Source organism: Nomascus leucogenys, chromosome 14 (genome assembly GCF_006542625.1).
Source record: "Nomascus leucogenys isolate Asia chromosome 14, Asia_NLE_v1, whole genome shotgun sequence".
NCBI classification, from domain to species: domain Eukaryota; kingdom Metazoa; phylum Chordata; class Mammalia; order Primates; family Hylobatidae; genus Nomascus; species Nomascus leucogenys.
In genome coordinates, this window is record NC_044394.1 from 91556190 (window position 1) to 91842345 (window position 286156).

At 53.5% G+C, this 286156-nt stretch overlaps 1 protein-coding gene and 1 pseudogene across 13 annotated transcripts; both read right to left on the reverse strand.

The window, feature by feature from the left end:
- Nucleotides 1-17645: 17645 nt before the first annotated feature.
- SEPTIN9 (septin 9) lies at nucleotides 17646-236376 on the reverse strand. Of its 12 annotated transcripts, XM_030827377.1 has the most exons (12): nucleotides 236249-236376; nucleotides 211264-211320; nucleotides 115633-116277; nucleotides 35143-35334; nucleotides 30453-30581; nucleotides 29768-29849; nucleotides 29224-29361; nucleotides 27231-27348; nucleotides 25322-25417; nucleotides 24961-25057; nucleotides 20883-20934; nucleotides 17646-19706 (listed from the first exon to the last, which is right to left on the reverse strand). In XM_030827377.1, exons 1-12 carry the CDS (start codon nucleotides 236265-236267, stop codon nucleotides 19571-19573), a joined length of 1761 nt encoding a protein of 586 aa, XP_030683237.1. In that variant the 5' UTR covers nucleotides 236268-236376; the 3' UTR covers nucleotides 17646-19570. The 12 variants fall into 12 exon arrangements, with proteins under 12 accessions (XP_030683237.1, XP_030683239.1, XP_030683243.1 ...); XM_030827379.1 differs by lacking the exons at nucleotides 211264-211320; nucleotides 236249-236376 and adding an exon at nucleotides 197791-198632; XM_030827383.1 differs by lacking the exons at nucleotides 211264-211320; nucleotides 236249-236376 and adding an exon at nucleotides 142216-142527.
- On the reverse strand, nucleotides 18615-19329 carry LOC115838267 (annotated as a pseudogene). The gene has a single exon (XR_004033265.1). The product of XR_004033265.1 is annotated as an uncharacterized LOC115838267 (transcript).
- Nucleotides 236377-286156: the final 49780 nt, after the last annotated feature.

The window sequence follows — 286156 nt, forward strand, 5'->3', positions numbered from 1 at the left end:
GAGTTTGTATTGTGTTTCACGCGTGTCCGTGTGAAGAGAGCACCAAACAGGCTTCGTGTGAGCGACATGGCTGTTTATTTCACCTGCGTGCAGGCGGGCTGAGTCCGAAAAGAGAGTCAGCAAAGGGTGGTGGATTATCATTAGTGCTTAGAGGTTTTGGGATAGGCGGTGGAGTTAGGAGCAATGTTTTGCCGGCAGGGGGTGTATCTCACAAAGTACATTCTCAAGGGTGGGGAGAATCACAAAGAACCTTCTTTTTTTTTTTTTTTTTTTTTTTTTGAGACGGAGTCTCAGTCACCCAGGCTGGAGTGCAGTGGCGCGATCTTGGCTCACTGCAAGCTCCGCCTCCCGGGTTCACGCCATTCTCCTGCCTCAGCCTCTCCGAGTAGCTGGGACTACAGGCACCCGCCACCACGCCCGGCTAATTTTTTGTATTTTTAGTAGAGACGGGGTTTCACGGTGGTCTCGATCTGCTGACCTTGTGATCCACCTGCCTCGGCCCCCCAAAGTGCTGGGATTACAAGCATGACCCACCGCGCCTGGCACAGAGAACCTTCTTAAGGGTGGGGGAGATTACAAAGTACATTGATCAGTTAGGGTGGGGCAGAAACAAATCACAATGGTGGAATGTCATCAGTTAAGGCTAGTTTTACTTTTTTGTGGATCTTCAGTTACTTCAGGCCATCTGGTTGTATACGTGCAAGTCACAAGGGATGCAATGGCTTGGCTTGGGCTCAGAGGCCTGACAATCATGAAAACCCGAGAATTGTGTTATGTCACTGTCTATTGCTTGTTACCTGAAATCCACAGTCGGCTGGGATCAAGGGTTGAATCCTTCATGATTTTCTCCATAACCTGTGTGGTTCTTAACCCAGACCAAACTAAGCTTTTTTCTAGAGTTCTACAATTTACAGTTAATAGACAAGAGTGGTTCTCAAAATGTAGTCTATGGACTAGCAGCACCAGCAGCACCTGAGACCTTTTTATACGTGCAAATTCCCAGGCCCCGCCCTGGACCTGGTGAATCAGAAACTCTGGATTAGGGTTCAGCAATCTGTGCTGCAGTAATCCCTCCAGGTGTTCAAGAACCTCTGGCATACAGCAGGTAGTAAAATGTGTTTCCTTCTGTAGGTCCAAAGCCAGGGTTACCATATGTTCTGCCTTGTTATGAAACAATGACATGCAATTAAAAGACATAAATCTCCTTTCTACTCCCACCCTCCATCCAATGTATTTTATTTTTATGAGTTCGATAAGAAAACAAGTGGCCATCAGAGATTTAGTCTAAAAAGTATGTTTATAAGTGTCCGTTCCCATGCAGCCTGATCTCCTACAAAACCATTTACATCCTCTTACATCTCAAGTTTTAAAAAAGTATCTTCACAATGTAAGACTCAGGCACACTAGCAGTTCTATAATGAAACACCAAGTAAATCAGAATGTCCAACCTTACTAGAGAAGAAAAGTGGAATCATTGGCTATATTTTCAATTGCGTTCAACAGGAAATTTAAGTTTTGAATTTTTTTTCACCTTCACACTTCCAAGTTAATAGAATTAAACCAGAATATGCCATTCTTTCAAAGCCTCTAGCCAGGCAAAGTTTTACTGTATTATTTCTTGCTTTCAATGGATATAAAGCAGATTCCTGGTAGGCACATTCTGTATACCTGCAAAGGTGCAGAACTAAACAGTTCCATCTGTTCAATATTAAACCAAAAGTGCTGTAGACCTCGGATGGTGAGTGTAATACTTCAGCACTAGCCCAAAGCCTCAAATATGAAAAGATACCAAGAACGCCACTAGCAAACAAAACTAAACTCTCGGCCAGGAGCAGTAGCTGACGCCTGTAATCCCAGCACTTTGGCAAGCCAAGGTGGGAGGATTACTTGAAGTCAAGAGTTCAAGACTAGCCTGGGCAGCATAGCGAATTCACATCTCCACAAAAATTTTCAAAAATTAGCTGGGTGTGGTGGCACACAGCTGTAGTCCTAGCTACTTGGCGGGCTGAGGTGGGAAAATTGCTTGAGGCCAGGAGTTCAAGGCTGCAGTAGCTATGATTATGGCACTGCACTCCAGTCTGGGTGACAGAGCGAGACTTAGATAATTACATTTTCTCCTGCTCCTGTTTACACTAAAATCACTAAGTTAAAAGGCTTTCAAATTTGGCAGGATAAAAATTAAGTGAAATGTGACTTTGGAGCTTGGCTAGTGAAGGAAAGAAAGAAAAAAGGGAGGGAGGGAGGGAACAAAGAAAGAGAAAGAAAGGAAAGGAAGAAAGGGAAAGAAAAAGAGAAAAAGAGGAAAGAAAGAAGAAAGAGAGGGAGGGAGGGAAAAGAGAAGAAAGTAAGAACAGAAAGCAAGAAAGAAAAGAAAGCAAGGAAGGAAGGAAGAAAAATAAAGAAACAAGGAAAAGAAAGAGAAAGAAAGGGAAAGGAAAGGCGAAAGAAAAGAAAAGAAGGAAGAAAAAATGAAATGACAAATTACTTACTGGGAGAAAGTTTTTTTAACCTCAATGACAGATAAAAGGTTTGTATCCTTACTCTGTAAAGAAATCTTTAAAATTACTGAGAAAAGAAACAAGTGATTTTCAACCGAAAATGGGCAATGGAGAAACTGGCACTTCTCACAAGAATAAAAATGGCCAATGGCATATAAAAAGATTCAAAAGCACAAGAAATCAAAGCAATGTCATGAAAACGAGATTTTTTGTATAAAGGCAGCAAAGATGACAAATGGAAAAGGGAACCTGGAGCTCTGTCCTTGTTGGTGGGAGTATAACCTGAGTCACTTTTCCTGGAGAATAATTTGAAAATTTCTATTAAAAACCCTAAAAATTATTTTCCTCCAGAAATTCTACTTCTATGAATTCAGTCCAAAAATGTTTCCTTGAGCCCATTAAAATGTATGTATAAGAATTCACCTCTGGGGCAGCAGTGATTAACTTAATATACATCCAGCTATTAAAAATGATGATGCCAGGATATATTTACTGCCACAGAAATATGCCCAAAATATAGTAAGTGACAAAAGACTATATATTACAATTCTACTTTTTTAAAGGTTTATATGCATAAAAACATATAAAAAGCAACAAACCAGAATGTTCTGAGTGGCAAATTAAAGATTTTTCTTAACATTTGTCATCCAAATTATTACAAAAAGAATGATTTCCTTTATAATCAGGAATAATTGTTATTTTCATTTATTTATGTTTAAATCTCTTTTCTTTTTCTGATTTTTTTCTCCTGTTTGTATCCCATGTAGGCTAGAATCCCTGCCTCTTGAGGTAAATCAGCCCATTTTTGGGAAGTGCACTACAGAAAGCTGCCCCAGCTTCCTTTTAAGAGATCTGGAGACATTTTTGTTTCAAATTGTTTTATTGTTCTCAGATTATTTTGTTTAATATATGAAATTGAGGAAAAGACAAAGGAAAGGCTGACTCCCTACCCTCCTGGGGCTACTCTTCCAATTTTTGCTGATATTGTTATGTATTAATATTCACTGGGTACTAAAAAGATGGGCAGCCCCTTAGATCATTTGTTCTTATCTCTTTCTCATAATCCTACTTCATTCCTTCATTCACTTATTTTTAAAAGGGTCATGTGTACAAATACATAGTTCAGAAAACTTTTTAAATATAACTACCTATAAAAGTATGTGGCCAAATCTCATCCACAGTCTTATTCTCCTTCCACATCCAAACACTTTTAATTGGTTTCTTATATATCATTTCAGAATTTATCTTTGCAAATACACATGTATATTCTTATTCTACTCTTCTCTCTCAACACAAAAAGTAGCATACCATGCATACTATACCATTCCTTGTTCCTTTTAAAACACACACACAATATATGTGAGTTCTTCTACATGAGTACAGAGGTCTTTCTCATTCTTCTTTACAACTGCACAGTATTCATCGTTTGGATGTACCACCGTTCCCTTAACCAGTTCCCTGGTGGACTCTGAAGTCGTCCCTGTCATCCTATCACAAACAACAATGCCAAGCGTAACCACCCACACACACCAAGTTCCTTTCCGAATCTGCCTTTGATGAAGCCTCTATTGGAATCACCACAAGGTCACAAGGCTGAATAGTTAGCCCCTTTTTTAGTTTTCATTATGTACAGCAGTATGTAGCAAAAGACTCCCTTGGGTAAAGCAAATGTGCTCTTTGGGGATTTACTTCATAACAATAAACGGATAAACAGAACACCAAAGAGAACCATTTCTATTTAACCATGCACATGTATGTATATAATCCATGCATATGCATAGGAAGTATACAATAAATCCATCTAAGCATTGTCTCAGTATGGTGGATCTATGGAGTGCTTTGTAGACAGCCCTCCTTGCCCATCAATTCTTTCTAGTTTCAAAACAGTGAATATGTACTATTTTTGCAATATAAAATTTCTAAAAAATGTTAAATTAAGCTGGATACATTCCTTCAGCCTGTCCTATATTTGTATGGTGCTCCAGAGTGCTCAAATATCACTTCATTTAAAAAATTTATCTATTTTTTTCAAATATAGAGACAGGCAGGGTCTTGCTTTGTTGACCAGGCTGGTCTTGAACTCCTACATCCTCCTGTCCCACGTCCGCCTCCCAAAGTGCCAGTATTACAAGTGGGAGCCATCACGCCCAGCCAGCTTCATTTGAGAAATCTTTCCCCAGCACTCCATATATTATGAATAATTCCTTTCTTCTTGTTTAGATAGCATCTTAGTCATGTCTCTATTACCTCATTTGTCACATGATAATCAGTTGCTTACCCATCTATCTCCGTTGATTGCTCATGAGCTCCTCGAGGAGTCTGATTTTCAGCACCTTGAAAAGTGTGCAATACATATATGCTTCATACGCGGAGAAGGAAATGATATCACTACAGTGTAATTATTCCCAGAATTCAATGCCCATATTTGTAAATTGTTCCAGATACTCTGCCAACAACCTGAGGATGTTTTTTCCCTAAAACTTCCATCCATTACTGAGTGTCTATGGTCATAGTTAACTCAATTGCGATGTGACCTCTGGCCAAGCCCATTCATAGTTTTTATTTTAGGTGATTTTTAATTTTAATTTTTGATTTTGATAGTTTCCTTTTTGTTTTTTTAATCTAGCAGTGTTTGGTAGACTTCAACATCTCCATATCCCTGTGTCTTTGCACCTACTGGTCTCTGCTTGGAATAATATCTCAAGGTTTTATTCACCTGGAAAAAATCTCTACTCACCCTTAAAGAATCAGCTTAAATAGGCCAGGCATGGTGGCTCATGCCTGTAATCCCAGCACTTTGGGAGACCAATGCGGGCGGATCACCTCAGGTCAGTAGTTTGAGACTAGCCTGGCCAACATGGTGAAACCTCGTCTTTACTAAAAATATAAAAAATAGCGGGGCATGGTGGTGGATGCCTGTAATCCCAGCTACTGGGGAGACTGAGGCAGAAGAATTGCTTGAACCTGGGAGGCAGAGTTTGCAGTGAGCTGAGATCATGCCATTGCACTCCATCTTGGGCGACAGAGTGAGACTTCACCTCAAAAAAAAAAAAAAGCTTAAATAATACCTTCTCTGAGAAGCCTTTATATCTTCCTATTCTTTCAGTAAGAGTTGAAAATTCCTCAACTCTTGAAACATTTGTGCCTCTATTACTATATATCAGGCACTGAACTGAGTGCCTAGGATAGAAAGATGAAACTGAAGACCCTGCCCCCATGGAGCTCATGGTCTAGTATGGAAAACAGCCATATGAACAAATAACCACACTATAGGTCTTCAGAGCTCAAACCCTATACTAAATACTGCTAAATTAATATTCTGTGAGGTTTTAAAAGGACTAGGGCCAGAGACAATATCGCTGTTTGCATGACTTTCCATCCAAGTTAATATTCGGCCCTAATCATCAAAGGTGATACGTGTGTACCTCTTCCTTGCAACCCACCAGGGCCTAACACATCATATCCCCACTTTTGAAATTAGGAAACAGCCTCAGAAGTCCAAGAGCTTGACCAAAGTAACTCAGCTGTTAGGTAGCAGAACCAGGTCGGTATGATTCTTCTTCAATATCCTGCCAGTTACATGGGCCAAGTGGCCTCAAAAATCAATGAAAGACAAGTAGAGGTTGACATGCATCAATGGAGAGAGGCTCAAAAGGAAGAGTTTATACACAAGAATAGAACAGAAATATTCTGGAAGTATGTCTGGGGATGTGAAGTAGGAGGGGGTACACCAGATTTCACCTTGGTCAAGTGAATCTATAATTCCAACCTGGGCCTTGCCCCTGAGCTCCAGACTTAGCTATCTGTCTTTCTCACTCTAATATAAAATCCACAGGGCAGGACTTAATCTCTAGCTTGTTCACCACAAATTAATGCAGAGTCTGCTTTATAGTAAGTACTTAATAAATAAATAAACTATCAAAGAAGCTAAAGAAACATTCCATACTCTTGGGGGAAGGGATTACCTTGAAACAGACCCTAGCAGTCACTTACAAATACAGTTGACCCTCATTATTTGTGGATCCCACATTTGCAAATTTGCTTACTTGCTAAAATGTCTCTGTAACCCCCAAGTTACTACTTGTGGAGCTTTCAAGGTGATTCATGGATATACACATAGTAGTGAAAACTCTGTCACTCCTTGCACACGTCCCAAGCTAAGGTCAAATAAGGTGACCCTCGGTCTTCTTGTTTCAGCTCTCATACAAAGATGACCCGAGGACAGAGACGGTAGAGGGCAGTGCAGTGTGGTGCAAGAAGCTGTGGCTCTGGGGCCAACTGGACGGGGTCTGAATCTTAACTCTGGCACCTGTTAGTGGAGTGGCCTCAGGCAAATCACTTAACACTTCTGTACTTCCCTTATTCTTTTGGAAAGAAAAAATTCAGTCTACCGGGGTGAGTTGTTTTTAGGAATTAAGATTATAACCTATGTGAGATATGTATATATGTACATATTTACCCTGGAAACAAGGCTCAGTATTTGATTAATTCGCTGTTCCAGGAAACTTTATAGAATATTACTACTGCAAATAATAAGAATTGACTGTAATTATTTATAAAGAAGGAACAGAGATGTAGACACAACAATTATTTGGATGAGCTAGAGCTTTTGAAGAAACAGAACTTCACCAGACACATAAGGTGTGGAAAAGGCTTGCAAGGAGAGAGAACGGTGCCTACAGAGAGAGGTCCAGATGGTGGAAGAAAACAGGTAGGTTCAGGAAACGGCACTTAGGAAGTCTAGAGCAGTAGAAGATGAGGCCAGAACACGGTGCCACAGCGCTTCTCTGCACCCTGTATACACCCTGCAGTGCAGAACCTCACTCTCTGCATTGAATTCTTGGTTTCTAGTTCTCTCTTCCACTGAACTGTAAGTCCCTCAAGGTCAAGGTCTCTAAGAAGAAATCATAGCTACAGTCCTCTCAATTTGCAAAGAAGTTTTTATTAAACACAGATACACCCAAAAAGACTGTAGAAAAATAACATCGGATTTCAACTGCAGTCATAGCAATTCACAACTGGTATAGATTTGCAACTTGTCCAGGATTTTTCTCTGATGACTGCTGTAACTCTGTCTTAAACCCTTTTTATTGTTTTAGACACCCAGACATTTGTTAGAATGTCTGGGAAAAACATTCTGAAACAGCAAGAAAGATCTTGGTCTTTTTAGTGTAAACGATTGGTTGATTGACTGACTTGGGGTCTCATTATGTAGCCCAGGCTGGTCTGAAACTCCTAGGTTCAAGCAATCCTCCTGCCTCGGCCTCCCAAGTGGCTGGAATTACAGGCACACGCCACTGCCCTGGGCTCTAGTGTGATGTATTAACAAGGCTTAAACATACCGTCCATTAGACAAGGCTGCCACCTCAGAATAAAAATTTCTTCTAATTCACTCTAATAGACTTATTTCTCTATATGCAAGATAGAATTTTACCATAGTAAAACACAAGGAAGCATATTGATATACATATATGTTACAAAAGGGATAAGGAAAGCGATATAATTTTCTCCACAAAAGCTTGCAAAACCCTGGCCAAAACCAGTAAACAGGATGCTAAACTCACAGCTTACATTTCTCCACTGAGACCTAGGAAAAACAATTCCAGTTTTTGTACAGTCAGAAAACTAAGCACTGTGAGAATTTACAAGATTTGGTAAACTTGTATATTCTCCCCACCCCCATACACAAGTAGCCAAAGGAGCCTATCAGTCTTACCCCAACACTTCAATCTCCTCCAACCTCCAAAACAAAACCCTCACTGTCCAATATCGGAATTTATATTTTCAAACATCTAAAATCTTAATCAAAACTAAGAGCAGTGCATTAGCTTTTCCCCCATAAAATTCTTGGTATAATTTTACTTAGGCACAACACAGTTTGTACTATTATCTAAAAACATATGGATAGAACCAACATTACTAGAAACCAAATGAATATACTATGAAGGTGAAAAGGGAATAGGGAGTGTTGTTTTTAAACAGAGTCAGTGCTGTTACTCTCCACTCATAGGTTGGGTTTGATCAAATCACATCGTGCTGTACAGCTAAGTATGTCCTATATTTTCTAACAAACTAGGGTAATAAATTATTTATTGAGGACCTGTTGGGTACACAGAGGCACTCTAGAAGATGTAAAAGACTTGATTCTTGCCCTCAAGAAACTTTCAAGGTTGTAGACAGCCTGATAGAAGGTAGTTAAAAGCAAATACTTCGAGCACTATCCATCACAAGTACCTTAGGTATTTACTTTACCCTTCTACAAGTCTGTGAATGTTGCCAGGCCCCCTTTACTATCTCCAATGGACTCTATGGCTCAACATTCTTTATACCACAGGCTTTCATGGACTTCACGTTATTATGGAATCAACATTTCTCTCTATCTGCCTCCTTCACCAATTAAAATTCCACTTTACATCCCACCATGACTTTGGCTTTGAAGCTGCCGTCTGATATTGACACTTCGTAGATGTAATATGACTATACTTATATGCCTCTATCTACTGTTGAGGATCCTACTCTTTTAGTATAAATAACGCCATTGACTTCCAATCAACTACTTTTGATGATATCTGAAATATCGGATATCCGATAATACTCCCAAAACAAATAATGAGTGATGTTCTCTCAAATATACGTATAATCAAATGTGAAATGGAGGAGGAGATGGGGAGGACCTTAGACTCAGAGACTGTATTCAGGCCTTTGTAGCGGCATTTATTTGACATAATTATGCATTTAAAAAATAAATTGTCATCAGATCAGTCTGAAATTTATAGAGGCTTTTGTTGGTGAGAAACATATTTTATATATAATCATTTACCCATGGGAATGCTTTTGATTAATATTATCTCTTAAAGACTTCAGTTCACAATATTTCCATGTTAATAGTGTACATCTTTTTGGAGCTGATCTGGAGAAGTTGAGGACCACATGCTAATTGCTATTTGATGTTATTCTGTTAGGACAGTTGATTGGCTTTGGGTTGTGGGGAGTTGGAATTTGAAGGCAGGTCTGAGTCTAGAGATCTTGCCACTGGCTTTTGGCAAGTCTGTCGATTGTGCCTTTGGAAGTGACTTTAAATGCCTTATGGAAGGCCGGGCGCAATGGCTCATGGCTGTAATCCCAGCACTTTAGGGGTCTGTGGTGGCCGGATCATTTGAGGTCATGAGTTCGAGACCAGCCTACATGGTAAAACTTTGTCTCTACTAAAAAAACAAAAAATTAGCCAGGCGTGGTGGCACATACCTGTAGTCCCAGCTACTCAGGCTGAGGCAGGAGAATCACCTGAACCTGGGAGGTAGAGGTTGCAGTGAGCCGAGATTGCGCCACGGCATTCCAGCCTGGGTGACAGAGCAAGACTCTATCTCAAAAAAATAAATAAAATTAAATAAATAAATAAATAAACAAATAAATAAATAAACGGAGTATATGTTATGACTGTTGTGTACATTTCCAACAGAATAATAGTAACATCACAGAACATGCTCGGGGCATTGTTTCTATAAGTTTGGGGTCATTAATAGTTACTAGGTTAAAAATGTAATAAACATATGTAATAGAAGTAACAAATTAATAAATTTGGGAAATGCTTGGTAAATTCAACAGGACTTCTCAGAACAATGAATTTTTATATGGCCAGTGAGGAGAGAAGCCATTTCTCTTACTGTCTCCTGTCTCTGAAGAGGAGGAGGAAGTAAAAGTTGAAAAACAACAGGAATGAAGTCAGTGGCAAGACCAGCTGGTGCCACTGATGACCCGGCCTGAGGTTAAAATATTAACACCCCCCCCATCTAACCACATGTGCTCTCAACCCATCACGACCCTTTCACGTGGAACCCCTTAGAGTCGTAAGCCCTTAAAAGGGCCAGAAACTCTGTCTTCGGGGAGCTGGGCTCTTAAGACGCGAGTCTGCTGATGCTCCTGGCTGAATAAAAAACCTCTTTCTTCTTTAATCCGGTGCCTGAGGAGTTTTGTTGGTGTTCATTTTACCCCATTTGCTTTATCATTTGCACATTCTCTCTCCATATATCAATACATGATTGTTTTCTGAATCATTAAGAGGAGAGATAATTGGCCCAGGCACGCAGGCTCACACCTGTGATCTGAGCACTTTGGGAGGCTGAGGCAGGAGGATTACTTGAGCCCAGGGGTTCAAGACCAGCCTGGGCAACATAGATCCTGCCTCTACAAAAAAACAAAAAAAGTTAGCCAGACATGGTGGCATGCCGCTAGCTACTTCGGAGGCTGAGGTGGGAGGTTGAGACTGCAGCGAGCTGTAATTGTGCACCTGCGCTCTAGCCTGGGTTACAGGGGGAGACCCTTGCTCAAAAAAAACAAAAGAATAGAGATGATCTTACATACATTCATATGTAACAAAACAGTTAACTTTAGTCAATTTAAAGTTGATAACACTAATTTGATTAAACTTTCATTCATATTCCCGTTTTGTCAAGTGGCCCAGTAATGTCCTTAAATCCTTAATAACATTTTTTTCTTTCTGCTCTAAGTAGGCCCTTGCTCCTTTCGGTTTTGCTCAGTATGAGCTTCCAAAGTCCCTTGGGTTGTCTTGAATGTTTTTCACCGTGATCAGCTTGCTCTAGCCATCACTTTTCCTGAGACTATGATCATCCTTAGCACTCTTTTTTTATGTTCTTATTTGTTCATGGTTACTGTGTCTGTCTTGCCTCTCTTTGTTGTCCTCCACTTCCACCCAGTGTTTTCAGAGAGAAGGAACTCTTAAGTAAAAGTCCTATATAGCCATGTTGATTTCTTTATCTGATGCCTGTTTTTTCTCTTAAGTATTTACCATTTTAGTGTCAGAACTGTATTTAAATTATAACCTCCAGTCTTTTTTTTTTTTGAGACAGGATTTTGCCCTGTTGCCCAGTCTGGAGTGCAGTGGCACGATCATGGCTCACTGCAACCTCAACCTCCTAGGCTCAAGTGATCCTCCTGCCTCAGCCTCCCGAGTAATTGGGACTATCAGTGCATGCCATAGTGCCTGGCTGATTTATTTTTTTTAGAGACAGGCCTTGCTATGTTGTCCAGGGTGGTCTTGAACTCCTGGCCTCAAGCAGTCATCCTGCCTCAGTCCCCCAAGGTGCTGGTATTACAGGCGTGAACTACTGCACTTGGCCATAACCTCCAGTCTTTAAGTCAGAGGACATAATTATATATGAAAGATGTTTGGGTGTGATAAGGCAATTGATTAGGAATTTGAAGTAGCAAGCCTCGGGTTTGTATCGAACAGTGCTTCTAAAACTTAATGTGTATACACATCTCCTGGGGATCTTTTAAAAATGCAGATTCTAATTCAGGTCTGGGATGGGACCCAAAATGCATTTTTAATGAGTTCCTGTAGTGGCAAGGCCCTAGATAAGATTTAAGACCTGAATACTCTAGGTCCTAAAGCAGGGACTTCTGTAGGGAAGATCAGTAGTCTGTAGTTGATGGTCCTACAGGATTCAGACAAAGGAAAAGTGCCGAGGAATGTGAAGACAAACAGATGTGAAGTCCTAAAGATTAAAAAAAAAAAAAGTAGCTCGTGAATGGTACTTGGAGTGGGAAAGAATCCAGTCTCTGTCACTCATTAGCTGTTACTTTTACAAACTGACTGTCTCAAGTCTTGGTTTCCTTTTGTTAAGATGCAGTAGTAAGAGCCGCTTCTTAGGATTTGGTGAAGACCGTTCACCTAAAGTGCTTCTAACACAGTGTTTGGCATGTTCTAGACGTTCAGTAAGTTCTTAGAAGCTTAAATGAACCTGGTCCAGGTTGCGGAACAGATGAATGACCATGAACTGTGAGCACTTAAGGAAGTAGAGTTCGTTAGTGACCAACGTGGGTTTTCATGCCATTTTCTACTTAGGTTTATTGCTAGATTAGAGGATCACTACAGAGATAATTCCTAGCTTTGTACAGGAACTTGACGAAGCCTCAGGATACCTTTGTAGGCACAGTAGAGAACTTTCAAGTTAGCGGAGGTAGATGGGTTTGCAGCTGGTGAAACCGGTGTACCAACACAATAGTGAATACAAATTGATGTGAATGAGAAAAGGGGTCTGTAGTGCTTACCATGTTGCTTTTTTGACTCTTTCCAAAATACCTTTTAAAAAAAACCTTGGGTGAGGACAGTTACCAGAGCCCATACTTGCCATCTTTGGTGTTTTCAGACACAAGCCTTTGGGGCAGCATCCCCTCTTGAGTATTTTTTCTGGCATTCTGCTTTATGCTGTTTCTCCCTTGACAACTCTCAGAGCTCTCTGCTGTGCCACTTGAAACTCCCTTTTTCCAGGGTTAACAAACTGGCTTTCTTCTTTTTACTGGTGAATGCTCCCCCCATCTTCTGCTTTAACTGAAGACTTTTCCTTTAAGATGCTGCTATGCCAAGTAGAGCCTACTGATTGTCCCAGGTCTCTGAAAATCTCATTGTTTAATTCCAGACCCAGTTACCACCATTGGTCTCTTTAGTGTCCATATAAATGACTTATCTAATATTTCAAACTTCTCACATTCTAAGTCAGCCACCTCTAGTTCCATACTCTGGACCTTGCCATTCTCAGAGCTCTTAATCTTCAATGTCCCACCTCTTCGTGTTTATCTTTTCTGCCACCCTCATTCCCCTTATAGCTATCAGCCTATTGAAATCACTGGTTTTCCATTTATTTGCTCCTAATCTATTGACTTTGTTCTGTCTTTAGCCTATAATGTATGACCCATTTTCATTTCCTTTGTTGCTGTTATCAATTCTGTTGTCCCATTTATTCCTTCATACCCCCTTAGGGGAACAAAATCATAGCTCTGTATGGCTCCAGTGTCCATCCAGGTATCTGAGCTCTGCTGGAGAAAATCCTTTAAGTCCAACTTAGTTTTCCTCTTTGCTGGACACTGGTTCCTACTGGTACTTTTCCATAGTTTCCCTGGTCAGCCTTCTTTGCTATCCACACAACAGCTCTGCAGATCCCCTTTTCCATGTCTCTCAGTTACCCTTAAGATAAAATCAAGCTGGGTGCAGTGGCTCATGCCTGGAATCCTAGGACTTTGTGAGGCTGAGGTAAGAGGATTGCTTGAGTTCATGAGTTTGAGACCAGCCTGGGCAACACAGTGAGACGCTACCTCTACTAAAAAATTTTTTAAATCAGCCAGATGTGGTAGATACCACATGCCTGTAGTCCCAGCTGTTCTAGAGGCTGAGGTGGGAAGATCACCTGAGCCCAGGAAGATCGAGGTTGAAGTGAGCCACTGCACGCCAGCCTGGGCAACAGAACTAGGCCCTGTCTAAAAAAAAAAGATGACAAGATAAAATAAAGACTATTTAACCTAGTCGTCAGGGTTCTTTGTGATTTGAATTGTTACCTCACTGTTCATCACCCTAACTTGTTTTTGTGAAATATGGAAAAGGATGAGGCCTTCCAGGGCATTGGTACCACTTTTAAGACCAATGCATGTGATCTGTTGATTTTTCACAGAGCCTCTTTGCCAGGCTTTGCAGCATTAGGGTGGAACCTTGAATAAAATCTTCACATATTCTGCCTTCTCAGGGCATGGACTCTACAGGCTTTGATTTTGGATTTCTTTCAGGCAGGAGTTTGTCAAGGAACTTTTTTTTTTTTTTTTAGACAGAGTCTTGCTCTGTCACCCAGGCTGGAGTGTAGTGGCGCAATCTCGGCCCACTGCAAGCTCTGCCTCCTGGGTTCAAGCAATTCTTGTGCCTCAGCTTCCCAAGTAGCTGGGATTACAGGCGTGCACTTCCACGCCTGGCTAATTTTTGTATTTTCAGTATAGATGGGGTTTCGCCATGTTAGGCAGGCTGGTTTCAAACTCCTGACCTCAGGTGATCTACCTGCCTCAACCTTCCAAAGTGCTGGGATTACAGGCGTGAAGCACCACACCCGACCAAAGGATTGTTTGAGAAGTTCGTCAAGGATTATTTCTGATGGTTATCAATCCAAGCATTTTGAGACACTTAGTTCTAGCATACAGTTAAATGTTAGAGCTTTGAAAACTGCTTCGAAAGGCAACTTCAAAGTTAGGAATGTTTCTTTGAAAAACAAAATGCTAAACTAACTCCTTGCTGGATGTGATGTGGCTCCACCCCACCCATATCCCACAACATACATACATATTAGACTGGCTAGATATAAAAGATCGACCAAACCAGGCGTTGGCCAGGTTGTAGAGGGACTGAAACTCTCATCACTGCTGGTGGGAATGTACAATGGTATAGTTCCATCTACTTGGAAAACAGTATTATGACAGTCTCTTTAAAAATTAAAGCTATTTCTACTACAAAATAATAACTAGATAAATAGATATATCTACAGTTTCCCCTGTGTTAAATGTTAAGGATACACCTACCATGTCTTATCCAAAAGGGGAGGTCATATACCTAAAGGAGAGTGGGCTGGTCTGGTCCCATATTAACAGATGTTTGGGATCTTGTGTATATGTTCCATCGATGGCATGTGTGTCTGGTACCCTGAAAGCACGCATTGATTTTGATTTCAGTCTTGAGAGGTTTATTCCTGCTTCTTGGGACTCCAGCTCCAGACAAGCATTCAAACTGACTTAGAGGCCTGGGAGGAAACCAGCTCTGGGTGACCCGTGTTTCATTTCATTGCTAGTCAGGGCTGAAGTGGGGCCAGTCACAGCCAGTTATTGAACACTTACACATGTTATTTTGGTTTTACCTCAGCCATTTTGAGGTGAATGTTCTCATTCTTCAGATGAAAAAAAAAAGACTTCAAATTAAGGCTTCTTTCCTAGATGTAGCACACCCGTCGCTCCACGGCAAAGCCCTCTTATTCCTTATCCTCATAGATAGAGGGTGTGCTTTGCTGAGGTTCCCCAAGGCCAAGTGTGGAAAATGTTGCTCTTTTTATGTTTCATATTTAAATATTTATTGTGTGCTGGGTGCTACTGTGCTGAGCTCTTTCCATCTGGTATCTAATTATTGAGCTGTCCTGACAATGTTATGAAATAGCTGACACTCCACCCTAGATGCCAGTGAGAAAATAGAGGGTCAGAGAAGCTAAGTGAGCTTCCCAGAGCTCACAGACGTATACAAGAGGTGTCAGACACAGGGTTGCATCCCAAGTTTGTCTTAAATCAAAGAATTCGCTTGACCATGTCATTCTGCTTCCATCCTAAACATTTCAAGTTCAGGGGTACGTTGAAGAGAATCTGTATATGCTAGAAGTTTGCATAAGTGAACCTCTCACGAGGTGGTATGCTTATGCTATACCAGATTTCTGGGGTGTGGCCTGAAATTCTTTATTATAGCATTAGAAAGGTGGGAATTCTTCTAATAAACAAATTGTCAGGCAGTAAAGATGAAGTATGGTTTGGGATTTCTAACTGTGCTGTAGGTGTATCCAGGCATTAATAGCAGCTGTGACCAGGGTCCCCAGTGACAGTTTCCCAAGTGCTGGCATTGACCTTTTAAGCCTGGGTGGCAGAACCCAGCAGTTTTGCTGCTACTGTAACAGCAGGAACTCTGGTCTTCAGTCAGCCTGTTACTTCCTCTAACAGGGCCCTTGTGGCCAGGTCTCAGAGCTGGATATGTATCTGTTCATTACATTGCGTTTTGCTGGCATGCTTTTAGTGGTCTTGCCTTTGGTATCTCTTGTTGGGTGGCTGTAGGAGAAGAAAGGCTGTTGGCTGCAAAGAAAACTAAAAGGTCATGAGGTTTCCTTTTTTGTCCTCCTAGTACTGAGCGTGCTCCATAACCCACTGGGAAATGTCCTAGGAAAACCCCCCCCCGTGAGCTTCCTGCCTCTGGATCCCCTTGGGTCTGACTTAGTGGGCAAGTTTCCAGCACCCTCAGTCAGAGGATCACGCCTGGACACCCGGCCCATCCTGGACTCTCGATCTAGCAGCCCCTCTGACTCAGACACCAGCGGCTTCAGCTCTGGACCAGATCATCTCTCAGGTTTGATTGTATGTAACTCATTTGGGAAAGAGGGGTTGTGGGTGGAGTTGCCTGTGTGTGTCCAAGGGGAAGGAGGGTACAGTATCTATGGGATGCCTGTCCCCTGGAATGCAGGCTCGGAGATGGGATGAGGGGAGGAGTGGAGATCATTGTGTACATTTGTAGAGTTCTCATCCTTAACAGGCTAGAGGATGCTTTGAAGACCCATTGAGCAATACATTTCAGGATCTGAGCTCAGGACTCTCATTTTACTAGTTACTCCGAGAGTACTGGAAAATACTTAATTTCAAAAGTAAGTGTGAGGGCCCTGGCAGTGTTCTGTTTCTTTATCTACACGGGCTGCTTTCTTTAGCCCTTAAACGGTGTCATTTATGTACTTTGATGTATGATATCTCAAAATTAATAACTTAAAAAAATTTTTAGTAGTAATTAGCAGAGATAGGATTTTAATCCAGATCTGACTGTAGCTCGTGTATTTTTTCCACTGACCCATGTCAGCTTTCAGTTCACGCCATGATGAATCTATGAAATATTGCCTCAGTTAATTTTTGCATTTCACGTTCCTTATCTACAGCCATGTATGATGCGTGTGGTCTTCATGCTAAGTGGAGTTGGCAAATGAATTAAAACAGGTAGGAGATATTATAGATAGAGTAGTACAGATAATATAGATAAGGGATAGTAGAAGTAAATACAGGTGGGTTTGGCAGTGAGAAATTACCCCAAAATAAGAATACAGTTTCAGATGCCTTATAAGCATTTTTGTTGCCAGATCTGCCGAGCTGAATGTGCAGTTCCAACCTGGCCTTACCTTTTCTTTCTTTTTTTTTTTTTTTGAGACGGCATCTTGCTCTGTCGCCCAGGCTGGAGTGCAGTGGCCTATTCTTGGCTCACTGCAACCTCTACCTCTGGGGTTCAAGCAATTCTTCTGCCTCAGCCTCCCAGGTAGCTGGGACTACAGCTGCACACCACCATGCCCAGCTAATTTTTGTATATTTAGTAGAAACGGGGTTTCGCAATATTGGCCAGGTTGCTCTCAAACTCCTCACCTTGTGATCCACCTGCCTCAGTCTCCCAAAGTGCTGGGATTATAGGCGTGAGCCACCACGCCCGGCCTACCTTTTCTTGCCCACGCTTCTTGCCCACCTGCAGCTAATCCCAACCTGTCCCGAGGCCCAAAGAACTGCACTTCAGGGGCAGAAAAAACATTCTCAGGAGCCTTCTGGGTTTCTGCATTTGAAACATTTATTTCAGGAAATACATTTTCAACACTTTGTCATTTATACAAAAAGAGACAAATTTCTCGGGAGGCACATAGCAAAAGGCCATTGAGGAACAGAGCCTGATGAAACGAACGATTTTTCGAAGTCTGGTTACAGAGAAGGAAAGTGAAGCATCTCAAGGCTGGGATGCTGCTGCCCACCCCCCACCCCACCCTGCCACCAAGTGACATTGAGGTTGGGCCGGCCACATGGCCTGGGCCCTGGCGCTGGCCACTCATTTCCTTCAAAATCTTGGTTTTGGCAAAAACATGGCAAGTTGGCAAAGTAAACTGTCTCGCCAATGGGGATGGTGAGGGGTCCTTCCTCTCTTGGGTGGGGAGGGAGTCAGACGCCCAGTGCCCCAACTTCCATGCACACACACACTCCCTCTCGCTGACCTTCTCCTGGCTGCAAGCAGCTAGCCCGGTGCCTGCAGATGCACCCGGTGATGTGTGCACCTGTGTGGATTCTCATCAGGCCCCTCTTTCTCCCCAGGAGCAAGACAGAGAACAAGAAGCAGGAAGGGACTTTGGTCATCTGTGCCCTGCAAAGACAGCCCCCACAGGTCCCCTCATGCGGACAGAGGGTGAGGGGCTGGGCCGTGCTGCCATGAAACCTCACTCTTCAGCTCACTGTGGACTGTGCACCCCTGACGCCCGGTCTCTCCTTTCTAGGGGTTCGTTACCATGGGCTCTGAGGGGAGGGGTCCAGGCAGGGATAGGACAACAGAGTCAGGTTCGCCTGGCCTCCCCCCTCCCCAGGTCGCAGAGTCAGTAAGGCCTGGGCCAGGAGGGGTGAGTGGTGGGGGTGGGTGGCTGGGCATTAATGTAACCACAGCCCAGTCTTGGGCCAAACCCAGACACTAGACAGACAGACGGACACGCATACACATGGACACACACACATTTCCCTGGTCACTTGGGTGGGGCAGGCGCCGGGCAGCTCAGGCCACTCTGACCAGCCCAAGCCACGACCCACACGTGCCCCCCCCCCAGCCTTCCTTCTGGCACCTTCCATGGCTCCCTCCCTCAGCTCCTCCACCAGACTCACTTGCTTGGACCTTTTCAAAACTGGGGGATGAGGGGGTGGGGGTCATCTCTCCTTTTTTATCCTCAATCAGATCCCAGCGCATCAGCAGCACCTGCAGCCCGGTGGGAGGGGGGTGGCATGAGAGGGGGATGGCAGGGAGATGAAGACGCCTCCCTCATTCCAGCCTGTCCCCGCAAATGGCCGAGCAGCCTGCGGATGGCTAAGATAAAGGCACTTTCTGCTCCAAGAGGGGCAGCTGCCAGGGGGCTTGGAGTGGCTGGGCAGTCGGTGGCAGGGGACCCTGTAATTTTCTACCCTTAGTAACAGGGCAGGGGTGGGGGCTGAGTGATGGCCACGCCATGTGGCGGGCAGGGGGTCCAGGTGTCCCTGGTGGGCTCCATTCTCCCCTGGGCTCTGACACACTCCAGGGGACAGGGCCGATGGGGATGGAGGGGAGCGTGCAGCCCACTGGGACCCTCTGCATGTGCGCGGCCTGGCCCCCACCCCAAGGCCTCCGGCACTGAGAACCCCACGCGGACGGATGATCTGCACACCGAAGCCGCTCTTCTGAGCCCTCGGGGAGCCAGGCCTGGGGACGGAGGGTCACGTCAATTCAGTGGGTGCTCTCACCCCTGCTTCTGGCTCCAGCACAGCCTCCCCCCAACCTGGGGGAGGCTGCGGGCTCATCACTGACTCACTCAGAGGGAGGCCCCTTCCCTTGTTTCCTGGCAGCATGTGGAAGGGATGGGGAACGATGACAAATGGAGAAAATCATATAAAATGGGGCAGTGGGAGGGCCTGGGAGGGACGGAAAAGACTTGGGGGCAGGATCCCAGGGGTGGGCAGGGCAGCGTCTACATCTCCGGGGCTTCTGGCTCCTTCTCCTCCACGCCGTTGGCCATGGCGCTGCTGCCCTCGTTGAGGCGCTTCACGCGGTAGGCCTCGAAGTGGATGCTGCTGGTGATGTCCTTGATGTTCTGCATGTGCGTCCTGGGGGCGGAGGGGCGGGGCAGTGAGGTGGGGGCAGGGGGCAGGGGCCCTGCTCAGTCTGCCTGGGACTCAGGCCCGCCGGCCCCCACCCCCACTCCCCATCCTGACTGCTTGGCTCCCCATGGGGTGCCCCAGGCCTGCCATGTTTGAGCAGATCTGGTACACATTTTGGGGGGAAGGGTCAGTGCCCCGGTAAGCCCAGACTCAGTCAGAACACACATATTCCAGTGCGTATGTCTCCCTCTGGGTCCACCCTATGGCTGGTCCAGGGCCCAGGGACAGTGCACAGACTCAGAGGGACAGGGCTGGAGCATTCTTGCTCCAGGCCGGTGTCCAGGGTGCTGGCAGGGTGGAGGCAGTGGGTGACCACCGGCCTCCAGGACTATGGCCTGTGGCAGGCAGGTGGCCTGGGGCAAAGGGCTGGGTTGCCCTTGTCCCCAGGAAAAAAAAAGTCCTGGGCTCAGATTTTCATTCCTCTGCAGCTCAGGAGGAATAATCTGGAGGGAGGTTGGAAAGCCCAGTCTCCCCATGATGCAGAACAGCTCCCAGAATCCCCCCACCCCTGCCCCCGCCAACCTGGAGGCCCCTCCTGTTGATAACATTCCCATCATCCATGCCACCTGGTTGCTGAGGAAGAACCTAAGAGCCCCTGGCACCCTGGAAGGAGCCCCCCCACCCCGTTCACCTGCCCAGGCCAGGGCCCACACTCCAGGGACCACCCACCCGGCACCCTCTCCAACGGGCTTCCCGTCCTTGCCTGGACTCAAGGGAAACAAGGAGAAGCCTCAGCCAGGTGAAAGGGGTAGGGGTCAGAGGCCACTGGGGTCGGAGCTGGAGACACCCCACGCTGCCGGCAGGGCCTGCACATGAGGCCTCACTGGGCCCTCAGTGGCCACCAGGCAGCTCTAACAGGCCAGGCCACGGTGGATCAAAGCTCAGCCTTCCCATCCAGCCAACTTCGCAGGGGTTAAAAAGGATCTTCACTGCTCGCTTCACTTCCCAGTGGGCTTGCTTTTTAGAAGATGGGCTTCCAGGATCTTCCCGAGGGCAGGGCAGGCCGGTGGCAGGTGCGCCCACTCTGCCCAGGGCTTCGGCCCCACACCCACTGCCCCCACCTGCTGTAGGGCCCTCTTAGGGGTGAAGCCGTCAGCCCCACCCAAGCACCCTGTCTCTCACCTGATGAGAAGGTCCCGCAGGTAGGCAAACTCACAGTGTGTGGTGTTTTCAACTAGGAGAGGAGACAGGAGGGGCTTGAATGTCCCGGTGGAGAAGCTCTGCCCAGACCCCACCTCTCTCCCCCTGCCCAGCAATGCTGGTGCCAAAAGCAGAGTCTGAGGGCAGCCCCATGGGCAGGAGGGCAGAGAAACCACCTGCTCTGCAGCTGAGTATAGGACACCTGGCACTGCTCTCAGTCTGGGGGATACTGGGGTGACCAGTACCAGCTCCTGCTCTCCAGAAAGTTCCTGGTTAATGGGAGATGGCACAGTGACCAGGCCAATAGAAGCATGGAAGGAAGCCACAGTGGAGAAGCCAGGGCAGTGGGCCCCCGCACCACTGGGGTGACCAGGGAGAGCAGGATGTCCCAGCAGAGGCCTGAAGATAGGCAGGGGGCTGGGCTGCTGGGAATGGGATGAGGCAGGCATCGGAGCTGGGATTTTAAAGAAAATCTGTGGCCCACAGGGTGTTACCCCCACAGCCCCATCCACCTCGCGTGTGCTCAGAGCACACACACACAGGGACACACACAGGGACTACATACTGTGGACGACCATTCACAAGCTCAAGAATCAGCAAAGCTAAACATTGATCAGGGACACGTGCACTTCACACAACACACACAAGCCCAAGCTCGGGACAGTGGCCACTTCTCAGGGAGACTGGGCAGGAGGCCACAGGCACCCACAAGTGCCCTCGGGCTCGAGTTGGTGGCCATCTCAGAGTGGTCATTTTATTGCTGTGCTTCATAACTCCTATATGAACGCATGGTGCCTGGCACGTATAACTGTTATATAACAGAAGGCCTTTTAACAAGGGGGGCAGTGAAAGGCATCACTGGAGGTGGGGAGCCGGGCAGGGAAGGCAAAGACACCCGGTGCCCTCCCATGTGATGAATTTCATCTTCACACACCTGCGAGTGTGTCTTGTGATTCTTTTATTCCCATTATCTTACGAAAATGGGGAGTAGAGGCTGGGCACCATGGCTCACGAGGTCAGGAGTTCGAGACCAGCCTGGCCCACATGATGAAACCTCGTCTCTGCTAAAAATACAAAAATCAGCCGGGCCTGGTAGCACGTGCCTGTAATCCCAGCTACTCAGGAGGCTGAGGCAGGAGAATCACTGGAACCCAGGAGGTGGAGGTTGTGGTGAGCCAAGATCACGCCACGGCACTCCAGCCTGGGCAAAAGAGCAAAACTTCGTCTCAAAAAAAAAAAAAAAAAAAGGCATAGAGAACGCAAGAACTGTGTCTGTCTGAGCTCCACAGTTCATAAGGCTGGAGTGGGATTCAGAACCCACACAGCTGGCTCCAGGCCGCCCTATCGCCGAGCCACATGGCTTTTCCCCAAGTTAAAAATGTCTGGTTTTTACTTGGTAGGCCAGTAGGCAGGGCCAGGGCCTCCACCTTGCCTCCGCCTTGCCCAGCCCTCAAGTGCTGTCAGTGCTACGCCGGTTGCCTTTACCTAGGCCCTCCTGCCATGGCCCTGTGTAGGGCGGTGTCCACACTAGAACCTCCTGCAGACTGACCAGCAGCACTCTCATCTAACACTGACAGGCAGCGAGAGCCGGCAGGAAGAATGGGGCTCTCAGGATGGAGAGTGTGATCGCTGCTCCCTGGCTCAGGCAAGTTACTCTCATTCCCTCAGTTTCCTCATCCATAAAATGGGGATAATGTCACCCGCCTCCCAGGGACATAAGGATTAAATGAGTTCATGGTGAGATCAATTACACCCCACATTTCTATTCATGATACTTGGAGTGGTTTCTAAGGATGGGAAGGGTACCTCAAGATGCTGTTCACCAAGTGGGACAGCACAGCCCTTACTAGCCCTGGTGTCAGGTCAGCTATGAACTCATGGGGCCCCTGATATAAAAACCTATCAGTGTTGAAGGCACGTTTCCAGGGTCCTCATGTAAGACTGCTGGAATGTGGGCCCCACCACCTCACAACTGTCCTGACAGGTTCCAGGCTCTTCCTCAGCTGGAGCCCGTGGTGCTCAACAACGCACAGGTCAGAGAGGTGCAGGGACCTCTCTTGTGCATTTCCTGACAGTTTCTGTCACCGGCCACCTGCAGTACTCAAGTTGGCCACCAGGGTGCAGCAGAGGCACGCCCATAGCAAAGCCGCCGGCCCATCCCAGGTCCTTCCACCCCTAACTCTCCTAAACCTGCCTTTCATAAAAAGGTTCCTAAACAGCAAGAATTCTTTGGGCAGAGAGGAAGAGAGGAACCGCAGGCAGAGGGGCCAAGGGGAGGCAAGGCAACCTGACACCACAGGCGGATACTGGAAAACACCCAAGCTGCACCCAGCTGGGCAGCTCCCGCAGGGTGGGCCCGGCGGGGGCAGTGGTAGGGGAGGAGGGCAGACAGGGGAAAGGGCCGCGTGCCTCTCCACACCCTCCTCCAGGCATGAACTCCCATCTCGAGGGAGTCTGGTGCAGGACTGGAGCTGTAGCTTCTAGAGCCGCCTCCCGTTCTGGGTCCCTTGGCAGGTTTTCTGCTCACAGCACCTCTTCAACTCTGCAAGGAGGGTGGGTGCGGGGAGCTTCGGACATGAAATGAGATAACCCATGTCAAGCCAGCGGCACAGGAGCGTTTGATGCCTCGTGGTAATTGTCATTATGACCATTTTCTTAGAGCAACAGCTTCCCAAAAAGCTCTCGTGGTCTTTGGGACAGTCTCTCAACTCACTAAAATCTTGGCACACTGCACCCACTTTGTGGATGATGAAAACTGAGGCCCTGGAAAATGAAGAGCCTTGTGCTTCCTGCTGTACTGGGCCTTTCAGCCAAGTGCTCTCCCACAGCAAAGTGGCTTTTCCTGCTCCATTTCCCTCTGCACCTTCCCCTCGTCCATTCTAATGAGAGAGGAAGGGGAAGGAAACGTTGGGGCCCATCCCTCCTGGGATGTCACTGCCAGGAGTGGGTTGAACTGTGGCCCCCCAGGGGCTCCCATCCATTCAAAGACATGGTCAAGGTCCAGGCATTGGACCCATGACTGTGACCTTACTTGGAAAGCGTCTTTCTTTAAAAGATTCATTAAGGATCTCCAGATGGGATCATCCACTTAGGGTAGGCCCTAGGTCCAAAGACAGGCATCCTTATGACAATAAGGAAAGAGGGCGGGCTTGGTGGCTCACGCCTGTAATCCCAGCACTTTGGGAGGCCAAGGTGGGCAGATCACCCGAAGTCAGGAGTTCAAGACCAGCCTGGCCAACATGGCGAAACCCTGTCTCTACTAAAAAGACAAAAAATTAAGTGGGTGGTACGTGCCTGTAATCCCAGATACTCAAGAGGCTGAGGCAGGAGAAGCACTTGAACCCAGGAGGCAGAGGTTGCAGTGAGCTGAGATGGCACCACTGCACTCCAGCCTGGGCGACAGAGTGGGACTCCGTCTCAAAAAAAAAAAAAAGGAGGAGGGACAGGACAGAGACACAGGGAAGAAGGCCCTGTGACAATGGGGCAGAGATTAGAGCATGTGATGCCTTTACAAGACAACCAGGATTGCCAGGCGCCACCAGAAGAAGAAGGCATGGAACAGGCTGGGCCTCAGAAGGAAACAGCCCCTGATTTCGGACCTCTGGCCTCTGGAACTGTGAAACTACATTTGTGTTGTTTTAAGCCCCCTCGTTTGTGCTAATTGGTTACAACAGCCACAAGAGACTAAGGTGTGAGGATCCATCTGGCTCACAGAGCTACAGCCCCACCCTTTTTCTAGGCCCAGAGAGGGTGGGCGTTTTGTCCAGAGCCACACAGGTGCCTATGAAAGAGCCTGCACCAGGACCCAGAACTTGGCGGCCCCCATCCCAGCTCCTGTCTCCCTGAATCTTTCCCTGCCCGGGGGGAGGTCTGGGGTGGAGGCACCTGCACAGGCCACTTGCCCTCTCACTTTCCCAAGAGGACACCCCTCCCTCCGGGTGGGGCAAGGCAGTGGATGAGGTTCCAGAAGTCCCTGGCTCAGGCGTGGCCCACAGGCTCTGGGTCAGCAGAAGAGACTGTCTTCCCATCTGTCTGGAGCCCCGGCGCCTGCAGCGAGTACCTTCGATGGTGCCCCACTTGGTCTTCCTCCCAAGGATCCTCTTGCCGTTGACCTGGTACTCGTGGTCACTGCCCACCACAGCAAACGGGATCATCTCCTGGGGAACGGGCAGACAGCATTGGTTACACATGTGCGGGAAGGTGATTCCCTCCCCTGGGCCCCTGGGAGGAGCTGCCCTGAGCCTGGGGTCCCCCAAAAAACGAGAGCCTCAACCTGACAGCACTGGGTACAGACACCTGGGCTCAGCACCCTCTGGCCCCAAGAATATAATCTCATGGCTTAAGGTCCCCCAAACCCCCACTCCACCCTTCAGCAGGAACTGGGGGTCCCCTGGGAACAACATCCTGGTGGATCCACTCACCCGGAACTTCTCGTTCACCAGCCGGTCCTCCGAGTCCTCGTCAAACTCCTTCTGGGGGTACACGTCGATGCCGTTGGACAGCAGGTCCGCGGTGATCTGGGATAAGGAGGGAGAGAGATGGGCACAGCCCTGTGGCAAGCTCTGCCCGCCCGCCGGTCTTTGCCACCACATGACCTCCACACTGTGAGCTGCCCCAGGCTTGGGTTCAAGGGCAGGCTCTCGGGGGCTGTGACCCCAATCACCTCCAACTCTTGTGCCTCCTGGGGGGAAGAGGGGCAGCTGCAGGTGCACCTGCTGTCCTGAGCGATGCTGCAGCTCCCCAGGGGCTTTCAGTCATCGTCCTGAGCACCTCCCACCTCTCTTCTCCTGCTCATCACACCCCCAAGAAAGTACTCAGGGTTACCGAGACCTCCCCTCCTGAAACTTCCTAAAAAACCCTCGTCACAGCCCCCAATTCCAGCAAGGGCCCCTCCTGCAGCCCAGTCAGCCCCCATCTGCAGTAACCTCTCAGCTCCCTGCCAGCAGCCCGACAGGGGTACGTGCAACAGAAACATCCCAGTGAATGGCCGCTCGCCTGCCCAGGCACAGACCACAGCCCACAGCCCACGTGGAGCCTCCAGCAGACATGCCCACTTTGTGTGGACTGTCTTCCCCTGCATGTGCTGGGAAGGTTCCTGCCGCCCGGCCCCAGGACGGAGTAGGTTACAGGCCCCACCCGCACCCACCGAGGCAGATGCGGTGCCGGAGCCCAGGCACCTCGGTTTCATTTTGAAACGCTCCCCATGTGGCTCTGATGCGCTGCCCTGTCAGGAGGAAGAGCCCAGGGCTGCCCTCTTGCTTGGATGCCCCTCCCCATCCCACAGCAGGGGCCTTGGACAGTGGCGGAGAAGGCGGCAGCAGAGACCATCCCTCTTGCAACATTTATTTTATTTTTGAGATGGAGTCTCACTCTGTTGCCCAGGCTGGAGTGCAGTGGCGCAATCTCGGCCCACTAAAGCCTCCGCCTCTCGGGTTCAAGTGATTCTCCTGCCTCGGCCTCCCCCAAGTAGCTGGGATTACAGGCGCCCGCCACCATGCCCGGCTAATATTTTTGTATTTTTAGTAGAGACGGGGTTTCACCATGTTGGCCAGGCTGGTCTCAAACTCCTCACCTCAAGTGATCTGCCCGCCTGGGCCTCCCAAAGTGCTGGGATTACAGGCGTGAGCCACCGTGCCTGGCCCAACTTCTCTTCCATCTAATAAAAACCAGGCAGGGCTGGGTGAGGTGGCTCATGCCTGTAATCCCAGCACTTTGGGAGGCTGAGGCAGGACGATCCCTTGAGCCCAAGAGTTAGAGTCCAGCCTGGGCAACATGGCAAAACCTAGTCTCTACTAAAAATACAAAAATTAGCCAGGCGTGGTGGTGTGCATCTGTAATTCCAGCTACTCAGGGACTGAGCCTGGGAGGTGGAGGCTGCAGTGAGCCATGATGGCGCCACTACATCATTGCAACCTTGGCAACCGAGCCAGACCCTTTCTCAAAAAAAAAAAAAAAAAAAAAAAAAAAAGGGCATAAAACAAGCTGGGCCATGTCTCACGGCCCCTCCTCAGCCTCACTCTCTGGAAGAGCGATTCACCATCCACCTGGTCCAGGTCTTCTCCAAAACCCCCCTCAGAGACTCTGCTGGAGAATTGGCCCTCCCTCCCACAAAGCTGCTTTTGAGATATGGGGGAGGTGGAGAGGCCATCTCAGGGACGGCCCCCAGCAGCCACCTGGGCCAGGGACCACCAGGCCAGCCACCCGCTGGGAAGAGTGACCAGCGTTCGGTCTCCCTGACTGTGTGACTCCTTTAGACTGGGTGGCCCCTGCCAGGCCTGCAGCGTCTCCAGGTTGCCCAGAAGGGCTGGGGCAAGTGGAGATGAACCCTACCCGCTGTTTGAAGTGGACCCTCTCCTCCAGGGTGAGTGTGTCAGCCTTGGCGATGACAGGGACGATGTTGACCACCTTGCTCAGGCGTTTCATAAACTCGATGTCCAGGGGCCTGAGGCTGGAGCAGAAGGATGTGCGTGAGGCTCATCTGGGGGAGCGGGGCGGTGGGGGGGCACCCACCTCCAAGCAGGTGCTGGCTCGGGGCTCACGGGGGTCTCTGCTGGCAAGGACGGGGCCCCGGGCCAAGTCGGCCACGCTGTGAGTGTGGGGCAGAGGCAGGACGAGGGTGTGTCCCAGACACAGGTGACATCACACTGCACAGGCCAGGCGGGCCAGGGCCAGCTCCAAGCACCCTCGTCCATGAGTTCTGGGGTCCCATCCACACCCCTACGTGTCCACACAGAGGGGCTGCTGTTGGCTCAGCAGCCGTCTTGCCGTGGGGCTTTGGCTGGGAGGGGAGAGGCAAGAGAAACAGAAGCTAGCACCAGCGTGCGGTGCCCCTGCACCAGGCGGGCTGCTCCCCTGCACCGGGCGGTCTGCTCCTCTTGCCTGCTTGGCCCCAGTGAGCCTGGGGTCTGATGCGGGGAAAGCTGTGGGTGGCAGGGGCTGGCAGGCCCTGGAACTGGGGCACCATCTTCCCCAGTTCTGGAGCAGAGCTTTTCCCACAGTGAGAATAAGTCGGTCACATACGTGGCTGGGGAGAATCCGGCTCCGGGCAGAAGTTTAAGCAGAGATGGCCAAGGCCCGCCCCTGCCCCATGGGACTGGGTGCCTTGGGCGGGACCAGGCAACATGCCCAGCTGGGGTCCCAGCCAAAGAGCCAGTGCTGGGGAGTGGCAGAAGTGCCAGAGACTGCCCGCCCGCCCTCAGCTTGCCCAGCTGGCGTCAGGAGAGGCTTCTGCCTCCTGCCACCAGCCTCAGCTGAGGCAAAGTGTGGAGCAGCTGGCACAGCTGCCACAGGACCCCAGATGAGCCATTCTGCCTGGGAAGGCAGATGTTCAGCTCAGGAGAGGCCCGTGGGCACCGAGCTGGCCCCCTGCCCCTGACTCCTGCTGGCCCACAGAGGATGATGCCAGAGGGTGATGCCAGAGGGTGGGCTCGAACACTCCAGCTTGGGTTTTCCCACAGACTCTGGTTGAGGCTCACTGCCCACCAGCCAGGCTCCTTCCTGCACCTGGTGCCCACAGAATATGGGTTTCCCCAAACCCCTGGGCTTCCTCTGCCCAGGGAAGTGCATCTGGCCCAGCAGGTGCGAAGGACCTTCTCCACCCACCCACCCCGACAAGCCACCCACGGCTGCCTCCACCAGCCGCTCCTGCTGGCCTCGGGTCCACCTCCTCCCAGCCCTGGCTCAGGGAGGGCCACAGGTGTCTGGCAGGGGGTGCACAGGGAGCCGAAGACAGAGGGTCTGTGAGGCCACGAAGAGTCCACCTGCCAGGGCACATGCAGCCTCCTGCCCTTGCTGACCTCTAGGGGCAATGTCAGGTGCGGACAGAGCCGGCGGGAGGAAAGGGCTCTCACCAAGGCCAACAGCAGCCCCATCCAGCCCGGGAAGGGGCCAGCACTGATCTCTGTGCTTCCCGTCTAAGAATGCACCAAACCCTCTGAGGGGTCCCATGAGGCAGGGCCCAGACGAGAAGGTCAGTCACCACTACGGGTGCTTGGCTGGGGGCTCCCACTCCACCTGCCAGAGCCTGGCCTGAGAAGGCAGGACACAGACCACCAGGCTCCAGAACAGCCCAGGGCCTGCCTGACCCTCAGCTCTCCAAGACGCAGCTGAAGGATGGGGGCTGGGCAGGACACTGCATAGCAGTCAGTGTGAGGCTTTGGAGGTGCAGACATGGCACACCCCCAACTTCACAGCCGGCGGCCATGGCCCCTGACTCAGCCCCTCTGTGCCCAGCAGCAGGGCAGACGTCACCGTCTGGCAGTCCCAGGGGACAGAGGGAACCCAGGGCACCCGGCATGAGGATGCTGACACCACAGGGACCTACGAGTGGCCGGTGGCGGGGATGAAGTAGAGGCAGCAGTGGACGCGGGTGTCCGGGATACGCTTCTTGCGGTTGATGTTGACCTCTTCCTGCAGGTATTTCTCATACTGGTCGTTGATGAACTTCATGATGGGCTGCCAGCTGCGTGGGGGATGGGGACGAGTCAGTGGGCACATGGGATGCCCTCCCCCAAGCAGGTTGCGCATTCCCAGGACTCAGAGCCCAACACCCCATCTTCCAATGAAATGCACATCCTGGGAGGTCTGGCTTGCTGAGCAGAGACGCCACAGCCTTACCCTCGGCCTCCCAAACCAGCCTCCCCGGCCTGGCCTCAGGCGGTGAGTTGGGGACAGCAAGATTCCCCAGGTAATTCTGCTTTGGTCCAGAATTTTCAGGCCCCTGAGACGTGTGGCTTTAGCAGCACGTCAGGCCCCAGGAGGTGGGCCCTGCACCCCTGCGGGCTGGGAAGCCTCTAGGGCTGACTCTGGGTGGGGTCCAGGGAACCCTGAAGCCCCCGCTAGTGCTCCTCCCCCTGGAGGGGCCTCACCAGTTCTCGTTGTTGATGTGGTCCCCGAACCCTGGTGTGTCAATCACTGTCAGCTTCATCCGGACGCCTTTCTCCTCAATATCTGCACAGAGCCACGCACGCAGAGTCAGAGGGGAGACGGAGGACCCTCACAGACACCCCACACCTGACTGACCCCGGGGCAACCCCAGGTAGGCAGCGATGACAACCAAAGAGACGCTGTGAAATTAATGGCCTTCCTCAGCCAACTCGGGCACAGGCCGATGACGGTTCCCCTGGGAGCCCCTTGCCTGTGACTTTCGGTGGAAAACTCAGTTGTCTGCGGGGAGCTCAGAGTGACAGGGCCCACAGGGGTCCGGGACACACTGACCCCTCACGACCGGAGCCCCAACATGCTCAACATGCCAGGGATGGTGGGCACAATGAGTCCCCTGTCTTGGGGACCTGGGAATTGCCTGACTCGGGCACCCTCACACCGCACCAGTGCTCCAGGACGGCAGGGGCATCCCACATCCCCAGCCCATCCCCAGCCACTGACTGTGCGTGATGGACTTGACCCCCCACTCTGTGCTCCAGGAAGGCAGGGGTGTCCTGCACCCCCAGCCCGCCCCTGGCCACTGATTGTGCGTGATGGACTTGACCCCCCACTCTGTGCTCCAGGAAGGCACGGGCGTCCCACATCCCCAGCCCACCCCCGGCCACTGACCGTGCGTGATGGACTTGATCTCGATGGTCTTGGGGATACGCTCCTCCGAGGTGGGCTGCACCGACTTCCGGCTGATTTTGGATTTGAAGAGGGTGTTGATTAAGGTGGATTTACCCAAGCCGCTCTGCCCTGGGGAGAGGATGGGAGGCCGGTCAGGGGTCTCTCCGGAGGCCAGCAGGGTCTGCACATGGGACCCCTCCCGCCCAGGCACGAGGCTCTCCAGCCTGAGATTCAGCAGTGCCTGGGCTACGTCCCGGCAATACCCCTGCCAAGCAGCACCCGAGGACTTCGCCCTCGAGCCGGGTGTCCAGTGACTGTGTAAACCCACACAGCCGGGCTCTGGTGCCAGCACAACCCAGGCCACAGTCCTCTCCTGAGAGGTGAGCCGGGCCTGGGAGAGTCGGCATCTCTTGTGCCCCTCATGCTTTCTGGACAGGAGGTCTCCTGGTGGCTCAGACTTTGGACAGGACAGAGGCGGGGCTGGTGGAGGAGCCTCGGGCTGCCCAGGGTGCAGCAGGTGGCCGGGATTCCTGCAGCTCACCAGGGTGGTTGGAACCAAAGCCCAGGTGTTTGAACTGCTCCTCCCTGATCGGCCAGGGCCTGGGCAAGTCACCTGACCTCACCGTGCCTCAGTTTCCTGATCTGCAAAATGGGATAAACAGTCCTTTCCCCCGTGGAGCTGGTGTGAGCATCAGGCAGGCTCACACATGTCCCATGGGCTCCGTGGGGCCATGTGCTAGGGGGTGCTGGCCTGCAGGGTGGTGCCACTCGAGGGACAGTGCCCGTGTGTGCGGACAGTCAGTCCACAGGTGACTGAGACAAACGAGGATGAGGAAGTAGCATTCACATGCAACACAACACACACAACTCACATACCCCTCTCATACACACAGCTCACAACACACACACAACTCACCTCAAACATACCTCTCACACATACCTCACACACAACTCTCACAACACACACGAACAACTCACATATAACACACACACACACACACAACACTCCCCTCCAGACTCAGAGCCCCATTGCTTTACCCTGCACAGAGCTGCCTTGGGCTACGCTAGCAGCAAACCAAAAAAAATACCCTAGGCCAGGTGCAGTGGCTCACGCCTGTAGTCCCAGCACTTTGGGAGGCCGAGGCAGGAGGACTGCTTGAGCCCAGGAGTTCAAGACCAGCCTGGGCAACACAGCGAGACCCTGTCTCTACATCAAAACGTAAACATTTGGCTAGGTGTAGTGGCGAGCGCCTATAGTCCCAGCTACACAGGAGGCTGAAGTGGGAGAATTGCTCGAGCCCAGGAGTGCAAGGCTGCAGTGAGCTAGGGCCATTGCCACTCCAGAGTGACAGTGACCCTGTCTTTAAAAAACAAAAATTGGCCGGGGGCAAGATGGCTCATGCCTGTAATCCCAGCACTTTGGGAGGCCGAGGAGCATGGCTTGAGGTCAGGAGTTCGAGACCAGCCTCGCCAACATGGTGAAACCATCTCTACCAAAAAACACAAAAATTAGCCAGGTGTGGTGGCGCATGCCTGAGGCACAAGAATCACTTGAACCCGGGAGGTGAAGGCTGCCATGAGCCAAGATCATGCCACTACACTCCAGCCTGGGCAACAGTGAGACCCTGTCTCAAAAAACCGAAACACAAAAAACACCCTAAATTACACTGATGTTCTGACTTTGATAACACCTTTCTAGGAAAAGTGTGGGCTCCCGGGAGGACAGAGGCTGGTGCTGGGAATCCCCGGCCTGCACTGTTTAGTAGCCCAAGGACGGACACTCCTCGCCCACCTCTCTCTGTCCACCAGGTCTGTGTCCCGGCCTAGCTCAGGTCAGGAGTTATGTCAGTGTTCCAGCCATGGCACCTTAGAGCTAAGAGATGCCAACTGGGATACTGTAAGGTGTATCCCTTTATTATTGTTACTTTCATTATTATCATCACCACCATCCCCATCAGCACCACTATCACAATACCATCACTGCTACTACCATCATCCCATCACTCCCGTCATCACCACTTCCGTCACCCTCACCACCACCACCGTCATCACCATCACCATCACCAGCAACACCACTAACATCCCCATCATCCCCATCAAACCACCATCACCCCATCACCACCATCATCACCCCATCACCACAATCACCCATCCCACCATCATCACCCCCACCACCAACATCATCACCCCCATCACACCACCATCACCCCATCCCACCACCATCATCACCCCCATCACCACCATCACCACATCATCACCCCCATCACACCACCACACATCACCCCCATCAACACCACCATCACCCCATCACCACCATCACCCCCCCCATCACCACCCCCACCCATCACCCCCCCATCACCACCATCATCACCCCCATCACACCACCATCACCCCATCACCACTACCATCCCACCACCATCATCATCACCCCATCACCACCATCATCACCCCCATCACCACCATCACCACTAACATCATCACCCCCATCAAACCACCACCATCATCACCCCATCCACCACCATCATCATCACCCCCATCAACACCACCATCACCCCATCACCACCATCATCACCCCCATCACACCACCATCACCCCCATCACCACCATCATCATCACCCCATCAACACCACCATCACCCACATCACCACCACCACCACAATCACCATCACCCACATCACCACACCATCCCACCACTATCACCACCACCACCACCATCATCCCCACCATCTCCACTATCACCATCACCACACCATCATCACAATCACCATCACCCATCACCCCATCACCACCATCATCATCACCGTCATTACCACCCCCATCATCCTCATCACCACAACCACCATCACCACTGCTGCAACTTCTCGAACAACCACAACCTGTTGGGGACCCTGCCCGGGGCCTGCTCGCTTGATCTCACTTTATGGGATGATCCCATTTGATGGACAAGGAAGCTAAGGCTCACAGAGGAGGAGCCCAGGGGAAGACACACAAGCCTCACCCTGCTAAGTTAGGACTGAGCCAGGATTCTCCCCGGGGTCTGTGGACCTCCAAACAGGCGCCCCTCCACCTTGACTGCACCTCTGCAGGTGGGCACGGCTGCCATGGGAGGGAGGAGGGAGGAGGGAGGAGGGAGAAGAGCAGAGCTGCCCCACGTCTTGTTCCTCACTTAGCATCCCCGGGAGCAAGTGACCTTGGGGGGAATCAGGACCACTGCTCTTCTCAGGGTTGAAAGGGCAAAGAGGCCCAGACAGGTGAAGTGGCCTCCTGGGCACCATTCCCAGAGGGCAAGGCTGTCACAGTGGCAGCCGAGGGAGGCAGCAAGGGCTGCTGGGCTGTCTCTCCCTCTCCTTGGGGCCAAAGCTCTGGAAGAAGGCTTGTGCCACGGCCAGGACCCAGAGGTTCCCAGGTCCTTCTCACCCTGTCCCCGGCTAGGGAGCAGGGCAGCCCCTCCCTAGCCCACAGAGGTGAGTCCCAGCCTGGCCACTGCCTTTGGGCCTCTCCCCTCTCTTTCTCTCCAGCCGTCTTCCCGGGAGGCAGCCCTGAATCCTCAGGGTACAAGCATGTCCCCCACAATGGGCAGAACAGGGTGGGGGCTGTAGGAGGGGCCCCCACACCTCCACCCTCCCTTGAAGCAGGCTGCCAGCTTCCAGGCAGCTGTGAGCACAGCGGGGCCACAAGCAGTCGGGTCCCATGAGGCCACAGGAAGCAGAGAGGACACCAAGACCCCAGGGGAGCCAGGGCCCAGATCAATGCAGAAGAGGAAAGAAAGGCGTCAGGCTGGCAGGTGTGGGTTTGCGTTCACAGAGCTGGGCAGGAAGGACGTGCACAGCTGGCAGAGGTCGGAGAAGCAGGCCCGGCCTGAAAGGTGCCCAGACACCTTGCAGAAACCCCGCAAGCTCACCTTTGTTTAGGGTGTGAGCTGGCGGGGGCACTTCCCCAGACCCCTCCCCGGACCCGGTGGAGTGGGCAGAACACGGTTCTGGAAGGTCAAAACGGCGGCTGCAGTTCTCTGCCCTGTGAGCTAAGGAACCTTCCCTGCGCCTTGTTTCTGCCTGGAAAATGGGACGCCCCCTTCACAGGGTCACTGTGAGGTTTGAATGGGACCTGGGGGGCTTTGGAAACAAGAGGCAGCCCACTGTGGACTCCAGCCCGGCCCCTCACCCTGCCCAGGTTGTACTGATCGACGACCTCCCGTGGTGACCTCCAGTTCTCCGGGGCCACCAGGGGGTGCTGAAGCCATGAGGCCCCAATTCCAGGGCAGACGCTGAAGCTGAGCTTCTGGGAAGCCTCTGGCCAGCCTGCAGTGGGGAGCCTGGAGGGCCAGGCTGGAGCAACAGTGAGGGGACAGCTGCCACAGAAACTCTCTGCACAAGCTGATGTCATTGCTCAGAGGCAGCGACCACTCATCAGGACCTGCTCCAGGCCGGCCTGGGCTCCCCAAAGTCATCCCAGGGGCCCTGGATGTGCAGGACGGGCCCCTCTGAGGAGCTGCTGGAGGCTGTGGGCTCCTCCCAGGCGCATGCATGCACACGCAATGTCACTGGCAATGCAATCCGTCCTTGAGGTCGGGGTTGCTGCCCCATTTTACAGAAGGGAAGACCAAGCCCGAAGGCTTGTGGACCCGCCCTGGGGGCTGAGGCTGGTTTCCGGCATGGGCAAGGGTTGAGTGGCAGGCAGGGTGAGGACTCACCGACCACCATGATGTTGAACTCGAAGCCCTGCTTCATGGCCTTCCGGCGCATCTGCTCCAGGATGGAGTCGATCCCCACGTAGCCAAAGTCCACCGGGGCCTTCTCATTCCGTGGCGCAGGCGCCTGCTTGAGCCCGGCATCTCTGGGGGTGTCGGCCATGTCGCCAACGCAGCTGGGAGCCGCCTCAGTGGCTGGGGAAGGAACAGCAGAGGAGTTAGAGTGAGACAGAGGCTCATACACAGGCACCTGCCAGGTGGATGTCACACCCATCCTTGGATGGGGAAACTGAGGCACTGAGGCTCAGAAAGGCTAAGCGACTTGCCCAGGTGACCCCTGAGAATTCCCCTGGGTGGATGCCCCGGCAGTGGTGTCCTCTAAAAAGCTGCCATCCTGCAGCCACGCTGCCTCCCCAGCAAAGCTCCCTCCCCAGACTCCCAAGGCCAGGCTTTTTCATCTGCTCTTCTAGGAGCTGTGCCAACCTGGGGGCCCCCTCCGCTCCAAGGCAGGGCTGACCCTGAACTCCTGTCTCTGTACCCTGGAGGGCTGCTCAGACAAGGGTGGAGGGCGCTCTCCTCTCCCTGCCTCCACACTGCCTCAGGCCACCCAGGTGGACCTGGCCCTCTCCTTCACCCCCACTCAGATTAGCTGCACTGCCTGCTGCCACTCAAAAGCCTTAGAGGCCAACCCAGGAGCCAAGACACAGGAGGGACGGTCTCGTAAGAAAGGGGGATAGAACCAGCGTCAGTCCCCATGGAGTTGTGTGTTCAATCCCATACAAAAAGCAGCAGTCCTGGGAGAAGGAAAAATGCTGGGTGCAGGGCGGGTGCCTGGATGCAGAGCTGCCCCTGGGTGCATGGAGGGGAGGGGGCACCCGCACTACATCTGCCTCCCCCTGGACTGACCCAGGCGGCCGTCTTGTCAGCACCCACGGGCTGCACACCCACAGGCCAGGACCAAGTTTTACTCTCGGGTATGTGGGGCACGTGGGGCTGGCTGAACTTCCCGAAATCACTCAAGCCTCTTCTGGCTGTAGGTCCCTTCGATGGCCGTGCTCCTGGCTGCTGTTAAGACACCACACATGGGTCAGAGGCCTGGGGCTGGGGGCGGACGCCCAGAAGACGCCTGCTGAGGACCCAGGTGCTTCCACGCAGTGGGGTTCCAGGGGTACCCAGGATGGGGCCGGTTCCCATCAGGGCTGGCTGGCACACGGGCCAGGTCCCAGCACACCCCAGACTCGCCACACTCACACCCACGCATGGGCGTGCAGACAACTCGCTGGTCACAGAGGCAGTGCCTCTGCTAGTCCCCACAGGCTGGAGCTGCCCTTGGTGGCCCTCGGCTCCCAAGCAGGCTGGGTGGCTGCTGTTCTGGGCCCCCCTCCCTGCTTGGGTCCATCCAGGCCCTGCTCTGCCCGCGGGGAGACTTTTGCCCCATGCTGCCTCCCTGGCAGGATCTGGCCTCAGACATCCTGAGCTAAGACAGGGACCACACAGCACGCTCCCAGGCAGGGCCCCTCCCGCCGGTCCTGGGGGAGGGGAGTGGCTTTTCCCTGGGACGGGTGGGCACCCAGCAGGGGCAGCCACAGGGGAGTGGAGCCGGCGCGGGAGCCAGGGCCACAGCACAGGGCCCTGCCAGGCTGCAGGGGGCACATCCCCCGTGACAGGCAGGTGAGCAGCCCTCCCAGCAGGAGGCAGCCCTCCTGGCCCATGCCCACTCCTCACTCTGCCCAGAGAGCGGGAGGCAGACTTCCAGGCCAGGAGGGGCCGGGGGAGACTTCAGTTCAAGTGCCCTGCCACTTGCTGGGCAAGAACCGAACTCAGGAAATGCCCACTGAGCCCCCCGGCTGCATCCCACGCCCCAGTCGGCTCAAGCCATCCCTCTCGGCCTGTTTCACTGGAGCGGTCAGAGCGTGTCGCAGGGAGGCTTCCCAGGCCTGAGGCATCAGTGGTGAGAGAGGAAAAGACTCTGGAAGCCAGAAACTGGGGGCTGGTTTATCCTCACAGGCACCTCCCCGTCTTCTCAGCTTCCACAGGGCACAGGAATTCTTACCTTATGGAATTGGGGGAACAAAGGAACAATATAATTCCTTGTTGGGAAATGCCAAGGGGGGTATACACGTCTCCATTGCTGACAGCAATACCTACAGGTGGACCTGGAGACCAGGGCTCCTCTCTCTGTGCCCCACGTGGCCCCCACCCAGGCCACGCAGCCTGGAAGCCTTCAGGGCTTTGCTCCTGCTCCTGCTCCCCCTTCGGAAATACTCTCCCCTGGGCTTCTAGAACCTTTAAATAAACAAAGACGCAGCACTGCATCTGGCCATGGACCGTGTGGCTTTGGGGCCGCTTCCTGGAGCCAGACATGGGGCCTTGCCTTGCGGGGCAGCAGTTCAGCCCCGACCCACGTGACCGAAAATTGCTTCCATCTGCCTGTGGGTCTGAGCGCCATTTTGCCCGGGACTGGGACCAGCCCCTACCCGCCCCCACCTCCCCCCAGCATCCCTCAACCCTCCCCAGCAGGACCTGGGGGGAGGCACTGCCCCCTGAACTCTCCTTTCTCACCCCCAACGCCCCTGGAGCCCAGAGCGAGGGAGGGGCTGGCCTCGGCTGCAGCTGGGCCCCTCCACAGGCACCAGCACTCACTGCAGAAACTCAAATCAAACCAAACATCCTGCCCACCAGGGGCCCTGCTTGAGAAATAATAATGCAACACAGCCGAGCCCCATCTTTGCCATTGACGTAGGGCAGTGGCTGGCCTTCTGCACAGGTGAGGGCCATTCCTGCAACCCCTCCCTCGAGAGATGGCCTTGCAGGCCCCGGCTGGCCCGCAGGCAGGCACGGAGAGAGCAATGCAGGAGCTCACCTCGCTCTCCTACGTGGCTAGGTGAGCTCTGGGGTCTGCCTTCAGGATCCCCAAGTGGGAAAAGCAGAGACCCCCATACCCAGAGACACTTTCATCCTGGCCCCAGGACATCAGGTGCTCAGGCAGCTGGAAACAATGGTAAAGATCACCCACTCCATTGTCTGTGACCACAACACTGTCCGAGGCCTGCGCCGCTAGGCCTGGTAGCCACTGGCCGCGTGACTTTTCCTTTTAACTGTCATAACATTTACCACGGTCACTATTTTGAAGTGTGTAGTCCAGTGGTGTCAAGTACATTCACGTTGTTGTACAACAAATCTCCAGAATGTTTTCATCTTGTAAAACAAACTGTCCTCATGAAACAACTCCCCAGCCCCATCCCCCAAGCCTCTGGCAACCTCCATTCTGCTGTTTCTCTGAATATGACTATTCTAGGGACCTGGTATCAGTGGAATCCTACAGGATTGTCCTTTTGTGACCAAATTATTTCACTTAGTGTAATACCCTAAAGGTTCACCCATGCTGTTGCCGCAGGTATCCTAACTTCCTCTTTCTGGCTGAGTCAAATTCCTTGTATGTTCCACTCCTTTTTTTTTTTTTTGAGACGGAGTTTTGCTCTCGTTGCCCAGGCTGGAGTGCAATGGCGCGATCTCGGCTCACCGAAACCTCTGCCTCTCCAGGTTCAAGCAATTCTCCTGCCTCAGCCTCTCGAGTAGCTGGGATTACAGGCACCCGCCACCACGCCCAGCTAATTTTGTATTTTTAGTAGAGACGGGGTTTCTCCATGTTGGTCAGGCTGGTCTCGAACTTGTGACCTCAGATGATCCACCTGCCTCGGCCTCCCAAAGTGCTAGGATTACAGGCATGAGCCACCACGCCCGGACTGTCCCACCTTTGATTTCTCCATTCATTTGACCACGGGCACTCGGGTTATTTCTACCAGCTGGCTACTGTGAACAGAGCCGCTATGAATGTGGGTGTACAAATATCTCTAGCTCTTTAAGATGCTGTGCATTCTTCTGAAACCATACCCAGAAGTGGAATTATGGGATGGTACAGTGGTTCTAGTTTTCATTTTTTGAGGAAGTGCCACTGTGTTCACAAGTGACTTCTGAGCACTTGACACTGAGCTAGTCCAACTGAGGAACAGACTTTTTATTTATTTTTATTTAAATTTAAATAACCACGTTTCATAAATGGCAACTACACGGGATGGTACAGAATTCCAGTCCAACCTACTCTTTACTAATGGGGAAACTGAGGTCCACAGAGTGATTTTTTTCCTGAAGTGCCACTGTAAGTGGCCAGGCCAGCACAAGACCTTCACTGAATTTGGCAACCCTGAAATTTCACATTCCTGCTTGTGATATGCGGTTAACACCTGTGTCCACCCCAAAGACCGTGGGCTCCAGCAAGACGGCAGCTGCCCCGTTGGGATCCCCATCGCACCTCCAGGCCTCGCTCTGCTACGAACACAGATGTGCAAGGATCTATCTGGGTCCCTGCTTTCCATTCTTTCAGGTATCCAGACTAATTATCAGCAGTACCCACGTCAACTCTCAGAAAGGTTCTGATTTGGACAGTAACTGACAGGTCACCCCACAGTCAAAGCAAAATGCAGAGCTTCCCTCCCGGCTCCGCAGCTGGGAGTCAGGGGCCTGGGGCTCTGGTTCTGGCTCCAAGTGACCTTTTGCAAGTCTCTCCACCCTGACAAACAGGCCATGCACCTCCTGACCTCCCTCCCAGCTCCTGCTCTGCGAGCTCCTGGGTGCCCGAGGCTGTGGCTTGCTCAGTGATATCCCCAACTCCTAGCGCAGCCCGTGAGTAGCGCAACACACCCGCTCCAGAAATAACTAACACATCCGCCAACAGATGCGTGGAGAAACCCAACGTGGTGAGTCCACACAGTGGACTATTACTCAGCCATAAAAAGGCACGAGCATGCGCCAACACAGATGAACTCCGAAAACATTCCAACTGCAAGAAACCAAGCACAAGAGGTCACATCTTTTATGGTTCTAGTTATATGTTCAGAATAAGTACATCTATAGGGACAAAGTGCAGACTGGTGATTTCCAGGGGCTGGGGGACGGGGAGTGACTGTGTACCGAGGATGGTGTTTCCTTTTGGGGTGAGGAAAACGTTCTGGAATTAGAGGTGATGCTTATAGAAGGTTGTGAAAAAATGCCACTCGACTGTGCTTTCTGAATCGGCGGATGGTGTAATATGGAAATTATATCCCCATGAGGACAAGAGAGGAAGGGAAAGAAGGGAGGGAGGGAGGGGGAAGGAACCAGGGAAGGAAGGAAAAAAGGGAGGGAAGGAGGGAAAGAAGGCAGTGATTTCTAGTGGAGCTGGATTGAAGAGTCCAATGGGTGCAGCAAACCACCATGGCCCATATATTCCTAAGTAACAAACCTGCACGTTCTGCACATGTATCCCAGAACGTGAAGTAAAATACAATAAAGAGTCCAGTGTTTTCCACAAGTGCCCAGGAGCCAGCTTTACAGCTCAGAGGACAGCTGAGGCCCAGACGCCAACACTTAGGCCTGAGGTTCTCAAGTTGGTGTCGCCAGACCGTGCCCCAGACAAGCCCCCCATCTTCTCGCAGCGAGGGTGCTTCTAGGGTGGCAGCCAGCCGGAGGTGTCAGGTGGCGGGAGACCTTGACAGTTTCTCTGCAGGTTCCCATTCTGAACCCAGGCCTTATGCCAGGGCCCCTCTGCCATTCACTGGCGCTGGTGGCAGTGGGTCACCGGTCCTGTGATGGGGACTGCCCCCAACTCTGCCCATCTTGGGGACCGGCTCCCTCCTCCCTGCAGGCGTCCACTGGGCCATCTTTTCTCCAGAGTTGCAGGTGGGTCTAAGGCAGGGATGAAAGGGCTGTAATCCATGCAGCCCTGAGCCAGCACCCTCTGGGAACATCTGCGCTTAGTGACAAATTCTTACCCCCACCCCAGGGCCCGTCAAGGATGCAGGAATAAGATTGCTGTCTGTGGCTGGGACAGGGGCTGTAGGATATCTGGCTGGCAGACAGTGCCCAGAGAGGAGGCAGCTATTGGATGTGACACACTTTAGGGACACTCACATTCATCACAGCCCCGGGGCTGACCCTGGCCCACCTGGCCTGGTGCCAAGGGAGAGGGCCTGACACAGCAGGCTTGCAAAGCCTGACTTGGAAACCAAGACCCAGGGGCCGCCCTTCTCTGCCCACCCCTCCCTGTGTGTCATGCTGCCTGGTCTACATCCCAGAAATGTCCACACAAGTCCCATCAGCCTTGCTGGCCAAATGCAGAGATGGTGCCGCTGGGGCAAGGGATCCTGAGCCACCGCCCAATGCCATTCCCAGCTCCAGGGGACAGCCACATGGTACCCATGTGACAGCCGGGCCTGCACCCCAGGACAAAGCGCTCACGGTGAAGTCAATGCCATTCCCCTGTCTTCCCCAAACCCAACCCACACCTGGCTCTCAGAGCACGGACTGAAATGGCCACATCCCCACACACCTTGTCCGTCACTGCCAATGGTGGCCAAGCACAATGCAAGGTCATCCTCCTCCTGCCCACGGAGGCCTGTGAAGCCACTGACCGGGCCACGGCAGGGGAGCCAGTGGCACTCACCACACCCTGTCAGCCTTCCAGGCCCGTGTCCAGGAGAAAGCTGCCGGCATCTGCAGCTGGTGCCCTTGCCCTGGCGAAGACTTCCTTGCCTCCGTCCACCCCGGCCCAGTGTGGGCCCAGCAGGCTCCTTACTTTGCCTCATAACAATGCACACAGGAGCAGCCTCCAGCTGCCCTCCCTCTGCAGGCTCCCCTGAATCCAGACCCTGGGGCCACCCCCTGCAGCAGCCCTACTGCCACCTGCAGGCCTTCCCAGAACCTTGAGCCCAGGGAGGCACTTCAGGTCCTATAAACTAACAGATGCTCCCTGTCCCCCACAAAGGGGCTTCTTAAAGGTGAGTGAGTCCCTGATGCAGGCAATGCTAGGAGGACAGTGTCCAGCCAGGGCTGCTCCCTCCTCCTCTCCTATCTCCCTGAGTGCCTGCAAAGTCCTTCAGATCCCTGCTGAATCCTGGGGAAGCCCTGCCTCGCAACCAGGGCTTGCCCTCCCCACTCCCACACAGAGCCTGCCCTCTGCGTCCAGGCAGTCTCCCCACGATGGTAACTGAATAATGATGTGTGCAGTTTCCTCTCACCGCAACCCCCCCAACGTAGGGTTTGTGAAGCCAGACACCTCATCCATCACGCTCACCCCGGCCCGGCTTTCTTCAGAGCAGCGTAGGGCTCACGGCAAGTCCCGGCAAAAAGTCTGGTGAATGAATGAACAAACGAAGAAACAAAGCTCATCGGAGCAGCTGAGGTTTACTGGGGGCTCTCTGTGCCAGGCGTTACTCTAATTTTTTTTTTAGAGAGTGGGTCTCACTAATGTTGGTCAGGCTGGTTTCGAACTCCTTGCCTCAAGCCATCCTCCCACCTTAGGAGGATTATAAGTGCTGGGATTATGGACATACGCCACTGCACCCAGCCCCAGGTGTTACTCTAAATGCTGCTCAGGAGCTATTATAACTGATAGATCATCACACAATCCTATAAGGTAGCCAGTGTTATTGTCCCATTTCACAGATAAGGAAACCGAGGCCAAGAGGACTTTTGTCAGTTATGAGGGTCGCAAAGCGAGTAAGCAGTAGAGGCAGGATTTGAAGCCAGGTAGGTGAGCGCCAGGCTGCTGACCCCCTCCCCAGGCCAGGTCTTTGGGCACCAGGGAAAGGCTGGAGAAGTGTGGGGTTCCTGCAGCCAGGACCCAGAAGGTGCCAGCTGCGGTGCAGACAGCTCGGCACTGAGGCCTTGGCCTCCAGCTCCTCCCTCAGTTGCTCTCCCCCAGGGAGTTGGAGGCAGAGCCCTGAACTGCCAGAAGAAGCTTCCACCCGCCAGCCAGGGAAAGTTGCCAGGGCTCTTCCCAGGGCTTAGAGCCACCCCAGGCCCATCAAAGCACATTAGCATCTTAGTTTCCATAACTTCCCTTGCCAGAAAGGAGATGGTACCAGCTACTGGGCTGGGCTGGGGGTCCTAGATTCCAGGGGCCCTTCTCAGGCCTGCCTATGGCTCTCCCAGGACACAGATGCTTACTTGAGAAGCCCTAGTGCACCAGGGGTCCCACAGCCAAAATGAAGAGGCAGAGCTGCCCTGGGGCCCCTGCCAAAGCTCCCGGGTGGATCTACCCGGCAGACACCAAAATGTCCATCCCTCATCTGAAAACTCCACCTCCAGGAGGCCGCCCCAGGTTGGGCTGACAAAATCCACAGAGGCCTCAATGATGATTTCTCACTTCAGGTATGAGAGAGTGGGTGGAGGGAGAAGCTATTGTTAACTATTAATAGTTCAGGAAATGCAGGTAAAGGAAAGAGAATGGTAAGGCCACAGGGCTGGAAACTAGACACATGTGCAGAGGTGGGCAGACCTCAGAGAAAGAACTGCTCTGGAATAAGACGGTAAAGAAACTATAGACAATAATGGTAGAGGATGATCCCGGGGTCCTAGTGGACCAGGATCACAATATTGATTCATTTGACAAGTATTTATTGAGTGTCTACTTCACAGTAACAAAAAGATCACACTACAGGCTTGAGAGCAGTCAGAATGAAAACAGCGGTATCTCATGGGGATTTGAAGTTCATTTATTTAAATGTTTATTAGCCAAGACTTCCGGACAGATCTGAAGCAGTCTTTTAACATGTAAGGAATTCACAATCTGATACAGTACTACAGGACATGTGTGTGCCACAAACCTCTGGTGAAAAGTAAAGACTCTCCCTAGAAAAGTATACATTGAAGACAGACAGACAGACACACACACATTTTGAAGGGTTCATCAATGAATCCCTAGGCCAGCAGATTCCAATTAAAAAAATAACTTGGCACTCTGGGAGGCCGAGGCAGGAGGATCGTTTGAGCCCAGGAGTTCAAGACCAGCCTGGGCAACGTAGTGAGACCCCAACCCTACAAAATGAAATAAAATAAAAAACAAACAAACTTGGTGTGATGAGAACTCACAGAATTTAAAAGGGTTATCTCAGCATTACCTTCAGCACTCTCTAAACTTTTGACCACACCACGAAGTTCTGGGTTCTACAGCTAGAGAAGAGGGAGGGCAGGTTAAAAAAAATTATTCAAGGTGGAAGATTAGTCTGAGAAACAAAGAGGTAAGAGGAGAGGACTGAGGCCAGCTGGTCTCCATCCCTGAGCTCCGGCAGGAAGAGCCCCCACGTGAGAACAAGTTGCTGTTCGCGGACAGTGGACTCCAGAGGGGGTGGACAGAGACCATGAGGAATGTCATCCCCGGGGGGCTCTGAAAACAGGATCTTTTCCCATCTCAACTCTGCTTTTCACTGCGTTGTGTTCCTATTAACCTACCCAAGCTACCACAAACACTCCATAAATGTCACTGGGGACTTCCTGTTCTCTTCTAAAGATGGAAACACTGAATATAAATGACCAAATTGTGCAAAAGCGTGGGGTGGGGGATCAAGGACTGAATTTTTAAAATGCACACAGCTCATCTAATTTGTGAACTAACTCCAAATCAAATTACACCTCACACTTTGTACGGGGCAGCAAGCGTCTCCTCAAAGCCTGGTTAGGACCTGGGATGCCGGAAATCTGAGACTCTGCCTTCCCCTCCTGAGAAACTCTGAAACCCTGCTTAGAAATTGAGCACAATGGCTCTGGCCTCCCAGAGAAAGACACGGATTTGCAAAGGCAAAGAGCTGCATTTTTCTCCGAGCTGGAGCTCTTTCCGGTTTCCACGATGGGGCTTCAACAAAACTGCAGCTTTACGCTTCCCCTCTCGGTGTTGTCTCCTTGGGGACTGACAAGGTGGAAGGGCCAACAAGAACCCTGTGTGCTCCTTTGCAGGACCTGGAAGGGACAGGTGGTGTGAATCTGTCTCCATCCAGCCGCCTCTTTCATTCATTCAGGGGCCCGAGGTGCCCCCAAGGCAGGGGGCGGGGGTCCCCACTTTTACTGCCGGCCAAGGTTCCTCCAGCTTTTCTCTCGCCAAACCCTTTCAAGCAAACCTCTCCTCTATTGTGGAGGAAGGAATCTCAAGCAGTTTTGCCTTTGTGCCAGCACGGTTTCAATTGCCCCCAGTCGGTAAAGTCAAATTTGGAAAAGGTCCAAGGGCTCCCCACACCACCCGCCCCTTTCAGGAAGAGGCCCTCCTCTGTTCTTTCATTTGCAACCCGCCACCTCCCTAGCCCCAGTTTTTTCGCCCAGGCTCCGCGGCCTATTGAGACATCAATCTTGGGCCAGAGCAAACTCCAACCTGCAAACCGTCGCCATTCACTTCCTAAAGAGCCACTCTCAGAGCTTAGGCTGCAGGGAGGGCAGGCCAAGGATGAATCCTCTGACTGCTGGTGCGGTGTGTGGGGAGGGGCTAGTTTACATTCTGTTTTCCGCTGCCCCCTTGCCCTGCCCCAGCCCCTGAAGTGGATCCACTGCAGAGGGAGGGTCAGGGAATGGCCCTGATGCCTCCCTCACCCCAAGGGAACCTTCCAGCAGGAGCGGCCCCTACCCCAAAGCAACCCCAAGATCCAGCCCGTGCCAGCCCTCCGGCCATGTCCACAGTGGCCACCCAACCACAGAGATTCCTTTAGTTCTTGGCAAATCTGCAAACTTAAAAAGAGAAACAAAAGTTCCCCCGTGGGTGGGTGGACACTGGCCATCTGTCACAGGCTGGAATTTCCTCTTATCAGGGATGTCCCCTGAGCTAGGGGTTGGGGAGGCCAGGGCCCAAAGCCTCCAGCCCCTCTCTCCAGCCCCTTCTGCTATCAGCAGGCCTGTCAGCAGATACACAGCAGAGCTCGGCAGTGAGGCAACAACAGGGGCCGGCGGGGGCGGGTGGCTGGGGCTCCACCTCCCCCAACTTATGAAATCATCTGAAATAACAAAACGTAGACAAGGGTCTCTGGAGTGCAGCACGGTGGCCCCCTGCCAGGAACTGGGTAGAAAAAAAGCTTTCCCCCAATTCCCTTCTGCTGTGCAGATCAGCTCGGGCCCTGGGGATGCTGCAGAGGCTGCCCCTGCCCAGGCCCTTCAGAGAGAGCAGGGGGCTAGAGGCAGGGCCTGCTTGGGGCTGGGGGACAGGCAGGGAGGGGCACATTCCTGGGCCATGAGTAGGAGCCTGACTAAATGACTCCTTCAGGAGGGAGAAAGACATCGCACACAACTGTCTGATTATAGCCAGAGGGGCCGGGAAGGTGGGGGAAAGGGGTGAAGGGGCCAACTGCTCCAGGTGCCCCCAATCCATGCAGCACCCGCCTGGGCTGACAAGAGTTGAGAGACTGGAGTTGTTTTCTCTTCCCATCTCCAGGCCCTGCCCCAGGAGTCCTCCTGCTCAGGAGCCTGGGAGTTGAGGAGGCCTGGAAGCAGTGGGCCCACAGGGCCACCGCCTTGGGAACCCACAGTGCCTTGGATGTGGCTCCCTTGGTCCTGGCTTTGCAGGCAGCCTACCTGGACTGCACCCACCTCCCAGAAGAGCTGCTCAGAATCCTGCATGTCCGAAAGAAAGACCAATCAAAGAAGTGAGGAAGCCAAAGAGAGGCCTTATGAAAGCTTATGACGCATTTTCCAAGTGCACACCCCAGCAACTTCACATGCTTTCTGAAGTAAGGATGGGGATGGATGGTTGGATAAATGGATGGGTGTATGGGTGTGTGAATGGGTGAGTGGGTGGGTGGATGGATGGACAGATGGATGAATGGATGGGTAGGTGGATGAACAGGCAGGTGAATGGATGGGTGGGCGGATGAATGAGCAAATGGATGAATGACTGGATGGATGGGTGGATGAGTAAATGGGTGGATGAGTGAACTGGTGGATGAGTGGATGGATGGATGAGTGGATGAGTAGACGAGCGTTTGGGTGGATAAGTGGATGGATGGATGAGTGGATGGATAGATGAGTGGACGGGTGGATGAGTAGATGGGTAGATGAGAGGATGGGTAGATGGATGGGTGAATGGATGGGTGGATGAGTGAATGGGTGGGTGAGTGGACAGGTGGATGAGTGGATGGACAGATGAGTGGATGGACAGATGAGTGGATGGGTGGAAGAGTAGATGGGTGGGTGGATGAGTGGATGGATTCATGGGTGGATGGACGAGTGAGTGGATGGATGATGAGTGGATGGGTGGATGAGTGGATGGTTGAGTGGATGGATAGATGGGTGAATGAGTGGGTGGGTGGATGAGTAGATGGATAGATGGGTGAATGAGTGGATGGGTGGATGAGTGGATGGATAGATGGGTGAATGAGTGGATGGGTGGATGATGGGTGGATGAGTGGATGGATGGACGAGTGGATGGATAGATGGGTGAATGTGTGGATGGGTGGATGAGTGAATGAGTGGATAGTTGGATGAATGGATGGGTGGATGAGTGGATAGATAGATTGGTAGATGGGTGGATGAGTGGATAGATAGATGGGTAGATGGGTGGATGGGTACATGAGTGGATGGGTGGATGAGTGGATGGGTGGGTAAGTGGATGGGCAGGTGGATGAGTGGATGGATAGATGGGTGAATGAGTGGATGGGTGGATGAGTGGATGGTGAGTGGATGAGGTGGATGAGTGGATGGGTGGATGAGTAGATGGGTGGATGATGGATGGATGGACGAGTGGATGGATAGATGGGTGAATGAGTGGATGGGTGGATGAGTGAATGAGTGGATAGTTGGATGAATGGATGGGTGGATGAGTGGATAGATAGATTGGTAGATGGGTGGATGAGTGGATAGATAGATGGGTAGATGGGTGGATGGGTACATGAGTGGATGGGTGGATGGGTGGATGAGTGGATGGGTGGGTAAGTGGATGGGCAGGTGGATGAGTGGATGGATGGATGGGTGAATGAGTGGATGGGTGGATGAGTAAATGAGTAGATAGGTGGATGAGTGGATGGGTGGATGAGTGGATAGATAGATGGGTTGATGGGTGGATGAATGGATGGGTGGGTGAGTGGATGAATGGATGGGTGGGTGAGTGGATGGGTGGATGCGTGGAAAGACAGGTGGGTGGAAAGATGGGTGGATAGGTAGATGTAGCCTATCCAAGGAGTCTCAGAAACACACACATACCCTTTCATCCCAGACTCTCCCCAGGAAAAAGCAGTGTGTGTGGACTGCTACCTGGTCACACCTCGAGATAGCCACTTTCATCCTCTCTGGAACCCTGCCTGGGGGGGTGCTGCACAGGGCATCCAAGCAACCCCTGAGCTCAGGATAGAGACACCAGGAAGCGGCAGGCGGGCTGTGACCCCGCAGGCCTGCTCCATGGCTCCTGCTGCCTGCACCATGGCATGAAGCTCAGATGCACCTCTGGACTTGGGGTTCTGACCAGACGGAGCCACCAATCCTCTGAAGAATGAAACACACAGGGGTCACCCTTGCCTCCCAGCTGCAGGGAATGACGAGCACCCAGCCCTTCCTTTCCCCAAATCTTCTCCAGGCTTCTGTGCGTGGCTCTGCTGACCTTCCTCTTGTCTCTGGCTATTCTCTCAGCCTCTGCTGGCTCCTCCTCTGCCCTCACCCACGGAGTCAGTCCTGGTGCCTTGAGGGCCCCTCTCCCTAGCTGACTTCACCCAGCCCCTGAGCATTCAATGCCAACAATGCCACCTTCTTTGTCCAGGTTCACACTCGACTGCCAGCCTGACTCACAAATGTGTCCCTGGGCCCCACTGTGCCAGGCCCTCTGCTGGGTCCTGGGTATCCGCAGCCACTGCCACTGTCAAGCCCCGACATCTGAAGGCATCTTGAACCCAATGACCGTGCCCAGGCTGAACTCTGAAGCTCCCATCCCACCTGCCTCCCACCCCATCCCCCATCTAAGTGAACGGCCTCTCCAGCCAACAGCCATTGCAGCTAGATCTCCAGGGGCCGGGCCTGGGCCCTCCATTTCCATTACTCCAAATCCACTCATCCATCCCAAACTCCCATCAATGTTAACCCAACACATCTCACAGCCACCTGCAATCTAAGCCACCACCATTAGCTGCCCCTGTCCCAATCCCTCCTCCTCAAAGCACCAGGGGGCCTGTGTAAAACTTATTCATCTGATCATTTCCCTCCATGAAGCTGTGACTGGTTTCCATTGCACCTGGGACAAACCAGATTCCTGTGGCTCCAGAATCCTGTCCTACCACCGACGTGCTGTGTGACCCTGAGCAAGTAACTTAACCAGTCTGCGCCTCAATGTTCTTACATGTGAAATGAGATAATATCTGTCTCATAAGAATGCTGGGGATCAGATGAGATATTTATGAAGCACATAGTGTTGTGCCTGGTCAGTAAATGCTTTTTTTTTTTTTTTTGAGACGGAGTCTCGCTCCATCGCCCAGGCTGGAGTGCAGTGGCGCGATCTCGGCTCACTGCAAGCTCCGCCTCCCGGGTTCACACCATTCTCCTGCCTCAGCCTCTCCGAGTAGCTGGGACTACAGGCGCCCGCCACCACGCCCGGCTAATTTTTTTGTATATTTAGTAGAGACGGGGTTTCACCGTGGTCTCGATCTCCTGACCTCGTGATCCGCCCGCCTCGGCCTCCCAAAGTGCTGGGATTACAAGCGTGAGCCACCGCGCCCGGCCTCTGATCAGTAAATGCTTGAAGTCTTTGTTAACAAAACACACGCCCTAACCTACTCTTCAGCTTCCATCCACACACAGCCTCCCTGGCTGCCTTTCAGCTCTTCCAATGAGGCGACCCACAGAGGTCCTCTCTGCCAGGACCATCCTTTCCCCATGCTGCTCCTACAACTCCTGCCTGTTTTCCCGGGATAGCTCATCTAACACTGGGTCCCTCAGTTCTTACACACGTGGCCCAGCACGTGGCCTTACACACGTGGCCCTCTGACTGCTGTCTGGGGTCTGTCGTATTCACTGCCCACAACACCTTACATGTCCAAAGCACCCAGTAAGACGCTGTGAATGAGTGAATGGATGGCCAGCCTGCTGCCCTTTCGTCCGGCTCCTCCTCTCCCCCAGACCAGCATGGGCGCAGCCACGGCTCCCGTCTACCCCAGTAACACTGCTCCCTCTGTGCCGGCCGCGCTGGCCAGAGTCCTTTCCCACGGCGTCCCCGTGGCTTTGGTGTGTGGCCCCCCTGTGAATGAGAGACTCATGATTTCCGGCTTCCACCGTCCTTCTGGAGCCACAAAGCATTAAGGCGGAAGGATGGATGGGCTTCCTGGGACAGCCAGGGTGGGAGGCCGGCTCAGGAAACTTTGTTCGGGAAATGGTCAGTGTGGGATGAGGCGCCTGGTGGGGAGGGGAGTGGGGCAGAGACTTGGGGCCTGGCTGTTCTGCAGCCAGGGACCCTAATCCCCACCCCCTTCCCCGCCCACTTCCCAACCCCAGTGCTGGGCTCAGGGCCCCTGGGGTCTCTCCCAGGAACACAGAAGACACAGTAAGGACCAGGGACACAAGACAGGCAGAGCCCGTGGGCAGGAGGCCTCCAGCCAGAACACCTGAGCCTATGCCTGGCTCCAACCAGACACTGAGACCTTGGCCAGGCCACTCCCCATGCTGAGGCAGGGGGGCCCCTTAGAGGCCACTGCTCACCAAGCACCGCGTGGAAGACATGCCACGGAGAGCTAGCATCTTCTGAGACACCAGCAGAAGGTCAGACGTCTCGCGGCCCAAGGATGACTTTCTCCCAGCATCTATCCATCTGCCGTCCTGCATGAAAAGCCTGACGTGACACGGCCGGCCCCAACGGAAGAGTGATTCGGGAACCGGCAGAGCGGATTTAGTAACTGGCAAACTGGATTTAGTAACTGAGACACTGCCAGGGGTTTGGTAGAAGTCCTCGAATGTACCAGACCCAGCCCTGACCCCCCCAGAGCTCAGCCGAGCACTAAAAGGTACAGAGGCCGAGCTGAGCATCAGAGGAACACTGACCCCAGGGCTGACCGGTGCTCCGCACTCTACAGTTTACAAACGGCTCACATTTACTCGATCGCATCTGGCCCTCTCCTGCGAGGCCTTCCTCAGATTCTCCGCTCCCTAAAGTAATCAGTTGTGCCTTTTGAAATCAGAGCAAAGTAATAAAACTGCAGTAATAGCGTGTTCTTATGAACGCTGTGATGTTAGCTGGTTAAATGAGGGACCCTCAGGGTCTCCCGCACTGCCCTGACCCTGTGTCCCTTCTGGTCCCGGCCCACCCTCCATACCTCCTGCTTCTCCTCTTTCTCCTCCTCCCGAGGACCTGGGGCCTGGGGTTGACCTACTGTGGGACTCCAACGGTGACCTCCAGGAAGAAATGCCCGCTTCTTCCTTCCACCCAGTAGTGACCCCTGTCTCGCTCACGCTCACGCAGCCAACCCAGGAAGCAGCCGGAACCTGGAAGCTCCTAGGGTGGGAGCCTGTCCCCTCCCAGGCCCTTCTAGCCTGAACTCCGGGAAGGAGCTACATTCATATGGTAATTTCTCCCAAGGCTGGGAGGGGGAAGGGGCCTGGCCGGGGCCTGACTGCTTTCCTGAGGCTGCGCCCACTGGGCCTTCCAAGCCCGCTGGGCTCCTGGGCTGCATCCCTGAGGGATGGTAACAGACTGCAGCGCAAACTGCCCACCGGCTGGCTGGGGAGTGGGTGCCCGGATGCAGGCCAGGGCCTTCGCTTTACAGGCTGTGTGGTGGTTTAAAGTGGGCACTTTAATGGGCACGCATTTGTGTTACAGTTTACACGTGTGTGTGTGTGTGTGTGTGTGTGTGTGTGTGACAGTCCAGAAACACGGTAACACATTGCTTCCCCAAGACCTTGGCCCTGGGAGACCTGCGGCCACCCTCACCTGGGGGCCCCAGCACTTCCGGCCTCCCCCAGGAAGGTCCTGTCTCCCCTGGTTTGAAGTTGGCCCCAGGAAAGAATCCTCTCAGAAAAATAAAAGTCACTTCCCCCAGCCTCAGCCCAGCCTCCTACCAGGGGTGAGTTACACCAAACTCACCCTCTCCCTCCCCTCCCACTTCCTCTCTCACGCTGCAACTAGTTGCAGCGAACGGCTCACCCCCCCAGGCCTGCCAGTCTACCACAGAAAAGACACTCGAACTTTGCATTTCCCCTTTCTGACTTGTTCTGGGCTCCAACAGGCAAAGGAAACTGGAAGTCAGCAGCCAGGACCCAGCTGCAGGCCTCCGGGGCCACTCTGCGTCCCCGCCCCAGCCCCTCCTGTCGCTGCGTTGATTCAATGTCCATTCATCCTAGTTCATGGAGCGAGGCCTGGACTCAAGATAAAACAAAGGGGCCCTTAGCCTCCTGGGGCTCACAGAGCACAGCACAGAGAAACGGCTGCAACACCGACTCGCAGCACCTGGCTGGCCAAGCACAGCAAAGCACCCCCGCCAGGCCTGGGTCCCTCAGCAGACACACGGCTTAAAGGCTGGTTGGCTAAACCACATGATCTTGCAATTACCCAAGAGAAATGAAAATGTGTTCGCACAAAACCCCGTAGACCAGCACTCACTGCAGAATTCTTCACAACAGCCAAGAAGCAGAAACAACCCAAATGTCCATCAGCAGATGAAGAGATACACAGTGTGGTCTATCCATGATGGACAATTATTCGGTCATGAAAAAGAATGAAGCACCAGTACCTGCTACAATGTGGATGAGCCTTGAAAATATTCTACCAAGTGAAAGGAGCCAGACACCAAGGCCACATATTGTACGATTCCATTTATACAAACTATCTAGAACAGGTAAATTCATAGAGACGAAAGCAGATGAGCAGTGGCTAGGGGCTGAGAGCCCGGAGTTGGGAATGGGGAATGGCTAATGGGGACACAGTCTCTTTTGGGGATGATGAAATGTGCTGGGATTAATGGCGATGGCTGTGTAACTGTGATGGTTAATTTTCTGTGTCAGCCGGGCGCGGTGGCTCATGTCTGTAATCCCAGCACTTTGGGAGGCCGAGGCAGGTGGATCACAAGGTCAGGAGATCAAGACCACAGTGAAGCCCTGTCTCTACTAAAAATACATTTAAAAAAAATTAGCCGGGCGTGGTGGCAGACGCCTATAGTCCCAGCTACTTGGGAGGCTGAGGCAGGAGAATGGCATGAACCCGGGAGGCGAAGCTTGCAGTGAGCCGAGATTGCGCCACTGCACTCCAGCCTGGGCGACAGAGCGAGACTCCGTCTCAAAAAAAAAAAAAAAAAAAAAAAAAAATTTCTGTGTCAACTGGACTGGGCTATGGGGCACCTAGGTAACTAGTCAAACATTATTCTGAGTGTGTCTGTGAGGGTGTTTTTGGGTGAGTTTAATATTTAACCCTTTTACCTTTTAGGAAAAAAAAAGTTCAGCTCGCTGCCAGCACTCACTTAATTTTACATAAACACGCTCTTTGAGGCTGAAGCAAATCTGACTGATGTTCTATGTGAAAATTAAATATAAAAACTGGCCAGGCACGGTGGCTCACGCCTGTAATCCCAGCACTTTGGGAAGCTGACATGGGCCAATTATTTGAGGTCAGGAGTTTGAGACCAGCCTGGTCAACCTGGTAAAACATCGTCTCTACTAAAAATACAAAAAATTGGCCAGGTGTGGTGGCAGGCACCTTGTAATCCCAGCTAAACTCGGGAGGCTGAGACTGGAGAATCACTTGAACCCGGGAGGCAAAGGTTGCAGTAAGCCGAGATCGTGCCACTGCACTCCAGCCTAGGCAACAGAGAGAGATTCCGTCTCAAAAAACAAAAAAATAAAAAAAAAAATTTTTTTAAATTGTTCCTGCAGTTATTTCTAAGCAAAACAACAGAATCATCTGAGTCATCTATTCTGGAAAAATCAGATTCATCAAATGAATCTTCGGCCAACAACTGATAAAGAACAATGTTAACATCACTCGTAGGAATGCTGTGTTCTCTAGGATTTGACATTTTCAGCGATCGAGAATTACTATTTTTTTTTTTGAGACGGAATCTTGCTCTGTCGTCCAGGCTGGAGTGCAATGGCGCGATCTCGGTTCACTGCAACTTCTGCCTCCTGGGTTCAAGCAATTCTCCTGCCTCAGCCTCCTGAGTAGCTGGGATTACAGGCGCCCACCACCACGCCCGGCTAATTTTTGTATTTTTAGTAGAGAAGGGGTTTCACCATGTTGGCCAGGCTGGTCTCCAACTCCTGGCCTCAGGTGATCCGCCTGCCTCAGCCTTCCCAACTGCTAGGATTACAGGCATGAGCCACCACACCCAGCTGAGAATTACCATTTTTTTTTAATGGAAATACCACTACTAAAAATGGAATGCTATAAACAGAATGATGTCTTTTGTTTCCGAAGTCGATATACTAGAGTGAAGTGAAAATAATAATAAAAGCAAGATACTTCCCCCAGCAAAGTTATCTTGGGGTGAACGCTGCAGCCACAAGCACTGCTGGTGAGTATTCTCGGGGCAAACAGGAAAAGGGTGCAATCAGGAGCCTGCGTAAAGCGGATTGTGTGCTCTGATGGGGGTGGGCCTCCCCCGATCAGTTGAAGGCAACAGGGTTTGGAATGCACACTCCAAGACACAGTGCCTTGGCATAGTGAGTATTTTCAGCTGAAGGAATTTAAGAAACGGCAGGTCCAAGAAGGACTCACTGACCTGCCCCTTCTCTGAAGTACATCAGAAGCCCCTCACGTAAGAGGTGCCCTCCCTACCCCCAGGGGAAAGGAAGAGCCTCATCTCCAGAGATAGAGGATCTGAGAGGGGCCCCAGTACACAGGCCCTGCCGAGACCCCCACAGGCTCACTGTTCAGCTCATCTTTTGTTGCTCTGCCACAGTTTCCCATGACGTTCCACTCTTCATCAAACCCAGCATAAAAACCCTCAGGCCTAGGGTAGGCACAGCGACTCACACCTATAATCCCAGCGCTTTAGAAAGCCGAGGTGGCCGGATCACTTGAGGTCAGGAGTTGAAGAACAACCTGGCCAACATGGTAAAAACCCATCCCTACTAAAAGTACAAAAATTAGCCGGGTGTGGTGACACACACACCTGTAGTGGCAGCTACTCGGGAGGCTGAGGCATGAGAATGGCTTGAACCCAGGAGACAGAGGTTGCAGTGAGCAGAGATCATGCCACTGCACTCCAGCATGGATAAAAGACAAAGCAAAAGAAATAAACAAAAAAACTGATCAAAACAAGCAAAAAACAAATTAAAAAAACAAGCAAAACAAATAAAAACTGTTCAGGCCTAAGCCAGGCATGGTGGCTCCCGCCTGTAATCCCAGCATTTTGGGAGGCCAAGGCAGGAGGATTGCTCGAGCCCAGGAGTTCGAGACCAGCCCGGGCAACATAGTGGGACCCTGTCTCTACAAAAAAAATAAAAAATTAGCCAGGCAGGGTGGTGCATGCCTGTAGTCCCAGCTACTTGGGAGTCTGAGTGGGGACTAAGAGTGGGTTCAGAGCAGCTCCTGGGGCCGGCAGCTGGGCCCCAGCTTGAGCCCACGAAGTCAAGGCTGCAGTGAGCCGTGATCGGGCCACTGCACTCCAGCCTGGACAGGCGACAGAGTGAGACCTTGTCTCAAAACAAAACAAAAACCACTCAGGCTAACGGTTTCTCTGGGTCTTCATTTCCTTATAAAGGCTCGGTGTCAAGTAAAACTCACTTGAATTGTGACGCTCGTTTCCTGTTAATCTCTCTGTCAGTCTCATTTCCAGGGTCCCAGCCAATGAATCCAAAACCGATAGAAGGAAAGGGTTTTTTCTCAGATTTTGTTCTGATCAGGCCTTTGTAATTTTGTGACAAAGGCCTGAAGGTCTGAATAGCAGGACACGAGGCCTGAGAGAGAATTCTTCCTGCTTCACCGCCTTCAACCTGGAACATCAGATTTTTCCTGCTTCAGACTCAAACTGACACACAGGCTCTTCCTGGGTCTCGGGACCGGAACGACGCCATTGGCTCTCCTGGGTCTTGGGCCTTCAGGTGGACACCAGAGCCACACACGGGCTCTCCCATGTCTCCAGCCTGCTGATTTACTCTGCGAATCTTGGCACTTGCCAACCTCCGTAAGGAGGTGAGCCAAATCCTCATAATAATCAATCTCTTTATCTATACACACATACACACCTTCTATTGGTTCTGTTTCTCTGGATGAACCTAATACAATCACTTTGTGAATACAGCAAAACCATTGAACTGTAGACTGTAAAAAGGTCAAGATCACAGTATGTGAATTCTATCTCCATAAAGCTATCACTTAAACAGCAACAAGCAGCCGGTGAGCCCTGTGCACTCCTCCGCAAACAAGATCGGGCACAGCGTCGTTCTTGCCCTCGGATGTCCCCAGCCTCCAGCCCGAGTCTATAGGAACATCTTTCATGTGCCCCCTCCTTCAATTCTGTAGCCAAAGGGTGGGGGTGGTCCTGAGCCTGGTACCTTCTCTGCACCTCCTCACCCTCTCCTCACACCAGCCAATGGACACAGAGGTCTCCCCATGGATTTTTATTTTTATTTATTTTTATTTTTTCGAGACAGAGTCTCACTCTGTCGCCCAGGCTGGAGTGCAGTGGCGCGACCTCGGCTCACTGCAACCTCCGCCTCCTGGATTCCAGTGATTCTCCTGCCTCAGCTTCCCAAGTAACTGTGATTACAGGCACGTGCCACCACACCCAGCTAATTTTTTGTATTTTTACTAGAGGTAGGGTTTCTCCATGTTGGCCAGGCTGGTCTCAAACTCCTGACTTCAGGTGATCCACCCGCCTCGGCCTCCCAAAGTGCTGGGATTACAGGTGTGAGCCACCAAGCCCAGCCTCCCCACAGATTTTTAAAAGGGCCCTGGGTAACACAGACTGGGATCTGCTAAGTCACTAAATGACCCTTTTAAATAAAGAAGGAAGTCATAAACCTCCACTTGAAAGGTGTGGGGGATGGCAACAGAAACACAGCCAGCCAGAAACCAGAAAGGTCTCACTCAACTCATCCCCAAGGTCTCTGGGCAGAAGGAACAAGAGAAAACCCGCCTCCCAAACCCCACCGCCCCATCCCCAAGATGCAGCTCCCACAGTGGACCGCTCAGCCCCACCCCACCCCACTCCCCGGAGGCAAGATGCAGCTGTGCATAGCGGCAGCAGTGAGGACGCCGGTCTGGCAGGCCCCCACACCCCACTCAGCACCCTACTCCCCGGACGCAAGATGCAGCTGTGCATAGCGGCAGCAGTGAGGACCCCGGCCTGGCAGGCCCCCACATCCCTGGCTGAGGGCTCCAGGGGCCAGGGCTGCTCAACAGGACCAAGAGGAAATGACCGCAGGAGCCCCCAGCTGCTGGGGGTGGCCCCTGCGGTTTCCTGGGCCATCTCTGGTGGACCCACTCCAAATCTGGAAGAGGCCCAAACCCAATCCCTCCCCGTATCCCAAACCCCAACCACGCCAGCCAGGAGCCTTAGTAGACGAGAAAAAATTCAATTAAGCCCCATTGTGCTGGGTGACATAGGCCCCAGAGGAAGAGGGGCCCCTGGATTGCTGAAGTTTAATGATAACTTCAGCAGTTGGGTCTTCAAGTTAATTAGTTCTTTCTTCCCCAGCAGTCCTCGGGGAGCCCCATGGTGAGCTGTGAGGAGCCAGCCCAGTGTGGCACACACAACATAGGGGCCTTCTCTCACTCCCACTCCACAAACACCAGGGCCCCTCAGGGGACCAGACTCCCATCCCTGCGTCATTTCTCCCCCACCGCTCTCTCAACAAGGAACGGAGAAGGAGCTTCTACTGCTTAACCAGATGTAGAAACTGAGGCATGCACAGAGAGGTCATGTGTGATATGGTTTGGATGTTGTCCCCTCCAAATCTCATACTGAAATGTGATTCCTGATGTTGGAGGTAAGGCCTGGGGGGGGTGGGGGTTGGGTCATGGAGGCAGATCCCTCATGGATGGCTTGTTGCCCTCCCCACGGTCATGAGGTCCAGGAGATCTGATTGCTATAGAGTCTCAGAGGGCTGGGTGCAGTGGCTCACGCCTGTAATCCCAGCACTTTGGGAGGCCAGGCAGGTGGATCACAAGGTTAGGAGTTCGGGACCAGTCCGACCAACATGGCGAAACCCCATCTCTAGTAAAAATACAAAAAAATTAGCTGGACGCGGTGGCATGCACCTGTAATCCCAGCTACTCAGGAGGCTGAGGTTGCAGTGAGCCGAAGATTGCGCCACTGCACTCCAGCCCGGGTGACAGAGTGAGACTCCATCCCAAAACAAAACAAAACAAAAAGAATCTGAGAGTTTCCTCTCTCGCCATGTGACGTGCCAGCTCCCCCTTCACCTTCTACCATGAGGAAAAGCTTCCTGGGGCCTCCCCAGAAGCCAAGCAGATGCTGGCACCACTTGTATAGCCTGCAGAACTGTGAGCCAAATAACCCCCCAGCCTCGGCCGTTCCTTTATAGCAACTCAAAATGGACGAACGTGATATGTTAGTTTCTCTTTCTGGACCCCACAATCTGCCTGGCTGGGGCTGTGCTCTGGGGAAATGGCAACTGTGAGGTCCTCACAGACCAGGCCCGGGTCTTAACCACAGCCGCATCTCAGCGCCTTGATTATTACCGAGTGGATGCCAAAAAAGCACTGCTGGGTGAATGCGCGAGTGAATGATGAAGACGGAGGTGGCTGTTGGTGCCAGGGCAAGGCCCCAGGAGTCTGGGGAGGTGGGACCGGGCAGTTCAGGTCAACCGCTAACCCTGGGCAAGGCCGGGAAGCAGCCAGGATGGGAAAGGACAGCTAAGGGACTTTCTGCAAGTGGCCTCACTCTTCCCAGGTGGGCAGGAAGCAGGAATCAGACCAAGGAGTGCCAGGTGGTAGCGGCACTCAGGTGGCCTGAGGAGCAGGTGCAGGCTCAGCAGGGCTGGTGGTGCCATGTGTGGGGCCAACCCTGGCCCCGTTCACTACCTCTACCTCCTGGACGCATGGGCCCATGGCTCGCCAAGGCCCTCCTCTGTCCCCACGCCCACCTCTCCAGGCTCCACTTCCCGACGCCAACTCGTTTTCTCACTCCCATCTCTCCCGTTGCCCCTATATCTGAGCTGACCTCCCCCCTGAGCTCTGGTGAAACTCTAGAGAGCCCAGAGGTGCATCTCACATTCCTGGGCCACAAAGCCTTTGCGGTCTCCACCTTCCTGGGCCAGTCCATCTTACAGCTGGGTGTGTACTTATCTCACTGGCTCGGAAGCTTCAGGAAGGCCCATCTTGCATGCTCCCGCCCCCCACTTCCCGCCTGCCACTCAGCCCGTGGCTGCCTTGTGGTTGGGCCTTGGCAGCCACCGCAGCTGGTAACACACACTTCGCACTTCTGTGTCCAGGTTCCGTGCTGAGCCTCTTCGGTTTCATCTCTGTTTGTCTTCATATGGTCCCTGACGTGGTAACCATCATTATCCACTTTTCAGACAAAAGACCATGGCTCTCGGCGAGGAGGAATGGCAGGTCTGAGGCCACGTGGTTCGTAATAGGCAAATGGACCCGGCAGTCTCTCTACCCACGAACAGGGCTCCTCCCTGTCTGCACACTTTGCTGAGGTTTTAGAGCCTGGAGCCAGTGAGTCTCCATGGAGCACAAGGACAGCGGTGGTGCCGGGGCTGGAACAAGGCAGGGGCCTCCCGAATCACAGTCCCGGCTGTGGACTACACCTCAGGACCCCACCCTGGCTGGGAACCTTGCTCCAGCCCCCCCGGGACCTCTTCCCACCCTGAGCCCTGCACTGGGCTGTGCACGGGGGTCTGCTGAATGAGTGAGGGCAGGAGGGATGGTGAGCAGGGTACAAAGCGACTATGGTGGGTTGGCTTCTGCTGGAAGCTTGAAACATTGCTGGCGAGCAGGACGATACCAGGGGAAGAGGTTACAGCCCTCAGAAGGGCTCGCTGGGGACTGTCCTGCAGCCCTGTCATTGGGACAGGCAGAAAATCCAGCCCCCCTTCAGGGTGAGTCCAGGAAGCCTGTGGGGGCACCGGCTCTAGCTAGGGTGGCGCGTGGGTTTACCCAGGGCACGCTGCCGTGGCCCAGAGTTAGCTTAAACCTCATGTATTCTGTAAATAATTATTTATAATACACAAGACTTATTCATCCTCTAAGAAGAGTAAAACATTACAGGAGGCACTTTCTCACCAACTAAACATGTCATAGTGACTTCACTGCGTCATTGAGGGAGGGCCCCAGGGTGCCCGGTCCAGAGCAAACTGTGGCCAGGGGGACGGGCACACTGCCAAATCTGCTGGACGTCCACCCCTGAAAATGTGGGCTAAATTCTCTTCAACAGGTTACAAGGAAATTCATTGTGAACCCCATGTTTCCACCACTATCGGCTGTTCCAGAAGACTGGGAGGAGGGGTCTTGCCTTTTCACCACTCTTGGTCACAGGGTTTGAGGCCACAACTTGGACTGGGACCTCAATCTCCTTCCTGGGGAAGAGGCTCAGTCAGGGTGTCTGCCAAGGCCCAGCGCACAAACACAGAACTCGCTTAACGTCTGCTCCGGCACCTCTGGGCCTCCCACACTGGGTTCCCCTATCTGACCCCTCAAGCAGTGAGAGTGATGGGGCATAGGGCGCCTCTAGGGGAGACTTGGGGGGCTGGAGCAAGGTTCCCAGCCCCGGGTGAGGTCCTGAGGCATGGTCCATGCAGTGATGCTTCTCACGGGAGGCCTGACGCATGACCAGGAGCTCGGAGACTCAGCAGAGGTCTGGGCATGGGACTCTCAGTATGCAGCCAGGGCGAGGGCCGAGGCTGTATGGATGCGAGCAGGTGACCCTGTGCCACCGGGTGCCATCTGTGCCAGGCCCTGTGCAGCCGTCCCCATCTCACTGAGCTTCAGGGAGGTGACGCAACCATCCCAGGCACACAGCCCTGGGGGCAAAGGCTGGATCCAGGTGTGTCCGATTCCAGAATTCAAGAGGACAAGTAGAGGAGTCTACGTCCCCTGAGACTGCAGTGATGGCTTAGTGCCTCAGGATGGCCAGGCTGGCTCCTGCAGCTTTAGTCAGCCGTGCCCTCCTTCAGTCATCCAGGGTCCCAGCGCTGGTCCCTGAGACCTGGTACTGGCCATAGGGGCCCATCTCTGGCTGTGGACATCTGGTGCTGGTCACTGAGATCTGGTATTGGCCGTGGGGACCTGTCCTTGGCTGTAGGTGACCCAGTGCTGGTCCCTGAGACCTGGTACTGGCCATGGGGGCCCGTCCCTGGCTGTGGGTACCCGGTGCTGGTCCCTGAGATCTGGTACTGGCCGTGGGGGCCCATCCCTGGCTGCAGGGACCCAGTATTGTCTGTGGGGTCTGTCCCTGGCTTCGGGGAGCCAGTAGTGCCTGTGGGGCCCATCCCTGGCGGTGGGGACCTGGTGCTGGAGGATCCTGACAGCAAAACCGCAGAAGCGACAGGTAACAGCAATCCATTAGCAGAGCCTGTGGCCTGCCCTGGCCGCAGCACCTTCCTCCGCTCTGTGCCCTCTCACCACAAATCCTAGTGCAGGTAACGAAGCCAAGAGGTGGAGAATCCGCAGAAGGACGCACACCACACCTGCTCCTCATGAGGCGTCCCTGCGCCCCGGGTGGCTGAGACCCCCCGCTCCTCCTCTAGGCCTCTTCGTGCCAGGTCTACGCTGTTCTGCCGGGCTTCAGCTCCCACCCGCCCAGCCCCCCAGCTACAGACAGCAGCGATTCTCCCTCCCACTCAATGGGGCCACTGTCCAGCCCATCATTAGTCTTCAGGGCTGGCAGATGACACCGGCCACGGGCAGCGTTTCCTCCAGCCCCAGCACACAAGGCACAAAAGACACCATAACCATCCTGCCCCAAGACCCTCCTAGTCACGTGACGCATGGGAAGTGGGCCAGTAATCTTCCAGGGCAGTCCCCTGCCCTGGGGGACAGCGTGTTCAAATCCCCGAGGAAATGCTGCTCTTTGGCCCTTTTTCTGAAAAACCCTCCAAGGAGACCTTGTGCGGAGGGTGCAGGGAGAATGGAGATTCTTGTGACTGTCTCAGGCTAGCCTCACAGAAACCACAAACTATTTGGATAAAAGTTGAAAATCTGTGGTCACACAATGCTGACCATTCATTCAAACACTCGTTGAGCAAGCACCTATGACGTCTGGGAACTCAGGACGTGGATCGATAAGACACAGTCCTCCTGTCCGTTCTAGTGAGAGAGAGAGAGAGAGAGAGATGGCACCATCAACCCCGCCCGCTGGGGGCCCCCTTGGAGAGGGCGTGCAGGTTCAGGGCCGAATCTGCCCAGTGGATGTGCCACCCACGTCCGCATATCTCCTGGTCCTGTGGTGGCCCCTGGAACAAAGGCTGAGAGATAAGAGACAAGGATCTGGGGGAGGGAGGACATCCATGCACATTCCACTGGGGACACCAGCAAGGGTGACTGTTCAGTGACTGTTCAGATGACTGAGTCACCTGGTGCTTGGAGCCTGGCACCCACAGAGCAGGGCGGCGGTGGCAGGCCCTGCCGGGGGCACAGGCCTGAGAAGGGAGTGCTGCCAGCTAGGCTCGACGGGACAGAGAGTGAAGGGCCCCCTTCCTGAAGGCCATGTAGAGGCCGGGGGTCGATGTCAGCAACTCCATCAACGTCAGTCCCCTGAAGCCGACCCAGAGTTGGGGTAAGAGCAGCCTTGGGTGCTCAGGAGCCAAGATCTCACAGAGGGTGCTCCCCACCCCTAGCTTAGGGATAGTGACAAATCTGGAGTGCTTCTGCCCATGGTCCAACTACTGAACCTAAATGAATGCACTGACAAATCGCATTTAGTGTTATTCACAGGGAAAAGGGAGGAAAAAAAAAGAAAGCCAGTCGCATTTAGGCTGGCTGGCCAGGGGGAGGGCAGATGGGCCATCACCTCTGCCACTTTTCAGGCCCTTTGCACTGACCCCCCACCCCCAGCAAAACCAAGGCCCAGCCCCTCCCCGCGAAACCAGCCCTGGAGTCAGCTGGGATGAAGAAACTCCTGCAGGCAGATCATTAACTCTACTGTGATGTTTCGAGCAGGGAACCCAGATCAGGCCAAGGCAGCTCAGGCGCCTGCAGAAGGCCCAGACCTCTGGGTGTTAAGCTCTCTCTTCCTGCACCCCCTCTGGGCCGGGCGGGCAGTGTGCGATTCCCAGGGTTGATGAAAGACAGGAGGAAGAGGCTGAGCGGCGGCGAGTTTGAACAGCCAGCCCTGGGAGGGGCTGAGGTGGGGAAGGTTCCCACTGCTGCTCTAGAGGCCCCGGAGCAAGGCTCCCATGATTCCACCGCCAGCTGGGCAGGCACAGGCCTGGGTGCTGAGTGTGCCAGGATCTCCGCCGCTTCCTGGGTGGGGGCGAGAGAGACCCTCATGGTCCTGTAATTAGACCTGCGCCTTCCCAGCCAATTCCTCATCAAACAAACTCACACATACAGAGGACTGGGCATGGCCACCACCCTCGGGAGCCTTCCTGGGAAAGCTTCCCAAGGCTCTGCTGAGCTCCAGGAACACGTCGCTACCTGTCCAGGAACCAGGCTGGCACTCAATAAACAAATCAAAGCTCGGCGCTGGAAGGCAGAACTCTGGGACTAGAGTCCCAGCCAAGGGCCACAAGTCCCTCAGGAAGCCTCTTCCCCAAAGAGTGGCTGTGGGAAGCTGGCAGCCTCCAGGGTCGTCAGCCTCCAGGTCTTCCCAAAGCCCAGGTGGTATCAATGCCCTGTGTTAAGGTGAGGGCTGCAGAGAGGGGCCGGCGGGGAGGAGCCCCCACAGCGTACGCCGGCCATTGACCCTACTCTCAAGCATTGAAATAAAGCCCTCTTCCCACACCCTCGGCCAGGGAGAGAGGGCGGAAGCCCTAAACATCCGGGGTGTATGGGAAAGGCTTACATGTACAGAGGAACCAGATAACGGAAGCTGCTGGTGGTGGTGACAGGCTTCTTAAAGGGGCCTTGAGACGTTTGACACCAGCAGGAAAGCCACACACTGCACCAGGCCTGGGGGCAGGGAGAAGGGGCTCCTGAGGACAGGGTGGTCCCCTCCCGTGGAAGTGCCTCTCATTGTCTGATAAGAGCGGCTCGGACCAGCCATGGCACAACAGGAAGTTGGGAGAATACGGTGGCCCAGGAGGCTGGCCAGGGCTGGGGAGTGGTCAACCCAGAGGCTCTGGTTGCCCAAGTGGGTCTAGGGCTTCCGGGGTGAAAGTCCTTGTGGAACGCAGTGGACCCAGTGTTCGGAGGATAGATCCCAGGCCCAGATAAGGCTTTTTTTTTTTTTTTGAGATAGAGTTTCACTCTTGTTGCCCAGGCTGGAGTGCAGTAGCACAATCTCAGCTCACTGCAACTTCCGCCTCCCAGGTTCAAGTGATTCTCCTGCCTCAGCCTCCGGTGTAGCTACCATTACAGGCACACGCCACCATGCCCAGATCAGCCAGTATTTTTAGTAGAGACAGGGTTTCACTATGATGGCAAGGCTGGTCTCGAACTCTTGACCTCAGGTGGTCTGCCTGCCTTGGCCTCCTGAAGTGTTGGGATTACAGGCATGAGCCACTGCACCCAGCCGACAAGGCCGTTTTTGACACGGAATGCTGGTCTGACCACACAGTGCTTGATGGCTTCTGCCTGCAACTGTGCCCCCGCCTTCCATTAAAACAGGGCTCTCAGGGCAGAAGTCACATTTTCTCATCCCAGAATGCCCCATGCCACCCCCCCAAGCGCACACAGGGGGTCCTCCCCACCGCAGCTGAATTGGCCCCATCACCATCACAATCACAGCCTACAGGGGCGGGGGCTGGTGGGAACACACACAAAGTGGCCGATGCAATAGTGTCTCAGACACCCCGACACAGAAATGACCAGGGGGCAGGAGGGGCAAGCTGGGAGTCAGAGGCAACTCAGGTCTCCAGAGACAGGCATGAAAAAAGGCGAGCCACACCACAGGCCTTCCTTGACCACATCTCAGCCTAAAAGAGACCCAAGAAGGAGAAACAAGAATCCCACCTTTCCAACGAGGACTCGTATGCTAGATGCTAAGCAAACACCTTCTTCCTTTTCCTGAAAAGGAGCTCCTGGGGCTGCCGGGGGAGTTGGCCAAAGAGAATGACATTCATGGAAACACAGGCGGCCCCATTAAGTTTCAAGGCAAGGTGGCAATGAATGGAGGAGGAAAACCCACACCATTACTAGGGAATGGGGCCTTTTTCTGCTTCCTCCTCTTCTAATGGGCTTTCTCATGTGGGATCCAAACCAAATTCAAACTCGGTCCTGATCCAGCAGGTGCTGTCCCCACAGCCCCGAACAGACCTGCCAGAAAACCACTGCTCAACCTGCTTCCGGGTGGCACATTTTCCTCCGGGAAAGGAATTACAAACTTATCTTAGATGAGCAGAGAGCTGTTCCCCAAACCTCTGACCAAAACACAGCAGATTTCACGTCAAAAAGCAGAGAGAGGGGCCAGGGATGAAGTGCAGCAGGCTGGAGGCTGAGTCAGTCCCCAGTCACTGGGATGGCGTTTCAGGAGCAAATGGCATTGCCTGCAAAGCTCCTCGCCCCTCCCTGCTTTGAGGCCGGGGACCACCCTCTGTTGGCTGCATGATTTAGTCTCTGAGGTTCTCCCAGCATGAAAAGCCCCTCTGAAAGCAGGTCCATTAGGGAGATCCCTCAGTCTCTGCTCACCGACATGCCTCTGCGTGGCGGACACGCAGCACGCCATTGTAGAGAAGCAAAGCACACGCAGACCAGCCGTGCCAGCAGCACCCTCCCTCCCCGCTCCTCCCAGGAACGCCCTGCACATCTCCAACACATCCAGGAATCCAGAGCTGGGCTGTAGCAGCAGTTCCCTGGATCCCAGTGCCGGCGCTGCGGGGAGCTTCGGTTACTGCATTTCGAGCGTTGAGACTATCTCCAGCCTCCAGGCAGCCGGTCTTCGGGAGCCCAAAGGGGTGATAACTTGAGCGGAGTGATTTTAGAGAAAGTGGTGGCCAATTCGAATTTCCTCCTGGCCCTTCTGGAAGCCAGGGAAACCCCTTGCGAAAAGGAAACATGTTCCAAGCAGCTCCCGGCAGGAGGAGAACTTAGCCACTCAGCTTAGTTGGCCAAATATTTACAAAGAGATAGCTGTGACCACACAAAGCCCTATTCTTCTATTTTGAGGCCGAAAATCTGGTCCCCGCGTGGAGACCGAGCTCCCCGCCACCCCTCTCCTGGGGACCCCGCTCGGTCCTGCCGGCCTCGGGCCGGGGCCCAGGGACAGCGTGGCTCCCGGCCCCGCCACCATGGCCATCGGGGTCCGCCTCACGGCCGCGCCACCTGAGAGCCCCCGAGCCAGTGGTGCAAGGCTGGGAAGAACAAAGGAGCAGGACTCACCCCAGCAGCGGAACGTCGGGCTGCGCTGGACGCGCGGAGAGCCGCGGCCCGCCCACCGGGTCACATGGCTCAGAGCCGAGCAGAGGATCAAAGGGGCTTTGTGGCCGCGGAACAAGGAGCCTCCCAGAGCGCGGGGCAGAGGTAGGGAGGGACCTCGACTGCCTGGGAAGGGAGGCTCGGTGGGGAATTGCTCCAAGGGGGCAGGGCGAGGGGAGCAGGAGGAGGAGGCAGGCAGAGATAGGGGCACCCGGCAGCAGGCCCGGTGCAGAAGCAACCTGAAGGCACGGGAGGGACGCCAAGGAGCTGCCATCCACTAAAGGAAAGTGACAGGGTCCCTGGGAAGAGCAAGGGGGAACTGCTAGGAAGAAGAGAGGGGAAGAGGCCCCAGGGACCTCCGGCCACGCCGGCTTTGCCCTTGTCCCTGTGCTTACCAGAGGTGGTGCCGGTGAGGAGCTCCCTCCTCTCAGCCAGGTCCTAAGACTGAGCTGGACACCCTCTCTCCTTGTGCTCTGCCTGACGCCCCTGCTTCCTAGGTGCCCCCCCACCTACCTGCTCAGACATCGCCACAGCTGGGCTCTCAGGGAGCATGGCCAGCCACTCCCGAAAGCCATTCAGACCTGCAGCCAGGGCTGGAACACAGCCACCTAGGTTTGTCCCCTCTACCCCAGGTGCTTGTTGGCTGGGACCATGGAAGGGAGAAGGAGCAGGAGAGGAGGGGCAGGGGATGGGGGCGCAGCTCACCCTGAGCTCTTCGGAGAGCCTCTGGATTCAGATCCGATCCAGCTCCTGCCTCTCCAGCCTCTCCAGCCCCTGGGGGACCTGGCCAGTGAGTCAAGTCTCTTCCTCGCCCCCTCCCTGCAGGCCTGGGATATGCTGGGACCCAGAGGGGCACAAGCAAGGGGGTCCCCAGAGGAGGGAGCTGACACTATAGGGGCTGGGCCTGGACGCTGGGATCTGCCAGACCCATCTCAGTGCCACGACCTCTGAACCCAAGTGAGTCACTCCCAGCAGGGGCGTGGCCACTCCCACACGAGGAGAGAGCGCCTGGGAGTGGGCTGGTTCCGAGGGCTTGCTGGGGGCTGGGAGGGATTCACTCAAGTGGAAAGAAGACTTTGGTGACACCTTCTGAGGGCCAGGGGCTGAATTCTGGAAGCTACGCCCTCAGGTAGCCCCTACGGGACCTCGTGTTGAGTGTTGACTGGGCTCCACACACTCTCACCTTTCCCATCCCACACCCCCACACGTGGCTGGGGGTGACTGAAGCCCCGGGGCACCCGCCACACTGGCCACGCAGGCCAGCCACGTCCGGCGGCTCCCCAGCCAGCAGTCACTGGCATCTGACCCGCCGCTTCCCACTCCTCATGGCCAACTTTCCCCCTAAGGCCTCCTGGTCCCACGGCCCTCCCCACCCTCACAGTGAACGGCCGTGGGGAGCTGCTGCCACTGGTCTCCGGGCGCCAGGCCAGAGCTGAAGGAGTGTCTGGGAGACAACTGCATGCCCGGAGTCCCTGTTCCCATCTGAATGGGAGGGAGGCTGGTGGCAGATCAGAGACGTGGATTCTGAGTCAAACACTGAAATCCAAGGCCCTGGGCCTGTCACTCAGTATCTGTGGAATCTGACCTTCCCCATCCATAAAACGGGCACCACCAACACCAATCGCCAAAATTACAGCAAGACACACACGTCTAGGCCAGGAAGTGCGGTCACTCAGAAAATACGGCTCCCCCTTCCTCCAAGAAGCTGATTTCCCCAGCACTGGGAGTGAGAAGAGCCTGTCTTTTCCACTGCCTGCAACCCAGCCCAGGGCACCCTCGTCACTTGCCCCTAAAGGGCAGCTCCAGAAACCACTGACAAAGGATGCCAGAAGGAACTCCTTTCTGGCCAGGTGTCAGGGTCAACAGAAAGCCTCGAGGATGCAGCTTCCACCACGCCCCTGCCCCGTCGGCCTCCTCCCTCCCTGTGGGCAGAACCTTTCTTCCTTGGCCCTCCTCTCCGAACCTCCTTCTCTTTGCCTCTGGCCTCAATCTGTCCCCCAGCTTTCTGGCCCCCCAGGCTTTTCCCAGGGCCCATGACCCTGCTCTCCTCCAGGCCCAGCCTCCTCCCCTCCTCTGCCTCTGGATTCCTGAGCTGGGAGGCCAGCAGCTGGGGTGCTTTGCTGAGGTGACCGCTCCTCTTGCAGTGGTTCCTCTTGCTGTCACCAAATCAGGGACTCCAGAGCACAGAGAGGGCATCTCTGGCCTGGGGCTGCATCCCCCACACAACGCCTCTGTCTGTCAGCACTTCTCAAAGTTCTCTACCGCTCGGCACACACTCAGCATTCAGGTAAAGTAGCCCCAAAGCCTTCTCGGCTGCCCCTTGGTCCAACCCTCCAGCAGAAACGGCACATGGGCCACAGACACCACTTTACATTTTCCAGCAGCTACAATAAAAAATGTAAGAACAAACCAGGCATGGTGGCTCATGCCTGTAATGCCAGCACTTTGGGAGGCTGAGGCGGGCAGACCATCTGAGGTCAGGAGTTCAAAACCAGCCTGGCCAACATGGCAAAACCGTGTCTCTACTAAAAATACAAAAATTAGCCAGGCGTGGTAGCAGCCACCTGTAATCCCAGCTACTTGGGAGGCTGAGGCAGAAGAATCGCTCGAACCTGTGAGGCGAAGGTTGCAGTGAGCTGAGATCGCACCACTGCACTCCAGCCTGGGCAACAGTGTGAGACCGCGTATTTAAAAAAAAAAAAGAAAAGAAAAGAAAAAAGAAATCATTAAAAAAAAGTAAGAACAGGTGATATTAATTTTAATATCATTCACTTAACAGAGCCCAAAATATTATCAATTCAACATGTAATCAATGTAAAAATGACAGATATTTGACATTCTTTTCTTTCCCCCTTGCTAGGACTCTGAAACCCAGAATGCACATGGCACCTCTCCATTTGGAGTCACCACATTTCAAGTGTTCAATGGCCCCGTGCAGCCAGCGGCTATCATGCTGGACAGTGCAGCTCGGAGAGTCTCGATTTTTTTTTTTTTTTTTTGGTTGCGGGGGAACAGAGTCTTGCTCTGTCGCCCAGGCTGGAGTGCAATGGCGTGATCTTGGCTCACTGCAACCTCCGTCTCCTGAGTTCAAGCAATTCTCCTGCCTCAGCCTCCCAAGTAGCTGGGACTACAGGTGCACACCACCATGTCCGGCTACTTTTTGTATTTTTAGTAGAGATGGGGTTTCACCATGTTGGCCAGGCTGGTCTCGAACTGCTGACCTCAACTGATCCGCCCGCCTCGGACTCCTGAAGTACTGAGATTACGGGCATGAGCCACCTCACCCATCCTCGGATAGTCTCAATTTGATCCTACGATAATACCAGGTCATCAGAGAGCTGTTGATTTGGACCATATTATGATTTGAGCCTCCCAGATCATTCTCAGCACCATGTCTACAAGCCACATTTAGAGGACAATAGGACACAGCTTGGTGAAACACACAGCGGCATCTCCCATGAGACACTGGTGAGGCCACAGATCCCACCATCAGTGTCACCTGCCTGGGGACATTTTGCTGTCAGAAAATGCAGAGCTTCTCCTAAGAAATGAATGTGGCCAGGTGTGTTGGCTCACACCTGTCATCCCAGCACTTTGGGAGGCCCAGGTGAGCAGATTGCCTGAGGTCAGGAGTTCAAGACCAGCCTGACCAACATGGTGAAACCCCGTCACTACTAAAAATACAAAAATTAGCCAGGCGTGGTGGTGTGCGCCTGTAGTCCCAGCCACTCAGGAGGTTGAGGCAGGAGAATCACTTGAACCCGGGAGGAGGAGGTTGCGGTGAGCTGAGATCATGCCACTGCACTCCAGCCTGGGCAACAGAGCGAGACTTCGTCTCAAAAAACAAAAAAAGAAATGAATGTTTTAGGCACATGCTAAGTATCTCTTAGACGATTCCAAAGATATCAATTACTGTGACTGCCGACGACTCTTCCCCTTCCCTGGGTGTGCCTGTCCTGCTTCCCTAGCTCACAGGTGCTCAGGCTGGGACGCACCCCTGACTCAAAGGCAGCCTGCCACAGGCCATGGCATCTGGCTGGCTCAAAAGGGAGAGTGAGGCCATTGGAATTTTCTCAGGAGTAAGTCTGAAGCTTGGAATGTTTTTTGGTGGAGGGTCCTGAAGCTAGAAGGCGATGCAGACGTGGGGGCTGAGACATTATTTGGGGCCATTTGCAAAGAGGAATAGTCAGGCAGTGACCCCAAGGAAGGAGCGAGGGGAGGAGAAGGCGGCACATCCACGCCCCTTCAACTCCTGCCCTTCCAGAGGCCTAGGTATTCCACACGCCGGCCTCCCCACATGGATATCCTTCCAATAAGCAACTCATTGTGCTGTTTATTTATTTTAAAGTCACACAGAATTGCATTTATTAAAAACTAATTTATGGAGACAGAAAGCATTCTGGTGGCTGCCAAGGGCTGGAGAGGGCAGATGGGGAGTGAGTCCTTCATGGATACGGGGTTTTCCTTTGGGGTGATGAAAAAGTTCTGGCACTAGACAGTGGTGATGGTTGCACAACACTGTGAATGTACTCAGTGTTACTAATGGCAAATTTTATGTTCTGTGCATTTTAGCACAATAAAAAAATATACATTTAAAACAACAGAATTCAACGTGTCCTTTTTTCCCCTTGAGCCAGTTTGTTTTCTTGCTCTATATCTTAAAATCAAAAGGGCCCTGAGATACACCACAGGCCCCTAGGGTAGGCTGAGTAACTCTCCCTCCCCAAACTGTGTTACCTCATGTGGCAACAGGGACTCTGTAGATGTAAGTGAAGATGTTGAGGTGAAGAGATTACTCAGGTGGGCCCCAAATCACAAGCGTCCTTTAAGAGGGAGGCAGGCAGCCGGGTGTGATGGCTCATGGCTGCAATCCCAGCACTTTGGGAGGCTGAGGCAGGCAGATCACCTGAGGTCAGGAGTTCAAGACCAGCCTGGCCAACAAGGCAAAACTCTGTCTCTACTAAAAATACAAAAATTAGCCAGGTGTAGTGGCGCATGCCTGTAATCCCAGCTACTTGGGAAGCTGAGGCATGAGAATCACTTGAACCCGGGAGGCGGAGGCTGCAGTGAGCCAAGATCGTGCCACTGCACTCCAGCCTGGGTGACAGAGCAAGACTCCATCTCAAAAAAAAAAAAAAAAAAAAAAAAAAAAAAGAGGGAGGCAGAGGTAGATCTGACTGCAGAGGAGGAGGAGGCTGTATGAGGATAGAGGCAGAGGCTGGAGGGATGCAGCCGCAAGCCAAGGAACTCCAGCAGAGCCTCCCACCCAAAGCTGGAAGAGGCAGGAATGGATTCTGCCAACACCTTGACTTTAGTCCAGTGAGACTGATCTCCGGCTTCTGACCCTTAGCACTGTAAAGGAAGAAGTCTCTGTTGCTTTAAGCCACTGAGTTTGTGATAAGCAGTTACAGCGGCAACAGGAAGCGAATGTAGCCCTCAGTCCATTCCTCCGCCTACAGCAACACAGGCGCTTCCCTGTGCAGAAACTCTGCCAGGCAGCCAGTGAGCGGGACAGGACCCCTTCCCGCCCCCACTCGGGGTTCTGTGTTGGATTTTCCAAGGCTGCTGCTCTTCAGCTAGTGAGCTTCCCACATCCACAGAGACTCATCTCAAAGCTGAGGCAGTGCCCCCTTCAAGGGGCATCAGAAAGAAGGCCCCAAGGTGTCCCTGCCACATGTCCACCTGCCTGTGAGGAACACCCACAGTCCTTCCTCGTGACCCACCCAACAGAAGGGTCACAGGGGAGAGAGCAGCATTGGCCAGCCTATCCCACAGCAAGGTCCCACTCTGGAAGCCACAGGGGACAGTTGGGACTCCCACCTCCAACTCAGCCAACTGGGAGAAGAGCCCAGAACAGTCTTGGAGGCTGACACCTGCTAGGAAGTGCAGACACCCACGTGCTGCCGAAACACGCAGCAACACAGCAGCAGAGAAGAGGGGATGTGGTTTCACAGCTTCCTCCCTACCTCCCCAGCATGCGCGCGCGCGCACACACACACACACACACACACACACCCGTGCATGCACACATGCACCAACCCCCGGTTCCCAGGTCCTGCACTCTGCTCCTGCCAAGCTCCTCGGCCACCACCAAGCCAGGTTGTGAGCACAGAGCTCAGCCTTCCCGCCAACTCTTTTCCAATCCATCCTGGGCAACGACCCAGTGGGATGCAGCAGATGCTTCCCCTCAAATGCCAAGAGCAACATCCCTCCCTCTCCTCTGTGAGCCAGTGGCCGCGCTTCTGCGTGGGGGTGCAGAGGAAAGGGCTGGGGAGCAGGAATATGGTTCTGAAGGCTGGTATGCATTTGCAGCTGTGACGCCCCGAGGCAGCCCGCATTTCTACCGACAGACCGACCTTGAGAAGGGGCTGGGAGCACCCACAGCTCCTGCCACCCTTGGGTGGGCAGGCTGGGGAAACGCTGAGTAGCCCAAGTGAAGGCCATCCCCAGGCAGGAGTGGTGGGACAGAGGGGCCTCTGCACATTTTCTCTGTGAGGCAGCGCAGCTGCTGGGCTGTTTCAGCACATTTGGGTGACGTGTTCCTCTTCTGGTTTCTTCTCACTTGGCCTGGGAGAACGTTCAGGATGCCCCAATCTCAAAAACAAGCAAACCCTCTTCCTTTGACCTACCTACCTCCTCAAACTGTGAACTTTCTCCCTATCTGAACAGCCCAACCTCTCAAAGTGGGTCTACACCGCGGCTTCTAGCTTCCCACCGCCCACTCACTTCTTAGCCCGCGCCATCTGGTGTCCACCACCACACCCAGCTAATTTTTTTGTGTTTTTTAGTAGAGACAGGGTTTCACCGTGGTCTCGATCTCCTGACCTCATGATCCGCCCGTCTCGGCCTCCCAAAGTGCTGGGATTACAAGCGTTAGCTACCGCGCCCGGCCCATCTCACTATTAACGGAGCTCTTGAAAAAATCCTCATGACCAGTATCCAGCCCCACCCCCATCTGACCTCGAGGGCAGTGCCTGACACGCAGCAGCCCAGCCGGTTCTTCTCCCCTCCTTCTCCCCTCCGTATTCCCTAGTGCTGGGGTCTGGATAGCTCCCAGGGGTCCCCTCGCCCCCTTAGTCTCCTGGGGTGACCACACCTCCGTTCCAGCTTCTCAGCTCAGCTGCCTCTCCACATCTTGCCTCAGGTCTCCCCCTTGGAACACTGCCTGTTTTCGGAGACTCAAGCTCCCACTCCCCGCACCCCCATCCCCGACCCCCAGCCCTCTCACCAAAGTCCTACTGGCTGTTTCTTCCTGGTGTCTCAAATCAGTCCCTTCCTGCCCAGACCCCACAAGGTTAGTTTCCACCCTATGACTGCTCCCCTGGACCACTGGGATCGTCCCTCACCAACACCCACCTCCCATCTCCCTCCCTCCCGCCCATGCAGGGCTCTGCTGGAGGACCCCTCCCACTTTATCACTCCTTTTCCCAAACAGCTTCCCAGGCTCCTCTGTTAAAGTTGAAATTCTTCCCTTGCATTCGAGGACCCCTGCAATCTGGCCAACTCATTTCCAAGCCTGAATTCCCACTCCTGTCTAAGGAGCCTACACTCTTCAGCCAGGTCCTACTGTCTCGCAAACCCCACCTAAAATCCCCTCTGGTAAATGTCACCACCTCCAGGAAGCCCTCCTGACATTTTCCATCATATGTGACCCCCACCCCCCAGAGTCAGACCCTGACTTGGAGACCTTGACTCTTACTCACCTTTGCCTCTTTTGAGTCTCCTAGGCTGCAGGCCTCAATCTATGTTTGTGGGTCTCTGTAGCAGGAGGGCCCATCTCCTCCTTTCTAAGAAGTGCTGGCCCTACCTCCTGTCAAGTTGCAACTTTCCACAAGCAGGTACCTTCAACATGCCTTTTTACTTTTTTTCTTTTTTTTGAGATGGAGTCTGGCTCTGTTGCCCAGGCTGGAGTGTAGTGGCGCAATCTCGGCTCACTGCAACCTCCACCTCCCGGGTTTTAAGTGATTCTTCTGCCACAGCCTCCCCCATAGCTGGGATTACAAGCATGCACCGCCACGCCAAGCTAATTTTTTTTTGTATTTTTTGGCAGAGACAGGGTTTCACCATGTTGGCCAGGCTGGTCTCAAACTCCTGGCTTGAAGTGATCCGCCGACCTCAGCCTCTCAAAGTGCTGGGATTATAGGCGTGAGTCACCGCACCCGGCCCAACATGCCTTTTTATATCCTTCTTGAAAAGCTATCATTATACCAACAGTGTGTCTTATAAATTGATAATAACTTAAAATGTGATTTATTATTAAAAGTGTGACCTTACTTTTAAATAATAGCGTTGGTTGTGGTCTGCAGCCAGCTCTGTCATTCCTGTGTGATGACCACTTTGTAGATTAGCAATGGCCGCAGGCCCACGTCCAATCCAACCACCCTGCCCCTCCAACCTCGTTTCCCCTTGAGCCAACATCAAGTGTGTCTCAGAGCTGCAAACTCATGGCTGATAGAACACCAGGATCCTCAACACCCAATACAAGGCAATCGGGCCCTGCACTGGTTTCAACAGCAACCGTAAACCACGTCTGCCTCCTGCACCGGGCACATCATGCCCAGCCCATCATATGTGCTTTTGCCCCTTCCTTTTCCCCTATGAAGATGGTATACGGGCCCAAATCTGCTCCCTGGGAGCAACTGACTCTTCCCTGGAAGATGTGAGTAGTTTCCACACCACACCTAAGCAGACATTGTCACAAGACTTCACATCTCCCATCTCAGCTCCTAAGGGCCTATTTATCTTTCCAAAAACTCATTTGTTTTGCCATAATATGTGCTTTTTCTTTTTTAAAAAAAATTTTTTTGAGACACAGTCTCACTCTGTTGCCCAGGCTGGAATGCAATGGTGCAATCTTGGCTCACTGCAACCTCTGTCTCATGGGTTCAAGCGATTCTCCTGCCTCAGCCTCCCAAGTAGCTGGGATTACAGGTGTGTGCCACCACGCCCAGCTAATTTTTGTATTTTTAGTAGAGACGGGGTTTCACCATGTTGGCCAGGCTGGTCTTGAACTCCTGACCTCAGGTGATCCACCTACCTTGGCCTCCCAAAGTGCTGGGATTACAGGCGTGAGCCACCGCACCCGGCCCATAATATGTGCTTTCGCCCCTTCCTTTTCCCCTATTAAGATAGTATACAGGCCCAAAGTTCTTTTTTTTTTTTTTTTTTTTTTAAGACTAGTTGGCTGGGTACAGTGGCTCATGCCTGTAATCCCACCACTTTGGGAGGCCGAGGTAGGCAGATCACGAGGTCAGGAGTTTGAGACCAGCCTGGCCAACATAGTGAAACCCTGTCTCTACTAAAAATACAAAAAATTAGCCAGGCGTGGTGGTGGGTGCCTGTAATCCTAGCTACTCGGGAGGCTGAGACAGGGGAATCGCTTGAACCCAGGAAGCGGAGGTTGCAGTGAGCAGAGATCACGCCATTGCACTCCAGACCAGGCAACAGTGCAAGACTCTGACTCAAAAAAAACAACAACAAAAAAAAAAAAACAAAAACCAACAAAGACTATTCAAGTGCAGTAGTGGGAAGAGAGGACAGAGTGGAACAAGGGGTCTAATTTGTAACTGACTGTGAACAATCGACGGAGATAACTCACTACCTTTGGACCAGCCACAGGCCCCACCTTCTACCTGCTCTTTTGAGTCACATTTTTCAGTGAAATCCCATACGTATGTGATTAAATCTGTCTTTTCTCTCGTTAATTTATCTTCAGTGAGTTTAATTCGCAGGCCCCCAAACACTGAACCTAAGAGGGTAGAGGAAATGTATTTCTTCCCAGCTACAAAAATACTCCACCTCTTCACTGCAGTGTCGCCTTTCCCACCCACAGCCGGCAATTTGGACCCCGTTTCTCAAAGTCTATGAAAGCAGGACAGCCTGCCTGCAGGATGTTCCCATCGCAAAAGGAGGGTCAGGTCTGGTGGGAGGAAAGAAACGGAAGTGGCAAACGTTCACCTCTTGGGCTACACAGAGGCACAAGGTGCTCACTGCCCTGGGGAGTAAACATTTTTAAAAACGGAAAGAAAAATCTTCAGCTTCACTGGGGTATAAAAAGTCACGACCTTTTCTGTGGCTAAATGGCCGGGTGGCTCGGGAGACAAGCGGTAGCCACCCTGAAGCTCAGTTTACTTGCCTGTAAATGGAGGGCAATGAAACCACCTGCTGTATGGGTGCTTGACAGGCTGTTGCTCAAACTTCCTCCCCTCCCTTACGGGGTTTTGGGGAAGATCATATGATCTAGTAACATAAAAGCACTTTGAAAACCACACGAAGTGTCTAAGCATTGGGGGCGCTGGCTGACTCCAGGTCTACTTTCACGACCTGGCAGAAAATCCCCCAGAGGGGGCCTTGTTTTTCCCTCCGGGGCAGGGGCCTGTGTGTCAGACCTGATGGTGTTGGTGGCTGCTCAGGCTATCTGGCATGAGACTGTTGTCAGCCCCAGACCCACTCCAAGTCCGGGAGGGAAGCAGGCCGGGGTGGGGGAGTCTGAAACCCTTCATGTTTTTGGCGGAGACACTGGGGCAGGCAAAAGTGTCACTCATGGCAAACTAAGAAGCTTGTTTGAATTGGGCCCAAACCAGCCCAGCCCAGAATGGAGCCCAGCTCCATTCTCTCCTCCCAGAACCAGGAGCCCAGGACACCAGAGGCTGAGAAGGTGCTGGAATAGCCCCTCCATCTGTTTTGTTCAGAGACAGGGACCCTAAGTCACCTTCTCCCCCAGCTCACTCCACAAACCCTTTGTGCCAGACTCTCCCTGTCCAGGAGCTACAGGCCCTATTTGGGAGCCATCCAGGGTCTCAAGGTCTCTACCACCCAGCTGTCCATCTCATCGGGCCTGCAGGCGTGGAGATCAGCAGGATGTGGTTCAAATCTGGCTGCACCCTGATCAGCTGAGTGACTCTGGGCCCATTTCTTAACCGCTGGGAGGCAATGCTCTCTCATCTGCATAAAAGGGAAAGGGCTCAGCGAGGAGAGTGGCAAGTAAAGGAGATGGCACCTGTGCAGACGGCACTGTGCGGGCGCCCAGCGGATGATCACGTGTCGCCTTCCTGTCTCTTCTCCCGGCTTCTGCAGAAGCGTGGGCAGCAGGGAGCAGAGAGGAAGGGAGCAGCTGTCCACTTGGGACGCAGGCTGCTCTGAGTTGGAAGAGAAAAAGGAATAAACAGCAGCTGCTCACTGACGAGCTTCATGTATCTGTGCCTTAAAACCCTAAAGGTGCATCTGAAAGATTTTCTGGGCAAATTCTCTTTTATAGGTAAATGAAGGCCAGGTGCAGTGGCTCACGCCTGTAATCTCAACACTTTGGGAAGCAAAGGCAGGCGGATCACCTGAAGTCGGGAGTTCGAGACCAGCCTGGACAACTTGGTGAAACCCCGTCTCTACTCAAAATACAAAAATGCGCCGGGTGTGGTGGCGGGCGCCTATAATCCCAGCTACTTAGGAGGCTGAGGCAGGAGAATCGCTTGAACCCGAGAGGTGGAGGTTGCAATGAGCCAAGATCGTGCTACTGCACTCCAGCCTAGGTGACGGAGCGAGACTTCACCTCAAAAAAAATAAATTTTAAAAAAAGGTATACAAAAAAGGTAAAATGCCGTCAGTGTTTTGTCGCAATGTGCCAGTTACAAATGGGAACTGGAGGACTTCCCAAGTCATCTCTTCCTTCATTCCTTCCCTCCCTGCACATGTACTAAGAGTCCCCTGGGTGCTGGCAGCATCAGGGGACCTGGGGTGCCTCACAGGCCCTGCCTACTCAGATCTTAGACCCAAGGAGGAGACATAAAAGTTAAAATAGGGTGGTAAGTGGAACAAACGGGGACCAGATGGGGCAATTTGGCAGCACTCGGCAAGGCCCTTCTTAATGAGTCCCCAAAGAGGCCCAGCTTCCAGGGGAAGGAGGCGCCCCAGGCAGTGGGGGCTGGCAGAGGCGAAGGCCCGGAGCGGGGCTCTCAGGGAAGCCGTTCAGGATGCCCGAGAGGAGGGGGGCAACTCACGAGCCTGGTGACGGGGACGGTCATAAAGTGCCATGAAGCACCAGCCAGGCTGCCCACCAGCCTCTGGGACAGAAAGACCACAGCAGTTAAGGTGTGGGGATCTGCTCACCTGATCCCCACTCAGCTCAGAAAATGACTGTTTCAGGGCCACAGGCAAAAGCCCAAGTCCTGCAAGCTGCTGGCCACAGGGTGTGGCTGGGGCAAGGTGGGGACACCCACTGGGCTGCCGGAGATGCCTGCAGGGCGCCAGGGGGGCAGGCCAGACTAGGGCTACTTCCACCTCTTCTCTCAGGCCCCAGCCCTCAGGCCAGAGTGTCCTCTGGTCCCTGGCGCCCCCAGGGCTGCAGATAGACAGGGAGAGGCCTGTGCCATGGTGGGTCACCTGGTTCCTGCAGGAAGCGGTCAGAGGCTCCAGCACCTGGGTACAGTAGCTACTCTTCCAACCCCTGCCAATGCTGCTGTTGCTCGGGGTCCAGTCCCTCCAACCCTCCTCCCCAACCAGGAGGAAAGCGCTTTGGAGCAGGAGCTGGGCTATCTGGCTTGCTATTCCAGCACGACTCTGCACGACCCTGGGCCAGTCACTTAACTTCCCTGGGCCTCCATTTCCTCACTTGCAAATCAGGCAGACAAACCCCCAAAGTCTCCTACAGCTACAGAATTCGAAGTGTTTAAAAAAAAAAAAAATCCACAAAAACAAAACATGTGTCCAGCCCACACCCTCGCCTGCATTTGTCAAAAGGGGAAATGGTTTTGCTACGGGGTTTTCTTCTCCCAAACAGACATGGGAGACCTTTCCTATGATTGCAGAGCTGGAGCAGTCCAGAGGAGCCCAGAATCTTCCAGAGCTTGAGATCCACAGGGGAATTTCTCCTAATTCTACCGGGATAGGAGCACTGCTGCCTAATGGCATTCAATTCCCATCACTGCTGTGGCAAATGGCCACACACTTGTGATGTCAAACAACACAGATCTGTCCCACCCTCCACCTCACTAGGCTACAGGGCAGGTGTCCACAGGGCTGCGCACCCTCCCAAGGCTGCAGGGGAGGCTGTGTTTTCCTGCCTTTTCTGCCCGCCCGCATTTCTTGGCTTGTGGTCTCCCTCCTCCTTCCAAGCCTCTCCCGCTGCACCACTCAGACGGTCTATTGTGCTTTTAAAAACTCTTGTGATGACAGCGGGCCCATGTGGATTATCCAGGATCATCTCCCTACTTTAAGACCAGCTGATCAGCAACCTTAGCTGGCCTTGCCATGTCACCTAACATAGTCCCAGGTGCTGGGGATTAGAATGTGCACAACTCTGGGAGTCATTATCCTGTCAACCCCAAGACATAGGTCCTGGAGGGAGATGAAGGGTAGGACTACGGTCCCAGGAAGCTGCCTGCATGGGTTCGAATCCTGGCTCCACCACTAAGGAACTGGGGGAGCACATTACCTGTAAAATGGTGGGGGGAGCCAGCCTCTTGGCTGTCAGTGCAGAATGAGGCAGTGTGTGCAGCGCCTGGAGCAGCTCCGTAAGCATCTGTTCCCTCATCGCCAAATCTGTAAGAACCGACCTCGGCCCAACAGCTTCTCCAAACCTTCAGCTCCTTTCGGTCACAAGGCCAGGAGCATCCCCTGCAGGGCCATCCAAGCCCCCAGCCCCTCTGAAAGCCGTGGCCCACACGATGCTGGAAGCAGATGTGTCATGGGCTACTCACCCATGCACGGCCACCGGAGAGGGCTGGATGATGCCGCCTTCTATGGGTGCACAGTGCAGGGCAGGGCCAGGCACCAACAACCAGCCACAGTCACCAGCGCAAGCAAGGGGCCCCCACTGTTGCCTCTGGCCTAGGGCCAGGGAGAAGCTTCTGGAGGCACCTGATTTTCCTACAGGGAGTGGGGCTACAGGAGAATGCACCCGAAAGGGGTTGGGGGGCAGCAGAAAGTCCTCCCCAGAAATTCCATCCTTGGTTCTCGACAGATGATTCTCCCAGGCCACTACTGGGGTTCACTTCGGCTTTTGCAGCATGGAGTTTGGCCACCCCAGAAGGATGACTGGGCAGGCCAGGGCCACTGGTGATGGTGACAGCAGGCCCCTCTGTGGTCTCCCCACCAGAAGCATCAGGAGGTCAGAGCGGTCAACAAGCCCTCACCTGGTCCCTGAGGGGCAGAAGGTCTTGAGCAGCCTCCTGACCTCCCGAGGTCCTCCCACCTCACTGAAGGACCCTCGAGAGTACCGAGAGCCGTCCCCCGGCTTCTCCGTGAGAGAGTTGGTTACATAAAGGCAGCCACACACCCAGCAAGATGAATTTACAATCTCTGAGCCCAGGTCCATTCCGGCTTCCCCACAGGGAGCTTCTGGGGGCGTGGGGTGGGGGCGTAGAAGGGAGGGGTCAGTGCTCCATCCCTGGGAACCAGGGCCATGAGTCCCGGACTCAGGCCAAACCGCAGAGGCCTCACTTTTCTCCAGGCTTCTTGCTTTCCAACCACTTCTGCACAGGGCGTTCTTCTTTCCCTTGCAGGGCCCCACTGGGGTGGGGTGAGGAGGAGTCACAGAATCATAGCAGCTGCCACACAGGGGTGTCAAGGCAGGGATGCTGATGCCAACCGAATGGGCACGGGGAGGCAGAGCAGGAGATCTGCACCCTGGGCCTGGCTAGGTTGTGTGACCCTAGGGAACTCACTTCACCTCTCTCGGCCTCTAGTTTCCTCCTCTGTAAACCGAGGTAATGAGGCCAGGTGATCTGCACAATCGCGTGAATCTGTGTCCTGCATCTTCCACTCACCACCCCAAACAATGCTTCTAAATCCCAGCTTCCCAATGCTTCGGCACCCTCCTGCCTAAGAAACACTTAGGGTTGTCCTTTATGCTGTGCCCCAAATAGAGGGACCCTGGCCCTCTCCTGGGTGTCCTTACCAGGGCCAGAATGGTCAGCTCACCCTGCAGGAACCCCCAAGGACTTTTAGTCACTGCCAGGATGGAGGCTGGCTGTCCGGAAGCGGCTTTTCCCCACCTCCGAGGCAGCCCCTACCACGAGGCTAGTGCAGTGAAACAGGAGGTGTAGGTGGCAGGGGCCAAGGGCCAGGCCACTCCCTCCAGAGGGGCAGGAGGGGGGCGAGGAAAGCTGGACACGTGATCATTCCAGGCTGAGGTTCTGCGTGGAGGAGGGGGCCCATGGCAAAGGAAGTGGGAGGATGGGAAGGAGCTCTTGCTGGTACCCCCACCCCACTGGCTCCAGCCCCGCCCCCGTCCCATCTGCAGGGAGAAAGTGAGGCTCTTTGCTTTGCCAAATCCCAGTAATGAATCTCACATTCACTCCATCCTCTGCTTATTGGAAACCCTCTCTCCACCTTCTGGATCCGTTCTGAACAGCTGGGCTGCAGAAGTCGGTGGAATGAAACATGCAGGGTGGCTCAGAGGGGCCTGTGCAGAAGAGCGCTGTGTCCCCGCCCACCCCTTCCTCTGAAGATAAGGCCTCTCTGTTCCTGCCCTTTCCCTGGGAAAGCTGGAGAGGGGGCCGAGGAAACAGGATCCACCATTAACTCTTTCTTGCACATCGGCTTCCAGCAGGCATTCTCACACTCCCCAACCAGGCCCGCAGGGTGGAAAGGCAGCCGCCGAACTGAACTCAACTCCCACCCAGCCGTGGAAGCCAGTGTGGACAGCAAAGTACTCATGCATAAACACGCACTCAGTTCTCCCTCGGTCCTCCAGCAACGTCTCCACGCTCTAGCCCTGCGTCAAGCCCTAAACGGTGTAAGGTTTTTCCAGATGGAGGAACGGAAGCCCCTAAGAGGTCCGTCCTTTAGGGATTACACAGAGGCAGGGCTCAGGAGCAAAGGCCTCCAGATCCCACAGTGCGGTGCAAGCTTGCGCTGCTGCGTTCACACAGTCCCGGGATGAAGGCGAAACGCTGACCTCCCTCAGGTGGCTGCAGGACAGCCAGGAGGAGGTGAGATGCCAGCCAAAGGCAGCCACAGATGACAGCACTACAGATTACCAGGAACGCCACCCTCGTGCCAAAGCTTCTGCCTCCCCTAGCTGCTTCATTCTGTGTCAACATCCTTTGGGAGTGACATGTGTGAGACTGGGCTGTGCTGATGAGTGGCCACTGGCACCTCCAGACCACCCCAAGGAGGGGCCACTCTGCTGCCAATCAGGTGTACGGCAGGCGGCACTGGGGCACAACGATCCGCCAGGCACTGTTGCTCTACTTCTCCCTGCCTGAGCACAGGCTGGCAGGTTCAGAGGAGAGGAGGAAACAGAGCCCCCATGTGGGATGTGTTTAGGGGTGAGCCACCTCGAGAGGCCACAGAATCAGGGCAAGGGAGACGCTGCTCAGCTCTGCCACCAATCTGCCGTGTGGAGCTGGCCAAGTCACTGCACTTCTCTGGGCTCATGTTTTGCAATCAGAGGGCTGGCCGAAGAGGTAAATGACAGTGGTTAGGCACTGGAGCCAGACTTTCCGCATTTGGACCCTCCCTCTGCCATACACAGAGGGAGGCTTGGGCAGGTTACTTAACATCTCTGGGCTGTGGGTTCCTCATCGGTGAAATGGGAATAACAACAGAATCAATTTCACAGTGTTGTTGGGAGGATTAAAGGGGATACTCACTCCAGGTAAAGAGCCCTTAAGACAGCTCAGGGTCCCCAGGAAGCCCTTGTTACCATCATCGGACATCACCACTCCTGCTACGGTTGCCAGGGCCCCGTCCAGCACCGGCAGCCTGATGCCGGCAGAGCGAGGGTGAGGCCTCTGCTCCCCTGCAGCCCCTCCTTTCCCCTCTTCCCTCCAGCTATGGCAACAACAGCTGAAGTTCACTCTTAGTTCCAGCAACTGGCTACCCTCCTGAATTAAGGACTGAAGGCCCCAGGCCTCCCACCCAAGGTCCAGGTACAAGAGGGGCGAGCCACCGCTCCTTGTCTTCATCACACCCAGGCTTCCACACCCTCCTTCAAACAGGCCTTTGCTTCACGTGCACAAGAAAATGCCAACCCTCGTGTCTGGGGCAGGGGTGCTCACAAATGCCTTGCATGCGAGCTTTGACAGGGGTTATGGTGCAGGTCCTGCCAGGGCACCTGGAACCACAGGGGACTGCCTGCAGCCCACAGAGGGGCCCCTGCAGGCCAGTGGGACTCTGCCACTCTGCCTGCCACCCTGCTTAACCACCTGGTAAGGAAAACAGGCTGCAGACTCACAGACTCAGAGCCAGTACGGGCTCGTGTGCTAGCAAAGACAACACACCAAAGGAAGGATGTGCAGGACGAGGGAGCCACGGAGACCTCACCACAGCCTCAGCAACCCACCAGCAGACCCTGTGCGGGCGCCGGGCAGGCCACCCTACCAACTCTCAGGATGCTCCTGCAGGCCCTGCGGGCAGACAGGGTGAATGGAGGCACAAGGAGGGTAAGTCTGACAGGGGCTGGGGCCAGGCCTGGAGCCAGAGCCCCAGCCAGTCCTGCCACCGTATCCTAGGGCACTTTCCACAGACAGCAGGCCAAAGCAAGGTTGCTCAGATGAAAGGGGGAGGGGCCCTGCCTCTCCCACCATGGGCCTCCTGGAGACCCCAACACAGATCCCCAGCTCACAAACACCAAACCCAGGGCCTTTGACAAGTGAGAAATGTGGAAAACGTACAGAACAGCTGCAGCTTAGCGCTTCTAACACACCAGACTCAACACAGGCACACACAGCGTCTCTGCGGAGGCCAGAAAACTCTGTGCTGGGAAGTCCCCCGATCGGGGGAGGCCCCAGAGCAAGCTCCCCTCTCTGCCCATCCACCAACGGGCGGAAGGTCCTAATTAGGACCATATGGGAAGGGCCGGCGGGAGGGGCAGAGAGGGAAAACGAACAGGCAACATCAAGTGCCTGGGGTGGGGGGGGGCAGGGGATACCCAGGAGGAGAGGGCAGGGGTGCAGTCCCCATCTAACTCACAGGGAACAGGGGTTCGAGAGGTGCAGGGAAAGATCCCGGCCTCCCCATCTCTCTTCCTCTGCAGACTCACTCACAGCCTGTCCACGGGCAGCTGGATCCAGCCACAGGTCAGACGCCCGCTCCAGCCCCACCCCTCTGGCCTCTTGAAAGCAAGCCAGGACAGTGAGGGGGATGACACTGCTATTTCCGGCATGGCCATGCTGGGCCTCGGGTTGGGTGGGAACGCGGCTGGGGCACCATCCCTTTTGGCTGTCACAGACACAAAAGCCTCTCCGTGTCCCAGTGCCACATGTGGGTCCCTTCCCTGCTGCCCCAACAGGAGGGACACCTGAGCAGACCCTGTTGGGGGGGCCTCCTCGCACTCAGCCCCACCCTGACCTAGCAAACCCCCTTTCTGTTCCTTGGGGCAGGAGCCACCAGGTCAGGTCTCAGGCAATGGCCAGTGAAGGGGCTGCACGGAGGAGTTTCTTGGCTCACAGGAAGGGAGGCTCTCCTTCCCTACAACGTGGCTGCAGCATCCTGTGACTGAGAGGGACACCACGGCTGGAGATGGTGGGATGGAGGATCCTCCACAGCATCCTCGATGCTCAGAACATCTCATTTTGCACAAAAAAGCTCCAAATTCTCGAGGGCTTAAGCCATTCGGAGTTGGGGTTTCTGTCACTCAGGCCAAAAGCATCCTGTTGGAGCAGCTGAGAGCACAGCGGGAGGGGAGGGGCAGGAGGGAACGCCCCCCACGGCGACAGGGGATTCTCTGACTCCAAGAATCAGTGCCTGCAGAGGGCCTGCGGACACCGCTACCCACCCCCAGCCCTGAACTGTCCCCTGCCAAGGGGCCAGAAATTCCTGGGAGGAGGACTGCAGGGGGCCTCCCTCGTGAGAACAGTGACTGTGGTCAGGCCACAGCTCACAAGTCAGTAACTCTGCTCAGCCGCCGCGGTGGTCCCCTCTTGATGGCTTCCAGAAAAAGCGTTCCACCTTCTGTCATCAGTGTCCTGAAATCCAAGAATATTCTCCAAACAGCAACTGCAACAAAAGCTAATGCTGAGTGAGTGCTGCAGGCACCATTTCCGGGGCCTCACACACCACCCCCACTCAGTCCTCACAAAAACCCCACTCCATCCTTCCTCCCGCCCTCCGCCTCTAACAGCTTAGAAAAAGGGCACAGAAGGGTTAAGCTGGCCTGAGGAGGGGCTGGTGGAACAGCCCTCGTCCAGTCTCCGAGAACTTCACATTGCAAAGGGAACCCTTGGGCCAGGGAGCGGGGCACAGCCCCCATCTCTCTACCCCCGTTCTCGGCACCAGGCCTGGCACAGACGGGGCCTCGGCCGTGAATAAACGAACAATTGAATGAGAGCCTGCTGAGGGAAGAAGGCGACAGGGACAAGGGAGAAACGATCAGAGCAGCCAACGCCGCCGTGATGACGGTGCCAACAGCAGCACTGACACGTGGGCTCCTGTCGTGCCAGGACCGTTCTAAGCACTTTGCTCTATGAACGCACTTGTTTTTCATCACGTCTCTAGAATGGGCATTTCTATTAGCCCATTTTACAGAGGGGAACACAGTTGAGCATATTGGTCAAGGTCGTGCTGCCAGGAAAGGTCACGGAGTCCAGGTAGCGTGTGGCTTCCCAGCCGGGCTCTGGTTCACACGGCCTCACAGGCAGCCCCATGAAACACGCAGAGAGAGCATGTGAGGGGCCTCCCTGCTGCCCCCCACCCCCAGCTGGGGTCCATCCTCTGCTGAAACCTCCCCAACCTGTTTCCAAGTCCCGCCAGCCACGAGACATTTTTTTGAACATCCAGTACCACCCTCCCATGGCTGTTTGGCCTCATCCTTTTATAGGGCAAGACTTGGGCGAAAAGTGGAAAGGATGAAAATCTCTGAGACAGGTGACAAGGTGGCACCTTTTTTTTTTTTTTGAGACAGCATTTCACTCCTGTCACCTAGGCTGGAGTGCAGTGGCGCGATCTTGGCTCACTGCAACCTCCACCTCCTGGGCTCAAGCTATTCTCCTGCCTCAGCCTCCCGAGGAGCTGGGACCACAGGCACGTGCCACCGCACCCGGTTAATTTTTGTATTTTTTGTAGGGATGGAGTTTCGCCATGTTGCCCAGGCTGGTCTCAAACTCCTGGGCTCAAGCAATCTGCCTGCCTCAGCTTTCTGGGATTACAGACGTGAACCACTGTGCCTGGCTGAGGTGGTTCTCATACAAAGCAGAGAAAACCATCTTTAGTTCAAAACAAATTAATAAGTATTGAATATCTATGTAGAAAAAGACTGGAAGGAAACGTGAACATGTTAACAGTGTTTGTCTGGAGGACGCAATTATTATTGATCATTTCCTTTACATTTTCTAATTTAATTATTTTGTCACAAGTAGGTGTGATTTTCAGAATCACTTAAGATGAAGGTTGGTTTTCTGTATTTTGGTTTTTGAGACAGGGTCTCATCCTGTCACCCAGGAGCTGGAGTACAGTGGTGTGGTCATAGCTCACTGCAGCCTCGAACTCCTAACTCAAGCAATCGTCCCACCTGAGCCTCCTGAGGAGCTGGGACTACAGGCTAGCGCCACTACACCTGGCACCTCTGTTGCCTAGACTGGTCTCGAACGCCTGGCCTCAAGCGACTCTCCCACCTCAGCCTCCCAAAGCTGGGATTACAGGCATGAGCCACCAGGCCCAGCAAAGATTGCCCGCTGCCTCCCGGGTTCAAGAGATTCTCCTGCCTCAGCCTCCCGAGTAGCTGGGATTACAAGCGTGCACCATCACATCTGGCTAATTTTTGTATTTTTAGTAGAGGTGGGGTTTCACCATGTTGACCAGCCTGGTCTTGAACTCCTGACCTTAAGGGATCCACCTGCCTCGGCCTCTCGAAGTGTTGGGATTACAGGCATGAGCCACCACCCTCGGCCTGCTTCTTAGCACTTCTAACCTCTGCCCCTTGGCATCGCCTGGCCAAGCAGATGAAAGGTTCCAGTGAGCCGTCAGCCAGCACCAGGCTGGGGTCTTCCCTGGGCAGCTCCAAGTGGCTGGGATCTGGCTCCTTTTCCAGAGCTGGGTCCAAAAACCAAGATTGGGAATGCATGATGGCTGCTCCGCGGGCCCCTGCTATGAGGTCACTTCCCTGGTTCCAGTGATCGGTCGCTGGCTGTAGGGAGCATGTGGGGAAGTTCAGCCAGGGTTTGTGTCAACACGGCTCTGCTCTATCCACGGCCTAGTGGGTTCCTCCACCTCCCGCTGCATGACAACCCCAGGAAAAATGTTAGGAGGGAGGGAGCTGCTGGGGGTGTGACAGGAGAGACTTTCCAGGGACAGATTTGTAAAAACTGCTTCAAAGTCCTCTCCAAGGACTTTCAAGGCCTCCACTGCCCCCTACTGACGGGTCACGGCTCGGGCAGAGAAAGCTCGGGGTGGAGCTGGCAGGGGGAGGGTGGCCAGCACTCCCAAGGCAAGGAGATGAGCTGGGAGAACAGGGGGCTGGGAGGGCAGCCCCAGACCAGTTCCCGTCTCCAGAACCACCGTCTCCCTCCTCTGGCCACAAAATGAGGCTGGCCAGACACAGGCCTACTCCACAGGCTGGGAGGCTGGCCGTGAAAGCACTGTGCTTGCATGGGGTACCCCACGGTGAACACCATCAGAGCCAACCCCCGGGGTCTGCTGTCCTACAGGGAAGACAATGTAAGGTGCCCATGGAACCCAGAAGCATCTAAAGGATTTGACAGCCATGAGCTGGGAGGATCCAGTTCTGCAGCAGGAGAAAGAGGGGCACAGAGACAGTTTTCACCACATCTGCCCCATCCGCTGTGTTGCCCTGAGCACAGCCCACCCCTCTGTGGTCCCGAGTCTCAGCTCCGAGGTCTCTAAGACCCCTTCCGTCTCCGCAGCTCAGGATGCTCACTTGAAAACCAGGCCCAGCCAGCAGGGCCTCCCTCATCAGCCTATTACTGGCCAGCTCCTGCCCAGCACCCCCCAGCTCATTATCCCCATCTGCGCAAACTCCACACCAGCACCCTAAGCCCTTCTTCCTCCAGGAAGGAGACTGTCCCCAAATGTGTCCCCTGTTCCCTTTCGATCAAAGCCCAGAAAACAGGAACCAGCCTCAAGCCTCCTCTCCCCGCCGAACCGTTGGCCTTTTTGGACGCCCCTCTGATTCTCTGCCAACATCCCCACAACACAATCAGCCCTCAGTCCCTCCCCAGATGCAATCGGCCAGCACACTGTAGCCCAGGCAGCCGGTGATGTCCCCATTTTGCAGCCTGTGGGAGCCGGCACACCTCTCAGCCAGGTGGGCTGCAGGAGCCAGTCGTGGCGAGGGCAGGAGGTCTGGGTGCTGACGGCATCGGCACCATCAAAATCATGGTCAGATCAAGGTCACGGTCAGCGAGCTTCTCCACCTGCAATTTCCTCCTCACCAAGGTGGCCTCAGCCTCGGCCTTGGCCTTGGTCTTGGCCTCAGGAGCTGCAGACACACCCCCAAGTCCCTGCCCCAGGAGCTTGGCCTCACACACACTGGAGGACACAGAGCTGGGGCACAAACAGCCAAGAACAGGTACATCTGCAACCAGGAGCAGGGGGCAGAGGGCTGCTGAGATGCTCCCATTCCCACTGGCTGCCTCCTCCGAGGACTTACCACTTATTATACACTGACTGTATACCCAGGGCTGTGACATGTCTGCTTCTTACATTATATCATTAAATCCCCAAATTTTTCCCCAATTTACATACGATGAGGCAGATTCAGAGTCAATAACCTGCTTATCAGCTTCTGAACCCAGGGGTGGCTCTAACCTCCCTCCTTCCAGCTCCTTTGGGCCCACACGGGTACTGAGGCACAAGGGAACCCCACCAGCTGGGAAGTGCGCCCTCCCTCTGCTGACCCCACAGCCCTCCCAGCCTGTGTCTGAAGCTGCCAACATCCTCCCATCCAGCACTGCTCTCTTTAGCCTGAGCTGTCGCTGTGTGACGCGGGGTTAGTGCTCTAACGTCTCTGGACTACATCTGCAAGATGAGGATGCCGCCACACAGCCTACTTCAAATGGTCACTAAGTTTGCCTGCACAGCTAACATCTGCCGAGCCTGTGACACGGACCAGCTTTGCTTCAATTTCGGATGTGGTACTCCCACCCAGTTTGGGGGTGGAACTGTTAGTTCCTCTTTTTCTGGATAAGGAAGTTGAAAGGCTCCAGAAGGCACCAGGGTCAGCTGGTTTGCCAGTAGGTACTGTGTCCACCCATCACTCACGGCCCACCCTTGACCGCTTCGCCTGTCTCCCCGGTTGAGATTCTGGGCGTACTTGAACATTTTGCCAATGGCTGAACCTGCAGCAGGGTCACTGTGTCAGCTGCGCCTGCCAGGCCACCCTCCCCGAGCTCTGTCCAAGGCAGGGCCAGTCTTCATACCTTGCTTCCTTGCCAGTGTCCCACCCAAGGCCCTGGGAAGACCCTGGAGTCAGAGATCCGGCTAAATCCTGGCAATGCCCCATACCTGCTGTGTGACTATGGGCCAGCCACTCAGTCTCTCCGTGCCTCCCGGGTTGCTGTGAGGGTTACAGGAGATGCGCGGAGGGCCCTGAGCTTGGTGGCTGGCATGCTGGAAAGGCTGGTTACGTGGTGCAAGGATGGCAGTGGTGACAATAAACGAATCGAATGAAAACAAGGGAAACTGGGCCTGGGGAGGGGCGCTGGTTAAACAGACCTGAGTGGATCATGACCTTGGCACATGATGAGCAGGCAGCAACAGCTCCAAATAGCAAGTCGGGCAGGCCCAGGATGACTCAGCCCTGGGTGCTGCCCAGGGCCCCCTCTCAGCTCCCCTGCCGGCCTGGTCTCCTCCTGTTCCAGCCTGACTGCCCCTATCGGCTCCAATGAGTTCCCAACCAGGACTGAGGCAGAACAGACAGGGCTCAAGGCCCTGCAGGCAGGCACAGAGTGTGGATGGCAAACAGGAGATGCTCCAGGCACCCTGCCATCCTTCCCTCCCCGAAGGCTGACAACATCAACCTACAGAAGAAGCTGTTCTTCCTGGCCTCGGATCCCATCTCAACACAGTGCACGAGGCAGCTGTGCCCAAGGGGTGTGACTACCCCTGCAGACGGAACCCATTCACTGTGCCCAGCCCACAGCCAGAGCCCGGAGGACGGGGGAAGTGAGGTGGGGCACCTCCTGCAGTGAAGGGACAATCCAATCCAGCTGTTTTTTCTTGGATTGCTTCTGGAACTCACCCTGTCATGGCTCTACCCTAACTGAGCTTCCCAAAGCCTCAGAGAGCTTTGTCCTTTCCCCTGCACCCCATCTCTTCCACTTGTGCTGGATTAGTCCCCCAGAAACCCCGTCTCCTGTCATTCCCAGGGCACCAAGGCTGGTTGGTGGGTTTAGGGATTCCCAACTTCTGATCCAGCCCCAGTGGCTCACCCCACACTCACCGGCACTCACAGGTGTGTCCCCCACCTCCGGCCTCTGCACAGGCGGCCCCACATTCTGGGAGCTCAGCCTCCCCCAATGACTCACTCCAGAGCACAGGGACCTCTGTCTCTGACTCCTTCTTAGCTCCAACCATGAGCAGTCCATATCATAGCAATGCCTTAGCTGCTTGTAGCTGTCTGCTAAGTTATGATAATGCCCCTTTGCCCTCTAACCTAATGTCTGCATACAGACAAACCTCCACATTCTAAGCAGACCAGATACCACTTCCTCCAGGAAGTCTTCCCTGACTGCTCCAGTTGGACAGAGGCTTCCCTCCTTTGTGCTCCCCTAATGCTTAACAGGCATTCACTGAGCACCCGTGACATGCAAGGCACCCGCAACACAAGTCAGTGTCCCCTGCCCTCCCAGAGGGCATATGAACAAATAAACGGCAAGACTCTCCAATAGCCATCCATGCCCCACGGAAAGCCACCCACAGGCATGGGAGGGCTGCTTTAACTGTGCGTGACAGGGAGGCCTCTCCAAGATGGCAGTGCTTCAGCAAGACCCGAATGAGGCGGCCAGGAGGTCTGGGGAGGGACTTTCCAGGAGGGAACAAGTGAACATTCTTCCGTGAGGATGAGCCCTCATGTTCCAGGAGCAGCCAGGCCAGGGGGCCGGTGCAGTGAACAGGGGCTGAGGGGAGTGGCCAGGTGACGTAGGATCTCACAGGCCGCCCCATGATGAGTCAGCGCTCCAAGTACAGGAGACACCCAGGGAAGGTTTAGGCTGGGGAGTGATTTGAACAGATTCTCCATCCAGGAGCTCACCGGGGCTCCTGGGCTCACGCTGTTGCGCCACTGCACGCCTCCGGGGGTCGGGGGGGGGCACCCTTTACACCATCATCATAGGCAACGCTCCTGGGGGAGGTGTGCTGTGCAGGGGACTCGCTGGCCACCCTGTGGGGCAAACCACAGGGGACTGTGTAGGACAGGCGGTCAGTTCAGGAGGGACAACTACCCAAGCAGGGGTCAGAGGGCACTCAGATTCGGGAGGAATCCTCAACTTCTCAGGCCCAGGCAACCAGAGGTGGGGGGCGGGGTGCTGCTTCCTGAGATGGGAGGCCTGGGGGCCTGGCTGCATTCCCTGGTGTGGAGGTGCCCGGAGGTGTGGACGCCTCCTCCTGAGGCTGGGACCCTCTGGCCATCCTGACCCACTGCTCCGATCCTATCCGCCTGTCTGAGGGCATGGCCTGAACTCACAGCCGTACACACTCTCCTCTGCACAGGGGGGGCCGGCACAGTAGCCTCTCTTCTACAGATCAGGACCCTCAGAGCTCCAGGAGGGCTGGGACTGTCCGAGACCGCACAGCCAGGGTCAGACGCAGCTGGGCCAACCTCGTCACTTCTGGCTACACGCACAGATTCTAAGCACAGATAAAATTCTGCTGGTTGGGAGGGTCGGAGGGGGGTAGATGAGTGGGTGGGCGGCTTCCTCTTAGCCTCCCAACATGCTGGGTCCCTGCGGGGAGGGGGCACAAAGACCCTACCTTTCCCAAGAGACAGAGAAAGAGGCAGTGGAGGGTCCCTCTCTGGCTGAGGCTCCAGGTCCTGAGTGGTGGATGCAGCCCCACTTGGAGGCTGGAAGTCAGGCGGCCTTGGGGGTGTGTGAGGCCCGCCAGCTCAGCTGCAGCTCCTTCCATGTAAGGGAACCCCCACAGGCAGCGTCCCCACGGCCAGAGAGGGGGCCAGGAAGAGGTGGGGGCTGTAGCCAGAGTGACACTCGGGTGGGCTTCACCCTGGGGACACAGTCACATCCCCCTCCCGGACCCCTGAAGCCCTCAGGTACGGGTCAAGGACTCTCAGCTGCAGGCAGGAGAGGGCCCCACAGCCACAGATCCAGGGAGTCCAGCTTGCAAAGCCCAGAGGCTTCCGGAGGCCGCTGGCCCGGCTTCCTGTGCAGCTGGGTTTTCCTGGGAGGCCCTCCTCCAGCACTCTCAGTCCCCAGCCCGCAGGACCTCCCACAGCTGGGCCCATCTTCCCAGGCCGGGGTCACGTGGTGCAGGTCAGTGGGGCTCTGGGGGAGGGCAGGGCGCCAGGAACAGCCCCGGGGGTGGGGGGACTGGAGCAGAGCTCACTTTGGCCGCCTGCCCACTTTGCACGAGGGACGCTAGACTTCCACATGTGGTCACTCAACTTCGCCCAACTATGCGTAAGTCCTGGTTACCCTCACCCTACTGACGGGAATTAAACCGGCCAAGGAGCAGCTCAGAATCTGAGCGGAGCAGGGGTCCCAGCCTCCCAGGAGTTCTAGGCACCCCCCAGCCCCTCCTTCCGAGTACTGAGTCCACACACTCAGCGCCCGGATGCCCATTCACTTGGGGATCCGGCAACCGCTAGTCAGCATGGCTTCCAAAGGGCTTCTGTGCAACAGGTCTCATTTGATCCTCCCAAAAACCCTCTGAGGCAGGACAATGTTATTCAACCCATTTTACAGACAAAGCAACTGAGTCATAAAATGGCTTGCCAAAAGATACAGAGGCAGAAAGATCAATAGCAAAGAGCTTCTCTGCGATCCTGACCAGCAAGGCCCCCAGAAAAAAGCAAGGGACCCCGAGGCCCTCACAGGAACAGAGTCCTGGAGGGGAACGAGAGCTTAGCCTCATGCCACCCTCAAGGGGTACCTTGAAGGTCAAGGTATTGGGCCCAAGCAGGCTGGACTGTGTTCCCTGTACCCCTCCCACCTCCTGAAGCCCCTTCCCTCCCACCCAGGTGGGTCGTGGAGGTGTCCACAACACATAATGGAACAGCTGGTGGGTCATGGGCCCCCCACTGAGCCAAGAGGCTCGACCAGAGGCTCAAACAGTGGCACAGAAACCATGAGCCTCGCTGCAAACCAGCTCGGGCTTTGGAGTCAAGCAGCCCTGTGTTCAAAGCCAGGGTCAGCCACTTCTAGCTCTGTGGCCTGGGGCCGGTTCCTCAACCTCTCTGTGCCTCGGTGCCTTCTTCTCTACAGTAGTAACAGGAACCGTTTTCTATGGCGATAGTGCGGATACATCCCATGAAGCACATAAAGCTTCGATCCCAGTGCCTGGAGTACGTCAGGACGCAGTAAGTGGTCACTTACGATTCATGAAATATTAATAAGGCGAGGGGTGGAATGACAGCCTCCTTGCGTTGTCCCTAAAATGGAAACAAATCTGCTCAGCGCTCAAAGCAGCAGAAAGTGAGCCAAGGACAGGCTCCCAGCAACCATGCCCTGGCAGAGTGTTCCCTGCTGGCCCCAGGCAGGGCTCAGGGCGGGCGGCCACCCTCCAGATGAGCTCATCGCTGGCACCTGCTTCCAGAGCACATGCCTGGACTTTCCAGATCTTTCCTCCCCTCTCTCTGACCTTCCCCTACTCTGCAACCCCCACCTCCTGCCACTTTCTTACTCACTCTCTACTTTCATTCCTGTTCAAAAACAAATAATGGAGGCCAAATGTGTCAGCTGGCTCCCTGGAAAGGCTTCCCTGCAGCAGGAACGCGAGGGGGGCGGTGGAGGATTACTCAGCGCAAGCCATGTGATCTCCACACGGAGCCGGGGAAGGGGAGGTGCTGAGATGGAGGGTGCTAGGATCGAGGCACTGAGATGGGGTCACTGGACAATGGCCAAGGCCAGCTCCTGTTCCCACCCCAACAGGGGCCCCCACATTTAGGGGCCACATCTCTAAAGTCTCTTGGGCAAGAGAGACGAATCCCATCACAGGGTCAGAAATGCTGCCTCCAGGCCGCCATCTGGGTGGGGGTGGGAGATCCCTCGCCAGTTCCTAAACATTCACTCTGTGGACAAAACTGTCAAGGGGAACTCAGTGTTTCCACAACAGCTTAGTCAAGATATAGGTATTAGGCCGGGCACGGTGGCTCACGCCTGTAATCCCAGCACTTTGGGAGGCTGAGGCGGGCGGATCACTTGAGGCCAGGAGTTCGAGACCAGCCTGGCCAACATGGCGAAACCCCATCCCTACTAAAAATACAAAAATTAGGCAGGTGTGGTGGTGCGAGCCTGTAGTCCCAGCTACTCGGGAGGCTGAGACAGGAGAATTGCTTGAACCCTGGAGGTGGAGGTTGCTGTGAGTGGATATCACACCATTGCACCCCGGCCTGGATGACAGAGCGAGACAGTCTCAAAAAAAAAAAAAAAAAAAGATGCAGGTATTGTCTCAGGGCTCACAAGTCCAGGGCCCCCTCTCAGCTCCCCTGCTGGCCTGGTCTCCTCCTGTTCCAGCCTGACTGCCCCTATCGGCTCCAACGAGTTCCCAACCAGGACTGAGGCAGAACAGACAGGGCTCAAGGCCCTGCAGGCAGGCACAGAGTGTGGATGGCAAACAGGAGATGCTCCAGGCACCCTGCCATCCTTCCCTCCCCGAAGGCTGACAATGTCAACCTACAGAAGAAGCTGTTCTTCCCGGCCTCGGATCCCATCTCAACACAGTGCATGAGGCGGCTGTGCCCAAGGGGTGTGACTACCCCTGATCTCCGACGTTCGCATTTAATCCTGATGCAGATCCCAGCAGGAAAAGGGAGAAGAGCCAGAAGGCTGTGGGGACGAGGGGTTTACAGCAGTGCTTATTAAATTTGCTCTGGCAGGCAGAAGTGTCCCCTGGAGGCTGCTAGACTAGCAGAGGGCCCACCCCAGACTCTAGTTCTGGAGGGCTGGGTTAGGGCCCAGGAAGCTGCATTTCGGCAGGGAATTCCGAGCTATCCTGAGTCCTACTTTGGAAACAAGAGCCAGGAGAGCAGAACAGAACCGGAACCAAAAGCTTTTGTGGGCCCAGTTTCATGGGGACGGACCCTTGCATCATCCAAGGTGACCATTAGCCCGGCTCCCTGGGACCAGCTCTGAGTGCTCACTGGGGAAAGCGGGACCTGCAGAGGACGGTTTTCCAGGATCCCCCTGACCACCCACCCCCAGCCCGCTCTCACCCCAGCTTCTCCCACCTCCATCCTCCACCTAGAACTCTGGAGAGCTGGCCCTGGAGGCCCAGAGACCAGAAATGACGGGAGACAAAGGGAGAAGGTCCCCTCCCCGTTCCCCAGCCACGCCAATGGGCTGACCTCCCAGGAAGCCACACCAGCCACTGCTACTGTCCTGGCCGCCCCGCCTGGCCCTGAGGCTGGGTGATGACAAGCATTCCGTTCTGCCTGCTTCTTCACCTGAGACTCCTGCTGATGTCACGAGAAGCCTGACCACGCGCCCAGGAGGTACAGGAGAGAGCCCAGAGCTGTTCAAGAACACATAAAGCTGAGGCCCGGGTCCTGCACCGAGGAAGGGCCAGGAAGGGTTAAAGGAAAACCCCAGCTGAGCACAATGGCTCATGCCTGGAATCCCAGCACTTTGGCAGGCCAAGGCAGGAGGATCATTTAAGCCCAGGAGTTGGAGGTCAGCCTGGGAAATACAGTAAGACCCCATTTCTACAAAAAAAAATTAAAATTAAAAAATTAACCAGGCATGGTGGCACAAGCCTGCAGTCCCAGCTACTTGGTAGGCTGAGGTGGGAGGATTGCTGGGCCCAGGAGGTCAAGATCACAGCGAGCGGGAGACTGGGCCATTGAACTCCAGCCTGGGCAACAGAGAGAGACCGTCTCAAAAAAAACCCCTACACTCCATGGAGCTTAGCGGAAACCTTGGCCAGGGTGTCTCGATTGTGAAATGAGCATGGCAGCTGCCAATCCCCGAGGGTGAAGACCCATCCACTAACAAGCTGCACCCCGGCGCGGTGAGAGGAAGTGCCTGGGGAAAGCCGTCGGCCGAGGCACAGAGCTCAGCCCGATCCATCGTGGAGGAGCCACTCCAGTTCCAAAGAGAAAGATCAATAAACCTCAGGTGAATGTCCCAAAAGCCATCCCTGTACACTGGGAGGGTGCATCCTGGGACACGTGGATACCTTCTCCCAGGACAGGAAGCAAAACCAGCACGCAGAGATGTGAGCCTCCCTGCTCTTGCCAGAGCCAACCTGGAGCCCTCATCTCGGTCCCCAGGGAAGCGCAGACCCCCACCTCCACCGCAGCCAAAAGACTTCCTGTTGACTTTCCCAGCAGCATCCAGCCCAGTCTTGTGGGGAGAGGTGGCAGGGGGAGGAGACAGAGAAAGATGAACTCCCGGCAGCTGTGACTGGGGGAGAGAAATGCGGTTCCAATCTGTTCCTGCTCACCCCACAGACGGGCGGTGTCTTATTTCAAAATCCAGGGCAGCTGAGGGACTGAAGGAAGAGGCGGACACCTTCTAACTGGGGTTTTCTTTCATTTCACCCCATGGCACCTTACACAGGAAAGAGCCGTAAGGTCTCGGGCTCCTGGCATCCAGCCAAAGCCTCAGGCAGGGGCCCAGACGCTGGGCTGTGCTATCACTCCAGGTAGACCGGGAGTCAGCGACGGTCGAGCTCCACCCCTACCCCCACCACTGCACAGTACCCCGTCTCCAGGACAGCTCAGCTGCCAGGCTGCTCCAGGGTTCAAATCCAGACACTTAACTGTGCGGCCTCAGGCGAGTGGCTTAAGCTCTCTGCGCCTTGATTTCCTAATCTGGAAAATGGGATAATGAAAGTAACTGCTGGGCAAGGCAAGGGGTAAGTGAAAGCCAGCATTTGAGAGTGATGTGGTTAGGACCGTCATTGTGACCAGATACTGAGCCTTCTCCTCCCACCTGAGATAAGGGTTTCACTGTTGCCAGAAAGATCTGGACCCAGAAGGACCAGGGAAGTCATCTCATTTGCAATCCCAGAGGAAAGGGGAGGTCCCCGTGCCAGCTGGCTGCTGCAGGGGAGAGGGTGGGACACAGCTGGGGGACAGAGGAGCATGGGCAGCAGGAGGAATGGCCGGCAGAGAAGTCCCCCCAAGATCTAAAGAACTGTCCACCAGGAGGACAGCTCGGGCTCTCCCCACTGAGAAAGACTCCTCTGGACAGTTGGGCCGAGGATTCCCAGGTCCTCTGGGTGGAGCAGAATCAGCCATCACTGAAGCCACATGTCCCACAAGCTAGCAAGCACAAGTGGGGGACTGCCCAGGTATCTCTGTTTCATAGGGGCCAGGCACCAAGGTGGCCAGGGTGGCCAGAGGACATCACGCAGCCCAGTGGGGGCCTCGCAGAACCACCAGCCAAGAAGACACATGCAGAAGCACGCAAGTGTTCTGAGGAGGCAAACTTCCTGCTGGACTGAACATGGGGAGCTGAGCTTCCAGTCACTGAGCCGGGCTGTCCGGCCCGCTTCTCTCTTCCTGAACAGAAGGTCCCCAGACAGAGCAGCCAGGCAACGGCATGGCCAAGCGGGGGTCTGCATTCCAGGCCTGCCCTGCAGCCTGACCAGCATGTCGCCCTCCTAGGAGACACAGGACTCGCCAGGGCTCCCCCAGGCTGCTACAGGAATAAGGCAGGGCTGTGACCTCCTCCATGGCCCAGGCGCCTGGGGGAGGGACCATGAGCTCCAGTTCAGGGGACAGACAGGAAACGGAGAGTCCACCCTCCCCCCAACCACGGAGCTGGCTTCTCCTCCACTGCATCCTCCCCAGCCATGCCCCCCACCAGAAGAACACTGCACCCAGTGGGTGGTTTTGCAGGGACACCCAGCCCGATGAAGTTACCTGGTGGGGGCCTTGAGGGATGTGGCCTCCTGAAATACACACGGGCAGTGGGCGCGTCGGAGGCTGTGTGGGGCCTTGCTTCCTGGGGATGACCGGGAGGTGCCTCAACCGTCTGTAACCCGAACCCGCTGTGACCGGGACTTGCTGCTTCCCCATCCCAGCCCTCTCCTATCAGCATCAGCTAAGCATTAGTCAGCAGGTGCCGGCAGGGAGGCACAGCCTACGGCAGGCCTGCAGTTAGACCAGCACCGGGGGAGGGACCGGGAGAGAGACCTCTAGAGTGGAAGCCACAGCCCCTCTTCCTCCTAGGCTGGGCAACAGACCACCATTCCCAGCCAGCCCTGGGAAAGCGGGAGGGGTCAGCTGGGTCGCAGGTACAGCGCTGGGGTCCCCTGAGGTGGCTGCTGCTGAGTACGGCCCTTCTTCCTCCTGGGCTGGGCAACAGACCACCATCCCCAGCCTGCCCTAGGGAAGCAGGAGCTGGGGCACAGGTACAGCGCTGGGGTCCCCGCGGCGGCTGCTGCTGACCACAAGCCTGTTACTCCTCCTCCAGCTGGGTTCCCGCTCCAGTCCTGAAAGCACCTCCCTCAGCTCCCATCTCGTGCCCAGGAGGCAGCCGACATCCCAAGTGCTGCCAGAGCAGGAGGCTGGGCCTGCAAGTGTGACCCACCTGGGGAGGATAGAGGGAAAGACCACCTCCGTTCAAACAGCAGCCTTCTCCTTCCCCTCGGGGGTTCCCACGGGGTCTCCAGTCTCTCTCTGGCCAAGAGGTAAGGAGAGGCAGGAAAGTTTCAGGAACATCGGCAAAGAGACAGGGCAGGCTGCTAGAGGAAGCGGGTTGTAGGATGCCTAAGGCTTCAGGCTGGGCTTTGGGAGGCCAGGGTACGGGCAACTGGGAGGCTCAGGCAGGGAAATCTGCCCCGCAGGGACCCTGGGAGACAGGGGAGAGGGGACATGACAGCCATCCCTCACTGCTTCCTGGCTGTGGCTTCCGGGGGCTTCCGATCAAACCAGACGCACCCCATGCACCGGGTCTTGGTCCAGCCGGGAAGCAGGGCCCACAGACCTACATGACTGCCTGGGCAGTGATCCCCAAAGCGTCCCCCATCACCAGCTGGGGAGCTCCCGAGGGGAGGGTGGCTTTGCAGAGCATCTGGAGATATCAATGGGCCGTGAGGAAAGGAGGAGGCGTGGACATCCTCACGGCCTTAAGAGAAAATCAAGGCAGAGCTGGAGGCCGGGCACGGCGGCTCACACCTGTAATCCCAGCACTTTGGAAGGCCAAGGCGGGCAGATCGCTTGAGGTCAGGAGTTCAAGACCAGCCTGGCCAACATGGTGAAAACCAGTCTCTGCTAAAAATACAAAAACTAGCTGGCCATGGTGGCACGCGCCTGTAGTCCCAGCTACTCAGGAGGCTGAGGCAGGAGAATTGCTTGAATCCAGGAGGTGGAGATTGCAGTGAGCCAAGATGGCACCACTGCACTCCAGCCTGGGCAACACAGAGTAAAACTCCATCTTAAGAAAAAAAAAAAAAAAAAAGAGCAGAGCTGGAGGCCGGGTGGCTCTCAGAGCCTGACAAGGAGGCTGTGGGGCTGGGCTGCCTTTCCAGCCATCCGAGGGGCAGGGACTGGCCCAGCCTGAGCTTCAGACCCACAAGAGGCTGAACCGGAGCGGGACTCCAAGATGAGGCAGGGCTATCCTGTCCACACCTGTGTCCAGGCCCACCCTCTCCAGGAACTCAGTTTGATGGTCTCTCAGGCTGAGAGGCTGTCAAGGGGCTGTAAGGTGCCCCAACGTGTGAGTCGGTGGGTTCTGATGTGTGACAGCTCGGGGCACTCCCCCCACTGCCAGGGAACAGGAATGAGAAGCCCCCACTCCCGGTGTCTGGCAGGCGGGAGGCCGCCACTGGACTGTGTGCCCAGGTGCCAGCAGACCCCGAGGGCCCATGGATATGGCACATGACCACTTTAGTTTTAATGACCAACACCTGTGCAGCAGGTGCTGAGGGGCCCCAGCCCCGAGCAAGGCTGGGTTCCTGGAATCCCCCGGTAGGAGGATTTGCAGCTGAGGAGCTCTTAAGATTTTTTTTTTGGTAGCAAACAAAGCATGGGGCTGGACGGTGGACCTATGAGGGCCCTCACATGAACGCGGATATAGACAAAAAAGAAGGGAAACATTTGTGAACAAAAGGAATGGCTCCTGCGTATTGAACTTCCACGTACCGGCCCTTGTCTGGTATAAAGTCCTCAGGAACTCTCCGACAGCTTCAGTTAGAAACGTGCTTTTGTTTGGCTACATGGAAAATTCTATACACACTAAGATATATGATGTTTCTGATCCTCCCTAGGAATGTTCTATGCTTTCTGGGTTTATGATTTGGAATTTGCAGACCTTGCCTCCTCTGTTCCAGGATCTTGAATGCAGGAAACGTTTTCTATGTGCAAGGACCCCCTTCCCCTCTGCCAGGGTCCATCAGCCTCTCTCTGTCCACAGGTGTCAACCAAACCCTCGCACCTGCCGCCGCCTCTTTCTAATTACCCCCTGCAACCCATCAAGAGCTTCCCTACCACGAGAGATCGGCTGCTGGCGACACACAAGGCACACAGAAGTCCGTGAAATGACACTGAGCATCTATTAGGCACTTCTTGTGTGCCTGGTTTGGTAATATTTAGTAAAATCGCAATGCTCTGGGCACATCAGTACACTTCCTTATGTTCACCCTCCCAACAACTCAATGAGATGGCTCTATAAATGCAGAAACTGAGGACAGGAAGGCGAGACTGGCCCAAAGCCACAGGTTAGGAGGGGTAGGGCCAAAATTCAAATCCAGGTAGTCTAGTACCAAATCCCAGCTCTTCACATGAAAGGCATCTTGTAACTCCTCGAGAAGGCTGGGACTATTATTTTCATTGTACAGATGAGGAAACCAAGATGCCAAATGGCCAGGCAACCCTGGAGCCAGGAGATGGGCCCAATGGCTTATGGGAGCACATGGAATGGAGCCCATGGGAGGCTCAAGGTTGGGGTCCCTCATCTTCTCCTGGTCTAAGGGATGAGGTGACTGGGAGTGTCAGAGACACTCTAGGACTGGCCATCCAGGTGCTCTGCATCCAGTTCCAGCGTGGAGTGGGCGAGGGTGGACAACCTGCCATCCAGCAGGGCTGCTGTCCGTATCCCGGTGGCTCTTCAAAGCCTGGCTAAGCAAATCAAGACTGTCCACGGACCAGAGTGACCCCAAGCCACACAAGCACTCAGTTATGCTTCGGAGGATGCAGGACTGGGAAGGTCTTCCTCCCACTGCATCCTCACCCAGCTCCTCCGTGGGGCAGCTGGCTCCAGGCACAGACCCAGACGTCCCTCTCCCTGCCTGCTGCTGGCATGTCCCTGGCTTCACTGCTGCTTCAGGGAGGGGCCCGAGAGCTCCCCGGCCCCATTATTCATCACACTCCATTCAGAGGGCCGGGGGCTCAGCGCCGACGCCAAGCATCCAGCAGCAAAACCACGGGTTGGAAAGGGCCACAGTGCTGCTCTGATCTGGCCCCATCCCATGCCGGGTGCTGTTCTCACCAGCTCCTTCCTGTTCCTGGCCCCACCTCTCAGGTACCACAAGCTCTGCAGGTCCAAAGCCAAATTTACCAGCCCTTGACCCTCTCCAGCTGGGATTACGGTGAAGCCTTCGTCCAGGTGCAAAAGTTAAGGGAGTGCCAAAAAATCCAGGAATCAAACAATATTTTAAAGCAACATTTTAAACAGATCAAATTCCACGCTGAACAAACTCTGACAGGGCTGTGCACGTGCAGGGCTGGGCCTGTCTTAATTTAAAATTCCAACATTTGTTCATCATAGAGGTTACTTTACATCATTTCAATATTTAAAAATACTGCATTAAATACTGTCTGTGTTGATTCCTGAGCTCTTTGGTGTCCCCTTACATTTTGCTCCTGACAAGTGCCTGACACACCTTCCTCCAGCCGGTCCTGCTCTCCAGGTGCCCTCCTGGGTCTGTCCTGCCCACGCTCCTCGCAGCCACCAGGAGCCACTGCATCTGCCTTATTTTGCTCCTTACGCCTCTGCACCGTCCACCTTGCCATGCTTCCCTCGTGTGCCTTGGTCACACGTCAGCTCCAGACAGGAGCCCGGTGGGCTGGGAGCACGTACTAATGCTGCATTCCCTCAGCCTCAGTGCCGGGCACAGGGCAGCACTGGAGATTTCTTTTTCTTTTTTTTATTTTGAGACATAGTCTCGCTCTGTCACCCAGGCTGGAGTGCAGTGGCACAGTTTTGGCTCACTGCAACCTCCACCTCCTAGGTTCAAGCTATGCCTCCTGGAATCAAGCAGATTCTCCTGCCTCAGCCTCCCGAGTAGCTGGGACTACAGGTGCACGCCACTGCACCCAGGTAATTTTTGTATTTTTAGGAGAGATGGGGTTTCACCATGTTGGCCAGGCTGGTCTCGAACTCCTGACCTCAGGTGATCTGCCTGCCTCGACCTCCCAAAGTGCTGGGATTACAGGTGTGAGGCACCACGCCTGGCCGAGACTTCTTGAATAAACAAACATTACCAGCATGGAGATCCACCCAGGGAACCTACTCAGACTCTGCCTCCGCACCTCTGCCTGCTGCGCCCAGAAGCAACCCAGGGCCACTCCAGCCACCTCCACCTGGCCACCTCCTGGCCCTCACCCAGGCGGGCTTGTCCCACCCTGTGGGCCAAGAAAACTATCTAGTGGGTAGTGACCAGCATTTTTTTTAATTTGAAAAGAATACACTCACCAGCGGTGGCAACAACCCAATGTCCCCCAGCTGATGATGGACAATATGTCTGTCCACAATGGAATGGTCCATGCCATGGTGGAATATTACTCAGGGAAGCACTGGCACCTGCTACAATGTGGATGGACCTTGGAAACATGACACCAAGTGGAGAAGCCAGACACAAAGGCCAAACGTGCAATTCTCTGTACAAGAAATGTCTAGAATCGGCCAGGAGCAGTAGCTCATGCCTGTAATTCCAGAACTTTGGGAGACCAAGGCAGGAGGATCACTTGAGCCCAGGAGTTCAAGACCAGCCTGGGCAACATGGTGAAACCCCATCTCTACAAAAAATACAAAAATTAGCCGGGCATGGTGGCACAGGCCTGTAGTCTCAGCTACTCGGGAGGCCGTGGTGGGAGGATGGCTCGAGCCTGGGAGGCGGAGATTGCAGTGAGCAGAGATTGAGCCATTGCACTCCAGCCTGGATGACAGAATGACACCCTACCTAAAAAAAAAAAAAAAAAGAATCCACACAGATAGAAAGGAAATATGGAGGAAGAGGGCAGGATTGATAGCTAAAGGCTACAGGGTTTCCTCTTAAGAAAAAAATTTTCTAAATTTCTCAAATTTTCAATTTTCTAAAATTGGTTGTGGTGACAAAGGTTGCACTACTCTCTGAATAGACTGAAAACCATGGAATTATTCACTTTAAATGGGTGGATTGGGCCGCACGGTGACTCACGCCTGTAATCCCAGCACTTTGGGAGATTGAGGTGGGTGGATCACCTGAGGTCAAGAGTTCGAGACCAGCCTCAACATGGAGAAACCCTGTCTCTACTAAAAACACAAAATTAGCCGGGTGTAGTGGTGCCTGTCTGTAATCTCAGCTACTCGGGAGGCTGAGGCGGGAGAATTGCTTGAACCCAGGAGGTGGAGGTTCCGGTGAGCCGAGATCACGCCATTGTGCTCCAGCCTGGGCAACAAGAGCGAAACTCCATCTCAAAATAAATAAATAAATAAGTGGATTGTATAGTAGCTTACTTGAATCTCAATAAAGCTGTTTAAAAAAAAATGAAAAAAAGCCTTCCCTCTCTCCAAAACAAACAAACAAAAAAAGAGAGAGAGAGAGGGAAAAAAAACAGAAAATACCGAAGTGTAGCACAGGCATGGTAAAGGTAAGAATTCCATCATGGAAATTTGGTTTCATTTATACACCCCCCCCCACCCCCACCCCATATATAGGTGTGTCCTGGTTCGTGGTGTCAATCGCATGTCTTTCTGGAGGCTGCAGTCCAGACTGATTTTGAAAGCCGCTCTCTGGGCAACTCCAAACTTCTCATAATTCCCGAAGCCCTTGGCCTGCTAGGACCACTCAGCCCCCCAGACCCAGTACCCTGTCCATACCTACTCAAGACTGCAGCCTTGGGGATGGGGGCTCTCTCTTAAGGGTGCAGGGGTCCTGTGGCTTCGTCCCCTCTCAGAATACACATCACCCTGCACTGCACACATGTGCCTCACTCAACACGGAGCATCCCAGGACGCCAGCCACAGCCAGTCATGTTTGCACACCAACTGATCGATCGTGCTCTGCTGATCAATCGTGTCAATCATCACGCTGCATACTGTCCTCACTACGCGAGCTAAAGCAACCCCCCCTCGGAATAAGCTGAGGGATTTTAAATAAGCTAAAAGACGCTTTTCTAGGAAAAAAAAATAATGCATTTTAAGAAGAAAGAAAAACTCCCAAACTCATAGACCCATGGAAAAAATTTAAGTTTTTAAAGTGCTAGACTCCCCCAAAAGTATCAGGCTCAGATGGTTTCACGAGTGAATTCTTGAAAAGTTTTAACAAAGAGATTATTATGTCACTGCTTAAAATGTTCCAGAACACAGAGGGGAAAAGAAATGCATCCAAATTGTTTTTGCTAAGCCAGCACAATACAGACACCAAAACTGATAAAAATAGCACACACACACACACACACACACACAATGTCCCACCCGCTCCAGACCAAGCTCGCTGCTGCGTATCTGGGCAATACCATCTACCCCTACCTCGCTGCTGAAACCAAAATACATTCCAATGGATTCATGATTTCAACATGTAAAAATGAAACCACAGAAGAAGTACTAGAAGAAAACGTGGGTGAAATTCTTTCCTATAATTTCAGAACGCAGGAGACCTCTAAGCAGGACATGAATTCCAAAAGCTAAAAGGGAAAGCAGAGACTTGACAACATCAGGATTAAAATGTTCTGTGTGGAAGAACATCCCAGAAATAAAATTAGAAGTAGGCAGCTGGGGACAAGACACTCGTACCTGCTGTGATAAAGATGTACAAATAACTCTTTTTTTTCTTTTTTTTAGACAGGATCTCACTCTGTCACCCAGGCTGGAGTGCAGTGGTACGATCACAGCTCACTGCAGCCTCAAACTCCCAGACTCAAATGATCCTCCCACGTCAGCCTCCTGAGTAGCTGGGACTACAGCCGCACCACCTCACCCAGCTAATTTTTGCAGAGATGCAGTTTTGCCATGTTGCCTAGGCTGGTCTCGAACTCCTTAAGCTCGAGCAATCCGCCCACTTCAGCCTCCCAAAGTGCTGGGATTATAGGTGTGAGCCACCATGCCTGGCCTACAAAGAACTCTTTTTAAAAAATTTCAACAAGAAAAGGATAAACCATCCAAATGAAAAGAGAACACAGGGCCCTGGCCTGTAACATACGAAGAGATAATCCCTCTCGCTTGACCGAGATGCACAAAATAAAACACCAATTGGACAGCGTTTGGCCCTCAGCCAGGGTTGAGGGGCATAGGACCTCCCTGCTGGACCATCACTGCACAGGGCCCGGCAGACAGCTAAGCAGGCCGGCGAGGGGAGGGGTCCTAAAAATTCTAGTAACCACTTTAGAGACCAATTCAGGAACAAGGATGAATTTTTTTTTTTTTTTTTTTTTTTTTTTTTTTTTTTTGATATGGAGTCTCGCTCTGTCACCCAGACTGGAGTGCAGTGGCACGATCTTGGCTCACTGCAACCTCTGCCTCCTGGGTTCAAGCAAGTCTCCTGCCTTAGCCTCCCGAGTAGCTGGGACTATAGGCACAAGCCACCATGCCCAGCTAATTTTTGTATTTATAGTAGAGATGGGGTTTCACCATGTTGGCCAGGCTGGTCTTGAACTCCTGACCTCAGGTGATCAGCCTGCCTCAGCCTCCCAAAGTGCTGGGATTACAGGCATGAGCCACTGTGCCCAGCAGATCAAAACTTAAATGCACACATCCTTGACACAGAAATTCACTAACAGCTCATCCTACAGTCGTGTGCACATGTACAAGTGCGAGAACATCTGTTGCAGCCTCTCAATCACAGTGGGAAGCTGGACAAGCCTGGCAGGGCCATGGGACAGCTGATGATACAACCATTAAAAGGAACGTGCTACTTTGGGAGGCCGAGGTGGGCGAATCTCGAGGTCAGGAGTTCAAGACCAGCCTGGCCAACATGGTGAAACCCCGTCTCTACTAAAAATACAAAAATTAGCCAGGTGTGGTGGCAAGCACCTGTAATTTCAGCTACTCAGGAGGCTGAGGCAGGAGAATCACTTGAAACCGGAAGGCGGAAGGTGAAGGTTACAGTGAGCCGAGATCGCACCACTGCACTCCAGACTGGGCAACGCTCTGTCTCAAAAAAAAAAAAAAAAAAAAGGAATGTGCTACATCCACAAGTGGCAACAGTGTTGTTAAATGGAAAAAATAAAAGCTGGTAGCAGAAGTCTGATTTCCTTTGTGTTCTTGAAAAGTCTATATTTACACATTGACTTTTTTTACACAAGCCCTGAATGACTCTCCACGAATAAAATTCAGGGGAGTGCCACACCCAGCTGTTAACATGGCCACCCCTTGGGAGAGAGTTGGGGAATGGGAGAGAAAAACTTCCTTTCCAAATTTCATGTGAGCTTCATTAATTTTCTATCTAAGAATGACTGGGAATCGCTTTTTTTTTTTTTTTTCCAGATGGAGTCTTGTTGTGTCGCCCAGGCTGGACTGCACTGGCGCGATCTCAGCTCACTTCAACCTCCGCCTCCTGGGTTCAAGTGATTCTCCTGCCTCAGCCTCCCAAGCAGCTGGGACTACAGGTGCCCACCATCACGCCCGGTCGTGCTTTGCTTTTTAGGATGAAGAAAGGGAAAGGTCACAGGGAGAATGGGAGCCAGAACACAGAGCAGGGCTTCTAAACATCAGCTTGTGGGCGAGAGACACGGGGCGACACCACCGGCCTGGAACCTAGGGATGGCATGAGGTGCTGCTCGGGGGCTTCAGACAAGGCCTGCCTGCTGATTAAATAAGGGTTGTACTGGCTTTTGTTTATGTGCTTATTTAACACAAATCCCCCAGGCGCTCCAGCCCTGCTTCACGAATCATCACTGTTCACTCTACCCATGCTGCACAGGAAGAATTGTGCCCACTTCCACAATGAGAAAACGGACCAGAGAGGAAAGCCACTAGGCAGGGCAGTGTGAGGGCAAAGCTCCTCTACCATTTCCCCACACACGAGTGGGCAAGGCATTACAGGCGTCTACATCGTAACCTCTGTGGGCCATTTTGGAAGGTGACAGATGGAATCAGTGATTTCCAGGGCCATTTCCGGTTCCAGGTTTCAGATTGGGGCCGTGGAGTGGAATCGAGCTTGACCCAGGTGTGGTGACGGTGGCCGTGTAACTGGACAAATCACTTTCCCCCTCACCTGCACTGGATGAGACCAGGAATCTCCACCCTGGGTTCCTTAAGGGTCCTGGGGCTCCACAGAGTACACCCAGTAGCAGCAGTGAGATGGGGGGACAGGGTCGGGGGAGCTCAATGCCTCCCCCAACTTTAATCAGAGCATCTCCACTTTAACCCCTTCCTGGGCCCAGTGTTGGGAGAGAACGGGAAGGAAGCTCAGCCCTGGCCATGGGCTACTCTAGCCTGTCAGTTACAGCCCAGACCCCAGGAGCCCCCTTGGACTGAAGGAGACAGAGTCACTTTTAACACCCACAGAAAACCCTGGAGAGGAAGTGGAGTCCAACAAAGGAAGCGCCTCCCTGCCGCTCTCGGACATGAGGTCCCAGGTGACACAGTGTGTCGGCATCCTCCCAGGCTGTCTGCTGGAATCCAGGGTCTGGTTAGGGGCTGCCCACACTTCAGGCCCCCGGGCGGGGAGTCTGAGTACGCTCCTCCAGGGTTGAATGTGTCCTCTGTCCACGCGGCACAGAGCATGGCTGTCTGGCCGGGGCGCGCCCCTCCGGACAGGCTTGCCATTGTGCAGACCCTCAATCCCAGCAGCTGTCCCGGGCCTGGGAGGCTGCGGGTGCAGACACAGCTCCTCTCTCTTCTGGCAGCTGCTCTGGCTTCCTGGGACAAGCGCTGAGAGGAGGCCTCACCCAGTGCCATGTGTCTGGGGGCCGGGGCTCCATCCTGGGGCCGGGCAGGGTGGTCAGGGCTACAGAGCTGCAAGAGGCGCAGCAGAGAAACCGCCCCCAGCGCCTGCCTCCCGGCCCCACCCTTCCCCGCAGCTGTGCGCTCTATTTAAGGTATTCCACAGCTGCTCGGCACCCGCTGCATTCCCGGACCAGCCCTCCTTTCCTCTCACCCCTGCACGGGGTGCTTGGCAGGCAGCCGAGCAGGCCGGCGAGGGGAGGGGTTCTCTTCCTGGGCGCTGGAGCCAGGCTCTGTTCTCTGGCCCCACCCCATCCCACCACAAAGGAGACACACCGGGCCTGGCCGACCCTTCCCTATTGATCCTCCTGTTCCCCCAGCACATGGGGGACTTCCCGCTCTAGACCTAGGTCTGAGAGGCTCCAGGGACAGCTCGGAGAAGGAGGGGAAAGAGAAAGAGATCCAATCCCAAAGTAAAAGGGGACCTGGGTGCCCTCTGGAAGCAGCTCAGGAAAATGGGAGGAGGTGGGCGCAGCGGGACCTTCCGGGTAAGGCATCCCGGCAGGAACGTCAGTGCCTTCTGGACACCCGGCTTTCGCCCTCCAGAAGCAGAAGCACACAGCCCCACAAAGAAAAACCCTGCAGGCTTAGGACCCAAGGCATGACACGATCCAAACTCACTGCTTCATCAGACACCAGTGAGTCCCTCAACACTTACCAAGGCCCCCTGCCTTACACCTGGTACTGGATGAAGCTGCAGACCCTGCCTCAGGGAGTTCACAGTCCAGGGATAGGCTCAGAGCCTGTGTGGGGTGTCCTGTAAACACGGGGCCAGGAGCTGGGCTGTCTATGGGGCCCTTCCTCCCTAAATCACGGTGGTCACCTTCTCCACGACTTCACAGTCCCTGATCCCCACCAGGAACTTCTGGGGCCCAGCAGGTGTTCCTCCCTTGCAGGCTGATGCCCACCGTCCCCACCCCCCACTCAGGCTCAGCTCTGACCCCACTTTCCCCAAAGCCACCTCTTCACTGCTCTGTGTTGGGTGGTTCCAGGGAGCCCTGTGCTTTGATTAACTCTATACTCAATGCTGTACTGGCAGCCCTGCTGTCTGAGCCGAGATTCCTCTCTGTTCTGTCCCTGGAACACAGGGCCTGGTGCGGACCAAGTATGCGAAGAGCCACGCCCACCATCATCGGCTCCGGGGGTCCTGACTCTCAGCTCCCTCAACGCTCCACCCACACGACAAAGATTTCCAGACCCTCTGGGTCACAAGAAAACTACTGAGACAGGCTGCCATGTCTGCCCCACCCCAATTTCACACCCATGGTCACAAGCGGCCCCAGCACCACTGTGGACTCCCTTCTTGGTTCCTGGGGTGGGTGGATACATGAGAGCTCAGCCCCCCGCCACCTCTGCAAATGCCTCTTTGACAGATCAAGAAATTGAGGCTGGGAGGGGTGGAATGATGGTTCAGAACCAGCTGGCTCATGGGGCAAAGCTGGGACATGCCCAGAACTGAGCTGGGCACCAGGCCTGGCCTCCCTCTTGCCCCCAGTGAGCATCCCAAGAAGGCAGAGAACCAGACCCATGAACGAGCGCTAAGCACCCGCCTTATAAGGCAGCTCTGGAGAAACTTGGCTGGTGTGGCTGAGGAGCCGGAGGGGGGTAACTCTGGTGGGGGGGCTCTGAGCCAGCGGCCAGCCCTTGCAGGCTCAGTCCTGGGTGCTGCAGCCCAGCCCCACCCCACCCAGAGGCACCCATGTTGGGGGGCAGGGAAAGAGCAGGGATCCGGGAGAGGAGGCAAGGCCGTCCCCACCCAGAGCCTGAGAGGACCAGGGATGACCCCGAAGGATGAACACCCTTCTGTGGGAGGACAGCAAGGAGGGTGCCAAGTCCAGGGGCAGGGCCAGAGCCCCGGAAACTGAGAATCCACCACACCAGCATAAAGCTCAGACCTCACCAGGCCCTGAGGAGGAGAAGCAGGCAGAGAGGCCTCTGCCCTCTGCAGCCCCTCTCTTCCTCTCCCTCCCCTTCAACCATCTAGGTGCCCACACTCCCTCCTAAAATGCTGACTCCTTCCAGAACCCCCACACTGAAGCCAACACCCACCCACTGAGCCCTCCAGCACAACCTCCAGAGGAGAGACCAGGTGCCCTGGGGGTAAAGTTGACCAGGAAAGTTTCTGCTTGGTCCCTAGGGACGTCCCATGGGGGTCACTACATCTGCCTACACGAACCACAAAAAAGCCGTCCCATCTCACCACCAGTGGCTCACTCCTTCAGCATAATTTCATGGCACACCTATGTCCAAGTCACTTGGTATCTTATGGGATTTTTTTTTTTTTTTTTGAGACAGGGTCTCACTGTGTCTCCTAGGCTGGAGTGCAGTGGCACAATCTCAGCTCACCGCAGCCTCAACCTCCCGTGCTTAGGTGATCCTCCCACCTCAGCCTCCTGGGTAGCTGGGCCTACAAGCACATGCTACCATGCCTGGCTAATTTTTTGTATGTTTTGTAAAGACGGGGTTTCTCTATGTTGCCCAGGCTAGTCCCAAACTCCTGGGCTCAAGCAATCTGCCTGCTTCAGTCTCCCAAAGTGCTGGATTTACAGGCATGAGCCACTGCACCCAGCCTCTTATGGGATTCTTTATAAAAACCAAGACAGGCTGGGCACAGTGGCATGATCCCAGCACTTTGGGAGGTCAGGGAAGCTGAGGCGGGTGGGTCACGAGGTCAGGAGTTCGAGACCAGCCTGGCCAAAATGGTGAAACCCTGTCTCTACTAAAAATACAAAAGTTAGCTAGGTGTGGTAGCCCACGCCTATAGTCCCAGCTACTCGGGAGGCTGAGGCAGAAGAATCGCTTGAACCTGGGAGGCAGAGGTTGCAGTGAGCCGAGATCGTGCCACTGCACTCCAGCCTGGGTGACAGAGCGAGACTCTGTCTCAAAAAACAAAAAAGCAAACAAAAATAAACGAAAACAAAAAAAAACAAGACAACAGCCCTACCCTCAGAATCTAGTGGGGGCGTGAAAGGAATTTTGAAGACTATACAGCAAAACCTTAAGCATGGATATTGCTGGCTTACAGGTGAATTTTAGGTTCTTTCTCATTTCTGTACTTCCTGCATTTTAAAGAAAGGGTACTCGATTACTTTTTGTGATCTGAAAAACTACTTTTACATTGAAAAAAAAAAAAAACTACTTTTACAGAGGAAAGAAAGTTTATACACAAATCATTTATATCCCAAGCCAAACATGAGGTATTTGGACTGGGTTTTGAGGGATGCATAGGAGTTCAACAAGGCAGTGATGTAAAGAGAAGCAGAGGTCAGGGTTCAGGAGGTCAGGGCAAAGGGGTTGTGAGGAAAGGTGTGAGAGACCAAGGAAGACCAAAGCAGGAGAAGCTGGGAAGCAGAGAGGTGTGAGCTGAGCAGGGCAGTGAATCAACTGTGGAGGGGCCTATGGTGAGTGAGCAGAGAAGGCTCAGGACGGGAAGAGATCTCAGCAGTGCTGTGCTTTGGAGAAGTCAGTCTGGGAGCAATTCAGCTGGGGCCCCAGGAGACCCTGCCCTGCGCCCACAGCTCTAGGGTGGAGACAAACCACAGCATAGATGCCCTCCCGCAGCCAGAAGCCAAGGGGCTGGGCATCTGCTCAGAGGGCACGGAACTCCCTGATTCCTTTCCCCATGGTGCCAGCTGGATCCCTGGTGCTCGGGGGACAGAGGGGCTGCAGAGATTGGTCAGAGCTGTGCATGTGGGGGCTCAGGGAACTCCCAGCCCAGCCCCACGTGGAGGGGCAGAAGGGGATGGGCCTGCTAGGCCTGCAGGAAAGATGGGCAGGAAGCTGAGTTGGAAAGAACTGGATCCGTGTCCAGAACGGTCGTGACACAGAGAGGGAGGACGGAGAAGCAAGCAGGTGGTGCCTCGGAGGAAGAACTAGTGGGGCTCAGGCCTGGGCCCCCCAAGAAGCCACTCCCATCGGATTTCAAGAGCACTCCTCCATCAGGCAGGCCCTGCCCTCGTCTGTCCCTGCGTTTCCTCCACCTGGACTTGCTTAGGCCCTCGGGACTGTCAGCCCAGCCCACGGACCTCTCCATGTGAGCTGGACTCCCACCTGCACAGGTCCCTGTCCGGGGGCGGCCAGGTCTGGGATGCTGATGGTTTTCTCCCATGCCCCGGCTCCAATGTGTACATCCGATTCCATAGAGAAAGCCACCATCCCCCCAGAGCGCCAGGTTCCTGCCAGCTCTGAAGGCTGCTGCCTCCACGTGGCCTGCCTTTCTCTCCCCTTCCTGGCCTGATGAAATTGCACTTCCACTGCTGGGGAAGCTCCCTGGGCACTCCTTGTGTCCCAGCCATGCTGCTCACGGCTCGGTGAGCTCCAGAAAGCAGAGCCCGCAGGTTGTGTCCCTGGGCCTGGCTCCCGGCAGTCTCTGGCACAATTTAGGGGCTGAACTGTGTCTGCCCCTGGAGGAAGATGTTCTTGTACATCCCCATGGACATCCCCCTACCTGTCCCCCGGAGCCAGGACCATGTCCCTGTGCATCCAGCACCAGCCATCACCGAGATTTAGACGGCTCGGTGACAACCGCTTCCCCAGCCACATCCTGTTTGACTCAGCTGAGTGTGAACACATCAACCCAGGATGGGGGTGTATCCGGCACGTCAAACAAAGGTCCTGCACCAACAGAAGGCAGGGGAGGAAACAGCCTCCTGCCACTCTGCGAACTGCCCATGCCTTTGGCCTGACACCATGCCACCGGCAGCCACTGTCACTGACTCTGGGTGGCTGGGGCAGGGTGGCTCTTCAGAGTCAAGCTTAGACTCTGGGAGAGGGAACACGGACTCACACACTGAGGGCTGGAAAGGACCTTCAAAGGCCCACTAGCCTCTGGCTACTCAGTGTGTTCCGATGCCCCCTCTGTAGGAAATGCAGAGTCCCAGGCCCCAGACCTGCCGAGACGAATGTGCGCTCCACATGCCCGTGAAAGCATGAGGAGCACTGGTCTCCCCACAAACCCACACCCTCTCCAGGCCCCACGTCCTCCCAGCCCCCAGGCCCACTGACCACTGGAGAACTCTCATTCAAAAAAAAAAAACAAGAAAGGGGTTGGGTGGCTCATGCCTATGATCCCAACACTTTGGGAGGCCAAGGCAGGAGGCTCATGTGAACCCAGGAGTTTGAGACCGGCCTGGGCAACCTAGTGAGAACCTGTCTCTACAAAAACATTTTAAAAATTAGCCAGGCATGGTGGCGTGCAACCTGTGGTCCTAGGTACTTGGGAGGCTGAGGGTGGGGGATCACTTGAGCCCAGGGGGCAGAGGTTGCAGTAAGCGGTGATCACACCACTGCACTCCAGCCTGGAGGACGGAGCAAGACCCTGTCTCAAAAAAGCCAAAGAAAAGTCAAAGAAGATGGAAAGCGGGACTTAGAGAGATGTGGAAGCAACACAAAGGTCCACCGATGGAGGAACAGCTACACAACACAGGTGCATCGCACAACAGAATATTATTCAGCCTTTGAAAGGAAGGAAATTCTGCCCCATGCTACAGTACGACGGATGAACCTTTAGGACGTCATGCTGAGTGAAATGAGCCAGACACAAAATGGGCAATTATTGTATTTTTCCACTCACACAAGGTTCCTAGAGTGGTGAAATAAATTCATAATAAAGACGGAATGGTGGCTGCCAGCAGCTGGGGGAGGGGTATAGGGAGCTTGGTCTAACAGGGACGGAGCTCAGTTTGGGAGGACGAAAAGGGTCCCGGAGATGGACAGTGGTGGCAGCTGCGAACACCGTGAATGTACTGAAACGTACACTGCAAAGTAGCTAAAATTGCACACTGTATGTTGTGTATTTCACGACAGTTAGAAATAAGAAAAGGCCGGGCGCGGTGGCTCACGCTTGTAATCCCAGCACTTTGGGAGGCCGAGGTGGGCGGATCACGAGCTCAGGAGATCGAGACCACGGTGAAACCCCGTCTCTACTAAAAATACAAAAAAAATTAGCCGGGTGTGGTGGCGGGCGCCTGTAGTCCCAGCTACTCGGAGAGGCTGAGGCAGGAGAATGGCGTGAACCCGGGAGGCGGAGCTTGCAGTGAGCCGAGATTGCGCCACTGCACTCCAGCCTGGGCGACAGAGCAAGACTCCGTCTCAAAAAAAAAAAAAAAAAAAAAAAAAAAAAAAAAAAAGAAATAAGAAGAAAAAGCTCAATCAAAAACCCAGACTGTGCTGTTCATCCAACCCAGGAAGGCTTACTGAGCATTACTGAGTTCGATCCTGTGCCCAGAATCAGACCTGGCTCTCGAGGGGCTTCTAACCCAGGTGGCACCTTGACATAGCCCCATGGAGCCACAATCCCTGATGGGGCCAGGGGGCATGCTTCTGAGAAGGGACCCAACCACATCCCACAGCCTGGCATTTCCGAACAGGCCCTGTGTCCCACAGGACTGGCACCAATCCCTGCCTGTAAGCTCCACGTCAGCACGGCTCTGGGCTTGAGCCCTCCCAGGACACTGCTGGAGCCCCATGGCCTCTCTCCTCTCGCCAGAAGGGCACCCCCAAATAAAACTGTGTGCAGCTATCACAGAGCCCCCTGGTCCAGGCACCCCTTCCCAGTGCCCTGGGAATTTTGTCCTGCAGGCTGAGGTGCTCCTCATGTTCCCCTCCCTCTGCCACAACCATCCCTCCTGGGGGAGGAGGACGAGGCCACGAGCTCCAGTGCAAGCCTCAGGAGGCATACGTCCCTCCTCCCTTCCCCGAGCCCTCGGCCTCTGCTGGGCATATCCAGGCAGCCTGCAATTCCTCAAGCAGGAGCCACCGAAATGTGACAGCCCTTCCAGGGGTCTCAACTCCACCCTGTCCCACACCCCTGCACGAGCCCACCCTGGTTCCTGCGTGCATCCTCATTCTCCAAGCCTCCCAGGCCCTCCAGGGACACACAGCAGACAGAGGTCCTAGCAAGGCCCATGGTGACCAATAAAGGAGGCTCCTTGAAACCCAGAGAATCTTTCCAAACTCTCACTCAAGTCCCACTTGGGGCATCTTGGCATGTTCTCATCAGGCAGAGAGACCCCCACCCCCATGCATTCCGGTCTTTCTGGGTCTCCAGGGTAGCATCTCCCACCCATATCCGGCTTCTTCCCCCAAGATTCTGTGGCAAAGCCAGCAACCAGGCCCCCCATTACCACAGCATCCAAGACCCAGCGCTCTGCAACTCACCCTCCTGGCTCCGGGGTGTAGCCTCAGCCACAGGGGGCTGGGGCTTGGGCTCCAGCCTGCTCTGCAGCTGAGACACGGGGGCGGGCTCTGAATTCTCCAGAGTCTGGGCTGGGCTGGGGGCGGCGGGCGCCTCAGCAGGCTTGGGCATCTGGATCTCCACCCTCTTGGGGGCTGCGTCAGTGGCAGGGGCAGTGGGCACCTCAGGGATCTTGGAAGCAGGGGGCTCCATCCTCCGGTGGGCGGACTCCTGGGGTTTGACGATGGTGATCTCCGTCCTCCGAGGGGCCGGCTCTGGCGTCTTGTGGCCCAACACCTCAGCCCTCTTGAGCCCGAACCGGGACGGCCCGATGGCCCCGGCGTTCTCCACCTGCTTAGATGAGATGTCAATGGACAGCTCAGTGCGCCGGGACACCGGCTCGGCCGCCTTGGGGCCCGAGAGCTCCACCCTCCGCAGGGACGCCTTGGGGGAGCGCTGGCTTAGGGAGTCCACATGGCGGGCCGAGGGCTCTGAGTTCTTCACGCCCAGGTCCTGGAATTTCTGGGTGGAGCTGGCCACAGTGGCTCGGAGTAGGGGAGTCTGGACCCTCCGGGGTGGGGTGGAGTTGGGTGTCTCGACCTCCTCGACCTCAAAAGATCTTTTCAAGGCTGAAAAATAAAGAGAGGGGGTGCAATTGGTGAGTGGATGGCTCGGCAACACTCTGGCATGTTTCCTGCTAAGGAGCAGCAGAGGAAGACAGGCGATGCTGCGGTGAGGGCCCAGGGGCTCTTCCCATCCTTCATGTCTCAGCAAGCGGAAGGGACAGCCCCATCCTAGGAGACCCACAGCAAGCGGAAGGGACAGCCCCATCCTAGGAGACCCGCAGCAAGTGGAAGGGACAGCCCCATCCTAGGAGACCTGCAGCAAGCGGAAGGGACAGCCCCATCCTAGGAGACCCACAGCAAGTGGAAGGGACAGCCCCATCCTAGGAGACCCGTCATGAGTTCTGGGGCAGCGATGCAGGCTGGAGTGGGAAGACGCTGCCCATCGTGTCTTGCCATGGCCACGGCGCAAACCACACAGCCCCCCACCTCCAGCTACGTCTACACAGGAACGTTCTAGTTTCAGAGAAGACTTTTATTTCCTTCTTTTTTTTTGGAGATGGAGTCTTGCTCTGTTGCCCTGGCTAGAGTGCAGTGGCACCTCCCGGGTTCAAGCGATTCTCCTACCTCAACCTCCCCGGTAGCTAGGATTACAGGCATGGGCCACCAAGCCTGGCTAATTTTTGTGTTTTTAGTAGAGACGGGGTTTCACCATGTTGGTCAGTCTGGTCTCGAACTCCTGACCTCAAGTGATCCACCCACCTCGGCCTCCCAAAGTGCTGGGATTACAGGCGTGAGCCACCGCGCCCGGCCTTGATTTCCTTCTTGTCACAGCTGTTTTTACCCCTCCTCGCCTCCAGCCAAGGCACACACTGGGACACCACCAGTAAACACACCTCTACCATCAGCCACAGCGGGGGACATGCCTCCAATAATAAGTGACCACAACGGTAGCCAATCAGAACTGCAGCGGGAACAAAACCCCATCAATGACACCAAGAGCGGACACCGGAGCTTTTAGTGCCACCGAGGCGCTGGGCTTACCGAGCTCATCACATCTACAGCCGCTTAACCCTGGGACGTAAAGAGTACCAATACCCCCAGTACAGATGGGGAAAGTGGGGCACAGGGTAGACACGGAGCCAGACTGTACATCAGGCTGATACCAGAGCCCAAGGTTCTAACCACTCGGTTGTCCGGCTCCCCCAGCTTAGTCCACAGGAACCAACTTTCTCAGCCATCAGCCTCTCCTGCATCTTCCCATCCAATACTACAAGCCCGTGCAGTGATGCCAACCACCCAGCTCCCGCCCTGCAGCCATCCTGCCTCTCCACCAGGGTCTGCTCCCTCGGAGGTGGTGGGGATGGTACCTGGGAAGCTGCCACCTCCACAGTCCCCACAACCGCACTCCAAATGAGAGCCAGCGCTCCTGGTTATCAGCGCCCGAGCAGGGAGGGACCCACATGGCAGGCACATTCACCAGCTCCTTCCCCAGGCCAGGCCCACAGCACACCCCCGTGGAGACCCACAGTGTCTCCCCAGCCACTCCCTGCCTCACCAGGCCACAGAGTCCGGGTCTCATGGGATCCCACCACTGCCTCCTCTGCCCACAGGAAAAGGGATGACAGCTGGTTCCCAGCCCCCAACAATAGCTCTCCAGGACCATTTCAGTGTCTTCCCCTCACGGGTCTCTCTTCCTCCAAATGCACTCAGGCACTGGGGAGGGGAAGAGGAAGCCCAACGCCCTAATCCTGGCCGCCTCAGCTGCCAGCTTCCTGGGCAAGGCACTCCTGTGGGCACCCTCTCTAAGCCACGGACACCTCTCCTTCTTGGTGGACACAGACAAAATCCTGGGTCACTAAGCTCAACCTCCACCCGAAGCTGGGCTAGGAGCCCCGTGGACTCCAGGAAACTCTCAGTTGTCAGAGGCCCTGTCTCAGCTCCATCACTGCCCTGGAGGATATGGGCCCGGCATGGCCAGAGCTGTTCACTTCTCAAGAGAGTAGAAATCAGGATCTTTATATGGTATCTCCTAATCTTTAAACGCTGACACAAAGCAAAACAAGCCCTTTTTAAAACACCGAGCAGCCTGGCTGACATGGTGAAACCCCATCTTTACTAAAAAAAAAAATTAGCTGGGCATGTTGACACTCACCTATAGTCCCAGCTACTCGGGAGGCTGAGGCAGGAGAATCGCTTGAACCCGGGAGGCAGAGGTTGCAGAGCTGAGATCGTGTCACTGCACTCAGCCTGAGTGACAGAGCGAGACTCTGTCTCCAAAAACTAAAACTAAAAACAAAACAAAACACTGCAGGGCCAAACAAAATCAAATCCACAGGCTGTATTCGCCTGTGGGTCCAGCCATGACCTCTGGCTGATCACGTGGCCGCAAGGCAGCAGGATCCTGAGCCTCAGAGTCAGGGGCGTGCCAGGTGTGGGCTCCCGACATGGTGTCACTGCGTCCCTCTGCACCCTGCATGCAAACTGCTGGCTCTGTTCCGATTCTGCAGAAGCCCCAGGGCCCCAAGGAAAGGTTGAATGTCCTACTTCTACCAGCCAGAAAGTCCAGGGTTCGATGCCCAGAACTGAATGTAATGAGATGGGCTTACCGAGCTCATCACATCTATAGCCGCTTAACCCTGGGACGTAAAGAGTACCAATACCCCCCGTCCAGATGGGGAAAGTGAGGCACAGGGTAGACACAGAGCCAGACTGCACATCGGGCTGATGCCAGAAAGTGCAGAGCTGAATGCCTGGGTCTTCATGTGGTTCCCAGGGCCTCCTGCGGTCCTCTGATCTGCCCCCTGCCTCCTGAGCACTGTCCAAACTGTCCCCACATGGTGTGCCTCTGTCCTATGGGTGCTGTAGAGCAGGGGCTGGCTTCCAGGTGTCCCCAGCATCCTTCCGTTTGGCCACGTTGGAGAACAGAAACTAGACAGGAGAAGGCCTTGTCCCAGGTCCAACCCAAGAAAACAAACGACCTTCCCTGGGAGATCTGGTGAACTCACTCCCTCCTTGGGGAGTCCCCTTGGAGTCACCGCCACCATGGCCAACTCATGATTTAAGACCCTGCACCAAAGCAGAACCTGCCCTGGTACGAGCTTATGATTGAGTCTACAGTGCAGATGTAGTGATTTATTCCAGCCAGGCCCACGTGCACAAGCAGATCATTCTAGAACCGGAGCTGGCCCCTCCCCCAGGGCACTCCTCCTTCCTCCAGTTGTCTGCGTGGCTGGCGCCTCACCACCTTGGCCATCTGTGCAAAATGCACATGCGTGCCGGTCCCCAGCGGTCCTCTCTTCTCTTTCAATGCTTGGTGTCTTCATGGATGGGTCCCTCCCTCCCCACTAGCTGGCCCCTGCGCTTACCGTCCAGCTCTATGATCCCTCTGGGTGTTTTGGTCCAGCACCACTCCCATGCCCACTAGCTCTAAGTAAGCTCTGAGACAGCAGGGGCTGTTCCACCCGCAGGGGCCACCCCACCATCAGGACGGCGCTGCTCAAAGGCAGGTTTGTTCCAGGTAACAGCCAGGAGATCTCACAGCCTCCAGAACTGTGAGAGAATACAACTGTCTGCTAGGAGAACAGTGAGAACAGGAGACGCCCCACTCTGGAGGTGTCCATCTTCCGCAGGAGATGCCCCATTCTGGGGGTGTCCATCTTCCCCAAGGAAACCATGTCCCTGCTGGAATGTCAAGAAGGTGACACCTAAATGAAGAGGTGCCCACCTGGCTCATGCCATCCCCCCAAACGAGCATGCCACCGCCGCCTCCTCCTCCTCCTCTTGTGAATCCTCCTCAAAGCCAAGCCCGCTCCAGCTCCCTTCCCAGGGGGGCTGGCCCCCCACACAGTCCACACCAACCCCTCCCCACGTCATCCCGGCCACGTCATGACTGTTGAGATTGGCTGCAGGGGGTGTGTTCCGGCCCCCCGGGAACAGAGTTGAATGTTCTCTACTCCATGACACCATGCCTTCACCAGGCCTCAGGTGCTTCTAGAAAACCTACTAAGCCAGGTGTGGTGGCTCATGCCTGTAACCCCAACACTTTGGGAAGCCAAGGTGGGCAGATCACTTGAGTCCAGGAGTTCAAGACCAACCTCGGCAACATGGCGAAACCCTGACTCCCCTAAACAATACAAAAATTGGCCAGGGGTGGTGGCATATGCCTGTAATCCCAGCTACTCGAGAGGCTGAGGTGAGAGGATCACTTGAGGCCAGGAGGTCAAGGCTGCAGTGTGCCATGATCACACCACTACACTCCAGCCTGGATGACAGAGTGAGACTGTCTCAAAAAAAAAAAAAAAAAAAAGACAACCAAAACCTACTAAAGGCCAGGCGTGGTGGCTCACGCCTGTAATCCCAGCACTTTGGGAGGCCAAGGCAGGCCCAAGGCAGGCGGATCACCTGAGGTCAGGAGTTCGAGACCGGCCTGGCCAACATGGTAAAACCCTGTCTCTACTAAAAACACAAAAAAATTAGCCAGGCATGGGGGTGGGCGCCTGTAATCCCAGCTACTTGGAAGACTGAGGCAGGAGAATCACTTAAATTCGGGAGGCAGAGGTTGCAGTGAGCCCAGATCGTGCCACAGTACTCCAGCCTGGGTGACAAAGCAAGACTTCATCTCAAAAAAAAAAGGCTGGATCACAAGATCACAGGATAGGCACAAGCCCTAAGGGAGCTCCCAAGGAGGAGGGACACACTAGACCTTCACCCCCATTTCAGCCTGCGAAGATTCACTTTCGTCTGAGGCTCTGTAGAGGGTTGACTAGTGACCCCCAAAAAGACATGTCTAATGCCTAACCCCAAGAACCCACAAATGTGACCTTATTTGTAAAAAGGGTCTTTGCAGATGTGATTCGGGATCCCGGGATGAGACTATCCTGGATTTGTGATGGGCTCTAAATCCAGTGCTCGGTGTCCTTATAGGAGAAAGGCAGAAGGGGACTCGGGACACAAAGAGACATGGTGGAGAGGGCTACGTGATGACAGAGCAGAGACTGCAGAGATGCTGCCGAAGCCAAGGAGCGCCGGAGCCAACGGAAGCTGGAGGAGGCAGGGAAGGGTCCTCCCCTCGAGCTGTCAGAGGAAGGGCGGTCCTGCCAATACCTTGATTTCAAATTTCTGGCCTCCAGAACCACGAGCGAATCAATCTTTGTTGGGCCACTTGGTTTCCACTAATTTGTTCCGGCAGCCCCAGGACACTCACAACGAGACCCCTGGGAAGATGAAACCGTCGGGCTGCACAGTGGCCCAGGGTCAGTCTCGCTGGTGTGGTCACCCACTCTCCAGCCCAGCCCCAATCCCACCACAACCACACTCGACAAATGGCCCACCGTGGGCCCACAGACACGTGGCCACTCCAGAGCTGCCACATCAGAAGCCCAGAGGAGCGAGAGCTGCCTCTTTCCCCCTTCTTGGAGTCTCACAAAAACCCCAGATGGTTGGAGTAGTCATCGGAGGAATCACATCACTCTAGATTCTTGTTTCACTGCTGGGATATTTGGCAATGAAACAAGATCATCCCTGCCAGGGATGCCTCATGGGCAACTGCCTCCCCACGGAGGACGCTGTGAGTTGTACCCAGCCGGGAAAGATTAGGAGATGCCTGTCACCAGGCTGGCAGAACAGGGTTCCCCAGCCTCTCCTCCCCCATCAGAGTCCTAACACTGCGCCCTGGGTCCTGCAGTCACACACAGTCACCCCTCTCTACCCAACGTGCAGACCTCCTGGGAAGCCCCCTGCCACCACCTCACAGGGGAACCGGCATAACCTGCCCAGGGGCAGGTCCTTGTCACTTTATGCATCTCCATCTTCCCTATGGAGGGAGAGGCAGCCAAGGGGTATCCACATTCACCCACAGAAGCAAGATTATTCGTGAGCTTGTCATTTTGCAGATTTTAGACCCCCCTACGTGACTGCACAGATCCACAGGCCCAACTGGGCAGATTCAAAGGACCCACGCAGCAGGGAGGAGCACCGGACGGCTTCCTCCTCTGTCTGCAAGGAGTTAATGCAACCGAGGGACACAGAAGAGGCTCCCAGCTGAGCATCACAACTGTGGACCGTGCACAGTGTCAGAAAGATGCGGAGCCAGGTCATGTTGGGAGGATCCCCATGCTGTCACTGGAAGGTAAAGCAGTGTCACCCCTCCACCCATAGAGCAGGAGGTTCCCACCTTTGCCAGCCATCTCCTTCATCTGTGAATTCAAGTCCCCTAAAGCCAGACTCCAGCCTCGCAAGCTCCCAAAAGCCTCCCTGGATCCCTTCTCCACTCCCCACCGATCTCAACTTGCTCCAAAAGCCTGAAGACCATTCATGTGCTTTGGCCCACTTCTGGGAATTTATCCCAAGGAAATAATCAGAAGTACAGAAAGATTTATGTAGGAAGACATTTGCATCAGCATTAAACTCACAAACCCTGGAAACAATCCGGGTTTCCGCAGATTTTCTAAACCCATATGTCAAAGGCCTGCACCATCATCAAAATCACATTTTTGAAGATGAGAAATGCTGAGAATATTAAGTAAAAATAGCAGGATACAAGATGTATACAAAGATCCTAATTCCATCTCACACACACATGTGCAGTTTGCACGCACACACACGCTCGCACCCGCACAGAAAATAACGATTTCTGGATGGAATGAATGGCGGTGGGTGTTGTTCATTACAATTTCCTGCCTTCTGAGATGCTTATACTACATGGGGATCACTTAGCATGTTCAGGGAATAAAACCATCGATATTGTTCTTTTTTTTTGAGACAGAGTCTTGCTCTGTCGCCCAGGCTGGAGTGCAGTGACGCAATCTTGGCTCACTGCAAGCTCCACCTCCCAGGTTCACGCCATTCTCCTGCCTCAGCCTCCGGAGTAGCTGGGACTACAGGTGCCCGGCCACCATGTCCGGCTAATTTTTTTGTATTTTTAGTAGAGATGGGGTTTCACCATGTTAGCCAGGATGGTCTCGATCTCCTGACCTTGTGATCCACCCGCCTCGCCTCCCGAAGTGCTGGGATTACAGGCGTGAGCCACCGCGCCCGGCCGATATTGCTCTTAAAAAACACACCTTGGTACTGGCTGGGCGTGGTGGCTCACACCTATAATCCCAGCACTTTGGGAACCCGACGCAACAGGATCGCTTGAGCCAGGAGTTCGAGACCAGCCCGGGCAAATGGCAAGACTCCATGTTGGAAAAGCAAAATTTAAAAAAAAAAAAACCACACACAGACCTTGATGCCAACAAGCTGGAGGGTGTGGATAACTGCACGCTGGCCCATCCCCATCCCCACCTCTGGAAAAACATCTCACAGCCCAGGATGGGCACAAGGCTTCTATCCTCAAGCACCTATGGTCTCAGCTGCGACACAAAGAGAGGCCACAGTGGGCCACCCTCCAGATGCGAACTTTCCCCTCCAGGCCCATGGGGGGGGTCGAAGCAGGAGCAGCCTGGATCTGGGCCTGTTTAGAGAGGAATGTGCTGCACAAGGGACCATTGTTAAGGCCCCTGCTCTGACCGCAGGCTGCCTGGCAAACTGCTCCCAGCTCCTGAAACCAGATCAAGCACTTCCTGGTGCACATATCAGGCCTCAGTCTGGGGAGGGAATACCAAGCAAGCCACAGAGCCCTGTTCCGGCCTAGGACAAATGTCATGCAAAGAAATGCTAGAGCCCAAGGTCAGAACAAACTCATGTGCAGCTCAGCTCTCGTAGGAGGGAGCCACGTGGCCTCTGCCCAGGGCAGGGTGGAATTCCGGGCTCAGGTTCCAGGAGCGCTAGCCCTGGTCAAACTGGGTCTCCTCTGAGCAGTAGCAAAGCAGGTTCTGTCCCTGAAGAAACACTGGCTACCTGGGAGCCAGGGTCAGGGCTCAGGGAACCCGGACAGATGGTGCCAGGGAGTACGGAGGCACCTCCCTGTACGCTACCCTGAGCCTGCAGGAAAAAGCCACGGGAAAACCTCACCTGGCAGGTAACTCCCCATAACCCTTAGGATCTTCAGAGCGAGTCCAGCAGCGTGTACGCCATGAGCACCTCCTTGTCTTCACTCTCCTGTGACGCTGGACCTTGGCACAGATCCCCAATCTGTGTAGGGTGGGGTGGGGAGTGAGGCAGGGCCTTGGCACTGGCAGAGCGGGGTCCAGTTGTGAAGGCTCCTTCGCCTCCTATTTATCCAGGACTTGGGGGACGAGGACCAAAGGCCTGGTGTGCCTTCGAGGAGCTGAAGGACCGCTCCAGGGCTGGAGACAGGACATATGGGCCTGCACGGGGACTGTGCTCTTTATTTCAGGGCTGACAGCAGGAGAACCAAACAGGAGAGTGACATAACCACAGTCTACCCTGAGCCTCAGTGTTCTCAGTGTCACCTGCTGTAGGAGGTGATGGGGTAATAAGGTGCCCCTGAGGCCGGGCACGGTGGCTCATGCCTGTAATCCTAACACTTTGGGAGGCTGAGGTGGGCAGATCACCTGAGATCAGGAGTTCGAGACCAGCCTGACCAAAATGGAGAAACCTCATCTCTACTAAAAATACAAAAATAGCCAGGCGTGGTGGTGCATGCCTATAATCCCAGCTACTCGGGAGGCTGAGGCAGGAGAATCGCTTGAACCCAGGAGGCGGAGGTTGTGGTGAGCCAAGATCGTGCCATTGCACTCTATCCTGGGCAACAAGAGCGAAACTCCATCTCAAAAAAATTAAAAAAAAAATAAGATGCCCTGGGTGCAGGCACAGCACACAGCAAGGATGACTGTTGGTGGTGTAATTACCATCTCCTGGGTGTGCATCTGTGGGGGCTGTGCATGCTGACATGTGTGGTCACCTTGCTGGTGGCAGAGGCTGTCCTGTCCTTACTGCCACCAATCACACCCACTGACTTTACATGGCCTATTTCTGTGTCTCCACCCAGAGCCTTTACTAGTGCCCAAGCCCTCGGAAGGCTGGAAGGAGTAAACAGTGCAGTCCTTAGCCAAGAACTGAAGTATAAAAACCCCAGCTCCCTTCCCCAACCCCAGGTGTGACAAGGCTGGGGGCACAGTCTGCAGTCTCCCCATGCTGCCCGGTACGGGGGCTGGGCGGCCACCTGTGGTCACAATGAGCTGAGGAGGCACCCTTTATTGGCTGGATTCCCTGCCTGGCCCATTCCCACACTCAGGCATCCCCTGGTGTCCCCTCCCACTGAAATCCCTGTCTCAGGACCTGCTTCTGGAGGGACACAAATTAGCCCCACCCCTGGACTGGGCTGCTTGGTGGAGGAGGGAGGTGGCTCCTGGAGCAGGTGGAGCAGGCTCCAGATAGGGAGGAGGACACAGTTGGGGTGATGGGGAGGGGCGTGTTCTCAGGCAGCAAAACAGTCCAAAAGGAAGGGCATAAAAATAGGTGCAGTGAAGCTGAGCAGAGCCTGCAAAGGGAAGCCAGGAAACAGCAGTGTCAGTGGAGGCCGGCCCCCGGGCTCCCCACAGAGACAACATCAACAGAAGGCAAAGTCCACATCAAGGCGGAGGAGGTGCTCCCTCCTTAGAGAGCCGCAGCCAGATGGTTCAAACCTGCCAAAGGTCTGGGAGGGAAGAACCGGGGTGCCACCCCGCCCGCCAGCTCAATCCCTTTCCCAGTCCCCTCCCCCTCTGCCTTCCCAAGGCCAGGCCTGGCTGGGCCATGGCGCTAGCAGCTAAGACCTGCCTCCAGTGCCGGCCCAGTCCACAGGAGGCCAGCTTGGTGGCCAAGGGTTACTGACTGCCCAGGCTTATCTGCACACATGGCCCGATGACTGAGGTCTGGGACTTGGGGTCATCATCCACGGTGCCTCTGGACAAGGAGGAAAAGAACCATTTCCACCAACCCCTGGATGGAGGTGCAGGGAGCGTCAATAGTATCCCTGAAAACTTCAAATGCACCAGGGGGGTCGGCACCCAGGGAAGAGCCACAGGAGGCCACTCAGGGTGACTGTGAGGTCACCCTGCCCCATCTGATGGGTTCTGATGACTATCTTTGCTCAAGTGTTAGAAGGAGGCTTCTTTCTCTCTGCCTCTGGCAACCCTGGGCCCGAGAAGTCCCAGGCACTCCGGGGGTCCTTCCTGCTCATCACAGCCCCACCCAGGAGGCCTGGCTCACTCTGCAATGATGATGTGCCTGTGGTTGGATTTTCGGCTGAGGCCAAGAGAAATAAACAAGCCTCCTCCTTCCCTCTGCACGCTACAGGAAGAGCAGCTCGCTGGCTGCAAGGGGACCCTCCACCCTGCCTATGGGGCACAGCAGCCCACAGCATTCCTTCCAGAAATGGAGCACTGGCAGGCCTGGGTCCCCGTAAAGGGGGTGGGCAGCTGACCTCAACAGCCAGCCCTTGGGATTCCAAACCTTCTCTTATCCCCCAACTTTGTGATGTTAATTTCTCCCTGGATAAAGCTCTCTAACAACCTGGCAAGCCGGCACCAGCTGAACCAGCCCCAGCCTGAACCAGCAGCTTTCCCCAGCCCAGCTACAGTCTCATCCCTCCAGAAGAGAAAAGAAGTCCTATGGATTCCTTTACAAGGAAACTCCAGACTCTGCTATGGTGTCGGCAGGGGACACTGGCACCAACTCCGGGTTTATTAAATGTCCCCCAAAACGATATGTCTTAAGTCCTAACTCCTTTAACCTGCAAACATGATCACATTTGGAAAATGGATCTTTGCAGATGTAATTAAGGTAAGGATCTCAAGGTGAGATCATTCTGAATTTAGTGGGCCCTAAATCCAATGGTGAGCATCTTTATAAAAGAAAAGGAGAAAGACACACAGACGGGGAGAAAGCCACATGGAGACGGGGGCCAGAGATCAGAGATGGTGGTGATGCATCTGCAGGCCAAGGAATGCCGGGAATCTCCAGGAGCCGCCGGAAGCTATGTTTGTAAGCCCCCAGGTTGTGGCACTCTGTTACAGCAACCCCAAGATATAGACCCCAGGAACAGAACACAGAAAAGAAAGGGGAAGAGGCCTTGAGCCTGCTGTGGCCACTCCGGCCATTCCGTTCGACTCTCTGAGTGTCCCGTCAATTCTGAAGCCCCTTCTAGCCACTGAGTCACCGGTTCTGAAAAGGGGATATGGGTGTCCTGGAGCTGGTCTAGCCTGGCAGGAGGCAGCCTCGCCCCACCACCCTCTCATCAGCCATCAGCTCACACAGGCCCTTCACAGTGGGCAAGCGCGTTGCCCCAGCCTCCACCAGCCATTCTCCTGCTCGGTCCCATCGGCCGCAGACCTTTCTGCTGTGTCTCCTCTGGCTCAAGAGGCCCATACATCCAGCCTTCCTGGGACAACCCCAGCTCACATCTGTTGTCCCACCGTAGTCATTCAAGGGTCCCTTTCACTACCAGGTGTCCCCCAAGGGACGTAAGAATCGTGCCCCACCAGAGAAGGGTCTTGGAGTAACCACACCCAGGGTCAGAGAGCCACCTGTTTAAGAATGGAAACGTGCGGCCGGTCGCGGTGGCTCATGCCTGTAATCCCAGCACTGTGGGAGGCAGAGGCGGGCAGATCACGAGGTCAGGAGATCGAGACCATCCTGGCTAACACAGTGAAACCCCGTCTCTTCTGAAAATACAAAAAAAATTAGCCGGGCGCGGTGGCTCACTTCTGTAATCCCAGCACTTTGGGAGGCAGAGGTGGGCAGATCACAAGGTCAGGAGATCGAGACCATCCTGGCTAACACAGTGAAACCCCAACTCTTCTGAAAATACAAAAAAAATTAGCCGGGCGCGGTGGCTCACGCCTGTAATCCCAGCACTTTGGGAGACAGAGGCGGGCAGATCACGAGGTCAGGAGATCGAGACCACCCTGGCTAACACGGTGAAACCCCATTTCTACTAAAAATACAAAAAATTAGCCGGGCGTGGTGGCGGGCGCCTGTAGTCCCAGCTACTCGGGAGGCTGAGACAGGAGAATGGCGTGAACCCGGGAGGCGGAGCTTGCAGTGAGCCGAGATTGCGCCACTGCACTCCAGCCTGGGCAACAAGAGCGAGACTCTGTCTCAAAAAAAAAAAAAAAAAAGGAAATGTACAATTTTTTTTTTTTTTTAAATGAAGGGGAGGTGGCTGCAGGCCTTCTGGGAAAGATTTCTCTATTCTTTTTTTTATTATTATTATTTTGAGACGGAGTCTTGCTCTGTTGCCCAGGCTGTGGTGCAGTGGCGCGATCTCGGCTCACCGCAAGCTCCGCCTCCCGGGTTCACGCCATTCTCCTGCCTCAGCCTCCCGAGTAGCTGGGACTATGGGCGCCCACCTGGGACAGCCACGTAGCAGCTTCTGCTTCATGCCATCTCTCTTTATGCAGAGCAAAACCAAGACCACAGTAAAGGCTCCAGAGGAGGCCGCCGCTCACAGGGCCTTGGGTCTTCTTCTTGAAAGACAGCCCAGCCTCCAAGAGGGCAACAGCGACAGATCCGGGACGAAGGCCTCTCTGTGCCTGCTCCCGCCATACCGCGTGCCCCTGGTTCCGGCAGCCACAGGGTCATTCCAGGCAGACTTTAAAGTTGTGCTAAGTTGCTGGACTTCCTTTTTTCTTTACTAAATCAGTTATGGGAATGGGAGCACATCTGGCACACACTCAGATGTGATACACTGGTCTAGGGCTCCCCCCACCCGCCACCCCCGGGTTTTAAACCAGCTGCTGGCTGCTCCACTAGGAGCAGATTGAGGGGAAATGGGCGGAAGCCGCAGGGGAAGAGATGTGAGGCAGATAAAGAGGAAGAATTTCCTGGCTGGGGTGGGGCCACCAGGGCCTGGGTGAGAGGGCCGCCCACCCTCCCTCCCTTGTGGAAGGCAGCAGAAGTGTGAGGCGGGATCTGTGTGGGAGAGTCTAGGTGTGGCCTGCCTGGGGATAGGAGAGGGACCAGATGACCTTTCGGGTCTCCTTGGGTCAAAGACTCCCTGATAAATGGCAGTCGCTGAAGGCAGGAGGGAGGCCCTGGGAGGTGATTGACTTCTAAAAACCACAGGCTGCAGCTCTGAGGAACTCAAAGGTTAAGTACGGAGTCCCCCAAAATGAGGCTTTCCTCAGCTTTAATCCCCCCACGTCCTTTAGGTGGCCCCAGACACCCCACCAGGGCCTCTCTGGCAGCTCTCCGACCTCGATTCTGGAGACAGAAAAACGTGATGCTGGCTCCGGGTCTGCTCAGAGCCCCTCGTCCCCACCAAAGGGTCACCAGCCACCACCTCAGCCCACCGCGTGTCCCTCCTTCCCCTCTACTCCCCACCCTCCAACAACAGCAGACACTTTCCCAAACACTCCTTTGCCCAGACCCCAGGCTTCACGCATGCTGCTCTTAGAAATGCATCCCAGCTCCCCGCGAGGAACCAGCAAGGCTGCCCTGTGCTCCTTCCCATCGATGGGAAGCTCTGCCGGACACCAGGACCCGGACCTGGAGACCCTGAGGAGCGTGTTGGTCAGTGTCTGTTCTGAGGTCCGGGACGGAGCTGCCAGGCACAGGCAGCATCGGTGTGAGGGTCCAGCCTCCTGGACAAGCTCTCCCTTGTCTGTTCCCAGACCTGTCACTGCACACACAGGTGGTGACCATTCCTGATCTGCCTGGGCAGAGAAGCCACCCCTCCCTCCCTCCTCGTCTCATTGTCGATTAAGGGAAATGTTACAAGCACTTAAAAAAAAAAAAAAAAAAGCGCCTAACACCAGTGGCCACTTGGCCCAGGTGGAGCCTCCATTAATCACGGGGCTCTCTGTGTTGTGGCCCCAAGGCGGGCAGCAGATGGCCTCTGCCCGAGCCAATATAAGCTGCAGCCTAATTACAGGGAACGGTGACCCCAGGGAGCAGAGTTCAGGCTCCGGTCACAGCTGCACCCAGGAGCCAGCTGCTTCCCTGGCCTGCAGAGCCAGGGAAGAGGTTTGGAGGACCAGCACTGAATGATATGACCCAAAGCACGCCAAGCTGGGCTGGAGGTGAGGGCAGAGCCACAGTGGCCACAGAGCCCCCCACGTGAACCTACACAGATCTGCCTGGTTTAGGTTCTGCTGAACTCCAGGGTGAGGGGGACCTGGTCTCCATTCTCAAAGACATGAGGAGGTTGACAAAGAAGAGTCACAGATAAAAGGGGGTGGTGGGTGTGCTGTGTAGGAAAGGCCACAACTGGACGCAGAAGATTCCAGAAGGGGTAACCAGAGAGAGGCAGCGCCTCCAGAAGACAGGCTGCCTGGCTGCTCCAAACAGCCCAGGGTGTGACCGAGGGGACTCTTGGACTCGGCCGGGGCCCCTCCTGCTCTGAGACAAGCCCAACTAAGAACTCAAAAAGCTCCCTGGAAACCTAGCGGGCAGGGTGGGCCCCTGGGAGGACCTCTGGTATACCCCGAGAGCCAGACACAGCGAGGGGGGCCCACACTTCTGCCCAGAAGCCTAGCGGTAGGGGGCAGGAGCCCAGGAAGGAGTGGGCGCTGAGACCAGAGGGGCCTACAGGAGAGGGGTCTGGGGTAGGGGGTAGCTGCTGAGAAGTCCAGGAAACGGCGCCTGCCTTTGGGGAAGTGAAGTTCTGGGAACAGGGTTGGTGAAGGGGGGTGGGAAGGGGGAGGTGGGGGGTGGGGGGTCAGGCTAGATCAGGCACCTTCCCCAGCAGCAGATTCATAAGCCTCTGGAATCTGTCCACAGAAATGACAAGTATCCCGCTCCCAGCCTTGTTCACACACTCACCCATCAAGTGTGGCAGGGACAGCCACCTCTTACCATCCACCTCGGGACCTGGACCTAAGTGGAGGTTTCTGGAGGGGCAGGTCCAGGGGAAAGGGTCTCCTCAGAGGCAGCCACCATTCAGAGGACCCGAGATGAGAACCTCATCACGCCCTCATCAGACAGAAGACATCGGCAGTCTCTCCGAGCCTGGTCTCCTGCTACCCACCCAGCACTCCCTCCGCTCACCCCAAGCCTAGAACATTCTGCTTCCCCTAAGATCAGCTGCTGCAGTGGACTGAATAGTGACCCCCAAAAGACATGCCAGAGCCCTAGCCCTCGGACCTGTGAACGTGACAGGAGTTGGAATAGGGTCTTTGCAGATGCAATAAAGGATCTCAAGATGAGAGCATCCTGGATTTGGGCGGGGGCTCTAAATGCAATGACAAGCGTCCTTACAAGACACACAGACACAGACAAAAGGCCATGTGAACACGGAGCAGGGAGTGGCGTGACGTATCTACATGCCCAGGAGCACCCGGGAGCCACCAGAAGCTGGGAGAGAGGCCTGGGCCGGAGCCTCCCACAGAGCCCCCAAAGGATCAGCCTGGTCGACACCTTGATTTTGGACTTTTGGCCTCTAGAACCGTCTTAAGCCCCCAAAGTTCGTGGGGCTTTGTTGCAGCGGCCCCAGCAAACTGTCATGGGGGCCTTCCTCCCCTGCTAAGCCTGGTACCCGAAGCTCCCCAGCTATCTGGGGCTAACCACACCGACCCTGGGACTTTCAGGTCACCCGTGTGTCCCGCTTTTCTGTTGAATCTTCAGTGCCCGTGCGGTCACAGCTTCCAGGCGCTGGGCAATCTATTCTTCTCTCTCGTGATGTGAGTCCTCTGGGCCTCCGAGTGGTCATCTGCCCTGCACTGAAGGCTGAAGTTCAATCCTGGAGAGAACTGACCCCTCGTGTCGGCAGGGCGGGCACTGTGCCCCCAGCACGGCCAGAGGGTACTGGCTGAAATGTGTCCCCCCTTTGCCCGTACTTTCCTTCCAAGTGGGGAAGCCAGAGAGGCCTCCCCGATCTTTCCCCCAGCCCCCCGGGGCAGGAAGCCTGTGGTCACCTGTCCACAAGGATCAGGTAGACAGACAACTACCCCCTCCCAGGCTACACCTCATCAACAGAGGGCCCCTCAATTCTGCTGGTGGCCCACGAGAGAAGGAAAAACTGAAGGAGTTGTTTACAGTAAACTCCAAACCCTGGTGCCAGAGAGGCCCACGGCTGAGCAAGGTACCCCCACCCCCACTGCCCTGAGCTGCCAACTCAGCCCAGCTCAGCACTGTGACCTCTGACCTGCCTGTGGGCCATGGGAGCCAGGCCTGCCAATCAGCATCTCCCAGATACCCATCTTGTGAAGTCCCCAGTGGCTGAGCGCTTCCCCGCCCTTCCCGGACAGCGTGGGCTACAGGGGACATTGGACAGGAAGACAGCCAAGCCTCCACTGCCCAGAAACTGCCCGGGCCCATTGCAGCAACAGGGACCCACCCACCAGCATGAGGCCCCTCTGCAGGAGGGGTGGGGGCAGAAGGGAGCCTGTGGGGCACAGGGCTGCAGGAGGAGTGGGGGCAGGAGGGAGCCTGTGGGGCACAGGGCTGCAGGAGGAGTCATACTTCTCTTAATTAAGTCGCAGGTTTCGGCCAAGTTATCCCCAGCATGGCTGCTTGCGTGGGAAGCCCACATTTGAGGGACTGTCTGGATGTGGCATGCAGGAGTCACAAGCGCCATCTACACTCACTCTGGGCCAGGCAGATGACCTCTCAGGTCTCAGTTTCCTGGTGAGGAACAGGAAGGGCTGGACCGAAAGATCCCTTCCAGCCCGGACATGGAATGACCCCACGAGGTCCACGGTGAGGTCTGTCCCAGCTCCACACACTAGCTTGGGCCAGCCATTTCCAAAGGCACAGCCACAGGGGCCTCGGAGCAGGGACAAGGAGGACCAGCCTGCTTCACCCTCCTGGGCAGAGGTCAAGGACCCTGCCTTTGGCCCACATTCCTTGTGGCCAAAAATGCAGAAGCAGGCAGTGCTAGCAGAGGCACCTAGACCTTTGGGCAAAGCAGGGGCTCCACCTGACACCCCAGGCCTGGAGCACGAGAAAACCAGCCTGGGCCTCGGGTGCCCTGACTGCCAGCGACCAGAGAACGTGACACTTTCCGGCCTCTGCTTCCTCATCTCTCAATCCCAGGGGGAGATTAGGTTGGGTGATGTGTTTTTCTTTTTGACAGTAAACTTTTATTTATTTTATTTTCATTCTTGTTTTAAGAGGGGGTCTCCCGTGGCCGGGTGCGGTGGCTCACACCTGTAATCCTGGCACTCTGGGAGGCCGAGATGGGTGGATCACTTGAGGCCAGGAGTTTGAGACCAGCCTGGGCAACATGGTGAAACCCTGTCTCTACTAAAAAATATGTGAGCTAGCAACTCCAAGTCCCCAGCAGGCTCCGAATGGAGGCTTAGCTCTTGTAGGATTCTCAGATCCTATAAATACGAGTATCTATAATCCAGCTACTCAGGAGGCTGAGGCATGAGAATCACTTGAACCTGGGAGGCGGAGTTTGCAGTGAGCCAAGAACATGCCACTGCACTTCAGCCTGGGACATAGTGAAACGCTGTCAAAAAAAAAGGGGGAGGGGGTCTCCCTATGTTGCCCAGGCTGGTCTCAAACTCCTGGGCTTAAGGAATCCTCCTGCCTTGGCCTCCCAGAGTGTTGGGATTATGGGCGCAAGCCACCATGAACTTTAAAAATAACATCTATTGCTTTTTTCCTGACTATAAAAGGAATTTAGGCACAAGGCCGAAAATGTGCAAAATGCAGAAAAACAAAGGGAAAAAATCTATAAACCCACAACCCAGGTAACCTCCATCAACATTCTGACAAATGTCTTTCCAGTCTTTACCGGGGAGTGTGTGTGTGTGTGTGTGTGTGTGTGTGTGTGTGTGTGTGTGTGTGTTTAAACAGGGTCATACAGTGACGATGCTGGGTGCTTTTCTCCATGTGGCGCCATGTAGCTGAGGTCCCTATACATTTCGGGCCCGTTCTCTCGATTCCCCTGTAATTCTAAGATTCTGATTCCAGATATGTCATTCTTGGCTCAGACTGTTCAGGAGAATCATTTCTGGATCTTGCTAAAAAATGGACTGCTGGTCCCCAACTCTTGGTGGTTCTGGCTCAGGAGGGCTGGGTGAGCCTGGGCACCCCGCAGTGTTTCTGGGGCGCTGCAGGTGTGAACCTCTTACCTCCTGAAGACTCACAAGCCTCATCTCCCCCATCCCCTCCTTCCTCCCCCTGAGAATCCTCCATTCGGAGGCTGCTGGGGACTCGGAGTTGCCAGCTCACAGCCCCACCCTGCCCCCACCTCCCCGGGAGTTATCCAAGGACAATGTCCAGCCTCAGCCGCCAAGTCTCAGCTCCAGGGTCAGTCACACACTGAAGGACATGCGGAAGTCGCCATGTGCTGGGCACTGCTGAGGACAAAGGCCTGAATGACAAGCGGGAATAAGGTCACAAGGTCCCAAAACCTGCCCGAGGTCCCACAGTCAGGGCCTTGGAAATCCATGATAACACCCAGTTTTAATACCCTGCCACAGAGCACAAGCAGGAGAGGGAGCAGCCCCCAGCCAGCCTCCCGCCAGCCTCTTTGCGAATCACCCCACTCCAGGTCACAGCCAGGGCAGCCGGCGCCTTCCTCCCCGCTCGACAGCCCTTGAGGGCAGGAGCCAGCTTGCCCATCATTGTCCCCTCTCCACTAGGGCCTGGCACCCTGCCTGGCATGTAGTAGAAGCCTAAGAAGGGCCCACTGTGTTCATTCTGCAATAGTCAATGTGCATGAGTGCTTACCATCCCTGAAGACAGTGATTTACTCTTGTCCCCACCGCACAGATGGGAAACCGAGGCACTGAGAGGCTGATGACTCCCCCACATTGCCGTGTGGGCTAGGGCAAGGCCAGATGTGAGCCGGCACGCTGGGCCATCGCGCCCTCTGCCTCCACACTCCACCCTGGACCTGGGAAAGCTACCCTCAGAGATTCCCCACGATGCTGACACCTCGCTCAGCCCCTCCGTGCACCCTCTCCCACGCTTCCCAGCCACCCAAAGTACCAGCCAGGTAGCACTGTTATTCTGGTTTGCAAACTCGGTCATTGAGTGGAAGAGCAGCCAGGCTGAAGTGGTGCAGAGGCAGCCCCCGTCAGACCCCAAGGCCGGGACCCCCAGCCATCCCCACTCTCCAAGGACTAGCAGAGATTTCCATCTCGCTCAGCCAGGGCCCAGGGAACAGGTCTCCGCAGCAGGGAGTGATGGACGGATGCAGGTGTGGACTGGGAGGACCTGGGCCGGCCTTCCAGTGCTGGAGCCTCCGCAGTGGGCTCTCGGGGGGATTAAAAGAGACCTCGTATACAGAGTACCAGCCCAGGGCCGGGCACCTAGGAGGTGCTCAATTAAAGGACATGGTCATGAAAAATAACAAGAAGCTCAGTCAGAGGAGGTGCCTGTGGGTAAGGAAGGAACAGCTGGAAGGGCCTGGACTTGGGTCAGAGACAAAGAATGCAAGAGGGAGGGAAGGAGGGAGGGAGAGAAGGAAGGAGGGAGAGAAAGGAAGGAGAGAGGGAGGGCAGGGCAGGCGACAGCTGGCTCCAGGGCAGCTGTGTGCAGAAGCCTGCTTCATCATTTAAATATTAGGAGAGATGTAAATATTTGAGTGAGGTCCTCCCAAGCCTGGCCTTGCTGTGGCCATAGCCAGGGCTGGAGGAAGAGTTCCTCCCTCACCAGGGTCTCCATTCTGTGCCCCCTACCCCAGCTGTCCCAAGATTCCATGTTTCTGGGCCAGGAGTAGGGGGCTGGGAGCAGCAACCAGGCAGGGCAGGGGGGCTAGGGAGGGACCTCGCCTTTGCCTCCACCCTCCTCCCTCTGCACAGTACTGGGCCTGCAAAGGTGCGAATGAAGGATCTCCTCCCCCACCTGACCCCAAGGGGCCCAGGTGGCCAAGGGTTTCTTTTGTAGTTTAGAAAAAAAGCAAAGCAGCCCTTTCTGAGGTTTTCTGGTGGAGGCCCAGGGTTTAAAGCTCGCTGCTACAAACCTTCAGCCCCCTCTGCCTTTCCAACAGTGCCTCTCTCCCACCTGGGTTATTTCACCACCCAGGTACCTCCCAGCCCCCCAGGCTTCCTGGGGAGGAGGACAGATGCAGAGCCTGGATCTCGTGCACAGCAGGGCCCCTCCAATGCTGTGGTGCACCCCGCTTGGCTGGGGGAGCCTGTCTCATGCCATGACCTGTGCTGGCACCAACAGCCCTCTCCCCCACCTCCCACCTGAGTGCCGAGGGCAGCTGTACCAGGCACAGACATACAGTCTTCCACACACGCTATGAGTCTAAAGAAACGGCAAGAGAAGGCTGAGCGCAGTGGCTCACACCTGTAATCCCAGCACTTTGGGAAGCCAAGGTGGGCGGATCACCTGAGGTAATGAGTTTGAGACCAGCCTGGCCAACAGGATGAAACCCCATCGCTACTAAAAATACAAAAAATTAGCTGGGCGTGGTGGTGGGTGCCTGGAGTCTCAGCTACTCAGGAGGCTGAGGCAGGAGAATCACTTGAACCCAGGAGGCGGTGGATGCAGTGAGCCAAGATCGTGCCACTGCACTGCAGCCTGGGCAACAAGAGCGAAACTCTGTCTCAAAAAAGAAAGAAAGAAAAAAGAAAAAAAAAATGGCAAGAGAGGCTGGCCAGCATCACTTGCCTGGAAACCTGCCTGGCAAACTCCTACCCCAGTCTCTGGTTAGGAAGCCTTCCTCCAGGAAGCCCTCCTGTTCTACCCCTTCTCCTGAGCCCATGCCTAGACCCCCAGTGCCTAAAATACAGCTGGCCGTTGGGGTACCCATGGATGGCTGTTAGATAAATAAGCCAACTGCCTCTCCCACCCCCAGCGACGCTCCCGGCCTGGCAGGGCATTCAGCAGTAACGCTCCTCGAGTGGATCCCGAGGAGCACCCGTCACCGTGCAATCTGCACCAGGGATTCCAGCCCTTCATTTTAAACCAAAGGAAAAAACCCAACCCCAGCAAACGTACAGAGCACTCCATTCCCTGATCTTTAATGCGGGGCAAGAGGCAGAGGACAGAGGAGAAGACCGCCCCTCCAGGCCTGGTTTGGAGCCAGAAAGACTTGCATGCTCTTACTGTAGATAACAGCGGTCTCTGGGGGACATAGGGCAGAGGCCTGGCCTGCCCCTCGCAGGGAAACTGCCCACCCACGTGGAAACCAGGGCCAAGGGTCCCTGCTTGGAACCAGCTTCCTGCACATGGGGTGGGGGGTGGGGACAGAAGGAGAGCCTAGACTGCATGGAAACCCACCAGACTGCTGGCTGTTGACCTGGCAGGAGCAGAACCATCTCCATCTTTCAGGGCCCTGCCTGGGGGAGGGGAGAGGCTACGTGGCTCTGTCCAGGCCACATTCCCCATGCCCAGGACTGCACTCTTCCCACCAAAATGAAAGATGAGACAGGTCCATCCTGAAGCTCCTGGAGACAGGAAGGGGGTCTGTCTGTGGCCCAGGTGGCTCCCTCCCTCATACCCAAGGGGTCCTACAAGGAGGTGCCAGGACCCCCAGGCCCTGCCCCAGGGAACTGCTGCCTACGAAGTCCACAGGTAGAGACAGCCAGGAATGGGTCTCTAACTCATGCCACTGGCTATGGGTTGGAGGCTGCAAAACCAGGCACAGAATCAGAAAAGACCTGCCACAGGCTGCAAAGGGCTCCGGAGAGCTCCAGCCCCTCAGAGGGGCAGCACTGTGGAAGGGTGAGAAGCAAAAGCCAGCTCCCGGGAACTGCCTGTTCAGAGTCTACATAACACCCAGGTGGCACGAGACAACGCCCTACTCCCCACCCCACCCTTCTGCCATCCCCCAAGACCTGAGTCCCTAGGGGCGCTCCTTGAAGACAGGGATGCGGGGTAACTGCTCCCCTCCAGCTGTACATCCGGAAGCATCCTACACCCAGATGACCCCTTTGAGGCTGTGGCCAGAGTTTCGGGCAGGGGAGGGGAAGCGGGTGGATGGGAAGGCAAGGAAGACTCTCCCAGGAAAGCTGCACCAAGTGTCTGCATGGCTTCATCGCCCACATGTAAGGCACAGGTTCCTGGCTTTGAGGACACAGGAAATTCAATGCCATGTGGGGAGGAAGGCACTGCAATGTATTTAAGGCCAGGCCCTTTGATTTTCTGGATACTGGACAAATGATGGCTTCTCCAGTTGGCCCAGAGATGCCAGGGGAGACAGCATGCCAAAGGCTGTAGGGAGAGATTCAGAGATTCAGAAATTTCAGAGAAAGAATATGGGCAAGGAAAAACAAAAAAACACAAGAAGCCAAGTAAAGTCTGAGCCCTGCATTCCCGGCCTCCCCTATGGCCACGGGCAATCCCCTGGAGACCCAGCTACGGGGAGCAGTGGGGGCAGGCACGGCGGGCGGGGGCAGCAGGCATGGGGGGTAGGCGGGCCTCGCTGTTTATGGTCCCGGCTGACATCGAGGTCATCTTCTTGTTCCTCTGTCTAAGTTTCTGGGCATTGGCAGGACTTTTAAAAACGACAACAAACTTGAAGTCTCTAGAACTGTCTGCTGGCCCAGTCTAAACAGAGCCTCGGGGCTCTGCAGACCAAATTCAACAGCCTGAGCCCAGAAATGCCCCCAGGCGCCTGGGGGTGTCTAGGGGCCAACTGGTGGGTCTGTTTGGCTGGAGAGATGACAAATCCTCCCACTTCTGGGACTGTGTTCCAGAGATTTCCGGACCCTTTGGTCTCATAAGTAACTCAGAGCCTCCAAATTTGGGAAAAACCAAGAGGGCTTTGGAAAGAAAGCCAGTGTTTGACCATTTTTCCTCAGTGGCTTTGTCAAGGGAGAGCACAGAAACTTGCTTTTCGGCTGGGCTTCTGGGATGAATCAAAATAATTAAAAAAAAAAAGTCGGGGGAGGGGGTGGCAGAATCGCCTGGGGCTCCGGCCTAGGCTATACACCAAGGAGACTTCAGAGGAACAGGCCAGCCCCATCCCCAGCACGGTGAGGGAGGGGCATTTGGGTGGCTGGCAAAGGGAAGAGATGGCAATAGTGAGGCCCTGAACCCGGTGGCCAAGCCTCAACCCTGAGTGTGACCGCCCCTGATGCCTAGGCACGCAAGAAATGGGAGGTGGAGAAAGGAGGAGGAGACCCTAGTTCTGCTCTCCTGGCACCAGGATATCAGGGAACAGCACCTCTCTCCCAACAGGCAGGCAGAGGCCACAAGTTGCCAGGCTGAGAAGTCCCTGGCTCCTACACGCAAATGCATAATCTGCACATCTGCATTACCCTGGGTGATACCCATCACGTATGGCCACCATGCACGCTCTCCACCACCAAGACAGCCGATGAGACCAGGTGGCCACCGTGTACCGGGCACTGTGGTGACTGCCTGATACTGAACCCCGGGGGCTCAGGCTCTGGTGAGTTTGTTTTTCCAGGCACCCAGTCCCCGCTCCACTTCCTGACACCCCGGGCCCAGTGTAGGGGTGTGGGGGTGCTCAGTGGATGGGTCCACGGGCTGGGCGAGCAGCACGCAACCTTGGCCCATCAGCCCTTGGTCTCACCACTGGACAAGATGAGACTGTTCCAGCTGCCAGCCCAGCTCTGCACCACACTTGACTGAACCCTCGCTGAGGCCTGCTGGACAAGAACGTTCAGGGCAGCGGGTACCACTCCCTGCGACACACGCCCTGCCACAACCTCTTTTCAGGGAAAGGCCGGCCTGCAGAGCCGAACGCAGGCTGCCAGCACCCCCGCTGTCCTCACAGTCTGGTCATCCAGCAAGTGCTCATCTCACTGTCAGCACTTGGCCCTGCAGATGGGCATATGGTCCACCCATCTGTGACACTCCAGGGTGGGGGTGGGGGTAGAGGGTGGCAGGGAAGACCAGGACAACCTCCCAGTAAGAGGAACCTGCAGCCAACATGACACCAGCCTCCAGAATGTCAGCCAGGCAGGAAAAGGGGGGTCCCATGGCTACACTGGGAGCCTGGGTATCTGTCGGGCTCAGAGGGACCCCCAGGCGGGCCCTACGGGCACTGGTGTCTGCCGTGCTTTCCATAATTAGTGGTGACCGCGCTGTCCGGCCTTGTTCACACAGTGGCATCACACAGGCCCTTGCCTGAGACCTGCCATCCCCAGATCTACATGTTTAAGCATCCAAACCTACCTGTCCTTTGCAAATGCCCCCTTTTCCCGCCCAGATGCCACACCAGCCGCGACACCCACCACACCCGTAGGAGGCAGGACCCGTGCTCAGCGCCATGGGCTGCATCTGAGAGTCCTCCAGCAACCCTCAAAGAGAGCTGTTTCTAACCCCACTTTGCAGGCAGAGAAACAGGCGAAGAAACTGAAGAAACCGAAGCTGCCCAGCTTTCCAATGGCAGAGTGAGGGTGGCCTGGGCATCCCTACGCTGCCATACCCCTCACTCCTCCAAAGCACTGCCCCTCTGGATGCAAACTCTGTCCACTAGCCCCATTCAAAACCTTCCTGGACAGCCACAGCCCGCAGAAAGCATTTCCAGCCTGCAGTCACCCAGTCACTGCAGGGGTGTCCTGGTGTTTACCTCCACCTGCCTCTTCCCAGACATCCAGCCCAGGGAACCCACAGCTCAGCTGCAAGGCTGATCACAGTGCATCTGCTGACTGGGTGCTGTGTCCGCCCCCCTCTAAATGAATCAGCTCGTAGTCGGGACAGTGGGTCTGTCTGGCCCTGGGCTCTGAACTCAAAGAGCATCAAGTCAGTGCTGCCAGTGGCTGTGGGACCCGTCTAAGAGGCCTGCCCCCACTCCCCATGGCTCCTGCCTCCCACCACAAAAGCTCAAACTGCAAGGAGGCAGTATTCACAGGAGGCCTTGAGAAAGGCAGGATTCATCACGCAAGAGGCCTCCTGGCTTTAATTAGGGACAGGTCTGCACCTATTACCAAGCAACGGGGCCTTTTTCTCTAGGGAGGAAAGAGGCACCTGAATCCTGCCAGCACCAGCTCCCACGTCCCGGAGGTGTTGAGACTCTCAGACAAGAAGGCGTATCCACACGATCCTTCCCACCCAGAAGCCCGTCCCACAGCCTGCTCTGCCTCCAGCACACAGCTCTGGGGGTCCTCCTTGGGCGACAGTGGGGGCTCGGGAGAAGTTCAGATGCCAAACAGCTCTGGGATCTGAGCACGTGGGTCCTGGGCCAGATTGTTTCAACAAACATCAAGGACTTTTGGATTCTTTCTCGGTGTGCAAATCTGGTTACAGCAAACACTGCTGAGCAAAGCAGGCCAACAGCTGGCACTTGGAAAGGCTTTTGTTACACGAAGACCCGAGTCGTAATCATGTTTGCGATAACAGATTTGGCCTGAATTCACGAAAGTACATGCCGTCCGCCAGCCCCATGCCTCCACCAACCAGAAGGGAGAAAGAGGAAAGGGTCATCCCTCTTGTCACCCTATTACGTACGGGCAGTGGCGGGTGCTGCAGTCGCCTGGAGGCACATTTGTACAGTGAAAAAGTGGAAAATGAGACTCTAAAAATCTCATCAGCCAAATACAAAACATTCTCCTTGATGCTACGTGGGGGCCTCCACAGAGCCCTAAGACCTTGAAGCCGGGAGACCTATCTTGAAGGGGGAGCAAAGGCGGGATGCGGGAAGTTTGAGTCCACGGAAGACACTGATACCCTCTCCATTCCCGGGAACTCTGAGCCTGCAGGACCCAGCCAGAACAGCAGAAGGACTGAATCCCCGTGCAACTCATCAGTGATGGAACATACAGCCATGGTGCCCTTGGTCACCAAGACGGGAAGGATGGGGAAGGCCCTGGGTGAAGGGGACAGGCAGGGAAGGAAAAGGTGAAGAGAAAGGTGCTCCCCAGGGAGGGGGTAGATGTGCCCAGGACATGGGACATTGGCAGAATTTTAATTCCAAGCACACACACAGGCCCACGGATGGCTTCCTGTCTACCTGCTCCTTGCGGGTGTGCTCTGCCGGCCTGGACACCTGCCCCTTTCCCCATGCCAGGTCACTTGCTGTCTACCCTGTATACTGCCACTAGTTCTAAACCTGCCAGAACACCCTGATCAGGGCCCTGTGGCCTCTGTTACAGGATTCCAGGCTCGATTGGAAAACTGCCCCCAGAGATGCCGTGGCTCAGAGCTCGACCTGCTTTAGGGGTGGCCCCTGGAGTCTCCGCCCCCCAGCAACCCACATGGTGACAGGCACCCACATCCGCTGGCCTCAGGAACCGTGGGGCCACCATCCCAGCGCTGCGAGGAGCTGGCAGTTTCCTCCCCACCCTTTCGGCCTACCTTGCAGGAACCAAAACACCAGGTGAGCCACCCCGGGAAAGAGACCTGTGCTCCTGCAGTGCTGCTCCTGCACCCATTCCCAGCCACTCCAGATGCTTCCCGTGGACCAACTGCACTCCCGGCGGGCATGCCTGGCCCTCCGCAGCCTGGCCCATCTGATCTTCACAGGCAGGCCCCTCCTTATGCCCCAAGCCCCCTCTCCAGCCAGCTCATTCCGGCCTCCCCCACTGTTGCTGGCTGCCGCTGGCCAGAAGGCTCTCCTTCCTCTTGCAATCCAATTCCTACTTTCCCTCAAGGTCCGCCTCCTCCATACTGACTTCTCCCCTGCTAGCTAGTGGTGACCCTTCTCTACCGTGATTTGGAAGCTGCCTGTCCACATCATCCCTGGCTGGGCTGAATCACCCTTTCTCCTCCACCTCCTCCAATCATCCCTTCCCCACGTCTGTCTGTCCACCCAAGGTTGTCCATCTCCCATATATATACCCCCACACCCCCCAACTATACTCCAGTCTCCTTGGGCACCAGGGAGGACCACCTTTCCATGCCCCAGGTCAGCCCCCATGCACACGCACACTCGTGCACACACACACTCTCTCACACCTATCGACTAGGGCCACCTGATGGCTCTAAGGCCAGAATTCCCAGCAAAACCATTCAGGGCACACAAGGGGGACGCTGATAAACACAGGGAACCAGCAGATTGAGGCCCCACTCCCCAAGACTGAGAAACCTTCCCCCAGAGCCAAAGGATTGCCAACTGTTGCACCAGGATGGTCTCAATGAGCCCATTGTCTTGGACTAAATTACAGGGTCACGAAACTGGCTTGGGAGGCAGCCGCAGAAGCAGCTCCAGATGGAGGCACATGGGGGCGAGGGTGGAGTTTCACCCAGAGACCCAAGGCAGGGGCACTAACAACTTTCATAGTGCAAATGGTGACAGCTGTACAACCAACACAACCCCAAACCCTGGCCTCCCCTCCCGCCACAGGGCTCCCGTTGAGACACGAGAGCTCTTCCCCAGAAATCCCACCAGGGACCCAACACTTTCGGTTAGGAACTGAGAGCAGAGACCTCGATCCCACAGGCAGGAGGAGGGCTCCGCACAACACAGGGCCTCTCTCCATAAGGGCTTACTGGAAAGTGGTCAGATCCGCTACGTCGTGCCAGTTGGACATTTGGGACAAGGAAGGCCCCTGGAAGAGTGGTCGCAGGAAAGAGTTGCAAAGAGGCAAGGGCAGGGAGGTCACATTCACTCGGGGACTGCAGGAGGCTCAACGGAACACAGTGGACCTAGGAAGACCCCGGTATGAGCATGTGCCCAAAGATGTCCAGATGAGGAGGTGTTGCGGGGGAGGCAGGGCGGGAACAGCAAGCCCTCCCAGCTCTGCAGACCCAGACCTCCCCTCCCCTCCTCTGGGAAGCATGGACGCAAAGGGATAGAGCCTGAAAAAGTGCTTTCACCACTAAGCTGACAAAGTAACTATGACGTTTCGAGCTCACACTCTACACAGCGCCAGTGGCCACTGGATCACAACCCCCTCCCGTCCCTTCACCGCCCCACACCCTCCTCAGGCCCAGCCCTCAAGAACAGCCACTGGCACTCTGCTTGGCGTCCAGCCAAAGTTCCGGTCCCCCAGGAGGCCCCGCCTCCCCCACACAGATAGGGCTGACCCCAGGTGGGCCGTGTGGGCAGCTGGGCTCAGGACACCCAGACGCCAGCCCTGGTTCTGGCCATGGAGCGGGGAAGACCTCAGGCTGGTCACCTCCCAGCTTGGCCTGACACCTGAACAGTTTGCTCATTTCAACACAGCCTTTCCCCCTCCCGGCCCACCAGAGGGCTCTGCCCAAGTCAGCCTAGGAGCCTCTCCGAGGGGCGGGGGCTCCAGGTTCCCGCAGAGGCAGGCCCGCCCCTCAGAAGCCCTGCCCCAGAGCGCTGGAGACCATTGTGTGAGCTTCCCCTCCGCCTGCTGTATTTACTCCCGCGGACGCAGGACGCAGAGCCCCAGCACTGGCAGTCACGAGGACGCAGGAAAGCGCACGCACTCACAGGCGCAGAGACGCGGACGCCAGACCCAGGCTTGGACCGAGCAGCCCCCGCAAGTCCCAACACACTTTGTAAACCCCAAAGACAGGAGAGAGCCAAAATGCTCTCCCTGCCCACACGCAGGCCCCTTCTGCCCCCCACGGCCGGATTCTGGGAGGCGGATGAGGATGTCCCCAGGCCTGGATGGGGGCCATGGGACATCCCACTCTGGACCCTGCCACGACCTGGGATGTGTCCGTTCGGTGCTCCCGGCCCACGGGCTGCACAACTTGGCGGCCCCGAAACTGGCGTGGGGGAGGGGAAGGCTGTCCACCCGAGCAGGACGAGGCTGTCCACTCGGTCGGAGGTGAGGAACGACCTCCCTATCCCGTTGCCAGGTCCAAGCGGGGCCCGAGAGCCGCCGGGGAGAGCCGAAGGGAGGGGACCGATAGATTTCCCAGAGTGAAACTGTGCGTCCTGGAGAGTTCAGAGGCAGCCCCGCGAGCCCTGGAGGAGGTCGCTGTCGCTCGGCAAACACAAACAACAATAAAAGGAAGGAAACCCAGGCGGCAGTGCGCAGAACGAGCGCAGGGTCCTGTGAGGGCGCGCAGGGTCCACGCGGGTCCCCCTAACAGGGTCCCCCACGTAGGCGGCGCGGGCATGGGGCTGGGGGCGCGCGGCGCTCTCGGCGGGAGGGCGCCTGGATTAGGAGTCGCGTCTCCCCTCGGCGCACCCCCGTCCCGCGCCAGGCCCACCCGCAGGGTCCTCTCCAGCACTCCCGCGGCCGCAGCAGCCAGCCCAGCACCCACCTTCGAAGTCCGAAATGATCCCGTCCAGCTGCGCGTTGACCGCGGGGTCCGACATGGTGGCTGGTGGGCAGCGGGTCGCGCGGAGGGCAGCGGCGAGGAAGCGCCCCCGGCGGGGCCCGGGCCCTGCGCGCTGGCTGGGGCGCCGCGCCCGCGCTCCTGCAGTGCAGAGCTAGCTGCCGGAGGAGCCCCTAGGCCCCCTGGCTCAGCTGAATGAATGGGGGAGGAAGGCGGGCGCCGGCCCCTCCCCGTGCGCTGCGCCCCCGCCCCGCCCCCGCCTCCCGGGCGGATCAGGTTCCCACACCCGCACGGGCCTCCCCGTCTCGCACTGGCTGCTCCGCCCGCCTGTCAAGGCCGGGCCTGGGGGGCTGGGGCCCGAGCGGCCGCTGGGGGACAGTCCTGGGCACACGACCGGAGCGCCCCCCTTCTCCCCGCCTGGCCCGCGCCCAGGGGACGGCGAGAGACGCGGCCTCAGCCCCTCCCCCCGGGCGCCCCGCTGCGGCCAGATGTGGGCGGATGTGGAGGCCGGGCCACGGCGAGGAGGGCGGGCGCCCAGAGGGGAAGAGATGCCTCCCCTTCCCCGGGCGCAGGGTCCTTCTGCAGGAGGCTGTATTTGGGCAGCCAAACAAAGTTCTCTGTCACCGCGGCCGCGCGCTCTGCGTCTGCAAGGGTTAAGCGGCGGCGCACGCGGCTGGCAGGCAGGATCCCGGCCTGTGGACTCCAGAGCCGAGGGGCGCAGGGCGAACATGCGAGTCCCATGGCACCAGCGAGAGGCCACCAACTCCCACCCACCGAGGGCACCCCTGCAGCTAACACCACCCCCCACGACCACCACCCCGGGGGCCACTGCTGCACCCTCCTGGGTGGGCCCTGGAGAAGGCACTGTCTGGGAGAAGGGGCACAGGGCGGGGATAGAACACGGCTGTCAGAGAAGCCAGGGACGGGCGTCGCCTCCCTCCCTCCACAATAAGGGCCTCCTGAGAGCAGGAAGTAGATCTTCCAAAGGAAGGTGTGAAGGAAGGAGCTAGGCAGTGAGTGAGCAGAAAGAGAGCTGCCCCAAGGGCTTCTCCCTCCCTTCTGGGCCCTAACCTGAGGCCTAGCCCTCCCTCCAGGCCAGCGGTCTCTACCCTTAAACTCTATTACCCACAAGGCAGGCAGGGCCGAGGGGCTGGGGTAGACCTGGGGACCTGGGTTAGACACAGAACTTCAGAAGCAACAGGCTGTCATCCTCAAGAAGGGCCCTCCAGGTCTGTCACCTACAACAGAGAGAGGCGCTTCTTCCACTCACCCTGGAAAGCCAGAAACCCTCTCCTGCACGCTCTCCCTGCCACCCCGTACCTTAGACCCTTGGCCTCTGCCCAGTCAGGGGCCATGTGAGAATTCACAGCACGGAACAACACCCCCACCCCGCAGCAGCAGGCCGCAACGCTACAACTGCACTCCGGTCCCTTGAATGTGTGGCCGGGGACTGCCTGAGAGCTCATCCTGGGTCTGGGGTCGCTCACTGCCCACTTGCCCCTCCCCACCCCCTCTGAAATATCCCAAATGTGCAGTAGTGCTGAGATTCTCCAGCCATTCTGGAGAGGCCGGAGGCAGGGGGTCTCTTGCGGAAAATGTTCTAGGTTTGGGTGGCTTTTTAAGTAGATGAAATCAAGTCCTTCCTTTTTAAGAAAAGCAGGCACTCCCTCCCTCATGCTTTGGATATTTTGAACTATTTTCAACCAAGTGAGTTTGTGGACATGGGAACTGCAAAACCACAGACATTTCAGATGCGTGCACACCCTCGTCTGCCTGGGAGCCCGGGTTTCAGAAATGGAGCCGTTGCTGCCATTAATAGCACCCCGTATCTTCCACACCAGGCCAGGGTATGTCTTGTCTGAACTCCAGCATCTGGGCCTATCGGATAGTCCAGCCCCTACTGGACCACCTGTCCACGCCGTATTTGGGGATTTGGGGGTCCAGTACCTAAGAAACTCAGCCCAACAACACAGCCCCCTGGGAAGATGCCGGGTCTGGCACAACAGCCATCCTAAGCCACAGCATTATTCTCGAGTGTTTTTCTAAAAAGCACCTGGTGAGTGTGGACACACCCACGCAATTGTTCTTTCCCAGGGCTGGCATGGAGTTCCACCAGATTAGCACAGGGTCAGCCAATTGTACATTCTCCGTCTCCACACACAGTGCAGCAAACATATTTAGTTCCCTGGGGAGCCCCGCCAGGGCGCACGTCTCACCAAAATGGGAACCCAAGGGACAATGGCAGGAGGGCAGCCAGAAAGTGCCCATGCCTGCGTGACTGTGCTCAGAGCCCACCGGCTCCAGCCCCAGCCACTGCCCCTTCAATGTAATCACTCAGAGCCACATGACCAGGCCTAGAAACCTCCCGAGCTCTTTCAGGAAACCCAGATCAGGGCTTGGCCATACTCCCAGCCAGGAAGTTCACCCTCGTATCTAACCAACTGCTCTAATTGTACATCATTTATTTCCTTTTTTTCCTGTCCTCAGAGGAGATGGGAAACAGCTGGGCACCACCCTTCAAGTCATAATTACCTTTTCCAAATTCAAGGACAATCCAGTTGCTCCTTGGCCTTCTCTTTCTCAGCCTAAATCATCTTTCCCTGGCCCTTTAATCATATCCCGGGCTGTCCTTTGATCATAGCTAAGGGCTGGGTCTAGTCTGGGGCTCCAGGATTTTAATAAGGCCTGATTGCTACGGGGTAGTCAGGAGGCCCCCCAGCCCCCTTTCCTAGGGCCTCCGGGCCTGGACACACAGCCCCAGAAGGGGCACTGGGCAGAGAAGATGCACGTCGGTAGCAGAGAGGAAAGTGAGCTGAAATTTGGCAAGAACAAAAGAACTATAAAGCCCTGTGCATCCAGCAAGGTGCATTCTTCCAAGGTCACAAAAGAAGGCAAGACCGACTGCAGGCCTGGCCAAAGGGACCGCCTGCATCTTCAGTGCACAACAAGACCTATAGTGGGCTGAATGGTGGGTGATCCTCACGAAATAAAGATATGCCCACCTGGAACCTCAAATGTGACCTGGTTCTGTTTAAGGGTCTCTGCAGAAAGAATTTAGGCAAAGATCTCAAGATAAGGTGGGCCCTAAATTCAATGCTGTGTCCTTCTAAGAGACAGAAAAGAAAGTACAGAGACAGAGAAAAAGGCCTTGTGAAGACAGAGGCAGAGACTGGAGTGATGCAGCCACAGGCCAAGAACACCTGGGACCACCAGAAGCCGGAAGAGGCAAGGAAAAGTTTTCCCCTGGAGTCTTCGGAGGAAGCTGGCCCTGCTGGCACCTTGATTTCAGACTTCTGGCCTCCAGAACTGTGAGAGGACACATTCCCGTTGCTATAAGCCACCCAGTTTCGAGCAGCCAGGAGAAACTCGTGCCTTATTCCCATCTGCATCATGCCTTGAGGTCAAAGCTTCACACAGCAAAGATATCTAAGCAATCACAAACCTCCTGTGGGTAGCCCACCCGTCCAGCAGATCACTGTCCCAAGGGAAGGGGGATGGGGACAGGGAAGAGAGCCATAGGAAGCCTGCACGCCTTTCTGGAAGTGTGAAGGAGCAGGTCTGGAGAGACACCCCACAGGTCAGGCCCCGGGAAATGAAGCTTACAAAGCATGGGAATGGAGTGGGGAGGAAATCCACGAGGAAGCAGCGTTTGGCACACACATCCATATCCATGACCCCCCTCCAGGCACAGCCTCCATGAAGAAGCTCAGCCTGCAGGGAAGCAAAAGGGGCTTGGGGAGCGAAGGAAGGTGGGGGGGCTCTCTCCCAGCAACACTGAGGCTCCAGACGGAACCCCCCATTAGGTGGCGGGCTGCGTCCTCACAGACGGAGACTTCCCAAGGGCAGGGCCCAGATGGTCTTATCTCTGCGTGGCCTGGCACGAAGTAGGCCTCCCCGAGCTGCTGAGCCCTGGGTCCATCAGTGGCAGCGCCTTCCACAGCCCCTCAAGTTCCCACACCCTTCATCTTAGGAAACGGCACTACCATCCACCTAGTCGCTCAAGCCAAGTCTCCAGGCACCACTGTTGACTCCTCTCTTTCCCTCACCCTCGGCATCCAAACCATGGTGCATTTCTACCTCCAGTCTCTCTGCGAATCAGTCTAAACCTCCCTCCTCCAGTGGTGTGCCAGCTAACGGTCAGCAACCAGCCACCTGGGGCCAGCAAAAGCAACAACACTCGATTTCCCGATTTGTAGCACTTGCCTATTCCTGTGGTGTCAATATTCCTGCCTTGGCCAATTTCTTTCTTTCTTTTCTTTCTTTCCTTCTTTCTTTCTCTTTCTTTCTTTTCTTTCTTCTTTCCTTCTTTTCTCTCTCTCTCTCTTCTCTCTCTCTTTCTTTTTTTCAGACAGAGTCTCGCTCTGTCGCCCCGTCTGAAATGCAGTGGGGCAATCTCGGCTCACTGCAAACTCCACCTCCCAGGTTCAAGCAATTCTCCTGCCTCAGTCTCCCCAGTGGCTGGGATTAGAGGCACCTGCCACCACTCCCAGCTAATTTTTGTATTTTTACTAGAGACGAGGATTCACCATGTTGGCCAGGCTGGTTTTGAACTTCTGACCTCAGATGATCTGCCTGCCTTGGCCTCCCAAAGTGCTGGGATTACAGGCCTGAGCCATCGTGCCCAGCCGGCCAATTTCAAGTTATCTGTATGACATCATTGGAGGTGAGACTGAGAAGAGATGTTTAGTCACCACCAATATAGTGTTTCCATCATACAAATACAACCTCAAGAACATAACCGCAACAGGACACACAATAGTTAAATGTTGCAAAAAACATAAGAGATGATGAAAGGTATTTACTATCTTTTGTTTTAAATATAATTACTTGTAAGTAATTTTTTAATTTTTTGCTTAATTTTTCCTTCATAACTTGTAATTTAATTCATACTGTATAAATCTCATTTTTCTAATAAAGCAATGTATTTTTCTAATAGAACAATGCATTTTTACTGTGATAAAATATATGTGATACAAAGTTTACCATTTTAGGCCAGCCACCATGGCTCATGCCTGTAACCGGCACTTTGGAAGGCCAAGGTGGGAAGATCACCTGAGGTCAGGAGTTCGAGACCAGCCCGGCCAACATGGTAAAACCCTGTCTCTACTAAAAATACAAAAATCAGCCGGGCGTGGTGGCAAACGCCTATAATCCCAGCTCTCTGGGAGGCTGAGGCGCGAGAATCACTTGAACCTGGGAGGCGGAGGTTACAGTGAGCCAAGATCACACCAGTGCACTCCAGCCTGGGCGACAGAGTGAGACTCCGTCTCAAAAAAAAAAACAAATTTACCATTTTAGCCATGTTTAAGTTTACATGTTCAGTGACATTAAGCACATTCACGTTGTACACCCATCAACACCATCCACCTCCAAAACTTTTTCCAACTTCCCAAACTGAAACTCTGTCCTTATTAAACAATAACTCCCCATCCTTCCTTCCCCTTGCTGCTGGCAACCATCATTCCAGTTTCTCTACGAATTTGACTTCATGTAAGTGAAATCATACAATATTTGTCCTTGTGAGACAGGCTTACTTAGCATGAGGTCTTCAAGGTTCATTATTCAAGGTTCATGTGTAGTGACAGAATTCCATTCCTTTTGAAGGCTGAATGATATTCCACTGTGTCCACACTTTGTATATCCATTGCTTCCACACTTAAGCAATTGAGAATAAAGCTGCTACAAACATGGGTGTGCAAATATTTGTTCAAGTCCTTGCTTTTATTATTTTATTATTATTATTTATTATTAGCATTATTATTATTTTAGACAGTCTCACTCTGTCGCCCCGGCTGTAGTATAGTGGCGTGATCTCGGCTCACTGCAACCTCCGCCTCCCAGATTGCAGCAATTCTCCTGCCTCAGCCTCCCGAGTAGCCGGGATTACAGGCACCCACTACCATGCCCGGCTAATTTTTGTTTTTTAGTAGAGATGGGGTTTCACCGTGTTGGCCTGGGTAGTCTCGAACTCCTGGCCTCAAGTGATCCATCCTCCTCGGCTTCCCAAAGTGCTGGGATTACAGACGTGAGCCACTGTGCCCAGCCATCACTTTAGTCTTAAACATCACAGCAACTCTCCCATTGTCCCATGAGACCCCTTGAGACAGTGGCTTTAGGGACCCCACACACACCTGTCCAATCCTGTGCAATGACAAAGCACAGTTTCCTTTGCAGAATGGCAGAGTTGGGAGACGCCTGATGGGGCATGAGCCCAAAGGGGCAGAGGGGACGTTCGGAACACACATGGACTCTTCATGTGTGTTCTGCCAGCCACCAGGCAGACCTGCCCCAGCCTCGACATGCCCAGGATCACAGACAGTGCATGGTTTCCACCTGGGCCAAGCCCCCGGAACCCCTTCTCCCTTTACATCACCTGTACTGGGAGCAGCCACCAGGCTGTGGACCTCTAAGTCTCTTTCAGGCCACCTGAGTTTGCATTTCCCCATATTCAGCCTGACTGACCCGGTGTGCAGCTACCACAGCCCATCACACCCTCTGCCGGGCCGCTTCAGTGCAACCATAAGGTTTCACTCAAAGAAGCACATGACCAATCTGTTCCCCAGACTTCCCAGTGATCCCCCCAGCCTGCTTTGTGCACAACATTTACAGCAAAACCTGACCACAGCGGCCTGAGCTCTTACCTCCAAGGCAGGGGACTTTTTAAACAAAGTATTAGTGTTCTAAATTCATGCTCTCCCAAGGAGGCTCCTGGCCTTCAGCACAGCAAATGCTCTGCTCCATGGCTCCCCGGTTCCCCACCCCCACCTCATCCGAGCTCCCCACTTCAGCACTTGGGACTGAATCAGCTTGGAGTTCCCCAGCCCTGCTGCCTGCTGCCTCTGATGATATGACCAGGGACTGCAGCACTGCCTGGACCTCCTGTTGCTACATTTTACTGCAATAATATCCAACCTGACAGAACCCTGGGAACAAGTGGTGGGGGCAGGGGTGGTGGTGGTCAGGGGCTGCACACACAGAGGACAGAAGGACTGAAGGACTGGGTGGAAAGCATGACCCCTCCAAGATGACCCCTCACCAACAGAACCCTGGCTGTGCCTCCTGAACAGCATTTATTTATTTGCACATCCAGTGAGCTTTTTGATTAGCAAGTTCAGATGCCTGGGAGGCCACCAGTGGCTCTGCTGAGGTATAACCCAGACATGATGGCTCATGTTTTCTTCCTGATCCTTCTCTCTTCACACAGTCCCATGACCAGAGGGTTCCTCCTACTCCTGTTCCTATGCCAGCCCCGCAAGACAGTCTTGAAATGGCTAGTCTCCAACTTCCTAGCACCCGTCTGAGACTGGAGTACAAAAGTGAGATGGGGACACAGTATCCCATGGACACCAGTGATGGAAAAAAACCCTCTGACCCTTCCAGGAGCTCTGCAAAGTCATGCTAGGGGACAAGAAGGAGTGGCCAGCCTGGCACCGACCCAGCCTCAAAGCAGCCAGTGACTAAAGCACACAGCTGGTACCTCCTCACCCCCAGGGTGCCAGGAGGCTTGGCTAGAACACGTGCCAGCCAGGAGAAACAGGCTGTCCCTGGGGCCCTTGGTGTCCTGGCCTCCCTACTGTTTTTCTCAAGGAGGCACCCTGCTCTGTGGGGTCTGAGGCTGGAGGCAACTTGCCACCGATGCAGTACAGGGATGAGGGCTGAGTCACCAGCCTGCCCTAGTTCCACGTCAGCAGGAACAACAGGGACTCAAGCAGAGAAGAAAGCATTTATTTTTAAAGTCACCACAGTGACTGAGGCGACGTGGTCCCCAGGGAGCTCTCCTCCCTGCTGGCCTCTGTGGACCGCGGCTCCGTGTTCTAACAATGCCTGTGCCCATCCCGTAAGGCCCAGCAGGTGGAAGGAAAGAGGGTGGAGGCTGGGAGTGGCGGCCAGGCATCCCGGGAAGGACAGGGACCAGGAACACGCCCTCCCCCTTCTGCACCGGCTCAGAAGGCTCCACAGGGCCTGTCCTGCCATCCACAATCCCAGGGAGATCGTCCCTCAGTGCCTGCCCTATAAATGCCCATCCACCCTACACTTGAACACCTCCAGTTACAGGGAGCTCAGTACCTACCTAGGCCATTCATTCTATCTTTGGCTGTTCAAACAGAGGAAAGAGAAAAGATAGGAAAGACAGAGAAAGGGGGAGAAGGGGAGAGAGAGAGAGAGGAAAGAAAGAACGGAAAGAATAAGGAAGGAAGGAAAGAAAAAGGAAGGGAACGGAAGGGAAGGAAGGGAGGGAAGAAAGAGAGAAAGGTACAAACAAGGTGGGCTTCATGGAGCAGAGACTCAATAAGGGAGCAAAATACATGTGCAGTCAGGCTGTAGATGGATTTCTACAGGAGCACATGTCCACTCTACTGTTTCTGGAACAGAAAAGTGTGGTGAAAAACAGAAAAAGTAAAAACAGAAAAACAGAAAAGTAGTGGTGTGGGTGGGTGGCAGCTCTTTCTGGGGGCCTGGGATTTGGGGCATCAGCCCCCTTGGTTTTCAGACGGAGACTAAGATCACCAATATCCACAGTGGAGACCGAACCCCGTAAGGGCTGGGGACATCATCTCATCTGCGTCTCTAACAAAGACCCGATGCTCTGACTATGGGAACCTGTGGAAGAAGGAACAAAACTGGCTCTGGGGCCCTTTAGAGAACTGGTTTTCCATCCAGTGGTGGTTGTGAAGACATTTCTGGAGCCAGCCTCAGTGGCCTGGGCCTGCACAGCTGAGACTGTCCCTGGAAGCTAAGTGGAAGTGGGGAGCCTCCAGGCACAGCTGGGCTCTGCTTCCCACCTCAGCCAGCAGCCCCAGGACTTCTGGGTGCTCCAGAGCTTTCTCCAGAGGGCAAATCCAGAGTATGAAGGAGGGGGGAGATGCCCAGGGTTGGGGGGCCCCTGCCCGTCTCTGCCCCCGGCCTCGCTGAACAGGGAGGCTGTGGGTGTTCAGGGGTAGAACTGTGGGCTCGCAAGCCCCCAGCCCTGGTCTCTTCCTGCCCCCATCTCCTCACTGCCACTGACCATCTCTGGCTACATGTTGACATGTCCATGGGATGATGGAGAAGAGAGAAGAGGAACCTCTGCGCTCTGCCCAGCGCACTCAAAAGAGGCTCCAGTGCAAAGGCTCCGACGTTCACAGCCAAATGTGTGTGAGAGTTCCCCAGGGGTGGGACTCTTCCACTCCGTTCCAGTCTGCCATGAATCGACAGAAGGTTTTGTGTCACCAAATGTAGCCCATTAACAAATTACCCTAACACTCAGTAAAAAAAAAAAATAAAAATGCATGCACCCCGTGCCCTGCAGTGCCCCCATGCCGCACCCCTCTTTGCACCTGAGCCTCGGCTCGCACTCTTGGCCTGCCGCCTTGGGAACAGAACGCTCTGCGTGGGAGGCAGACAGGAAGCGCGGGGTGCGCTGGCTGGGCCCCTCCAGACAATCTGGTATTGCTTTCCCCAGATAATGAAATCTTCCCCACCCTGAGTGTCGCTGGAAGCCAGCCGGCAGCCAGATCAACCTAAATGAACCATTTGTCCCTCCTGTGAAGTGACCTCAGGAACGTAATGGGTTTGCTATTAACACAGTCCCCCTCGCACTCTGTTCCCCCCCCTCACTTTTCTCCCCCGCGTGAGTCACTGGCCATGATGACTCGGCCCAGCCAAGGGACCTGGCCAGCTCTGGCCAAGCTATGTGAGGGATAGCACAAAGGACCAAGGCTGCCGGACCCAGGCCAGAGGCTGGGGGCCACACGGACCCCCTGGAGTGTCTGTAACTGGGGACTCCTGAGGCTGCTCCTTGGTTCTGGGGACCTGTCCACTTGGGGACAGTCTTAAGGGAGACTCTTAAAAGCAGGGAGCCAAAAGGGTGAACTAATACAGAAACTGAGGGCCAGGGAGAACTTGAAGACGGGCTGGGCCGGGCACAGTGGCTCATGCCTGTAATCCTAACACTTTGGGAGGCCAAGGTGGGCGGATCACCTGAGGTCAGGAATTCCAGACCAGCCTGGCCAACATGGTGAAACACCATCTCTACTAAAAATACAAAATTAGCCGGGCGTGGTGGCAGGTGCCTGTAATCCCAGCTACTCAGGAGGCTGAGGCAGGAGGATCATTTGAACGCAGGAGGCGGAGGTGGTAGTGAGCCAAGATTACACCACTGCACTCCAGCCTGGGCAACAGAGTGAGACTCCATCTCAAAAAAACAAAACAAGGCCGGGCGCGGTGGCTCACACCTGTACTCCCAGCACTTTGGGAGGCCGAGGCAGGTGGATCACGAGGTCAGGACATCGAGACCACGGTGAAACCCCGTCTCTACTAAAAATACAAAAAATTAGCCGGGGGCAGTGGCGGGCGCCTGTAGTCCCAGCTACTCCGGAGGCTGAGGCAGGAGAATGGCCTGAACCCGGGAGGCGGAGCTTGCAGTGAGCCGAGATTGCGCCACTGCACTCCAGCCTGGGCGACAGAGCGAGACTCCGTCTCAAAAAAAACAAAACAAAACAAAACAAAACAAAACAAAACAAAAAAAAGACAGGCCCAAGGCCTGGAGAGCCAGAAGTCACCTTCCCACCTCTGGGTGGCTCTCTTTGAGATTGTATCACTGTATCACATCAGAGAAAGTTGCAGGAGTGTCTGTTTGTAATTCATAAGCAACACTGTTTCCTTCTCCCACTAGATCCTGGCTCTAGCAGGCCCCTGACTCGTGCCTTCCCCAGGGTCTTGGGCCCCCCAAGCTGGACTCCCGGCTGTTGGTGGGATGACCATGTGACCTGTCACTTCCCTGCCCACCGTCCTGGGCAGCTTCCGTCACCTGGTGCATACAGAGTGAGAGCTTAGCAAGGCCGGAGCCACCGATCTCCTGCCGGCCACATCTGCCTCCTCTCAACGCCACTTCTCCCTGCCTTGGTCATGCCCAGGGGCTCACAGTTCCCCACGAGCCAGATGCCAGACCTCTGTGCCTGCCCCATCCTGTTCCCTCTGCCTGACGGGCCCTTCCCACCCTCCCTGGCCTGATTCAGGCCTGATCTGTCTTCAGGTCTCAGCTCAGAAGCTGCTTCTTCTAGGAAGCCTTCCTGGGATCGCCAGATGAAGGGATTCTCCTCTGGACCCTTATTCTATTTTCACAGCCTCACGGGCAGCCTCTAACTCAGACCTTACTGAGTTAGTGTGGCATCCAGGAGAGCCACAAGTGTGTGATGAATGTATTAAAGGGAAGCCTTTTTAAAAGCTGAAGGAGCCCTGTGAACACACAGCACCATCAGCTCAGACTGCGACGGCACAGGGGAGTCAGCCTCCTTCAGCCTCGTCTGCCCCGGCCTTCCTCTTGAGGAGGTGGGAGCCAGTCAGCTGGGATCAGGAGGTGGGCTTCACAGAGCAGAGACTCAATAAGGGGACAAAATAAATTAGAGAATTATTTTGCTGCAAGGAACCTAGACAAGGAGCACCCAGTCAGAGGAGGAAGGAAGAGACCGGCAACAGACCTCCCTTGCCCCAGCAGTCCTGCAAGCCAGATGGGCCAACTTCTCAGCACAGCTGTTCTCTAGCACAGAGAAATTTCTCACCTTCAGCAACAGGGTGGGAACATTCCCAGACAGGGCCACAGCTACTCTGGTCACAGGGACCACGGAGTCTGAGTCTCTGTGGCTTGTCCCATCCATGCGGCCACAGATCTTGAGCACACATCTGGAGTTACAGAGCCCAAAGGGCAGGGCAGGGCAGGGAATCTGCTGGATTGGTGAAAGCCACCTCACCATCTGGAGTACAGGCCTGCCCGCAAATCCACGTGGAGCCTCCGATACGGGGTATCGATTTCAAGGAGGTGAATGTGGACATTCAAGGCCAGTGAATGGCCAGGTGTCAACACATCGACAGGCCCTTGGCCCCTCCCCCAACACTGAGGGTAGGAAACCAATGGGGTCTACATGCTGCATATGGTCTTCAGAGCCAGCAAGGTGTACAAGGCCCGGCAGCTGAGAAAATTGACCACTCGGCCGGGCGCGGTGGCTCACACCTGTAATCCCAGCACTTTGGGAGGCTGAGGCGGCGGGCAGATCACGAGGTCAGATCGAGACCATCCTGGCTAACGTGGTGAAACCCTGTCTCTACTAAAAATACAAAAAATTAGCTGGGCATGGTGGCGGGCACCTGTAGTCCCAGCTACTCGGAAGGCTGAGGCAGGAGAATGGCGTGAACCCAGGAGGCGGAGCTTGCAGTGAGCCGAGATAAGCACCACTGCATTCCGGCCTGGGCAAAAGAGCGAGACTCCATCTCAAAAAAACAAAATAACAAAAACAAAAAAAGAAAGAAAACTGACCACTCGATTATGAATAAGCTAGAACATTTATTCAGAAAAAAAAAAAAAAAAAAACAGCTTTGTCCAATGGAGGACCTAAAATCTCAGGACCTATGTCCTCTTCCTGTAGAACCACATCACTTTCCTAATGCCCGCCCTCACTCCCACCTGCCTGCCAAGCTTCAGGTATCCAGAACACAACACAGCATGACAGCAACCACTGTGACTCCCACAGGTTTTCCCAACCTACCCCAGGCATCGCTACATCTTTAGTTCTGAGCAGCAGGGAGTGACATGCAGAATGGTCACCCAGAGAGAGCAAGACCTTCAAAAGGAGGGCAGGCTCTGGCCCGCAGGCGGTACCTATTGACACAGAAATCAGTAGGCAAATCTTTCAGGAAGATTTTCATCATAAAAGAGGCCGAGCTCGGTAGCTCACACCTATAATCCCAGCACTTTGGGAGGCCAAGGTGGGTGGATCACCTGAGGTCAGGAGTTCGAGACCAGCCTGGCCAATGTAGTGAAACCCTGTCTCTACTAAAAATACAAAATTTAGCCGGACGTGGTGGTGGGCGCCTGTAGTCCCACCTACTTGGGAGGCTGAGGCAGAAGAATCACTTGATCCCAAGAGGCAGAGGTTGCAGTGAGCCAAGATCACGCTACTGCACTCCAGCCTGGGCAACAGAGCGAGACTCCGTCTCAAAAAAAAAATAGGATGAAAGACAAACAAGGCTGAAACAGTGGCAGGCTGGACATTTTTAAAACCTACCCTAGGCCAGGCGTGGTGGCTCACGCCTGTTAATGCCAGCACTTTGGGAGGCCGAGGAGGGCGGATCACGAGGTCAGGAGATCGAGACCATCCTGGCTAACACGGTGAAACCCCGTCTCTACTAAAAATACAAAAAATTAGCCGGGCATGGTGGCGGGTGCCTGTAATTCCAGCTACTCTGGAGGCTGAGGCAGGAGAATGGCGTGAACCGGGGAGACGGAGCTTGCAGTGAGCAGAGATCGTGCCACTGCACTCCAGCCTGGGCGACAGAGCGAGGCTCCATCTCAAAAAAAACACAAAAAACAACCTACCCTAGTAGGGAGCAGGAGGTAAGGCCTGATATGTAGTGTTTGCCAATCCTGTGGTGTAAATACATCCACTGTGGCAAATTTCAAGCTCCCAACAGGACATCACTAAACACAGAGTTGGGAAAAGACGTGACACCACTGGATAAAACGCTCAGGCAGCTATGGCTTATTCTTCCCTGGAAAGTAGGGTACGTCTAGAATGCCCCTTGCTATGGAGAATGGCTGTGGCCAATAGGGTTCAACTGGCAAGCTGACCCAATCAACTGCCCACCAACGTGATGCGGGGCAGGTTTCTGAGGCTGCCTCCATGCTCAGGGAGGAAGGTGGCCATGTGGCTACAGACCTGGCCCTGGGTTTGCTTTTTTTTTTTTTTTTTTTTTTTTTGAGACTGAGTTTCACTGTTTTTCTCCAGGCTGGAGTGCAATGGCGTGATCTTGGCTCACTGCAACCTCCACCTCCTGGGTTCAAGCAATTCTCCTGCCTCAACCTCCCAAGTAGCTAGGATCACAGGTGTGCACCACCACACCCGGCTAATTTTGTATTTTTAGTACAGATGGGGTTTCACTATGTTGGCCAGGCTGGTCTCAAACTCCTGACCTCAGGTGATCCACCCGCCTTGGCCTCCCAAAGTGCTGGGATTACAGGCATGAGCCACTGCACCCATCCTGGTTTACTATCTTGAGGATACATCTGGAGTTATGTGCTCATGATTTTCTTTTCCATTTTAAAACTTTGATTTTATTTTATTGTTTTTAGAGACAGGGTCCTGCTCTGTCACCCAGGCTGGAGTGCAGTGGTGCAATCATAGCTCACTGCAGCCTCGAACTCCTGGGCTCAAGCAATCCTCCCACCTCAGCCTCTCGAGTAGCCGGGGCTGGGTCTACAGGTGCCACTGCACTCAGCTACATTTTGTATCTTTTGTAGAGACAGGGTCTTGCAATTTGCCCAAACTGGTCTGAAACTCCTGGCCCCAAGCAATCTTCCCATCTCAGCCTCACAAAGTGCTAGGATTATAGATGTTAGCCAGTGCACCCAGCAGCCATCATGATTGACTGGTGACATCCGTTCCAGCTCCAGGATGAAAGAGCAGTAGCACTTCAGCCAAGCATTTGTGGTTCCTGATTGGAAGACATTTTTCTTGCCCCTTAAGCACAGTGCAAATGCCACCTCCTTGGTAAGCTCTTTTCCAATCTTACTTTCTCCCTGGCATAGGACCTGCCACAGCTCTGTTCATACAAAGGGAGCTATTGGTGCATGTGGTACAGATGCTAGTTGTATCCCCAATATCTGAGCTCCCTCTTTTCTATAGTAACAGAAGTTTTGGTTGTGCACATGGAAGCCCAGCTGAAGAATACATTGCTCAGCCTCCCTGATGACAGGAGTGGCCATACAACTGGGTTCTGGCCAGTAGGAAGGAGCTGAAGTGTTTAACCTTCAGGTCATGCCCTTAAAAATAAAGAGGGACACTTGCCCTTTCTCCTCTCCTTTCTTCCCTTCCCTCTGGCTGGAGTGCAGCCATGACAGCAGGAGCTGGAACCATCTCAGCTCAAGAGAAGGAAGCTGCGTGTTGAGGATGCACCAAAGGAATGAACTAGGTCCCGGCTGTCCTGGGCCCCCATAATGACTGACACTTGGACTGGGATGTGGGTCTGAGTGCTGCTCAGCCTCTGATGTTTTAGCTTTTGTTACACAGCCAGATGGTGCCTTGACTAACTCAGGGTATGGCCATCATCCCACCTGTCTGGCAGGGCAGGGGTCTCATCTTCATACTCTGAGCCCCTGGCAGAATCTGGTACAATATACATAGTTAAAGCAAAATGAACAGGCTAGTTTAACCAAGGTTTGTTTTGTGGGTTGGTTTTGGTATTTGGCTTTAATTTTTATTTTATTTATTTATTTATTGTTTTTGAGACAGAGTCTCACTCTTGTTGCCTAGTCTAGAGTGCAGTGGTGCGATCTCGGCTCACTGCAACCTTCACCTCCCAGGTTCAAGTGATTCTCATGCCTCAGTAACTGGGTAGCTGGGTTCTCCTTGAGTAGCTGGGACAGCAGGTGCACACCACCACGTCTGGCTAATTTTTGTATTTTTGTAGAGATGGGGTTTCACCATGTTGGCCAGGCTGGGCTTGAACTCCTGACTTCAAGTGATCCACCTGCCCTGGTCTCCCAAAGTGCTGGGATTACAGGCATGAGCCACCATGCCAGGCCAGTTTTGGTATTTGGAACTGGAAAATAATAGTCTGAGCTTCAGAGGGGACAAACGAGAACATGAGGCAGAAGAAACAGCAACTAAACACACGCCCAGAGTAGGCTGGGCTGCTCAGGGAGGTAATGTGTTGAGATAACACATCACTCCTTGTGAGGATCAACACAGTCAGATGTGTGCTGGACAGAACGGAATTGGCCATTAGGGCACAAAGCATGCCCCCGGAACATTGCCAGGTGCTGAGGCCCGGGCTCTGTGTCAGACTCCTGGGTGCAGACCCCACGGGGCCATTCACTGGGTAGTGGGACTTTTGGCAAGTTGCACCACCTCTCTGAGCTTCCATTGACTAAGCTGTCCATTGAGAACAATACCTAGATTGAAAGGACTCATAATAATATGTGAAAAGTGCCTGGCCTAAAACAGGAGCCTGGTATTGGTAACCCTCATTATTTATAACATACAGTTTCACCCCCTTTTTTCATAGGAATGAAAACTGGACCTAGACAGGCAAAATGATTTCCTGAGGGTTGCACAGTGTTAATGACAGAGCCAGGATTAGGGCTTGGGGTCCTGACCCCTCCTGCAGCACCCTGGCTTTGTGAGAAGTGGTCCTGGGTGAATACAAGGAGTGGGGAGTTGGTGAGAAATTTTGAAAATGAAGCTGGGTGTGCTGGTGGATGCCTGGGGTCCCAGCTACTCGGGAGGCTGAGGCAGGAGGATTGCTCGAGCTTGGGAGTTGGAGGCTGCAGTGTGCTATGACTGCAACATCACACTTCAGCCTGGGTGACCCAGCAAGAAGGAAAGGAGAGGGGAGGGGAGGGGAGGGGAGGGGAGGGAATTTCTGACAGTGATTCCAGAGATAATCAGGGTGACCCGAAATTACTTTGAAATGCATCAAAAGATAAAAATAAGATGGATTCATGGCCAGGGAAAGCAGGGATAGATGGATGGTGAGGTGATAAAGCAGGTGTAGCTTGGTGTTAGCAGTAGAATCTAGGTGATGGCTGAATGTGTTCCCTGTAAAATGCTTTCAACTTGACCGTGTGTTTGAACATTTTCACAACAGAATGGAGGGAGGAGAAAGGTAAGAGGGAGCCACGGCAGCTGCTGCAGCAGGAGCGGACCCCATAACACCACGTATCAGAGTCTCAGCCCTGCCCCTGAGGATGTCCTAGTTCTTCTTCTTGGGATTCAAGGACATTTAATGGGCGCCAAGTGTCTTCAAGCGCCCTTGCTTCCCCACTGCCCCTCTGCCCACCTGCCCCCACACCTGGAAGATTCCACAGGTGGCGTGGGCCAGCTCTCTGTCCTGCCCTTTGTGCCCTCAATGTGTGATAGACACTGAGTGAGTGTCAGCCCCTTCCCCTGACACCTTGTCTGCCTGTCCAGAGAGGTCCCCCCACAGCCCAGCCACCAGGTTGATGCTTCTGGACGTCTGGCCGACAGCTTCCTTAGCTGTGTTCTAGTGACCTGGCAGGTGTCCTGAGTCATAAATAAGGCCACTAGTGGATGTTTCCAAAGCTTCCCCTACCACGGCGCTTTCCCCTCTCCCACCAACAGTCCGTCATGACAGCCGGGCTGCATGAGCCTCTTCCTAGGGTTGTGTCTCCTGAGGCTGCTCGGCGCCTGGCCTGCCGGAGCCCACCAGGCAGGGTGCCCACCCTTTCCAGGCCTGAGTTCCCACTTACAGAAGGACAATAGAGAAAGGCATTTGGGGCACCAAACGGAGTGTGCCTGCATGTGGGAGGGGGAGGGGAGGGGAGAGGGGAGGGAGGGGGAGGGGAGAGGGGAGGTAGGGGGGAGGGGAGAGGGGAGGGGAGAGGGGAGGGTAGGGGGGAGGGGAGAGGGGAGGCTAGGGGGGAGGGGAGAGGGGAGGGGAGAGGGGAGGGAGGGGAGGGAGGGGGAGGGGAGGGGGGAGGGGAGAGGGGAGGGGGAGGGGAGAGGGGAGGGGGAGGGGGAAGGGAGGGGGGAGGGGAGGAAAACACAGGAGGAGAAGATAGAAGAGGAGAAATAAGAACAAGAGGAAACACAGGAGGAGGAGGAGTAGCCCCCTTCATGGGGGTGGACTCTGTGTCCAGTTCTCTACCGAGGACACTACATTTATCACCTCCCTTGGTTCCCATGAATACCTTCGAGGTCGCTCCTCCCTGGCTCCCAGTTTTCCATCAGGAAGAGGAGGCGCAGAGTGGGAAAGAGCTGCCCAAGGCCCCCAGGCAGTACACGAAGCCGCTGGGAGCTACATTCAACCCATCCAACCCCACGTCCCTGTCCTCAGCCACCACGATAAACCACCAAGTTTCCACAGCCACAGGAGCTGGGCCCAGAGTCCCCCCCAGGTCTCCCAAGGCAGGGAGATGGGGCTGGAGGCCATGCCAGGTGCACGGTGCCCAGAGCTGCTTAGGAAGCCTCGCGGTGTGGGCTGGGCACCAGGCAGTGCCTGTAGAATGGAGAAATGAATGAGGCTGAGACACAGCATCGCCTCCTCCAAACGTGACTTTCCCCGAGTCTCTGTGATTGGTCACCCGAGAGGGGAGTCCTGGTCTCCTGGCGTTTACATCCAGGTCTAGGGATGCCCTCCCCAGCCAGGTTTTCTTCTGAGGATGGAAACTCAGAACCTCACCACAGGAGGAAGAACTGGGAGCACTTCTTTTTTTTTTTTTTTTTTTTTTTCAAGACGGAGTCTCGCTCTGTCACCCAGGCTGGAGTGCAGTGGCGCGACCTCGGCTCACTGCAAGCTCTGCCTCCGGGGTTCCCGCCATTCTCCTGCCTCAGCCTCCCGAGTAGCTGGGACTACAGGCACCTGCTACCGCGCCCGGCTAATTTTTTGTATTTTTAGTACAGACAGGGTTTCACCGTGTTAGCCAGGATGGTCTCGATCTCCTGACCTCGTGATCCACCCGCCTCGGCCTCCCACAGTGCTGGGATTACAGGCGTGAGCCACCGCGCCCGGCCAGGGAGCACTTCTAAGACCTTCGCGGAGGGTTGCTCAGGTCCAACTCCTTCACCATGGAAGGCCTTTCGGAGGCGGCGGCCACGGTGGGTGGGTCGAGGGTCTCCACCCACCAAGAAGCAGGAGCATCTGATGCACATTCAGCCCACGATCCCCATCCACTTGGGGGCTTTGCACGCAGCCATGTGACACAAGGGAACAGCCATAGCAGTGGGGCCACAAGGAGAGTGTGGGCTAACGTGCAGGGGCGGAATCTTGACAGCCTCCCGCGGGCTGGCAGCAGGGAGGGGCACATTTGCACAAATCCTACACGCACAGCCCTTCACACACATGTGGCTGACAATCACGTACACATCCGAGACGGGATCTGGCGCACAGCCCACCAGCAACAGGCGCTGCGAATCCCCAGCTGCTCCCCTGCTGCGACGCAGACACCATTCAAGGTGGGATGGAGAGAGTCACTGCTTCCAAGGTCACACACCCCAAAGGGAGACTCTGGGCCATGGAATTAAAACGGGTGGATCAGCCAGAGCCAGTGGCTCTGAGTCACACAATGGGACATATAGGCCCATTCATTCCACATTTTTATTGAGCAACTACAATGAGCTAAGCTTTACAGATCATCCAAATAATCGGCTCGTAGAAAACCATTCTAATCCTTTCCTGGCCCTGACGTGATGGGAAGAACTTGAATTTCTGGAGTCACAGAGCTGGATGGAAATCCTGGCTCAGCCAATTATTGGCTGGGGGAGCCCGGGCAAGTGATTCAAGGCCTCTGAGCCTGTTTCCTTGTAAAAGAGCAGTGCTCCGGCCTGCCGCGCCAGGTCAGGGAAGATGACTGAAGAGCAGGTGCCCAGCACCAGCCAGGGGTCAACATCCTCAAGGACGCAAAGTGCAACAAGCAAATGTCACCATTGCAGCGCCCTCCGCTGTCTGTGGCAAACACACAAGCAAAGATGGCTTTGCGCCTGTGCTGGGGGCGGGGGGGGGCAGGGAATTGGCCTCAGGAGGACGCTGGCCCCCTCAGCTGCTTCTCCCGAAGCTTCTCGGGAGGAGAAATGATCCACCCCACTGACGTTTCCTCTCCTGACAGCTGCTGGGAGCCTCAACCCACAGGCAGGCCTGTCCGCCCGGCAGCGGCCGCATGCAGGCAGGAGGGGCTCCGGCAGCCTCCAGGAGAGAGGGGTCGTTCAGCCTTTCCCCAGCTGGAAAGGAGGCTCCAGGCTGGGCAGGAGCATTTGGGGAAATCCAGTCCCTGGAGCTAGGCCACACCAGAGAGATGAGGCTGCTAGAAGCTTCCTTGGTGCCCACAGCAAAACACAACCAAAGCGAGACCCAGACCCCGAGCAGCTCAAGGCCTGACTCACATCAGAGGGAAACCAGCGCCTGCCCCATGAGTGAGCGTTCATGTGCGTGTAAGGTAGAGACAGACCTTGGGCAAGTCCCTTTTTCCCTCTACGCCTCGGTTTCCTCATCTATAAAATGGGGTAACACTACCTACTTCACAGGGCTGTCATGAAACAAACATGCATCAATATTTGTAAAGTGCTGAGAACAGCATCTGGCACAAAACAAGAGCGACAGATTTGCTAAATAAGACACAAGCTTAAAGCAGAGCTTGGCACACTGTGAGCATCAAGAGCTGTGCTTCTTGATCCATTTTCTCTGCTGAGATCCTCCCATCAGAAGTGGGAGGGACCGCTGAGGTTGGGGCCTTGTTCTAGGGACCCTTGTGGAGAGTCTTTCAGCCTAGAGGGATCCGTCTCATGGACTATACCTGCCTCGGGTCTTCATGTTCTTGTGCATGTGTGCATACATGTGTGCACACACATGTAACGTGCATGTGTGCATTCTCATGTACTTGTGACAATCTGCACACACATGCCCAGAACCTGTCTGACACAGTGTTTAATTAAGATGTTGGAGCTCTGATGAATGGATTGCGGGGCTGAGACACTGTTTTCACAGGAAGCTGCCGCAGCAGCAAGCCTCCTGGTCCTCATAGACAACCAAAAAGAATGGAGCCTGCTCTCATTCCCTTCCCTAAAAATGATGCATAGTGTGTGGGGCCTGATGCTGGGGGCCCCTCTAGTAGACATATCCCCAGTAACATTACACTCTGAAATTCAAGTTGTCATAAAAAAAGACTCTTGGTATTGGCAGGGACCTCTGAGGTCCCTTCTATGCACTCCTGAACAACTCCCACATGGCCCCTGTTTGAATGCTTCCAGGCATGGGGAACTCACTACTTTGTGAAATAGCCTGTTCCACCGTCCTAAAGTGAACATCGTCAGAAAAACACCTCTTTCTGTAAAGAGTCAAGCTCTACTCTCTAGTACCTTCCAGGTACCTGATACCAGCTTCATATCTTGGGGGAACTCAAAATAAATGCTCCCCTTCTCCCAGACAACCCGCCTACTACTTGGAGACAGTGGCTGCAGCCCCTTGCTCCATGCAGCCACCCCATCCAGTCCCCTTCTGGAATCCCTGACATGAACCCAAGCCCTCCTGCCACACAGGTCCCTCTTCTGGGCCCCTCACCCGCCTGTGCACACCCTGGAGAGGCCGTTTTGTGGGTGAGACCTGTTGCAGGTTGAACTGTGTTCCCCCAAAAGACATCTGCAAGTCCTGACCCCCAGTACCTGTGAATGTGACCTTATTTGGACATAGGGTCTTTGAAGATGTAATTGGGTTATTTGAGGGCATATTGAATCAAGGTGGGCCCTAAATCCAATGACTGGTGTCTTTATAAGACAGAGGTAGGCTGGGCACAGCAGCTCGTGTCTCTAATCCCAGTATTTTGGGAGGCAAAGGCTCACTGCCTGAGCCCAGGAGTTTGAGACCAGCCTGGGCCCTCATCTCTACAAAACCTAAAAAAATTAGCCAGGCATGGTGGGGTGCGCCTGTGTCCCAGCTACTTGGGAGGCTGAGGTAGGAGGATTGCTTGAGCCTGGGAGGTTGAGGCTGCAGTGAGCCATGACCATGCCACTGCACTCCAGCCTGGAGGACAGAGTGAGATCCTGTCCCTAAAAATAAGAAAGACAACAGAGAGGGCAGTTTGGCCAGAGACACAAGAAGAGACACAGGGTGAAGGCCAGGTGGGGAGGGAGGCCGAGCTGGAAGCCGAGGAACAGCAGGGATTGCTGGCCACCGCAGAGCTCGGAGAAAGGCATGGGACAGAGTCTCCCTCGGAACCTCCAGGAGGAATGAACCTTCAGACACCTGGGTCTGGGATTTCTGGCTCCAGAACCTCGAGGGAAGACATTTTGGATGTTTTGAGCCACCTCGTTTGTGGCCCTTTGTTATGACGGACGCAGGACGGTAACACAGGACCTCAGCAGGGTGGCCCGGCAAGGGCCCCTCCCCCATGGCCGCCCTTATTTTGTCTCATCTGCAGGGTCACCCAGATGCTCACCCCGGCTCTGGTCAGCAAGTGTCAAAGTGGATTTTCCCACGTCCAGCAGTAAGGGCAGCACCACTGCTGACCAAGCACCTGCCATGTCGGGGCCCCTGTGTAGTCCTGGGGCTCCCCTCTCCTGTTCACACTTGGCAGCTCAGTTCTCTTCTCTGCACCTCATCTGATGCTGGGGCTCTGGGCGAGCCTGGGGGACCTGTGCTGGATTTCACAGATTTCCCAGCTGACTTCATCAGCCCCTGCACAGGGCCCGCCTGAAGGGCCGCTGGGCTGGACGCCAGCCAGAGTCCTCAGCAGCAGCCTTCTCGGCTCTCTGACCTTGGCCTGGGTCTCAGGGGCAGGGCCTCCAAGGGCCCTGGGGCCACCTCTGAGGTCAGCCTTCCTGCTGACCGCAGCTCACACAGAGGAGGGCCTAACCTTGAGTGTGGCCGCCCATGACCTTGAGAGATGCCCAGAGCTGCAGACGTGTCTCCCAAGCCCTCCAGAGCCCGGGACAGGAGCCACTCAATGTCCCCAGTGCCATAGGCAAAATTTGCTCTTCTCAACATAAACTGTCCCCAGCCCCACTTAATGTTCCCTTGAACGAACAGCAACAAAAACATGGTTTTCTGCCAAAGGTGGGGCCTACAGTTTCCCAGAACCCGGTTTCCTGCCAGGCCTAGGTACAATCCACAGGAGTGCTCGCCCCGACTGTGTGTGTGTGTGTGTGTGTGTGTGTGTGTGTGTGTGTGTGTGTGTGCGCCGCCTGCGCAAGTCCCTCCATGTGCAGCCTTGGGAAGGGTGGAGAGGCTCACGGAAATTCTTTCTGGCAGTTAGTAAGACAGAAAAAAGGAAAATGAGATCTGTGTACATATGTGCAAGTGCATACACAGCACACAGGCACACACATATACACACTCAGCACACACCACACAGATCCACACGTGCACACACATGGGGGCACACAGCACACAGGCGCACACACGCACACATAGCCCCCTTCAGGAAAGCCCTTCCTTGTCTTTCACTCTGCAGGGTCCTCAGGCTTCATGAAACAAGACTGAATTTTGGAAGTTTGATGAAAGATCTGTCTGGAGCATTCTGGTCGTGTCCACCAGCCCTTCTAGGTGTGGAAGGCATGTCTCGTGGTATCTACCCACCTCCTGTTCCCAACCTCACCCCCACCCCCACCCCACCCCCGTTTCCTCCTCTTTGCTCCTTTAGCCCACATGCTGCGTGCTCCAATCCCAACCTTTGCACTTGGATGGGAATTATTTCCTCTGTAGAAGGGTGTAATGCATGTGGGAACACACACACACACACACACACACACACACACACACACACACACACTGTGCTGGAGGGGAGAAGAGAGGCAGAGCTTCTTCCAGATCTAGAGCTCTAGCGAGTGACGGGATTTCTCCTAGAGAACACGTGCAGAAGTCTGCGTCACTGGAAGAAGACACTACCCTGACTCATACTCTCTCTCCTCTCTCTTCTCTCTCAGCACAGAGAAGAAAAGGCCCCAGCAAAGAGTGGTCATGTGGGCCTCCTGCATGCCACTGGTAGCCCCCCAGCTAGGACCACCTCTCCTTTATCCCTGGAAGCACAAGAAGAGAGAGAAGGGTGAGTTTCTGCCTTTGGGGGCTCCTTTCTGCACCCCTCTGGAGCTAACCCCAGGGCCCTGGGCTACACAGGAAGGAGGGCTCAACAGGCTTCCCTCCCAACCCTGCCCCTCTAGTGAGGAGCCGACCCGCCCTGTCTGCAAAAGATGCTGGCTGGGACCTGATGCTGGGCAACTCGAGGAGACGAGAAGGGGGACAGGGGCTGAGGCCAGGCCCCTGGCCCTGAAACAGCCATAACTCCTGAGGTAGAGTCCAAGGGTGCTAGGCTGGAGACCCCACATCCGGCCAGCTGGCAGTCACCACCCTGGTCTAGCCAATGACCTAGGGCACCATAGCCACCCAGACCAGGAATTCCAATTTTCTGGACTGTACTAATGAGGAAGGTTGAGCCTGTAGGTTTTACACACTCATGGCAACTTCAAGGCAGAGAAGCCACTGCCAACTGAGGGCCACGGGCAGGAGCTTTGTGAGCCCATCAGCAAGCCTGGAAGATCAAGGCTCCTGGTCACACAGACAGTAGCTGCTATCTGGTCAATTCTGCAGAAAACATTATAGCTCTGGACAAAATACTTAAAAGAACAAAACAACAACAGCCTGGAGTCAGTATAGAATATCTCAAGTAGGTAGAAGCTGGAGTAGAGTCTACACATGACAGAGGGGAATAAAACTAGATGAGTTTCTGGTTTCTAGAGGCTTTTTTGCCCAAAGGTAGGTACTTAGCAATCAAACTTGGATAAAAATTCTTAAAAGCAGCCAGGGAAAAACAACATGTGGTCTATGGGGGAGATGAACACTGATTCCTCGACAGAAACAATGGAGGCCAAAGACACTGGAACCCTATGTTTTGAAGTCCTGAAAGAAAAAACTGACAACTCAGAATTCTATAACCAGTGAAATTATGGTTCAAGAATGACAGCAGGCTGGGCACAGTGGCTCACACCTATACTCCCAGCATTTTAGGAGGCCAAGGCAGGCAGATCACTTGAGGTCAGGAGTTCGAGACCAGCCTGGCCATCATGGTGAAATCCCATCTCTACTAAAAATACAAAAATTAGCCAAGTATGATGGCACATGCCTGTAGTCCCAGCTACTTCGGAGGCTGAGGCAGGAGAATCGTTTGAGCCCGGGAGGAAAAGGTTGGTGGATTGAGATTGGGCAGGAGTTTTGAAATCGCGCCATTGCACTCTAGCCTGTGGGCAGACAGAGTGAGACTCTGTCTCAAAAAAAAAAAAAAAAGAAAAGAATGACAGCAAAATAAAGATTTGCAGATAAGTGAAAATGAAAGGGAATTAGCTGTCTGCAAACCTGCACTACAAAAACTGTGAAGCAAGTTCTCCAAGATCATGGGAAATGAGACCAGATGGGAACTCAGCTCTTCAGGAAGGAATGAAGAGCACAGGATATAGCAAATACGTGGGCAAATAGAAAAGATTCTGTTTTACTTTTAATTTCTTTAAAATGCATGGGGCTGTTTAAAGCAGAAATTTCATTATTGTATTGTCTAGTTTACAATGTATATAGATGTAGTAAATATCTAACAACCATCACATACAGGATGGAAAGTGGTAAATGAACCCATACGATTGTCTAGTTCTTACACTTTTTTTCCATGAAGAAAAACAACATTAATTCTAAGAAGACTGTGAAAAACTAAGAATGTGCAATAGAATCTGTAAAGTAACTACTAAAATAGCAATCAAATAGATACAATTAAAAAGTCAAAACAGGCCAGGCTCGGTGGCTCACGCCTGTAATCCCAGCACTTTGGGAGGCCAGGGTGGGCAGACAGCCTGAGGTCAGGAGCTCGAGACCAGCCTGGCCAGCGTGGTGAAACCCCGTCTTTACTAAAAATACAAAAATTAGCCAGCCGTGGTGGCAGGCGTCTGTAAAATCCCAGTTACTCAGGAAGCTGAGGCAGGAGAATCGCTTGAACCCAGGAGGCAGAGGTTGCAGTGAGCCGAGATCACGCTATTGCACTCCAGCCTGGGCAACAGAGTGAGACTCTGTCTCAAACAAACAAACAAACAAACAAAGCCAAAACCTAAATTAAAATAGAATTCTAAAAAATATTTAACCTAAAAGAAGCCAAGAAAGCAAGATGAAAGAAATAAAAATCAAAGAGCAAGGTGGTAGCTCTAAATCCAGTCATATCTATAACTATGTTAAACAGAAATAGCCTGAATACTCCCATTGAAAGGCGGAGGCTGTCAGAATGAATAAAAAAGCAAGACTCAGCTATGTACTGTCTACAAAACATGCTGTTTCAATATAAACACAGGTTGAGATTTTCTGTTTGGAAAAAGACATACTGATGCTGCTTGAATGATGATGGAGTTATGTCTTGACAAATCCATCATAAGTTGAAAATAAATATCATCTCAACAATGCACTTAATACATCTAACTTACTGAGCATTCTAGCTTAGCCTAGCCTACCTTAACATTAGAACGCTTACTTCAGCCTACAGTTGCGCAAAATCAACAAACAGAAAGCCTATTTTATAATAAAGTGTTGACTATCTCATATAAGTTATTGAATACTGTACTGAAAGTGAGAAACAGAATGGTTTCCACACGTAGTTAAAGTACAGTTTCTACTGTATACATACCACTTTTGTACTATGGTAAAGTTGAAAAACTGTAAGTCAAATCATCATAAGTTTCTCCATAAGCCTCTCTAGCCTTCTTATGCATCCCAAACGGCAAGCTTAAGAAGGCTGGAGAGGCTACATAAATATCAATAGAGTCCAAGATAAAATTATTATGAGATAAAGGAATACATTCATCATGGTTAAATGATCACTTCATCAAGACACCATTATAATCATAAATGTGTATGCACCTAACCAAAGGAGCTTCAAAATACATGATGTAAAACCTGAAAGAATTAAAAGGAGAAATGGGCAATTCCACAATCATAGTTGGAGACTTTTTTTTTTTTTTTTTTTGGAGACAGAGTTTCACTCTTGTTGCCCAGGCTGGAGTGCAATGGTGCAATCTCGGCTCACTGCAACCTCCACCTCCCGGGTTCAAGTGATTCTCCTGCCTCAGCCTCCCGTGTAGCTGGGATTACAGGTGCCTGCCACCATGCCCAGCTAATTTTTGTATTTTTAGTAGAGACAAGGTTTCACCATGTTGGGCAGGCTGGTCTCAAACTCCTGACCTCAGGTGATCCACCTACCTTGGCCTCCTGAAGTGCTGGGATTACAGGTGTGAGCCACTGCACCTGGACGCATAGTTGGAGATTTTAACACCACCTCAGTCCATTCAGGATGTTAAAACAAAATGCCTTAGGCTGGGTAATTTATAAACAGAATGTAGTGCTCACAGTTCTAGAGGCTGGGAAGTCCAAAATCAGGGTGCTCAGTGTCTGGTGAGAGCTAGCTCCCTGCTTCAGAGATGGCCTTTTCCTGCTGTGTCCCCACATGGCAGAAGGGACTAATCTCATTCACAATGGCTCTGCCCTCATGAGCCAATACCTCCCTGATGCCCCAACTCCCAACACCACTGCACCAGGGATTAAGCTCCAACATATGAATTTTGGGGGACACAAACAGGTAGACCATAGTAAACACCATTCTCTCAACATCTGAGAAACAAGCACCAGATAATCTAAAGAACACTGGTAACTAGCAATTGACCTAATCAGCAGTTATAAAGCTCTGTACTCAGGAAGTCTAGAATATATATACATATTTTTTTCTCAAGTGAAAACAGTGCATTCACCAAGATACACATATTCTGGGCCATAAGTCTCAAATTTTAAAAGCATGCAAAATATGCTTGTCTGGCCAAAATAAGATTAAATTAGAAATCAATAGCTGTAAGACACTCAGAGGAGCCTTGACTATTTGCAAATTAAACAACATACTTCTAAATAACCCGTGAGTCAAAGAGGAAATCACAAGAAAAATTGTACAATATTTCAAATGAAATGATAATGAAAACACAGCATACTAAAATACGTAGGCTGAAGCTGGTGCTTAGAGGGAAACTATAAGTGCTTATATTAGAAAAGAAGAAAAGTGAAAAAAAAAAAAAAAAAAAAAAGACCTAGGGATCTGCTTTAAGAATCTGGAAAAATGGGCCAAGGGCAGTGTAGCTCATGCCTGTAATCCCAGCACTTTGGGAGGCCAAGGCAGGCAGATCACCTAAGATCAGGAGTTCAAGACCAGCCTGGCCAACATGGTGAAACCTTGTCTCTACTAAAAATACAAAAGTTAGCCAGGCCTGGTGGGCATCTCCAGCTACTCAGGAGGCTGAGGCAGGAGAATGGCTTGAACCCAGGAGGTGGAGGTTACAGTGAGCCTAGATCATAGGATGCCGTCTCCAAAAAAAAAAAAGAATCTGGAAAAATACGCCAGTTACCCATGTATTGCCTCTTAACTCTGAATACATCCTGCCAGGCCCCACTCCATGATACTGGACCAAAGCCTTACGAGTCTTTCTCCTTGACCGAATACAGTCATGTCAGACTCTGTCCACAGGGGACAGCTTCTCTTCCTGATTCCAGGGTCTCTTTTTCCTCTGAAGGCACAGCTGCCAGTGGCGTGAGCCCCGTGGGGCCTGCTCTGTACTGAGTTTCTCCAGCACCCAGCTCTAGCCCAATGGGACCTCAGCAAACTCCCCAGACATCCAGCTCCAGCCCACCCATACCCTCTAGTAGGTTTCTCGTCTACCCAGTAAGCTGATCCTGCAGATCCACTCTTTCTACACCTTCTGGCAAGAACCTTTTTGCTACCAGTAGGCTGCAGGTTTCTGTGGCGGTCACACACTCTCCAACAAGGCCTGAACGTAAGACGTGGCAAGGTGTGGAGGACGCCCCGAGTTCTTGGTTTCTTTTCCATCAACCCCCGTAGTAGTAACTGCTTCTGTGTGTATGCATACATGCCTTAAAGTATCCATCACAGAAAATTTACCATTTTAACCATTTTCAGGTGTGCAGTTTGGTGGCATGAAGCACATTCACACTGTTGTGTAACCATCACCACCATCCATCTCATCTTCCCAAACTGCAATTCTATCCCCATTAAACACCAACTTCCCCATTCATTCTCCCTTGCCCCAGCCTCTGGCAACCGCCATCCCACTTTCTCTCTCTCTGAATTTGACTACTCTAGGGACCTCATATAAGTGAAATCATACAGTATTTGTCTTTTCATATCTGGCTTCTTACACTTAGCATGTCTTCAAGGCTCATCTATGCTATAGTATGTGTCAGAATCTCCTTTTTTTTTTTTTTTTTTTTTTTTGGCAGTCTTGCTCTGTTGCCCAGGCTGGAGTGCAGTGGCACAGTCTCGGCTCACTGCAACCTCCACCTCCCTAGTTCAATCAAGCGATTCTCCTGCCTCGGCCTCCCTAGTAGCTGGGATTACAGGCACATGCCACCATGCCTGGCTAATTTTTGTATTTTTAGTAGAGACAAGGTTTCGCCATGCTGGCCAAGCTAGTATCAAACTCCTGACCTCAAGTGATCTGCCCACCTCGGCCTTCCAAAGTCCTGGGATTACAGGCGTGAGCCACCACGCCTGGCCTCTCCTTCCTTTTTAAGGCAGAATAATATTCCACTGTACAGATGGACCACATTTTGTCTGTTCATTCATCTGCTGATGGACACCTGGGTTGCCTGTATCTTTTGGTTATGGGAAAAGTGCTGCTACAAACAAGGATGTAACACACCTGTTCAAGTCCCTGCTGTCAGTTCCTTGGGGTATACATCTAGAAGTGGAATCACTGGATGTTATGGTAATTCTGAGTTTAATTTTTTGAGCAATTATTATATCTTTTCCACAGCAGCTGCACCATTTTACATTCCCACCAGCAATGCACAGGGCTCCAATTTCTCCACATCCTTGCTAACATTTGCTGTTATCCATGTTTTGGCTAACAGCCACCTTAAAGGGTGTGAAATCATATTTCATTGTGGCTTTGATTTTCATTTCCCTGATGATTAGTGGCACTAAGCATCTCTTCCTGTGCTTCTTGGCCATTGGTATGTCTTCTGTGGAAAAATGTCTGTTCATTGGGTTGTTTTTTTTTTTGTGGCTTAGTTGTAGGAGTTCTTTATATATTCTGGATACTAGTCCCTTATCAGATATATGATTTTCAAATACTTTCTTCCATTCTGTGGATTTCCTTTTCACACCATTGATAGTATTCCTTGATGCACACAAGTTTTAAATTTTGGTGAAGTCCAATTTATCATTTATTTCTTTTGTCGTATTTTCGGTGTCATATCCAAGAAAGCATTGCCAACTCCAATGTCATGAAGCTTTCCTCCTATGCTTTCTTCTAAAGTAGCTGCTTCTCATATTTGCTCTTTCTATACTCCTTAGAGTCTTCTTGTATAAGGCAAAACAAACTCCTATCTCTCTACTCTCATTCACAACACTCAGTGCTTCAGCTCTGACACCAGATGTGTGGTTTCCTCCCACTGACCCCCAAGCAATTCTCCAATACTCAGCAGTCCCCAACTGGGTGTCCTGCAATTCAGTTCAATTCTGACACCAACCAGAGTTAGTGCAGATCCCACAGGTTAAGGGCTCTGTCTCACAAGACTGCCCTCAACTGCATAGATCAGTCACAAGTGCTAAGACACCAGGTTACTCACAACTTCTGTCTGACTTGGCTACAAATTTGAGGTCTTCACGACTCCCTTCTCAGGTTCAACAATTTGCTTGAGTGACTCACAGAACCCAGGAAATCAGTTTACTTACAATTGCTGATTTATTACAAATGATATTTCAAAGGATACAAATGAACAGCCAACTGGAAGACACGCATCAGGAAGGTATAGGGGAAGGGGCATGGAGCTTCCACGGGAGGGTGCACCGCCCTCCCAGCACCTGCAGGTATTCAACAACCTGAAACTCTACAAACCTCATCCTTTTAGGTTTTCAGGGAGGCTTCACTACATAAGCATGACATGAAATCTTTGGCCATTGACGATCAACTCAACCTTCATCCCCTCTTGCCTCCCAGGAGGTGGATGGGAAAGATTGCAAGTTCTAGCCTTCTAATCACAAGGCTGGGTCCCCTGGCAACCAGCCCTTACCCCCAGGCTGTCCAGGAGCCTCCAGCCACCAGTCACCTACTTAGCAAACAAAAAGACACCCATCACTTTGGAGATTTCAAGAGTTTTAGGAGCTATATGCCAAACAAATCTGGGGGACAGAGACTAGATAGATAGATAGATAGATAGATAGATAGATAGACAGACAGACAGACAGATAGATAGATAGATAGATAGATAGATAGATAGATAGATTGATCGATCGATCGATTGATTTTTGAGACAGAGTCTCCCTCTGTCATCCAGGCTGAAGTGCAGTGGTACAATCTCGGCTCACCACAATGTCTGCCTTCCTGGGCTCAAACGATCCTCCCACCTCAACCTCCCAAGTAGCTGGAACTGCAGGCACACACCACCACGCCAGGATAATTTTTTGTATTTTTGGTAGACATGAGGTTTCACCATGTTGCCCAGACTGGTCTCAAACTCCTGAGCTCAAGGGATCCACCTGCCTCAGCCTCCCAAAGTGCTGGGATTACAAACGTGAGCCACTGCACCGCGCCCAGCCCAAATACATCTTTCTTATATCACAATGTCACCCCTTTGTGATCCCTTCAATAGTTAACTACCTTTTACAGTTAAGAACACTTTATATTACAAGTTGCTATTCAAATTGCCAGTGTGGTTTTTGTTTCCTGACTGGGCCCTGACTAACGCGCTGAAGCAAGTACAAGGAAGGAAGTAATGAAGATAACAGAGAAACTCAAGGAAATGGACACCAGAAAAGGGGAGTCCAATGCTGGTTCTTTAAAAAGATCTAGATTGATAACCTCCTAGCTAGGCTGCTGATGAGAGGGAGATGGCGAACATAAACTCACAATAAAAGGAATGAAGTGTTTTCCCTATGGATCCTATCCACGTTACAATGATACAGAACACAGGCACACCTCATTTCACTGTGCTTCACAGATACTGCACTTTTTACAGATTGAAGGTTCGTGGCAGCCCCGCATCAAGTAAGTCTACCAGCACCATTTTTCTAACAACATGTTAACACTGTGTGTCTCTGTGTAGGACTTTGATGATTCTTGAAATCGTTCAAACTTTTTCATTATTATTATATCTGCTATGGTGATCTGTGATCTCTTTCTTCTTTTTTTTTTTTTTTTTTTTTGAGACAGAGTCTTGCTCTGTCGCTCAGGTTAGAGTGCAGTGGCGCGATCTCGGCTCACTGCAAGCTCCGCCTCCCGGGTTCACGCCATTCTCCTGCCTCAGCCTCCCGAGTAGCTGGGACTACAGGCACCTGCCACCACGCCCGGCTATTTTTTTTTTTTGTATCTTTAATAGAGACGGGGTTTCGTGGTGTTAGCCAGGATGGTCTCAATCTCCTGACCTTGTGATCTGCCCGCCTCAGCCTCCCAAAGTGCTGGGATTACAGGCGTGAGCCACCGCGCCCGGCCTTTTCTTTTTTTTTTTTTTTTTTTTTTTTTGAGATGGAGTCTCGCTCTGTTGCCCAGGCTGGAGTGCAGTGGAGTGCAGTGGTGCGATCTCGGCTCACTGCAACCTCCACCTCCCAGGTTCAACCGACTCTCCTGCCCCAGCTTCTCCAGTAGCTGGGACTACAGGCACCCGCCACCACACCTGGCTAATTTTGGTATTTTTAGTAGAGACGGGGTTTCACCATGTTGGCCAGGCTGGTCTCAAACTCCTGGCCTCAGGTGATCCACCCGCCTCGGCCTCCCAAAGTGCCGGGATTACAGGCGTGGGCCACTGTGCCCGGTGATCAGTGATCTTCAATGCCATTATTGCAGTTGTTTTTGGGGCATGACAAGCCACATCCAGATAAGACAGTGAACTTATTCAATAGACGTTGTGTGTTCTGACTGCTCCACTGACTGGCTGTTCCCCGCTCTCTCTCCCTCTGCTCAGGCCTCCCTATTCCCTGAGACTCAACAATACTGAAACTAGCCAATTAATAACCCTACAATGGCCTCTGAGTGTTCAAGTGAAAGGAGGAGTCACCCGTCTCTCACTTTCAATCAAAAGCTAGAAATGATTAAGCTGAGTGAGGAAGGCGCGTCAAAAGCCAACACAGGCAAAAGTGAGGTCTCTTATGCCAAATAGCCAGCCAAGTCGTGAATGCCAAGAAAAAGTTATTGAAAGAAACTAAAAGTGCGATTCCAATGAACACACGAATAAGAAGAAAGCAAAACAGCCTTAATGCTGATATGGAGAAAGTTTGAGTGGTCTGGATAGAAGATCAAATCAGCCACAACATTCCCTTAAACAAAAGCCTAACCCAGGGCAAAGCCCTAACTCTCTTCAATGGTATGAAGGCTTAGAGAAGTGAGGAAGCTGGAGAAGGAAAGTTTGAGGCTAGCAGAGGTCAGGTCATGAAGTTTAAGGAAAGAAGCCATCTCTATAATGTCAAAGTACAAGGTGAAGCAGCAGGTGCTGATGGAGAAGCTGCAGCAAGTTACCCAGAAGATCTAGCTCAGAGCACTAATGAAGGTAGCTACACTAAGCAACAGAATTTCAGCATAGACGTCCCGCCTTCTACTGGAAGAAGATGTCATCAGATTTTCATAGCTAGAGGGGAGAAGTTAATGCCTGTCTTTAAAGCTTCAAAGGACAGGCTCTCATGAGAGGCTAACGCAGCTGTTGACTGTAAGTTAAAGCCAATACTCATTGACCATTTCAAAAATCCTAGGGCCCTTAAGAATTTTGCCAAATCTATTCTGTCTATGCTTTAGAAATGGAATAACAGGCCCTACTTGACAGCACATCTGTTTACAGCATGATTTACTGAATATTAAAAACCCATTGAGGCCTGGTGTGGCAACTCATGCCTGTAATCCCAGCATTTTTGAGGGCCGGGGTGGGTGGATCACTTGAGGTCAGGAGTTCGAGACCAGCCTGGCCAACATGGTGAAACCTCGTCTCTACTAAAAATACAAAAATTATTCAGGCATGGTGTCATGCTCCTGTAATTCCAGCTACTCGAGAGGCTGAGGCAGGAGAACCGCTTGAGCCCGGGAGGCGGAGGTTGCAGTGAGCCGAGATTCCAGCCTGGGCAACAGAGGGAGACTCTGTCTCAATTTGAAAAAAACAAAAAACAAAAAAGGGCCGAGCACGGTGGCTCACAACTGTAATCCCAACACTTTGGGAGGCCAAGGCAGGCGAATCACCTGAGGTCAGGAGTTCAAGACCAGCCTGGCCAACATGTTGAAACCCCATCTCTATTAAAAATATAAAAATTAGCCAGGCAATGGTGGTGCACACCTGCAGTCCCAGCTACTCAGGAGGCTGAGGCAGGAGAATCACTTGAACCTGGGAGGTGGAGGCTGCAGTGAGCTGAGATAGCACCACTGTACTAGGCAACAAAGTGAGACTCTGTCTCAATTAAAACAAACAAACGAAAAACAAATAGGGCCTGGTGCAGTGGCTCATGCCTATAATCCCAATGCTTTGGGAGGCTGAGGCAGGTGGATCACCTGAGGTCAGGAGTTCGAGACCAGCCTGGCCAACATGGTGAAACCCTGTTTCTACTAAAAATACAAAAACTAGCCAAGCATGGTGGTGCATGCCTGTAATCCCAACTACTCAGGAGGCTGAGGCACAAGAATCACTTGAACCCGGGAGGCAGAGGTTGCAATGAGCCGAGATCATGCCACCGCATTCCATTCTGGGCGACACAGCGAGACTCCTTAAAAAAAAAAAAAAAAAAGCCAGGCGCAGTGGCTCACGCCTGTAATCCCAGCACTTTGGGAGGCCAAGGTGGGCGGATCATGAGGTCAAGAGATCAAAACCATCCTGGCTAACACGGTGAAACTCCGTCTCTACTAAAAATACAAAAAATTAGCCAGGCATGGTGACGGGCACCTGTAGTCCCAGCTACTAGGGAGGCTGAGGCAGAAGAAAGGCATGAACCCGGGAGGCGGAGCTTGCAGTGAGCCGAGATCGTGCCACTGCACTGCAGCCTGGGTGACAGAGCAAGACTCCGTCTCAAAAAAAAATAAAATAAAATAAATCATTGAGACCTACTGCTCAGGAAAAAAGATTCCTTTCAAAATATTATTGCTCATTGACAATGCACCTTGTGACCCAAGAGCTCTGATGGAGATGTATGAAAGATGAATGTTGTTTTCACGCCCGCTAATGTAATACCCACTCTGCAGCCCATGGAGGAAACGATAATTTTGATTTTCAAGTCTTATTATTTAAGAAATATATTTTATAAAGCAGTATCTGCCATAGTTAGTGATTCCTCTAACGGATCTGGGCAAAGTAAATTGAAAACCTTCTGGAAAGGATTCCCCATTCTAGATGCCATTAAGAACATTTGTGATTCACAAGACGAGGTTGAAATACCAACATTAACAGGAGTTTGGAAGAAGTTGATTTCAACCCTCATGGATGAGGGGTTTGAGACTTCAGTGGAGGAAGTCACTGCAGATGTGGTGGAAATAGCAGACAACTAGAATTAGAAGTGGAGCCTGGAGATGGGACTGGATTGCTGCAATCCCATGATCAAACTTGAACAGATGAGGAGTTGCTTCTTATGGATGAGTAGACAAAGTGATTCCTGGAGATAGGATCTACTCCAGGTGAAGATGCTGTGAACGTTGTTGAAATGACAACAAAAGATTTAGAATATTACATCAACTTATTTGATAAAGCCGTGGCCAGGTTTGAAAGAATTGACTCTAATTTTCAAGGAAGCTCTATTGTGGGTAAGATGCTATCAAACACAATGCGTGCCACGGAAGAATCTTTCATGAAAGAAAGAGTCAATCCATGTCACAAACTTCAGTTAAGAAACTGCTAGCCAGGTGCAGTGGCTCACGTCTGTAATCCCAGCACTTTGGGAGGCCGAGGCAGGTGGATCACCTGAGGTCAGGAGTTCGAGACCAGCCTGGCCAACATGGTGAAACCCCGTCTCTACTAAAAATACAAAAATTAGCTAGGCGTGGTGGCAGGCACCTGTAGTCCCAGCTACTTGGAAGGCTGAGGCAGGAGAATTGCTTGAACCCAGGAGGCAGAGGTTGCAGTGAGCTGAAATCGTGCCTCTGCGCTCCAGCCTGGGCAATAGAGCAAGACTCTGTCTCAAAAAAAAAAAGAAACAAAGAAACTGCTGCAACAGCTACCCTCAACTTTCAGCAACCAGCACCTGGTCAGCAGCCATCAACATTGAGGCAGACCCTCTACCAACAAAAAGATTACGGCTTGCTGAGGGCTCAGATGATTATAAGCATTTTTTTTTAGCAAAAAGACATAACGATCTTATACACTTTAATAGACTATAGTATAATGTAAACATAACCTTTTTTTTTTTTTTTGAGATGGAGTCTCGCCCTGTCACCCAGTCAGGAGTACAGTGATGTGATCTCGGCTCACCGCAACCTCCACCTCCCAGGTTCAAGCAATTCTCCCGCCTCAGCCTCCTGAGCAGCTGGGACTACAGGCGTGTGCCACCACACCCAGCTAATTTTTGTATTTTTAATAGAGATGAAGTTTCACCATTTGGCCAGGCTGTTCTCAAACTCCTAACCTCAAATGATCCGCCCACCTTGGCCTCCCAAAGTGCTGGGATTACAGGCATGAGCCACCATACCTGGCCTAAACATAACTTTTATATGTACTGGGAAACCAAAAAGTTTGTGTGACTTGCTTTATTGCCGAGGTCTGGAAGCAAACCCTAGGTATGCTTGTATTACGAACAACTTTACATGAGTAAATTCAACAACTTACCTGAAAGGGACGAATCCCTTCAAAGTACAACTTACCAAAATAAGACAAGGGGAAGTAAAAAAAACCTGAATAACTCTTTCTATATATTACATTGAATTTGTGATTAAAAACAAACAACCATCTTTCCAAGCAGAAAATTCTAGGTCCAGACGGTTTTCTTGGTGGAATCTATCAAACATTTAAGGAAGAAACGACATCAACCTTATGAAAACACAGAAAACAAAGAGAAGGGAACACTTCCAAACTAATTTTATGAGGCCAAAATGAGGCTGACAAAGACACTACCTACCCAAACAAACTAACAAAGAAAATACCACACCAATATCCCTCATGAATCAACACGCAAAAATCCTTAACAACTGGGCAAATCAAATTTAGCAATATGTAAAAAGGATTATAACTCATAAGCAAGTTGGACTTCTTCCAGAAATGCAAGGTTGGTTTAATATTCAAAAATCAGGCCTGCACAGTGGCTCACACCTGTAACCTCAGCACTTTGGGAGGCAGAGGTGGGAGTATTGCTTAAGCCCAAGAATTGCAGACCAGCCAGAGCAACACAATGAGACCCTATCTGTACAGAAAATTTTAAAAATTAAATTAGCTTGGTGTGGTGGCATGTGGCTATAGTCCCTGCTACTTAGGAGGCTGAGGTGGGAGGATTGCTTGAGTCCAGGAGTTCAGGCTGCAGTGAGCTATGATGGCACCACTGTGCTACAGCCTGGGCAACAGAGACTCTGTTTCTTAAAAAAAAAAAAAAAAAAAGGCAGCAAAAATCAATCATTGTAATTTACCCTATTTAAAGAATAAAAGACAAAACAATGACCATTTCCATAGATGCAGAAAAAGCATTTACTAACATCATACCCATTCATGTTAAAAATGTTCAGCAAATTAAGAATAGAAGGGAATTTCCTCAATCTGACAAAAGTCATATATGACAAAGCTAAAGTTAACATTATAAGTTTGGCACAGGCAAGGATGTCTACTAATCACTACTATTCAATACTGAACTGTCAGCTCTAACCAGTGCAATAAAGCAAGAAAAAAAAAAATAAGGCATCAAGATCAGAAAGACATAAAACTTCTTTTTTTTGTAGATCCTAAAAGATCTACAAAACCATTACCAGAGTAATAAATGAGTTTGGAAAAAATCATAGGATATACGATTTATATACAAAAATCTATTGTATTTTTACATACTAGCAGCAAATAATTAAAACTGAAATTTAAAATCTATTTCAGCTTAAAATAGTGCTGAAAGTAAAGTTCTTAGGAATAAATGTAACAAATGGCATGCAAGACCTTTTTCTTGAAAACTACAAAACAATGTAATTCTGCAGACATTGTTTTAAATAGAGAAATAAAAGAAATACAAAAAGACCTTTAAAACACAGATATACCGTCTATACAAAAGACTCAATATTGTTAAAATGCCAATTCTCCTTTAATTGATCTACAGATTCAACACGATCTCAACCAAAATTCACGCTGCATTTTTGTAGACATCAACAAGCTACTTCTTAAAATTATAAGGAAATTCAAAGGACCTAGAATATTCACTTTATATCAAGACTTACTGTAAAGCCACATTAATCAAGATGTGGCATCAGCAAAGAAATAGACAAAATATCAAGAAAACACAATAGCGTCTCAACACAGGGCCTATATGTATATACGCACATATACTGATACAGGACCACATATACAGTCAACGATTTTTAGCAAAGGTGTCAGGTAATTCAATAGAGTAAGGTATGTCTTTTCAACAAATGGTGCTAGAACGGGATACAAGTATAGAAAAACAAGAATTAACCCTGACCTCAAACCAAATACAAAAACTGATTTAAAATGGATCCTAGAACATCCTGACAACTATAATAGGTTAAAAAATTTAAAAAATTTTTTTAATTTAGAAATAAAAGGAATCATAGAACATACAACTAAAAAATTTCTAGTAAATAGGAGAACTTCTAGGCCAGGCACGGTGGCTCACGCTTGTAATCCCAGCACTTTGGGAGGCCGAGGCGGGTGGATCACAAGGTCAGGAGATCGAGACCACGGTGAAACCCCGTCTCTACTAAAAAATACAAAAAATTAGCCGGGCGTGGTGGCGGGCGCCTGTAGTCCCAGCTACTCGGGAGGCTGAGGCAGGAGTATGGCGTGAACCCGGGAGGCGGAGCTTGCAGTGAGCCGAGATTGCGCCACTGCACTCCAGCCTGGGCGACAGAGCGAGACTCCGTCTCAAAAAAAAAAAAAAAAAAAAGAAAATAGGAGAACTTCTTCTGACTTCAGTGTAGGCAAAGATTTCCTCCATAGGTCACAAAAATCTTGAATCAAAACTGGAAAAAGTTGATAAATTGGACTTTATGAAAACAAAATACTCTTGCTCATTAAATAACGTCATTAAGAAAACCAAAAGGAAAGGAATATGGAAAAAAAACACTTATGATACATATATCTGATAAAGGACTTAAATCCAGAATATATAAAAAACATATGAAACAACATTTTTTTTTTTTTTCCTTGAGACGGAGTCTCGCTCTGTCGCCCAGGCTGGAGTGCAGTGGCGCAATCTCAGCTCACTGCAAGCTCCGCCTCCCGGGTTCACGCCATTCTCCTGCCTCAGCCTCCCGAGTAGCTGGGACTACAGGCACCCGTCACCACACCCAGCTAATTTTTTGTATTTTTAGTAGAGACGGGGTTTCACTGTGTTAGCCAGGATGGTCTTGATCTCCTGACCTCATGATCCGCCCGCCTCAGCCTCCCAAAGTGCTGGGATTACAGGTGTGAGCCACTGCGCCTGGCCAATTTTTTTAAAATAAGACCCATGGGGAAATAGTCAAATGAAGAAACAACAAAGCAGCAACAAAACAAAACCCAAGTCTTACCCCACTGTGCAGCTGCAGGCCAAAGAGCAGAAGGCTGTATCTGGGGAACAAGGTATTCATTCTTTCAAGCATTATAAAATGAAGCCTTCAGAAATCAATCTTGAAACAACACAATTTTTAAAAATAGGTAAGATGTGGACAGATAATTTTGCAAAGGAAAATACGTAAATGACCAACAAGCATCTTGGAAAATTGTGCAACCTCATAAGTCACCAAGGAAATACAAAATAAAAGCTTTAAAAAAAATGAAGTTTGTAACAACTGAATAAATACATAAAATGACAACAAAATGAACCCTGACCCTCTACCTCACACCATACGTAAAAGTTAATTCATAAAAGCTATATAACTCTAAACCTTCTAGAGGAAAACATAAATGTTTTTGCAATTTGGCAGGGTAGGCAAAGGTTTCTTACAAAGAACATAGAGAGATAACCACAAAGAGAGGAGTGCGTTAAATTAGTCTTCATAAAAACTAAAGCGACACACTTTTGCTTATTGGAAAATACCACTAAGAAAATGAACAGGCCGGGCATGGTGGCTCATGCCTGTAAAACCGGCTCTTAGGGAGGCAGAGGCAGGAGGATAGCTTGAGCCCAGGAGTTTCAGACCTGCTTGGACAATACAGCGAGATCTTGTTCTTGAAAAAGAAAAGAAAATGAACAGGCAAGCCACAGACTGCAATAAAATATTTGTAAAACATGTATCTGACAAAAGATCAGTATCCAGAAGCAAAAGTCAAGCAACCCAATTTTCAAATGAGCAACAGATTTGAAAAGACATTTCACAAAGGAAAAATACATGAAGAACCAATCACGAAAATGCGCTCAACCGTATTAGTCATCAGGCCAATGCAAATTAAAGCCATAATGAGATACCACTACACGCCCACCAGAATGACTAAGATTTCACAGAGTGACAGCACCAAATGTTGGCCAGGATGTGGAGCAACTGGAACTTGTATCCATTGCTGGTGGGAGTGTGAAATGGAAGGACCACTTTGGGAAAAGATCTGGCAGTTTCTTATAAAATTAAACGTATACCTACCCTATACCTACTCTAGGTGTTTCTACAGAATAAATGAATGTCTATATGCACAGAAAAACTTGTACAAGAAGAACCAGCATAACAGGTTTACTCATAAGAGCCTCCAGATGGAAACAGCCAGGGGTCTTTCAACATGAGAATGACTAAAAACCCACAGAATGTTCACACAGTGGACATTCCTCGGCAATAAAACAGAACAAATCACTGGCACCTGCGGCAACACAGGTGGCTCTAAGAAACACTCAAACTGGCAAAATTATTTCATGGTGGAAAAAAGCACAATTGTGGTTGCCCCGGGGAAGGTGGGGGCTGTGATGCACCTGGAGGGGCATGAGGAACTTACTGGGATGATGGTGATGTTCTATGTTCTGGTGAGGCTGGGATACACGTGGATGCATTTGTTAAAATTCAAAGAACGGAACATTTGACACCTGTGCATCTCAGGGTATATACATTTGACTTCAAAGAAAAACAAAAATAATCACAGACAAATGCCAACTCTAGTTAATGAAATGCAAACTGAGGTGTTGACAGGATGTTGTGTGCTGATTTCTGCAGCTTATTTTAAGTGCATCAAAACCAGCGTGGATGCTGGTGGCCAGAGGGATTTGTGGTGAAGCAAACAGCAAAATGGTTACTGTGGAATCTAGATGGTAGGTGCATGGGTGTTTACTTTAGAATCTTTCATGGTTTCTTTTTTGTGGTTTTGTTTTGTTTTGTTTTTGAGACAGGGTTTTGTTCTCTCGCCCAAGCTGGAGTGCAGTGGCACAATCCCAGCTCACTGCAGCCCCAACCTCCCAGGTTCAAGCAATCCTCTCATCTCAACCTTCCAAGTAGCTGGGACTACAAGCCTGCACCACCATGCCTGACTAATTTTTTGTATTCTTTATAGAGATAGGACCTCACTATGTTGCCCAGGCTGGTCTTGAACTCCTAGGCTCAAGTGATCCCCCTACCTCAACGGGATTACAGCCATGAGCCACCATGCCCAGCCCTCTTTCATCTTTTCTGTTTTAAAAGTTTTACGGCAAAAAGTTGGGAAAATGTAAAAAAGATTGAAACTTATCAACCAAAAATAGGAAAAATAAAAGAGATGGCAGGAGACCCCTCCCTTTCCCCCTAAATGAGCTTCCAACCCTCCCTTTCCCCGCCCAGTTAGGACAGGAACCCCAAGGGCTCGGGGCCCCGTGCCTGTGCAGGGAAGGAGGCACCCCCGTGCCTGTGCGGGGGCTGGTCCTCTGCCCTCCGGTGCTTCTCATTCTCTGCACTCCACTTCCCCTCGCCCGCAGTGAGCAGCCACAGTTGGCGGAAACTACACCCAGGCAGCCTCTTCCCACGAATTCAGTGAAAATGCAAACCCCGCAGGAGCTGGACTCTCGAGAGCTTGCGGCGCCAGCTGCTGGAGGAAAGGCTTTCTGCACCCGAGTTCCTCTCGCCTTCCTCGCAGCCACCCGCCTCCCTGCCCAGGCTGGGCGCGTCTCCTCTCTGCAATCTCGGGGCACTGGTGCACGGTAAATGCCTGGTGCTTCATAACCTCCCCCTACCCCCACCTCAACATCCAGTCCTCAGTGGACACCGCCCCCCGTCGACAAACACATCACAGAGGCACAGTCCAAGGTCACCCATTCCAGGTGGAGCATAAGCCCCAGTGCCCATCATCCCAGCCTCTTCCTCTCTCCCTCGGACGCAGTGACATCGGCCCAGGACACTGAAGACCCTTGACTTTATAAACATGCTGAAGTCAATCATTCTGAAGCTGTAGTTCTTTTTATTATTGTAGTTTTTGCAAAGACAAAGCCTTGCTATGTTGCCCAGCCTGGTCTGGAACTCCTGGGTTCAATTGATTCTCCTGCCTTGGCCTCCCGAAGTTCTGGGATTGCAAGCGTGAGCCACTGTACCCAGCCTGAAGCTGTAGTTCTTTAATTATTGTCAACAGCAATACCCATCCCTCTGTGAGCAGCAGGGCCCACTGGCATGGCTGACAGCCCTGCATCACTGCATCAAATCTGCTGCCCGGGACTCCAGGGGAGCTCCGATTCCCGGCTGGAGGGACAAGCTGTGTGGGGCTGGGCAGGAGACCTGTGGACTGCAGGAGACCAAGCCCAGACTGAGGGCCACAAGCCACGTGAGCACTGGGGTGGCGGGACGGCAAGGGACAGAGTGCAACCCCGAGGAAAGACAAGGCCACAGAATGGAGAGGCCCAGGCCCGGGGTCCCCTTCTGCTGCCACACAGGCATGCCTGTGCCTCCCCCCTAGTCCCCATAATGGTCAAGCCACGTGCTCTCTGAGAGGCAAGGGAGGCTCCCGACAGGAAGCTTTAGGCTGTAACCAAATTGTCTGTTCTGCAGGGGGAGCTGCACAGGTGCCCCCACTCCCAACTTCTTTGAATCCCTGTTGTCTCCAAGTCCTACCCATCCTCTCCAGGTGAACAGAAACACTGCCCAGGGGAGAACGGAGGAAGAATCCAGGAAAGGCTGCCCGAGAGCCTGGCTGAGCCCACACCCGCCAAGAGCAGCGCCAAAACTCAGGAGCTGGTGAGATGATGGCTCAGGACCCACATCAACAGGAGGGGGTGTCAGTCCCCTGAGTGATGACTCCCTGTCTCACCACCTCCTGCCATCTACACCTTGAGGGCCACAGCCAGCAGGTGAATCAGGGCCGGCTCCGGGCACCTTCCTTCCTGCACCAGCTCCACAATGTGAGGTGGGGGCCCGCCCCCAGAGGCACCCGGAGCAGCAAGTGCTCCAAGAGGGGGAAGTCCGCCCAAAGCCCTCTCTCACCCGCGGCACAAGACGCAGAGGGGACAGAGCATCAGGAACACCCAGCCATCACAGGGGTCTGTCCCAAAGGGGAGGAGGCAGGAGGCAGGGAGAGTGGCTGGGAGGCTAGTCTTGGGAGTGTCCGCCCCCCATTCCGAGGGAGAGGAGGGAAGCAGAAGGTGAGCACAGGGAGCCCCAGCTGGGGATGGACCGTGTTGCCTGGAGGCGGGGCATGGACTGCAGCCCCCACCCACCTGCCTGGCCAGTCCGAAGCCACCCCAAGTCTGGAGACCTCACTTGTCCTGCTCACCCCTCCCAGGGACGGTGTCCAAACCCCCTAGCCTTGGCTGGTGCTATAAATATGGGAGGGAGGTTCTGCCTCACCCCCAGCTCCAAGAGCCAGCCAAGAATGTTCTGGATATCTGTACCTCGCCCCGAGTCAGAGGCTGGAAAGAAACCCGGAGGATGGTGGGACGGTGGACAGCAGTCCTCAGGCACCAGGCACCAGGGCTCCCGCTTGGGGATGGGGGCACCAGCAGGTGTTAAGTGCATCACACCGGGGCTCACCATGACCCTGCCCAGAGACTCAGTATCCCACGAAACAGGCAGGAACAAGGGACGAGCGTGCTTCCTCCTCCAACACCCTAGCCCCTGCCTTGAGGCTGCCAGGCACCCAACCTTCCCAGGATCCAAACCACCTTGGCCTCACCCACGGCCAAGTGTACGAAACCACAGCCAGGGTCACTGGGCTCAGACACCAAAAGCGCCCCTCCTAAAGCCGGCAGCCACCAGGGTAGCACAGGGCAGTGCAAGGCTGGACAGGGCTGGCCACCTGTCAGCATCCAGTGGCCTCTGCTGGATGCTGACAGGGCAGCCAGGCGGGTGGGTCCATCCAGCAATCAAAGAGATCCTCCCTCTCCAAAGAGATCCTGATCCTCCCTCTCCAACTGCAGGGCCTGCAGCAGCCTCCTCCCTTGCAGGCCTCCCTGCCTGCCCCCGGTCATTCTCAGCAGCCACAGGGTACTGAGGTCCCACCATAGTGAGAATAAAATCAAGCCCTCACCAGGGCCTCCAAGGCCCGACACGACCCGGCCCTGCCTGTCTCACTGGTGTCACCACGGCCGTCTCTGACAACACACTCCAGCCACTCCCACCTTCCCCAGGCTCCGGCCTCGGGCCCTCACACCTGCTGTTCCCTTTGCCAGGTTGCTCTTCCCTTGGATTTTGGCCTGGCTGGGCCCTTCTGGTCATTAGAGCTTCTGCTCAGTGTCACCACTCAGAAAGGGCTTCCATTAATCCCCCCGCCACACACACAAATACGCACCCCCTAGCAACCTGTTCTTAGCTTCTTCACAGCCCTCATCTAAAACCACCTATGGATTTGCTCATCCGTGGGCTGCCTGACTCTCAGTTCCAACTGTCAGTAACAAGCGATCCGCGACTGTGTCTTTGTTGCTCCTCATTACAGGCCAAGCACCTAAGAGAGGGGCTGCACATAGTAGGCCTCAATAAACATTCACCAGACGGGCCAGGCATGGTGGCTCACGCCTGTAATCCCAGCACTCTGGGAGGCCGAGCTGGGTGGATCACTTGAGGTCAGGAGATCGGGACCAGCCTGACCAACATGGTGAAATGAAACCCCATCTCTACTAAAAATACAAAAATTAACCAGGCATGGTGGCGGGCGCCTGTCATCCCAGCTATTTGGGAGGCTGAGGCAGGAGAATCGCTTGAACCTGGGAGGCAGAGGTTGCAGTGAGCCGAGATGGCGCCACTGCACTCCAGCCTGGGTGACAGAGTGAGACCCTGTATCAAACAACAACAACAAAACATTTGCCAGAAGAACTAAAGCAGCCTGCCTGTGTCTCACAGGAACTGAAGAGCACAAGATGAACGCAACCAAAGGACACACATGGCAGGCATTTCACAGCTGACACCTGTTGGTGGAGGGAGATTAGGAAAGTGGGGAGAGGCAGTGCCTGGGCACGGGGACACCCTGGGCATGGGGACGCCCTGGGTGCGAGGACACCCTGGGCACGGCGACGCCCTGGGTGCGGGGACACCCTGGGCACAGGGACGCCCTGGGTATGGGGACACCCTGGGCATGGGGACGCTCTGGATACAGGGACACCCTGGGCATGGGGAAACCCTGGGCATGGGGACGCCCTGGATACAGAGACACACTGGGCACAGGGAAAGCCTGAGCATCGGGATGCCCTGGGCACGGGGACGCCTCCTGCCACCCAAAGCCCCGCAGCCCCATCACACCCGTCTGTTCCAGCAAATCGGTCCAAAGCGCGTTTTCAAGTTTTCATGGCAAAGTGCCATGTGCCTCTTTGCTGATTTCAAGGGTGTGTTGTTTATTCAGTGCTCAAGTCAGAGTTTCCCCATTTAGAAAAAAAAAGAGGAGGGTGGCTCCATGGATGGAGGTATGAGGGTGTCCACAGGCAGAGGGAGCCTCCGGGTTGAGATCTGCGCCACTCTCCGTCCCAATTTCAAGGCGTAGCCTGGAGCCCAAATCAGTCTCCAAACGTGGGCTGCTGGTTAAGAGGAATCTCCCCACCCATGACGCCCTCGCATGCCCAGTTCCCACTGCCCAGAGCATGGCCAGCCTTGCCTGCCCTGGCCTTCAGGACCCCCTCAGGGACCCTCGGGCCCCCAGTCAGGGTGGGCTTGAACCAAGGCAGCCCCAGAATCTATGCCAATGCCCTTGCCAGTGGGAGACCCTGGGGAGGCACCGTGTGGGATGTGTGGGGCCAGGGAGGGGCACTCAGCGAGCAGCTTCAGCAGCTCTGGCCATTCGCTGTGGAGGGGGGCCCAGAGCAAGAGACGGGCCAGGAAGCTGGAGTGAGCAGGGGGGCCTCAGCCCCTGGTGGGAGCAGCCTGGGTAAAAATAAACTAACCTGAGGGCAGCAGCCAGTGAGACCACTACAGGAGGGGTGGCGGGGCCGGGGGGGTCCCAGGGGCCCAGGAGAGGGAAGCACTGCCAGAGGTAAGGTCGGCAGATGAGGGCCAGTGCTGGTAGGATTAACTTGCTAGAGCGGCTATGGTTTATTCTTTTTTTTTCTTTTACACATGTTCCTGGGGCTCATGGAATTTACTGGTTTATTATAAAGGATACGGGTGAAGAGATGTGTAGGGCAAGGTAAGGGGGAGGGACGCAGAGCTTCCATGCCCTCCCCAGGCGCTCCACCCTCCAGAAGCCTCCACGGGCTCAACTATCCAGAAGCTCCCCGAACCCCATCCTTCTGAGTGTTTATGGAGGTTTCATTACCAAGGCATGATTGATTCAATCATTGGCCACTGATGATCAGCTTAACCTTCAGCCCCTCTCCCCTACCTGGAGGCTGGGGCGTGGTGCTGAAAGTCTCAACCTTGTAATTCTACCTGGTCTTCCCTGGGAACCATCCTGAAGCTGATTAGGGGCTGCCAGCTGGTCTGTCAATCATGAGCATCCGAAAAGACATCACTTTGGAGACTCCAAGGATTTTAGGAGTTGTATGCCAGGAAATGGAGATGAAAACCAAGTGTATATTTCACAACATGACAGTCAGTCTCTTTCAACCACAGCCTTACTTCCTGCCGTGCTACCGGCCTCAGCCCCCCGCGCCCCAGGGCCTTTGAACGCATTGCCCGTTGCCTGAAGCGATCGCCTCTGCCTGCTGGGTTTGAGCCTGGTTTACTCCTCATCCTTCTGCGTGCAGCCCTCCTGACCTGGTCCTATGAACCCCAGGTTCTGTCCTGCCACTGGTCCCCTTTGTCACTCCTGTCACTTCCCATGTTTCACGTTTACTGATGTGGTCTTACACTTGTGCAGTCCCATGAGGGCAAGGACTGTGTCTGGCTTTGTCCTCCACTGGACCCCAGCGCCAAGTCCACAGGGAGCACCCAATGCTGAATGAATGAATGAGTGACCGGCAAGGGAGGTTTATTTTGTCATGTTGGGGGTCAAAGGTTGCTGGGCGGACCACGTGGGTGAGGCTGGGTGGGAAGGGAAGCAGAGATGACCCCTTGGAAGAAGGGGTAGGAGGCGAGGAGGAGGGTGTGGGGTGCTGTATAAGGATGGCAAGTGCTTCCAGGGGTGACAAGCCAACCCCTAGAGCACCAGGCAGCAGAAAAAAGCTGACACCCTCACGCCCCACTTCCACTTAGGGCATGAGGCCAGGCCTCCAGGAAAGCCAGCTCCCCGTTGCTAGGAGAGCCCCAAGGGAAGCTTCATCAGCTGCTGAGTTGGTCACAGTGGAACCCCATGTGGTGGGTGGGAGGGGTTTGAGGCACAGGGGTTTGGGTGGTGGCTTCAGGACGGAGACTCATGTCCAGATCATGAAGGGTGGCCCCGGGGATGACCACCTCCAAACAGGGAGCAGACAAAGGCACAGATGGCAGACGCAGAGGCAGAGAATGGGCTGCAGGGGCTTCTCCAGAGGGAGAGCCGAGCAAGGGGACAGGCTGGAAACACTCAGCCTCCATGCCCTGAAGCACAGACACCCGGTCTCACACGCAGGCCGGGCAGCCACACCACCTAGAACAAGAGGCATGTCCACAGGGCAGGCCTCAGGACGCCCCGGGCTGGCCCTGCCATCAACCTAGAAAGACGGCCCAGGCTTCCCCAGGAGGGAGCATGTCCAGCCAGGTCCTGGGCAGGAGCTGAGACTCCCTGGCTGAGAGGGGATGATCACGTGCAGGCCCAGCCCGGGACTTCCCCCCTCTTCCCCGCCACCCAGCAGAACCAGCTGGGCGTGAGAAAAGAAGAGAAGTGAATCAAGAGCCCAGAGCATGAGGCTGGACCAGCCTTTACACCACATGCAAAAATCAACTCAACTTGCATCAAAGACCTAAACTCAAGAGCTAAAACCACAAAACTCTTAGAAGAAAACACAGGGGAAAAGCTTCATGACATTGCATTTGGCAACAATTTCTTGGATATGGCGCCAAAAGCACAGGCAACAGAAGAACAAATAGATAAAGTGGAACATCATCAAAGTTTAAAACATTTGCATATCAGACTGGGCGCGGTGACTCACGCCTGTAATTCCAGCACTTTGGGAGGCCGCGGCGGGCGGATCACTTGATGTCTGGAGTTCGAGACCAGCCTGGCCAACAGGGTGAAACCCCGTCTCTACTAAAAATACAAAAATTAGCTGGGAGTGGTGGTGGGCGCCTGTAATCCCAACTACTCAGGAGGCTGAGGCAGGAGAATTGCTGGAACCAGGGAGGCAGAGGTTGCAGTGAGCCAAGATCATGCCACTGCACTCCAGCCTGGGCAACAGAGTGAGACTCCATCTCAAAAAAAAAAAAAAAAAAAAAAATTGCATATCAAAGGGCACTAACAACGTGGGGAGAAGGCAATCCGTGGAATGGCAGCAAATCATAGATCGGATACGGGATTAGTATCCGGATATTAATCTACAGATCTCCTAACACTCAGCAACAACGATCATCCAAATCAAACACAGGTAAAGGACTTGAACAGACATCTCTGCAAGAATATGTGCAAATGAGCAATAAACACGAAAAGACGCTCAACGTCACTAAGCATTGCGGAATTGCAAATTAAAACCACAGGGAGAGACCCCTCACAACCATGAGCTCCAGGCAGGTAGGAAGACACCTGGTGGGGAGTTACCGGCTCCGTGCTATCCCCAGAATTCCCGCAGGGGCTAAGCCCGACCCCGACACCTCACCAGGAGCACAGGAACGAGTGGAAAAGGCCGACGGCCACCCCAAAGGGCCAGAGGGGTCCAGCAAGGGGTCTGGGACATGGAACCATTCTGTGCATCCAAGCAGACGGGGACAACAGGGGGATGAAAGGTGGCCCCTAAAATTTACATCCACCCAGAGCCTATGAACATGGCCTATTTGGAAAAAGGGTCTTTGCAGATGTTATGAAGCTAAGGATCTTGAGATGGGACCATTTTGGGTTACCCAGTGGGCCCTAAATCCGAGAAAGACTGTCCGTATGAGAGACGGGGAGATTTAGGGCACAGAAGGACGCCCCGTGACAACAGAGGCAGAGGTCGAGTGGTGTGGCCACGAGCCAAGGAATGCCAAGGGTTGCGGGTGCCGCCAGAAGCTGCCAGAGGCAAGAAGCAGGCTCCCCCTCAGAGCCTCCGGAAAGAACCAGGCCTGCTGATGCAGTGATTTCGGACTTCTGGCCTCCAGAACAGCGAGAGAAGAAATGTCTGGTGTTTTGAGCCACCCAGTTTATGGCACTTGGTGATGGCAGCCCCAGGAAACCACTACAGGGACCAGAGTTCCCGCAGGGCTCGGCAGGAAGCAGGTGCAGAGCGCGTCAGGCCAGGCCTCTCACCTCGGAGACGGAAAAGCAGAGCTGGAGAGGTTGAGACTGGACAGGCACCGCGTGTCCAGGGGTAAGAACTCCCAGGGGACGGCAGAGGCCATTGGGGACAGCAGAGTGAGGGACAGGAGGGAGGGGTGAGGGCTGAGGCACCGCCCTCCAGGAGGCCTCGATTCCCTGCCCACTGATGACCCAGGAACCCCCTAAGAGGAGCTGGACTTTACCCTGTACCGTACTGCATCAGGTGGACCCTGGTGGGGACAGACGTCTAGCAACAGCGTGGCCGAGCCCCCTCCAGGACCCTGGGCCTGCATTCATGACCATAAACAGATGGCCACTCCCCCTGCCTGCAGCCCTCCCTCATGGCCTGTTCCTAGCCTCCCAGCCCAACGGAGCTCCCCAGTGGAAAGTTCCCTTCTTGGAGACTCTCTCCCTGCTGAAATACAACCTCTTGGAACAAGATAAAACTGCTTAATTTGTAAAAGCCACAAAGCCAGTCCAGAACAAAAAAAAGCTCCGACCCTTGGCTGGAAGGAGTGGCCTTCCATGCCTCAGAGGCCAGTCACCACTCCATGACTCATGCCGGCCCTGCTGACAAACCCTCCAGCACCTTCCCAGGGGAAGGCCACAGCCCCCAGGGAGGGCGGGAGAGTACCCAGGCCCCCGTTCACAAACCAGACGGGAGCCAGGCACTGCCAAGGGAGGGACAAGAGGGCAGGCCTTGGGGCTCCTAAGACTTCCCTGGGGCCGGCAGACCACCATGGACTCACCAGGGTAGGACCACCCCCTCCCACAAACCCTTCCTGGGCAGCTGTAGGGCAACCTGAGCTGGACACGCCTCACACGCCAGCCCAGTGGGGCATGAGGCACCCACAGCCACATCTGGAAGTCAGCGGGCCGGCGTCTGCCGGGCAGGCCTCTGTCACACAGGCACGGCGTCCTCCCCATGGCTCCTCCTCAGGCCAGAGCATGCATGGAGATCAGAGCAGCTCTCGCAGTGGCTTGTGGCCTGACAAAGTGGCGTGAGCCACGCCCTGGGAAGAAGAAGAGCCCCTCAGTGAGGGAAGAAGCGGCCACAAACCTCAGGACACGCGCAGAAGCCCGCGGAGAGGTGGGGGCGCTGCCTGGGGGCCGTGCCGCTCCCACCCCTTACCTTGTAGATTACGGAACTGCGGCCCACAGCTGCCAAGTGGCTTGCTCAAGGCCACCCAGCAGGGACAGGAAGGAACTCACTTCCCCAGGGACTGTTTGGGAGTTCAGTGACAACTAAAGACCAGCGCGAAAGTTTGCCCAGGACGAGAACCTCGTTAAGGAAAACAGCTCCGGGACTGTCGTGTTCATTCGGAAGGCAGCCAGTTTACAACTGAGTTTCTAAAAATGTACGTTTTCTTACGTGAAAACACATCCGAATGGGATTTTGTAGAAAGCATCTTTCATCAAGGCACAGCCCGAGGGGAGGTCCCCGCTTCATCCCTGGCTATGCTGTCCTCAGCCAAGGGCAGCAGGGATCAGAGTGGTCTCTGGGGCACAGCACTGGCTGCTTTCAAAGAGTGTTTTGTTCAGTTCATGAAAAGCCCGTGTTTTGTGAGCCTGGGAGGGTGCCATCACTTCCAGCTCCCCAGGGAGCACCACCCCCAAACCCACGCCTCTCTGCCCAGCTCTCAGATCCCCTGCTGGTCACCCATCTGGGCCTCGGCTGGATCATCTATAAAATGAAGGCCGAACCCGAGGCTCCCCGAGACCCCTGCCAGCCAGGCGGGTGGAGTGACGTCCTCCTGGGGCTGGTGGCCGAGGAGGCAGGGGACCCACTGCGGCCTGCCCAGGTGGCCTGGTGGGGTGGTCACTCCGAGGACGGCTCCACTGTGCAAGCCTGACAAAGGCCCCTCTCAGCGCTCCCTGCCCTGCGACTCCTGCTGGGCCGAGAGCAGGACACTGGGCTCCACACCCACCCGTCCCAGCGGGCCTGAGCCCCCGAGCTCAAACAGATAAGATGCGGTTTCACTGCCGCCCGAGCCTTCTGCTCGTCTCCCCTGGCCCCCTCCTGAGGTCCGCCTGCTGTGCCCGACTGTGTGTGCTCAGCGGCACAACACACACCCGCTCCACCAGTCCCAACATGACATCAAGATGTGGCCCTGAGGCCAGGCGCAGTGGCTCACACCTGTAATCCCAGCACTTTGGGAGGCTGAGGCGGATGTATCACGAGGTCAGGAGATCGAGACCATCCTGGCTGACACGGTGAAACCCTGTCTCTACTAAAAATACAAAAAAATATGGCAGACGCCTGTAGTCCCAGCTACTTGGGAAGCTGAGGCAGGAGAATGGCGTGAACCTGGGAGGCGGAGCCTGCAGTGAGCTGAGATCATGCCACTGCACTCCAGCCTGGGCGACAGAGCCAGACTCCGTCTCCAAAAAAAAAAAAAAAAAAAAAAAAGATGTGGCCCTGGGAGCAGCGGTGGAGGGGACCACACGTCCTAGAGAGGAGCCACCGAGATGGTCCTCCCTCTCTCAGGGACCCCCCAACACACACATAGTGGCAACCAACAAACCAGGGCCCAAGGCACGTGGGGGTTGACACTCTTAGCGAACCCCCGCTCCATGGCCCGTAGGGAACTTCAGAATACCCAAAGCCTGGAGCTTGGCTCAGCCACCCCATATCTCCCAGCCCTGGGCTCAGAGGGCGGCATGAGTGGCAGAAACTGTCATCACTGCTAATTACCGATGATGGCGCTGGCCACGTGAGACGGCAGCCATGGCACCTCATGTGAGTGAAAGGACCAAGGAGGCTGGGCCTGGGAGGGAGGGCCTGGAAAGCTGGGGTGAACTAAAGGCAGGGGAGTCCCCTTTCTCTTCATTTGCCGGTTCACGCCCTGATGGGTGTGTGCCCGCTGCAAGGGGGCTGCCAGCGTGAATGGACACACGCACACACACGCTGGGCCCCTCTGAGCGCCGGGAGGTTTCCCCTCTATAATCAACTGCCGGGAAGGCACAGAAATGCTATTTTAGGTAGGAGACCCAGGCAGCCTTGAAGACAGACTTTGGCTGGAAGCAAAAAACAAACCACACAGTGGACAAACCAACCACCAGCCAGGTCCAAGCGCCGCCGCCCCAGACCCGAGCCAGGGGGGCAGGTACCCCACACCCTCCCAAGGTTTCGGCGCCAACAGCCTCAGCATTGAGAGTGGCCATGACATGCAAGAGTGGCACACTGGAAAATGAAAGGGAAGTAGCCAGGAGAGAGGAGAGCTGAGTTTAAATAAAAGCCAGACTCTGGAGAGCTTAGCTTCTGAGACGGCATTCGTCCCACAAGCTTGGAACCGTCAAAAAGAAAAGAAATATTTCTGTGAAAAATGAGCAAAAGCAGCCTTTGCATGCTTATTCCCCCAAGCATGAATAAAGCCCCGAGTCCAGGGCAGTGGGGGGCGGCCGATGGGGAGGGGGCTGTCTGCGTACCTGAGATCCGGTCCCTCTCCATTCCTACGGATATATTTAGCAGTGGCGGGAGTCCCGGCGTCCCGCTCAGAGGCGGCCTCCCCTTTCTCACCCCCGTCGCCCTCCCTCTCTCAGCCTCCTCCTCCTCCACCTCCTCCTCCTCCTCCTCTAAAAACACTCTTTGTCTGGTCTAATTTCTTCAATCTGTTGCAATCACGAATGCATCCGAATTACCACATTTCCATGTGCTGATCATATGTTTGTGCTCCAAACTGAAGTAGCATTGTCTCTTCGAAACGGGAGGAAAAAGGGAGCAAAGGAGAGAAATCCAAAAACAGGAGGCAGGAGAGAGGGCCCGAGGTGGGTCCCGAGGAGTCCGGCAGCCCCCAGGGTCTGCCTGCGAGAGTCCCAGAGTCCCGGCCGCCCAGTCTGGTCAGTGGCTGCAGAGGTCCCGAGTGCGGCTTCCGGCAGCCTCCTCTCTCCACCTCCTCCAGCCCCCGCCGCCCCGAGGCTTGCTGCTCCTTTTTAATATCCACTTGGAGATGCTTAACTTAGACTCTTGGGAACCAACTCACAGAGTCAAATTCCTGACGACTTCCAAAGTCTTTCATTTTCCCTGTCCCTCGATGCTGCGATTTCCTTGGGTTTAAGTGTTTAAAAAGCCCAGTTCCTGTGTGCCTGCCTCGCCTTCCTCCGTCCTGGGCTGGCCCAGCCCTTCTTCACCCCGCACCCCAACGTGGCTGGGCAGGAGGAACAGCTGTGCCCCAGGCCAGCCTGCTGAGAAAAGGTTCCGGAGCACCTGCCCAGGAGGAACCCTGAGAAGTCACCCCCCTCCTTCCCGTTAGCCTGCGGTGACAGAGGCAGTTGCCGTCCCCACCCAGGCAGAGAGGGCAAACGGGACGGGGACTTCCTGGAAGATTCCTACCACACACGCATGAGTCAGTGAGTCTCTAGCCATTCCCTGGGAGGGAGCGAGTCTTCCTCTCTGGGAACTCGGGGCCCCACTGGGGGATCAGTGCTGTTCCCCACTGTTCATCCGGGGTCTCAGAGGCTGCGTACCTGGGGGTCCCCACCAGCACATAGGGTCCATGCTGAGGCCAAGGGCTCAGCAGAGCAGGTGGGGGTTACAATGTGGGTCCCTGGGGTGGGGATCGGGGGCATATCCTCTCTGTCTTTTAAGCTTCACTTCAAGGGTTCATTCAAACCCGAGACACAGAGGCCGGTTCTGTTGGCCCAAGCCTGTTTAAAGAGAATGTGTGTTCGTGCCAAGGCTGAGAGCTCAGGCAATCTCTCTGAAAACTCCCAGATTGTCAACTTCTGTTGAGAAAGGGAGGACGCGTGGCCGCACCACAGAAGCCTTCCTGCCTGGCCGCACAGGGCTGGTCTAAGACTGTTCTGCCCTTCAGACAAAACAGCTTCCAGTTTGCACTGCTCCCCAAGGCCCCCACACAAATTTACAATATCTGCACCCCTCTACCTCGACACACCCCGCAGGCCTCTTTACAATCCCTGCCCCACAGAGCCAGGTGAGTTACCTGTGACCAGGTGAGGCCCATGCACAGCCCTCAGCTAGATGACAGAGCCAAAAGCCCTGAAGTGCCACTTCAGGCCACAGTCCCCTCCGCTCTCTGCCTCGGATAGTACCCCAAATGCAGTCTCCTTGGCAGAAAGGACGTCTTCCTGGGGGGTGGGGAGGACTATTCCCAGCCTTCTGGGAGACATCAAGCAACCATCTCCTCCCAAAGAGCCTGGAGGACAGCCTCACAGGCAGCCAGGCAGTGAGGAGGTAGGGACAGCATCTCAGCCGAGGTGGGAGGCCAGGGAGGGAGGGAGGGATCACAGGCACTAGAGAAGGCTGAATAATGGCCCCAGGGATAGCACGTCCTAATCCCTGGAGCTGCAAATGGGACCTTGTTTGGAACAAGAGTCTTTGCATCTGTGATTCCGTTGCGAAACTTGCTGTGGCGAGAGCACCCGGAATGGTCCAGGTGGTCCCTAAAGGCAGTCTCGGTGCTCATACAAGACAGGGGCAGAGGGAGATTCGACACAGGCAGGGATGGCCAAGTGGAGATGGGGTCCGGAGAGATCTTAAGATGCTGGTGTTGAAGGTAAGGGCCATGCAGCCACAAGCCAAGGGACGCCCACAGCCACCAGAGGCTCGAGGGGGCAGGCGATGAAGGCAGTGGCCCCCAACCTTTTTGGCACCTGGGATCGATTTCATGGAAGACAATTTTTCCACAGACCAGGGAGTGGGGAGATGGTTTTGAGATGATTCAAGTGCATTATATTTATTGTTTTATTTCATTTTATTGAGACAGAGTCTCACTCTGTCACCCAGGCTGGAATACAGTGGTGCGATCTCAGTTCACTGCAAACTCCGCCTCCTGGGTTCAAGTGATTCTTCTGCCTCAGCCTCCCAAGAAGCTGGGACTACAGGCGCCCGCCACCGCACCCAGCTAATTTTTGTATTTTTAGTAGAGACGGGGTTTCACCATGTTGGCCAGGCTGGTCTTGAACTCCTGACCTCATGATCCGCCAGCCTTGGCCTCCCAAAGTGCTGGGATTACAGGCGTAAGCCACCAAACCTGGCCTTTATTTTTTATTTTTTGAGACAGAGTTTCACTCTGGGATTACAGGTGTGAGCCACCGCACCCGGCCACAGGCACACTGTATTTACTGCACACTTTATTTCTATTATTATTACACTGAAATAATAACTCACCATAATGTAGAATCAGAGGGAGCCCTGAGCTTGTTTTCCTGCAACTAGACGGTCCCATCTGGTGGTGATGGGAGACAGTGACAGATCATCAGGCATTAGATTCTCGTAAGAAGCACGCAACCTAGATCCCTCACGTGTGCAGTTCACAATACGGTTCACTCTCCTATAAGAATCTAACGCCATGGCTGATCACACAGGAGGCAGAGCTTGGGCAGTAATGCGAGCAATGGGGAGTGACTGTAAATACGGAAGACGCTTCGCCCGCTTGCCAGCCACTCACCTCCTGCTGTGCAGGCCAGTTGCTAATAGGACACACACGGGGGTGGGAACCCCTGCCCTAGAGCCTCCAGAGGGCTGTGCCCAGTGGACACCCTGATTTCAGCCTGGTGACCCTCATCTCGGACGTGTGGCCTGCAGAGCTGTGAGAGGAAGGCTGGGCGTTGTTGTGACCCAGCCAGCTTGTGGCCACTCGTTACAGCAGCTGCAGGAAGCTGATGCAGCGCCACAGACGGAGCCAGGGCTCAGCTCACTGGAGTTGCTTTCTGTTATTCTATTTCTTCCTAAAACATTGTGTTAAGCCAACCACTAGCAACCACTGACTCCGATCGGCAGGAATCGCAGAAGTTTCTTGGTTTGTTTCTTTAATCCCTTTTCCAATTTTGAAATAATATTCCTTGTTGGTTTTTCTGATTATAAATGTAATATCTTTCTTTGTATTGAGTTTAGAAACAAGATAAAAAGTACAAAGCAGAAACCCCAGCTGGGCAAAGTGGCACGTGCCTGCAATCTCAGCACTTTGGGAGGCTGAGGCGGAAAGATTGCTTGAAGCCAGGAGTTTGAGGCTGCAGTGAGCTATAATCGTGCTACTGCACCCCGGCTGGGTGAAGAGTGAGACCCTGTCTCAAAAAAAAAAAAAAAAAAAAAAGAAGAAGAGGAAGAAAACCCATTAACCTCACTCAAGACTCTCCATACGAACTCCTGCTGTGGGGCAGGGAAGCCCAGGAAGGCCCCATGAGGCTCTGACCCAGCCTGGCTGGCAGTGGGAACTTGGGAACAGCCCTGAGTGAGGGGCCGGGCTATGACTGAGTTCATTCACCCAGCCACCTCCCGCACGCTGTGCACACGATGAGTTTGACGGCCAGGGCTGGAGCACTTGCTGAGCACAGCCTTGACCCTCAGTTTTACCCAGCTTGGTTTGGCCTGAGGTCCATCTCCCCTCCGTGCCTGAAAATCCAAACATTTTGGCCCAGGCGGGGGATCACTTGAAATGGAAAACCTGGCAGCACCGATTGGCTCTGAAGAGGCAGGAGTCAGTCATGAGCCAGCTGGGAGGCAAGTGCAGAGGTGGTGAGGTAAGGCCAGCAGAGGGTGGGGGAGGCGAGGGGCCAACCTCTCACCGCGCACGGTGTCTCAGCCTCCCTGTAAGCACTAAGGGGGCACCTCACCAGGCCAGGGCAGACCCAAGCCCCTGCGGTGGATCCCCCACGGTCTCTCCCTCCAGAGGAACGCTGAAGAGGTTTCTGTGGTCCTGTCTTAGATTCAGAGGCACATTTGCATACTAAACGTACTGAGTAATCCTACAGTGAGGGGGCCGGGCTGGGTTTAACCCACCTTTTCCCAAATTGGACCAAAGGTTGCTGTCCCGGGAAGGCAGGGCCCGCAGGGCCCTCAGGGCCACAGCTTTGGGAAACTCTGGTTGTGCCAGCCTGTGAGCCCAGCTCTCGGCCGTCCCCACCTGCCCACACCCTGGAGTGGGCACCGTTACCCAAAAGCCCCTTCCAGACAGTTCTCAGGGAGGCATCTCTGCCCTTCACCCCCCATAGACCCCTGGCCACTTTTTTGCGACATCAGCATCACTGATTCTTAGCTCCTCTTAATTGCAAAGTGGGGCTCAGCGGCACAGGCCAGGCCTGGCAGGGCGGGAAGGAAGAGCAAAGGCCACTTTGTCTCCAGTGGCACTGGCCGGGCTCCAGAAAGGCCGGAACCCACAGAAAGTAAGGAAGTGTCACACTCAACCTCCCTTGCCTCAGCCCAGGGGCATCTGGTAGAAAGAAGTTAGGTGGTCACGGCCGGGCACGGTGGCTCACGCCTGTAATCCCAGCACTTTGGGAGGCCGAGGCGGGTGGATCACGAGGTCAGGGGTTCGAGACCAGCCTGACCAACATGGTGAAACCCTGTCTCTACTAAAAATACAAAAATTAGCTGGGCATGGTGGCACACGCCTGTAATCCCAGCTATTCAGGAGGCTGAGGCAGGAGAATTGCTTGAACCCGGGAGGCGGAGGTTGCAGTGAGCCGAGATCGCGCCATTGCACTCCAGCCTGGGCGACAGAGCGAGACTCCATCTCAAAAAAAAAAAAAAAAAAAAAGAAGTTAGGTGGTCATTCTTCAGTCTCTGGCTTGGCCTAGGAACTGCTTCTTTTTCAAGATGCTATCAAATGCCTCCTCCATTAGGAAGCCTTCCCTCGTTGCCCCCTCCACTCCTGCCCTTGCCCCAGAACACGGCCCGGCCCTCACGGACAATCCTGACATCAGAGTCTTCTTGGTAGAGATTTTCCTCCTCCATGGAAATTCATACTCCAAACTGAATATGTGTGCAGACTGAGCCCCTGTTCCCACATGAAACAAAAGTGAAAGGTGTGGGTCACCTGTCTCCCCACTCCTTCTCACAACAATCTGGGCTCCATAGGGGCCCAGTAGGGGCCAGGTCCAGTCCAGCTGCCCCAGGCGCACCATCCTGGGCACCAGCGCCTCTGTCCCCTTCCACGAAGCACAGCTTCATCCCCCAGTCCCTGGGGGGAAGGGGACACATACCAGGCATTCCCCAGGGTGGCCTGTGCTCCCCACACCAGGCCAGGAGGCCCTGGGGCTGGTCCAGCCATCCAGAAAAGGGAGCAGGCGATCCAGGTGACGCTGATGTGGGCAGCAGGGGCCTTCGGGAAAGGGGCTTCGTAGGATCGGCCCCACCTTGCTCCAGGTGCACACACTGGGGAAGGGTCCTGCACGGAGGTGGAGAGAAGGCATGTTTGGCTGAAAGGATGCTTTCTGATGCTCTGGGCTCGGATTTGCTGCCATATTCCATGTCCCCTCATCTAACAGACATTCCAGTAAATCCTCCATGCTAAGCACTGAGCTATAGAGGATGCACAACCTCTCACTTTAAAAAGTGACTTTTCCTGCTGGGTGTGGTGGCTCACACCTGTAATTCCAGCACTTTGGGAGGCCAAAGTGGGAGGATCACTTGAGGCCAAGGGTTCAAGACCAGCCTGGGCAACATAGAGAAATCCCATCTCTACAAAAAAAAAAAAAAAAGTCCAGGCACAGTGGCTCATGCCTGTAATCCCAGCTACTTGGGAGGCTGAGGCAGGAGAATCACTTGAACCTGGGAGGCAGAGGTTTCAGTGAGCTGAAATCATGCCACTGCACTCCAGCCTGGGCAACAGAGCAAGACTCCATCTCAAAAAAAAAAAAAAAATTTTTTTTGAGACAGGGTCTTACTCCCTTTGCCCAGGCTGGAGGGCAGTGATGTGATCACAACTCATTGCAGCCTCAGCTTCCAGGGTAGCTGGAACTACAGGAGTGTACCACCACACCCAGCTAACTTTTTGTATTTTTAGTCAAGACGGGGTCTCGCCATGTTGCCCAGGCTGGTCCAGGAGCACCTGAGCTCAAGTGATCCTCCCACCTCGGCTCCAAAAGTACTGGGATTACAGGCATGGGTCACCATGTCTAGCCTGAAAACATTTCTTTTAAGAATTAGCCAGGCTTGGCCGGGCGCGGTGGCTCACGCTTGTAATCCCAGCACTTTGGGAGGCCGAGGTGGGCGGATCACGAGGTCAGGAGATCGAGACCACGGTGAAACCCCGTCTCTACTAAAAATACAAAAAATTAGCCGGGCGTGGTGGCAGGCGCCTGTAGTCCCAGCTACTCGGAGAGGCTGAGGCAGGAGAATGGCATGAACCCGGGAGGCGGAGCTTGCAGTGAGCCGAGATTGCGCCACTGCACTCCAGCCTGGGCGACAGAGTGAGACTCCGTCTCAAAAAAAAAAAAAAAAAAAGAATTAGCCAGGCATGGTGGTGCACAACTGTAGTCCCAGCTACTTGGGAGGCTAAGGCAGGAGGATACCTTGAGCCCGGCAGGTTGAGGCTGCAGTGAGCTATGATTGTGCCACTGCACTCCAGCCTAAGGGACAGAGAAAGACCCTGCCTAGAAAGAAAAAAGAAAAAAAAAAACACTTTTCCGTTCATTTCCTGCTCATCCTCAGAGTCAACCACTGAAGTTTGCTTCCCTGAATTAAAAATGAAGGAGCTCCGTCTTGGACTCCCTCCTGCTGACCCTGCTACTGTACCTGCCAGCAGAGCCGGCCAAGACCCTCCAGGCTGGCCCCAGCCTGGCCCGCCTACAGCCTCCCAAGCAAGACGGATTCCCAGGCTGAGGCCAGTTGCATTCCTCTCCGGAATCTTTCTCCACTTTTTATTGTGCCTCAAGCTTTGGCTGTTCCGAAATAAATACAATCCAGCTATCTCTGCCCTTGGGGCCACTGCGGGGTTTACTGGTGCAAATCGCCTGGGCAGGCCTGTTGCTTTAGGAGTCCTTCCAGGTCAGCGTGGAATGAAACCAAGACAACGGGGAGAAGCAGCCCGGCTGGGCCCAATTCCACTCTCACAGCCTCGTGCTCAGCCATCCGTCCGGGCTGTAGCCTGACAGGAGCTGGAGCTGGCGCTCCATTCCTAGAGGGGGTCCCCGACTGCCCCTGCAGAGCGAGGGAGGTCTGGGGGTGCAGAGGCCAAGGGCCTTGCAGAGTTTGCCCCAGGATCCCCGAGTTTAAGCTTCTCTGCAGCCAACAGAAGACTCCCCCGAGATCGGGTGTCTTTCATCCTGCTTGCTCAGTAGGTGCCCAACAACCGTTCACTGGATAAACAATGAATTTGTGGATCCAACGTGAAGATGATCTAAACCAGCGCCCCCCCCATAGAACTTTCCGCGATGATGTCAATGTTCTGTATCTGCCGTGGTCAATATGGCAGCCACATGTGGCAGTGAACGCTTGCAATGTGGAAGGGCTACCAAGGCAAAGAGTTTCGCATTTATGTTAAATAATTTAAACTTAAATAGTCACAAATGCCCAGTGCCTGCCGTTATACAGACCCTTTTTGTCACCTTCTTCTCCTCCCTAGAGACACTGCATTCACCATCAATTTCTTACCCAGGAGGCAAATGGAGAAAAGCTACTCTTTAGCCAACGCAAAACAAGGCCAATATTTGCATTTTAAGCTAGCTTTTTTGGCCAATTCTCCCAAGCATCTCCTATCAAGGTCAGTCCAGCAATATTTCCTGACTGCCTGCCACGCACCAGGAAAGCATCCCGCCGCAGCTCTGGTCCGAGGCTGTGGAGGACACAGAAATAAGCAAGGCCGAGCTGATAGAAGGGGTGTGACAAGATGGCCCAAAGTCACCCTGAGCCAGCTGGGTCCAGGAGCATGGAAGCCCTGCTTTCCAGAGGACAAGTGGCAACCCATCCAGGGAGGCCGAGCACCTAGAGCCAGGAGCGCAGAAGCAGGGGCTCCAGGCTGGAAAACGGTATCAGGGCCAGGCTGGGCGGCAGCACAAATCCACACTCGAGGCTTGGGGGTGGAAACTAAGGGCTCTGTGAGTAAGAAGACCAGGCCCAGGTCTAATGTAAATGATCGGGTGGAGGGATCCTATCACCCGGTCCCCAGCACAGAGGAGGGAAGCAGTAATCGTCCTCTGAATGTTGGCCATGGACAGGAAGGAGCCACAGCAGGGCAGGGGTGGGGAGGACAGCACCTGCTGGTCCAAGGCGGGATGACGGAGGCCCAACCAAGACATGACCATGACCAGGGCAGCCTGTCCAAGGGTCAGTATGTGGAGAGAGAGTTGATGAGATCTTGGCAGCCTGTTGACCTGGGGGTGCTGGGGAGGCAGAGGTCAAGGTCAACTCTGAGATTTCCTGCTTGCGAACCTGGGTGGGTGGCAAGGCTGACATCAGAGAAATAGAGGAAGAGCGGGTAGCTATGGGTGAGAGACGAAGTAATGAGCTAGGGGCGCCTGCAAGAGCCCAGGGGCAAGGTCCTCGGGCAGCCAAGATGCTGGTGGTCTCTTCCACGACCAGCTCCCTCCACGTGGCACACTTCCGTCTGCATGGCTGGGCATGGGGCACCTGTTCGTCCGACACACTTTGAGCAGCTACTCTGTGCACTGAGGCAACGTGGCATGGTGCCCTGGGGAAATAGCGAGAAGGCACGGCACAGGCCCCACCCTTCTGGCATTTTCTGTCTCCTGGGGATGGTGGCAGTTAAATAAGTGACAGCCAATTGTCGGGAGAGTTGGGCTCTGATTCACCGGGTGGAGCCAGGCACTCCTGCCGGAAGAGGCATGGGAACTGGCATAGGATGAAGGGAGGCAGCGAGCACCAGCCCAGGCCCTGCCCCCACAGGGCCCTTTTTTCACACCTCCTTGTACAGGCGTCCCCTGTGAGGGCAGAGACGCCTGCAGTGCTTGAGGGAGACTTCCTGTGGGCGGGGGTCGTCCATCCACAGCAGCCAGGTGGGGAGGTGCATCAGTGTCCTGTGGCTGCCATAACGGACCACAGCTGTGGGGCTTGAAAAAAATGGAAGCGGGTTCTCTCCCATGCTGGAGGCCAGAGGTCCAAAATCAAGGTGTCAGCAAGGCCACGCTCCCTAGGAAGGCTCTGGGGTGGGGTGGGGGGTACTTCCTTACTTCTTCCCAGGTGCTCCCTGGCCTGGGGCCACATCACTCCACCATCTGCTGCTGCCTTCGCGTGGCTCTTCCCAGTGTGTCTGTGGCCTCTCTGCTTCTTTTAAGGACACCAGTTGTTGGATTTAGGGCCCACCCTAATCCAGAATGACCTCATCTCAAGATCCTTAACTACTTACATCTGCAAAGACTCCATTTCCAACTCCCAGGTCACATTCTGAGGTTTTTGGTGGACACGAGTTTGTGGGGGACACAGTTCAACCTAGGACAGAAGGGATGATGGGGGCACTGGGGAAGAGGCCACACACCCCAGAGGTATTGCAAGATGGAAGAGCAGGACCCAGCGACACGGGATGTCAGTCAGAGGCGTTGGCTGCAAGGATCCCAGCCAGGGTCTGAAGGCCAGAGGGAGGTAGTAAGCTCAGGCACCACTGAGATGAAATGCTCTGTGCACCGTGGGAATCAGGGCAAAAGTCAGCTGGACGCTCAGTCAGGGAGGCGGCTGCCTGAGGCACAGAAAATGGGCGAATATGGGAGAGCCTACCAGAAGGCCACTCGGAAGGGCGCAGTGGTAACACCTAGAAGGGCTGAGAAGCGCGTCTCCACCGCCCAGCCAAACCACCTGGGGAAACACACATTCCCGGCAGCGCTAGTAACAGAGAAGACCTTTGGCGATGTCACCAGTGGGCCACGGGACAGGCAAACTCTGCCTCCCCACACAGAGGAACACTCACTAGCTGCCAAAATAAATGAACCAAGGCTACGTGGACCTGCACGGGTAAGTCTCCACGCCGTCACGTTGTGGGCACAAGCAGGGCAGCCACTGACTCCAGTGAGGCACCAAGGACACGGTGCTGATCGTGGTATTAAAGAGGAGACAGACCTAGGCTGTTCAGACACACGATGCTGATGACCGTATTCAAGAGGAGACCAGGCCGGATGCGGTGGCTCACACCTATAATCCCAGCACTTTCGGAGGCCGAGACAGGAGGATCGCCTGAGGTCAGGAGTTCAAGACCAGCCTGACCAACATGGTGAAACACTGCGTCTACTAAAAACGCAAAAAATTTAGCCGGACATGGTAGCGGGTGCCTGTAATCCCGGCTACTGGGGAGGCTGAGGCAGAAGAATCACTTGAACCCGGGAGGCGGAGGTTGCAGTGGGCCGAGATGGCACCACTGCACTCCAGCCTGGGCGACAGAGCGAGACTCTATCTCAAAAAAAAAAAAGAAAAGAAAAGGAGACCTAGGCTCCTCAGACACACTACTGCCCAGCACAGACATGCCTGCCTGGAGCCAGATCCCAATCCAGAGGGGTGGGCACCGCAGCAGGAGTGGGGCTGGGATGGAGAGGGTCACCCAGGGCTGTGGCTACACCTGCAATGTCTCACTTCTTAAGCATGATGGTGAGTACACAGGTGTTTTGTTACTTTATTCTTTACTTTTGTTTTGTAGCTCTAACAATTCCGTTTTTTTGTTTGTTTGTTTTAAAAAAAGAGAAAGTGTGTGAGCTGACCAAAGGGTTGATCGTGGTGTCATTTAAGCTCTTGCCAGAAACGTCATCCCTGGCCCAGTCCCAAACACAGCCTCGAGAAGAGCCTTCGTCCTTCTGGGGAGGGCAAGAGTCCCAGACATAGGAGATTGGCCAGATGTGGATCTACAGAGAAGTTGGGCTGGGAGGATGGGATGGCAGACAGTCATCTGGGGAGCGTCAAATGGGGAGGCCGGGGATGCTGGGGCGTCTAGGAATGAACTCCTGCCTGGACCAGGGTCTTAGCAGCAGGGAGGCTGGGAGAAAGACAGAAGCCAAGAAGATGAAGAAAGGGTGTCTCGGGCCGGAGCCCACAGAGGCCCACAGAGGGAGGACCCCGTGTGTCAGCAGGCAGTCCCACGCAAACCCAGATTACCAGCTTGCAGCTTTGGGCTTCAGCAAATTATGCCTTAGGCTTCCAAGCTGAGCTGTGATCGTGGCTGCCAAGTGCTGACGGCACAGAACGAGCCAGTCTGCGCAGAGGGAAGCAACCGCCGGGGGAGGCTGTGTCCACGCAGCCCAGGGTGCCAGACTCCCAAGATGCAACCCTCACAAGCACTGGGGGACCCTCCCCACCCATTCCACCAGAAGCTGGCCAATGAGAGGGAGGGAGATGGAGAGGCAGATCAGATGCGGAGCCGGAGAAAAGCTCCCCAGAAACACAGCAGCGGCTGGGCTGTCCAGTGGTTAGTGCCCAACATGACTGCGATGGGCGGAGCCCCTCTCAACCATAGCGCTGAATCATGCAGCTGCCCAGGGGCCTCCAGCCAGAGCATCACCCCCCTCTTCCCACATACAGTCCCATCCTGTACTGCAAAGGGCCTCACATGCACTCACATGGACACGGCATCCCCTCCACTCCCACTACCTGTAAAAAGCCACCCTCTCCACCCTCCAGGCCTGGGGGTGCACAGTCCACGGGCACTGCATCCACCTCTGGAGGGCGGACTTAGGAGGGGTCTGTGCTGTCCCCACAGAAGCAAGCTCAGGATCAGAAGCAGGCTTTGGGTCTAGAATTCTGAGGTCTCAGGTAGCCAGCGTGGTCTGGAACTGTTCAGTTTCATAGCCACTAGCCACACGCAGATATAAGTGGAAATCCACTTAAAATAAATAATTCTATGCAAGTAAATGAGTGAATAAAATAAACGTAAACATTTATACTTCGAGTGTGCAACAGAACCAGGTGGCTAAGCGGCTACCATACAGGATGACGGAGTGCGGATGTATAGAACAGACCCACCATCACAGAAGGTTCTATTAGACGGAGCTGGTCTAGAGCACGGAGGTGGGGGCTCCAGATGGGCACATGCCCTTGCCCCCGCAGGCGCCCTGTCCTGGCAGGATGGCTGTCTCACCTCGTTCTGAAGGCAGCCCTGGTCCACAGGCGCTCTATTTGTGTGGATTTGACTCAGGGTCTGTGTCCTTTGGTAACTTTGTCTCCTCTAGAATGGCTAATTCATGAAGGCACAGTCCCTGCCTGTCTGCCACCACCACCATGATAGCAGCCAGGGGCCTGGCACCCAGTTGGCCCCCAGCACATATGCACATGTGACCACGCCATCTCTGCTCTTCTCAGAGCTCCTCGTCTCCTAGGGGAGGTAAGTCCATTCATTGCTGTGACCCATCATCCTCTCCAAATAGAAAAGCCACTAGATGGGCACCTGTCCCAGCCTGGCCGCTGGAAGTGACAGCCAAGAACGACATAGCCTCCCAGAAACAGAGGCACTATCATGGCCACACTGGGGTCAGGCAGGGGAGATCGAGGACACCCAGTGGGGAGAAGACGACGTGCAGACTCAGCCCCAGGGGGCAAGGGCTGGAGGCAGAGCCCTGACCTCTCTGTCCCACTCCCCTGCCCAGGCTGCACCCGGTGGTTGGTAGAGTCCCTCCAAGCCTATGAGCTGTAACTCCTGTCCTGGACGGCCAGCCCCAGAGCTCTGATGGGTGCATCTGTTTCCCCTCTCTACTGGTTAGTGTGGAAAATTTCCAAACACATGGAAAAAGCAGAAAGAATAGCACAGTGACCACTGCCAGAGGCCCACTTATTTCCTCCTAGATAACACTGGACGTATCTGCTCTATCCTGGAGCGTCTTCCATCCTGCAAGGTTGCAGGGAGCCCAAGGATACTGAACCAGCACCGAGAAGCCCACAGTCAAAGCCACCTGTCCATGGCACGCCTGTCCCCTCAGCACCTCAAACCAAACCATCCAGCCCTATCCATCTCCCATTCTCTCCTCTGTCCCGCACACACAGGCCTGCTCCCTAAGCCTGGGGGTGGCTGCCCCTGCCCTGACAAGGATCATCTCCAGCAGGGCAGCGTCGACAGGCCTGGAAGCCACCTGAGTCAACAGCAGTCAAAGACGGCATCTCCCTGGGAAACAGGCAAGTGGCCCCACTCATCCAAGGAGGCCAGGTGGGGAGGCAGGTCCCAGACCAGAAGAACGAAGGGGCCCACAGCACAAACACGCCCATGAGCTGGGGCCAGGGCGGAGCAAGCCACCTACCTGGGCCACTGGAGTCACCAAGCCTCCGGAGCCTGCCACTGGAGGTCCGCGTGCCTCCTAAAGACAGAGACAAAGGGCAAAGGTCACACAAGGCCACTGGCGCTCTCCCTCCGGGTCGACGGTTAACACCAGGAGTGTCCTCACCTTTGCTCCTGTGTAAGTTCCAGAGCCAGAAACGGGGCCCATCTGGGGGCAGAGGCCCTACTCCCCCAGGTAACCCTGGACCCTGGAGGGATGACAGTCACTGCTATCTGGCTGCTGGGGGGGCTCTGGGCCAAACCTTCACACACCTCCTCCCCCAAGCGCTACTGCCCCTGTTTTGCAGATAAGGAATCTGAGTCTCCAGAGTGTCACTTCCCTGTGGCCACACAGTGAATGAGAGTTGCACACAGGTGAGCCCACGCCCTTCAGACTCCAAACTGGGCTGCACCCAAGCGTGTCTCTGCTGGACGGAGTCTCCTCCTTCCTCCATGTCCATCCGTCTTATGAACCAGGGTTTCCCTGCAACAGGGTCTACAACTCACAGGCCGTCCTGACCCAGCCTCCTTCACTCCCAGGGCTGGGTGCAGCCAGGCTGGATTTGGGGATGGAGTGGGACAGGCTATTTTTACCTTTTGCCCCAGGAGGGAACAAAAACAGAACCTCGGATTAATGCAGCCTCCCGCGGCACGCGCTCCCTCTGCCCACACACAGGCCTCGGCCTGGGGCTGCTCGTTGGAGAGGCTCATGGCAGACAAGTCCTAACTCGAGGAGATTTGCCGAGGTGCTAAGCCGAGCAAACCCGAAAGGCTGCCAGGAGGAGTGGCCCTGGGAGCACAGGCGGCCGCCCCATTGCTGCAGAGCACGGCGCTCTGGGGATGTCCCCTGGGCAATGCCATACAGCCACCCTTCAGAGAGCTTCAGGGACACATAACCAGCCCAGCCCCACCAACAGTGAGACAAGGGATCAGGTAGAGCCAGACACCTCCCTGCATCTGATCACCATGCTGGCTGCTGGTCAAAGATGCCAGTTCCTCCCTGGAACCCTCCAGAGAGGCTCTTGTGGCATTCACCCACCCATTTACCCCATTCACCCATCCATCCATCCATTCACCCATGGAACCCCCCCATCCACCCCACCACCCCTCCACACATCCATCCACCCATCCACCCCATCCACCCAACCCACCTATCCACCCCTTCACCCACCCACCCACCAATCCACCTATCCATTCACCCATCCACCTAATCCACCCATCCATCAACCCATCCACCCATCATCCATCCATCCATCCATTCCACAACCCCACTCTGTGACCAGATGAAAATGGGTGCAGCCAGCTTGTTTCCAAAGGTTCAGAGCTGCGGCAGAGTGACCTGCACACCTGGCCTTCGTGTCCAGCTGCCCAGCCCTGTACCCGTGTTCCATAACTACAGGACACCAGACTCAGCAACTGGCAGCAGAATGAGCACAGTGTGTCCTCCGTGGAACTGGTATCAACAGGGTACCCATCTCTACTAAGCCTGAGCCTCTCTGGTGCTGGGGAGAACCCCGAGATGGGCCCCAATTTTAGTTGAACCCATCCTCCAGGGAAAGCAACACCGTGAGAAATGCGTGTGGCCCAAGGCTCCAAAGAGGGTCCTGACTCCTGGAGTAACCAGGGAGGCTTCATGGAGGTGATGAGGACAAAGCTGAGCCTTTAAGGAGGGGCCGGAGGACGCTGAGCAGGGACACCCACTTCTGCTTGCGAGGGTCTGATGGCAGGCTGTGTGCTGTACCTTAGCTCCGATTCACCCAACCCACAACCCCAGCAGGCAGGTGCTCCCACCCCATTTCACAGAGGAGGAAGCGAGGCCCAGGGCTGGGCAAACTGCCCAAGGTCGCACCACTTGCGGAATTCACCTCCAGCACCCCCAGCCTGCCCCAGCCATGTCCGTGACCTCACCCGGCATCCTCCTCACTGCTAAGCAACAAAAACCCCGCCAGGAAAACCCAGGGGTTCCCGGCCAGTCCCTCCAGACAGAAAAGCAGACCTCGGCGCAGATCTCCAGGAAGCGGGGATAGAGGGGCCAGCATCTGCCTCCCAGAAATGACAGCCCCCTTAAGACCAGGAGAGACGGCCCAGAGTGCAGCTCCGGTGGGCTGCCAGGGACCAGGAGGGGAGGGGAGCGGGGAGGAGGATGAACCTTGCTCCCAAGGCTAATGAGAGGCACACAGTGAGCCTGGACCCTCCAGCGCCAGCTGAGCTCACTTCCACGATGGCCATGGGCACCCCCTTCACACATCTGACTGGAAGCTGCACCGCATATAACGCACACGGGGTCACTATCCCGTTCCACACATCCCCACGCGCACACCATCAGTGCACTACTGGGACATTCTGCTGTCCGGGGCTGAGAGTGAACCAGAGCTCTGCCCATAAATCTAGCACACCCCACTATGGAAACAACGGTGGGGGGGGGGGGGAAGGAGGGGCCGCCCAGCAGAGAACGGGACACACGTTCCTGAGGATGGAGTCACTTCTGGCTGAGACATCTCTGCAGGGGATGCTGGCAACAAAGGCTGCCCTGTCCTCCTCCCTGGGCCAGACGGACACCACCCCTGCCTTCTGCCCCCTGGCACCGGGCAAAAGTAAAATAGAAGAGGTTCCATACAGGTTAAACACCTCAGGGCCTCTTGTCCCTAGGAAACAGGCTGGCCCACTCTCTCCAAACCCAGCATGGGGGTGGAGAAACGGTGGGGAAAACAGCATCTGTCTCAGATTTCTTGGGTGGAGTTTTTGTTTTATTTACAGTTTATTTTTCTGATTTCCCAAAACGGGCGTCTGGTGCCTGGCAGCCCTTGGCACAGAGAAGACGCAAAGCAAACTTCGTTCATAAGAAGGGGGCGAGCGCAGCCTGAGTGTCCCCTGCTCTTGAACAAATTGCCAGGCTCAGCGCAGCTGCCACCGCTGTTCCCAGGAAGGGACCTCTGGCCACGAGCAGCTCCAGTTCAGCTCCTTGGACCTAATTATTCAGGCCTGTGTCTGAGTCCAGCAAGACATCTAACGATTCCGTGGCTCCAGTTGAGAACTGGGTTATCTTTATGTGATTTTAAAATAAAACATACTCAGAAGGAGAGAAGACAATTGAAATCTAGCTGTCTGGAGTCATCCCAGATGAAAGTATTTGAGTTTTGGGAGGCAAAGGAGGCAGGAAAGCCTGGAGTCAGATGATCAGAATTTGAACGCAGACCTCACCAGGCCCTTGCTGTGGGCCCTGGGAGATGACTTCCGTTTCCTGAGTCTCAGCTTCCTTGGGGACAGAGATGGTGCTTACTCATAGGTTATTCCGAGTAAATGAGGTCACATAGTGCAAGTACTAGCACAGTGCCTGGCACAAAATTAAAACTCAATAAGTGATATTATTATTATTATTATTATTACTACTTTTGAGATGGAGTCTTGCTCTGTCACCCAGGTTGGACCGCAGTGGCACGATCTCAGTTCACCACAACCTCCGCCTCCCAGGTTCAAGGTATTCTCCTGCCTCAGCCTCCCAAATAGCTGAGATTACAGGCACCCGCCACCACGCTCCGGCTAATTTTTGTATATTCAGTAGAGACCGAGTTTCACCACGTTGACCAGGCTGGTCTCGAACTGACCTCAAGTGATCTCCTGCCTCAGCCTTCCAAAGTGTTGGGATTGCAGGTGTGAGCCACCGTACCTGGCTGTGATATTATTATTATATCAATATTATAATAGTTGGCCAGGCATGGTGACTCACGCCTGTAATCCCAGCAATTTGGGAGGCTGACGTGGGCTGATGACCTGACGTCAGGAGTTCGAGACCAGCCTGGCCAACATAGGGAAACCCCATCTCTACTAACAATACAAAAATTAGTCAGGCATGGTGGCACGCACCTGTAATCCCAGCTACTCAGGAGGCTGAAGCGGGAGAATCGCTTGGACCCAGGAGACGGAGGTTGCAGTGAGCCGAGATCACACCATTGCACTCCAGCCAGGGCAACAGAGCGAGACTGTCTCAAAAAATAATAATAATAAATAAATAAAACACACTTTGACGAGATATGGCAAAAGACAGCAGAAGGCAGGAGTCCGGGAACCCACCACGGGCCGGCGTTCCAAGCAGAAAGAAATGCAGCGCTCACAAGCCACAGAGCAGGAGCAGGTGCCAAAGACAGGAGACAAGTGGGGCTCCCTGGTCCTGGAGAGCAAAGGGTAAGCCTAGGCAGGAAGAGCAAACTGAGGGCGCCCTGTGCAGCGTCTTCCTTGTGGAGCCAGCTCAGGGCACCGACAGCACAGCCCCTTTCCAGTAGTGGAGACCAGATCAACTGCCCGGTGCCCTCCCTGCTCTTTTGCCCCAATTCCACCAAGTACAGCCCCCTTTGGGCACAGCAGCTTTGCAGGGGTAAACACTGACCCACGTATCTAGGAATCTAGAGGCTTCTCTCCCTTTATTTATTTATTTATTTATTTATTTAGGGATGGAGTCTTGTTCTGTCGCCCATGCTGGAGTGCAATGGCACCAACTTGGCTCCCTGCAACCTCTGCCTCCCAGGTTCGAGTGATTCTCCTGCCTTAGCCTGCTGAGTAGCTGGGATTACAAGCATGCACCACCACGCCCGGCTAATTTTTGTATTTTTAGTAGAGATGGGGTTTCACCATATTGGCCAGGCTGGCCTCGAACTCCTGACCTTGTGATCCTCCCACCTTGGCCTCCCAAAGTGCTGGGATTACAGACGTGAGCCACCACACCCGGCCAGGGGTTTCTCTTAATGGACTTTCCCCAATGCATACAATTTGGGGAACCTAGATATAAGAAAGACATAGAGCACGAAGGTCTTTTATTTGTTTGTTTATTTTCAGAGGTGGGGTCTCAGGTGGCCCAGGCTGGTCTCAAACTCCCGGTCTCAAGCAATCCTCCTGCCTTGGCCTCACGCTGGGATTACAGGCACGAACCACCAAGCTCAGCTATTTTTTCTTTTACCTGGGTTTTTATGCTAGAATCTGGTAAGTCACGAGGTGGAAATGTTTAAACAGGCACTCAGAATCTGAGCAGACCCTATTTGATGTATCATTGTTGTTACTTTAATGATTGAAATGCACCCACCAAACCGGCCTTCTCAAAAAGGTCATTTCAGATCCTTACAGACCCCACCTGTGATGTAAGACAGCCAGTCCAAACCCCTCTGGGGGCTCGAATAGACCAGACTTCTGAATCCCTGGGCAGAGCAGGGATGGGGCTGTCTCAGAGGAGGGTGACACTGCCACACCCCTGCTCTGCCCTGTGCTGACAACGAATGGGGCTTGGACAGTCTCTCCTCTATCCAAAGTCACATGTTCTCAAAAAGGAGCTTTTTAGGATGAGGCATTACGAAAATTCAATTGTGCATAAACATCCATTTTCAATAATGACAGAAGTCATCTACAGAAAAGAATCTATTCCTGGCCGGGCACGGTGGCTCACCCCTGTAATCCCAGCACTTTGAGAGGCCAAGGCAGGCAAATCATCTGAGGTCGGGAGTTCGAGACCAGCCTGACCAACATGGTGAAACCCAGTCTCTAATGAAAATACAAAATTAGCCTTCATGTTTGTAATCCCAGCTACTCAGGAAGCTGAGGCAGGAGAAGCACTTGAGCCCAGGAGGCGGAGGTTGCAGTGAGCCGAGATCGTGCCATTGCACCCCAGCCTGGGTGACAGAGCAAAACTCTGTCTCAAAACAAAACAGAAAAACAAACAAACAAACAAACAAACAAACAAATCGGTTCCCATTTTTTTTCTTGAAACTCCTGAGAGAGGCCAGGTGCAGTGGCTCATGCCTGTAACCTCAGCACTTTGGGAGGCTGAGGTGGGAGGATGGCTTGAGGCTAGGAGTTGGAGATCAGCCTGACCAACACAGCGAGACCCCATCTCTATTCAAAAATAATAAAAGTTTAAAAAGCTCTTGAGATAGCCCCTGGGGGAAAGGTGGGTCATGGAGACCCTCATCCAGGTCATCCGTGCCTCCCCCGTTGTTTCCCGTGGCTCCTTCCCACTTTGAGCCTGGGGTGGGGGCGGTTTTGAGCCGGGGTGGGGGCGCTTTGAGCCTGGGGTGGGGGCGGTTTTGAGCCGGGGGTGGGGGTAGTTTGGGCTGGGATGGGGCGGTCTGAGCCTGGGGTAGGGGTGCTTTGAGCCTGGGGTGGGGGTGCTTTGAGCCTGGGGTTGGGGGCGCTTTGAGCCTAGGGTGGGGATGCTTTGAGCCGGGGTGGGGGCACTTTGAGCCTGGGGTGGGGGTGCTTTGAGACTGGGATGGGGGTGCTTTGAGCCTAGGGTGGGGATGCTTTGAGCCGGGGGAGGGGGCGTCCAGGATGCACAGGCTTCAGTCCCTTTTTCTGAGGCTCAGTTTGCTCACAGGAGCTGTGAAGGGCTGGATCAAAGTCAAAGGTTTAAATTCCAGACTTATCTCCAGACTTAGCGGACAACTAAAATACTCAAGCTTATCTCCAAAGGAAGCTGAGATAAGGAGATAATGGCCACCTCCCTCTTCTCCTCTCCTCTGTCCTTGGCCTCTGCTACCTGGAGTTGTGCCCTGAAGAGGTACACTGGGCACCAGGCCCTCCTGGCCTTGCCCCTACCCCGCCAGGACACAGAGCAACCTTTCCCCACCCTCAAGGCTGACACCTGGGACTGTGGATTAAAGTCAATTTATTCATCCATGAGGGAAGCAACCCCCTTGCCTTGGGAACTTGCTCCTACAGGAGAATAAACACTGTAGAAGGCACTGTTCTCAGTGGTGGCGCACTCCTGTAATCTCAGCTACTCAGGAGGCTGAGGAAGAAGAATCGCTAGAACCCAGGAGGTGGAGGCTGCTGTGAGCCAAGATCATGCCACTGCACTCCAACCTGGGTGAAAAGAGCAAGACTGTCTCAAAAAAAAAAAGAACAGCACCCTGTGTCAAAGTCAGGGGTCCCAGCCACCCTCCCTGTGAAGTGGAAGGGGCACCCACCAGCTCCTGTGAGAAGGGAAGAGTCTACCCAATTATAAAATGCCAACCAAAGGCAGCACACTGGTTCTGGCGCGGTGCCCTTGGCTTGTTTGGGGTAGGAGAAGGGTTAGGGGGAGGGCCAAAAGCCAAAGGCAGCTAGTGGAGATGGCCCCTCTCTTGGTGACCAGCCCCTCTCTTGACAGCAAGCTGACAATAGCATCTGGCTCCCAGGTTGGGGAAGGTGAGATCAGCTCATTCCCGCCCAGGGCCTTGCTCTGCCTGCACGGGCAGCAGGCGTCCACCTCTCCAGAGAGCCCTGCTCATCAAAGGGCATCAGTGCCAGCCAAGGACCCACAGAGCCTCCCTGCAAAGGCTTACCAGTGGGCATTAAGACTCTGGGTCTCACCCATATAGGGTTCTCATATAAAATACAGGATGCTCAGTTAAACCTGGATTTCAGGTAAACAATCAACAATTTTTTTTAAGAGATAGGGATCTTGCTGTGTCACCCGAGCTGGAGCTCAGTGGCATGACCATGGCTTACCTGTAACCTTGAACTCCTAGACTCAAGCAGTCCTCCAACCGTAGCCTCCCGAAGCACTGGGATTGTAGGCATGAGCTACTAAGGCCAGCAAACAATGAATCATTTTTAGGCATAAGTATATCCCAAATGTGATGTGGGATATGCTTATACTAAAAATTAATCCTTGTTTATCTGAAATTCAAACTGAATTCATTGTCGGGGGAGATAATGGAGTGATAATGGAGTGATGGATTGACAGAGGAGCACAGAGACAGCTTTTTTAAACTCTTAGCTGACCAGAGCCTGGCCTTTAGCTCCCTCGGGCCTCCAGAGATGCACTAAGGGTGGAAGCAACCAGGAGGGAGATAAAAACACTGAGGACTGAGTGTTAGCACTGAGCCATGTGGCCTTGGCAGGATTGCCTTTCTCCTGAGCCTCAGCTTCACATGCCACAACTGGCCAACAGTAGCTACACAGTGTCAGAAGCCAATGGCTGGGAGCCTGCTCCAGGAGGTAGGTATCATCGGGATGCAGAGAGTGAGCAGCTTTTAAAGCCAGCCTAGGCCAGGCACAGCAGCTCATGTCTGTAATCCCAGCAGGGAGGCTGAGGCAAGAGGATCACTTGAGCCCAGAAGTTCAAGGCTGCAGTGAGTTGCAATTGCACCACTGCACTCCAGCCTGAGTGACAGAGACTTTGTCTCCAGAATAAATAAAATAAAACAAAACAAAATAATAAAGTCAGCCTGTGTATTGGATTGCATGTCATTCCAAAGCACCCAAAGTGAGAGAGGCCAGGAAGTAATGAGATGCAGAAAGGCAGGGGGAGGAGGTTGACAGGCATCAGAGAAGACAGCTGACCCCCATCTCCATATACCCTTGGGGCATCCTGAGCCCCATTCACACACCCAGGTGAGAATCCCTGCGCTTGTAAAAGCAACCTGAGGCAGAGAGAACCAACAGGAAACCGTCCCATGTCCCAGGTAGGGTTTTCCCATAAACAAGGCTGAGCCGCAGCTCATCACTGCAGCTGAGCTCCCTGCAGCAGCTGTGGTGGGGAAGGCTCCCCAGGAGGTCTGAGTAACCCAGAAACATCCACAGCACACTCCCCAGTCCCCTTAGAGGTTTCTGCTGAGATGAAAGTGTCCTGGCCTGTGGCTAAAGAGTCCAGTACACTGGGCAGCTATAGCTCTCACTACACTGACCTGGTTTGATCAGGCTCTTATGAACTTAGTGAGGGGAGATGGGTTCCCCGGGGAAGCTTGCTGACACCCTCACATCGCTGCAAATGCAAAGCCTGGTGACTCCATTATTCCCAGTAATTACAATGTAGTAATAACAAGAACAGCCACGCTCACCTCCTACTGAAGGCACACGATGAGCCAGACACTGTACTGGCATATGTGACTTTTGGAGGTAACATATTCTCCTTTAAGGAGGAAATGACTGAGCTTTGGAGGGAGGGTCCTCCATCTGGCCCCAGGCTCCTCTTTTACCTGTGTCTCCCTCCTCCCCCTCCCCTGCACCACTGCAGCCCCTCTGGCCTCCTTGCTGTTCCTGGAATGCCCCAAGCTTGTTCCCAGCCTAGTCCTCGCACTGCTGGCTCCTTCCTGTCTTCCCAATCTCAACTCAGCTGTCATCATCTCTGTGACCCCTCACCACTCATTCCAAAACAGCCATCGGTCACTTTCTATGCAATCACCTTATCTTAATTCTCACCATAGCTCTTAGTCCTATTTTGATAGTTTTCTGGAACTGATGAATTCATTGGTTCTGTTTCCTTCTACTGCATGTAAACTCCAAAAAACAAGAGTCCTTGTTTGCTCACTGCTGTGCCCCAGTGCTTGTCGCAGCACCTGGCATACAGCAGGTGCTCAATGAATACATTTTTAAAAGAATGAACAACTAGAAGGAGCCTGAAAGAGTGACGGCTTGTGCCAAAAGTTCATCTTCAACTTCTTTAGACGGGATGGAGACCATCACCATGCAACCACGATTCTGCTGAGCCTGTGTGGTGGCTGACGGCAGGTGTCAGTTTGGCTGGATTAAGGGATGGCTGCTAACACATTGCTTCTGGGTGTGTCTGTGAGGGTGTTTCTGGAGGAGATGGGCATGTGAGTTGGTGGGCTGAGTGGTAAAGATCCTCCCTCAATGTGAATGACACCATTCCATTGCCAGACAACAAAAAGGCAGAGAAAAGGTGAATTCCCTCTCTTTCTCCTGGAGCTGGGATGCCCTCCTCTCCCACCCTTGGACTTAGAACTCCCAGTTCTCCAGCAGTCCCCCAGGCTCTCAAACCTTTGGCCTTGAACTAAGAGTTACGCCAACAGCTTCCCAGTCTTGAGGCCTGCACACTTGGACTGAGCCACGATACTGGCTTTCGTGGGCCTCCAGCTTGCGGACGGCCTTCTGTGGTCCATCTTGGCCTCCACAGTGGCATGAGCCAATTCCCCTAATAAATTCCTTCCCATCTATCTATCTATCTATCTGCCTATCTACCCACCCATCCATCATCTATCTTCTATCTATCCATCTATCATCTATCTAATCAATGTATCTGTCTGCCTGTCCATCTGTGATTTATATCTATCTATCAATTATCTATCTACCTATCATCCATCTATCATCTATCTAGCTATCAATCCATTCATCTATCTATCTTTTTTTTCTTTTTGAGACGGAGTCTCACTTTGTCGCCTAGGCTGGAGTGCAGTGGCATGATCTCGGCTCACTGCAACCTCCACCTCCCAGGTTCAAGGGATTCTCATGCGTCTGCCTCCCAAGTAGCTGGGACTACAGACACGCACCACCACGCCCAGCTAATTTTTGTATTTTTAGTAGAGTTGGGGTTTCACCATGTTAGCCAGGCTGGTCTCAAACTCCTGGCCTCAAGTGATTCACCGGCCTCAGCCTACCAATGTGCTGGTATTACAGGTAAGAGTCACTGCACCCAGTCTATCATCTGTCTGTCTGTCTGCCTGTCTGTGTCTGTCTATCTGTCTGCCTGGCTATCATCTATCTATCCATTTTTCTGCCTGTCTGTCTGTTTGCCTGTATGTGTCTGTCTCTATCTGTCTGCTTGTCTATCTAGCCATTTGTCTGCCTATCTGTCTGTCTCTATCTGTCTGTCTGCTTATCTATCTAGCCATCCATCCATCCACCCATCCATCTCCTATTGGCCGTCTCCCTGGAGAGCCCTGGCTGATGCAGATGGTGCCTTGGTCAGCTCGGGCTGCTATCCAGATTACCATGGAGGGAGTGACTTAAACAACAGAAATGTATTTCTCAGTTTGAGAGGCCCAAAGTCCCAGAACAAGGTGCCGTCAGGGTTGGTTCCCGGCGAGGCCTCTCTTCCTGGCTTGTAGCCACCTCCCTGCTGTGTCCTCCGGTCATTTTTCCTCTGTTTACAAGTGAGGCGGGAAGAGAGATCTCTGGTGTCTCTCCCTCTTCTTATAAGGACACCAATCCTATTAGATTAGGGTCCTGCCCTATGACTTCATTTAACCTTAATTACCTCCCTAAAAGCCCTATCTTCAATTACAGCTGCATTGGGAGTTAAGAGCTTCAACGCAGGAATTCAAGGGGGAGGGCACAGTTCAGTCCATAACAAATGGGAAACCATGTTCATGACCAAACTCCCCAGAAGATATGGTCCATCAGCGTCGCCAGTGATTGCAAGCAAAGGCCAGAGAGGAAAGGGGCCTCCGTGGGGTGGGGTTGGGGGGGGGTGGGGGCAGCTGGTGCCAGGAAGAAGGTTCCTCTTCCTAACAGCAGGGAAGTGAGGCTGGCTGCAGATGCCATTTGGGGTGGGAAGAGAGGGGAGCTCCTGTTTGCACATCCTGTGTGGGTCCTGGCCTGATCCCCCTCCGTGCCTCCCACTTCTCGTGCCCTCCTTTGGGTGGGAGAAACGCCCACCTCTGCTGGCTCAGGTGTCCAGGTCCCCAGGCCTGCTGGCTTTGGGCTGGGTTCTCGGGAGGAGCCTGGGAGGTGGGAGCAAGGGAGGGCGCGGGAGCTCTCCACCTCCTCTGCCTCAGACGGCTTCCCCAGCAGGAGAGTTGGTCCTTTGTGTAGTTCGAGCTGCTACCAGAGTCCCACCTTTGTTTGGGCTCCCAGCAGGTGACTCTGGCCCCCGGACTCTGGTCACAGGACTTCCTCCCTCTCATCCCGACCTAGGGGTGGTGGTGGCACCCTGCTGCCAATCTCCAGGTCACCCCCACAATGCTAAAAACCCTTCCTCTGCCTGCATGGGTCCCTCTAAAGGCACTGAGAAGGGCCCTAACCACATGTCCACGGGGTCAAACATTTTTTGTAAAATTTACAAAATGGAAAATATCTTCCCTACAATCAATTAACATCCCCGTTCATTTCCAGTCTTGAGTTCCTGCCCGTCACATTTTCTCTTGTGTGAGGTGGAAAGGGAGGCTTGCTGCCACGTGGGGGCTCCTGCTAAGGAGAAGTTGAACTGGAAAGATATTTAGTTTGGCTTTGGTCAGGTTATATTTATGTAGTTCCCATTTATTTCCATGTATAGTTCAGTTATTGCTCGCTATCCTGGTGCGGAAATGGATTCCAGGAATACTCGCTCCGCTCACCGTTCCAATTCCACCTACCGCTCAGAATCAAAAATCACAAGACACGAACATATCCTGCGGTGCCTGGCGCCGGAAAAATGTGCGCAGTGGAGAGAAGCAAGATTTGAAATGCACGGGTCCAGAAGCAAATCTGTGGAAAATTACTCCCATCACCAGAGGTGAAGTTCTAAGCAAAGGATTCAGTTCCTTCAATGTGGAGTCAAAACAGAAAAGTTTCTCTGGTCAGAAATATATGCACAAATGCCTCACATGCAGATAGAAATATCCCCCACTTTCCTACTTCTTTCTTGACAGGAATCACATTTAAAAAACAAAACAAAAAAAAAAACCACAAAAACAGGATTTACCAAAATTCCTGTGTTTCTTGAACAAAAAAATTGTAGCAGCACCACCAACTGCTTGTTAACCACCACTTTTGTATACATCCCAACTACCAAAAATACAAACAAAATTTGATCAACTAAGGAGATTCATTTGCTTTATTTATTTATTTATTTATTTATTTATTTTTGAGATGGAGTCTCACTCTGTTGCCCAGGCTGGAGTGCAGTGGCACGATCTCGGCCCACTGCAACCTCTGCCTCCTGGGTTCAAGCCATTCTCCTGCCTCAGCCTCCCAAGTAGCTGGGATTACAGGCATGGGCCATCACACCTGGCTAATTTTTTATATTTTTGGTAGAGATGGGGTTTCACCACGTTGACCATGCTGGTCTAAAACTCCTGACCTCAAGTGATCTGCCCATCTCGGCCTCCCACAGTGCTGGAATTACAGGCATGAGCCACCATGCCCAGCCTATTTTTTTTTTTTTTTTTTTTTTTTTTTTTTTGAGACAGGGCCTCACTCTCTCACCCAGGCTGGAGTGCAGTGGCATGATCACGGCTCACTGCAGTCACAACCTCGTGGGCTTAAGCAATCCTCCCACCTCAGCCTCCTAAGTAACTGGGACTACAGGTGTATGCCACCACGCCCTGCTAATTTTTGTATTTTTAGTAGAGACGAGGTTTCACCATGCTGCCCAGACCAGTCTTGAACTCCTGGCCTCAAATGATCCACCTGCCTTGGCCTCCCAAAGTGCTGGGATTACAGGCCCGAGTCACTGTGTCCAGCCTGATCAGTTTTCTGTTCTCGAAATAGAAAACGATATTACAAAGTCATCATATTGAAGAAGTAATGCCAAAAATGTGGGAGAAATAGAACTTTGGAGATATGACTGGTAGTTGCCTGGTACTCTTCTGCATGTACTGATGTTTGTGATATTTAACAGCTGCTTATAATTTATAATTTGTTGTTATTTATTTTCTCATTCTAAAGGAATCATTGCATCCATACCTTTAGAGGGCTGCATAAGCCCACGACTTTGATTTCCTGCTGATTGCCTCTCTATTCCGTCTGGCCTTCACCTCTCCGATCATCTGTGTAACAACTTCCCCGCCTTTAAGTCCTTCTGTTCTAAATGCCCAAGTGGACCAGGCACTGTGGCTCCCGCCTGTAATCACAGCACTTTTGGAGGCCCAGGCAGGAGCATCACATAAACCCAGGAGTACAAGACTCACCTGGGCAACATAGTAAGACCCTGCCTTTACAAAAAAAATAATAATAATACAAAAATTAGCAAGGCATGACGACACACGCCTATAGCTCCAGTACTTTGGGAGGCTGAGGTGGGAGGATCGCTTGAGGTTGGGAGTTCAGGACCAGCCTGGGCGACAAAGCAAGACCCTGTCTCTACAAAAATAAAAAAAAATAGGCAGGCATACAGTGTGCACCTATAGTCCGAGCTACTTGGGAGGCTGAGAAGGGAGGATCGCTTGAGCTCAGTTGTTCAAGGCTGCAGTGAGCCGTGATCACATCACTGCACTTCAGCTTGCGTGACAGAGTGAGACCTTGTCTTGAGAAAAATAAATAAATAAATGCTCAAGCGGTTTCCATTTCCTGGTTAGACCCCATTACATACCCCATGAACAAATCGTATGCATGAGAAAGGTGAGCAGATGAACAGGGCAGGGCCAGGAGGCCAAGGGGAAGATCACAGATCACGTGGCGAGAGACCAGTGGTCAAAAACTGCCAACTACGGCCGGGCCTGGTGGCTCATGCCAGTAATCTCAGCACTTTGGGAGGCCGACGCGAGCCTATCACCTGAGGTCAAGAGTTCGAGACCAGCCCGGCCAACATAGGGAAACCCCGTCTCTACTAAAATTACAAAAATTGGCCGGGCATGGTGGCGGGCGCCTGTAGTCCCAGCTACTCGGGAGGCTGAAGCAGGAGAATTGGTTGAACCCGGGAGGCGGAGGTTGCAGTGAGCCAGGATCGTACCACTGCACTCCAGCCTGGGCAACAGAGCAAGACTCCATCTCAAAAAATAAAAAATAAAAACAATAAAAACTGCAGACTCCAACAAGGAAGAGCCACAGGACGATACCCCAGGATGCAGGAAAAGGCCATGCCAGCCTTGGATCCCTTCTGATTAATGGGCACCCCAGTCACCAAAGGGTAGATGCGTTTCACTCAACTTTTATCCAGCCATCAGAGTATAACACACGGATGTGCCACAGAGAGAGATGGGGACCAACAGGTAGAGAGGTGATGGGGAGGAAGACTGAGGCAAGAGGAACAAAACGGGGACTGCAGCGGGTAGGTGGTTCCAGAAGAAACTGCTGCACAAGTAACGAGCCAGCAGGGTGAGTGACGGCCAGGAGAGGTGGCCCAAGAAAACAAAGAGACATCTCTGGGGGTACAGATGCGTCTTGAGGGGCCGAGGAAGGGAACGGAAAAGGGGTGGCCCTGTGGAGCCCCGGGCATGACTGCCAGTGGTGAAAAGGAATCAAAGATCTCAACAAGGGGACGACTTTTCAAACAAGGAAGCCCTGGGCCTTCGCAGGGGGACCAGCAGACTGAGGGCAAACGGCATTCTGTTCATTAAACTCTTAGTAAAATGTCGAGGTAAGAACACTTGTCTGGTTTTGTGGGCAATCCCAGAAATACCAGAAAAGGGACTCATCATGTGCAATCTTTTCTTAATTACCTGGAGAAATGTATGGTCACCTAAGACAGAGAAAGGCAGCCAAAGCAAGTGGAGGCCAGGCACAGTGACTCACACCTACACTCCCAGCGCTTTGGGAGGCTGAGGCAGGAGGATCGCTTGGGCTGGAAATTCAGTACCAGCCTAGGCAACAACAAAACAAGACCCTGTAGCTACAAAAAAAAAAAAAAAAAATTTTTTTTGAGACGGAGTTTCACTCTCGTTGCGCAGGCTGGAGTACAGTGGCATGATCTCGGCTCACTGCAACCCCCGCCTCCTAGATTCAAGCAGTTCTCCTGCCTCAGCCTCCTGAGTAGCTGGGATTACAGGCATGTGCCACCACGCCCGGCTAATTTTGTAGTTTTAGTAGAGACAGGGTTTCTCCATGTTCGTCAGGCTGGTCTTGAACTCCCGACCTCCTTAGCCTCCCACAGTGTTAGGATTACAGGCATGAGTCACTGCGCCCGGCCGCTACAAAAATTTTTTAAAAATTAGCCAGGCATGGCCGGTGCAGTGGCTCACTCCTGTAAACCCAGCACTTTGGGAGGCCCAGGCAGGTGGATCACGAGGTCAGGAGTTTGAGACCAGCCTGACCAACATGGTGAAACCTCGTCCCTACTAAAAATACAAGAATTAGCCGGGCGTGGTGGCACATGCCTGTAATCCCAGCTACTCAGGAGGCTGAGCAGGAGAATTGCTTGAATCCAGGAGGTGGGGGTTGCAGTGAGCCGAGATTGCGCCACAGCACTCCAGCCTGGGCAACAGAGCGAGACTGTGTCTAAAAAAAAAAAAAAAAAAAAAAAAAAAATTAGCCAGGCATGCAGTGCACACCTATAGTCCCAGCTACTCAGGAGTCTGGGAAGGGAGGACCAATTGAAACTGGGAAGTCGAGACTCGGAGGTCATGATCACGCCACTGCACTCCAACCTGGGCAACACAGTTAGACCCTGTTTAATAATAATAGTAAATAATGCAAGTGGGTGTAAGTATTTATTTATTTGTTTTTGAGACAGAGTCTCGCTCTGTCGCCCAGGCTGGAGTGCAGTGGTGCAATCTCTGCTCACTGCAAGCTCCGCCTTCCGGATTCACGCCATTCTCCTGCCTCAGCCTCTCCGAGTAGCTGGGACTACAGGCGCCCACCACCGCACCCAGCTAATTTTTTGTATTTTTAGTAGAGACGGGGTTTCACCGTGGTCTCGATCTTCTGACCTCGTGATCTGCCCGCCTCGGCCTCCCAAAGTGCTGGGATTACAGGCGTGAGCCACTGCTCCCAGCCCCAAGAATTTATTTTATCCCAGCACTTTCGGAGGCCGAGGCGGGCAGATCACGAGGTCAGAAGATTAAGACCATCCTGGTTAACATGGTGAAACCCCGTCTCTCTAAAAATACAAAAAATTAGCCGGGCGCGGTGGCGGGCGCCTGTAGTCCCAGCTACGCGGGAGGCTGAGGCAGGAGAATGGTGTGAACCCGGGAGGCGGAGCTTGCAGTGAGCGGAGATCGCGCCACTGCACTCCAGCCTGGGCGACAGAGTGAGACTCCATCTCAAAAAAAAAAAAAAAAGAAAAGAATTTATTTTAAGTCAGCAAGCTCTAGGGTTGAAACCAGTCTCCACCTAGCCCCAGGCCCAAAGCTATAAGCATGGCTACTGTAACATCTTTACTCAGGACACCACCCTTCAGGGGCCCAGACCCACACCATCAAGGAGGAGTGTCCACACCAGCAGTTGGGGAGAGGGTGGTTCCCTACATGATGGAATGTCCACTCTGAAGAGCCATTATAGTGATAATCACGAAATCCATGCCTGAGATCTAATTTCAAGTGAAAAGAACAGAATTCAACATTCATTCTATGGGGAGTATGCAACTCTGAAAATATACACCTTTCAAAATTAAATCAAATCCTATCTCATGTTCCTGTGGAGACAAGCACTGAATGGAACACAAAAGAAATGCTACAGTCAATGACTGTTGAAGTTTTCCTTTCAATTTCTTGTTCGCGTTGTTTGGCAATAAGTAACACAGAAAACTGACAACAAAAAGCAAAAGAGAAAGAAGAGATACAGCGTATAGTTTAGATTGCTTTCCTTAAAAAATTAAATAATAGCCGGGCGTAGTGCCTCATGCCTGTAATCCCAGCACTTTGGGAGGCCAGGGCGGGTGGATCACCAAAGGTCAGGAGTTTGAAACCAGCCTGGCCAACATGGCGAAACCCCATCTCTACTAAAAATACAAAAATTAGCCAGGCATGGTGGCGCGTGCCTGTAATCTCAGCTATTCAGGGGGCTGAGGCAGGAGAATTGCTTGAACCCAGGAGGCAGAGGTTGCAGTGAGCCAAGATTGAGCCACTGCACTCCAGCCTGGGCGACAGAGTGAGACTCCATCTCAAAAACCAAACCAAACCAAACCAAACAAAAAAAAAGAAGCAGCATAATACAAAGGCCTGGCAGTTAAAGCGTTAACCCCCAGCTACCAGGAAGGCTCTGCTATCCAGTGACTCATCGCCCCCCGCCTAGGTCAGCCACACCTTGGGTCTCTGATGCTGGAGGCAACCGTGATGCCAACATTGGCGAGAAATCCACCACCTCCTCCTCCCCACCCCTCGATGCCAGCCTGTGTGTGCACTTGCAGCTGTTCCACCACTGGTGCCTCCATGGTGTCTACGCCACCGGCTCACCTCCCAGCAATAACCCGACAGCCCGACACCTCTGTAGACCCTGTGGCTACAGAGCTAAAGTTCCCTGTTATTAGTGGGTTTTGCAGACAACTCTCCAAATCCCTCTGGGTTGAGTTAGTCAAGTCCTTAACAAGCTGGAAGATGACAAGGGTTGGATGTAACCCACTTCCAAGTGGCTTGGGTTACATGGACATTATTCCTCTCCTGGGATCTGATTTGGGATGGAAACAGGAGCCATAGTTCACGGGAAGGCTGTGAAAGGAAGCCCCGGCCCCAGGGTGCGGATCAGGTTGATCTTCGGCACAAGGCCCCGGGGGTGGCCCACCTGCCTGCTCTGCCCAGCCCTTCCTGGTAACCACACTCACCCAGGGCCCATCTCAAACCTGGCAGGCAATGCTGCTGCTCCCATCTCAGCTGCTGCCCCAACACGCCTGGCCTGGCCAGGACAGGTGTGCAGGCATGGCATTCAGGGACATCCTCGGCTTCCGGGGCCCAACCCCTGGTTCCCAGGTGCAGCGCTGGGAAAAGCAGAGGGCCCCGGCCATGGCGTAGGCCTCATCACAGGTCCTTTAAGCAGCCTGGGAGGAGCCAGAAAGAAAGCAATGCACCCACCTGGACAGAGACTGAAGCCACATCCCCATTCAGAAAAGATGACACTACTACCTGGACCCCTTCTCTGAAACCCCAGGCCAGGGTGGGGTAGGAGTCAGCGAGAGAGTCTAATGCTCCAGAGGGGACTTTCTGGCCCTCCGTGCCCCCTAATTCAGCACTTCTGGGGACCCACACACTCAGGGCAGAGTGGCCATCCAGGGTTCCTCTCACCCAGTCACAAAGGCCACTGAAGGCCCTAGGCCAACACCGCTCTGAGGATGACCAGCGACTTGGGTTCCTGCCAGAGACAGCAGGCAGCCTGGGTCTAAGGGCCGCCCAGTGACTTGAAGCTGGGATCATCTTACATTCCCTGCGCCACTCCTGTTTCCTGTCCTGGAGGTTTTCAGGCTGCCGACAGTCACGCTTTAGAGAACCAGGTCAGATTAGGCTGGGAACAAAGCTCAGCTGTCACAGAGCTGCCGAGAGGCCATTGGCAAGCAGTGCCCAGGAGCCGCCCCTCCTCTGCCAGCAAGAGCTCAGTGTCTCCCTTCACAGGGGCTACAAATGGACCTGCACCCAGGGCGGGGTCAGGGAGATAAGGCAGAGAGAAACTGGGCTGGGAGCAGAGATTGATTGCCATGCTCTACCCTGGAGACCCAAGGCCAGGCCACCCTGCAGAGCTGGTGCCCAGAGCCTCCAGGGTGCAGCAGAGGAGGCAAACAGAGCCTGACACCAGCAGACGCTTCTGGAACGAATGACCAAATCCACATGGAGAGTTGAAATGGGCCAGGAACCTCAGGGAGACGGGCAGCTCACAGCTCAGCAGGGCTGCTCCAGTAGAGCAGGCCAATGCCAGGCCTCCTGGCAAAGTTCCCGGGGCCCGGGCACAACTGTCACATCAGGAAAGGGGCAGGGGTGACCAGCCCATCGGCCATGGGGGCACTTCACTGTCACATCAGGAAAGGGGCAGGGGTGACCAGCCCATCAGCCACGGGGGCACTTCACTGCTCCCACAGAAGCTCGGCACCCACAGGCCTGGGTACCACACGATCCCCATGCCTGGCATCACGATGGTTCCCCACCAAGTCCCTCCACCCACCAGGACTGACTCCCTTTGGTCAGCGATTCCAGATCACCATGACCTGGCAGCTGCTGTCAGGCCTGCCTGGCTAAGGACTCTCCTGGAGACTGAGCCACTTCACACAGCAAAGTGAGCCACTGGGCCACAGCGCTGTGTGCTGTGTACAAGCCCCGAGGGCTTCACCCAGGGATTGGCACCCACTGATCCCCATAAATCCCTGGCAACCGCCTAGAGCTGGGACGTTTCCAAGGTAATAGCTCCAACAAACAGAGGCGCAGGAACCCAGCGCGTCACCTCCCTCCTCACCCCAAAGGTTCACACCCCTAGGGGCCTGGAGCCTCTCTCTGGAGCCCCTCCTACCCTAAAGCCAGCTGGGTCTGCCCAGGAACTGCCATCATCACCCCCAGGCCGGGCCTGCACTGATGTGTACTCAACTCCCCTTATCATATCCATCTTAGGCAAACTTCAGAGCCCACGCAACACTGCCTGTGGACAAACACTGGGGCGGAAACAGGGGCCACCTCTAGGTCCCAGTCACATGGGGCTGTCAGGGCTGCCTGGGATGGGCAGGAGAGTGTCAGAGGAGGGCAGCCCAAAGACCAGGTAGGGGGTGGGAAGTGTCCCCTTCCCTGGGTCCTCAAGTGAGATGTCCTCTGCAAACACCCACCTGGGACCTCCAAGCACAGGGTTGGCTCCCATGTCACCTGGACCTGGATTCCAGACCACTGCCCCTAAGTGGCAATCCTGGGTCCCCCTGTACCTGTCCTGGCTTGAGCTGGTCACACTTGTGGGGGGTGGTTCCAGGAAGAAGGTGGACTGTCGCAAACGCAATGCACCGCTGCCAGGTGCATTGCCCTCGGCTATCAGAACCCCTCTGGGCAGGCCGGGGAGATCTGACGGGCAAGTGCCTGTGGTCTGGCGTGAGCGGGCAGGGCAGGTGGCCCCTGCCTGGGCATGCCTTCCCACCTTTGCAACAGACTAGGGAGAGGGCTGGCCCCAGGACTTAGGCTCCGCCAGCTGTGTCACAACTGAGGGGCCTCGGCGGGGGGACTCAAGTCGGACACAGCCACAGACTAACCATACGAGGTGGCTTTTTCTCTTCAGCCCAGGTCCCCTCAATGTGCCAGAGCAGACAAGCTTGGACGTGAGGAGGCAAGAGGCAGCGGGAACAGGCACGGAGACGGGGTTGGGGGAGAAGAGGAAGCAATCCTGTGCTTGTGCCCTTCCCACGCTTGTCTGTCACCGGGTTAGCTGACTGGCGAAGTGTTCTCTGAGGGTGCAATTCCTTGCCCTTTCCGTAAGTCAGCTCCCAGGGCGCTGGGTGGGGGTGCAGCCCTGTCCACCACGGCGAGCCAGCACACTGAATCACGGCAGAAGCTGCTTCCTGTGTGGGTGCAGCCTCCTTCCCTGCCCAGGACTCAGAAGTCACGACAGCATAGAGCTTTTTAATCGTGGCTGGTGCTCCTTCAGGAATCTCCTGAAAGCCACAGAGAAACTCCAGAGTGGCTGGGCACGGTGGCTCATGCCTGTAATCCCAGCACTTTGGGAGGCTGAGGCGGGTGGATCAACCTGAGGTCCGGAGTTCAAGACCAGCCTGGCCAGTATGGTGAAACCCCGTCTCTACTAAAAAATACAAAAATTAGCTGGGCACGGTGGCACACGCCTATAATTCCAGCTACTCAGGAGGCTGAGGCATGAGAATTGCTTGAACCCGGGAGGCAGAGGTTGCAGTGAACCGAGATCGTGCCACTGCACTCCAGCCTGGGCGACAGAGCGAGACTCCATCTCAAAAAATAAAAAATAAAAAAAGAATCTCCAGAGTCATTCCCAGGTGCCAGTGGGGGTACAACGCAACCTCAGTCCCGCTTCTGTGGCTCATCGGCCTCAGGTAAGTCCTCCCGTCACTGCCACACACAGAGAGTTTCCAAGGGAGCCTGGGAATAACGGCAAGTTCCATGCGACCTAGTATGCAAAAGGAGTCCCAAAACTCAGAACCCAGAGAACCGGGAGGTACAGTGCAGCTGGCTCCAGTGCTGAGGGGCTGGGGGAGAGACCCTGCACCATAGTCTGACCACAGTAAGGGAAGATCATGGAGGCTCCTGGAACGTCCTAGCAATGGCGTAACCCCAGCCTTCTCCATTCTCCTGCTGTCAATGACAATCATGATCACGACAGCAGCTAACAGGTTACAGAGCAGGCATTTCTCAGCTTTTTCAAATATGAACTCGTTTAACCTTTACAACAACATAGCACTGTCCCATTTAACAAATGAGGCAGGCTGGGCGTGGTGGCTCATGCCTGTAATCACAGCACTTTGGGAGGCCAAGACAGGCAGATCACGAGGTCAGGAGTTCGAGATCAGCCTGACCAACATGGTGAAACCCCATCTCTAGTAAAAATATAAAAATTAGCTGGGCGTGGTGGCACGCTTCTATAATCCCAGCCACTCAGGAGGCTGAGGCAGGAGAACCACTTGAACCTGAGAGGCGGAGGTTGCAGTAAGCCGAGATCATGCCATTGCACTCCAGCCTGGGAGACAGAGTGAGACTCCGTCTCAAAAATAAATAAATAAATAAAATAAAAAAACACCACACACACACAAAAAAACAAATGAGGCAAATGAGATGCATGAGGTAAGAACCTTGTGCCACAGGGAGAGGCGCAGCCTGGTGAGATTTAATCCCAAGGGGCTGGGGGCTCTGAGCCCCCAAGTGTAACCACTGGACCACACTGCCTGTAGACTACCACTACCTCCACCCCATTGGAAGGCCGGGTGAGGCAGCTGAGAAAGCCTGGAGCAGCAGTGGAGCTGCCAGAGACAGCCTGTCCCCAGTGTCCCCCTGGATCCTGCAGCTGCCCCGTGTGGGCCCTTGCTGCCTTCCCCATTGGAAAAGACCTTCTTACAGATTGGGTCTCATGACGCCACCCAGGCTGGAGTGCAGTGTCTATTTCCAGGCGCTGTCATAGTGCTGCAGCCTTGAACTCCTGGGCTCAAGCGATCCTCCTGTCTCAGCCTCCTGAGTAGCTGGGACTTCAAGCGCACCTGGTCAAGTCCCTTTTTATTCTCCACTACTCAAGATTTCTCCTTCCTCAAGGCCCAGCTCAATCTCACCTCCCCCTAAAACCTCCGGGGCATTCCTGTAGTATTTGGAGGCTGAACTGCTCAGGAGGGAAGGGTGTTAATGAGCTGGTGTCTCGCCCTCATCCTGACTCCTGGTGAGAATGTAAGTTCTCTGCAAGCAAGGACTACATCTCATTATCATTTCTGTACCCACTCTGACTTGGCCATGTGTGCCCAGCACATAAAGTGTGTTCGATGACTGTCTACAGACCCACGGTACTTGAGATTGCCCCAACACATCCTTCTAAAATCTTTCTCCTTTTCAGAGGCTCACGAGTGTTCAAACCAGCTCTACCAGGAACAACATCATGGTCATTCCATTTATTCTGAAGCCCATATACAGGTCCAGAAGCAATAATCCCGCTCAATCTAGAAGAAAAAATAAAAATCTTCCTGTTGTCCTTGGATTATCAGCGCCTAGGGGGATTTTTAACATCTTTTGCTGCTTTCCTTAATTTCATGGCGTCGACGGCTGTTGAGGGGTCAGCCTGACTCCTGCAAGTGCCCCTACCTGGAAAAGGGCTGGTACCAAGAAAACTCCAGGACACTCAGAATGAGGGCAAGAGGCCACCCCCACCATCAGCCCCCTCCAGTCCGACCCCATACAACTGCAACACAGTGACCCAGCACACCTTGGGCCACTGCCAAGCACGGAGCAAACCAGAAATGGTCTGAGCCCTCCCTTCCCCCACGCTCAGAGGGGCCCGCCCCTTTACGTAAACACAAGGAGCCACCGAGGCTGCTTTACAAGAATTGGTTCCTGCTCACCCCACAAACGCTACTTCCACCTACTGTAAAAGGTTCTGTCCTTTTTTTAAAAAAAAAAAAAGAAAAAAAGAAAAAGAAACCCAGTGAGGGGTGGGGTAGGTGTGGAAGAGAGGAGAAACGGACAAGTGATGGCCTCCCCACCTCCAAATAAGCCGCAGGTGCAGAGACTCCAAGCCTGCTTCAGGGCCCTTCCGGCATCTGTGCAGGAGGGTCTCCGCAGAAAAAGCCCAGGAGCCACGACCTGGGAGGACCCTGGTCACCCCCACTGTCTGGAACCACCAGTGGGAGGTAAAGTGTAAGAAACCAAGGGCAAAGGGCCCTCCCTGGGCGGGCTACAGATCCCCAGGAAAGGGCCGTGCACCGCGCGATCCCCACAACCATCTCAAGTATTTGGAGCATGTTGGGGAGGAAGCCCCGGTGCCAAAATCAAGCATGTGCCACCTGGAAGCCCGCTCCCGCCCACCAGCACACCAACCCACCCACGCTCCTGACAGAGCTGTGCTCGGTGTGTGTAGAGGGCCATGTTGTTCGCAACAACCGGGTGAAAGTTGCAATTCTAAGCTACTGACCCAGAAGGGTATTTTCGGGGAAGTTCTGAGTAATCCTTTGAGACAAGGTATTCTTTATCACTCATTTTGGTTCCTAAATATGGAAGGCCAGAGGAAACCGACAATGACCCAAAGGCAGGGGGATGGCCCCGATGACTCCTTCACCTCCAACTAAGGCCCATGATTCTGTTCTCCTATTAACAAAAATTAATTCATGGATCCTTGGCAGATAACTTCTATCCGACTGAATTAAAGGAGGAACATTAAACAGACGGTTTCTAGATTTAGAAGAGGTGACGCTGTTTATAGTTTGAGGACTGAGGAGGACAAAGGATCCTGCCTGCCTGGATCCTTTGGAGAAAACCACAAAGGAAAAAAAAAAAGGGAAAGGAAAAGACAAAGAATGAAGATCTGGATTTCTCTTAACCTGCCCTTGCGGCCTCGGTGTGCCCATCTGTGAAATGGAACTTCAGAGTGCCAGAGCGGGAGCCTCTTATGAAGGCTCCTGAAGCGGCTCATGGTGAGGCCCAAGTCAGGCCCCCTCCGCCTGCTTAAGGCGGACCCTGCTAGGGTGGAGTGAGGATGTCAGCCGCGGGCGGCGTCCTGAACGCAAAACATGAACCCGAGTCGCCAAGTTTGGGCGCTGCTGGACGATCCCACCTGGAGGCCGTCCCGTGCCCCATTAAGTAGAGAAGAAACCGAAGAGAATCCGAAGAAAGGATGCTGCGGCCTGGATCACCAGCCCTACAGGCTGAACCCAAGGACACCCCTCCACCCAGCCCCGACCCCATTCACCCACACAGACGCACAGGGACCCAAAGCACCCGGCCGACCTGGAAAGTCAGCGATTCCTGCGAGGGTGCAAGGGGCGAGGAGGAGAGAGCGCCCCCAGGGCAGCTCCTCCGACACTCGAGCAAGGGCTGGAGACAGCGCATGGGACGGTCGGCTCAGGTCGAAGCGGCCCGACAGCGGCCCTGTCCTGGGAGAAACTCGACCTGCAGTGCGCCCGCCGCGGGGACTCGCTCAGCTCCGGGGGCGCCTCGCCACTCCCGGCCGCAGGCGCTCCGGTGAGCAGCGCTGGTCCCGGCACACCGACCCCTCCCCACCCCATGCGCGAAGCCCACCTGAGTAAGACTTCTTCATGGTGCAGCCGTGGCCGCCGCGGCCGCCGCTCCCAGAAAAGTGTAGCTGCGAGGCAGTGGGGCGCTCTCTCCCAGGGCGCTAATCCTGGGCCGGGAGTAGGAAGGCGGGAGGCTGGGGCGGCCCGCCGCCTGGACTGCCCCGCCCCCTGCCCCGCCCCGGCCCCGCCCCGGCCCCGACCCTCCCCGGAGATGCGCATAGAACCCCGGCCCAGCCGGCTGTGGTCCCGCCCCTGACCCGCCCCCTCCCCGCCCCGCAAACGTGCGCGCCGAGCCCCGCCCCCGCCCACCCCTGCGCTGCGCTGCACCTGGCGGAGCCGGGCTGGCTGGCGCCGGGCCTGGGAGGGGGCGCCCCCGCGCGGCTGCGCAGACCAGGCCAGGCCGGGGGTGGGGGCCGCCCGCGTGGCCCCCCGCGCCCGCAGCTCTGCACCCCCAGCTCCCCGCGCTGGAGCCAATGGCTGGTTCCGGGAGTCGCCGCACTTCCCAGTCCCGAGTCCGGGCTGGGCGGGGCGGGCCCGGCCAGGTGGAAGCGGGCGGAGGTGCGGGCGCTTCGGGCGGCCCCGCAGGGCAAGGCGGCGGCGCCGGGCACAGCCGGGGGTCCGAGCCGGGGTGCCGGCTTAGGGGGCCGGGGTAGGGCGGGACAGGACACCTGTCCTGCTACTTTTCTGGTAATCAAAAGGGCAAACAGAGTGCGTCGATTGAGTTGGAGCCTTAGTTTCCTCACCTGTAAATGGGCGCGTTGGACAGATGATCATTTGTTTCTCCTGCGCTGGGCACCGTGCGCAGCTCGGTGTATCGGTGCAGCGGGGCAGACAAAGGGAGCCGCCCTTTACAACTCGGGTAACGCACGCGGTGGTGAGAGGATGCAAAACTTGCACGGAAGAATTCTCTCTACTTGGATATCCTTAAAGTCTCCACGATAAAGCGGTGTTTCCAACGTACAGAGGAAGAAGTGACTAATTATGACTGGAGGGTGGTGTCAGAGTTTTATTGAGGCGAAATCAAAACAGGGTTTTAAGGAATGAGCAGGAATTAGCCAGGCAGCCAAGGTGATGGAAGGCAGCTGTTCCCGAAAGAGGGAAGGGCGTGGCGGAGCCTGGGAGGCCTGAGGTATCACAGCGAGTGTGGAGAGACAGAGGCAGGGCCCGGCCCTTGCACAGCTGCCAATGGAGGCCGTAGAGGACGAGAGGAAGGCGGGAGGCCAATTGGGAAGCACTCGCTAGTTCTGAGTAGGAGCGCAGCACTGCTTTCTGCCGCCCTCCCAAAAATGCACAGGAGGCTGAAAGTATCATTAACAGCCCCGAAAAATCCTCCTCCTCTTCCCCTCTCCTTTGCTCTCCTTGGGGGTCCAAGAAGCATTTTCATTTCCTGCCTGAGTGTGGGAAACTTACATGCATGAGAACGGAGGCCTATGTGGCACCGTGGGTTCGTTCCGGCCCACCTGCTTCCTTTCTTGAGTAGTCTGTCCAGCCACAGCCCTGCAGAGGGAGCAGCCCGGCCAGAGGAGCTTCCCCTCACCCCAAGTAGAGCTGATTGGACTGGAGTGGACACTGGACTCCAACTGAGTCCACCCCTTTCCTTATCTGGGGGTTAGAGGCTCAGGAAGCCTCGAGAGGGAGGTGCTGTAGGGTGGGGAGCAGGGAGTGTGGACGAATTGTGAACAGCGGCCTGGATTCTGGGATGTCCACACCCTAACCGCAACCCCCACCCACACGCCCACTTACCGCTTGTACCAGCACCAGCAGATTCCGGCTTAGGCTGTGTCCTGACTTGGCCAGCAAGCGCCATGATGACACTGCCCCGAGCCTAGCCATGATGACACTGCCCCGAGCCTAATGCCTGGGATTCCCAAAGTCCAGTGGTGTCTCAAGAATCTGGGTTATGGGTGCATTGCTGGCTTTGTCCATTTTACTCAGCACAAGTCAGAGGTGCCCTGGAGCACAGTCACCCTGAGGATGCCAGCGCCGGCTGTTCCCTGGCTTTGGGTGGGTGGGTTCCTCTGGGGATGCTCACACTTCTGCCTGGGGTCACAATTCACAGGCACCTGGGCACCCAGGACCCAAGGACACCTGCGTGGAGTGATGTTGGACACATCACATGGGTGCCTCTTGTGTGATGGTTCCTGAATATCCGAATCTTCCTTCCGATTCCAAGAAATCAGAAAGAAGGACAAGAGAGAGGGAGGGAAGGCTGGGAATGAGGGTTCTACACATTTTTGAGAGGCATGAAGCTTAATCTGTCATGAAATTAGAGTTAAAAAAAGAAAAAGAGATGCACGAAGCTAATTGTTTAAGCCTCAAATTTTGTTTTTATGTATTTTTTATTTTTTGAGAGGGAGTTTTGCCCTCATCGCCCAGTCTGGAGTGCAATGGTGCGATCTCAGCTTACTGCAACCTCTGCCTCCCAGGTTCAAGCGATTCTCCAGCCTCAGCCTCCTGAGTAGCTGAGATTACAGGTGCCCGCCACACCTGGCTAATTTTTTTTTTTTTTTGTAATTTTTTTCTTTTTTAGTAGAGACAGGGTTTCACCATGTTGGCCAGGCTGGTCTCAAACTCCTAACCTCAGGTGATCCCCATGCCTCTGCCTCCCAAAGTGCTGGGATTACAGGTGTGAGCCACCGCACCTGGTTTATTTATTTATTTATTTATGAGACAGAGTCTCCCTCTGTCATCCAGGCTAAAGTGCAGTGGCATGATCTTAGCTCACTGCAACCTCCATCTCCCGGATTCAAGCAATTCTCCTGCCTCAGCCTCCCAACTAGCTGGGATTACAGGCACATGCCACCACAACCAGCTAATTTTTATATTTTTAGTAGAGACGGGGTTTCGCCATGTTGGCCAGGCTGGTCTCCAACTCCTGACCTCAAGTGATCCACCTGCCTAGGCCTCCCAAAGTGCTGGGATTACAGGTGTGAGCCGCTGCACCTGGCCTATTTTTTATTTTTTAATTTAATTTTTATTTTTTGAGATGGAGTTTTGCTCTTGTCACCCGGGTTGGAGTTTAATGGCATGATCTTGGCCAAGTAGCTGGGATTACAGGTGCCTGCCACCAGGCCTGATTAATTTTTGTATTTTTAGTAGAGATGGGGTTTCACCCCGTTAGCCAGGCTGGTCTCCAACTCCTGACCTCAAGTGATCCGCCTGCCTTGGCCTCCCAAAGTGCTGGGATTACAAGCATGAGCCACCACACCCGGCCTAAGCATCAAGTTTTAATTGTTTTACACAGACAACTCTCTAAAACATATGACACAATCCCCTGCCTTGGTGAGAAGAGCATAGCAAACATATGACTCTTTCCCTCCTGGTTCAGGGCCGTCACGATGGCACCTTGAACGGTTATCAACGCATATACTGCCATCTTACTCCTTCGCTAAATGTCCCCAGGCTACTGTGCTATCCAATTTTTTAAAATTGTCTTTCAAACACTCAGTTCCTCCTCCTCCTCCTAACTGGGTGCTTATGACCAGTTGTGTAATTTCCCCAATTCTCAGTGTCCACTCCTATGAAAGGGGAGGGCAGTACCCACCCCCCCAAGTCGCATAGCTGGTGTGGTGATTAGAAAGCTAATGGGTCTGAAGTGCCTCACTGTGCTCTGGTCCCTAAAATATGAAACACATGGCATTGGCTTTAGGAGCAGGCAGTGGGCAGAAGCCTGGAGGAAGTTGGCGAGGGCTTGCAGGAAAGTAAAGAAGATGATCCTGGCCCAGCAGTGCATGTCCCCGCTACTTGGGAAGTTGAGGCAGGAGGATCACTTGAGCCCAGGAGGTCAAGATCACTCTGGGCAACATAGTGAGATCACGTTTTTTTTGTTTTGTTTTGTTTTGTTTTGAGACGGAGTCTTGCTCAGTTGCCCAGGCTGGAGTGCAGTGGCCGATCTCAGCTCACTGCCAACTCCGCCTCCCGGGTTCATGCCATTCTCCTGCCTCAGCCTCCCTAGTAGCTGGGACTACAGGCGCCCACCACTACACCTGGCTAATTTTTTGTATTTTTAGTAGAGACGGGGTTTCACCATGTTAGCCAGGATGGTCCCAATCACCTGACCTCGTGATCCACCCGCCTCGGCCTCCCAAAGTGCTGGGATTACAGGTGTGAGCCACCACCCCTGGCGATCACATCTCTTAAAAAAAAAAAAAAGAAAAAAGAAAGAGGCGAGGTGCGGTGGCTCAGGCCTGTAATCCCAGCACTTTGGGAGGCCGAGGCGGGTGGATCACCTGAGGTCAGGAGTTTAAGACCAGTCTGGCCAACATGGTGAAACCCCGTCTCTACTAAAAATACAGAAATTAGCCAGGCGTGGTGGGGTGTGCCTGCAGTCCCAAGCTACTCAGGAGGCTGAGGCAGGAGAATTGCTTGAACCCGGGAGGCAGAGGTTGCAGTGAGCCGAGATTGAGCCACTGCACTCCAGCCTGGGCGACAGAGTGAGACTCCATCAAAAAAAAAAGAAAGAAAAGAAAAAAAAAGGAAAGAGAGAAAGAAAGAGAAAGAAGGAGAGAAGAGAAGGAGAGAGAGAGAAAAAAAAGAAAAAGGAAGGAAGGAAAGAAGGAAGGGAAAAAAAGAAAGGAAAAATGCAAGCTGGGCGCAGTGGCTCAAGCCTGTAATCCTAGCACTTTGGGAGGCTGAGGCGGGTGCATTGCTTGAGCTCAGGAGTTCCAGACCAGCCTGGCCAACGTGATGAAACCCTGTCTCTACTAAAAATTAAGACATTAGCTAGATGTGGTTGCTGGCACCTGTAATCTCAGCTACTCGGGAGGCTGAGGCAGAGAATGGCTTCAATCTGCGAGATGGAGGCTGCAATGAGCCAAGATCATGCCACTGCACTCCAGCCTGGGCGACAGAGCGAGACTGCATCTAAAAAAAAAAAAAAAAAAAAAAAAGAAAAGAAAAAGAAAAAAGAAAATGCTACTGGCTGTTGGAGGAAAGGAACCCTTTCTCATGTGGTTGCAGAAGGTTTAATAAAACTGTTGCCTGCCATAGCATAGAAAGTAGACACCGAGTATACCTAGCTGACTTGTTGCTGTAGCTGATGAGTTTTCCAGGCAGGTCATTGAAGGTGCTCCTGGCTCCTTCTGCCTGTAATAAAATGGAAAAGGAGAGAGAGGAACTAGGAGCAAACGATTTCATTTTCCAGTGAAGCTGGGAGGAAATGTAAAGGCCGGAACAGGCTTTTCAGCCAGCAAATGATTCTCAAAGTGAGAAAGGGCCTCAGGACAAAGAAGTCCAGAGGGGACCGTAAGATCCTTTATGAAGACCTCAGGGAAAAAAAAAAAGGGAAAGTGCCTCATAAACCCTTTCGGACAGGCAAAGGCATTCTGAGGACCTTAGTGGCATTCCTTGCGGAGTTTCTCTGTTGAAGAGCAGGTCTTCTCAAATCACAAGGGGCTTTTCTCACTTGAAGCTGGGCGCGGTGGCTCACGCCTGTAATCCCCACACTTTGGGAGGGGGGGTGGAGAAGAGCTTATCTCAGAAACTGTTGTGGTGCTAAGGGAAAGAAGCCAACGTGAAAAGGCTGCATACTGTATGATTCCAACCAGACCATATTCTGGAAACGGCAAAGCTATGAAAACAGTAATCGGGCTGGTGCGAGGGAAGGAGGAAGGAATGGACGGTGTGCAAGGGATTTGTGGGGCAGTGAAACTATTCTATATGATGCTGTAATGGTGGATGCCTGACATTCTTCATTGGGCAAGACCCATGTCGTGTAGAACGCAGAGTAAAACCGACTATAAACAGTGAATCTTAGCTAATAATAATGTATTCATATTAGCTCATCGATTGTAACAAATGTACCACATTAATGCAAGATGTTAATGAGCAGGAAAATTTGGGGGTGGGTGCGTGGGGAGAGGAAGTTTTCGAGAATTCTCTGTACTCTCCAGGTAACGTTTTGTTAATGTACAGCTGCTCCAAAAGAAAACATCTATTCTTTCTTTTAAGTTTCGTGAGGGAGGTTTTTTTGTCTAATGGAATGAATTTTATTTTTATTTATTTATTTTGTTTTTTGAGACAGAGTTTTGCTCTTGTTGCCCAGGCTGGAGTGCAATGGCACAATCTCGGCTCACCGCAACCTCTGCCTCCCAGGTTCAACCGATTCTCTTGCCTCAGTCTCCCGAGTAGGTGGGATTACAGGCATGCGCCACCACACCTGGCTAATTTTGTGTCTTTAGTAGAGACGGGGTTTCTCCATGTTGGTCAGGCTGGTCTCGAACTCCTGACCTCGGGTGATCCCCCCGTCTAGGCCTCCCAAAGTGCTGGGATTACAGGCGTGAGCCACGGCGCCCAGCCAAGTTTTTTTTTTTTTTTTTTTTTTTGAGACAGAGTCTCGCTCTGTCGCCCAGGCTGGAGTGCAGTGGCGCGATCTCGGCTCACTGCAAGCTCCGCCTCCCGGGTTCACGCCATTCTCCTGCCTCAGCCTCCCGAGTAGCTGGGACTACAGGCGCCCGCCACCACACCTGGCTAATTTTTTGTATTTTTAGTAGAGACGGGGTTTCACCGTGGTCTTGATCTCCTGACCTCGTGATCCACCCGCCCCGGCCTCCCAAAGGGCTGGGATTAGAGGCGTGAGCCACCGCGCCCGGCCGCAGCCAAGTTTTTAAAGGAATTAATTTCTTGCACTAAATGGGATGAAGACAGGACAAAATGAATGAAAGAGGCTTTTAGAGCCTCAACTTTTAAAGGAAGGAAATGGGCTGAGAGGGCTACTTAGTTGCAAACTCAACTTTTTTAAGAAAAGGGAAGAATAACTCAGGAAGGAACCACAGGCACGGAGAAAACACCCCGGGGCTTGAAGACCCCCCACGCCCAGGAGTCTCCTCCGCACCAGGCCTTGGTTTACACAGCTGGATCCTGGACCTCCAGTCCGAGCCCAAGACCAAAGTGGAAAACCAAAACCAAAGGCTTCAGGAGTCTTGGGGTGGGGCAAGTGGACTTTGCACGTGGGAGGGATGTGAGTTGTGGCCTGAGGATGGGCCGTGGCAGAGCAAGTTTTTCAGAACAGCCACAGCAAGATCTCCCATTCCACCCGCTTCTCCACCATGTGACCTTGAAGCTCCTCCCACGGGGAGGAACTGTCCAACTGTAACTGACAGAGGAGGCAGAAGTGCCTGCCAAGGATGGAGGGTCTGGTCTGGGGACCAGCTGAAGGCTCATCGGGCTCATACTGCCGGTGCCAGGGCTGGTAAGATTCAAAGATCAGGACTGTCGACCAGGGCACCTACTTGGGGCTTCCCCACGGTAGGTTGCTTCTTTTTTTTTTTTTTTTTTTTTGAGACGGAGTCTCACTCTGTCGCCCAGGCTGGAGTGCAGTGGCGCAATCTCGGCTCACTGCAAGCTCCGCCTCCCGGGTTCACGCCATTCTCCTGCCTCAGCCTCCTGAGTAGCTGGGACTACAGGCGCCTGCCACCAGACCTGGCTAATTTTTGTGTTTTTAGTAGATACAGGGTTTCACCATGTTGGCCAGCTTGCTCTCAAATTCCTGACCTCATGTGATCTGCGTGCCTTGGCCTCCCAAAGTGCTGGGATTACAGGCATGAGGCACCATGCCTGGTGCAGAATTTCGTTTCTTGAAGTCTTGAAGGGCCAGGTACAATGGCTCACACCTGTAATCCCAGCATTTTGGGAGGCTGAGGCAGGAGGATAGCTTGAGCTCAGAAGTTTGAGACGAACCTGGGCAACGTAGTGAGACCCTGTTTCTACACAAAATTTAAAATTAGCCAGGCACAGTGATGCATGCCTGGAGTCCCAACTACCCACGAGGCGGAGGTGGGAAGATTGCTTCAGCCCAGGAGGTTGAAGCTGAAGTAAGCTGTGATTGTACCACTGCTCTTCAGCCTGAGTGACAGAGCAAGACCCTATCTCAATAAAATAAAATAAAATAAAATAAAATAAGTAAATAAAAATAAAAAGGCGGCTCAAAGACAGAGCACCTGAGTTCTTAGCCAGCTAGAACTGGGCTCCTCCTGTGCGGGCCTTCCCAACATAGCCACTCGGCCTATCAAAGCCAACAAGGAAGTGAGTCTGCTGCCAAGAGGAAAATGCTTAGAAAGGAGCCACAGAGGCCACGAGTACCAGGAGACAAGGATCACTGCAGTCATCTTAGAATCAACCCACCATGGGGAAGCCCCAAGTAGGTGCCCTGGTCAGCAGTCCTGATCTTCGAATCTTCCCAGCCCCAGTGCCAGAACTGTGAGCCGATGAGCCCCAGACGGTCCCCAGAGCAGACCTTCTCACATTGGCAGCAGATCTGAGACCACCTGAGCCCGCCACTGCCTCTGACACCTGCCTCTGTCTCTGAGCTCTGCTACCTCCGCCTGCCTTTTCTTCTCTCTCTTCTGTCAACTTTTTTTTTTTTTTTTTTGAGACAGAGTCTCACTCTGTCGCCCAGGCTGGAGTGCAGTGGCATGATCTCAACTCACTGCAACCTCCACCTCCCAGGTTCAAGCAATTCTTCTGCCTCATCCTCCCGAGTAGCTGGGACTACAGGTGCATGCCACCACGCCCAGCTGATTTTTGTATTTTTTTTTTAGTAAACACGGGGTTTCACCATATTGGCCAGGCTGGTCTTGAACTCCTGACCTTGTGATCTGCTCGCCTCAGCCTCCCAAAATGCTGGGATTACAGGCGTGAGCCACCATGCTCAGCCTGGTCTGTCAACTTCTTTCCAGTCCTTTCCTCTGCCGCTTCCCCGGACTTCCAGGCCTGAATGATTAGACGTGGCTTTAACAGGCAACCAGGGAGATGGTTCCTGTCTTCTGGCTCCAGAGGGACCCAGACATGCCAGGTCTGCGGCCACCTTTTCATCTTTAACTCAATCAGCTGCTCTCTGCCTGCTTGGCTCAGCGTCTGCTGCTGACTGTACTCTCATTTTATGGCTGGCCCGGGGGCTTGTACTTGTTAGATGACTGAAGCTTTGCTGCATGTGTGAAATTTATGGTAAAGGCGTGGCTACGCAGAGACTCCCATATGCCTGGTGTTCCCTGCTACCACCCTTCCGGAAAGCACTCTGGAAATATCCTCCAGGGCTTTCCAAATGCCCATGTGCTTTGTCCTGGTAATTACATTGCTTTTTCATTTGCTGATTCAACATATATTTATTTTTTTTTCTATGTATATATATATATTTTTTTTTTTTTTGAGACAAAAGTCTCGCTCTATCACCCATGCTGGAGTGTAGTGGCGCCGTCTCAGCTCATTGCAACCTCCCCCTCCCAGGTTCAAGCAATTTGCATGCCTCAGCCTCCCTAGTACCTGGGACTACAGGCGCGCACCACCACACCCGGCTAATTTTTTTGTATTTTTAATAGAGACGGGGTTTCACCATGTTGGCCAGGCTGGTCTTGAACTCCTGACCTCAAGTGATCCACCCACCTCGACTTCCCAAAGTGTTGGGATTACAGCCATGAGCCACCACACCTGGCCTCAACATATATTTCTTGATTACTCATTATTGGCCCCAGGATGGGGTGCTTATACTTTGGTAGGGAAAACAGATGTTGATCAAATAATCATAGAATAAATCCAAATAAAATGACAAGAGCTAAGATCAGGAATTCAAGACTAGCCTGGCCAACTGGTGAAACCCCATCTCTACTAAAAAATACAAAAATTAGCTAGGCGTGGTGTCGGGGGCCTGTAATCCCAGCTACTTGGGAGGTGGAGACAGGAGAATCCCTTGAACCCGGGAGGCGGAGGTTGCAGGGAGCAGACAACACGCCACTGCACTCCATCCTGGACGACAGAGGGAGACTCCGTCTCAATAAATAAATAACAAGAGCTGTATGGAGTGCTTATACGTTGGTAGAGAGAACAGATGTTGATCAAATAATCATATAATCCAAATAAAATGACAATAGCGGTAAAGGGTAAGTAGATGCAAGGAGACAGCAGGGACTCTCCCCTGGTGGAGGGCAGGGAAGACCAGGTTGAGATGGGATGATGAGCAAGGATTAACCAGGAAAAACAGAGGGCTGAGGTTGCTGGCGGAGAATGGCCTGTGCAAAGGTCCTGTGGCTGCAAGGAATGTGGTCCACACAAGGAATGGGAAGAGGGCCCTGGAGGTCAGAGTGCAGAGAGGCTGGAGACATAGTGGAGGAACCAGGCCTTGTAGACACATTAAGGAACTGGATTTTTATATTAAGAGGAGTAGGAAGTCAGAGAAAGTTCTGAGAGGGAAGCAGCGCTAGGCGATCTAATCTGCGTTTTGCAATCTTGGTTTTCAGTGAGATGTGGAGTGACCGGACGGACCAGAGTCCGGTTAGGAGTCTAGGTTGTGCGTTAGGCAAGAGGAAATGCTAGCCTGGACCTAGGTTGGGGAAAGGGAGAGATGGGAATGTATTTGAGCAAAATTCCAAAGATAAAATCACCCAGAACTGGGGTTGGGCTGCATCTGGAGGCTGAGCTGGGGCGCGAGTTGTCAGGGATGACTCAGGATTCTGGCGGGAGCAGCAGGATGGCAGGAAGTACCTTGTAGAGAGAGAAAAGAGAGAGGACAGGATGGCTCTGGGCGTGTCGTGTTGTGTGTTCAATGCATCCAAGGGGAACTATCAGGTGGGTGCTGGGATATATGGGTTGGTGTGCAAAGGCAGAGTCTCTGCTGGAAATAGTAACTGTGAGTCATCCAGGTAGAGGTGGGAACTGAGCTGTGGGACGAGATTGCCCAGGACCCTGCCATCAGGAAACAGACAGGCCGACCAAAGGTATGCACAAGGGTGTCCGTAGGAGCCCTATTTACAAGACCAAGAAATTTAAAACAAGCAAGTCTTCAATACTAGGTTGAGAGTTAAATAAATAAAAGTTATCTGATTGGGTGGGAGAGTGCGCTGAACTGTGACGAGTGTAAATGAAGGCCACAGGAACCATCTGGGAACAGGTAGAGGTGGTGGTCATACAACATTGTGAATGAACTAAAGGCCCCTGAGTTGTTCATTTTCAAATGGTTCATTTTGTGTTATGTGAATTTCACTTTAATAAATTACTTTTTAAGGCCGGGCGCGGTGGCTCATACCTATAATCCCAGCACTTTGGGAGGCTGCGGCAGGCAGATTGCCTGAGGTCAGGAGTTCAAGACCATCCTGGCCAACATGGTGAAACCACATCTCTACAAAAATATACAAAAATTAGTCGGGCATGGTGGCACGGACCTGTAATCCCAGCTTCTCTGGAGGCTGAGGCTAAAGGATTGCTTGAATCCGGGAGGCAGAGTTTGCAGTGAGCTGAGATCGCACCACTGCACTCCAGCCCAGGCAACAGAGCAAGACTCCGTCTCTAATAAAATAAAATAAATTATTTTTAAAATGAAGGCTACAGGTACTATATGTAAATAAAGATTTTACTTTTTTTTTTATTTTTATTTTTTGAGACACAGTTTCACTCTGTCTCCCAGGTTGGAGTGCAGTGGCATGATTTCAACTCACTGCAAACTCCGCCTCTCGGGTTCGAGTGATTCTCATGCCTCAGTCCTCCTGAGTAGCTGGAATTACAGGCACGTGCCACCAGGCCTGGCTAATTTTTGTATTTTTAGCAGAGGTGGGGTTTCACCGTGTTGGCCAGGCTGGTCTTGAACTTCTGACCTCAAGTCATCTGCCCACCTTGGCCTTCCAAAGTGCTGGGATTACAGACGTGAGCCACTGTGCCTGGCCAGATTTTATTCTTGTAGAAAACAGAAACATAAAACATAATAAATGTAAAACGTAAAAATATAGGAAGGCAATACACCACATATGACTTATTCTCTTCGTTGTATTTTTCTCTGTTTTCCATATTTTCTTTTTTTTTTTGAGACGGAGTCTCGCTCTTTCACCCAGGCTAGAGTGCAGTGGCGCAATCTCAGCTCACTGCAGGCTCTGCCCCTGGGGGTTCACGCCATTCTCCTGCCTCAGCCTCCTGCGTACCTGGGACTACAGGCGCCCGCCACCTTGCCCGGCTAATTTTTTTTGTATTTTTAGTAGAGACGGGGTTTCACCATGTTAGCCAGGATGGTCTCGATCTCCTGACCTCGTGATCCGCCTGCCTCGGCCTCCCAAAGTGCTGGGATTACAGGCGTGAGCCACTGTGCCCGGCTGTTTTCCATATTTTCTATAATAAACTTATTTTACTTTCACATTTTGGAAAAAAAAAGATATACATGATATATGCTGACATGTCCAGGAACATACCCATGTGTGATGAATATATTATATCCATTATATTTTTATCCATGGACACTTTTTTTGAAATCAATGTTAGTATATTATTTTATTGTATTTTATTTTTTAGACAGGGTCTTGCTCTGTCTCCCAGGCTGGAGTGCAGTAGTATGATTATAGCTCACTGCAGCCTCGACCTCCTGGGCTTAAGTAATCCTCTGGCCTCAACCTCGTGAGTAGCTGGGACTATAGGTGCCCGCCACCACATCTGGGTAATCTGCAAATTTTCTGTAGAGATGGGGTCTCACTCTATTGCCCAGGCTGGTCGCAAACTCCTGGGCTCAAGCCATCCTCCCACTTTGGCCTCCCAAAGTGCTGGGATTACAGGCATGAGCCACTGTGCCTATCTCAGTGTTATTACATATATAAACTATATAAATCGGGTTCAAGTGATTCTCCTGCCTCAGTCCCCCAAGTAGCTGGGATTACAGGCATGCACCACCACACCTGGCTAATTTTGTATTTTTAGTAGAGATGGGATTTCAGGCCGGGCACGGTGGCTCATGCCTGTAATCCTAGCACTTTGGGAGGCCAAGGCAGGTGGATCACCTGAGGTCAAGAGGTTGAGACCAGCCTGGCCAACATGGTGAAACCTTGTCTCTACTAAAAATACAAAAATTAGCCGGGTGCAGTAGCTCATGCCTGTAATTCCAGCACTTTGGGAGGCCGAGGCGTGTGGATTGCGAGGTCAGGAGTTCGAGACCAGCCTGACCAACATGGTGAAACCCCATCTCTACTAAAAATACAAAAATTAGCCAGGTGTGGTGGCGCACGCCTGTAATCTCAGCTACTCAGATGGCTGAGGCAGGAGAATCACCTGAACCCGGGAGGCAGAGGTTGCAGTGAGCCAAGATCACACCATTGCACTCCAGCCTGGGCAACACAGCGAGACTGTCTCAAAACAAAAACAGAATTAGCTGGGCATGGTGGTGGGCACCTGTAATCTCAGCTACCCAGGAGGCTGAGGCAGGAGAATTGCTTGAACCCAGGAGGTGGAGGTTACAGTGAGCTGAGATCGAGCCATTGCACTCCAGACTGGGCAACAGAGCAAAAACTCCGTCTCAAGAAAAAAGAAAAGAAAAAAGAGATGGGGTTTCAACATGTTGGTCAGGCTGGTCTCAAACTCCTGACCTCAGATGATCCACCTGCCTCAGCCTTCCAAAGTGCTAGGATTACAGGCGTGAGCCACTGTGCCCGACCAGTGTTATTATATTTTAAAGGGTCTTTTGTTTTATCTTAAATTAATGAAAGCTTTTACAAGTAAACTCACTGTTATTAGGACCTAAAGCAAGTTTTGGTTTGTTTCTGGATTTAGGTGGTTTGGTCTGCAGCCACTTTTCAAGCAGTCTTTCGCCATCCATTCCTGATGTGCAGTTTCCACGTGAGCCTGTGTTCTATGATGCAGAGTCTGAGACCACGCAGCTCACACACGCTGATTCCCTCCCCACGAGGCAGGGTTCTGGGCCTGTCAGTAACTGAGGCCCACAGAGGCCTGAGCTTACCCCCAGACCAAGCAAGCCAGGGCACAGCCCCAAGCCCTGAGGTTCAGGCGTTCCTGGTCCTCCACAACAGGCTTCTGACAGCTGCTGGGCTCCCCTGAAGAGCACCCCCATCCTGGATTCATGACAAGCGCATCCTCAGAGAAGGTGCTTCCCTCCCTCACCAGTAGCCTGAGCAGGGCACAGCTCCTCCTGATTAACTTGGGGACCACAGATGCTAGAGACACCCCCACTTCCTACCTTCTTTAGCAAATCATTCCACGAGGGGAGCCTGGAGCAGCTGCGCCCCTTGCGTTGCTCCTGCCTGCTGCAGGTGCACTCCGTCATGTGCATAGGTGTCATTGTCATACAGAAAAGAGGGCCCCGAGGTCACAAAGTGGCAACAATTGAACATGAAACAAACCTTCACAGGCTTCTCTTCATTGCTGGACTTCTCAGAGCCTGTAGTAGGCTCATGGGGGCTGTGGGTCTCCATAAGGACTGGGGCATGCAGCATTTCCCAAACATATTGACCCCAGAACCTTTTCATCACAAGGCACCTTGCCGGTTCCATGGGACACCCTTTGGGGAACATGGGCACGGTGGGATGGGGGTGGAGGGGCATCCATCAGCCACTGCAAGGCCACACACTAGAGGTCAGCCAGCTGTCCAACCCCAGCGCCAAATGTAGACTCCTCCCAACCTCCGCCTGGTCCTCCCTGCCTGTGTCACCTCCTGCTGGCCGTGCCTGCTACTCCTCTGTCCCTCCACATCCCTCCTTGCAGGGGAAGGAGCCAGGGTGGGCTTTCTGTGAGGAAACTGCCACTCCAGGGTGAGAGGAAGGCATGGGACTGGCGTCCTCACTGACGCTTCATCTGTGCCTTTTGCTCCGGGGGAAGACGGGATCCATGAGAAACATCAACAGAAAAGCCCGAGACAGCCTCTCATCCTCTATCTCCCATCCAGCCTCTAATCCTCTATCTCCCATCCAGCATCTCATCCTCTATCTCCCATCCAGCATCTCATTCTCTATCTCCCATCCAGCATCTCATTCTCTATCTCCCATCCAGCATCTTATCCTCTATCTCCCATCCAGCCTCTCATCCTCTATCTCCCATCTAGCATCTCCTCCTTTAGCTCTCATCCAGCCTCTCATCCTTTAGCTCCCATCCAGCCTCTCCTCCTCTATCTCCCATCCAGCATCTCATCCTCTATCTCCCATCCAGCATCTCATCCTTTAGCTCCCATCCAGCCTCTCATCCTTTAGCTCCCATCCAGCCTCTCATCCTTTAGCTCCCATCCAGCCTCTCATCCTTTAGCTCCCATCCAGCATCTCATCCTTTAGCTCCCATCCAGCCTCTCATCCTTTAGTTCACATCCAGCATCTCATCCTTTAGCTCTCATCCAGGATCTCATCCTTTAGCTCCCATCCAGCATCTCATCCTTTAGCTCCCATCCAGCATCTCATCCTCTATCTCCCATCCAGCCTCTCATCCTTTAGCTCCCATCCAGCCTCTCATCCTTTAGCTCTCATCCAGCCTCTCATCCTCTAGCTCCCATCCAGCATCTCATCCTCTATCTCCCATCCAGCATCTCATCCTTTACCTCCCATCCAGCCTCTCATCCTTTAGCTCCCATCCAGCATCTCATCCTTTAGCTCCCTGCCAGCATCTCATCCTTTAGCTCCCATCCAGCATCTCATCCTTTAGCTCTCATCCAGCATCTCATCCTCTATCTCCCATCCAGCATCTCATCCTTTACCTCCCATCCAGCCTCTCATCCTTTAGCTCCCATCCAGGATCTCATCCTTTAACTCCCATCCAGCATCTCATCCTTTAGCTCCCATCCAGCATCTCATCCTCTATCTCCCATCCAGCCTCTCATCCTTTAGCTCCCATCCAGCCTCTCATCCTCTATCTCCCATCCAGCATCTCATCCTTTAGCTCCCATCCAGCGTCTCATCCTCTAGCTCCCATCCAGCATCTCATCCTCTAGCTCCCATCCAGCATCTCATCATTTAGCTCCCTTCCAGCATCTCATCCTTTAGCTCCCATCCAGCATCTCATCCTTCAACTCCCATCCAGCCTCTCATCCTTTAGCTCTCATCCAGCCTCTCATCCTCTAGCTCCCATCCAGCATCTCATCCTGTAGCTCACATCCAGCATCTCATCTTCTAGCTCCCATCCAGCATCTCATCCTCTAGCTCCCATCCAGCATCTCATCCTTTAGCTCCCTGCCAGCATCTCATCCTTTAGCTCCCTGCCAGCATCTCATCCTTTAGCTCCCTGTCAGCATCTCATCCTTTAGCTCCCATCCAGAATCTCATCCTTTAGCTCCCATCCAGCATGTCATCCTTTAGCTCCCATCCAGCATCTCATCCTCTATCTCCCATCCAGCCTCTCATCCTTTAGCTCCCATCCAGCATCTCATCCTCTATCTCCCATCCAGCCTCTCATCCTCTATCTCCCATCCAGCCTCTCATCCTTTAGCTCTCATCCAGCCTCTCATCCTCTATCTCCCATCCAGCCTCTCATCCTTTAGCTCCCATCCAGCCTCTCATCCTCTATCTCCTATCCAGCATCTCATCCTTTACCTCCCATCCAGCCTCTCATCCTTTAGCTCCCATCCAGCCTCTCATCCTTTAGCTCCCATCCAGCCTCTCATCCTCTATCTCCCATCGAGCCTCTCATCCTCTATCTCCCATCCAGCGTCTCATCCTCTAGCTCCCATGCAGCATCTCATCCTCTATCTCCCATGCAGCATCTCATCCTTTAGCTCCCATCCAGCCTCTCATCCTATATCTCCCATCCAGCATCTCATCCTTCAGCTCTCATCCAGCCTCTCATCCTCTAGCTCCCATCCGGCATCTCATCCTCTGTCTCCCATCCAGCATCTCATCCTTTAGCTCCCATCCAGCCTCTCATCCTCTAGCTCCCATCCAGCATCTCATCCTCTGTCTCCCATCCAGCATCTCATCCTTTAGCTCCCATCCAGCATCTCATCCTTTAGCTCCCATCCAGCATCTCATCCTCTATCTCCCATCCAGCATCTCATCCTCTATCTCCCATTTAGCATCTTATCCTTTAGCTCCCATCCAGCCTCTCATCCTCTATCTCCCATCCAGCCTCTCATCCTTTAGCTCTCATCCAGCCTCTCATCCTCTATCTCCCATCCAGCATCTCATCCTTTACCTCCCATCCAGCCTCTCATCCTTTAGCTCCCATCCAGCAGCTCATCCTTTAGCTCCCATCCAGAACCTCATCTGTTAGCTCCCATCCAGCATCTCATCCTCTGTCTCTCATCCAGCATCTCATCCTCTATCTCCCATCCAGCATCACATCCTCTCTCTCCCATCCAGCATCTCATCCTTTAGCTCCCATCCAGCATCTCATCCTTTAGCTCCCATCTGGAATCTCATCCTTTTTTTTTTTTTCTGAGATGGAGTTTTGCTCTTGTTGCTCAGGCTGGAGTGCAATGGCACGATCTCAGCTCACTGCAACCTCTGCCTTCCAGGTTCAAGCAGCTCTCCTGCCTCAGCTGCCTGAGTAGCTGGGACTACAGGCGCACACCACCACGCCTGGCTAATTTTTGTATTTTTAGTAGAGATGGGGTTTCACCTTTTTGGCCAGGCTGGTCTCGAACTCCTGACCTCAGGTGATCCACCCGCCTCGGCCTCCCAAAGTGCTAGGATTACAGATGTTAGCCACCATGCCCGGCCTAGAATCTCACCTTAATCTCAGCTTTCCCTCTTACTCACCTCATGAGCTCTCCGGACCTGCAGGAGGGGCCAGTCACTGCCCTAGCGTCCCTTGTGCATTCCCACTCTGCGCTGCTCAGGCCTTCCAGTCCCCAGCATGTTCTGTTCTTTCCACGGACTCTGGTCTGTCCTCAGTGGGGAGGAGCTTCTCCTGTCGTGGGGCTGCCTCCTCTGAACAGCCAGACCATGGACTTGTCTCAATTGTGGGGGGAGGCCCAGGTATCTCTGCACGTTGGAATCTTCAGGAACTTTAAAAAGTAGCCACCCCAGAACAATAAAATCAGAATCTCTGGGCCTGGAGCTTTTTTCAGTGCTCCCTGGGCTGAGAACCGTGGGTCTGGTAGAGGGAACCCAGAGATCAAGGTGGAAATTCCACTTCTGCTACAAACCAGCTCTGTGCTCTTCAACATGGTCCTTCAACGTCTGAGCCCCAGTTTTCTTATCTGCTCTGTGGGGGACAGCAATGCCCGTGCCATGGATGGGGTTGGGGATAATATACCTATTGTTTCACTCTTGTCTTCCTGGGGCGCTACTGCACCCCCAGGTAGATGGTGAGTGACGGAGGGCAGGGAGCCTGACTATAGCCTGGACACCAGTGCTTCCCTCAGTGCTGTGTGCAGAGACGCTTGATGAAGATTTGATGACGGATTGAAAAGCCACCGCGGGACCAGCCTGGGAAACTGAACCCCACGCAGGCCTCTCTCATAGGCAACTGGCCAGGTAGAGAAAAGCCAGGTGTCTCCACTTATCACAAGAGCAATCATAGCACAGCTCTCAAGAGTAAGTGAATCTTAATTTGCTTTCATTAAAAACATAAATAAATACAAGGCCTGCCAAGCAGCACTGGTGGGGGTGTTGCGAAACGGGCTCTGGGCCCACAGGGGCTGCAGCTGCAGGTGGCTCGGGTCACAGGGAGCAGAGTCAGGAGACGAGAGTCACTCGGCCACTCGGCGCCCGTGGGCATCATCTCAGGTCTCCTTAGCACACTGCTCAGTCCCAAAGCTCCTTGAAAGTGTCTTTTGGTAAGGATTGCCTGATAAAATACAGGCCGCCCAGTTACACTTGAACTTCAGACAAGCAGCAAATAATTTCTGTTAGTAGAAAATATTTGGGACATATTTACACTAAAAGAAATGATGGTTTATCTGAAATTCAGGTGTAACTGCGTAGCTTGTAGTTTTACTTCCTAAGTCTGGAAACCCAGAAGCTTCACCACCACCACCCCCATACCTCCCACCCCCCGACCTACACAATTAGCCCTAAAAGAGATCACTGCTGATCCCTGCCCCGCTCCCAGCCATTCAGGGCTCCCAGACAGAAGGCTGAGGGCCGAGGCCAGCCTGTGGCAAGTTCTCACCTGTCCAAGTCAAAAGGAGATAAAAGAAGACAATGCAAAGAGGTTGTTTTGTAAAGCTGAAGGTGTTCAAAGGACTGGTCTTCATTCTGTTTTTTTTTTCTGATTCGTGTGTGTGTGTGTGTGTGTGTGTGTGTGTGAGAGAGAGAGAGAGAGAGAGAGAAGAGTGTCCTCAAAAAATAAAACAATGCTATCTAGTAACTGGCCACTGAAAATTTTTTTTGTTGTTTTTTGAGACAGGGTCTCACTCTGTCACCCAGGCTGGAGTACAGCAGTGCCATCGTGGCTCACTGCAGCCATGACTTCCTGGGTTCAAGCAATCCTCCCACCTTAACCTCCCGAGTAGCTGGCACTACAGGTGTGCACCAACACACCTGACTAATTTTATTTATTTAATTTTTAGTAAAGATGAGGTCTTGTTATGTTGCCCAGGCTGGTCTCCAACTCCTGGCCTCAAGCAATCTTCCTGCCTCAGCCTCCCAAAGTACTGGGATTACAGGCCTAAGCCACCGCACCTGGCCTGAATTTTTTTTTGAGAAGCAGTTTCACTCTTGTTGCCCAGGCTGGAGTGCAATGGAGCGATCTCGGCTCACTGCACCCTCCGCGTCCCAGGTTCAAGTGATTATCCTGCCTCAGCCTCCCGAGCAGCTGGGATTACAGGCATGTGCCACCATGTCCAGCTAATTTTTTTTTTGGATTTTCCATGTTGGCCAGGCTGGTCTCAAACTCCTGACCTCAGGTGATCCACCTGCCTCGGCCTCTCAAAGTGCTGGGATTACAGGGATAAGCCACTGCACCCAGCCGAAAATTTTTGTAAATAAGGAAATAAAACATGGCAATAGCAAGTAGTGTGTGTCTTTAGAAATACATGTCTTTTTGGTCACATAAAAACTTAATGACCACACCGAAGGCCTCCAGTTTTGAAAAACAGAAAAAAAGATACTGGATCTCAAAACCCCAATTCCAAAGCCTGGGGAGCTAAGATGACTGTTCCAACCCCAGGGGCAGGGCCAGACCAGCCAGAGGCACTCTCCAGCCCTGCCATCCCCCCACTGAGCCCCGCCCCCTCATCCCTCCTGGGCCCATCTGACTGACTTCAGTGTTTTGTGCTCAGTCGCCCCAAGCTGGCACTTCCCACCTTCTCAGCCCCTCCCTTGGCTGCAGCAGGGGCTCAGAGCCACTGCTTGAATGCGGGGCTGGCTGCAGATCTGGCCTGTGACCCTCCCTGCATGTCTCTTCCTTTTTTTTTTTGAGACAGAGTTTCGCTCTTGTTGCCCAGGCTGGAGTGCAATGGCGCAATTTCGGCTCAATGCAACCTCCACCTCCCGCGTTCAAGCGATTTTCCTGCCTCAGCCTCATGAGTAACTAGGATTACAGGCATGGGCCACCACGCCTGGCTAATTTTTGTATTTTTTTTTTAGTAGAGATGGGGTTTCTCCATGTTGGTCAGGCTGGTCTTGAACTTCCGACCTCAGGTGATCCGCCTGTCTCGGCCTCCTAAAGTGCTGAGATTACAGGCATGAGCCACTGCACCCGGCCTGCATGTCTCTTCCTAGCCGAGAACCTTGGGGAAAAAAATCACATGACTTATCTGATATTTTGTTTCATTACCCATGAAGTGGAGTTAATGGCCTCACCCTGCCCCACCCCCGAGTTGTTCAAGACTTTTGAGCAGACGCTACATGGGTGTGTCCACGTGAATGTTCATCACGTTGCACACTTAAAATGTGTGCATTTTTCTGTGTCAATGTTATAATTCAGCAAAATAGTATAACAAAAATTAGCAATTAACTTCAATTAACAAGCAGGCTTCCAGTAGAGAGAAACTGCTAGCATTTATCTTGCAAGGAAACTTTATTACCTCCAACTTTTAAATGGGAACAATTTTTTTTTTTTTTTTTTAGACAGAGTGTTGCCCTGTCGCCCAGGCTGGAGTGCAGTGGCGCGATCTGGGCTCACTGCAACCTTCGCCTCCTGGGTTCAAGCAATTCTCCTGCCTCAGCCTCCCGAGTAGCTGGGACTATAGGTGCATGCCATTGGGCCTGCCTAATTTTTATATTTTTAGTAGAGATGTGATTTCACCATATTGGACAGGATGGTCTCGAACTCCTGACCTCAGGTGATCCCCCCCCCCCCCCCCCCCCCGCCCCCCGCCTCGGCCTCCCAAAGTGCTGGGATTACAGGCGTGAGCCACCGCGCCCGGCCAGGAACAGTAATTTATTATTTGTGGCCTGCATGAAGCTGGCAGGGCCTCCCCACTGTGGGGAAAAAAACACTCAGCTGAACTCACATTTGGGTTGGTTTGATGAGGCCTTATTTTTAAAAATTAACCTCCAAACCCATTACGTTCCAAAAAACTAAAAATTTACACTACTTTTCTATTTTTAATGGGCTCACAATAAAAGAAAATATTTAAAGCATTAAAAAGATGGTATTTTAAGGTCATTTTTCAAGTCATCCTGTATAGCAAAGACAGATAAACTTTAAAAAGAAAAAAGATATAGCCATAACTTTTTAAAAAGTAAGATAACCATCTCCCTGTAACAGACACTAAAATGAGACAGGGCACTGGAGCCACACATAGGGGTGGGGACAGGGCTTCCCAGCTGTGTACCTGGAGAGGGGAGAAAGCAGCCATGGCCTCAGAGCCCTGGCACCCAGGGACTCAGCACGTGGACAGCAAAATCCCCAGTAGCCCCCGGGAGGTGGGAACTCTGAGCCAACAACACACGACCTCACCATTTGGGGGAGAGAGTGGGGGAGAGAGAGTGCAGGGAGAGAGAGAAAAAAAGAGGAGAAAGAGAATTAGAAAGAGGAATAGGAAGAGGAAGAAAGAGAGAGAGAGATTGACTTAAATGAGAGAGGCATTTACTCAAGACAAACCTACACACCTCACCCCAACCACATGGCAAAGCTGCTGCTAATAAAGACAATTAAGAAAATCAACCCTTAAATCACTGCAGGTGAAATGGAAATAACGGAAGAATCTGAAAATGATTTCAAATTAAAATGTTTAGGATCATCAAAGAAAACAAGAAGTTTAAAACCAAAACTGGCTTAAGGCCAGGCGCGGTGGCTCGTACCTATAATCCCAGCACTTTGGGAGGCCCAGGCAGGCAAATCACGAGGTCAGGAGTTCGAGACCAGCCCGGCCAATATGGTGCAAACCCCGTCTCTACTAAAAATATAAAAAATTAGCTAGGTGTGGTGGCACTCACCTGTAGTCCCAGCTATTCAGGAGGCTGAGGCAGGAGAACTGCTTGAACCCGGGAGGCAGAGGTTGCAGTGAGCCGAGATCATGCCACTGCACTCCAGCCTGGGCGACACAGTGACACTCCTTCTAAAAAAACAACACAAAAAACAAAAAAAACTGGCTTAAATAAGAACAGGTGGTCATGAAAAATAATCAGTGAGAAATCCTGGAAGTTACAGGTGTGATTTTTATTTATTTTAGTTTTAGTTTTTTCTTCCTTCTTCTAAACTTTTTTTATATTCTTTTTTAAAAAAATGTTTTTCATGGGCCAGGCATGGTGACTTACACTGTATTCCCAGCACTTTGGGAGGTCAAGGCGGGCAGATTGCTTGAGCCCAGGAGTTTGAGATCAGCCTGGGTAACAAAGTGAGACCTCATCTCTACAAAAAAAAAATTCAAAATTAGCTGGGTATGGTTGATGCATACCTGTAGTCTCAGCTACTTGGGAGGCTGAGGCAGGAGAATCACTGGATCCCAGAAGTTTGAGGTTGTAGTGAGCTATGATTGTGCCACTGTGCTTCAGCCTGGGTGACAGAGTGAGACCCTGTCTCAAAAAAAAAAAAAAGCTTTACATTTTAGTATTTGTATTTTACATTTTTCACCCTGTTCTGGTGCGTGTGCAAAAGGTGCAATTATTGAAATTAAGAAGCCAACAGACAGAATGTAGTTGGCTGGATATATTGAAGAGAGAATAAGTTAGTTGGCTGATGTCACTGAGAGTGTGGCAAAGAACAATATAGATGAAACAGGCTGGGTGCAGTGGCTCGGGAAGGACCAGTTACTCAGGGGCTTTCATTGTTTCAGATCAAAGGCTGAGTGTGGCCAAGTGAAGGAGAAAGCCCCTGTGCGGGCACCTGCAGAGGCGCCCACCCTGCCCAGGGGCCTCTGGGGATGCAGCGACTCACTGACCAGTGAGCGCAGATGGGTGACTGCACCTCTCTGCTTCAGCTCTTCACGGCCAAATGGGAGGACAGTCCCCACCTTGCAAGGTGGCATCAAGGACTGAGAAAGAACCAGCACCAGGCCTGGCCCCATGAGCACTGCTGCGTCTGGATCCAGGCGCCTTCCACCTTCCACCTGGCAGCACTAATGCTTCCTCCCCGGCTGCACTGCCCCTTATCTGGGGGTCAGGAACTTACGTGCTGAATAAAGAGCAACCCTTTTCCAGACAGGGATGTTGGGTGTGGCAGGGACAGGCACTGGGGCTGAAGTAGCTTTTCCAAGGAGACGGTTTGGAGTAGTGCCTTCCAGAAAGGAGCATGGTAAGGTTAAGGAAAGGAAGCTGGAGAGGGTGAGGAGGGGCTGTTTCAGGAAATGAAGCTGAGGGGAAGTGGCTCTGGATGTGGAGGTGGAGAAGGTGATGGGAATGGAGGAGGTGATAGAATGGAGGAGGTGATGGGGATGGAGGAGGTGATGGGGATGGAGGAGGTGATGGGGATGGAGGAGGTGATGGGGATGGAGGAGGTGATGGGGATGGAGGAGGTGGGGAGGTGATGGGAATGGAGGAGGTGATGGGAATGGAGGAGGTGGGGAGATGACGGGGATGGAGGAGGTGACAGAGGAGGTGATGGAGATGAAGGAGGTGGGGAGGTGATGGGAATGGAGGAGGTGATGAGGATGGAGGAGGTGATGGGGATGGAGGTGATGGGGATGGAGGAGGTGATGGGGATGGAGGAGGTGATGGGGATGGAGGAGGTAACAGAATGGAGGAGATGATGGGAATGGAGGAGGTGATGGGGATGAAGGAGGTGGGGAGGTGATGAGGATGGAGGAAGTGATGGGGATGAAGGAGGTGAGGATGGAGGAGGTGATGGGGATGGAGGAGGTGATGGGGATGAAGGAAGTGGGGAGGTGATGGGGATGGAGGAAGCGATGGGGATGGAGGAGGTGATGGGGATGGAGGAGGTGATGGGGATGGAGGATGTGATGGGATGGAGGAAGTGGGGAGGTGATGGGGATGGAGGAGGTGATGGGGATGGAGGAAGTGGGGAGGTGATGGGGATGGAGGATGTGATGGGGATGGAGGAAGTGGGGAGGTGATGGGGATGGAGGAGGTGATGGGGATGAAGGAGGTGCGGAGGTGATGGGAATGGAGGAGGTGATGGAATGGAGGAGGTGATAGAATGGAGGAGATTATGGGAATGGAGGAGGTGATGAGGATGGAGGTGATGGGGATGAAGGAGGTGATGGGGATGGGGATGAAGGAGGTGATGGGGATGGAGGAGGTGCGGAGGTGATGAGGATGGAGGAGGTGATGGGGATGGAGGGGGTGATGGGGATGGAGGAGGTGATGGGGATGGAGGAAGTGGGGAGGTGATGGGGATGGAGGATGTGATGGGGATGGAGGAAGTGGGGAGGTGATGGGGATGGAGGATGTGATGGGGATGGAGGAAGTGGGGAGGTGATGGGGATGGAGGAGGTGATGGGGATGAAGGAGGTGTGGAGGTGATGGGAATGGAGGAGGTGATGGAATGGAGGAGGTGATAGAATGGAGGAGATTATGGGAATGGAGGAGGTGATGAGGATGGAGGTGATGGGGATGAAGGAGGTGGTGGTGATGGGGATGAAGGAGGTGATGGGGATGGAGGTGATGGGGATGAAGGAGGTGGTGGTGATGGGGATGAAGGAGGTGATGGGGATGGAGGAGGGGCGGAGGTGATGAGGATGGAGGGGGTGATGGGGATGGAGGAAGTGGGGAGGTGATGGGGATGGAGGATGTGATGGGGATGGAGGAAGTGGGGAGGTGATGGGGATGGAGGAGGTGATGGGGATGAAGGAGGTGCGGAGGTGATGGGAATGGAGGAGGTGATGGAATGGAGGAGGTGATAGAATGGAGGAGATTATGGGAATGGAGGAGGTGATGAGGATGGAGGTGATGGGGATGAAGGAGGTGGTGGTGATGGGGATGAAGGAGGTGATGGGGATGGAGGAGGGGTGGAGGTGATGAGGATGGAGGGGGTGATGGGGATGGAGGAGGTGATGGGGATGGATTCCACTCTGGCCTTCCCTCATACCCTATGGGCCTCCTTCATCACCTTCGTTAACAACTTAGGCAGTTCCCAAAGCTGTTCATCTACCTTCAGCAAATGAACCATCTCATCTTGGCCAATCCAGGCTTGCTGTCCCATATTAAAATAACCAAACCAGTCTAAGTCAGAACTTCCATCTCACATCTGATGGCAGCTGCAGGGGGCAGCAGTGGGGATCAGCTCTTCTACCTCCTTGCTCCCCTCCACCCTCATACATGCCTCCTCTCCCCCACCCCCTGCAAAGGACATCCTCCAGGGCACCCCTCCCCCAGGCAGCCCCACCCACCCCATCTGCTGGTTCTCGTGGTTCAATGCCATCCAGGCAGCGAGCCCTTCATGAGCCTCCCACCCGACCTACCCTCCTGGTGTTGCATGGCAACTTCGAGCATCCTTCCCTGGGAAACGCTGGAGATGTGGAGGGTGACCTGCCTGGGCAGCTCCAAACACCCTTCAGAAGGCTCCAGGGGCAGGGCTGCTGCCTCTCTGCACCCAGCCCCAGCCGAGGTGGCCAAGCCCTCCCAAGAAAGCTCCCCACTTCTGCCTGGGGCCAGGACTGGAGTTCAGAAAACCACCAACTGTGGCTCCTTTGCCAGGGGTGCTCGGGGGGCCCCCTCTCCTGGCTTGAGACCCTTCACAGTCCCATCTCTATTCCTCGAAACTTGCCTCCAGCAAGCCCCTCTGATCTGAGCCCTCGTGTGCAAGTGGCTTTGGCTCTGGGCTTTATGCTGCAGATTCACTGACACCTCATCACAGCTCCTCTAGCACCCATTTCACAGATGAGGAAACAGAAGCACAGAGAGCTTAAGGCCCCTGCTTGAGGTCTCACAGCTTCTCAGCAGGGGAGCCCAAATTCAGTTCCTGGCAGCAGCATGCTTCCCGGTCGATGCCCGTAACCCCACTGCAGCTCTCTGCTGGGACCTTATGCCACCTTTTGAGATGTCCAACATAGACACGTCAGGCACCCTGTCTGCACTGAGTAGGCACATGGGCATTCTCTGCTTTCCAGCTTCATCCAAAATCCCAGGCATCTGGGAAAGTCCCTGGTCACAGGGAGCCCAGCGATTCCTGGCGTGGGAGGGTGAGGGAATAGAGGAGGAGTTCTTCTCCACCCTGCCTCTGCCCTGAAAGACTTATTCACTGGCAACGTCCCCTAGAAAGAAGCCTCTGAGCTCCTAACCACAGGGTGCAGGACCCAGTAGCTCATGTCTGTGCCTCGTGCCGGGTGGCACGCTGACCCGGCTGCAACCAGCCAGTGGTGACTCAGGCCTCGGAAATGACAGGCTTCCGTGGAGACAGAGGGCGCCGGGGTCGGGGAGGCAGCCCACGAGGAGCTTAAACCCCCACTGGGGGAGGGAGAGCAGGACAGAACTGGATGGCAACATGAGAGGCTGGGGGTGGGAGTGAGGCCTCTGCCCACAGGTGACCCGGGTCACACCTTCCAGGAGCCACAGACAGGCCCCAGCAGGAGGAGCTGGGGGACACACACAGGCCACAGCAGGAGAGGTGGAGTGGTTGCAGGACAGGCCTGGAGGGCAGGGGAGGGGCTGAGCCCTCTGCACTGGGCAAGAAGATTAGCCTGGCAGCACTGACGGTCAGGAGGCCTGGTCTGCCGCCCCATGCTGTGTGCCTGTGAGGCCCCACGGGCCTCAGCTTCCTATTCTGTGACAGGGAGCAGCCCCCTCACCTGGCCAGGTGCCAACTGAGAGAGAGCTTGGCCCTGTGCAGGGCCACCTTCCTGTGTGCTGAATTGTCACCTGGAGGCAGGACTGGAAAGTGTTCTCACTGTATTGCATTCCTGGGCCCGAGGAGCTCTTTCACAGGGCTGAGCCGTGGATGAAGTGCTTATGAACTGGCACAAAGAGGGGGCCGGGTCTGATTCATCTGTGTGCCCCATCCGCACCCCATACAGGATCGGGCACAGAAAGACACTTTCCATGCTTACAGGAGGAAATAGAGTAGGATGGGGAAGAACTGGCTTCTGAGGTCCCTCTTTCTTCCCAGTCTATCCCCCAAACGTTGCCTTCCTGGACCCCTGTGTCCCCGTGTCCCCCACATAGGTGTTTACATGCTGATCAGTGGCGGAGCTTCCAGGCAACAAGGAGCTGGGAGGCTGAACAGCTTCTGGAAGCCAGTGGCCGATCCCCCTGGAACAGAGGCCTGTGGCCGAGCTGCGAGCTCTGTTAGGTCTCCAGCTTATGGCTCCCGTGAAGGGCCTTGCCCTCCTGCCAGGGGCAGGATAACAATCTACCCAAATGCCCATGGACCCCTTTGGAGGCTTGTAAAGCCCCCAACTCCTGTTTGCTGCGAACTTACCAGGCTCGGCCGCAGGAGCCGGGAGAACGGCCGGCTGGAGCGCAGGGAAGGAAGATTGGGGCTCCGGAGTGCACGGGGGTGGGGGGCTACCTCCCAGGTCTCGCCCTTCAGCTTTTCTGTTTCCCGCTCCAGGGCCACACGTCCATCGTTCTGAACCCCCAACCACACTGGTAACCATCATGGGTCCCCAGTGGCCCCGTTGTGGGGTCTTTTCCTCCGGGGGTCTCTGCTGGGGCTTCTCCCTCTCCTTGCTCCTGGCCATCCCCTTCGCTGGGGAGCAGTTGGCTGCTTTTCCCCAGCCAGTGCCTTTCACGGGTCCAGTAGATCCTACGAGATGCACCATGGGGGGGCAAATGCAGCCTGGGCTCCTCCAGAATCCGGGGTGCCCACTGCTGCATGGAGATGCTACCAAGCGTTCAAGTCATGCGGGTTGTAGAAGCAGCTGGAAGAGCCCTGGAGTCGGGCCTGGAACTCAGAACCCAGCATGAGTCAATTCTTCCGCTTTTCACCAGGAAAAATCTTCCTGGCTCGAGGTCCTGGGTTCATCACTTTCCTTCACACAAACACTCAATCAAACACTTAGAGACTTCCAGTCTGGGTAAGATGGCCTAAACCCGACCCTCCCTGTTCCTGTCTGCTAAGCCCTGGAAAGAACGCAAGAGGCAACCATAAGAGGGCCCTGAGGTGGAAGGAGAAGGCGAGCTGGTTAAGGTCCCCAAGGCTGGCTCAGGAATATTTAGCAACAGGGCATTATGACACCCCTCACCCCCACCCAATACAAGACCCACCCAGGCATGCATTTCCCAACTTCCAACCTAGCAAGAGAAGGCAGTCCAAGTAGGCTCCTTTCTCTCCTAGATTAAAGGCAAGTCGCCCCAACACACCAGGCAAGGCTGGGCCCGATTGCTCACAGCTGTAATCCCAGCGCTTCAAGACAGGAGGAGCTCTTGAGACCAGGAGTTTGATACCAGCCTGGGTAACCCAGCAGACCCTGTCTCTACAAAGGAAACTTAAAAGTTAGCCGGGCATAGTGGCACCGGCTTACAGTCCCAGCTACTCAGGAGGCTGAGGTGGGAGGATCACTTGAGCCCAGGAGGTCAAGGCTGCAGTGACTTATGATCGCACCACTGCACTCCAGCGTGGGCAACAGAGTGAGACGTGTAAAACAAAACAAAACAAAACAAACAAACAAAAAAGCCGGGCACGGTGGCTCACACCTGTGACCCCAGCACTTTGGGAGGCTGAGGTGGGTGGATCACCTGAAGTCAGGAGTTTGAGACCAGCCTGACCAACATGGTGAAACCCCGCCTCTACTAAAAATATAAAAAATTAGCCAGGCGTGGTGGTGGGTGCCTGTAATCCCAGCTACTCAGGAGGCTGAGGAGGCAGGAGAATCGCTTGAACCTGGGAGGCGGAGGTTGCGGTGAGCCAAGGTTGCGCCGTTGCACTCCAGCCTGGGTGACAGGAGTTAAACTCAAAAAAAAAAAAAAAAAAAATGAGCAACAGGAAAAAACCCACCAAGCAAGCCAGGCAGAACCACCAAAGGGGTTGGCCCAGCAACCTCCTGCTAATTATTGGCCAGGGTTAACCCTTTCCTCCTCACTGGACCTGAAATTCCGCTCCCCCACCCAAAATCCCTGCACCGCAAAGAGAGGGGGAGACGTTGATGGCAGGGAGAAAGCCCACCACAAGCAGCAGGCCTAGAAGGTACTGTCTGTCCCTGTGAGCGGGAGACTCCCTTCTCCCACCTGGAGGCAATGAACGTCCAGCCTGGGAAAGCTCCTTCTGCCTCCTTAAGCAGCACCACACAAGCCGAGCTGGCCTCTATAGCACGGTGGAGGCTCTGCAAATCAGATTTTCATTGGAACCACGGCCCCCAAAAGTAGCCCAAGACCTGGGTGCTAAACCTAAGCAGGGCCGCTGCTACCAAAATAAAAAATGTAAACAGGACCTGAAGTCTCCTCACATAACAGCCACAATATCCAGGATACAGTGAAATTCACTCATCCCACCAAGAACTAGGAAAATCACAATGCGAGTGGGAAGACCGTCAACTGAACACTGAGATGAAGCAGACGTTGGAGTTACGTGTTACGTGACCAGGATTTGACTCTTCTTTTTTTTTTTTTTTGAGACAGTCTCACTCTGTCGACCAGGCTGGAGTGCAGTGGTGCGATCTCAGCTCACTGCAACCTCCGCCTCCTGGGTTCAAGCGATTCTCCTGCCTCAGCCTCCTGAGTAGCTGGGATTACAGGCATGTGCCATCATAGCCGGCTAATTTTTATATTTTTAGTAAAGACAGACTTTCACTATGTTGGCCAGGCTGGCCTCGAACTGCTGACCTCAAGTGATCCACCCTCCTCGGCCTCCCAAAGTGCTGGGATTACAGGCGTGAGCCACTGCGCCCAGCCATGTGACCAGGATTTTAAAGCAACCATCAAAAAAAAAAATAAAATAAAATAAAAATAAAAAATTCAACAAGCAATTACAAATTCTCTTGAAACAAAAGAAAATATCGAAATTCTCAGCAAAGAAATAGTAGGTATTTAGAAAGAGCCAAATGGAAACTACAGAACTGAAAAATGTCATTGCAGAAATTTTAAAAACTCCCTGATGGGCTCAGTTGTAGAGTGGAAATGACAGAAGACAGAATCAGTGAATTTGGGGACAGATCAATCCAAAGTACCCAGTCTGAACCACAAGGAGAAAATAGACGGATAGGAAATAAACAGAACCTCCAAGTCCAATGGGACCATAACAAACAAATCTGACACATCATAGGGGCGAAGGAGGAGAAGAGAGTGAGGCTGAAGGAGTATTTGAAGAAATAATGGCTGAAAACTTTCCAAATTTGGTAAAAGACATAAGCTTACAGATTCAGGAAACTGAACTTCAAACAGAATAAGCCAAATAAATCTACACCGAGATATCATCATTAAACTTCTGAAAACTAAAGACAAAAAAAGCTCCTGAGAACAGCCAGAGAAACAATACATTACCTATAGGGACACCAGTTCAAATTATCTCATCTGAAACTACGGAGGCCAGAAGTGATGTGATGATTGAAGCAAATGAGCGAAAGAAAGAAGGCCAGGCGCCATGGCTCCCGCCTGCTATCCCAGCACTCTGGGAGGCTGAGGCAGGCGGATGACTTGAGGTCAGGAGTTTGAGACCAGCCTGGCCAACATGATGAAACCCTGACTCTACTAAAAATACAAAAAATAGCCGGGCATGGTGGCACATGTCTGTAGTCCCAACTACCTGGGAGGCTGAAGCACGAGAATTGCTTGAGCCTGGGGATTGTGGGGCCAAGACTGCTGATGGGGGGTGGGGTTGAGCTGTGATGGAGCCACTGCACTCCAGCCTGGGTGACAGAGTGAGACTCTGTTTCAAAAAAAAAAAAAAAAAAATCAGTAACAGAAAGACTACAGGAAAATCTCTAAACACTTGGAAATTAAACAATACATCTCTAAATATCCACGTCAATGAGGAAGGCTCAAAGAAAATTAAGAAATCTATAAAACTAGGCCGGGCGCGGTGGCTCACGCTTGTAATCCCAGCACTTTGGGAGGCCGAGGCAGGCGGATCACGAGGTCAGGAGATCGAGACCACGGTGAAACTCCGTCTCTACTAAAAAATACAAAAAAAAGAAAAATTAGCCGGGCGTGGTGGCGGGCGCCTGTAGTCCCAGCTACTCGGAGAGGCTGAGGCAGGAGAATAGCGTGAACCCGGGAGGCGGAGCTTGCAGTGAGCCGAGATTGCGCCACTGCACTCCAGCCTGGGCGACAGAGCAAGACTCTGTCTCAAAAAAAAAAAAAAAAAAAAAAAAGAAAGAAATCTATAAAACTGAATGAGAATTAAAGGACAGCATACCAAAATATGTGGGATGCAACTGAGGCAATGCTGAGAAGGAAATTTTCTTATTTTTATTTTTTATTATTTTTTTGAGACAGGGTCTTGCTCTGTTGCCCAGGCTGGAGTGTAGTGGTGTGATCACAGCTCACTGCAGCCTTGACTCCCCAGGCTCAAGCAATCCTCCCACCTCAGCCTCCTGATGAACTGGGACTACGGGAACGTGCCCCCCACACCTAGCTTGCTTTTTTTTTTTTTTTTTTTCTAGAAACAGGGTCTCGAGGTCACTCAGGCTAGTCTCGAACTCCCGGCCTCAAGTGATCTTCTGCCTCAGCCTCCTAAAGTACTGGGATTACCAGCGTGATCCACTGTGCCCAGCCAAGAGTGAAATTTATAGCACTAAATACTTACATTAAAAAGAAAGATATCTCTAGTTTCAGCTACTTGAGAGGCTGAGATGGGAGGATCGCTTGAGACCAGGCATTTGAGGTTGCCGTGTGCTGTGCTGGCACCTGTAAGTAGCCACTGCACTCCAGCTGGAGCAACGTGGTGAGACCCTGACTCTAAAAATAATAAATACATAAATATAAATTAAAAGAGAGAAGTCGCCGGGCACGGTGGTCCACGCCTGTAATCCCAGCACTTTGGGAGGCCGAGGCAGGCCAATCATGAGGTCAGGAGATCGAGACCATCCTGGCTAACACGGTGAAACCCCATCTCTACTAAAAAATACAAAAAATTAGCTGGGCATGGTGGCGGGCGCCTGTAGTCCCAGCTACTTGGGAGGCTGAGGCAGGAGAATGGCGTGAACCCGGGAAGTGGAGCTTGCAGTGAGCTGAGATCGCGCCACTGCACTCCAGCCTGGGCGACAGAGTGAGACTCCATCTCAAAAAAAAAAAGAGAGAAGTCACGGCTGGGTATGGTGGCTCACACCTGTAATCCCAGCACTTTGGGAGGCCAAGGTGGGTGGATCATGTGAGGTCAGGAGTTTGAGATCAGCCTGACCGACATGGTGAAACACCATCTCTACTAAAAATACAAAAATTAGCCGGATGTGGTGGCGCATGCCTGTAATCCCAGCTACTTGGGGGGCTGAGGCAGGAGAATCACTTGAACCCGGGAGGCAGAGGGTGCAGTGAGCCGAGATCCATGCCATTGCACTCCAGCATGGGGGATAAGAGCGAAAATCTGTCTCAAAAAAAAAAAAAAAAAAAAAGAGAGAGAGACAGAAGTCTCAAATTAACCATTTATTGAGGTGGGTTCTGTGCTTGGTGCTGTGATGATAATTGTGACGGCCCAGTCTCTTCCAAAGGGGCTTCCAGCTTGAATGGGCACAGAAACAAGGAAAGGAAGAATTCACACACAGTGTGGTCAGGGGCGTTGATCGAGGGTAGCCTAGGGCTAGGGTGTTGTCTTAGCCAGGTCAATACAGGCAGGTGGCATCAAATCCAGGCTTGGGGAGCAAAGAAGTCTTCTCAGAGGAGAAGCTGCACCCTGATAGGTGAGGTGGGCCCCCCAAAATGGGGAGAGGGCTGTCTGGGCTCAGAAAGCTGGGACACTCAAAGGCGTTGAGGGGAAGAGGACACGGCCCATCAGGGCACTGTTAGTGTGGCCAGACAGAGCAGGCAAGGCGGGGGAGACCCTGGAGGCAGAGCCAGGCCCAGAACGAGGGGCCCCTTCCCAGACCCTGGAGGAGTTTGGGCTTGATCCTAAGACAATTCAGAGCCAATGAAGAGTTTCAAGATGACAAGGTCTCACGTGCGTTTTGGGAAGACCCTTCCAACTGTTGGAGGAGGGCCGCTCCTAGATGGAGGGGGGCCAGGAGGGAGGGACCCGGTGGGCCATTTGGGAGGGGCAGCAGGCAGAGAAGAGGGGTCCACAGCTCCTGGGGGAAGATCACCAGGATTTGAAGATGAGATCTGGACATGAGGGCCTGGGGACATCCAAGCTGAGCCTGGGCCAGTGGGTAAATAAAGGGTCATTCACTGAGGAGGGGACATGAAGGAACAGATGGAGATGCTTTGTGTTGCCTTTGGTGGGGACAGAGCAAAAATACAATGATGGCACTTCCATCTGGGAGATGGCGCATCAGGGGCCAGGAGGCACATCTTAGCCGGGACATGGAGGTGACCTAATTGACATGTGGCTGTGGCTGCAGTCGGGGATTTGGGAGAAACGCCACCGAGATGATTCAGAGGAGGAGGGCCGGAGACCAGGTCCTGGACGTGGGGATGTCCATATTTAAGGGGAAAACAGAAAAAGAAGGGTTGGGGAGAAGTCAAAGAGCCGGGAAGAAATCCAAGCGAGAACCGCACTCGTAACCAAGGGACAGAAGGTTTAGAGAGTGACGTGCCAGGGAGAGCTGCAGCTCGTTGGGTTGGCAGAAGGGGCAGATGGTGAGTAGGGGGAGGTCATGGGGGAGGGATGAGGTGGAAGCACAGGGAGTTCACGAGAGAGAGGAGGTGGACCTGGGAGAGGAGACAACCCCTTGGTTTTAGAGCGAAGAGCCTTGAGAACATATTTATGCCAGGAGAGAGAATGTCTAGGCTTGAAGGGGGAGGTGAGGGCTGACGGCACAGTTTCCAGTACAGGATGGACAAGCTCGGCCTGGAATAGAGAGTGGGACACAGTTTCCACAGAGGTGGAGAAGGGGACACAGTCCCTCGTCTGTGATTAGATGCCAGTGGAATCCGGGCACAGGGGAAAGAGGGGCAGCACCTGCCCTCTGGAGGCTTCCAGTCTAGTGGAGGCTGATGGGTGGGAGGCAGGTGCAGAAAGATGGGGATCAGGACTGGGAAGCAGTGCAGGAGCCAGGAACACCCAGCCCTCTTCCTGTCCCTGGGGTGCCCAGCACCAGGGAGCATGAGTGGTGACCAGAGGTGCAGGTGGGTCCCCTCTGGTTAGTGGGAGAGTGGGGGAGGGCAGATAGAGTGGGGAGTCTTGAGTGACAAGCCAGCGCCCCTGGCACCCATCTCTGAGCATGGCAGACATGGTCCTGCCTCCACGGTGCTCCAGGTCCAGCTCAGCATCTTCCTTGGAGGCACACCCCCAGAGGGGCCCCCAGCCACATCCTGTAAAATATGGGCTTCTGATGACCCTCTGACCTGGCTCCTGAGAGCTCCTCCATAGCTCTCAGCCCCCTTGGAAATCAATTTTAAAATGTGCAATTAAAGGTTTGGTTCACTACGAAGGACAGGTGAACAAGACAGACACAAACGATCCTTGGGAGCCCACGACAAGAGGGAGAAGGCAGACAAGTGAACAGACTGTGATGATCCAGCCCGCAGAGGGCCGGTAGGCCCGCATACAGCAGGAGCGCCCACCCTCACGTGGAGGGGGAGGGAGGGCTTCCTGGAGGAGGCGACATCTAATGCCACCCAAAGGGTAAGTAGCAGCTCATGAGTTAGGCAGGTGAAAAAATCTTCAGGCAGAGAGAACCACAGGTGACGGAAGCCAACATGCCTGGGTTCCAATCCCAGGCCCTCCCCACCCCGACCCCCGGCGGTGGGACTGCTCTGTGCCTCAGTTTCCCCCTCTTTAAGAGGAAGCCAGAAGAGCACCAACTCTATAGGCCTGAGAGGACCACACACTTGGAAGACAGCCCTGCGCCTAGTGTGGCAGCCACTCTGAGAGCGCCCGTCACCATCGCCCGGAGGAGGAGGGAGGTCGCTGTCGCCAAGAGCCCGAGGACCAGAGCCGGCCGTCAGACCCTTCTCCACGCCCTCCAGGCTCTCGGCCTCGGTCCTCAGAGGGCAACGGCAGTGGGTCCTTCCTTCCAGAACTGCTAAAACGTCGCCCTGCGGAAAGGGCCCCTCGCAGCCCAAGACGCCGGGGAAGCGGTGGAGGCGCCGGAGACCGGGTCGGGGGTCTCGGGCGCGGCCCCAGGACCTGCGGAACCCGGCCCGATGCGCAGACGTGCACGATCCAGCAGGTGGCGCTGCCGCCCCCCGGAACGAGTCGGGTCCCGCCGGCGGCGCTCGGGGCGGGAGGGAGGGGAAAGGAAGGACCCGAGAGCAGGGAGCCTCCCTCCGCCCCGCCGGCCCAGGCGCCCGATGCGGCCCCTGCGAGCCCGCTCCCCGGGAGTTCTCATCGCCTCCCCCTGCCCCCACTCCCGGCCGCTCCGATGCCTGTGGCAACCGGGGTCCTGCGCCCGCCTCACCTGGGTGCGGGGGTGCAGGGTGACGTTTCACGCCGGGCCAACCCCAGTACCCCCTTCTCAGCACACCTGGGTCACCGAGCGGGCCAGGTGGTTCCGTGGGGGCGGCCGCCACCGGCACACCTGGGCTGGATGCCCGCACACCTGGGTCCGGCCGCGCTGCGGGTGGACGCTCCTGTCGGGCTCGGGTACAAGTCCTGGCCGTGACACCTGGACCCCTCCACGGCCCTGCGGCCCCTCACTTCCTCCCTGTAATAAGATCCCTGCAGGGCTGGTTAGAGGAGCCACTCTAACGCACCTGGAAGGTAACCAGCCGTTCACAGGAATAGGACACCTGTCCCCTTCGTGCTAAGGGACAGCTGCTAAAGGACTTCGTGCCAAAGGACATCCCCATCCAAAACGTGGGGAGAGTGACCACTGTCATCCCAGGGAAGAGGTAAGAGGGAGCACAGGACTCGGTAGGGGCAGCTGTCACGGGGATGAGATGGAGAAAAGTCATGGGACCACCTATAGCCCTGTGTCCCCAGAGCCACATGCCACAAACACACACACATACAAACATATACGCATATGCATAGGGACACACATTCACATGCTCATATGCACACATTCATACACACATATATAAACACACATGCAGACATACATGCACACACGTACACACACGCTTAATGCACACATTCATATGCACATATATAAACACACATGCACGCACATACATACACATACACATGCTCATATGCATTCATATGCACATATAAACACACATGCACACACATACACATGCTTATGTGGACATATATACACATATATAAACATGCACACACACATACGCATGCTCATATGCACACATTCATATACACATAAACACGTGCACACACATACGCATGCTTATATGGACATATATACACGTATATAAACATGCACACACACATACGCATGCTCATATGCACACATTCATACACACATATGTACACATACATACACATACACGTGGACACATACCTGCATACACACACGTGTGCGCACAATGTGTGTGTACACAGATATACACATATATATGCACACATGCTCATACACATACTGACATACATACATACTCATATAAACATATGCGCGTGTGCACACACACACACACACACCAGGCCAAAGGCTGGTCTCGGCCACAGGGAAGCCCAGGGCTGCTCCCTGGGGCTCTGTGGAGGAAAGCGAGGGGTCTGGGTCTGGGCGGGCTGTGCGTGCCGCTGTGTCCTGCCAAAATGACTTGAAACCCTTCTCTCTTCCAGGCACTGTGCTGTCTCTCAGTCACATCACCTCCTCACCATGCACCTGACTTTTGCGGAGATGAACTGTGACACTTGTCCCTCGTCTGCACGGACTCTCACAGTCTGGCTGGGCCCTCCACACTTCCTTCCCAAAGCTGTGACCACGTCCGCTCTCCTGTCCCCAACTCCCTCTGCTCCCTCTCCTTTCCCCAACTCCCTCTGCTCCCTCTCCTTTCCCCAACTCCCTCTGCTCCCTCTCCTTTCCCCAACTCCCTCTGCTCCCTCTCTTTTTCTCTCCACCCTCCTGTCTTCTACGATGTTGATCACCTCTGCCCTCCCCTCCCCATCCCCTCTATCACCCTGCTCTGATTCTTATCACTCTGCTCCACGCTCCTGGCTGAGCCCCCCAGCCCAGCCCACCCTCCATGCCTCACTGCTCCAATCATGTCAAAACCCCAGTAGGCCACAGGGTTTCAAAGTGGATTTTTTTTTTTATTTTTGTTTCATACTAACCTCATTATGGGGATTTTTCAATAGTAATTTATTTTTAGTTATGATTATTATTTTTTGTAGAGACAGGGTCTTACTGTGTTGCCCAGGCTGGTCTTGAACTCCTGGCCTCAAGCAATCCGACCACCTCAGCCTCCCAAAGTGCTGAGATCACAGGGTTGAACCACCGCATCCAGCCTTCAAAGTGGATTTCTAAGGAACCAGTTTTATAGAATACTATACACAGGCGGCCCTGACGTTTGGAACCAAGGCTGTAAATGCATCTGGGGACTTCCTTCCATTAAGAAATGCTTTGAATGCTGGAGGAACGTTTATTATGTAGTGGGGTGACTGCCCTGAGCCCACGTGGGGTTCAGCCCCTGGTGTGATGAGCGTGCAGGGAGAGACTGTGGAAGCCCAGCCATGTGTTGCCACGGATTGTTTTGGGGTGAGGGGATATTGGTGACAGGCTGGCAGGGAGCTGGGTGTTCACCCTGTGCCATTGTATCCACCTGGGTTTACTTGGTGCCTCCAATAGGGAAGAGGTAGCTCTAACAATGGAGAGGACCAGCTCTCACCTCAAAACCAGGGACTAACCTTAAAATCCCGAGAGTCATGATGTACCTTCATTTTTATTTGGAGACAGTGTCTCACTCTGTCACCCAGGCTGAGTGCAGTGCTGCAATCAGAGCTCACTGCAGCCTCCACCTCCTGAGCTCAGGAGATTCTCCCACCTCTGCCTCCCACATAGCTGGATTACAGGCAAATGCCAACACACCTAGCTACTTTAAAAAATTTTTTTGTAGCAACAGGATCTTACTGTGTTGCCCAGGCTGGTCTCAGAACTCCTAGGCTTAAGTGGTCCTCCTGCCTTGGCCTTCCAAAGTGCTGTGATTACAGGTGTGAGCCACCACATCTGGCCCATAATGTGCTTCTGATGACCTGTAAGACCCTCTGGCCTGAAAGTCCAACCTGAATCTTATCAGACCTAGTTTAGCTCTAACTTCAACTTCATAGGCCACATGAAGCAACAGAATATGTATACCACAGCCGGAGGAAGCAGCCAGGCTGACCCCGAAGGTTGGATGCCTTGCAAGTCCACAGCCCCCCAACCCAGTCCCTTCCACAGTCAGCCAGGAAAACAGGATGGCTGGACGCGGTGGCTCACACCTGTAATCCCAGCACTTTGGGAGGCCGAGGCGGGCGGATTGCCTGAGGTCAGGAGTTCGACACCAGCCTGGCCAACATGGCGAAACCTTGTCTCTACTAAAAATACAAAAATTAGCCGGGCGTGGTGGCAGGCGCCTGTAATCCCAGCCACTCAGGAGGCTGAGGCAGGAGAATCGTTTGAACCTGGGAGGTGGAGGCTGCAGTGAGCCGAGGTTGTGCCCCTGCACTCCAGCCTGGGCAACAGAGTGAGACTCTGTCTCAAAAACGAAACAAAACAAAACAAAACAAAAACACATGGGGCAGCAGGTTAAAGGTGACTAAGAGATGAAACCACCAAATGCAACGCATGCACCTTATCGGGATCCTGGGTTTTGTTTGTTTATTTTATTTTTATTTTTTGAGACAGAGTCTTGCTCTGTCGCCCAGGCTGGAGTGCAGTGGCACGAGCTCAGCTCACTTCAACCTCCTCCTCCCAGGTTCAAGTGATTCTCCTGTCTCAGCCTCGCAAGTAGCTGGGATTACAGGCATGCGCCACCAGGCCCGGCTAATTTTTTTTGTATTTTTAGTAGAGATGGGTTTCACCATATTGGTGAGACTGGTCTCGAACTCCTGACCTCAGATAATCCACCTGCTTTGGCCTCCCAAAGTGCCGGGATTACAGGCATAAGCCACCGCGCCCAGCCTGGGATCCTGTTTTGAACAAGCCCAGCTGGAAAAGCCATTTGGGAGACAACCAAACAAACATGGACTGGGCAGGACATGACGTTAGAAAATCAGGGTTAATTTTGTTAGCTGTGATAATGGTATTGTGGTTCAGTAAAAGAAAATGTCATTTTTAAAAGAAAATGTCTAAAAAAGATTTAGGGGGAAATGTCACACAGACAGTAACTGACTTTAGTTTAGAAAAGAAAACCAGATGAAGCAAATATGGCAAAATGTTAGCGGCTGTTAAATATAGAGGCTGGATCCGGAGGTGTTCATAAGACTGCTGTCTGCACTCTCCGGAGGCTGAGATTTTCCATAATAAAGAGTTGTTTTCGACGTTTAATAAGGTGTGCACACAGGGGAGGACGCAGGCGTGAAAGGACAAGGTTTAGAACACACATTTACAGTCACACAACAATAACGAGCGATTTATGGGTCTTCCGGAAGAAGTGACTGGGTTTGAAATTCCACGTGGGTGCCTGGGGGCGTGTGCACTCGTCGGAGGACAAAAGCCTTCGATGCTCCTGTGTTCACTCAGTGGCCATGGTTCACGCGCCCCACTGCGAGTGCTGCGAGGGGGGAGAGGCACAGGGAAATGGCCCTGGAATGGCACAGGGAGGTGCCCAGGCTCCAAAGCAGCCCGGAGGACTCTGGAACCGTGGGGAAGCTGCCGGTGGAGCCCAGTGAGCTTCTGGGACGGCACTACCGCTCCCCAAGACCTCCACCCACTTCATCGCTTATGGCGCCTGCCGCGGGGCCAGGTGCCTGTCCACCTGCCAGGCAACCCAGTTCAAGCTGTTCCTCCAATCACATGACCCTGTAGACCAGCCCTGTACCCTGCCAGGGGGTGCCAGTCACCCCAGCTCACTTCCGGTGCCCTCAGGAGGATTTTGTCCTGTTGTTTGAGGCTGTCAGAGGTTTGTTGGGACATAGTGGGGTGTACAACAGGCCCCCCCGGAGCCATTTCTGTTGAAGAGGTGTTTACTTGCCCTCCCAATTTGTTCCCAAGAGACTGGAGGTGTTGGAGGCTTGTTAGGAAAAGTGTGGATAAACTGTAAACTGCCTGAGAAAGGTCTTTGGGCTGAAGGCTTTCTGGTGACGGTGGCCAAAGGGTCCTCCAAGGCTAGCACCCCACAGCAAAACCGGACTCAAGGACAGAAGTGCCGTAGCAGCGTCTCTCAGCAGCGCCGGCTAGTGCGCAGGAGGCCGCTGTGTTTACCTGGGGGTGCCTCGCAGGGCCCAGACGTGCTGGGGAGGGAGCGATTCTGGGGTTGGCCCTTTGGAAGTGCCGGAGGTGTCATGTGAAATCCTAACTCGGGGCAGCGTCCCCGGGAAGCAGGCCTGGTCTAGGGGGCTAGATTCTTTGATTTTTAACGATCCAATGCAATTCTGCAGTAGATATTGGAGAGTGAATTTTAGAGAACTGTTGTGTTCATTAGCTTGCCTCTCAATTATCAGCAGAGCTTCTGGTAGGAAGGAAGTTGATTTATGTTTGTTTGCATGGAGGGACCCCTAAAATCCCACCCTGCTTCAGCCCTGGATGGTCCAGTGCCTTTTCTAACAGATGGAGTGGAACAAGCTGAGTCACCCCACGCCGGGCCCGCTTGGGAACGCCGGGGTGGGGGCACTGCTTGGCTGACCCTCAGGTTTGGGTTTGCTGAGCAGGGTGGACAGGCCAACAAAGGGGGTCTATCAAGGTGCTGGGTCAAGGAGAAGCAACGTCTGGAGGGGAACCTGGTGCCTCTAATGGGCTCCCTCCCCCTGCCGCACTCCCTGCAGCCACCATCTTCCCAGAACACGTTCAAAATAAATTCTTACTAATCCATAATGGAACTGGTTCTCTTTGGGGCCACATCAGAACTGAGGACAACCTCAAGGCAGATGCTGCTGAGAGGGACTGCCCCCCACGGGCGCCACCACACACACTGGGAGTCTGCCACGTCCAAGGGACTGGATATGCTTCTTCCTCCCACACCTGCGCCCCCCACCCCCAGATGGCTTCACGCCCTCAGCAGCGGCTGGAGAAGAACCCGGAGGCTCAGATAGTAAAAACTCCTAGAGGCGCAGATGACGCTCCTTAATGCTTTCATCCAAGCTGAAGTCCCTCTTGCTTGAGCACTTAAGCCCATAAGGGCTGATATTTCCCCAGGGGGAAGCACGGATTCTTACCATGCGCACGGTTGAGGCTCCACGTTCTACTCCCTTCCTCGTGGAAGAGATGATCTGACTGTTAAAATGACAGTATGCAGGCATGGTGCAGTGGTTCACACTGGTAATCCCAGCACTTTGGGAGGCCAAGGCAGGGGGTTTGCTTGAGCCCAGGAGTTCAAGACCAGCCTGGGCAACATGGTGAAACCCCATCTCTACAAAAATACAAAAATTAGCCGGGCATGGTGGTGCATACCTGTAATTCCAGCTGAGGAAGGCTGGAATTGGGAGGCTGAGGCAGGAGAACCACTTGAATTCAGGAGGCGGAGGTTGCAGTGAGCTGACATCATGCCACTGCACTCCAGCCTGGGTGACAGAGCTAGACTCCAGCTCAAAAAAAAAAAAAAAAAAAAGAAACTCCCATGGGCTCTGTTGCATGCCCCCCAGGGAGGCTGGCGAGCCTGGCCTGGGAGTAGAGCCTCTGCTGCTCGTGCTCTCCAATCTCCTTGTTTTGTGCCAGAGCCACTAACTCTAGGATTCTAAAATCAAATGCATGCATGAATTCATGGATCCTGTCCTAGTATAGACAAACTCAGTTCTTAGGGTATGTCGGATCCCCCAGTGCATACACACCCCCTCTCTCCAGAACTCTTAAATAAGTGTGTGCTTTCAGAAAATTCTGCACCATGTGTAATTTCACGTATTAAACAGAAAATCAGGAAGCGATCACAAGAGAAATCTGGCATTACAGGATTCTTACAGGGGGTTCTTTCAACAGTCTTTTCCCAGAACACATTTTAAAATATGAGTTTACGCACTGGAAAGGTGTTTATTGAACAGACTGCGGTCTGCCTGCCTCATGAGAGCAACATGGTATGCACCAGGGGGTGGAGTGGAAGTGCTTTTTTTTTTTTTTTTTTTTGAGGCGGAGTCTTGCTCTATCGCCCAGGCTGGAGTGCAGTGGTGCAATCTCGGCTCACTGCAAAACTCCACCTCCTGGGTTCAGGACATTCTCCTGCCTCAGCCTCCAGAGTAGCTGGGACTACAGGCGCCCGCCACCACGCTCGGCTAATTTTTTGTATTTTTAGTAGAGACGGGGTTTCACCATGTTAGCCAGGATGGTCTCGATCTCCTGACCTCGTGATTCACCCGCCTCGGCCTCCCAAAGTGCTGGGATTACAGGCGTGAGCCACCGCGCCCGGCCTGAAGTGCTTTTTTAATAATGACAGTGAAGACACCACCATGAAGCTAAGCAAGAGAAATAGGATGGACTCTGGCATTATTCAGAAGTGAACCCTTTGCCGTCTGGCCCCAGCGTCCCAGTTCCTGATCTGGATGCCTTTGTTCTCTGCCCTGTTGGGGCGTGGACCTTCCATCTTAGGAGAAGCTGCTCAGATCATGCTAACAAGGGCAGGATCTGGTGGGAGAGTGTCTACACCTGCCAAGCCCTTGGAAAAAGCTTCTGCAGGGGCCTGGAATCGAATCACCTTGGCTCTTTGTACCACCAAGGAGATTAATGTCTGTCCCGTCTGAGCATTGTGATCTCAGGGTCGTCTATGGGAGAATTCGACCTTAGGTGGATTCCAGTCTCATCTTTCATCAAAATCACGCACACCACACCTGCTGCCCCATTTCTGAAGATGGAGCCCCAATCTGGGAGCCTGCGCTAGGGGCCCAGCCCCAGCTCCATCCCAGGGGCTCACTGTGTGACTTCAGGCAAGTGTCTTAACCTCCCTGGGCCTCAGTTTCATCCTCTCAGTCATAAAAGTGCTAGTTTAGATCAATGATTCTCAGCTAGGGGCACTTTTGCCCACACGGAGAACATTAAACAGTCTCTGGCTGGGCACGGTGGCTCACATCTGCAATCCTAGCACTTTGGGAGGCCGAGGTGGGAGGATCACTTGAGATCAGGAGTTCGAGACCAGCCTGGCCAACATGGTGAAACCCTGTCTCTACTAAAAATACAAAAAATTAGCCAGGCATGGTGGCGGGTGCCTGTAATCACAGCTACTCGGGAGGCTGAGGCAGGAGAATCGCTTGAACCCAACCCAGGAGGCAGAGGTTGCAGTGAGCTGAGATCGTACCACTGCACTCCTGCCTGGGTGACAGAGCAAGACTCCATCTCAAAAAAAGAAAAAAAAAGTGTCCGAGACATTGTTGGTTGTCACAGCTGGGTGGGTGCTAGTGGCATCTGGTGGGTAGAGGCCAGAGATGCTGCTAAACATCGTACAGTGCACAGGACAGCTCCCCCCACAGAGAATGACCCTGCGCAGCACATCAGCAGTGCCTGCCGAGAAACCTGCCATAGACAAACCCAGCCCATTGCTGGCTGCCACGGTAGTCAGGACGGCCCAACAGCACCAAGACCGTCCCTAACTCTCGGTGGGCAGGACCTGAACTAGGGAGGTGGAGAAGGCTCACTGCCAAGCTCACCACTGTCCCTGATGCCCTCCAGGGAACCCTGGTGATATTCCAGTAGGATTCCCTTGGAAGCATCCTCCTGCTCTGCAAACACTGGAGATTGTGTGAGGAGCAGGTGGCTGAGTCCTGAGCATGTGACAGCCAGCGCTGGGAACTCAGTGGGACAAAATGTCACACTAGGGCATCAAGGTGACCGAGTCCCGGACCTGCTGTCTGTCCTCCATTCTGCCTTCTTTTTGGTTTCTGTATGAGTCCGTTCTCACACTGCTCTAAAGAAATACCTGACACTGGGTAATTTATAAAGGAAAGAGGTTTAATTGACTCACAGTTCCACATAGCTGGGGAGGCCTCATGAGACTTACAATCACGGCAGAAAGCAAGAGAGAAGCAAACGCATGTCTTATATGGCAGCAGGCAAGAGAGAGTGAATGAGCGAAGGAGGAAGAGGCCCTTATAGAACCATCAGATCATCTGAGAACTCACTCATTATCTTGGGAACAGTATGGGGGAACCACCGCCATGACCCGGTCACCTCCCACCAGGTCCCCCCTTCAACACATGGGAATTATGGGGATTACAATTGGAGATGAGGTTTGGGTGGGGACACAGAGCCAAACTAAATCAGTGTCTTTCTTTTCCTATTATTATTATTATTATTATTATTTTTTGGGACGGAGTCTTGCTCTGTCACCCAGGCTGGAATGCAGTGGTGTGATCTCGGCTCACTGCAACCTCTGCCTCCTGGGTTCAAGCGATTCTGCCTCAGCCTCCCGAGTAGCTAGGATTATAGGCGCCTGCCACCATGCCTGGCTAATTTTTGTATTTTTAGTACAGACAGGGTTTCGCCACGTTGGCCAGGCTGGTCTTGAACTCCTGACCTCAGGTGATCCGCCCACAACAGCCTCCCAAAGTGCTGGGATTACGGGCATGAGCCACTGCGCCCAGCCTCTTTTCTTTTCTGTTTTCTTTCTCTCTCTTTTCTTTCTCTCTTTCTTTCCTTCCTTCCTTCTTTTTCTTTTCCTTCTTTTTTTTCCTTCCTTCCTTTTTATTTTCCTTGCTTCTTTCTCTCTTTCTTTTTTGAGACAGGGTCTCTCTCTGGAGTGCAGTGGCGCCATCACAGCTCCCTGCAGCCTTGACCTCCCAGGCTCAAGCAACCCTCCCGCCTCAGCCTCCCAAATAGCTGGGACTACAGGTGTATGCCACAATGCCCAGCTAATTTTTTTGTATTTTTTTGGTAGAGACAAAGTCTCCCTATGTTGTCCAGGCTGGTCTTGAACTCCTGGGCTCAAATGATCCTCCCGCCTTGGCCTTCCAAAGTTCTGTGATTACAGGCATGAGCCACTGCACCTGGCCTTGTTGGTTCTTTAAGAGCCCCAGCTAGGACACTTGGAAACGGATGGGTCTTGTCTTTTTACCTCAGCTGGCTAACACGACAATGCCCCTTAGATCGAGAGATATTCACTACACATTTGGAGAGGCAGAAAAACCAATATTCTTTAGTTAGTTTTTTTATTTTGGGTTGTTTGTTTTGGGTTTTTGTTTTGTTTTGTTTTGTTTTTATTGAGATGCAGTTTCAGTCTTGTCACTCAGGCTGGAGTGCAGTGGCACAATCTCGGCTCACTGCAACCTCTGCCTCCCAGGTTCAAGCAATTCTCCTGCCTCAGCCTCCCGAGTAGCTGGGATTACAGGCGTCTGCCACCACGCCTGGCTAATTTTTGTATTTTTAATAGAGGGGTTTCGGCCGGGCGCGGTGGCTCAAGCCTGTAATCCCAGCACTTTGGGAGGCCGAGGCGGGCGGATCACGAGGTCAGGAGATCGAGACCATCCTGGCTAACACAGTGAAAACCCGTCTCTACTAAAAAATACAAAAAATTAGCCGGGCGTGGTGGCGGGCGCCTGTAGTCCCAGCTACTCGGGAGGCTGAGGCAGGAGAATGGCGTGAACCCGGGAGGCGGAGCTTGCAGTGAGCCGAGATCGCGCCACTGCACTCCAGCCTGGGGCACAGAGCAAGACTCCGTCTCAAAAAAAAAATAAATAAATAATAATAATAATGATAATAATAGAGGGGGTTTCGCCATGTTGGCCAGGCTGGTCTCGAATTCCTGATCTCAGGTGATCCACCTGCCTCAGCCTCCCAAACTGCTGGGATTATGGGCATGAGTCACCATGCCCAGCCTGTTTGTGCTTTGAGACAGGGTCTCTTGTTCTGTCACCCAGGCTGGAGTGCAGTGCTGCAATCTTGGCTCACTACAACCTCCACGTCCTGGGCTCAAGCGATTCCTCCACCTCAGTCTCACAAGTAGCTGAGACTGCAGGCTCGCGCCACCACGTCTGGCTACCAGGTTCTATTTAGTTTTTTTAAAATAAATATCTGCATGCCTCTTTCAAAGCTGTAGTGGGAATCAGACCCCACACAGGAAATGTCCGTCAACTCCAGGGGCCTGGAAATGGCACTGGCCAAAAACACATGCCTGGCAGAGCCGAGCTGGTTTCCGGAAGAATGTGTCAGCAAAGCATCCCCACTTTTCTCCAGCTTGCATTTTCTCTTCAGCTTTCTCTTACGCTTTTCCAAACCACACAGCTTCTTGGGAGGCATGTTGAAGTGTTTAAAAATGAAGCAATAAAAATAAATCACTTGTTCTCGGAAGACAGCCGGTTGGTTATTTAGCTGCATGTTTCAACGGACTAAATGCTGACACAGGGGTGTTACTCGGGCACCCAGGCAGCTGTGCCACAGACAGGGCGTCTCAGAAAAGACCCTTGTCATGTCCACCAAAGGACATTCTGCTCCCTGTGGTGGCCAGAAACCCCTTCACGCTGGGGCTACGCAATGTGTTGTTAGCACTGTGTTTTATTCCTGGGATATTTCCACACTCCTTTTTTTTTTTTTTTTTTCTTTTGGAGACAGAGTTTCACGCTTGTTGCCCAGGCTTGAGTGCAATGGTGTGATCTCAGCTCACTGCAACCTCCGTCTCCCAGGTTCGAGTGATTCTCCTGTCTCAGCCTCCCAAGTAGCTGAGATTACAAGTGCCCGTCACCACACCCAGCTAATTTTTTATAGAGACGAGTTTTCACCATGTTGCCCAGGCTGGCCTCGAACTCCTAACCTCAGGTGATGCACCCACTTCGGCCTCCCAGAGTACTGGGATTACAGGCATGAGCCACCACACCCGGCCACCACACTCCTTATAATTGTCTAATTGTCCCAGGTAGCCACCCAGCCGGCCCTTGCCTTCTCTGGTGATCTGCTGGGGCTCCTCTCACCACCCCTGATGCCCTTCCCACCCCAGATCCAGCATCAGTTCCCTAAAGGGTTTCTCCAGAGGGTTTCAAAGAGCTGGCCATAAGCTTTGTCATGCAGGCACTGAATCTAGAGGACCATTTAGGACTCATTAAAAGCTCGACCTCACTCCTTACACAAAACTCACCAGATGCATCAGAGATTTCAGTGTAAAAAAATAAAGCCATGAAGGCTGGGTGCGGTGGCTCACGCCTGTAATCCCAGCACTTTGGGAGGCCGAGGCGGGAGGGTCACTTGAGTTCGAGACCAGCCTGGCCAACGCGGTGAAACCCTGTCTCTACTAAAGATACAAAAATTAGCTGGGCATCGTGGCACATGCCTGTAATCCCAGTTACTTGGGAGGCTGAGGCAGGAGAATTGCTTGAACTGGGAGGGGAAGGTTGCAGTGAGCCGAGATCGCACCACTGCACTCCAGCCTGGAGTGAGACTCTGCCTCTAAACAAAATAAAAATAAAATTTAAAAAAGCCATGAAAGTACGAGAAGAAAAGGTAGGAGAATTAAACATGCAAAAGTCCTTTCCAAGCTGATACAAAACCCAGATGCTACTGAGAAAGAGAATACCTTTGACCTCATAAACATTACAACTTTCATTGCAGCAGGTGGGGTTTTAAGGGGAGGAAGTCAAATGACAAAAGGCAGCTGTTTCCCATCTCACTCAGAACTCAAGCCAAAAAGCTGGTGTCCTTACCAAGACCCATAAGACCTTGCAGGACCTGACCGGCCCCCCACACCCGCCACGTCCCTCTGACCTCATCCCTGTATTTGTCAGAATGAACTCATTTTTGCTGACCTCATCCCTGTATTTGTCAGAATGAACTCATTTTTGCAGTGGTGACAAATAAGCCCTGATGTCTCCAAGACGTTATATGCTACAGATTTACTTCTCGCTCATGCTAAGTCCAGAGAAAGCCAGGCAGCTCCCCAGAGCAGCAGCGGCTCCACGCAGTGACTCACCCATCCAGGCTGCCACAATCTCGTGCTTCAACAAACTCAACCCATGGCCTCCAGCAATCATCAAGATGCAGAAGGCAGGCCAGGCATCACTCGCCTGTTCCTCATGCCTCTGCCCAAGAGTGGCCCACGTTCCTTCCCCTCGTGGGGGCCTGGGCCAACTGTGCAGTGCCGCCTGTCTGTAGGGGGGCTGGTCATGGGGGTGGGCATGAATTATTTGGTGAATGTGCCTTCCTCTCCCGCAGCTCACTCGCCCGGCTACACTGACTCTGGTGCTTTATCTTGAACACACTGAACTCCTGTCTCATGGCCTTTAAATTAGCTCTTCTCTCTTTCTGGAATGTTCTTCTCCAGGGAATCTGCTTGGCTGGTTCCCTTACCTCCGTCAGTGTAATTGAACAGAAAAGCATCAAAGAATGTAATTAGAACATGGGCAAGGGATATGAAATATTTTACCAAAAAGGATATACGGATGGCAAGTAAGCACGCAAAAAGATGTTCAATATCCCAAGCCATTAGGGAAATTCACATTACAACTACAATGAGATATCAGTGCGTTAACTATCAGAACGGTTAAAACAAAAAATGGTGGCAACACCAAATGCTAATGAGGACACAGAGGAATAAGATCACGCACACACTGCTGGTGGGAACGGTACAGTTACTCTGGAAAACAGTCTGGCAGTTTCTTTTTTTTCTTTTTTTGAGACAGGATCCCACTTTGTTACCTAGGCTGGAGGGCAGTGGTGTGATGTCGGCTTATTGCAGCCTTGACCTCCTGGGCTCAAGTGATCCTCCCACCTCAGCCTCCTAGGTAGCTGAGACCACAGGCCCATGCCACCATGCCCGGCTAATTTTCTGTATTTTTAGTAAAGATGGGATTTCACCATGGTGCCCAGGCTGGTCTCAAACTCCTCAGCTCAAGTGATCCTCCTGCCTTGGCCTCCCAAAGTTCTGGGATTACAGGTGTGAGCCACTGCGCCAGGACAGCAGTTTTTTGTTTTTTGTTTTTTTTGAGACGGAGTCTTGTTCTGTTGCCCAGGTTGGAGTGCAGTGGCATGATCTCAGCTCACTTCAACCTCCACCTCCCGGGTTCACACCATTCTCCTGCCTCAGCCTCCCGAGTAGCTGGGACTACAGGCATCCGCCACCATGCTCGACTAATTTTTTGTATTTTTACTAGAAACGGGGTTTCACCGTGTTAGCCAGGATGGTCTCGATCTCCTGACCTCATGATCCGCCCACCTCCGCCTCCCACAGTTCTGGGATTACAGGCGTGAGCCACCGTGCCCGGCCAGCAGTTTATCAAACGAAACACGCAACTAACTACCACGTGACACGGCGGCTGTTGCACTGCCTGGAGAAACGAAAGTTTACATTCACATAAAAATCAGTACACCTGCCTCAGAAGAAGGAGCAGGCATTAAAAAAAGGGGGACTGGGTGCAGTGGCTCATGCCTGTAATCCCAGCACTTTGGGAGGCCAAGGCAGGTGGATCACTTGAGGTCAGGAGTTCAAGACCAGCCTGGCCAACATGGTGAAACCCCGGTCTCTACTAAAAATACAAAAATTGGCCAGGCGTGGTGCTGCACACCTGTAATTCCAGCTACTCAGGTGGCTGAAGCAGGAGAATCACTTGAACCTGGAAAGCAGAGGTTGCAGTGAACTGAGATCACGTCACTGCACTCCAGCCTGGGCGACAGAGTGAGACTCCGTCTCAGGAAGGAAGTAAGTAAGTAAGTAAATAAATAAATAAATAAATAATAAGACTGGTGGATTGTCCCAACATTGATAGCCTGGTTGTGGTTGTGGATTATAATTTTTCAAGATGTTGCCATTGGTGGAAAATGAGTAAAGGGTCAAAGGAATTTCTCAGTGTGATTTCTTGCAATTGCATGTGAATCTACGATTATCTCCATCAAAATTTTAATTAAAAAACGGACACAAGGGCCGGGCGCAGTGACTCACACCTGTAATCCCAGCACTTTGGGAGGCCGAGGTGGGCGGATCACCTGAGGTCAGGAGTTCGAGACCGGCCTGGCCAACATGGTGAAACCCCATCTCTACTAAAAATA

Excerpts from the sequence above, each read along its gene's own strand:
- SEPTIN9 (XM_030827377.1), bottom strand. Across the intron at positions 25,418-27,230 it reads GGGTCCACTTCAAACAGCGG|ATCACCGCGGACCTGCTGTC; the intron begins GTAGGGTTCATC and ends TCCTTATCCCAG. Across the intron at positions 20,935-24,960 it reads CAAGTGGGGCACCATCGAAG|TTGAAAACACCACACACTGT; the intron begins GTACTCGCTGCA and ends CTCCTCTCCTAG.